At 48.6% G+C, this 288,358-nt stretch overlaps 1 protein-coding gene across 1 annotated transcript; it reads right to left on the minus strand.

Annotated features, from left to right (window-relative positions):
• Nucleotides 1–13,595: 13,595 nt before the first annotated feature.
• Nucleotides 13,596–232,985, minus strand: PLXNA2 (plexin A2). Its single transcript, XM_081224648.1, has 32 exons — nt 232,268–232,985; nt 206,000–207,267; nt 200,611–200,793; nt 135,224–135,358; nt 92,272–92,372; nt 88,847–88,970; nt 86,973–87,126; nt 85,830–85,926; nt 82,414–82,528; nt 73,683–73,883; nt 71,853–71,949; nt 67,883–68,073; nt 52,468–52,619; nt 46,184–46,301; nt 44,228–44,364; nt 43,151–43,318; nt 42,925–43,018; nt 39,037–39,276; nt 32,568–32,711; nt 32,058–32,292; nt 29,674–29,816; nt 28,725–28,993; nt 26,756–26,822; nt 26,396–26,542; nt 25,603–25,762; nt 25,146–25,249; nt 21,325–21,424; nt 20,157–20,347; nt 18,624–18,793; nt 15,892–16,104; nt 15,067–15,217; nt 13,596–14,126 (listed from the first exon to the last, which is right to left on the minus strand). The coding sequence occupies exons 2-32, from the start codon at nt 207,185–207,187 to the stop codon at nt 14,031–14,033; spliced, it is 5,685 nt and encodes a 1,894-aa protein (XP_081080774.1). The 5' UTR covers nt 207,188–207,267; nt 232,268–232,985; the 3' UTR covers nt 13,596–14,030.
• Nucleotides 232,986–288,358: the final 55,373 nt, after the last annotated feature.

Raw genomic sequence — 288,358 nt, forward strand, 5'->3', positions numbered from 1 at the left:
GTTCTTTTTTTTTTTTTTTTGCTGTACGCGGGCCTCTCACTGTTGTGGCCTCTCCCGTTGCGGAGCACAGGCTCCGGGCGCGCAGGCTCAGCGGCCATGGCTCACGGGCCCAGCCACTCCGCGGCATGTGGGATCTTCCCGGACCGGGGCACGAACCCGTGTCCACTGCATCGGCAGGCGGACTCTCAACCACTGCGCCACCAAGGAAGCCCAGGAGCCTGGTTCTTGAGTCAGCACAATCCCTTTCCATTTTTGAGAGCCTCTCAACTCTTCACCACATGAAAACAGAGTTTACAATATAACCAATCCTGGGGCAGATAAAGGCTAAATAAATCTCAAATCCATAGGTATTGGGTAATCCTGGTCTCCGTTCAAGTATAAAAGGATCGGTTCACCAATCCCATATGGCGCTTTTCTCCCTCGTCCTCCTCGGGTGGTGCCTCGCGATCTCTTTCTCTTCACTCTGTCATATTCTACTCTGGGGTCGGGGCTCCGCAGCCCTCTCAACCTCTGGACATGCAGAACCACCTCCAGGCTCTCCCTTGTTCTGCCTCCTAGTCTAGCAGAAGTCTTGTTGGTTCTCTGTAGGTAGAAAAGCAAGCACCTCAAGACTCAGATGACCTTTGTTATGTTCCTTGGGAATGCTTCAGAAACTCTCTGTCCCCTGCTCTGTAGAACATTTCCTGATCCAAGAATATTAATGAGGAATTTAAAGAAAAATCCTATGGCTGGGTCTGGGGGAATGGACGTTTGCCCATGGTGACCCCTTAAAGGAACCTAGAATGCCCTCTCCTGCTGGGCTGGACCTCTGTAAAAGCAGCTGCATCCTTCACTATCAACTCTGGAATTGCTCAGGTCCCTTGTACTGTTGCCCCTTTGCTACTCCAGCGTTACCCTCTCTGATTTCATTATTCTTAGGTTGGCTCCATATTTGGCCCTTGCTCTCTCCATAGTTCCTTGGATTTGAAGCTGAGTTTTTTTTTTTTTTTTCTTAAGCAGTGTGGATCCGAGGGTATCATTAAACCATCCAATGGGTAATATGTAAAGGGCAGGGACTTAATCACGGCAAGCTTATGACCTGCACTCACTGGGAATTCCTTGTTCATGGGCAGTCATTGCAATCCCCGGTCCCCATCACGAATGGGGTTCCATGGGTTACCGGAGCCTGCTGGCGTATGGTAGGCACACGCTGAGCCCCCAGTGTATCTTGCGTACAGCCCCGAACAGCTAAGGGCATCACAGACCTGTTATTGCTCGATCTCGGGTGGCTGAATGCCACTTGTCCTTCTAAGAAGTTGGGGGTGAAGCTGAGTTTTGAACTTGGATTGCAATTTGACTTTTGGCACTTCTCTCTACCTGGTCTACAATGCAGCTGTGGGCTGGAGGCACCCGTCTGATAGGAAGGGTGTCTTCTTGGTGGGACCATAGGGGATCATGGGTATTCCATGGAGCCCTAGGGGTGTACAGAGGTGCTTTAGGGGGCAACACAGAGGAGTGGTAGGGGAAGACCTGGAGTGGGAAGGTGGGACCGAGTGGGCTGGGGCTTGGCTTCCTGTCTCTGTCTCCACTGGGGCAACTTCACTTGGAGCTGGATTCTGTATGAGCCTTTCTCCGATAAGAAGTTGAAAACTATGGATCTTTTCTAAGCCCTTTCAATTCATAAGGGAGAAAGTTGAAATTGAACAAAGAGAAAAGGTTTGTCAAGGCCCCCTAAGTGGTTTAGTGACAGATTAGGGCTTTAGGAAGAGACCGTCCCAATGGCTGGGGCAGATTCCTGAGGACACTGACCCAGTAGCATGACCCACCTCTCCAAGAGTCTTGTGGATTGCTGTATCTTGCCCAAGCTCAGGCTGGGAGCGGCCTGAGGGTCCAGGAGCCTTGACGGCTGCTGTCACAGACTGGCTCTGAGCAGTAAGGGCCATCTACCCCTCCTGCTATGAGCATTGTGACCTGGAACAGGTGAGGCTCCTTCCTTGAGTCCTAAAGAGCAATGGGCCTTTCTCCATGGCCATTGATGTCACAGCTTGTGACTGTGTGTGATTTGTTATGTAATCCCTCTGAGCCTCAGTTTCCTTATCTCTAAAATGGGAGTAAATAGTATTTGCCATCTTCCGGCTTTTTTTTTTTTCCTTTTTTTTTTTTTTCTTTTCCTTTCCTTTCCTTTTGGACACGCGGGTTTCTCACTGCCACGGCCTCCCCCGCCGCGGAGCACGGGCCCCGGACACGCAGGCTCAGCGGCCACGGCTCACGGGCCCAGCCGCTCCGCGGCACGCGGGATCCTCCCGGACCGGGGCACGAACCCGCGTCCCCTGCATCGGCAGGCGGACTCCCAACCACTGCGCCACCAGGGAAGCCCCCTTCTTCCAGCTTTTATAGGAGCCAATCAGATCATGTATGTGTAGACCCCAATGACAGTAAGTGCACAGCAGACTCACAGAAAGCATTGCTACCAGATGAACATAACAGCCAGGAAAACTCACAAGATTAGGTTGTCAGCTGCCAGGTCCTGGGCTTTCCTGGTGCTTAGCACAGAGCAGAGCATATAGATGGCGCTCAATAAATACCTGATTAAATAAACAAATGAACGGGGACTGGCTGTCCTAGAGAGGAATCCCTCTACGGCTTTCCCCTGTCTGTGCACTCTCCCCACATCCTACCTTACTCCTCAAGTTTGAAGAAGAACTTGCGGGAGGAGGACGGAAAATGCCTGTTCCTGTTTCCTCGGCATCCTCACACTTCTAACAAGGAAATGGAGTTGAAATAAAAACTAAGGGCTGCCTCTAACACAGACAGAGGAGGTGGGCTCACTGCAATTACCCAGGACTTCACTCTGAAGACGGTTTTGTGGCTTTTAAATTCACCGAGGGTTGTCAGATGGAGGTGGAACGAGGCGCTGTGAGGATGGACTTGGGGCTCTTCTCCTGAGTGGCTGGGGGCAATTTGCGATGCTACATCGAATTCCAGGTTGAGATTTTCCAAAATGCTCATCATCAGAGTTAGTTAGAAATGGAGCCAAATGAAGATGGGAGAATGAAGGTCGGGTGAGACTGGGGAGATGGATCAGGAATGTTGGAAATCTGCATGATTCTTGGAGATTAAACAACTAAACATGTTTTTGTTTGTTTTGAGCAGCTTCTAGTGTATGCTCCTTAGGTGGGGCTTTTATAAATGGGCTAGGACAATACAGACATCTATGAGTTCAGGAGAAAAACCAGAGGATGGGATGGTGTCCATTTCTTCCCACTCCCTCTTGTTTATGATGAGTCCAAGAATCAGCCCCTCTTCCCTGATCTGCAGCTGGAACCCTCTCCGCTTCTCTCTCATTTCCAGCATCAAGGGCTCCATACCTTGTTGATATTTGTCTCTTTTCTTCTCTGGTTAGCTAACAAAGGTTGGGATTTTTCAGAAGCATTTTCTACTAGGAAACTAAGGGTTTCTTGGTTAGTTTGTGGGGAGGGAAGAAAGGGGAGTTATTATTGTTTAATGGGTATAGAGTTTCAGTTTTACAAAATGAAAAGAGTTATGAGGATGGGTGGTGGTGACGGTTGCAAAACAATGTGAATGTACTGAATACAACTAAACTGTACATTTAAAAATGGATAAGATGGTAAATTTTATGTTATGTGTATTTTACTGCAGTAAAAAAAAACACACACATCAAAGTGGATGGATTTACAGATCATTTGCACTGAGTTTAGCTTCAGTGTTTGTTAGTAGGTGACTTGTCTTTTCTTCACTGTGATGGTAAATGTTTTGTGTCAGCTTAGCTAGGCTGTGGTGCCCAGGTGTTTGGTCAAACACCAGTCTGGATGTTGCTGCAAAGGTATATTTTAGGTGTGGTTAACATTTACAATCGCAGACTTTGAGAAAGCAGATTACCCTCCATGGGTGGGCCTCATCTAACAGCTGAAGAGCAACTCTGAGGTTTCCCAAAGAAGAAGAAATTCTGCCTCCTGACTGCCTTTGTACCCGAAACTGCACATCAGCTCTTGCTGAAGTTGCTAGCCTGCCAGCCTGCCCTGCAGATTTCAGACTTGGCAGCCTCCACAGTTGTGTGAGCTGGTTCCTTAAAATCTCTCCGTCTCTATCTACCACCCTATACACACACAGACACACACACTTCCTATCCGTCTTTTAGTTCTATTTCTCTGGAAAACCTTGAATAATATATTCACCTGAAATGAGTTAGAGATGGAGGTGCTCAGACTTCCCAGAGGGGAGACAGGAGAGACCCCCTCCCAGGTCTGGTGAGCACCCTGTTCCCTCTCCTCCTCTGCTTCCCTGGGGACTTGGCCCCTGGAGTCAGTGCCCTCTGCCTCCAGCCTACTTGCCTTTCTCTGTTGCCCCTGCCCTGGGCCTGAGCTCCTGCCCTGCCCCCTGGCTCTCTAAGTGAAGGAGTGTCTTTCCTATGAGGCCCCACCATGTTTTGGACCCAGGTCCTGGTCAGGCCTTCCGGAAGCCATCTCCTGACCTTGCGGCCAACCAGGCTGTGCCCGTGGTTTTAGCACATGCAGATTTGGCTTGATCCACTCCCGTCTGCTCCTTTGCATTTACCTGTACCATATTTACCAGCTGGTTCATAGCTGGTTCTGCCATTGGGTAAAGCCTTGATTCACCTCCTGTTTTCCTTGGCCAGCATCCATGCCTAGTCTCCTAAGGGTTTAACTCTCAGGCACCAACTTTTTTTTTTTTACATCTTTATTGGAGTATAATTGCTTTACAATGGTGTGTTAGTTTCTGCTTTATAACAAAGTGAATCAGTTATACATATACATATAGCCCTATATCTCCTCCCTCTTGCACCTCCCTCCCTCCCACCCTCCCTATCCCACCCCTCTAGGTGGTCACAAAGCACCGAGCTGATCTCCCTGTGCTATGCGGCTACTTTCCACTAGCTAACTATTTTACATGTGGTAGTGTATATACGTCCATGTCACTATCTCACTTTGTCACAGCTTACCCTTCCCCCTCCCCATATCCTCAAGTCCATTCTCTAGTAGGTCTGTGTCTTTATTCCTGTCTTACCCCTACCTTCTTCATGACATTTTTTTTCTTCTTAAATTCCATATATATGTGTTAGCATACAGTATTTGTCTTTCTCTTTCTGACTTACTTCACTCTAGGTCCATCCACCTCATTACAAATAGCTCAATTTCGTTTCTTTTTATGGCTGAGTAATATTCCATTGTATATATGTGCCACATTTTCTTTATCCATTCATCCAATGATGGACACTTAGGTTGCTTCCATCTCCTGGCTATTGTAAATAGAGCTGCAATGAATATTTTGGTACATGACTCTTTTTGAATTATGGTTTTCTCAGGGTATATGCCCAGTAGTGAGATTACTGGGTCATATGGTAATTCTATTTGTAGTGTTTTAAGGAACCTCCATACTGTTCTCCATAGTGGCTGTACCAATTCACATTCCCACCAGCAGTGCAAGAGTGTTCCCTTTTCTCCACACCCTCTCCAGCATTTATTGTTTCTAGATTTTTTGATGATGGCCATTCTGACTGAGGCACCAACTTTTATTGCTGAAATCTGTGGGCATTAATTCAGCTTCTTCCCACAGCCAGTTAGAGATCCTTATCTCCTCCTGTAGGTCCTGCCGGACTGCCTGTAAAAGGAGGATGTATGGTTAATTCCCTCTCTCTCTCATTTACCTATTGTAATATTTAGGGAGTTCATTATATACACTATCTTATTTAACCTCTACAAAACCCATTATTTAATATACAGTAAACCCAGTTTATAGATTTGAAAATTGTTACACAGAGAGGTTATGGAACTTGCCCCAGGCCATACAGTTTGGGAATGGAATTTAACCCCAGGCAATCTGAATCCAAGGCCTGTGCTCTTAGCCAAGGATACATGAAAATTTGCAAATAGGAAAGAGGAGGGAGTGAGGAATAAAAGTAAATGAATTAGAGACATAAAGCGAAACCAGGAATAAGATAAATATTATAAGAGTAGACTGCAGAAAGTCCTGCACATGTGCTACTGGTGGGCCACAGATTTAGCTCCCAGTTCCTAGCAGCCGACACACACCCAGGCAGGGGCCTCCTCTGCCTTTCAGCTCACCTGCTGAGCAGGGAGGTTTGACAGTGCATGGTGTCATCGTGATCGAGCACAGATCACCAGCAGCACCCACTTCCCTAAAATCTCTTGTGTGGCTTATCATGCAGGTTTTCCCTCAAACTGAAGAGCCCAGCTCTCTGAGAATCCTACTGCTGCAGTTTGGCAAAATTATTTTGTACTTGGGCTTCCCTGGTGGCGCAGTGGTTGAGAATCTGCCTGCTAATGCAGGGGACACGGGTTCGAGCCCTGGTCTGGGAAGATCCCACATGCCCCGGAGCGGCTAGGCCCGTGAGCCATGGCCGCTGAGCCTGCGCGTCCAGAGTCTTTGCTCCACAACCGAAGAGGCCACAACAGTGAGAGGCCCGCGTACCGCGATGAAGAGTGGCCCCCGCTCGCCGCAACTAGGGAAAGCCCTTGCACAGAAACGAAGACCCAACACAGCCAAAAGTAAATATAAATAAATAAATTTAAGAAAAACATTAAAAAATTATTTTGCACGTGTAGTAAAAATGATATCTAATTCCCACTAAGAAAAAGGATGAGTCTTTCTCTCTTAGTATAATGAATAGTGTTGATATTAGATCATAAAGTCTGAGAAAGCTGCAACTTTAAGACTTATCTTTTTTTCCCCTTTGTATGTCTAACAGTGCCTAGTCTAGTGTCATTCTCAGTGCAATTAATGGATTGACAGTGATTGTATTGAGAAAATGTGAATAGTAATGGATGCTGAAGAGTGCTCTCATAGCACTTGCTTTTTACAAGAGGAAGGATCACTTCCTGAGAAGACTTTCAAGTATTAAATTGTTCTAGAGCTAATGGAAGGCAGTGTTGTGCAGTGGAAAGAGCAGAGTATCTGTGTGACCTTAAGCAAATCCCTTAACCTCTCTGATCTCAGACTATAAAAATGGAACAGGTCTATCACATGAGACTGAGAAGCCTAAAAGAGAGGATGTTCCAGTGTTTTCAGTATGGAGGTGGTTCACAACATCCATTCCTTCAATCATTCTTTCATTCTGAACACTCTCTTCGGCATCTGCTATAGGCCTGCCCAGTGCTCAGTGTGCTCTGTCTTGGGACTACAACAGTGACCAGGATAGACAGACACCTCCTCCCTAGTTTCTTCCTTCCCTGAGGATAGTAGTTCTTGCAACAGATATTTAATAACAGAGGTGCCCCAAGATCAAGCTACTGAGGGGAGAGATGGTGGGGTGGGAAGAAAATTGGGGAAACTCTGGGGTACAAGGACTACATGCAGAGAAATGGCCTTTTCCATGCAGTCCATATGGCCCTGGGGGCCAGCCCAGCTGACCCCAGGGTCCCCAGCAGGCAGTGGCAGAGGCCGGTCTCATCTAACTGCTCCTGCCCCACACTGCCAACCCTCCAGGAGCTTGCCAGGGTCACGTTAGTGCTTCTGCTGAGGAATGATTATACCTTCATCACTGTGGTGGAACCGAGTGCCTCCAGTGCTCAAGGCCTGCATTTATAAGAGAAGCGGAGGATGGTTTAATGTTAGCAAAACAGCCCAGTGCACTCACAACAAAACCTCCGTGCAATGGAAAACGATGTACTAATTACACACAGGCCTCGGCAACATGCTCTTCTCCTGGCTCTTCAGGGTGTTGTGTTTGCATTTTTCTCACCCTCAAGACCAGCATTTGCATCTCTCCAGTCTCTCCGCAAATGAGTGTGTGTGTGTGTGTGTGTGTGTACGCACAAACACCATAAACTCAGAGGCTGCAGAATAGGCCCTGAAATATCTTCACAGGAATTATTTCTCTGAATCTACAATAATTCTACAACTCTAGTGTGCACTAGATTTATCAATATGCAGTTGTTTACATGACTGTGGTTTTCAAGTCCCAGGCCCCATTCTTACATGTGTTGGCTGCCTGTATAAGACATGTAAGATTGGGCTGTCCTTGAGAGCAGGGTCTGTGTCTCCCCTGTCGGGCTAGAGGCACCCTGAAGGCAGGGGCTATCTCTGCCGTCAGATTGGAGGCCCTCTGAGGGTGAGGGCTGTACCTCATCCTTAAGGATCCTCCACTGAGTGCTGGGTCTGAGTCTGTGGGCCCAGACACAGTTCTGACGTCATGGAGGTAGATCGGTGGTTTTCTGGCACGCTCCTTTGAGACGTCAGATTGACAGGTTATCCTCAACTGCTCCTTTAGCGGCCGAGAGTGGAAGTGTCACCCACACACTTTGGGACATGGGAAAGAAAAATAGAAAAAAGGAGGTACAGCAAGGGGAAAGGGATATGGCATCCTCAGGACAAACATCAATTCCCTACCTCTAGGATGCAGTTGCCTCTGGACTCCATGTCAGCCCTGAACTGCTTTTATCCCCCAGGCCACAGCCCAACCCTTTTTTCTCCCCTGGGCTGGATCTAAAAGCACACAGTATCTGGCATCTTTCCCTTGATTCACCCTTAATCCCTCAACTGAGAATAAAAGAAAAACAACCAAAAAACCCTTCCATGGCACAGCTGAGACATTCCTTTTTCAGAATCCTTATGATTTTCATACCCTAAAAGGCTGATGAGGGTAAAGGTTGTGTCTTTCTCATTTATTATTTCACCCCCCCAGCACTTACCACAATGCCATTCCATGGTAGGTGCTTGAAATTTTTAATACAAATAAATGAATGTAATTTTCAGGAAGGACTGCAGGTGAATCTCCTCCTTCTGAGACCTAATTCACCTCTAGGAAAGCACCTCAACCCAAAGTCTGCACTATCAGCCTGTTGTTGGAGAAAAGCGATGTTCTGGGTCTTGGGGCCAGGGGGCAGTGTTCACCTATTGGTAGAGCCAGAGCATGTGCGTGTGCGTGTGTGTGTGTGTGTGTGTGTGTGTGTGTGTGTGTGAGTGCTGGTGTGTTGACGCTGATAATTGGACACTAATAAGCTCCGGCTCCAGAGAGAATTCTAGAAGTCCCTCAAAACAACTTAGCTCATCTTCCCATGAGTACCCTCCTTCTTAAATATGCCCAGGAAATGTTTTTCTGCATATATGCTACTGAACAACCAGGTTTATTTGAAGATTTAAGGTTTTTTTAATCCAGTAAACTTTATTTATATATAACAACAGTACAAATTGTGTCCTTGGCTTGCAAAATAGTAGTGTTTCATATTTACAGTAGGTACACAATAATATATTAGAATGACAAAAAAAACCCAGTTTATTGGAACATTTTAAATACATAATTTTCTTACAGTTTTTATTCCACAACACCTGTAAAAACAACAAAACTGGACAGCTATCTTTCTATTTTCTTAAAAAAATATATAATACAGATTCCAGTGTGTCAAGAAGAGTGGGTTTGCGTAGGAGAAGTTGAGGGGAGAGGCAGGTGGGCTCAGGTCCTTAGTCTCGTGGTACAAAGAGCTTGTCCCTCCCTCCCTGACACACTTGGGAACAAATGCTCTGTAGGGGAAACTACGTTCCATTATGTTCTCCACCTGTAATGCCAACGCAGGGAGCACACGAGGCCTGAGTCAGGGCCTTGACTGAAATCCAGACGATGCGTCCCATCTCCTTGAGGTGAGGACAGGAGGCACGGACTGCACTGCAGAAAGGATAGAGGGGAGAGTCCCTTTAGGGTGAGGGGAATGCGATGGGCATGTCCATGAAAGGCCCAGAATCTCCAGTTTGCTGACAGGGCTGAGGCCCTGTCCCCCAGGTCCTCCCTAATACCAAGGGTGAAACTTTCTCTTTTATCCCTGGCATCACGGAGCCCCCACATGCTAAAACTTCACTCTTGAGGAAACCAGAAGAATGGAAAGAGACAGGGAAGAGAGACTGGGGTGATGAAGAGGAGGTTGCCATCTTCTCAAAGCATGTTCCTGAGACAAGGCACCAGAAGGCCCTGAACTTCACCTCCCCAGTCCCCCCAGAGGACCTGCTCCCACAGCCCTGTGTCCACTAAACTCCTCTGTGTTTTCTCACCCACAGAGCCCCCACCACTGAGGCTCAGTTCTTTCCTGCCCGTGGCCAGGGCCCAGGAACCTCAGGCAGGACAGCATGGCCTCCCCGAGGGCAGCTGCCCGCTCAGTATCTACTGGCTGCAGGTTAATGGGGGCAGTGTGGCAACTGGGATGCACCTGGAGACTTATCAGCCAGAGGCTTTCAAACACTCTCAATTTGTGCTGCCCAGACCATCGTAGTCCAGCTCACCCATCCATCGCTTCTGCTTCATGCTCAGCAGGGCCAGGGGCCTCGACTGCTATTTCTTGTCCCCGTTTGGTAGAAATAAAGGAAGGCCAGGAGCTCAAGCAGCAGGGGACGTGACACCAGAAGAGACAGCAGCAGTGGGAACGAGAAAGGCTCTCATGGCTCTCAGGACTGTCCCCAGAACGAGGTAAGGCAGCTGGGTTGGTCGGCTTTCTTCCTTCTTCTGGCTCCCTTTTCTACAAAACGTGTGCCCTCTGCAGGTCTGGGAGGTGAGCTATGCAGGCTAAGTTGGTAGCAGGAACCAGCAGCCTGAAGAATGTCAGTTTGCTAGAAGAAGGCCCTTCTTGGTCCCGTTCGTTGCCGTTTCTTAGCACCTGGAGCAGGGCCTAGCAAGCAGTGTTACCGGAGGAACGTTCTCTAAATGAATGAATACAGGAAACAGCTCCCTCCCGCGAGTGAGGTTCCCAGTGGATCTGTGCTTCTACTGACTGAACTTCTCAAGGAGGGGGAACTCTCTGTCAGTAGTGGATCAGGAATGGTTCTGAGAGATGGGCTGTGGAGAGCTGTAGGAGGGCAAGCACAGAAGCACCTGAGCCCCTGCTGGGGGGTAGGCAGCAGCAGGCCAGCTGGAAGGACTCACTCCACCAAGGTGGACAGCTTGTCCATCTCCGTCTTGTGTATGAGCACCCTCTGTCTTGCCAAGCACATTTCTGGGGTGCTTTTCCTTTCCCTTTTCCAGAGGATTGTCTCTTGTGCAGACCAGTGAAACAAAACGGAGCTGGATCAACCTTCCAGAGAGAAGTCCCTCTCTGCCTCCCTCCAAGACGGATGACTTCATGTGGGGGAGGGAACGTGACATTACTTATCCCTTACACAAGGTCAAAATATCTTCACATCACATCGGATAACAGTGAGGACAGAGGCCAATTAACTCCCTCTCCTCCCATCCCACAGGCCATGCACTCTTGGCGACCCAAAGCCAAGCAAGGCTCTCCATCCTTTCACCCTCACGGCCTGACTTGAGTCCAGTCGAGTTTTCCTTTATCTTAATTCGTTCCTTAGGGACACCCCTGTGCCACAGCCTTTGCCAGCCCACATTCCCCAGCTCTCTCATGGAATCCTGAGGAGCGTGGTCAAGCTTCTCAGGCCAGCTCTGGTACCTCTCTTCCCCACTGGCCAAGCGGCCATCCCCCCATCATTCTCCCACTCCTCCAAAACCTTCAAGGAAGCATCCCCAGGGGTGGTGAATGGTCACCCGAAGTAGCTGCTGGGAGACACCCGGGTAGATGCCTACAGGTCGCAGTTGAGATGTCTAACTTTTACTTCTTGGTGGGGCAAAGCCCAGGATGCCAGTCTGAGCAGAGGTGTGATCAGAAAACCTTCCTTCAGAGCTCAGAAGTAAAATGAGGGTGGGTTGCACTTCTCTGTGGGCAGCACAAAGTCCCCTGCTCACGTGCCTCTTGCCGTATCTCCTCACCTTTCATCTCCATAAATCATGGGCTCTGAGCTGATCAGCTTTGGGTATATGAAGGGCAAACACTTTGGCTTAGTGCAGAAGGCCAGTCATTAGTATTTCTTTCAGGCTATTAATAAGGCCCAGAGAAACTTTAACAGAAGTGGATTATCAGAAGAAAGTGGCCTTCACATGGCTGGTTGTGAATTATAATGAAAACAGCGAGTTTCCTGAGTATTTTGCTGAATGCTTTTCTCCTCCCATTTGTCGGCTGCATTCAGGCAAGAAACTGGAGCTGAGGCAACCAGGCAAGGTCTGCTGTGTGGTTAGCACAGTGATCCAAAGCCACACCCCAGCGATGGAAGCCAGCCCTCAGAGCTACCCCTCCCCCGGCCCTTTCCCGGCAATCCAATGTGGTCAGCAGAGCTTTTGGAAACTGGAAGTGTTTGGAGGTAAATCAGGGCACAGAGAAGCCAGGGCCCAGAGTTAATTACAGAGGAAATGACCCTGGTCTGGTATCGCTGGGGGTGGCTGGTCCCGATTCCCAGCCTCGCAGCCCCTTGTGAAGTAGAAGGTGGGAAGGGTAGGCGGGTCCTCTCCTGCTGCCCCTCTTCCCACCCCTTTGCCTTTCTCTTGTCCTCTTTCCCACTCACTCCGATGCTGCCTGCGGAGAAGTTGGAGCTGGCTGCTTGGATTCTTGCCAGGGTGGGAGGCCCGGAAACTCCGGTGGCTGTCCGGTCACTAGGGTCCTGCACCAGCGGAGGTGCCTTCCTCTGGATGCCTCCCACTGCCTTCCATGGGGCCTCAGGACCAGGGTGTGGAACTTTGGTCTCTTTATTTGGAAACTACACTTAGGACGGATGGTCATCCATGGATTTAGGTGTCAGCAGGAGAGAGAGAAGCCGCCCACTTGTCCTTCAAACTCATAAGGACGTGAGAGGCAGAAAGAGAGGCCGAAGAAGACATAACATGGGGATGCTACAGTCATCTCTACCGAGGACAGTGCTCAGACGACCAGGAGCTTCCGCACACGAGCGAAGGGCTGTCTCCCCTTTCTAGGCATGAGAGAATAAAAGACAGAAAGCACAACAATAAATACTGCAGCTTCTTGAACCTATGCTCTTCAAGTATTGCTTGCTGTAAACAGTGTTTGATTTTTGTTTTAATTGCAAGAAACCACTGGCGGATTGGAGCAGAATCCAAAGCCAAACACCCATATCCCCAGGTCAGCTCCCAAATGGAATCTCCTGGAGGCCTGGCCCACGCACCTCCAAGGCCTTTCCCCAGGGTGCCTGGTTTATGACAGTGACGGATGTAAGGCAGAGCCGCCCAGCATCCTCGGGGAGGCCAGGCCTCTGGTCTCGGAGAGGCTCACCTCTCCCCCACTTCTGGTAGTAACTTTAGGGAAACCCAAAGGAAAAGTACCAAAATCAGCTCCTCATTTGTTGAGGTTTAGGATTAAATAAAACAAAACAACCAAACAGTAGCAAAAAGCATTGGTACTCTACAGACACACGTCCTCTGGAGATGAGAATACACAGGTGTGCGTATGTAAAGCTGTTTCCAGTCAGCCAGGTGGAGCCGCTCGATGGCTTTGCCATTTGTGCAAAGGCTGGTTAGTCCTTCCCCACCTCTTACGGCTGCCAGGATAATTTCAGGTTTCACTGGCCTCTCTTTTTGCGAAGTGTTTGGTGCCAACTTGTGCTATTCTTCAGCTCCTCACTTTAAAAAAAAAAAACAATTCCAAAGGCAAGGAAACAATCCTTTTTCCCTCTGCTTTCTCTCAGCATCTCTCTGTAGGCGTTTTCCGGCATTGGGAACCAGGAATTATACGAGGAAGGAGGGACAGGGGTAAAAGAAGGAAAGGGGGACAGAAATCAGAATTAAACGAAAGTTGGACGGGATGAACAGGGAAGCTTTTTGTTTTGTTTTATTTCTGGTTTTCCTTTTTCTTAAAAAAAATTAAATAAAGTTCTCATTATTTCCCCAATATACACTGAATGAGTTTTCATGCAAAGCAGCAGTCACAGAGGCAGAACCGCGCCCAGTCGTGCCTCTCAGCTTGAAGAGCCACCTTCTCTGGGTCCTGGCGTCCCTCTCGTCCTCGCCGCGGGGGTATGGGGTGGATGACACCCCTGGTCTCTCCCTGCAGGAACAGGCTGTGACGCAACTTGGCTGGCGTGGGGAGAGGGGTCCTCCCCTCTCCCCGGGAGGGAGTCTCAGGGGACAGCAAGCGCTGGGGCCTGATCCCCGTCACTTGTCCTTCCTTCTGAGGTGCCCAGTGCGACAGCTTTCACGGGTCCCTCTTCCCAGGAACAGGAGGCTCCATCTCTCAGCTCTCAATGGACATGGCGTTTATAAGCTGTTCCACCTTGTATGCTAGCCGCTGTCGCCGGGCCTGCTCGTCCTGCTCGAGTGCCCCAATGAGCTGAGGAACAGAAGCAAAGGGGGTGGGGGGGGCAGACTTAGCACTCAGCATGGAAGCGGCCATTTTCCAGAATCTTATATCCTTCTATCTGCCTTTCCATTCTGCCTTAATGAATATAACCTTAAATAATGTAAATGATTCACTGAATATATGTATGACATACATATGTGTGTGTGTGTATGTATGTGTGTGTATGTACATATCTAAAGTATTTTAAATGACATTTAGCATATAGCAAGTGCTATGTGTTAGCTATTATTATTGTTACTACGATTACATTCAGGTACAATGCTAATGCGTGACTTGTGAATTCTCTGGAGCTGTCCTCTTCAGGATCCAGTCATGTCCACCTGTCTGTCTGAAATGTAACTGACAGCATCTGCCCAACTGCAAAGAATAGTCTGATTCATTGTTTAAGAATGGATGAAATTGGGGCTTCCCTGGTGGCGCAGTGGTTGAGAGTCCGCCTGCCGATGCAGGGGACACGGGTTCGTGCCCTGGTCCGGGAGGATCCCGCATGCCGCGGAGCGGCTGGGCCCGTGAGCCGTGGCCGCTGGGCCTGCGCGTCCGGAGCCTGTGCTCCGCAATGGGAGAGGCCACAACAGTGAGAGGCCCGCGTAACGCAAAAAAAAAAAAAAAAAAAAAAAAAAAAAAGAATGGATGAAATTAATCGTACACTTTGAACTGGAAAACAATTACATTATTCAGTAAAGGTGTTATGTATTGCATGAACAATGAGGGCAAGACAATGGAAGGTGTAAGAAAGCACTGAATGAATCAGGAGAGGATAGGCTGCTTCTAAAAGCATGGTGATGACTTTTTGACTCCGTGAATGTGTTTTCTGAATTACCCTCCGTTGCTCTTTTTAAAGGATGGAGCCCTGCTTTTTGTTTAACTTGCTTTGCCCCCTGAGTGCATCCTTCCCAGGGCCCTGACTCACCTCTTCACTGTACTTGCTGACGTAGGAGTAGATCTCATTGAGGGCACTCAGCATGTTGAACTCCACGGCGTGCAGGCGGGATTGCTCGGCGAGGTAGGCGTTCATGTCCTGGTCACTGATGGCGGGGAGCTTGGCGATGTCTGCGTAGTATCTGCCATAGAGAGGACAGGCTCCTTGGTGGGGACTCAGCAAATACTGCCTATACCTACCCTGGCCCCAGAACCCCTGAGACCACAGTTGTCCCCAGCTACTCCTGCATCCCTATTTCTCTTCTGACGAAGCTTCCTCTGGCCTCTTCCCTCAAGCTGAGGTTGGGGCCTGGAGGCTGGTTTTCCCTAAGGTTGGGGCCTGGAGACTGGTTTTCCCTAACTACTAACTTTCCAGGGTAGTTAAAAGCCCAGACTCTGACCAGACTCCTTGTATTCAAATTCCAGCTCTGCTACCTGCTAGCTGTGTGACCTTGGGTAAGTTATTTTGCCTCTCTGTGCTTCAGTTTCCTCCTCAGTAAAATGGGGATGATAATAATACCTACTTCACAACTCTGCTGGATATTTTAGTGAGGTGATACATACAACATCTTTTTCACAGTGCTGGGTGCTTAGCATGTGCTCAATAAATGGTAATTAGAATGCTAATGATCTGACTTGAAGGGTACAAAGCTTCCCTTTCTTCCCCCAGCAGGAACTTTGGACAAGAGAGAAAAAGGTGAGCATGAGGTCCCGAAGGCACCACAAACGTGGTTTTGAGTCCTTGGTCAGTGAAGCCCAGAGGAGGGAATGCAGCAGGCGTTCAGGGCCACGGGCCTGTCTTGAGGGCGCTACCGACCTTTCCACCCAGCTCTTGTAGCTGGGGATGTCCTTGGCGTAGAGCAGCTTGTTGGAAGGGGAGTCCTTGCCCAGCCGGTGCTCCGATGTTGAACAAGAGTCCATGAAGGTCTGGGCCACCACAGAGAGGCAGGCGTCCGTGATGCTGCCCTTGTGGATGTCAAATACAAACTGGGGGTTCTTGATCACGTTCACCCAGAAGCGCAGAGGGAGGCTGCAGGAAACAGCAGAGCAGAGTCTGAGGGCCGTACCTTGGCCGTGCCCCATGCTGTTCACCAACATTCCTCCCTCCCCCACAAATGCCAAATTCTCTCAAATGAAGTCACAGAAAACAGGTCCGGCCAGGGCTGCCAATTTAGGCTAAGCTGTTACTGATGCTGGGAGAAAAGGAGAGGCACTATTGTGTCCTAATGGGGTGCTGACCCTGTTCTCTGACAACTGAGAGGTGGGTGTGGGTGGCTTCGTTCCCTCCTGGAGGTCTTTTCCAAAGGCCTCTGTGTCCCCAGGGAAGCCCAAGTACAGAGGGCTGCACAGTCTTCTCAGAGCTTCAAACAAAGCCCCCAGGCTCCCCGAGTCCCTTCCCAATGCCCGTGGCCATTGTCCAGAAGGATGCAGTGGCAGCCCCAGCACGGGCTCCGAGTGGGCGCAAAGGGCGCCACCTTGCTCCCCACCCAGCCCGGCTGCCCAGCTGCTTCCCAGGGCTGGCCTGGCCTGGCTGGGCTGCGGAATGGGCTCCCCTGGGGGCAGCTCTTTCACGACTCTCCCCAGGGGCTTTCTCTGATCTGGTCGGGGGCAGAGGAAGAAGAGGAGGCCATTGCTGGCACACTGGGAATGACTCACTACAGGACTCCGCGTTTTTCCCACCCCAAGAGGAACTGATCAGTCGTTAGGAGAGTTCTTCCTGCAACTTGGGAATTTATAATCGGAGGAGAATGCTTTTTCTCTGCTCCTTAGGCCATAAGGAGGATAAGCCCATTTACTCCCCTTCAAAACCAGAACAGCTGCTGTTTCTGCTGCCTTTTCCAACTTGGCCGTCTCCTCCAGCTGCCTGCAGGCCCTTAACTCTTTTGGATCCTCTGTGGAATGAGCCCTGTCCCCGGCTTGTCCTTCGGGCCTGAGATGTTTCAGCCATCCAAACTACCTCCCCCCCTCCTTCATTTTCTCTTGATTCTCCTGGACCCCAAACTTTCCCAAATGTCTCAGTTCATGCCAAGTTTTGCGAAAGATCAGCTGTGCCCACTCCAAGTCCTTCCATCATGATTTCGGCTTATCTTTCCAAATGCAACGGGATCACTCACTTTCCTTAACCTGGAGGGAGTGGCCTGGGCTGAGAGGTGACTCCTCTCTTCTACCTCCCCTTCCCCCGGCAGCTTTGGAAGCTTCTAATAGTCTTTCCTTGGACATTAGGGACCTGAGGTCTGGCTAAGGGGACTCTCCCCACCACAACTCCAGGGCAGAGTATTTCTATGACTTGGGCCTGGCCGGAAACAGAGGGCACAGAGATGGGGATAATCCAGAACTTTCTCTTGATTCCCTTGAAATTGCCACTCCTGGCGCTGGACTGAGGATCCGCCAAAGCAAAGGGAACAGCCATGGCCCCGGCCCTGGGAATGCAGATGAATGAAAGGCCTGTCCCAGTGACATGCACTGGAGCCTCCTCACCCCACGACCACCAGAGCCTCTTCATTTCACTCCACTGTGATCAAAGCTGCAGACTTTGGAGCGCTTGGCAACCACGACACCCCGGAAAAGAAGGAATATATGGGGTTTGGGGGTGGGTTTTTCCAAAGTGTTTTGCTGGTTGCTAGGACTTTTGATTCCCAAATAACAGCCGGGACCCATCTGTGTCGGCTCTGTTTTCTGAGGAGATGGCTGACTCCAGACAGCTGTGTGGGCTGCCTGCCCAACCCAAATGCCTGGATCCCCTCTCTCCCCTCTCTGTGCTCTTTTCCTGAAGGAAGGCTTTTACTCCGGCTCTTGGCCAGGCCCTTTGTGACCTGAAAGTCAGTCTCCAGCGTGGTCTGTGGTCCAGGTTCGAAACCCAGGAGAGAAAAGTCTTGCACGAAGAGCCCGCAGGAGCTGTTTCTCCCACTGCTGGGTTTGGCTGCGGAGGTTACCTTAGGGCAGACAGTCACGCCTGCAGGACGTCCTGCCTGCTGCTTCCTGAAAGCCATGGCGCCGGGGTAATCACTTGGCCTTAAGGGATCACGTTTGCAATGACAACCTCGTAGTTGGTGGGCTCAAGTCTACAGCAGGTGCAAGCTCTCTCCCAGCACGGGTCAACTTCCCCAGGGTCTAAGTTTAATTCAGGGCTTCCCCATTTCAGGAAGTGCCTTAGGTTCTGCTGTGCTCAGAATGCCCCACAATGCCTGTCTGTGAAGATCTGCTGCTAGGTCTCAGACGTGGCTCTTTGTGTAGGTTCTTCCAGCCCCCTTTCCTAAGAACCGGAAGTTAGGGAGGACGAGGCACGTCCTGGAGAAGGCTCTGAGCCTGGAAGGACAGAGCTCAAGGGTGCGTCTGTCCTGGTGCCAGGCTCTATGCCGGGCAGGGCTCACTTGGCGCCTGGGGACCATGTTTGCTCTGCAGAGCATATGTTTGTCCCAGGAGCCTTGGATTACTCAGCCACAGCAGAGAACAGGCTCCGCCCATCTCCCTGGTCCCTGCTAGTCCTCATCCCCCGCAGCTTGCAGCCTCGCCAGGCTGCAGCTCTCCCTGGGCTCCCCAGGGGTTTACCAGTTGCTCTTCCAGGTGTGCCGCACATCTGTGTCGTGGATGCTGTGTCTGTCTGCCTGCTCATCCAGGAAATCAAACATGTACTTGATGGCCAGGGGGAGAGCGCTGCCCCGGTGCACGGTGCTGAACAAGGTCTCAAACAAGTCGTCCACGAACTTCTGCAGGGTGCCCTGGAGGAGGGGTGGTGGGAAAGTATGAGGTGGGGGAGGGGGACGGGCAGCAGGCGGGCAGACCAGATGGTGCCTTGGACCGATCCTGCCTTGGAAATGTGTCTGCAATGCCAGGCTGTGCACAGAGTGTGGTGGGAGTGGGGGTGGGGTGGGTGTTGGGGAGGTGGGAAGGACTGAATGGGCTGCAGATTCCTGGCAAGAACCTCCTCCAACCTGCGGCCACATGCCACATTTCTGCATGTGTCCATGGCAGGCGGGTGTGGGCGTGGGGAGTCTGACTGAAGACAGCAAGTGCTCTGAGCCCAGGCTTCCCACAGGGAATGACGGGCACAGGTTGGTACGAGAAGGTGTCTAAAGAACAAGATGGAGGGCTGGACCTTTCCAGCAGGAGCAGGGCAGGACTGCAGAGGGTCTCACAGGAAGGTGTGAAGGGCTCACCATGTTAGTGGCCTGGGATAAGTGGTGTCTGGGGACTGGGTGAGGGGTGCAGATCCAAGAACACTGAGACACAGCCCTGATCACAGGGCCTTGGAGGGTACCTGGGGCAGGGACAAGGCTGGGCCTGGGGCCCACAGTCTGCACGTTCGAAAAACCCCTCTGAAGGTCAGGAAAATGTCCAACCTTTTGGTGTCTCTTTGTTGGTCTCTTATTAGCATATTAGGCAAAGCAAAATTTGAGACGCATGGTCTGATGGTGTATTTCTGAGGCACTTCAGGGGGCAAGTCTGAGATGCCACTGTATTAGAATTTCAGCCACATTTTTGTGGGGTCAGTGGGGGACAGTCCTGGCAAATACGGGCTGGATGATTGCTATGCATATGGGCAAACTTTTCTCTGCTAGGGAGGCTAGAAGACAGCTTTAGAACATAGCTTCCAGCACGGCCGCTGCCTCGCTTCCATCAGCATTTGGGGGTAGATGAGATGGGACGGGGAAGGGGAAGCCTTCTCTTGGATACCAGAAGGACCAGGCCTTCACGCTTTTCCTCCCACTGTGGCCAGAAAGTGGGTAGAAAAGGCACTGATGGAGGAAGCTGGCATATCTGTCCATCTAATACCAATAAAAACCCCCAATGATTTCCCAAGGGGTGTAGGGGCCCGAGGTGAGAGCGTCAATCCTCTGAGGAGTAATGGCGGTCCTATCGGGTGAGCTAGGAGGAAAGATGTCATTGTGATTTTTGCCAAAGGGTAGAGAACAGCAGTGGCCTGATCTCCTGGGAAACCTGTCCCAGACCTGGACCTGCTTGTCCAAATGCGTTACCTTGAAGGACAGACTCCATGATGTCCTTCCTATGCTGTGGGCTGGGTGGGAGGTAGGACACACCTCTCTGAGGAGCCTTTCCTGGGCTGGGCAGGGCAGGAATTACCTTGGTGGCCAATAGCCGGGTCAGGTAGATCTCGGAGACCATTTTGCTGCCCCGGTCACCCTCCTTCTGGTCCCCATGGTCGTGGTTCTTCACCAGATGCCACACCTTGACCCCACTCTCCAGGTCTGGGGTGATCATGGGGGCCCGAGACCGCAGGCTGTCGGGACTGCCTGTGTACCTGAAGGAGGAGTCTGAGGAGAAGGGGGCAGCGGAGGCCTGTGAGCGACTAATTGCATCATCCTGGCTTGTAGAATCCTTCTAGAATCCCTGCCCACCTGCTGCACTCACTCAGAACAAACCAATTTCAATTGGAAGGGGACCCTTGGGGTTTCATATTTGGTGGGTTATTTTATCGATCCTTGGTTGGCATGAGAACAGCCTAAAATCTTTTTGTAAAAAGAGGACCTAGAAATTCTGTGAGCTAGAGTGGCCCTTGGGAATTTGGGAGTCCCTCATTCCCTGATGCTTCCGGCAAAGAACAATCGATAGGTAAAATGTCAACCAGATCTTCTCATAGGGGCTTTAATAAAAGTCTGGATACTAAGGGCTGTGAGTGGAAATGCTCCCTCTCGGGAGCTGATGAGTTCCTTCTTACTTGGGGCCCAGAATATAGAATTGTCTGAGCCCCTTTTGGAGCTGCCAGCTTCAGTCCTGAGGTGTCCTTTAGCTGGACAGCCCAAAGCCTAGTGCTATACAGAACCAGAGGAAACAGAGTCAGAGAGACTGAAACACCACAACCTCATTGCCCAGAGGGCACTGGGGGCCCTAGCACGCCTCACGGGTGGAAGGGCTAGGATGGCCAATTGATTGCCCACATTGGGACACGACTGAGAGCTAAAGGGGGCACTGTTAATAATTCAGTCAGGACAATAAGCATAAACTGGGACTGGGTTATGTGAACCTCCCATCCAAGAGCCTCCTTGGGTCTGGGCCCTTCAAACTCCTTCATCAGACCTGGGCTATCAAAGGAAAGGTGCCGGGTACCACCTGCTGCCACAGCTCTGAGGAGACAGGCTGCTCCGAGGATGACTGGTCCAGGGAGAAAGGGAAGCCTTTGACTGCAGGCTGGCAGCAGCACAGGGCTCCTGCTGTCAGAAGGGATGGTGAGTAGCCCCTGGGGGTCACAGAAGGCTCCACTGGCTGCCCAGGCTACCTCTCTGGTCCTCACCGTATCTGCTGATGGACGTCCGGGAGATGCTGGCAGAGGCAGGGATGTTGTAGGAGGAGGTCTGTTTGGGGACCAGAGCCACCACCGATCTGTCTGATACCTGAGAAGGGTATGAGAGATACAGTTCAGGTGAATGTTGGTATCTTGGGGACTAAAATTGTCAAGTACTTCTAGAAAGTTATGGAATAGGTTTAGGTAGAGCATAAGGAGATCAGGAATGCTAGAAATAACAATTCCTGCTTTTCAATATGGTAGCTACTTGCCACCTGTGGCTATTGGGCTCTTGCAATCCAATCAGTCCAAAGGGAGATGCCCTGTAAGTGTCTGAGCTCAGGTACGCTATAAATGTACAGTACACGCTGGATTTCAATGACTTAGGATGAATAAAAGTATACAAACTGTCTCATTGATCATGTTTATATTGATTACATATTCAAATGACAATTATTTTACATCAGTTGTGTTAAATAAAACATTAACATTACATTCATCTGCTTATTTTTACTTTTTAAATGTGACTAGTAAAAAATGTAAAGTTATACGTGTGGCTTGCATTGTATTTCTATTAGAGGGAGCTAGTGTAGCCCAGCCTGCCTTGAGCTTTGTGAGTTACAGACAACTATCCCCATTTTAGAGATGAGGAACTGAAGCATTGAGAAGCTAAACAACACCTTCAAGTCCGCACACCTAACACGTGATAGAGCCAAAATTTGTCGCCCGGACTGTCAGGCTCCAGAGCACATGTTCTCCTCATTGCATCCTAATTTGGGATTTTATTTCAAGACACACTGGTCTGAAGCCCATTTTCCCTTTTGGTTCTGATTTCTTTCTGGCCTGGGTCCTATAATGGCCCAGTCACCTTGAGGAGCTTCACCACAAGGCTCTTGGGGAGTCAGCGAGAAAGAAGGTGTCTTGCCTGTCCTCTGTGAGGGTGCCCAGGCTCAGCACCCAGCCTGTAGGGAAAGGGCTGACAAATGAGGAGCCATACTGAAGACATTTGGGGCCATTTTGATTTAAGGTTACCCTCCATCCAATAAAAAACAGAGAATCCCCAGAATTGTGGCGATCCAATTAAACCCCTAACACAGAGGGAATAAAACAGCTATAATAATGTTATGGGCCATAAAACATTCCTATTAAACCATTTTTTACTTTAACAATTTTTATGAACTTTGTAAGTTTGATTTATGGCTGCACCAGTCGTAAAACCATCTTTCTGGGTCTTAAATTGTCAGTCCCTCTCTCCCACCAAAAAAAAAAATTAAACGTTGGGAAGTCAAACTATAAGTGAACATTAGCACTAACGAGATTCCCTGATAGCCAGTTTTAGTAGTGGTGTTTAATTTCACCCTCCCTATAAATCTGTGGGAACCCGGGAAGTTTTTAAAAATCTCTTTGTCAACTAAGATTATGCAGATTTTTCTCCTGTAGGGGCTCCAAGGACCTTTGACTCCTGGGAGGGTAACAAGAGGTCGATGCTTTGACTTGATGGCATAAAGGTGCAGGGTCCAGGGCCCTTCACAGTGGTCTGGAAGATGCCAATGCGTAGTTACTTCCCAGCTGGGGCGGCTCCCCAGACTGCAGGCAGCTTGTACAATCAGCACTAGGTCTGAAAAGGAGGGGGAACTCCCCACCTCGGACTTTGAGGAACTCTCTTTGCAATTGAAATGATACACGGAAGCCCGGAAGGAGCACGGGTTTATTCTCCCAGGGAGAACAGATTATGTTATCATTTATGGCTTGTTGTCACCTAAAGGGAGATTCACAAGGTGACTGGAATGACCACAGTTCAACTGAATTCCAGGTCTCATCACTAAATCTCCCTTGTCCTTAGTCTCCAGTCTTTCTCTTGACCAACAGGTGATACAAACCCATGGGCAAGATGCCTGGCTGGGTCTGACCTTGCCTCTGCACTTAGTAGCTACATGGTTTCGGGAAAGTCACTTAACCTCTCTGCGCCTCAGTTGTCTCATGTGTCAAAGGGGATAATAATCGTGTCTAGGTTTGTTGTGAGGATTAAAGGCGTTAGGACACGTAGAGGCTGGGGGCAGTGGTGCCTGGCACCCAGTGACACTCAGTAAATGCTGGTATTACTATTGCTATTATGAAGATCATCATCATCATCATCATTGTCTCCCAAAGGGAAGAATAATCCCTCTTGTCCCCTGTCACTCAGGGCTAGCGTGCGGGAAGAGCCTTGCACAAAGTAAAGCTCGGTAAATATTTGAGGAATGAATGAATACATGAATGATAAATGACATCGGGGAATTCAAAGTGCTTTGTAAGATGAGCACTGTTAGAACAGAATATTCCATTCTTCTGATTGGGAGTCATAGGACAGACAGACCAGTAACAAGCATTAGGGCACCAAAGACAGAGAAGAGCGGCCCCATTCCTGCCCTGGAGAAACTTACAAGTTGGGGGCATAATGCTCATTTCTTTTGCACTTTCTTCTTCGGTTCTAATTGGTTCATTAAAACTGCTCTACGAAGCCCAGTGTGAAGTGGGGTTGGGGGCTGGGGTGAAATCAACAGAGTGTTATAGCTACTACGGAGTGGTATATACATCTGGTATACCTCACCTGTGGCTTCTCATACTTCCAACCACCTTCACAATTTGGGGTCATATCTCCATTTACTGATGAGGAGCCCAAGGTTTAGGGAGATTAAAGTCACATCACCCATGAGTGGGGAAGCAGGGGTTTAAATAGAGCTCACAAATCCTTCTCTCTGCCCACTATACCACACTTACTCCATTTAGGGAGGGGCTCCAGGCAGAGTGTCAGCATGGGAAATGCAGGCCAGTAAGAGGGATGGAGCCTGGAAGGAAGCATTTTGGGGTTTCCCCAGTGCCCCTTTCTTTCCTCTGTGCCCCAAGAGGCTCCCAGCAGGTCCTGCTGGCTGTTAGGACCCCCAGCCTCCTGGTCGTTGGCAACTCAGTGCTTAAGAATTCAGCCTGCCAGCCCCTCCGCACCCTCCCCGTATGAGGCAGAGACAGAGGATGATGTTATTAAACAGGAAATCCCACAGGGTCCTGCTGCCCAAGGCACTTCCTCTGTTTGGTTTAATTTCCCTCACTGTCTCTCATCTCCAGCTTCTATTTTAGTATGTTTTTCAAATCCCAAGCAGCCTACCTGTGCTAAATCTTACAGAGACCCCCAGCTGTGAGTGGTTACCATGAGAAGCAAGGGGGGTGAGAGTAGATACCTCTCGGGATCTTTTGTTCTTTTGCTGAGATTTTTTTTTTTTTTTGACTGTTCCATTCAATGTGTCTGCCGGTGTGCTAAACACTCTACCTACTATATTCAATCTATGCCTCACAACTTTATGGGGCAGGGATCACCATTAACTCCATTTTACAGATGAGAAGAATGAGAGCTTAAGCAACTTCCCCAGGGACACCAGCTAGTAAGTGGCAGAATATAAGACCCAATTCCCTGCTTCGTTGCAGGTGGGACGTGGAAGCTGCATTAGTAAGAAAGCAAAGAGAAAGCAGCAGGAGACTATGCAGCTGTCTGTGAAAGATGCCATTTTTCTGCAGGCGAAGAGCTACACTCAGTACAGAATAGGAATGTCCAGCCCAACCCCACACCAGTTCAGTCAGTTTCTCAGGGTGAGTCTGGACACTCGTGTTTTCGACAGCTTCCCCCAGTTAATTCTAATCGGCAGCTGTGGCTGAGAATCACTGCTCTAGACTCAGGGAGGATGTGGAGAGGGGGGATAAGAGAACCCTTTTAGGGCTTTGAGGGCCTTAGAGCAAACCTTAGAAGGAGGGGGCATTCTGGGAGGGCAGGGGTCCCTGACGCAAAGCCCTGCCCTCACCTGATAGTGCATCAGTGTGTTGAGCCGCTTCCAGTCACCCTCGATCTTGGTGGTGATGTCCTCGTCCTGCAGCACGACCCGGGCAATCCGGCCTTGACGCCACTCTGGGTGGAGGGGTGGTGCAGGAGCAGTGTGAGGGGCGGGGGCCGGGACTGCCCAGTTGTGCCATCCTCTAGGGGCCTGGCAACCCCGGCTCCCTCAAGCTGGTGCAATGACAGTGTTTCAGGCGTCTGGGGCTCCGGGGGGTCAATGCTGGCAAAAGCATGGGCCTCTCCAGAGGTGGCCACCTCTGAGCGGGCAGTGTTTCAGGCAAGCATTTCACCTGGCCCCTCACCTGGACGGGACCCAGTCATGCCCCGACGAGGGGCTGTCTGCGAGGCAGGGCTTCCCCCTCCACCCCCATAGCCCAAATGCCCTCTTGGAAGTTGCCCTCACACCCCAAGGCCAGGTTTCCTACCCAAGTCCATGTCAACAGCCCTCGGCCGCTGGGAATAGGGCACGTTCTTGTAGACGGCATCGAGAATCTTCTCTTTGACCTGCGTGATGGTGTCACAGTTCAACACCTTCACTGGGATCTCCGGACTGTTCTCGTTGTCAGGGTTGACGCAGTTCAGGATCTACGGGTGGCGATAGAAAGGGGTCAGGATGCGAGTTGAAGGAGCCATTTGGGGGAGAGGGCGTGAGGCCCTGGAGCCTTCTCTTACCCAGGCTCCCCCTGCTCACAGGAGAAACGGGTGTCCCTCTGTCTGTGTCTCAGTTTCTCTCACCTTCCAGCCATCTGCCAATGACAGCTTGAGTCCTTCTCCCCACCTCTCTTTCTCAGAGAACCAGGACTCTACTTTCTAGCCCCTGATGGCTTAGGGGAGGCTGTCATCCTGGGTGGAGACGTCCTGGGGGATTACGGGTGGCTCCAGGTGTTTCAAGGGCTGGCCTCCCACTTCCCCGAAGCCTCTATATTAGAAATCAGCAGACTTCTTCCCCATAATGCTAATTTCCCCATAGCTAATGCTGAGTGATCTAGGGTAAATGCAGGCAATGCAAGCTCCTTAGGCCCACCCAATGAGATAGGGGAGGAGGGGCCCAGGCCTGTGTGTCCGCCCTTGGGACACTTGGCATGCCCCCTGGACTGGCCCCCAGGCCGGCCTCCCAGCCTCTCTATTGACCCCTCAAACTGGCTTTGTGGTGAGAAGGCAGAGCACGGATCAGAGGCAGGAGGTCCGTGCTGTCCCCTGGGCTTTCTGCCTCCTCACCAGGGTCTTGTACTCGATCTGCTGCCGGATGAGCTTGTCCTCGCTCAGGGAGTAGCGGGCCTCGCCTGTGATGGCATCGATGGGGCCCTTCTCCATCTGCTGCTTGATGGCGCAGTACAGCATGAAGAGCGGCTCCCCCGCACACTCCTGTGGGCAGAGGCAGAGCGTGGGGGGCGGGGTACCAGCCTCCTTCCCTCCCTCTCCTAACCCTATTTCTAGGCCCGCTTGGCTTTGGGGCACCCAGCCAGGTAGGTTTCTGTTCCTAAGGGAGGTCCCCATGCAGCCCTGATGGCCAGGCTCAGAGGGGCAGCCCCCCATCTTGCTCTCAACTCCCAGTTCCTGTATCACTCCCAGTCTCACCTTCAGGAACTTGTGCAGGAGGAAGGCAAACCAATTGGTCAGCATCTTCTCAGCCACGGACTCTGTCCTGGGGAGGCAGAAGGGATGAAGGCCCCCCTTTATGGAGGGGTCTAAGGGCGGGGGTGTGCCTAGCTTGCTGTGTGGACCAGGGCTCAAGAGAACAAGGGCATGAAAGAAGCCAGGGCTGGGGACCAGGACACTGTGTCCTGTCCCAACTCTACCAGTAATGAGAAGTGAGACCTTGGGCTAGAAGCTTCTTTCTGGACCTCAATTTCCAGCAAAAATGGAGCGGTACTATGGGTCTGCAGACACAGGGACCAAGAATACCATCCTCTTACCCTGTTCCAGCCTCAGGGTGATGGAGTTTCTATGTCCCTTTGGGATTTCCTGCATGTCTGAATATTTGCATGTCCACAAGGTCCCTGGTACCTTCCCCTCCAAACAGAGTCAGACTGCCTGGGTTCAAATCCTGACTCTTCTGCGTACTGGCCTGTGTGATCTTGAGTAAGTCATTTCCTCTCTCTGGGTTCATTTTCCCCATCTCTAAATGGGGATGATAATAATAATAATAATAACCATCATCATCATCATCATCTATCCTACAGGGTTTTTGTCAAGGTTGAATTAATGTATGTAAAGTGCTAAGAATAGTGCATATACCTGCTCGCTGTCATCACTGCTGTCCTGCGGGGTTGTGGATCCCAGCCCCTCAGGTAAAGAGCAGTGTGTGCAAGTGTTTAGCTGACAGGGGATCTGCCTCTGTAAGCACTGCCCCTTTGCCCTGCCCCACCCCCATCATCCCAGGCTGCAGATCTGGGGACCTGCGAAGGAACGAAGTGGCTGTGACAGACCCTCAGTGATGGGGATGCCGGAGGGGTATTTTAACTCGCTGCACGTGGTGCAAATTATACACTCTGGTTGCCGTAAATCCCGGGCATTTGCCAGGGCTGCTCAGCAATGCGGGCCTGGGAGAGAGTGACAATGGCAGGAGAGATTGTGGCTTTCTCCCTGGCCCCTCGCAGCACCCTCTCCCTGTATTGTGCCTGAAATTAGCTCTAATTTAAATACAACAATTCTTAATGAGAGTTTCTAATGCTCAGATTGGCAGAATGGGGGCTCTGTACTCATAAAACAAAGCTATTCTTTCTCCCTCCTCACCCCACATGGGGTCTGGAAGCCTGAGACCTTGCAAGGAGAAGGCTGCCGAGAAGGCAGTGAAATGGAGGTGGCACATTCCAAGCCCTGCTGCCAGCTGAGCTCCAAAGCTGTGCTGGGGTCCCCAGGGCCCCCAGAGAGGGTGGGCTCGGGGATGGATGCCAAGGTCTCTGGCCCTCTTCCCTGCCAGGAAAATGGCAACCGAGGAGGGCATGGTGGTGGATGCTGGTGATTCAGATCCAGGAAGCTGGGCACTGATGGGACAGGCCACACCGTATCTTCAGCCAGGTGCTGTCCAACAGAGCTCCTGCTATGATAGGAATGGCCTCTATCTGCGCTTCCAATATGGCGGCCACTGAACACTTGGGATGCAGTTAGTGCAATGGAGGAACTGAATTTTACATTTTCTTTTTAATTAATGGTCACATGTGCTACTGTGTTGGACAGTGAAACTCAGGATGCATGGGGAGGGAGACTTCAAGACAGGTATTATTAGTGTCATTTTGTTCACGAGGAAACTAAACAGCAGAGAGGCCACATCACTGGCCCAAGATCACACGACTAGCAGGTAGCAGAGCTGGGGTTCAAGCTCAGATGCTCTGGGGTCTGTGCTCCTGCATCACGCTCAGCACCCACAGACATGGCACAGCCACCCGGAGTGAAGGAAGATGAGACTCTGCATTGGGAGCTGCGGGGACACAGGCCTTCCTGGGGAGGGGCGCCTTCTCGTGGGACCCACACTAACCAGCCCTGTCCCCCCCCCGCCCCGGACGTCCCTGTTCTGATGCCTCCCCGCCCCTGGCGCAGGTCAGACCTCCGGAGAAGCAGCTTGGGGTGGTTCTTGTTCTCCAGGTTCTTATCGATGAGGTCAGAGAGCAGCTGCTTGAGGACGTCGGTGGCGTACTCCAGGCGGCCCTGCAGGCCGGTCATGATGAGCGAGGCCACGTTGCCGCGGTCCCGCATGGAGAAGCTGCGCTGCAGCTCCAGGGTGCGGATGAAGGTCAGCAGGAACACCTTGTTGTTGATGAGCTGGGCAAAGAGCTTCAGGGCCTTCTCCACGTGCTGCTGCCCATTGCCCTGCACCTGGGACGGGTGTGATGGGCGTGGCCTCAGAGGACGAGCTTCCAGCTCTCCGGGAGGGTGTTAGCTGATGACGATGCCAGCTATAGGAACCCTCTCCATGACGCCTGTAACCGCCCCACCCTCGGTGATGTAGGAATAACTGGTCTCTGAGGTCTGCAGTCTGCTCTGACTTCCCCCTGGGTTGAGAGGGTTGGGCTCCAGGTAGAGACCTCAGAGAGGATGCTATTCATCTGATTTTCCCAAGGATGCAACACAATAGGAGATACCACAGCAGACTAGCTTGGTTTACTAGTCTCCCCTTAATCTCCTCTGCCCTGATTTATTATCTTTAGTAAAACAAACTGAGAAATGAACAAATAAGCCTCACAGAATCATAGGTCTTTCCTTAAGCCAGCTTAAATCCATTCGGAAATGAGGCAGAATCTTAGTTAATTAATTCAGTCATTAATTAAAAATGACAAACAATCAGCCTTCCCCTGGAATCATCCCAAAGAGCCTGGGTGGCCCCCCTGGCTGTGATTTTCCTTGTTGGAAATATCCCCGTTGCGGTGATGCTTCTACAAGCTATTTCTCCTCCTCACTCCTGACCTTCTTCTGAGCACTGGGCCCCATTGGCATTTCCTAGGAAACCCAGGCCCCACGTCCCTGCTGGACAGCTGGGCGAGGGAGGCGGGTGTTACCTCCAGCTCACGCAGGACGGGATGGTCCTCAATGCCGGGGAACAGGACTCGCATAGCATAGGTCCGATAGTCCAGGTAGGGGATTCCTGAGCGGTCCAGGTCACTGGTCAGCTCGTTGATGTCTGTCTGGAGCTCGGCAAAAGCTATGAAAGTGCAGTGGAGACAGGGAGGCTCAGGAGGGGAACGCAGGCCGGGGAGGGGAAAGGCGGGAGAAGTTTGTGGAGGAGGGAAGGTCCAGGTGTAGAAACAGGGAGGGTTATAGGGGTGCGTCTTCAGGGGCGGTGAGATATCTCCAGTCTGCCTTTCTTAGGTGGTGGGACTATGGGTGATTTTTATATTATTTCCTCCTCTATGCTTACCTATAATTTTGAATTTTCTTTCTATGTATTATACGTGTAGTTAAAACAAAGGAAGCACACGACTTGGGTCATGCAGGTGATACAGGTGCTAGAAGCAGGTGAGAGACAGTGGTCGAACAGATCAAACAAAGACCAGAATAGGTAGCTTTGCTCCCCTTTTCCAAGCAAGAGAATAAACCAAGATGCAAAAACCTTGGGGGAAAATGAAAATCAAAACCACCATGAGATACCACTTCATACCCATTAGGATGGCTATTATAAAAAAAGTGAAAACAACATGTGTTGGCTAGGATGTGGAAAAACTAGAACCCTCATATCTTTTTTTTTTTTCTTCCTTTTTTTTTGTGGGGGGGTACACAGGCCTCTCACCGCTGTGGCCTCTTCCCGTTGCGGAGCACAGGCTCCGGACGCACAGGCTCAGCGGCCATGGCTCATGGGCCCAGCCACTCCGTGGCATGTGGGATCCTCCCAGACTGGGGCACGAACCCGCGTCCCCTGCATCGGCAGGCAGACTCTCAACCACTGCGCCTCCAGGGAAGCCCAGAACCCTCATATCTTGCTGGAGGGAATGTAAATTGGTACAGCTGCTCTGGAAACCAATTTTGCGATTCCTCAAAAAATTAAACATAGAATTACCAAATGACCCAGCAATTCGTCTCCTACATATATACCCAAAAGAACTGAAAGCAGGGACTTGAACAGATACTTGTACCCTCACGTTCACAGCAGCATTATTCATGATACCAAAAGGTGGAAACAACCCAAATGTCTATTGACAGATAAATTGATAAGTAAAATGTGGTCTATATACCCAGTGGACTATTATTTAGCCTTAAAAGGGAATGAAGTTCTCTCAAATGCTACAACATGGATGAACCTTAAAGACATGATGCTAAGTGAAATAAACCAAACACAAAGGGACAAATACTGTGTGATGTCATTTATATGAGTTTCCTAGAGTAGTCAAATTCATAGAGACAGAAAGTGGGAGGGGAGGATGAGGGATTATTGTTTCACGAGTACAGAGTTTCAGTTGGGGAAAATGTGGAAGTTCTGGAGATGGATGGTGGTGATGGTCACACGGTATTGTGAATGTACTTAATGCCTCTGAACTGGAGGAGGGGAGAGCACTAGGGTGCAGAGATAAGAAAGTTAAAATGGTAAATTTTATGTTATATATATTTAACACTCACACTCACACACAGACGAAACTCAGAACACCACCAAATCCAGACTTAGGGAGCCCTGACCACCAGGCCCTTGGCCAAACAGGGGCTTCCCCTTGGTGGCAGTCCTGTCTCCTGACACCCCCCTTTCTCCTCCCCAGCCCTGGCACTGGGAGGAGCCTGGCCCACTGTGCCCCAGCCCAGCTCTTCCCTTTCATCTAGCAGAGGGCTTGTTCTGATCTTGAAGTTTGCAGCAAAAGGAGAAGTCTTTTGATTCCTAATTGAGATGTTTACCCAGGGAGTCTTCTAGGTCCTCAGCCCAAGGGGACACCAGGTAGCTGCGGTTGCTTGGGAGACAGAAGAAACACTGTCTCCACCACCACAGCCTGGGATACCCTGCAAGTGGCCTTCAGAGGCTCAGCCTGCAGTGCTGGCTGAAGACACACCCTGAGGGAGGGGATGGAGTGGAAGGGAGGGCATGTGCTCTCACCTTTCCTGCTGCTCCAAGGCAGCCAGGCAAAAGGATCTGTCACTCCTACGTGGGGATCTAGAGTCTGAGGCAACAGGGCCCAGGAGGCTCTGACTGTGGGGAGACTGAGGTCCCGGGAAGGAGAGTAGGCTGGGCCAGACTGTGGGATGAGTCAGGGCACAGGGGGACAGAATACTGGGATCAGGTCTGGAGCTTTACTGTGGGCATTTTAAGGGCAAAGGAAGTTTAAGAGAAAATAGAGGTCAAAGTGGAGCAGGATGGCTTGTGGTAGAAGAGATGGGAGCAAAGATGAGAGCTGTTTTAGGGAGGGGGGGTAATAAGGCTGGTGAGGAAAGAGGGTCCCGGAAGTGAGGGAGTGCCTCCACTTACCTTCCTTACACTCCAGGGCCACACGGGACTCCAGGTTGTCCATCTGCATTTGGAGCCGCTTGAGAGTGAGGTCATTTTCTCGAGACTTGCGCTTGTAGGCGATGAGCACAATGATGACGATGATGAGCAGGAGGCTGCCGCCCGCCGCGATGCTGACGATGGCCGGCAGGGTCAGCAAGCTGTCTGAGATGACACTCACCGAGCCGGGCGAGAATACCATGCCACCCACGTGGACCTGTGCATGGCACACACACAGTCGCTGTAGAGCCCTGGCATCCAATCCTTCTCGATTCAGAAAGGGCATGAGAGACCACAACCACACAGTGCAGTCTGGATACAAAATGACTTCCTGCTTATCATCTGCCTTTCTTTTCTTGTGTTCTTAGCTCCCACCCATTTTAATATAGGACTTTGTGATGAGGAGATATGGAGGAGGTTGAAGACCCTTTCTTTATGACAGATTATACATGAAAGGTGAGGAGGGGAGGAATAAGAAGAGGGTTCACTCACCATGACCTTGTGCTGCCCGGTGAGGTTGGGAGGCTCGCAGAGCAGTTGCGTCTCAGACACAGTGACAGCGCATGGGGTCTCTCCAATCAGCACGGTGTAGTTGAGTTTGGCACCTCCAGAAGCAGGAGGGCAGAGGTTTTTGCCCTGTAGGTAAGAGCAGTCTTAATAGGAATAATTGACACGTGCACAGAAGTCAACTGGTTATTTAAAAAGAGATTAAGACCACTCTCTCCCATCAGGAAACTTCCACAAGCCTCTTAGATAGCCTCATCCACCAGAGAGCAGACAGCAGAAGCAAGAAGAACAACAATCCTGCAGCCTGTGGAACAAAAACCACATTCACAGAAAAATAGACAAGATGAAAAGGCAGAGGCCTATGTACCAGATGAAGGAACAAGATAAAACCTCAGAAAAACAACTTAATTAAGTGGAAATAGGCAACCTTCCAGAAAAAGAATTCAGAATAATGATAGTGAAGATGATCCAGGACCTCGGAAAAAGAATGGAGGCAAAGATCGAGAAGATGCAAGAAATGTTTAACAAAGACCTAGAAGAAATAAAGAACAAACAAACAGAGATGAACAACACAATAAGTGAAATGAAAACTACACTAGAAGGAATCAATAGCAGAATAACTGAGGCAGAAGAACGGATAAGTGACCTGGAAGACAGAATGGTGGAATTCACTGCTGTGGAACAATGAATGAAAAAGAAATGAAGAAGAATGAAAAGAATGAAGAATGAAAAGAAATGAAGACAGCCTAAGAGACCTCTGGGAAAACATTAAACGCAACAACATTCACATTATAAGGGTCCCAGAAGTAGAAGAGAGAGAGAAAGGACCCGAGAAAATATTTGAAGAGATTATAGTCAAGAACTTCCCTAACATGGGAAATGAAATAGCCACCCAAGTCCAGGAAGTGCAGAGAGTCCCATACAGGATAAACCCAAGGAGAAACATGCTGAGACACATAGTAATCAAATTGGCAAAAATTAAAGGCAAAGAAAAATTATTGAAAGCAGCAAGGGAAAAACGACAAATAACATACAAGGGAACTCGCATAAGGTTAACAGCTGATATCTCAGCAGAAACTCTACAAGCCAGAAGGGAGTGGCATGATATACTTAGAGTGATGAAAGGGAAGAACCTACAACCAAGATTACTCTACCCAGCAAGGATCTCATTCAGATTCGATGGAGAAATCAAAAGCTTTACAGACAAGCAAAAGCTAAGAGAATTCATCACCACCTAACCAACAAATGCTAAAGGAACTTCTCTAACTGGGAAACACAAGAGGAGAAAAGGACCTACATAAACAAACCCAAAACAATTAAGAAAATGGTAATAGGAACATACATATCGATAAATACCTTAAACATGAATGGATTAAATGCTCCAACCCAAACACACAGGCTTGCTGAATGGATACAGAAACAAGACCCATATGTATGCTGTTTACAAGAGACCCACTGCAGACCTAGGGACACATACAGACTGAAAGTGAGGGGATGGAAAAAGATATTCCATGCAAATGGAAATCAAAAGAAAGCTGGAGTAGCAATAATAATATCAGATAAAATAGACTTTTAAATAAAGAATGTTACAAATGACAAGGAAGGACACTACATAATGATCAAGGGATCAATCCAAGAAGAAGATATAACAATTATATATGCGCCCAACATAAGAGCACCTCAATACATAAGGCAACTGCTAACAGCTCTAAAAGAGGAAATCGACAGTAACACAATAATAGTGGGAGACTTTAACACCTCACGTACACCAATGGACAGATCATCCAGACAGAAAATTAATAAGGAAACACAAGCTTTAAATGACACAATAGACCAGATAGATTTAATTGATATTTATAGGACATTCCATTCCAAAACAGCAGATTACACTTTCTTCTCAAGTGCGCACAGATCATTCTCCAGGATAGATCACATCTTGGATCACAAATCAAGCCTCAGTAAATTTAAGAAAATTGAAATCATGTCAACCATCTTTTCTGACAACAACACTATGAGATTAGAAATCAATTACAGGGAAAAAAACGTAAAAAACACAAAAACACGGAGGCTAAACAATACGTTACTAAATTACCAAGAGATCACTGAAGAAATCAAAGAGGAAATCAAAAAATACCTAGAGACAAATGACAATGAAAACACGATGATCCAAAACCTATGGGCTGCAGCAAAAGCCGTTCTAAGAGGGAAGTTTATGGCTATACAAGCCCACCTCAAGAAACAATAAAAATCTCAAATAAACAATCTAACGTTAACACCTAAAGGAACTAGAGAAAGAAGAACAAACAAAACCCAAAGTTAGCAGAAGGAAAGAAATCATCAAGATCAGAGCAGAAATAAATAGAAACAAAGAAAACAATAGCAAAGATCAATAAAAGTAAAATCTGGTTCTTTGAGAAGATAAAAAACATTGATAAACCATTAGCCAGACACATCAAGAAAAAGAGGGAGAGGACTCAAATCAATAAAATTAGAAATGAAAAAGAAGAAGTTACAACAGACACCACAGAAATACAAAGCATCCTGAGACTATTACAAGCAACTCTATGCCGATAAAACGGACAACCTGGAAGAAATGGACAAATTCTTAGAAAGGTATAACCTTCCAAGACTGAACCAGGAAGAAATAGAAAATATGAACAGACCAATCACAAGTAATGAAATTGAAACTGTGATTAAAAATTTTCCAACAAACAAAAGTCCAGGACCAGATGGCTTCACAGGTGAATTCTATCAAACATTTAGAGAAGAGCTAACACCCATCGTTCTCAAACTCTTCCAAAAAATTGCAGAGGAAGGAACACTGCCAAACTCATTCTATGAGGCCATCATCACCCTGATACCATAACCAGACAAATATACTACAAAACAAAGAAAATTACAGACCAATATCACTGATAAATATAGATGCAAAAATCCTCAACAAAATACTAGCAAACAGAATCCAACAACACATTAAAAGGATCATAGACCATGATCAAGTGGGATTTATCCCAGAGATGCAAGGATTCTTCAATATACACAAATCAGTGAATGTGATACACCATATCAACAAATTGAAGAATAAAAACCATATGATCATCTCAAAAGATGCAGAAAAAGCTTTTGACAAAATTCAACACCCATTTATGATAAAAAACTCTCCAGAAAGTGGGCATAGAGGGAACCTACTTCAACATAATAAAGGCCATATACGACAAAGCCACAGCAAACATCATTCTCAATGGTGGAAAACTGAAAGCATTTCCTCTAAGATCAGGAACAAGACAAGGATGTCCACTCTCACCACTATTATTCAACATAGTTTTGGAAGTCCTAGCCACGGCAATCAGAGAAGAAAAAGAAATAAAAGGAATAGAAATTGGAAAAGAAGAAGTAAAACTGTCACTGTTTGCATATGACATGATAATATACATAGAGAATCCTAAAGATGCCACCAGAAAACTACTAGACCTAGTCAATGAATTTGGTAATATTGCAGGATACAAAATTACTGCACAGAAATCTCTTGCATTCCTATACACTAATGATGAAAAATCTGAAAGAGAAATTAAGGAAAGTCTCCCATTTGCTATTGCAACAAAAAGAATAAAATAGCTAGGAATAAACCTACCTAGGAAGACAAAAGACCTGTATGCAGAAAACTATAAGACACTGATGAAAGAAATTAAAGATGATATCAACAGATGGAGAGATATACCATGTTCTTGGATTGGACGAATCAATATTGTGAAAATGACTATACTACCCAAAGCAATCTACAGATTCAATGCAATCCCTATCAAATTACCAATGACATTTTTTACAGAAGTAGAACAAAATATCTTAAAATTTGTATGGAGACACAGAAGATCCTGAATAGCCAAAGCAGTCTTGAGAGAAAAAAATGGAGCTGGAGGAATCAGACTCCCTGACTTCAGACTATACTACAAAGCTACAGTAATCAAGACAATATGGTACTGGCACAAAAACAGAAATATAGATCAATGGAACAGGATAGAAAGCCCAGAGATAAACCCACACACTTATGGTCTACTAATCTATGACAAAGGAGGCAAGGATATACAATGGAGAAAAGACAGTCTCTTCAATAAGTGGTGCTGGGAAAACTGGACAGCTATATGTAAAAGAATGATATTAGAACACTCCCTAACACCATACACAAAAATAAACTCAAAATGGATTACACATCTAAATGTAAGTCTGGGCACTATAAAACTCTTAGAGGAAAACATAGGAAGAACACTCTTTGACATAAATCACAGCAAGATATTTTTTGATCCACTTCCTAGAGTAATGGAAATAAAAACAAAAATAAACAAATCGGACCTAATGAAACTTAGAAGCTTTTGCACAGCAAAGGAAACCATAAAGAAGATGAAAAGACAACCCTCAGAATGGGAGAAAATATTTGCAAATGAATCATCGGACAAAGGATTAATCTCCAAAATATATAAACAGCTCATGCAGCTCAATATTAAAAAAACAAACAACCCAATCCAAAAATGGGCAGAAGACCTAAACAGACATTTCTCCAAAGAAGACACATAGATGGCCAAGAAGCACATGAAAAGCTGCTCAACATCACTAATTATTAGAGAAATGCAAATGAAAACTACAATGAGGTATCACTTCACACCAGTTAGAATGGGCAGCATCAGAAAATCTACAAACAACAAATGCTAGAGAGGGTGTGGAGAAAAGGGAACCCTCTTGCACTGTTGGTGGGAATGTAAATTGATACAGCCGCTATGGAGAACAGTATGGAGGTTCCTTAGATAACTAAAAATAGAATTACCATATGACCCAGCAATCCCACTAGTGGACATATACCCAGAGAAAACCATAGTTCAAAAAGACACATGAACCCCAATGTTCAATGAAGCACTATTTACTATAGCCAGGTCATGGAAGCAACCTAAATGCCCATCAACGGATGAATGGATAAAGAAGATGTGGCACATATATACAATGGAATATTACTCAGCCATAAAAAGGAACGAAATTGGGTCATTTGTAGAGACGTGGATGGATCTAGAGATTGTCATACAGAGTGAAGTAAGTCAGAAAGAGGAAAACAAATATTGTATATTAACGCATATATGTGGAACCTTGAAAGTGGTACAGATGAACCGGTTTGCCGAGCAGAAATTGACACAGAAGTAGAGAAAAAACAGATGGACACCAAGGGGGGAAAGTGGTGGGTGGTGGTGGTGGTGGTGTGCTGAATTGGGAGATTGGGATTGACATTTATTCACTGATGTGTATAAAATGGATGACTAATAAGAAAAAAAAATTTGATAGTGGAATGGACTTGGAATCTTTGATCACCTAACATGGTTCCTTGAACTTTGTAGGTGTCTAAAATAATATTCAATAATTCTTTGCCAGCTGTTGATCTTAATGAACTAAATAAGGCTTTTGTCTTAGCTTTCTTAATAAGTTATAACACAGAGAAAAGTGTATAAGTCATAAGTTTAACTATAAACTTATGACTTATTTGAGTTATCTGAACTCCCACTAGTATTACCACTACTCAGATCAAGAAACAGAATTTTCCCAGGACCTCGGAAGCCTTCCTTATACCATTTCCTCGTCATGACCCCTGCTTTCGGCCCCCAAAGTAACCATTATCTTCACCATAAATTTGTTTTGCCCAGTTCTGAATTTTTTAAAAAGAAACCATACAATGTATATCATTTTATGTCTGCATTGTTTTGCTGAATATTGCTCATGAGTTTTACTTCTGTTGTTGCGAAGCTCACTTATTTTTATTGTCTTCTATATTTTACTATATAAATGCAAAATATATTCTAATGTTGATGAACAAAATAAATAAATAAAATAAATAAAAATAAAAAGAGATTAAAGAGGCGGGTTAAGGGCAGGAATGCAAAAACCAATGAGTGACTCCATGGTAAGTTTTTGGATAGGACTTCTAACAGCCACAATTTAGACAGAAAAAGAGAAAACAAAGGAAGAGAGAATGAAAGGGAGAAAGAGAGTGGTAAAGAGAAAGGAAGGGGAGACCAAACAGTAAACAAGTGAAAGTTTGGGGGAGGATGCAGGGGATACAAGTGAAAGTGGTGGAGTAAAACACACACCTGGAAGGATGGTACCAGGGGACCGTGACCTCTTCACATTTGAGGGCAGTTACTGCGGTCACGGATGGGGTCAATAAAGGACATCGTTGTTTCCAGTGCACTGCAGGACTTTTAGGTCCCAAAGCTCACAAGGACACACAGAAATACTCTACGGTGTTCCTTGAGAATCCCAAGTGCAAGATACGTCACTCAATGGGTCGATATCTATAACCAAGCTCCCTTCACAGGGAGATGACAGCCATGTGAGCCCGTGTGCATCGAAGGGAGGCCAGGCCAGGAGAGGGGTGCTCCGGCCACCCCTGCGCGTGGCAGGCAGCCACCCACCCTCCTACCTTCAGAATGATGGGGGATCCTGGCTTTTGATCCAAGACCCCAGTGGGGCTGAGCAGTTCAAAGGTCGGGTTGGGGTAGTAGATGAACTTGGTGTCGTTGTAAATCAGCAAGGACTGGACATTGTTAAAGACGAATCCAAACTCGTCCGGCCGTTCCACGGTGTCCAGGCCGGGCCGGTAGTCCGTGGTCAGGGAGGGTGCCAGGCAGGTCAGGGTGGTGGTGTTCACAACTTTGCACACCTAAAGGGCCCAAGAGCACGGCGTTCAAACACCCAGCAGGTGATGGTGGGGGTCACACTGCTGCCCTCCCACCCTTTGCTTATTTTGGCCGATCTCCAGTGGGCTCTTTGCTTGAGGAAAAGGGCTGTGAAATTGTTTTTTTTTTTTCTTTTTTGGCAGGGAGGGGTGTGTTTTAACTTCATTTATTCATTCACCAACACTGTGCCAGCAATGGTGCCAGTAGTTGGGCCATCCGTGAAACAGTCACAGTCTACGGGGGAGACAAATGATTCGCCAAGCATTTCAGTGCAGTCCTGGCAGAGGGCCTGGAGCACAGGAGGGGCACCAGCATTGTTAAATGCATGGATGGAGGTGAGAAACATCCGGGTGGGGAAGTACCAGGCACTCTGCGGGTGTCCGTGTGTGTGCACAAGCCTGTGTTTGTGCGTGAGCGTGCATGGCCTAAGGCAGGGTGAGGGTGGCTCATGGGAGCTTTCCTTTGGAAGAGATGAATGAAATTTAACCTGAAGAATGTGTAGGACTTATCCAGACAGGGGGGATGGTAAGGGATCAAGTCCCTGACAGAGAGAACAGCAGCAAAGGTCTGGGGATGAGGGAGCATGGATGTTTGCGGAAAAAGTAGAACAGAAGCAGTCTCCCACGCGTGCACGCGCGCGTGTGTGTGTGTGTGTGTGATAGAAAGAAGGAAGTTGTGTGAGATGAGCACATAGTAGGTGTTCAGTTAATGTTTATTGAAAACACTGATGGATGAAAAGCATCCTTCACCTCCTTAAATGTTCTAGTCAGGATCTCTCTCTTCTCCAACCGAGTGCCCCCTAACTCTCCATGGGGGTTATAACCTTGGTATTGACACTGAGTTCATAATGTCCTTTCTTCCTTGGTGGACCCTCATCTCCCAAATAACATCCTAGCATGTGTTGTGCCATTCTCTCCTCTGGTGGTTTAGTTTGAGGGCATCCCAAGGCAGCAGCCAGATTGAAGAAAGTGCTCTAGGACCCACGTGTGGTCTGGGAAGAAAACCTGGACCCCTCCCCACCTCCTCCTGTCTCACGCTGCGCGGCTCAGTTTTGGCTCTGGGAGTCATGGTGTCCCAGCAACAGCCAAGGGCATCTGTGAGAACCCTGCTCAAGTACACGTTGTCCTGGCAGGTCCACACATGTTGCGTGTCTGGCCAACACACACATACCCAGGCTTCATGTTCGGAAAACAAGACCATGTGTGAAATTGCAAAAAAAGCTGACGCTTGCATAGAAATTATGTCAGAGCTCCAAGTCTTAACACTCCCTTTCCAGAGGGAGTTGAAGAGTTTAAACCAACAGCTCGCTGACGTGTTGGAGGTCAGTACCCATCCCCGCCCTTTTCACCTCACCCTTCAGTAGCCCCTTGTGAACCTAATGTCCCTTTCACGTTCCAGCTGGGGACACCCTGGCATGAGGAAAATGGTGGTGCGGTCAAACAGGTAGAGTTGAGCTGGGAGTCCCCTCCCTGGGCTCCGCAGGGCAGACACCCAGCCCAAGCACCGCTTCCCTGCCCCCCTCACCTTCCTTCCTGCTCACTCCAGTGCCCCTGGATGGGACTCCTCTGTGAATGAGCAAATCACCCCCAGACAAACGGCCTCCGTTTGCTCTCTGCCCAGCGCTGCATCGGCACTTGGCCAAACATTCCTTTGGGTTTTGCGGCCTTCACTTTGGCCCTTCTCACTGGGGCTGCTTCCAAACCCAAAGGTAGTGGGTAGCCCCCGGGGACTGAGGATGACGTGGAGCCCAGGTAGGGCTTCAGGGGCAACATGGCTCTTTCTCACCACTCCGGAAAGAGAGGGCATCGGGCAGAGTTTACGGTCTTCCCATGCTGGGGCCCGGCTTGGTGGAAACCTGCACACCCAGGCCTTTCCTCCAGGCTGCCTGCCAGCCTGCAGACTCCAGGCAGGTCCCTGTTGGAGCTCAGGGCCCCCAAAGCTCGAGGGGCAGGAGCTGTCTCCTCCTTGAAGCACTGAGGTTCTGGTGGGTGGGCTGGGAGAACTGCTGGGGAGGTTCCTGCCTGGGGCTGCCAACGTGTCCTGGCGGGTGCACAGGACGCCCGGGACCCAAGCCTTTTCAGAAGGCTGCCAGGTGTGGGGAGGCCTGCCCAGCCCAGTCTTCTCTTCAGATAGCTTCCCGGGGACGAATGCTGTGGCCTTTGGAGGTTAATCTTGTCAGTCATGCACTCATCCTCCAAAATTCCCTCTGTACTAGATTAACCATGTCTTTTATTTTCTGTGTTCTGAGGATTTAACCTCTGGGGCCTTGCTCGTCCTGGAGGGGCTGCCCCTCCCCAGGCTGGCCAACTCCTAGAGATAGCAAACAGATGGAGGCGGCCTGGGGACACTGAGCCTCGGTCTGGAAGTGGGGTGGGGGCACAGCTCTTTCACTCATGGATCAGGCTCTACGTTGGGATCTGGAGTTGTGTGCTCTTCTAGCCCAAAGAGCTGTGAACGCAATGGGTCACTGGAGGTGTGATACAGGTGTCTCCACATCTCTGGCATGATGGAACGTCAAGCCCGCCATCATCTCACGTGGTCTAGTTAGAAAAGTCAAATGTTTGGGATCTAGCTTGGTCCTGCCACCAGCCACCTTCATGATTGGGGGCAAGTCATTACTCCTTCCTGGCCTTAGTTTTCTAAGCTATACAGTGAGAAGTTTGGACCAGATCATCCCTGAGACCTTTCCAGATCTAGTCTTCTGGCAGCCTGTCACTTTCTGTATTTCTCTGTTTCCTAGGGAAGCCTCAAGCATGCTGGGAATGTGTCAGGGATAAGAGGGTAGATTCAATACCATCCTGCCCAACTCCGTCTCCATCTCAGCCTTGTCAATCCCCAGAAGGTCAAAGCAGTAATTCATATGAAAAATAATGGCCATAATAGCATCTCCTGGACTATAATTATGAATACAATAACGTTTCAGAAAATATTGACTGAAAAGAGTAAGATGGAGCCAGTAGAACGAACTAAAAAATTTATAACAACATAGCAGACATTCTGCTCTTATGACAGAGAACTTTTTTAACATCACAAAAATCCATAGTGGAAAAAAATTAAATTACATGGGTCTGCACAGAGGAATAAAGTGAAATGTTCAGCTTGATCATCTTAGCAACCAGGATGGAATTATCTGCATGCAGTGACTAACGTTTATCAGGTGCCAGCCTAGCTGCAGGTTACAAATCTGTGAAGCAAGTCTTATCATCAGCATTTCTAGCCAGGGAAGGGAGGATCAGAGACGTTAAATGACTTGATCTTGGTTGTAGAGCTAATAGATGGCGGTGTTTTGTTTCCGATTCACAGATGTCTGAATCTGGATCCAGAATTTCTTCCCCCTCTCACCCTACCTCTTATCAGATCTCAAAGTGAACATGGCAGAAAACAGGAGCCCTTTTGCACCATATCTTAAGCTCAGAAGCCAGTATGTTTATACACTCATGACATCACCTTCTGACAAGAAATGATTACACTGTAATTATAAAAATCATTGTGAGGCCCAGGTGTTTGGGGCCATGATTCTGGACTCTTCTCTGGCGGTCGAATGTCCCAGTGCCTAACACAGACCTTATCATACTGCAAAACACAGACACAGCCGTGTTTCCTGCAGATCAGGGGGACCCATGGTTACTCACATTGACAGATTCTTTGCCATTAAACTTGACTCGGATCCTTGGCTCCTGAATGACATCCAGGTTGAAGCCTGTGACAGTCAGGGGTGTGTGGCCACTGGGAACAAGCAGAGTCTGGGTTAGGTGACAAACCCTCTCAAACGGCTCCCACGTGTCCCCCTAGGATCCTCACAGGAGCTGCACTTTGGCAGAAGGGATTAGGGGTGTATCCCCGCCCGCTCTGCCTTACCTGGCGATACTCCACTCAGGCTCAATGCGCTGCACCCGGGGGTCATCTATGTACTCGAACTGCAGGTTGTTGTCCACACGGGCTCGGTCGACACTCACAGAGACAGGGACGGGCCCCAGCCCATTGGACGACGGGGGTGAGACACACACGATCTCATTCATTGATCGCCTACGGGGAGAACGCAGCAGGGTTATGAGCAAAGGCATGGACAAGAGGGGCAGCCTCTGGCCTGAGAAGGGGTTTTCCCCGGTTGGGGGGTATGGCCCAGGAATGTTCTTCTGTCCTTTTATACTCTAGACTGGGGAACATCCCTTAGCAGTGTGTATCAGTGCTTCTTTTTACCTGAGATCCCACTCCAGTTGGATTAGGGAGGGAGCCAATTGGAGAAGGGGATTAGAGAAGGTGGGGCAGGGGCAGGGCTCCTTGGGCTTTGGGGGAACTCCTCCTTTCTGTATTTTTCTAGACCATGACTCTTTAGCCAGTGCTTAGTGTCTGGTCAGTCAGTTAATAAATTGAGCACCTACTATGCAGAGAAGCTAATATACAGTCCTTGCCCTCAGGCAGTTTATGGTCCAGGGAGGAGATTTACTGAGCAAGTTGGGTTCTCATCCAGGGATCCTTTCAGAATTCTCTCTAGGTTCTCTACATCCCCAGGGCTTTATCGGAATATCTGACAAATAGTACGTATTCAATGTTTAGCACATAAGAGATGCCCTGAGGATGAGTCTGTGCTTGCAGAGGACAGAGGCCATGAAATCTCCATGTTTCTCAAGTCACCATGGTGGGGACATAATGAATGCTTGATCCTGGTGGTGACTGAGAGCTCCTGGGAACCTCCCTCATCAGCAGTTCTTATGGTCCTCACTTCTAAATATATGTAGAAGTATTTAGCCCCTATGATACTCATGATACAAATTGACTAGTGGTATATATTTCTTACAGTGACTGGAATGGTGTTTGGGCCCAGGACATGACACATAACATGGAGATGATGGGGCAGGCACATATGTGAACATGCACAGGAACATGTGTGCACAGGCCTCACGTGTACAGTCTCCTAGGGAGAGCCCATCTCACCCATAGAACTCGCAGGTCTGGTTGCCCAGGTAAACGGCCACGCTGCTCCCAGCCCCGAGGTAATGGCCCGTGATGGTCACCATGGTGCCTCCGGACTCTGGCCCTCGGATGGGGTTGAGTGACAACACGGAAGGGCTCTTTGGGAGGAAGCAGAGAAATGATCACAGCTCAGGTTTTACCCAAAGGGAGAAACCCAGGCTAGACTTAAAGACAGAAGGAGGGACTGTGTCCACGCTCAGAGCAAACCATTTCTAATCGCAAACAAACACTCTTTGCCTACCCTGGAGCTGAGACCCTTTCTAAGAAGAGGCTCCAGGCATATCCAGGGAAGGCAGAAGGGCTGTGTTTTGCCATTAATTAACTCCCCTGGGAGTCTTATGCTCATAACACTGTTGGGAAGGCAGAGATGACACGGACTAATCTATCAATTAGTTTGCAAATTGAGAACAATTTGAAAATGCTTCTCTATCTGGAGCGCATACTGATTTTTTTGGCACAAAATCGATAGGGCTGAATAAAGGATCCCTGCCTGGATTGGGCCACCAAGAGGATCCATTAATGGCCCAGGCTCGTGTCCTTCCGTTCCTCCCTAAGCAAGAGAAGGGCACAACAGGGTGCCTGGTGCAGAGACCTGTCAGTAAATGTTAGATGTGTCTTCCCTAACCTTCACCAGGAGGATGGCCCATCGTTGGCTGGGATTTTCTAGAAAGCTCACTAAATTGTAAAGTTAAGCCTGAAGCCTAAAAGAAATGTCATCTGGCCTAAAATGCATCGGGAAGAAATTGCTCCTGCCTAGTGGGCAGCGGAGTGGGGTGGAAAGTGCATTTAACTGAGCACCTACACAGGCATGAACTCTAGTCCGCATTAGCCACTCACTAGTGATGGGCCCTGAAGCAAGTTTCTGGATCACTCTGGGCTTTTGTTCCCTCCTCTGTCAAGACAGGAGAGTGGGCTACATGATCTCTAAAGCCCTCCCAGCTCTGACACTCTACAGCTCTCTCCATCCAGTCTTTCTGGGTTTGCTTCTCACACAAGACCCTGTCTGTCCTGCACAGGAGATGGGGTAGGTGGGCTGCAGATATAGGCCATGGTACCCTCCCATCTGAGAGAAGACTGGTACAAGGAAAGGTGGAGATGCTGAGATAAGAAGGCAGAGACTGGAAAACCTAAAACAAGCAGCAAAGTGCTTTAGAGAGAAGAGAATTTTGTGGTCAAATAATTTTTCAATACTTTGAGCAAGGCTGGTTTGACCCCCTCCGCTGGTGTTAACACTTTTCAATGAAGAACTTGATGTGGCAATGTTGGCTAGGTGTCAGAAAAGGGACTTTGGAGCCCCAGAAGCAGGTTGTTCAGCATGAGAAAATAAAGCCTTTGTAATTCCACCATCTGTTGCTTGGGTGGGAAGAAGTGTTTCCAGGGCTGAGTGTGTGCATATGTGTGTGTAACCACACCAACACACAGAGCAGCTCACTCGTACATCCCACTCCCATGGTCCTGCACACAGACATGCGTTCCTGCAGGATTCCAAATGGCTCCTCTAAACTCCCACTTACAATATCCTTGGCAGAAAACAAAGCGTGTGGATAAATACAGACCTTTTTAATTAGGTCCCTCAGATGATCTGTCCTCATTAGGCTGGAATTAGACAGAGATATCACATTGGCGGGACAAAAGGCAGCCCCTCCTCACCCTGAGTCTAGGATCCACTTTCTAAGAAAGGCCCGATTTTGCTTATTTAGAACTGACCTGTGGCTCTCTGGGACGCCAAAGTCTCCAAAGTGTTGTTGGTCATGCACTTGACCCACCCAGACCCTTTTCTGGTCTCCTACTCCATCTGCGAGAAGGCTGGAGGTGCCGGCTTGGGAGAGGGGTGGGTGGGACTTTCCTGGGAGAAGCCTGGAGCAGAAATGTGCCCTTGCTAGAAGCCTGTAGCTCAGCAGTAGACCCAATACTCACCACAAACGTGTACTGTTGATGGGATTTGGTCATGAACTCTGGCTTACACTCGCCAATGCACAGGCGCACGGGCCCAGAGGTGGTCCCCACAAGGGCATGGCCCATCTCACAAACGATCCTGAGGAGAGAGCAAACCTTTCCATGAGAGACTTGGGGAGAGCTGCATCCCTGCCCCAGCTTGCTCACCCCGTCATAGTCACAGTGAATGACTCATCACAGTCTTACAATAGTGCTGGACCAAGACTCAGCTTGCTAAACCATGTGGCTGTGTGACCTTGGGTAAAGTACCTTCCCTCTCTGGGCTTTAGTCTCTCATTGGTACAGTGAGAGGTTGGATGAGCTCAACTCTAAAGCCCTCGAAACGCTATGCTGCCTATTTCTATGAGCAAGCCTGTAGTCCCCGGTGCCTAGTGCAGGGCTTGGCATTGGGTATCAATCCAATATTTGTGGAATAAACCTAATGTTCAACAGAGACATCTAAGGGCAGCAATTTAGTGCTCTTCCCTGTGTGACGAGCCAACACTGCAACACTCCCGAGAAGAGGGAGTGAGGACTCATTTGCCAAGCTGATTCAATTGTGGTTTGTTTCCTGCAGTGAGGGAACAGATAATCTGGTGAGATAGTGAGTTCCCCAAACCGGAGCTCCCAGCTGAACGGGAGGAGCGGCATCCAGTGGCAGCAGGCGAGGGGGTGAGAGGTGGAAGAGTTCATTAGGACAGCAATCGACACTGGACTCCCACTTAATCAAGGGCTGAGCTCACGGAGCTGGTGGGGGAGGCAGTGAACCAGCCCTGGGGTTGGAAATCATGACTCACATCAACAGGAGAGCTGGAGAAAGGGGAGGGGGGGAGGGAGGGGGGAGGCACTCTCTCTCGTGATGTGCAGCTTGATACCCCCAGTGAGGGCTTCCCTGGTGCCTGAGATAAGTTAAAACATGCACATTTACAGACGGGTTGCCTTAGCCACAGCAGACTCTAGAAAGAGTGGGCAGTTGGAGGATAGGGGAGGAACTGAAGAAATCAGATTCTTGGGGGTAATCTCTTGCCTGGAATTTTAAGGCATGGGATGGGTGGGAAAGGGCTCCACCAGGCTCAGCAAAAAGGAACCCAGGGGACAGATGGAAGGCTTTTCTTTTCTTCCCAATGCCATTTAAGAGTTCAGTCTGAGCAGTCTGGTGCCCTTGGTAGGTTGGTTTAGTGGGGAGTCAGAAAAACAGACCCCTCTCCACTAATCCCCAGCATTATCCGGGCACGGTGGGGAAGATCCGTGTTTAACGGAGGATGCTTATCTCAACAGCTTCTCTAGGAAGGAAGGTAACTAAACAGAGATTTCATTTTGATGTAATAAGACTTGCATTAAACAAATACATGGCGTGCTCACACACACGGCATGCCACCGATCTCCAGCCCCTTCCTAACAGTTAATCCCAAAGAAGTACTTTCACTCCTGGTGAATATTTACTTAACATACAATGACTGTCTTATTACGTTTAGCATATTAGGTTCGACAAGAAAGTACTGAGTGCGTGTCAAAGGATGTTCTCCTTTCCCTTTCTCTGTGAATAAATTAATTATGCATGAACCCACAGTAAAGATGATAGTGATGATCAGTTAGTATTTTACACGTGAACCGTCTCCTTAAACCTCATTAGCGGAGCACTTGAGAAGCTTAATTTCAGGTACTACGTGGGGTTATTTCCATGCTGCTACCTGCTTGGAGTAACAACTCTCCCATCCTGCTTCCTGGGCCCCAGCGCCTGATCCCTGTCATCCTGTCACATTGCTCCGGGCTCTCAAGGAGCATCAGAGGATTATCGACTCTCTACTGGGGGTATGGGGAGTGAAGAAGAGGAGACAGCAGGTAAGTCTCTTTCTCTCTCTTCTAATCAGTGCTTTCTTGTCCCTCACTCACCCCCCTTGGCCACTGTGCTGGAGCCACCCTCGAGAAGAAAAGCAGGAGCAAATCATGGCAGGCTTGAAGTCATGGAAAGAGGAAACACAAGAACACGTGAAGGTCATAGGCGTATTTGCTCCTCCTGGGGCCTGTCTAGGAGAGGAGAAGGCTAGAATGGCCTGTTCAGCTGTCTGGGGCGTCTTAGCACACTGTCTTTTCTAGAACATTTTCTTGCTCAGGGTTTGTGGCCCAAAAGATGAGCTTTGCATGTCAAGCACATGGGAGAAGAGGGTGGATGGGAGATGGCACTGCCCAAGTGTTCAAGGCTGAATGCCTGCAGTTGGCTCTCGATGTCCCGCCTGGAAGGGTATGATGCAGGGGCCCAGGAGCTAGGCTGCAGGGAGGGCCTAGAGCTGGACCATGGGTTCCCTTCCTTGGCACTGCAGCTGACTCCTTTCCCTGCTGGTGAAATGAGGTTCTACTTCATCCAGTGAGTGGGAGACGAGCAGCAGTCAGCAGTGGACTGTAGAATGGTCTGGGTTGCTAAGTCTAAGAGCTGGGTGAGAGCCCTGAGGACTCAGACCACATTGTGGAAGAGCTCTAATGACCTCTAACTCTTCTTCCTTTTTATTCCTGGGACCCAGTGCTCGCAGCGAAGGATGGAGAGGCCTCCTTGAGTGTATTTGTTATTGGCATTTGTTCTCTGAGCTCAAGGAGATAGAGGGTTAAAGGAAGAAGCAAGGGCAGCTGTAGGGAGTGGAGAGGGTTATACTGAGGAATGAGGGTCAGGCCAAAGCAGATTCTGTACCTCAACCATAACAAGAGCTACAATGTGTTGAGCTGTGTGTGGCAGGCCCTGGCCCAGATAGGATCTTGTGTCATCCTCAGGCATCCTACAGGGTGGGTCTTACTGTCTCCATTTTTATAGACAAGGAAGCCAAGGCTCAGAGGTGCTAAGTGGCTCATCTGTGGCCATAGTGCTGGGAAGTGGCAGAGCCACGATTCAGATCCAGGTCGGCCTGGCTGCAAAGCTCATGCCTTTGACCGTTCCACTCTACTTCCCCTAGAATCAGTGGAATCTTTTCTGTGTCTTTTGTGGAAGGGACAGGATGGACATGGTGGCTGTGCTGGGGTGGAGGTGACGTGGCTGTTGGGGGGCTGGGGCTGGAGGAGGGGGAGGTGGGGTAGACCTGCCTGGCAGGGTTCCTAAGGCTCTGAGGACCCTGCGCCCCTTCCCTCCCTGGTTGGAGATGACCACAGGCAGCGGTGTGGCCACCACTTCCTCCTTCAGGCCTTACAGGTCAGCAAAGTTCCTGTGGTTTGACTTCTGGGGGCCTCCTGCCTCTTCTCGGTGTCCCTGGTAGCTGTAGGCTCCCTGTGTATTATCAGGAGACAACAGCTGGGGATGCCTAAAGTTCCTCCTTGTAAAATGAGAAGTTAGACTAAATAACTCCCTAATAGTTATTTAGCTTCAACATTGGGATGCTTCTGGTTTCACATTAGTGCCACCGATAAGCTTTCTAACGGTGGGAGTTGCAGATTCCATGGGGCAAAAAAGTTATTGCTTCTGACATCCTAGGGCCACAGTAGTGATTGTAGAGGTCCATTTCTACATGCCCATTTCCAGATGAGACATTTGAGGATCAGGCAGCAAAGAGACTTGCCCAAAGTCACATAGCTCGTCGATAGCTGAGCTCCTGGCACCCAGCCCAGTACCCTCACCTCACACTGCACCACCTCCCATAGATTGGTAAAGATGGTGCCTTTCTCCCCATGAGTGTGCATCCTTGGGGTGGGGAGCACAAGCGTCTAACATCCGTCAAGACATGGCTGACTTCGTAGGTGCAGCCGATGAGAGGGAGGGGGTCTGAGGACCCAAGCTGAGTCCATCTCATACAGAGCCCCTGTCCCAGGCAGGGCTGAGCTGCAGCCTCAACCTGCATCTCATCACCCAGGAAACGTCCTGTGATGGAATCATCCGATCCTCCACAGACCTGGGGGGCACTGATTGCAGGAGACTAAGCGGGGCCCTTTAACCAACATTAACCTAATTGCTGAGTGATAGACGGCACGGCACAAGCATATGGTGAGTCATTACTGTGGCCGCTAATCCTGCCCGTGCCCGGGACTCTGCACTGGGTCCATTTAGCCAAATTCATCTCTCACAGATATCTATAATGACTGTGCCTGTTGCTCACTGCCCAGGATGGAGGCTTTAATGATGTTAACAAACTCTCGATAATGAGCCTGGCACGGCTGGCAACCAGGGCTGCGTGCAGGCAAGGTGAGGAATGTGCCTGCTGCTTCCTGCCTGCCCCGCGCCTGAGGAGATGATGGGGCTGGTTTTCTAGGGTGACCACTGGCCCTGGTAGGGACCCCTGGCAACCATTCACCTCCCCAGGCTCCTTTTGTATCCTTACTTCCAGTTTTTCTTGGAACTTTCTTCTCTAGGGTCCTGGGTGAGTGTGATGCATTTGATTTCAAAGATATTGAATTGAAGATATTCCTTACGTTCCTATGGCACGTTACAGTCTTCACGTTTTCATCTCACTGAATTCTCTCCCAAAACCTATGCAGTAGGAATCATGATTTCCATTGGGCCAATGAAGATTAGAGAGACCAAACAGTTTGCTAAGGTCTCAGGGCTGGCAGGTAGAGGAGGCAGGATTTACAAGACCCTTGGATCCCAATTCTCATGCGATTTCCATGCCCAGCTGCCCAAGAACTTACACTTCTCTATTCAAAACCTTACCCTTCAGTCCCCCGCGAACCCTTTCCTTTGGAGTCCTGTGGCATCTCACCAAGTTGGAGACTTGACCTGTGTCCAGTGGCCCAAGGCAGCTCCTTGAGGCCAAGGTGGGTCTGGGGTCAGTGTGACTGAGAGTCTAGCTGGGTGTGGCAGGGTGCTGGGCTCTGTAAAGCCATCTGATCTTGACGAGCCCCACAGCTCTCCCCTTCTCTTCTGGCTCAGAAGCACTACTTATATCATTTCCCCCTTTCCTCTTCCTCATGTCTTTCCTGTAGACCCAGCCAGTCTTCCCTCCATGATTCACTCCCTGAAGGGACAAGGCTGTCAGTGAAGGGTCAGGTCTGCAGTATCTGAATGTCTGCAGGGTCAGGCAGCTCCTTCTTCTCCCCTGCTGGGTGTCCCCAAAGTTGGGGAACTCACCCGTCTGACTCTGACCCTGCCCTGGCCACACTGGAATCATGGCCCCTGACCCAGAAGGCCATAGGCTGATGGATAATGGAATTTGCAGGCCACTCTTACCCAGAAGTCCTGCCCCATGGCTGTTAGGGAACAGAAAGAGGCCTGAACCAAAAGTTAGGAGACTTGAGTTCCAACTCTGCCATGGCCACTTATGCACTGAGTGAGCGGGGGAAGTCATTTCACTTCCCAAGTCTTTTACTCTCTCCTACTTTGTAAAACGGTGGTAACAATGTCTACCTCTCAGAGTCCTTACCAATTAAAAGCAAGAGAATGGATGAGAAAGAGTAAGTGCTGATGAAAGATGAAGTGTCATTTTTACGGTTGCCAGTGGCACTTTTCTGGTTGTTACTAAAGGCTGGCTCTGGGGAGGCTGCAAGGGGTGAAGCTAAAGGAGAGGAACCCTGCTCATGGGCGCGCTCCCAGTACCCCCTGCAGAGCTGTGTGCCCAGTGGAACCAGGGTGACTTGACCCAACTTTACATGATAAATCATGCAGAAGGATCTGGCTGCTCTCCTCCCTTTCTCCATAGGAGGGGAAGCATCACTCCTTCTACCCTCCCACCCGCAGCATCCCCCTAGCTTCACGCCCACCTCCTGCCCACCAACTTCACAGCAGCCGCCACTGCCAAATGAACACCCCAAATTGGAACATATGTCACTTTTGGAGCCCCGTTTGCCCATCCACCGCTACTTGCCTATTTTCTAATTTCCAGTTGACATTTCCCTTAGTGAAATAAATGAATTTGCTCTGGTGGAGGCCCTGCTCAGATTAAGCTGCTGTCAGAGTCCCATGAGCCAAACAAATTGTTGCCTGCAGCCCACCGAGCAGGATGCATTCCAGTGGGGGCTATGGGGGGAGGGGCGGGGGGAAGCGAGGAGGAGCAGAATGGACTGGCTGGAAAAGTGGCTCACTTAGCCAGTGGCAGGAGAAGATCAACTGCGGGGGAGCATTGCACGGGGAGCCCTGATGCCAGAGGAGCCAGGGAATCGGGAATCAAACAGAATAGGATTTCTAAGAGTGGAGGTGGGCTAGGAGAGGGCCCTGGCAAGGCTTCAGGGAGTGGGGTCCATGGGAGGAGGGACATAGGAGATGGATCCTGGAGAAGTCCCAGAGGAGGGAGAGGGGAGAGCCCCCCCCACAAGCTCCGGGGGGAAGAGGGTGGGCCAGAGCGGACTGGACTCACTGCTCAGCGATGATATAATCCCCTGGCAGGGGCGTGCAGGGCACCCCAGCCACCTGCACGTGGTGGGCGATCTCGGAGAAGTCCAGGCCCAGGTTCACGCCATGGATAGTCACTCGGGTCCCTCCTTCAGGGGGTCCGGACACCGTCAAAATCTGCGGGAGGGAAATGGGATGAGCAAAGCTGGTCGGTCACAGGAGTTGGGGCAGTGGCACCCACTTCCCTCCCCACGGGAAGGCTTTGGGACACCTGGAATGTGGGGGAACTGGGTGTGTTTTCTCCACTTTTCAACTTATCTAGGATCCCGACATTGTCCTGTTGTACCTACTTCATCGGTTCTTAGGACATCCATCCAATGATTCATTCATTCATCCACTTATGAAAAAGAAATTATCAGAGAGTAACTGGCTCAAGGCAGTACTTTAATTCACTCGTTACCTGATTGTGATCAAGTCACAGAATCTCTCTGAACCTCATTTCTTCTTAGTTGGTAGAAAGGATAATCATCTTTAACTAACCTCTCCCTGGAAGCTCCCGAATGGAGGGTGTCTGGGAGCATTCTGTAAACTTGAAAGGGCTTTGTCATTGTGACCACGCTATGATTTGCTACTCCTGGGTGCTAGCCTCTGTAGAGTTTACAATGATGAATAGAACAGGAAATCTGCCCTCAGGGAACTTAGTGGTCAAGCAGGAGGAGATAAGGGAGCCATAAATAATGCTGATGCAGGGTACACAGTGATAAGGTAGATTCCAGGGAAGAGCTGTGGGAGCTCAGAGGAGTCCCAGATTAGGGACTGCTGTGGGGCATGACCAAAGATGGAAAGTATATTTGACATTGTTCTGTAAAAAAAAAAATCCTGTGACGTGTGCTAGTACCAAAGAGAAATAGCTTTCTGATTTTCCAAATTTTGCTGGGTTCCCAGCAGCAAGGATCGTTTATTTGTTCATTTCTTAATTCAGTCACCAAATGCTGACTGCCTGATTTTGTTTTGACCCAACAGGAAAAGGAACTGCAGAATCAGGCAGCTCTAAGGTGTAAATTTCTGTCTGGGAATGGATCAGGCTCCAGGAAAAATGCAGCTCTTCAGGATCCAACAGATCCCAGGGAATAAGCTCCTACTTCGAGGTCCATAGTTATCCAAAGTAGGAGGAAAGTAGACACGAACCCAACTGTAGGCAGGAGCATGGAATTTCAGAACTGGAAGGAGATGCGGGGTGTCTTATTCTAAGATCATCATACAACATGTATACATGGTTTTAAAACAGTCCAGGACTCTTTTCACTACACCATTAGAAGGGCAAGGCAAGAAGGGAGGGAGAGAGGCAAGGAGCGCTGGTCAAGGCCAAGAGTCCACCAGAATCTTCCAGATGCGGCCTCCGGGCAGAGATTAGAGGTGAGTACAGGCGAAAATGCTATCGAAGGCTCTGGAAACTCTTCCCTGCTCCTGTCTCCACCAAAGCGGCACTGCTCTCTTCCAGTAACGTAAGCACCATGAATGCGGCTGCCAAATTGGCCACGAACGCCCAGGTGACAGCAGACATAGAAGAGATGATGGTGGGGATGAGGCCCCGGGACAGGCCTCCTCCCTCACTGCCCACTGACTCCTGGGCTCTCGTGCATTGGCTGCACAGCCAGGTCAGACTCCCACTCAGACCTCCTGATCTCCCACTTCTGTAGACCTTAGATGGTGCAGCCTCCTTCCCTCCTTCCTGCCCAGGCTGGGAACTCTCTTATCCGGGGGCCCATTTCACCCAAGTCACCTTGTCTGTGGCTCTGACTCCCTTCTCTGGGAATAAAATATCCCACCTTATGAATAAAAATAAACAAGATTCATGAGATGAATCAAGGGAGGGAACGGCGGTTCTCAGAGTCATCTTTGTGCACTGGGCCTTGGTGGGTGGGGGGAGGCAGGACAATTTGGAGAGTAAGGAGCTGGCATGAGGAACCGGTAGCCCCATAGCTTTTCTGTCCCTGAGGGTTCTAAAAACAACTGACACTAGATCTTGGCTGTTCCACTCTCTCCTGGTGCCACTTCCTCAGGTCCCCAGGCCTCTTGGGCTCTGGGAGATGGATATTCGTAATGAGGAACAGGAAAGGGGTGGCCTCCACGCCCCTGCAGGAGAGATTCAGGAGGAAGGAAGTAGCTTTGAGCAAATCTAAGCACCTGGTTCTCCTCTGATCACTTGGAATGAGCACCACTGGTCCCCCTCCCCTCCTCCAGCCACCTGGATGCCAGGAACCCACCTACTGAAAACCCTGACAGAACTGTGGTGATCAGTTTGCTCTCTTTCCTCCACTTTTAGTTTTATTTTATTTTATTTTATTTTGCGGTACGCAGGCCTCTCACTGCTGTGGCCTCTCCCGTTGCGGAGCACAGGCTCCGGACGTGCAGGCTCAGCGGCCATGGCTCACGGGCCCAGCCGCTCTGCGGCATGTGGGATCCTCCCAGACCGGGGCACGAATCTGTGTCCCCTGCATCGGCAGGCGGACTCTCAACCACTGAGCCACCAGGGAAGCCCCTCCACTTCTATTTTTAAAAATACCTTCTCTTGCTCACTGCGGTTAACTACAAGCTTTAAGAAAAACTGAAATGAGATCTTTCTGGAAAGCCTAAAAATATTCCGTCTTGCAGGTAGCATGCGGGGATTGTACTGGGGATATTCAGTGGAGTTGGCAGGCCCATGGGGCAGCCTCCTCCTGCTGGGAAGTCTCTGCAGTGTCCCCTTCTGACATTCGAGGGTGTGCGGCAGAGACACGTTCATGGCACTTGGGGGGCTGTAGTGTTCATTTGTTAGCACAGAGCTGCCCAGAAGCATAAACCAGCTTATACTGTTTAGAGAAGGAAGACTTACAAAAATATTAATATATGCAAGCATTATAATCTTGGCATGAAGACACATGTCAAAGAGATGGGTCCAGCTAACAGCCGGGAGAAGTAGCATCCTCATGGGTCACTGGAAAGTGCCTGGGTAATACTGGGTCCATGTGGATCTTCCCCGTACAGCACACACTATATGCTGTGCCACCAGCACCTGGGGAGGTGGTGAAGGAGTTTGGGGGTCAAAGCACTCAGCAGCCACCATGCCCTGGGGCTTACATGGGATGTAGTTTCCTCTTTCTTGCTTAAGACAAAACTGATGTATAAAAGTCTGGATTTCCAAAACATAGATGAGGTGGTGAGCACTTGATTTGCAAGAGGATTCCCAAGGTCTCCATTACTGATGCCTTCTAAATCTATATCGCTGGCTCAGACCTCTCTCTTGAGCTCCATATCCATATATCTAATTGCTACCGGACATCTCGACTTCCACATGTATGTCCCTCAGGCACCTCAAATTTCACCATGTCTAGAAACGAACTCTTAATTTTCCCTCCTTCCACCCCCAACCTGATTATCCTCCCAGATCCTTTCTCAAGGTTAATGGGACCACCTTGTACCCAGCCAGGAATCTTGTAAGCATCTTCGACTGCTTCCTTTCCCTCCCCTACCATGTATAATAAATATAGGGACCATTGGTTCTTACTCCCAGGTGTCTTTTCTTTTTTTAAAGATTTAATTTAATTTTTCTTTTTTTTGGTTGCACTGGGTCTTTGTTGCTGTGTGTGGGCTTCCTCTAGTTGTGGTGAACAGGGGCTACTCTTCGTTGTGGTGCACAGGCTTTTCATTGTGGTGGCTTCTCTTGTTGCGGAGCATGGGCTCTAGGTGCGTGGGCTTCAGTAGTTGTGGCACGCAGGCTCAGTAGTTGTGGCACGCAGGCTCAGTAGTTGTGGCACACGGGCTCAGTAGTTGTGGCTCATGGGCTCTAGAGTGCAGGCTCAGTAGGTGAGGTGCATGGGCTTAGCTGCTCCACAGCATATGGGATTGAACCCGTGTCCCTGGCATTGGCAGGTGGATTCTTATCCATTGTACCACAAGGGAAGTCTCCCAGGTGTCTTTTGAATCTGTGCCCCGCTCTGGTTCCAGCACAGGTGATAAGCAGGGCTGCATCACTTCTCACCCACACTAACTGCAAGGGCCTTTGTCTTCCTCCATGAGATCTGACTTCTTCACATTACCAGGTGGCCTTCATGAACACATACCTGCTCTGGTTACTAGTCACTTGCTCTAAAGGCCTTCAATGGCTCTGACCGCTGTCCAGGCCAAGTCCCTAATTCCTGGCCTGGTCCTCCACATTCTGATGTTTGTTACTTCTTCAGCCACATCTGCCATCTTATACTATATCTACCGTGTGCTACCCAGATCCCAGCAGTTCCTACATACACAACACACTTTAAAGATCTGTGCCTTTGCCCGTGTCATTTGTTCTCCCCCAGCTTAAAAATCAGTGAGAGTCAAGGTGGAGGTCTGGGCTCAGTGTGCAAAGGAACAGAGGGAGGAGTCCTGTGTGACACACCCCCTGCCACCTGAGGGCTTCCAGGTGACTGTGAGAATGAGTATCAGCGTCTACCAAAGCCCTGTCTGTGTGGTGGTAAAATCCAAGGCACACTGCTTTCCTCATTTCTCCCCAGGACCAAGAATTGAGGAGAGGCTCTAGAAGGGAGGCTTGAAGGAAAAGAATTTATCCTCCAGAGAGGGAGTGAATAGGATTCTTCAGATACCGCGTCATACCAGGCAGTGCTGTACCCTGGAGACAGCCTCCAAGGCTCTCTCTTCAAAGCAGTGTTAGATTGCAGGGCACCCAGCGTGGCACCCAGAAAACTTGGTTCTCTTGGGGGCCAAGTCTTTCCTCTCCACGTGGGTCTATAAGGAGGCAAGTCGGTGGAGTCCCATACCACTGCTTGCAGAACTCCCAGGAAGGCCTTTCAGCTCTGGAAGGAGTTGGGGGGCCATAGGGGAGGGGAGAGCTAACCTCCTGCAGAGATGGGGGTGAAAGGGCAGGCTGCAGTTACAGACATTCCCCCACAGACAGAGGGGAAACCAAGATACGGCCAGGATGGCAGCCAGATCCTCACGTCTCTGCTTCTAGTTTTAGATGGTCCTCGGGCTACTGGCTGCTCTGTGGTGTGGAAGGGAGACCTTCTGATGCTTGGGCAGTGTCTGTAGCAGGAAGAGAGTAAGCTCTCGAGTGAGACAGACTTGAATTTGAATTCCAGCTCTGATACTTATGAGCTAGGTGACCTTCAGTCTCAGTGTCCTTATCAGAAAACAGATAACAATGCTTGCCTCACAGGGATGTTGTGAAGGTGAAATAAGACATTTGGAAAGTCCCTAATATGATGGTGGTTTCGAAGTAGGTCTTGATAATTGGCAGTTTCCTTCCTTGTGTTCCCCCTGCACCTATTCTTTCCTAGATCACAAAAACATGGGATGGTGGTGTTGGAGGGAGCTTAGAGGTGATGGGAATCTTCCCATATATCCGAAAGGAGGACACCTGGTCCAGGGAACTCATAACATAGATGGTGGATGGTGGGGTGACCCAGGGCAGAGAGAGTCGCTCGTGGGTTGACTGGAGAAAACCTGAGCTTGGACGGGGAGTGGCCGTGATGCCCAGGGCAGGGTCTCAGCGTTGGTGGCTTCTGGGCTCCACACAGAAGCATATTCTGAACCAGACATCACCCTTTCACCCAGAATAAATTTAGGAGGACACTGGCTGTGTCTAAAATCCTCTTCATTCCTCCCTCCCTCCCTTCTTGACACTTCTTTGCCCCCAGCTATTAGCCATTCTGGGGTAAGGCACGGCATTTCCCAGCGAACTCAATGGATTCTTTCAGGAAAGTAATTCTGAATGAGATGCCCACGCAAACAAATGGTTTGACAGTTTGGGGTGTGTGTGAGTGTGTAGTGGGGGTGTGGAGAGAGGGGGAAGGGAGCTGAAAACCTGTGAAATCAGCTGGGAAGATCTTTCGATATGGCCGAATTTCAGCCCCATGTTTTTCAGCACACACTGTGGACCTGAAATCTATTTACATTCTCCTCTGTAGACCTCAGAAGGGAGAGCCAGAAGTAGGGGATGAGCGAGAGAAGAGCCCAGAAGCAGCTGCTGAGTTGGGGTGCAGGGGGTGTCTGAGGGTCTCCCCTAGGCTCTGTGCTGACTCTCTCTGTGTGCTCCCCCTTGCCCCCTCCCAGACCTCCCGTTCCCCTCTCTTATGTACTATGCAGGCTCCCAGGGGGAGCTGGGGGTCCCCATGGCTATAGGGGGTAAAGCCCATGTGCATTTGACCTGTGGTTCCCTCTGCTGGTCAAGCATGACGCTGACAAAGGCTTACCCCTCCTGCAAGGCTCTGCTAATGACACGTCCTCAGAAAGTCTTTTTCTAGCCTCCTCAGGAAGATTTAGTAGCTCCTTTGCCTACACCCCAAGAAGGCAACAGCCACCGGACTGTCATTGCGTCTTTTCTCAAGAAGGCAATAACTATCCGGGGACAGGAACCTTGCTTTCTCTTAGTAACCTGATACATAGCACACTGCCTGGGACACAGTAGCTGTCAAGAAATATCTCCAGTTCTCTATTCCTGGGAAAAGCTGGTCTCAAGAGGATTCTAGTACAAACTGTGTTCTAGAATGACCACTGTAAGAATGGAGATGCCTACGTGTCGCTTGGGAGTGATGCAGGATTTTCACATCGGAAGCATTAAGAAGTTCTTCCTGCAATCTCTCTTATTTTAATTTAAGCCAATTTCTGCTGTGATTCCTCATCGAATGGAGGACTCAACAGCTGCCTCCTCATGAAACCTCTTTCAGATACTGAAGACAGCAATTAAGTCGCCTCTGGTCTGTGCTTCTGCAATTCTGTTAGCCTTTTGTTGGAAGCTCTTGTTTTCCAGGTCCTTTGATCATTTCAGATGCTTTTCTTTGGACCCTTGGATATCCCTGCATCCTCTGAGAGTGTAGGGACCCCAAGTAGGCTAGTGGCTTGAGCAAAGGTCTGCGGATTTGCAGCAAACGAGGTCTGAGCCAACCATTTCCCTTAGCGTGTCCCACACACCATCAGCCAGGCTGGCCCCGGGCAAATCCCAGAGGGAGGGTAAGCCCTTATCTTTCCCAAGTGCTTTTTTTCACTACCTGGAGTTCCTTCCCCCATTTTAGTCACCTTACACTCTACTATTGTCTCTTCCCTAATGAACCCTTTATTTGCATCTTAATGGGACATTAAGTTGTTATTACCTTAAGAGTATTGGCTTTTTAACTGGTTGTAGAATTAAAAGTTTGTCTATTTGCAGGATTCAGAAGGAAAATGTGGGAAACACATTAGCACAGAGGGCTCAGTCCAGCAGCCCCTTATCCCTGTCCCAGAAGCAGTCACAGACCACACCCGGGTAGAGGTGGCTGGTCCCAGTCCAGGCCATGTCCCTGATCCGGTCACCTTAAACGCTGGTGAATAGGCCAGTAGGATATGCGATGAGCCTGGCACGTGCTGATGGGAGGGGACTAACCAGGAGACTCCTATCTCCTGCTGGGTCCTCTCAAAGACACCTGGAGCCCCTGATTTGGGGAGCCGCTTCCCCATCTCCTCAGACATCACCTGTCAGCAGCACAGCCCAACTGAGCCTGACGCATGCCTGAGCATCCCAGCCAAACCTGTATTCCTGCCAGACTGTGTGATGTTTGTTTTCCACCGTGGGTGCCTTGACCTGGAAAACAGCCGCCGTGATGCTGCACTCGCCCTGATTCTTGCAGCCGCTAATTGAACAGTTCGGAGGGAACTGTGCCACAAAGCTGTCCAAGGGCGAGAGCAGATTCAGCGATTAATTACAGCTGGGGAGCTCCATAGGGCTGCGCCAGGGAGCAGAGTGGGAGGTGCTGGAGCCCAGGGGCTTGGCAGCCTGGGGAGTGCCGGGTGGGCCATTCCTGAACTCGGGCAGAGCCTTGGAGAGATGGAGTTGGGGCCTCCTACAGGGTAGATGTTTAAGGGGTCAAAGGAGAACCCCTTCATGGTGGGAGCCTCATGAAGCCCAGCTCCCATCCTAGAGACCCCGTCTTCCTCTGCTTATATCTCCTGCCTGATAGATGTGATGGCAGAGAAGACAGAAATGGGCATCGGCTCCAGGTTACTGAAGATTCTGATAATGATGCCTACCATTTTCTTTTTATTTATTAAGTACTTATCATGAGCCAGGTATTGTGCCAAGGGCCTTATATATTTTATTTCATGTAGGGCTTACAACGAACTATGAAGGAAGCACTAGTAGTATTCTCATTTTACAGATGGGGAATAGTGTCCCAGAGAGGTTAAGTAACTTGCTCAAGGTTACACTGTGAGTGGTCTATCTAACCTGTGCCTCAAGCCTCCATACCACAATGCCTGAGTTACTATCCTTCTGCCTGGGACAGCCCCGAGATCATCAGCCATGAGAGCGCATGCTCCAGCCTGCCTCTGCGTAGGTCCCGCAGCCCCGCTCCCATGGCTAAGGTCATGCTTGCTGCTTTCCAAGGAGCTCTGCAGCTGGCTTTGCTGGGACCACCATCTCTCCCAACTTCTCAGCTTCCACCCTCCCTCCTCTCTGGCCCTGCCCCTGTGAATGCCCACATTCCCCTTGGCCTTGCCGCTGGGTCATCTCTCCCTGTGCATTCCAGTCTCCCCAAATGATGCTTGGGGTGGGGATTACGGCTTGCTTCCCATCTCTGCAGCACACTTGATGAAGAGCTTGGTGCCTGTGCCATTTCCTCCTCCAGCCCTGTGGATTGAGAGTTCTATTTGTCTAAGTGAGCCCAGGAAAGAGATGAAGGATGCTATATGGGTCAAACATGGGAGTTCTAGAGTCAAGTAGCTGAAGGTTAACTCCTAGTTCTAAAACTCACTAGCATTGTGACATTAAGAAAGGTATCACACTTCATACTGCCTTGGTTTCCTCGTCTGTAAAGTGGGACTAATGATAATAGCTTCCACCTCATAAAAGTTGTTGTAAAGTCTAAATGAGGTAATATACATGAGGTGCTAAGTTAGCAGTGCTAGGTGCCAGGTAAGCATTCAGTGAACGTTATCTATCATTTTTTCTCATTATTATTTTATGATTAAGAAATTTGGACAGAAGCCAGGTCAGTTGAGGTCCAGAGGAAAAGTGGCTTCATTTTTATAAGCATCCCAGGTGGGTGGAGCCTCTGGGTACTGTTCTTGGTGGGGCTCAGGGCAGGGACAGAGAGCCGACCTGCGGAGGGGAAGTGCCGGGTGTGGAGGTTGCCCAGCACGGTGTTGGCTGCCCCTCTGACGGGCCTGTGCAGCTCTTGCCATGTCTCCAGCAGGCTGTCAGCACCCTAGACTGTGTTCTTAAGAGGAGATGGGAGAGACTGACGTCAGATCCTCCCAGAGCAGCCAAGGGAGGGGCGTCCCAGAGTAGTCGCCCCAGGGTGAAGTATCCCCAACTGATGGCCACGCTTTGTCTGAAAAGCTCCCGTGTCTGAGATTGGGATCAGGAGGGTTCTGCCCTGAGCATCCCCCTAATCAGTACAGGCCAGTGAGGACAATTGTGGGTATGTAGACAGCTAATCCTCTCCTGCCTAATCCAGTTACTCCTTTCCTGTTGCTTAGAGTTTTCCTGACTTTAGAGCAGTGATGCCAACTTTGTGCCTGCAAATTTTGATCTCAGCCTGGCTCCCAAAGGCACCTGGATGCTGGATCCAAGATGGCAAACTGTCACATTCTTTTCCAACTTGGTGTGTGTGTATGTGTGTGTGTGAGCACGCAAGCACATGTGCATGAGAGCAAGTATGTGCACACTCTTCACGGCAGGCTAGAGCCCAGTTGACGAGCCCTACAGGAATCTACAGCATCGGCCACACCAGCTCTCCTACCCGGCATGAATCCTTGCTGGCTCCGTCTTAGCTGATAGTACATTCAAAACCTAATTGTTATCTCAGCAGAGTAACTCCATTATTCATCCTGACACCATCCCCCGTTAGCTGTTTGTTGCAGTGATGTTATATTAATGAGCCCTGCAAATAAATGAACGGGAGATCAGAGGGCTGACTTGTTTCTCAGGAAAGCTGGCTGACTTATTTATTTATTTGTTGGGAACTTTGCAGTGAGTCGCTCTGGCCCTGGGCAGGTGGCTCCCGGCTTTTCCTGCCGAGATTCGGTGCAGTCTTATGGATAAATACTTGTAAGTGTCCAGCTTTCCGAAGAGTTTCACAAATCCATTTGCATCTGAGAGAATCCAGGAAAAAAATCTACTTTAAAATATTTGGTATACACACTACTATATATAAAATAGATAACTAATAAGGACCTACTGCATAGCACAGGGAACTCTACTCAATAATCTGTAATGGCCTATATGGGAAAAGAATCCAAAAAAAAGAGTGGATAGGGCTTCCCTGGTGGCGCAGTGGTTGAGAGCCCGCCTGCCGATGCAGGGGACACGGGTTCGAGCCCTGGTCTGGGAAGATCCCACGTGTCGCGGAGCGGCTGGGCCCGTGAGCCATGGCCGCTGAGTCTGTGCATCCGGAGCCTGTGCTCCGCAACGGGAGAGGCCACAACGGTGAGAGGCCCGCGTACCGCAAAAAAAAAAAAAAAAAGAGTGGATATATGTATTGCTGTACACCTGAAATTAACACAATTCTGTAAATCAACTCTACCCCGGTAAAAACTAAAAAAAAAAATTGGGGCAAACGGAGAGCAGGAGGAAGCAAGAGCAATGGATCATCTCAAACTACCACCACACCAACAATTATTTATGCTTGGTTTTGGAGGGCAGTGTTGGCGGTTTTCTACAATTGGTTTTCTTTCCCGGTTACATGTCATTAAGAGAATGTTAAACAGAATCAATATTCCCTAAACATGGACAAGTGAGGTGTGGGGGAAGTTCCTGAAGTTAACAAATTTATACAGTAAAAGCTACAAGGTGGTCCTGGGTCCCAGTACTGCTAGGACCTGGCAACAGTGTGTTCTTATTGCACATTGTGTTAGGGGATATCAGAAACACACAGGAGCGTTTCTTGGTAGCCAAAGGGTGTAGGTTCCTGGTCACTCCCTGAGGACCCCTACACTGGGGATTCATCCCTTGCATCCCAAGCCTGCTTTGCCTTTACTTCACCCTGATCTCCGTTCTTACCTGCAGGCATGAACCACCTGGGCCTCATCCTCTGGGCTCTCCCATCAGGCTGAGATGCTTGTGAGAGTAACTTTCACTGTAACCATCGCCCCATTGATAGACACACCCAGAAACCAACCAACCGAGTTTGATAGCTTTAAGAAACACGTGTAATTAAAGTAACACATCCCCTGGACAGGCAAGAAAAGTGCCCCCAAATGCTCTTCCATTTCCACCCCCCCACTCATAGGAATAAGTGTGGACATCTTGCCTGGCATCTCACAGGCTTTCCAAAACTCTGCACGTCCTCTCCTCTACTGGGGGTTGAACAGGTGACAAGTGCACAGACACCCGGGATGACAGCTGGAATGGGAGCAGTCTGGGATGCTTCCCACAGGGGACAGCGTCATTATCACACCAAGGGCTGGCTGAGAAGGAGCAGACGGTGAGTCCTGAGGGGGTCCTAACCTGAAGTTGATGCAAACTGGGAAATTCAATCGGCTGTAAGACTTGTCCTACATGGAGCTGCCATAAGAGATGGGTCTCTAGGGGAGGACTTGGTTGCCATGGAGACAGTTGGGTTAGGAGGGGTTAAGGTAGAACACAGCTGTTCATCCAACTGAGCTTGAGCTCACTCCTTTTCCTGAAGTAGAATTCCTTTGAGGTCATCTCATTGATTTCCCTGCCCCTGGGCAGGACAGCACCATTCCAGTCCCTACTGGTTTCCAGCACTGGACATTCTGCTGCTCCCAGTAGCTGTCATGGGCCATCAGAGAATCCTTCTCCTCTCCCTCAGGAAAGATCTTTGTAGTCAATGGCTTCTGGTTGCACGTGGGCATGCACTGAGGGGGCTACACATTTTGCAGATAAGGAAGGGTCAGAGACAAGAGGGAGGTATGTATAAAAGGGCACAGAGCTCATAGAACTCCCTGCCCCCGGGCAGGACAGCACCATTCCAGAAAAATAAGATCTATGCCAACATCAAGGCATTAGCCAAGAAAGCTGAGGTAAAGAAAATGAGTTGATTCTTCTTAAAAGTTACTTTTAACAAATTATACATTTTTGGTAACAAATGCCATAGAAATGAGGTTTTGTGTTCTTCTCAGCGCACCCTACAGAGAGGTGCCTGAGGTTGATTCTTCCCATAACTGGTGGCTAACTTTGATCACTTGGTTAAGGAACCTTAACCCTTTAACCACTGTCTGCCAGTTTTCTTCACTGTAAAGGGTATACGAAAGTGTACTGAACTATTTTTCTTGTTGTAATTAATACATATCTTGTGGGGAGATAGCTTGAGGCTATATAAATATCCTATTTCTCATCATACTTTCACTTGCTAATTTTAGCATTCATTGGCCATTCTTGCCTGAAACAATTATTACTGTGAATTTTGCCAAATGGTGATTTTCTATTTCCCTAAGTCACTTATGAGTTGGAGTTCTAGTAATAAAGAGGAGCTTCCTCTCTCCCACATTAATTATTAATTTATTATATCAATAAGGATCATAGATTCTTATATTATTCTCTTGAGTATAGTCCATTAGTATTATAATTTATTTTCTTGCTTACATTGCCCCAGATTTGGCCACTAGGGCCAAATCAAGCTGGCTCCTGTGTCTTTTGGACATGCACCCTACAGTTTTTTTAGTGTTCCTTGACAAAACTATATAACCTGAATTTAATCATGAGGAAGCATCAGACAAATCCCAGCTGAGGGACGTTCTACAAAGTAATGGTCCCGTGCTCTTCCACAGTATCAAGGTCATGAAAGAAAAAGACTGAGGATTATAGCACTGAGCAGCCATGAATATGGAATGCCACATGTGATCCTGGATTGGAGCCTGGACCAGAAAAAGGACATCAGCGGGACGACTGGCAAATGTGAATAAGACATGTATATTAGATGGCTTTATTCTATCACTGTTAATTTCCTGATTTTGATAATTGTACTGTGGTTATGTAAGATGTTAATTTTGGAGAATCTGGGTGAAGGGTATATGAAAGTTCTTTGTACTATTTTTGTACCTTTTTATAAGTCTGAAATTATTTCAAACATGAAATCAAGTTAAAAAAGTGAAAAATGACTTTTATAAGGAGAGGAGAATAGATTGGGGGTGGGAGGTGCAGGATGAAAGTGAATAAAACATTCCAGCCCCGCCTCCTCCAGCTCACATGTGCTGTCCACAATGCTGTCCCCCCAGTGTCTGGAGACACGGTGTGGGTCTGTCTCTCTCCCAAGATACTCCTTCTTTCTCCACAGCCTCTACTTGAAAAACACCAAGAGGAGACCCAACTGCTCAGGGCCTCCAACTCCTGCTGCTATGTTCCCTGGGAAAATCAATTACAGCCTAATTACCTCAGGGGGTTAATTAGCATCGAGTCGCCTGGGTGTCCTCTGCGAACAGAGCAGCCTGTCAGTCCTCGGTCAGTGAGCAGGGGTGGCGGAGGCAGAGGTTTCTCAGGGAGAAGCCTGCCTTCTGGCTGGGCTGGGGCCCCTGCCAGTCAGAGAGGAGACAGGGCTGGGGCAGCAGACGGTTGTTGGAAGTGAGAGGGGCTGATGGGAGCAAGTCCTTGCCTAAGCTCCCCTGTACCAGAGCTGCAGAGGCAGAGAGACGTACAACTGCAGCAGCAAGAAGAATTACAGAACAGAGCAAGTTCTCCAGGCAGCCAGTGCTGGAAATCACTAGAATCAGGGAGAAGGCATGGAGCCCTGAGCTGCTCAGGGAGCTAGCTGTCTGAGGGCAGAGGTTGGGGCACCTCCAGCAGTCCCAGAAAACACTTTCCCGGTGAGATAAAGACACAGGACTGTCAGTAGGCACCACCACTGGCGAGGGCCAAAAGAAAAATGGGATTGAAGAAGCTCAATCTTTGAGAGGCAGTGTCTGCACCCTCATAATATCTTCCTACCAGAATGAATGAGGACCTGGATGGCGGGAGATGCTCTTCTATAGCACTGCGCTATTCCTGGGATACACCGCCATGTGGATGGATGGCATCTGTCTGGTCCATATCCGCTAGGACGGTTGGATGTAAAGGAAGGGGAAGCTCACTTCTTGTTTTATATTACTTGGGCAAATCATAGAGACTCTTAAAATGTTTTTATAATTAAATATATCTGAGTTGAAACACTGGCCCTGCCACTTAACAGCTGTGTGAACTTGGACGACTCCATTTTTCGGAGCCTTGTTCTCTTTATCTGTAAAATGGAGGTGAGAATACTTACTTCTCTTGGTGATTGTAAGGATTAAGTGAAACAGTGCCAAGCACACCAAACAAACATCTGCTCCCTCTCCAAATAACTCACCTGTAGGTTAACAACACTCGTTTGATCTTGAGGCTTTTTTTTTTTTTTTAACTGATCTGAAGCTTGAAAATGATCATAGGGATGCTCCAGAAGTTTCCCAATACTCTGCGACATAGATGAGAGCCAGACTTGGCTTTCTTTGGCCAGTAAGGAAAATGAGGCAGGGAAAGGGACAGTGCATCTGCTCAGGGAAGAGGTAGAAAAGGAGCAGCCCCTTCTGCTTGCTTTTTTTTTTTTTTTTTTTTTTTTTTAATTTTTTGGCCAAACTGCACGGCTTGTGGGATCTTAGTTCCCTGACCAGGGATTGAACCCAGTCCACAGCAGTGAAAGCCCGAGTCTTAACCACTGAACCACCGGGGGATGACCTCCTCCTACTTTCTTAAACGTGCAAATCACAGTGGTACTTGCCCTGGCCGATACTCCTAGTCACCATAAGGCACATGCAATTAGTTTCAAAGCACAAGGACAGTCAGTGAATAGGCAGCAGCAGAGAGTGATGAGCACATATTGCAACCGCAGTTAACTACAACTATTCCTCTCCCTGGCCATTCAAACCCCAAGCAGCTGCATGTTTATTCACATTACCTATTCATTTTCCTTTGCAACTGACTACTCAGGAGACATCATTTTTTTCCCAGGGTAACTAACTACCTATTTCTTTCCATTAAAATGCACAAACAAATTGGGACAGAGAGTAAACCCAGGGAAATGGCACGGTGGCTAATGCAGTGCCTGCCTTCACTTTCTTCCTCCGTTTTCAGCTTTGCAACTCTGAGCTAACTGCAGCTCCTGAAAGCGCATTTCTGCTGAGAAAAGCTAAACCTGTTTTCTGAAACGTTCACCCCCCATGCAGACGATTTCTCGTCCCCAGCTGGCTCAGCCAGCCTGGCAGGGAGGCTGCGCTGACTGTGCCTCCTCGGTGCCCACCGACGGGCACGCACATTCGTGCACGGGCATGAGGACACACTTCCATACGCTTGGCATTTACGCCTGGACACGGGCCATCGAGACACCTGTGAGAAGCTTTACACACCCTCACATTAAACTCACTCTATGCCAAGAATTCTTCCGTAAAGGCTCAACTCCCACTGCCCTGGGGTCAGCTCCCGGCCATCCCATCCCACTCTGGGAAACTGGGGGACTCACCTCGGTGATTTGGGGGTTGGAGCACTTAACATTGTGGCTGGACCAGTCAAGCCAGGGGCTGGAGGGGCTGCTACAGTGCTGCTGGAGGGTGCACCTGCGCTCACCGCTGCACCAGCCACACTCGAACTTCCGGTCGGCCTTGAGGCAGAGGCCACAGCTCTCCCGCTGGGCTGCACACTTGTAGAGGTGGACTGCAAAGAGAGGGGGGGCAGTCACAGATGGGGTTGGAGAGGACGCCTCACAATTTACCCCCTTCTTGCAGGCGTGATAGAAACCGCCCCCATCCATGGATAACACCCATGATCATCATTATCCTTGCAAGAATAATTGATGGGGAATTAATAATAAATTGAGCCTCTTAGCAGTCGTTTAAAGGCACTACAAGAAAATATTATTTAAGAGTTCTGGCTCTAGATTAAATTGGATCAGGGCTTTAATTGTGGCTTCACCACTTCCTAGCAACGTGACAAAGAATTTAACTTCTTTGAACGTTCAGTACCTACTCTATAACATGGTGATAATCGTTGTTTTTTGTGAGGTTTGAATGAGATGTTGTATGTTCGGTGCTTAGCACAGTGCCTGTAACATAGCTGATGTTCTGTACATGCTTATTATCTTTTCTTTGAACTCAAACTACATTCTTACGCTGCTGCTTCTCTTTCTGCCACATACGGCCCTCACTGAAAGAGGTAAGGACTGATTTCCCCATTTCAGGCAAAAAAGAAGCTCAAAGAGAGATGTAATGACTCTTGGAGTTTACTAAGGTTAGTGCCCCAAGCTGGGGTTCTGCAGATCCAACTCGCTGTACTGCTAGCACGCAGGTCCTGAGAGGAGAGAGGCACACGGGGGACTGGGTGGGTCTGGGAGAGGCATCAGCTGGGGCTTCAAGAAAGGCCATATGCCTGGCAGAGTGGAGGCAGAACTGATAAGGAAAGATGGTTGACACCATCCTGTTCATGGCCCTGTGGGTGGAGCAGATATCCCCAGAGAGGGCAAACTGGCTACTTAACAGGTCACTTTTGGAGTCTGCAAATGCTTTTGCTTTTGTCTCCTACCCACTTAGAAGCCCTAGACAGGCCAGTCGACGGAACTGTTTTGTGAGCCCGAGGCTTGGTAGTTGTCTGCTGGAGTTTTGAATTCAGAGTCCCAAGTAGGATTCTTCAGAAGCAGAATACTTAGAAAGTCATTTTTCAACTCTTCTGGTCAAGCAGACGTAAGCTCTCAGGCCTGGGTGGCACGCCTCTGGAGGTCAGGTACATGCCCCAGGGTAGAGGTATTTTTTGATTCTTCCGTGTGTCCCCATTCTACTCTGCTCTGCCAAGCATTCCTCAGTCTCAGCTGCAGGGGCTATACTGAAACATCCTCATGCCTATGGCTTCTTACGGTAGAGGGCAGGAAATGGGAATCTTAAAATGAACAAATCCACATTATGCATTTATTAATATGCAAATGGTCCACATCTAATTTCTCATTTGATCCTCATGGTGACCCTGAGAGGTGGGCATCCTTTCCCCCATTTCCCAGATAATGAACTTGGGACATTGAGAGGAGCAGTAATTAGTCTGAGTTCACATAGCTATTGGTGAAAGAGCCAGGATTTGCATCCCAGTGTGTTGGACTCTAGAATCCGCATCCTAAGCACCGTGACCTCCTCCACCCAACACAGTGCATAATCTCCAGGAACAGCTGGGCTCTGGGTGGGAGGTGAATGTGAGATCGCCATGGCCTGTGCATTCAAGGAGCTGCTTAAAAGTTGTTAGGTGCCACAAGGGACGGTCCCGATGCCACAGCTTGGATGTGGCCGTTTTTTCTCTAAGCTCCAGGTGCAAAGGCAACCTCTGGGAACTAAGCCCAGATCCTCAGCAGGGGAAATGTCTATCTCTTAGCACTGAGAACATTTGGCCTGGTTATGAGGGGAAATAGAAAAAAATCTCCCAGCCTAAGTAGCACCGATTTTCATGGCAGCGTCCGGGACAGGGACCATAGCATCTGGAAGAGATGCTGAAGCACTTTCAGGTCCTCCTGTGGCCTCAGTCCCTCTTTCTGTGCCCATGGGGTGACCCTCGGGCTAAAGGACAGGCTTGTGACGACCCTAGCTACTTGAAATGTGGTGGAATGTGGCTCATGGTGGGGGGCAGTGACAGGGTTCTAGGGGAGGAGGTTTCACATCCCACAGTAGCCGGAGCCACTGGGAGGAAGGTCAGTGACGTGGTTAGGCATGTGAGCTCCAGAATTAGAATGTTTTTTGTTTTTTTTTTAAAGAAGATGTTGGGGGTAGGAGTTTATTAATTAATTAATTTATTTTGGCTGTGTTGGGTCTTCGTTTCTGTGCGAGGGTTTTTCTAGTTGGGGCAAGCGGGGGCCACTCTTCATCGCGGTGCGCGGGCCTCTCACTGTCGCGGCCTCTCTTGTTGCGGAGCACAGGCTCCAGACGTGCAGGCTCAGCGGCCATGGCCCACGGGCCCAGCCTCTCCATGGCATGCGGGATCCTCCCGGACCAGGGCTCGAACCCATGTCCCCTGCATTGGCAGGCGGACTCTCAACCACTGCCCTACCAGGGAAGCCCCCAGAATAGACTGTTTTGGTTCAAATCCTGGCTCTTACTATTTGACTCTTGGTCCATTTTTTTTTTCTTTTTTCAACTTCATTGAGATGCGACTGACAAAAAAATTGTACAATATTTGAAGTGTATACTGTGATGATTTGACATACATACAAAGAGTGAAAAAATTCCTCCCATCTAGTTAATTAACACATCCATCACCCCCATATCTACATCTATATCTATATGTTTGTGTGTGTATATGTATATATATATATACACACATATATATGTGTTAAGAACATTTAAGTTCTACTCTCTTAGCAAATTTCAATTATGTAATACAGTGTTACCAACTAGAGCCACCATGTTATACATTAGATCCTCAGACCTTATTCATCTTATAACTGGAAGTTTGTACCCTGTTACCAACCTCTCCCTATTTCTCCAACTCCCTCAAACCCCTGGCAACCACTTTTCTACTCTGTTTCTGTGAGTTGGACATTTTTTCTCAGGTTCCACATATAAGTTATACTACACAGTCTTTGTCTTAAAAACATGGAATGCTTCGTGAGTTTGCAGCATCTCTGTGTGGGGGTCATGCTGACCTCTGCATCGTTCCAATTTTAGTGTATATGTTGCCAAAGTGAACAGTCTTGGTCCATCTCAACTTCTTTGGGTCTCAGTTTCATTATCTATAAAATGAGGATAATACTGGTACATACCCTTCAGAGTTGTTGTGATGATTAGGAAAATAATCTCAAATAAAGCACTTAGTGAGTGCCTAGCCAGAGTGCTCATCAAACTGGAGTCACTTTTGTCATTCTTGAGATCTGGGAGGAATGCTGTACTGCGGGCAGCCTGCCTGCACCCAGGAGGACCTCCACATGGGTGTGTAGGACATGAATGAGGTGGCCTCATGGAACACCCCCTCCTGCATCAGCCCAGCTCCTTCCTGAGCTTTCTTGCAACAGCTGTGCCCTCGAGTCAGCAAGCTGGTCCCTCCCGTCCACCTCAGGACTGGGGAGCCGCCTTTCAAACCTTCCTTGTGCAGTGACTGGGGCCAAGGACAGGGGAACCAGAACCTGATCGGAAATAATATCTCCATTTCCAGGGAAACTGGCAGGACATTCCTGCCTGCTGCTCTCCTGGTCAGGTTCCACAGACACTTCAAAGTCTCTGGGAGCCAAAGGAAAACGTGATGAACCGGCAGCCGCCCGGCGGATGCTCTGGTTGTAATAAAAACAGGGTTCCCAACAGGACTCCTTTGATGGTGCCAAATGTTGCTTTAGGATCCTCTGAAGAATTACGCTGACAGAGGGAGTGTATTATTCATGGCACAGCAGCTGGCCGGCTCTGATCCTTCCAGCCCCAGTCTTTCCCAGGGCCACAGAAAGATCAAAATTCTACCTGGAAGTAGCTGCTTACCTTTCAGGTCCTGAGGGTTGTCAATGATGAAATTGCCATTCCACACCACAGCAAAGTCCACGGCCAGGTTGCTGATGTCCATCCCGTCGTACTGATACTGTGGGGAGAGGGGCAGAAATACACGCTCAGGAGGCTTTCTATCACAGGGGGGCGGGGATGCTGCTGCTATCTCAGGGGACCAGGAAAGAAACCAGGGACTCTGGTTCCCTCTGGGCTGAGAGAGGACCAGAGGGAGAAACAGGAACCCCATGCGCCATTCACATTATCCCTATGGTGTCTTCCCCCCGACTGCTAGTCATTAATGCCAACAGGATCCAGCTCAAACCCCTTAGTTGGCATTCAATACCCCCTATAATCCCATCCAAGCTTAGTTCTCCAAACTTCTCTTCCACTTCTCCTCCAGAATCTTTGAAGCACCTGTCTCCAAGCACACCCGCCCAAGCCCCTCTCTGTATGTGTTCAGTTCATGTCTCCTAAGAATTCTTCCCTCCCCCGACAGCCTCCACCCTTCACCACCTTTACTCTCCTAGTGTAGCTCAGACTCACCTTCCCCAGGTGTCTTCTCTGCCATCCCTCCCAGCCCTCCCCATCCTCTCCGTCCCCTGGTGTTTCTGTCTTTAACCAGGCACTTCCCGGGAGCTGCTTTGCATCTTTTCACATGAAAGTCTAGTCTCTTTAGAAAGTCCACATGCCCCTCTGTAAATCCCACAGAGCCCTGAGCTCAGCACGTGTGTAACACACAGCAGTGCCTCAGTTGGTTGGCCAGGCCCTGTGGTGGCCCTTTCTTTCTGCACGTGAGCTTTACTTTGGTCAACAGTTCACTAGGGAAAGTGCCCAGAGCTCTCGGGGCACAGATCTGATCAGCTCTGCCATTTAAGGCCCCCAAGCTGTGGCTGGGAGTGGACTTTCTCCCATGCTGATCCCACCGAGGGACTCTCAAGCCCTCAGACACATCAGAAACAGCCCCACTGGTGGCCCAGCCCCTGAGCCTCTGTGGGAATCCCCTCTGTGGGGACTGCCCGGTCACTTAGCTCCCAGGGCCCATCACTCCGGCCCTTCCTCCCTTTGTTGTGCCCCATTGCTTTCTCATCTCCCACCTTCCCCGGGCGCTTGGCGGCCTTCTACCGATTACAAATTTCATCAAGTGCCCATGACCGGGAATCTGACAGCTCCCTGATAAGAGGCCCAGATTCTCTTTATCTCGCCCGGGCGAATTACCTTCCCTCAGCACCTCTGTCACCTTTGTCACGAACCCCCCATCTCCCAGCTGACCCCCCAGAGCTGGTGGGAGACAGGGAGTTGGCAGATGAAAAGATCTTCTCTGGGCTAGTAGTGTAATTAAACACCTCGTGCTTTCTGTCTGGCATTCGGGATTGGTTTAACCCTTGCTGCTCTTGGAGTTCACGGCTTCCTCCTCCTCCCTTCCCCCCTCCCCTCGTGCCACTCTAGTTCCACTTGCCCTGATCTCTTCTGCAGCTCTCCTCCCGCGTGGTGCCCTGCCCTCCAGTGGATCCACTCCCTGAATGCGGACAGGGTTTGGGGTCAAGTTGACTGGCGTTGGCTGAAGTTTCACCAAAGGCCAAGAAGTACTCTTTCAACTCAGAAAGGGCACAAAGCTCTCAGCTTATGCCAGGAGGGTCCTCACAGCCCTCCACCACCTCCATCACTATCAACCTGCTTTGCTCTGTTGAGGGACCCTGGGGCCTGCACACTGCTCTGTCCCTGGAGACATGGGTCAGCCTGTGGACCCGGAGGGTTCTGGAAGCCGGGGCAGGCCAGGCTGAGGCTGTGGCTCAGGTGTGAGAGAAAGCCCTGCCCTGGTGCACTTACCGAGCTGTTCTGGCACTGGACGCTGGAGCTGTTGAAGCGCAGGGCGGGGACCCGGTGGACGGCCCCCTGTATGTTGAGGACGCACTCATAGCCTCGCTGGCCGGACTGAGGCTGGGGCAGGTTTCGAGCCTTGAGGGTGATTGGTTTTACTTCCCCAACGGGTATCAGGATCTCCTCCGTGGGCACCAGCTGGGGACAGTCCTGGGGAACAAGCAGAGAGCCTCCATCTGGTCTGTCCTGGCTCATACCTCCCTGCTCCCCAAGCCCAGGCGGTGGACAAGCCTTCCATGCCAGGCCATACCCTCTTGCATCCAGGCGGGCTGCCCACAAGGATGTACCTCATTTAAGGGGCACATGGAGTCAGCAGGGAATATGAAATCTGTCTCTTAGCTCCCGGGCCTCGATATCATCATCCCCATCCCACAAGTTGTCCTGTATCTGGTGTGCGTGTTACAATTTAGGAATTAATTTTCAAGCCCCGGCATGGCAGGTTGTGGATTTTTATCTCCTGAGACACAGGATAAAAGATGCTCCCCGCATCCCTGTCCCCAGCCTGGATCCCCCACTTCCGGGTTTCATCTGTCCCCCAGCTCCGGCTCCCCACCCCTCTTGCACTGTCCCTGCCCAAGGTGATCTGTTATCGGAAGCCTCAGCTTCCCAGCGCCGACTGAGTGGCCTTTCCAGGAGGTGGATCAAGCCCTCCCAGCAACGCTCTAAACACTTGCTCTGGCTTTTTATCTCACTTTATTACCAAGCCTTGCATGAAGCCCATATTGCTTTGGAAAACAAAACAAAAAATAAAGTCTTGGTGTGGAGGGTTTGTGGGAAGGACCATGAGAGAGGGAGGAAGAGAGGAGGAGAGTGATGTTCCTCAGTTCTTCTTCTAGAGGCTGCTTCTCCACCAGAGGTCAAATGACCACCTCTTGACAGTTCCACCCCCTGCCCATTTTCTCCCTCTCCAGGAAGACATTGCCCAGTGGCCTCTGGAAATGAGAACACACAGCCTCCTCCATGTGCAATCACTTTCTGTGTCCGGGGATCAACTGGGCAACGTCTTGAAGGCACCCCTTTCCCTGTCCCCTTCCCCTCCGTGGTGGTGGTGGTTCTCAGAGGGAGCCTATGGGAAGGTGGGGTGTGTGTGTGTGTGTGTTGGTATGTTGCTACCCTGCAGAGGGCGCTACTGGCATTTAGTGCTGGGTGTGGGGCAGGATGCTGAACTTCCTCAAGGTGTGGGACAGTCTGGAACAATAAATGGTCCCTCTTCTAATGCCTGAGGCATACCTGGTAAGAAGCCTTTGGTGCCACAGGAATGTGAAACAATGGACTGCCTTAGCCATGGGCTCCTCGCTCAGTGTGGGCTTAGGCAGTGGCCGCAGGAGCAAGCCCTTCCCTTCATGATTTGGCCCCTGCCTCCTTCTTACCCTGTGATTCTTGGGCATCGTGGTCCAGCCATACCACGGAGGAATTTAAGGTTAGTCCTGAGGGACCATCTCCCTCACTTATCAACCTCTGATTCTTTGAAGATGCTTTTCTCTCCACCAGAAACACTCCCCTTCCACCCCCCGAAATCTTCCTCCTGGCCCCTGACTCAGCCCTCTTTAGCTGATTACCTCTTAATTAGCCTTCAAACTCAACCCTGCAGCTCCTTCTTTGTAAAGCCATCCCTGACTCTTTCCCTGCACTGGCCCTCAGGATGGGTTACGGATACTCTCCCCGATCGCATTTAGCCCTCAGAATTGCAGTTTCTCATTGACGTGTCTTCCTTATTGGTCTGTGAGCCTTGAGGATTAGGCTGCATCTTATTTGCCTCCGTATCCCCAGGCTTTATCCGAATTCCTGACATGTAGTCATTGCTTGTGGGAGGGTAAATGGAAAATAAGAAAATAAAGCAACAGACAAAACGATCTCAAACTTTCCATTTGGCTCCAATTTCCTAGATTTTTTAGAGATGAGGTAAAGTCCTGCTTTCTGGACATCTAGAGACTTGAGCAGGAGTTTGATTCCCGAAACTGGGCTTGGAAATGGTCATTGTTTCTGGAGTCACAGGATTACTAAATTGGAACATCTATATCTATTAAGGAATCCTGAGGATTTATGAAAAGCTGGGTCCAGGAGAAGTTTCCCACAGAAACCTATCTAGGAGGGTCAGGCAGAACCTCACGGGTCACGGTGCCATCTCTCAGTGACTGCATGTGAGGAGATCAAGCAGGCAAGTTTTCCACAGGAGACAGGAGCATAAGGCAACCTCAGAACAGATGGGTCCCTGTTTAGAAGTCAGTCACTCAAGCTGCCAACTCATAAACTTGCTCTTTACTGCACTTTTACTTTCAATCCCCACGGACACTCTTGACAGTCTCTCATGTATTTATAGCCAAGAAAAAAAAAAAATGAACACCACTTTAGGGAAACCCAGGCATCCCATTGAAAAGGAGATACTATTTCCTGTTAGTGGCTAAAAAACTCCCATTGAGTCTAAAAAATTAGAATTTAAATTTAGACTAGAAATAAGACTGAGGTATAATGAGGGTGTGTCTGTGTGTGTGCATGTGTGTGTGTATACCCGTAAGAGAGAGAGGGAGAGAACAGGTATTCAGAATCAGAACTAGTTGATAGGGATCTGGGGATTAATGGAAAAGTTTTGGCAGGAGCCTGCGGGACGGTGGCGTTGGCGCGGAATGCAGCCAGGACAGCGTTGCGTGGTGTTTTGGGGTATGCACGTGGTACTCAGGCAGTGGCTTCTGTTCACCGACAGATGACGACAGATGCACCAAGGAGGGGACACAGGTTCGAGCCATGGTCCGGGGAGACGCCACATGCCGCAGAGCAACAATGCCTGTGCGCCACGGCTGCTGGGCTTGTGCTCTAGAGCCCGAGAGCCACAACTACTGAGTCCGCACGCCTAGAGCCCATGTTCTGCAACGGGGGCGCGGGGAGGGGGCCACCGCAGTGAGAGGCCCGCGCACCGCAACGAAGAGTAGCCCCCGCTCGCCGCAACTAGAGAAAGCTCGCGCGCAGCAACGAAGACCCAACGCAGCCAAAAATAAATAAATAAAATAAATTTGTTTTAAAAAACTAGTAAGAAAAAAATTGTTAAGGACCTCAAGAACTTTTGTTTACTGTATTAGAAATTAAAACTGAGGCAGTTTAAAAAAGAAAAGAAAAAAAAAGAACTAGTTGATATATTGTAAAGGGTGATCAGTTGTTTTTTCATCTCTAATGAGCTCAGAGAACAAATTCAAATTTCATGAGCGGAGTCTTAAAGATGTACTTTTGGGAGTACAATGTCTTAGGTTAGTAAACAAGATTGTAGAATCCTTTTAACTATGACATAAAATATATGTATGCATGTGTATATACACGGACGCACAAATACCCACCCCCCACACACCCTCATCCTTTGGGCTGTGCCTGGAAGTTGGAGAATCATAAGGAGACTTTATGAGTACTTTTATGAGTTTTTTAAAGAGATTCTACAATTTTAGAAAAAATTCCCCTGGTCAGACTTTCAGACTTTTTGGGACTAAATTGAAGGATGATGATTAGGGGCTTTCCAAACGCCTAAACAGGCTTCCAAGATTGCCCCAGGAGAAAAGAATGCCTTAGGCTTTGCTTGTTTTTTGTCTGTTTCTCTCAGGCCAGATGGAATAGCATCCTTCCTTCCCTTCTCTAGGGCAAAGGGAAGACATGGCTGGTGCCCAGGTACACTCTTCTTCCTAGGAAATACAGGGATATACAGACTCTTTGGGTTGTGAGATTGTTCTGGTGAATATCTTGAGGGAGCAGCGAGTCTTAGGTGGAAATGGCAGTGGTGAGGGCTGAAGGCAGGTGCAGGAGAGCCGGCAGCCTGAACATTGCCAAGTTGTTAGAACTTCAATACCTCTGGGGCTTTAGGAAGGTGATGGGTTTCATTAGATACAATAAGGCCACTCCCAAGCTGTTTGCTTCTGTGAGTACACATACATGCATGCACACAGTTCCTGTCCCAAGAACAAGAGAGCAAATAGTCATGGTAGGCTTTTTCTGCAGCATGTGAAGACTGTTGTGAGCATTGTTGGAATCCCCATTGCTTCTGCAGACCCGCCCAGTCTCCTGAATGACCTCTGTAGGTCATCTTACTCCTTCTGCCTCTAGGCTAACTGGCAGCAGGATAGCCCTCCTTGGCAGCAATCTGAGTTTCTATCAAGATGAGCAGATGTCCTGTTGGGGAACATCCCAGGGGAGGGGTGAGCTGTGGAGGAGGAGACACGACCAGAGGGAGGGCAGGACCCTGGCACAGCAGCCCTGTGTACGAACCTTTGGGCCGCATGATCCACCCTGTTTAGCTGTGCTTCTCCAGCTTTTAGCGCTGGGGACCCTTCAGCCCTCAGAAACGACTTCTCCCATGTGGAAATGACATTATCTTCACCAGCTGGACTTCAAAGAGAGAGAACAGCCAGCATCCTGGGAAGCTAATCGGATTTATTTGGTTCTGTCTTTCCTCTGGGACAGGGCGTCAAGAAGATATGTGTATCTACATCTCACTAGGCCTGGTTTAGCCATGGAGGGAGATGAGCTTCTAAAGCTGAAAGCCATACATACTCCTGCGCACACCCACTTGCAAACACCATGTCACAGCTTGATCGGGTCCAGGGAGGCCCAGATTTCTGGGACCTCATCAGAGATCTGCTGTGCTCTGAGTCGGGGAAAGCTTTGGCTCGTTACTTTAAAAGAGCTCAAGAGACGGTGCAATTGAAATTCAGCTTCCTCATCTATAAAATGGGGCCTGTGATACCTGACAACCCTAGACTGCAGGCAAGAGGGACAGGAAGGTCTGTTGTAAGTGGTGATAAACTGGGTCAACCATGTCAACGTTACTACTGCATATTTCTTGCATGTGTACGTGAACACAGCATCGGAGGACTTCAACCTCCTTAGAACCAGCTTGGGAACACTGAACCATGACTTCTGCATTTATGTGAGGATCATAGGAAACTTGTTTAAACTTATCAACTTATTCATCTATAATAGAATCCACTTTATAGAGTAGTTAAAATTAAATGAGATAAAAATGTACATGTATAATGTTGTATATATAATAAGCACTCAATAAATGTTAACTACAAATACTTTTAGTTTGAATTGCATTCACTCTAGCACAGTGGTTCTTGGTTATCGGGACTAAGTGTGGGATTGGTCCATCAGCCCTCTGGAAAGAAGTAGGCAGATTCATCTCATGTCCTGGTTGCCTTTGTATCTGGAAGTAGCACTACTGACCTGTATTCCATGGGCAATTTCTCCATCTGTGGGGATGGATCTGTGAGGGTCCCTCATGACCAACGGGGCAGGGCTAGGTTGGGGTTAGGCCCACAAGTGTGGCTGCGACCGTGGAAATAGACAAGCAGACCCGTTCTGATTTTCTGGAGAAAGCATCCTGTACTCTACTTTTTTGGATGCCTGAGTTCTCTGTAGCCTTGGGCAAAACCCCCAGTTTTTAGCATCTTGGTGACTACATCTGTCAAATATGAATTATGTGAAACTGCAGGTCTGTTGTGAGAATCAACTGAGATGCCATATGTCAGTGGTTCTCAATCTTCAGCCTAATCTGGGATGAGGCCCAAGAATTTGAATTTCTAACAAGTTCCCAAGTGATGCTAATGCCACTGGTCCCCCCATCCCCCACCCTCCTGTCACAAGTGAGAGAAATGCAAATGTGTGATACATTAATGTTACTATACACATCAATGGAGCTAATCAGTTATACATTGTTTCTAGGAAGAAGAGAGATGTAAAATTTTGATTAAAAGTTGGGGGGCCCTTGGGCTTCCCTGGTGGCGCAGTGGTTGAGAGTCCGCCTGCCGATGCAGGGGACACGGGTTCATGCCCCGGTCCGGGAAGATCCCACATGCCGCGGAGCGGCTGGGCCCGTGAGCCATGGCCGCTGAGCCTGCGCGTCCGGAGCCTGTGCTCCGCAACGGAGAGGCCACAACAGTGAGAGGCCCGCGTACCGCAACAACAACAACAAAAAGTTGGGGGGCCATTACTGGAAGTGGAAAAGAGATATTCTAGGAGCCCCAAAGAGGCACCTAAGGGATTTCCAGTCCCCAGAAGAACCTGAGGACATAGGCAGGACTCTTAACTGAGTAAGGGGAACCTCACTTGAGCCGGCCACGTGCACCTTTGCTGTTCCCCACATTTTCAGGAACGGGGTTCCCCCCCAAAGCGGAGCTTTGGGCAGGACAGAGCAGGGTCTGGGAGCTGTTTGCTGAGAAGGGACATGGGAGTGGCTGTGGCCCTGGCAACCTCCTCGGAACTTGCGCCCTATTTCCTTTCCTGAGTAAAGTCAGGAGCTCCGGAGCACCCTCACCCACACCCAGTCTCTGGGGTCCTGCTGGCTAGTGCATGTCAGCAGGGCGAGGGGGAGGTGACGGGAGACAAAGGCATCTCTCTCACCTCAAGGAACAGACATTAAGGGAGGAAATGAACAAGGAGATGGGAAGCCTCTGGCTTTTCCCCCCAGGGCTCTTTCGGTATTAATTTAATCCTGACTTGGGATGGCAACAGCTTCTCCCAGGCCCAGTCCTCTGGAATTCTTGAGTCACCCGTGGCTGAGAGGGAGCTGTGTTCCAGTGACTTCTAAAGGGCGAGAGGGAGGCAGCATGATTTCAATTAACCTCTGGGCCTCAGCCCTTCAGCCTCCACACGGGGCAGAGTTACTGGTCTCGCTCTGTCTGACACCTCTCCTGCCCTCACTCCAGCTGCCCGTTGGGTCCTGTCAGGCTTGGCTTCGGGTTTCTCTTTGCCCAGGGGAGTGCGGCAGCCAGATGAAAATGAAGCAGCTGCTCCTTCTTGTCTGGACCTGCACGTCACACTCTCTCTCTGCATTCTGTGGTCCTCTCGATTTATTTTATTAACAGACTTTGGAGGTTAGAAGTGGCCACTGTGAAGGTCAGTTTCTGAGACTGTTTCCCATGACCTTTCACTGCCCACCCTTCGTCTCTGCACAGCCCTGCCCTGGCCCCCTTGCCTCCCAAGGCCGTTCTTCTATTGACACCCAAGCTGGGCACACGCCCTCTCCCACCATACCCTTGGCTCATGGGTCCTTTCCTCTGGGTAAGAAGATTGGCCTGAAAGCAGTCTCATCCTCTTGCAGAATCCCAGGGCTGGGATTAATTTCTGGTGTCCACTAAGACCAGGGTGGAGCTTTCTGGTCAGCTACATCAAAGCATACAGACTGGCCAGAGGAAAAGCCTTCCTTGAAAAGTTTTCAGGGCACTAGGTAACTGGTTCCATCCTGCTGAGGCACCTGTGGTTGGGTCTGCCTTAAATACCGCCTGTGGGCACCATCTGTGTGTCTTTTTTTCAAGACAGGCAAACTCCACTTTTTTCTGGCTGAATATAACACATATTGTTTCAGGAGCTCAAAAGAATTCATGGTTGTGTGTGTGTGTGTGTGTGTGTGTGTGTGTCTGGGAAACCTTTCAAGGTCTACTTTCTTCTTAAATTAAAAATTTTTTTAAAATGTAGCTTTACTGAGGTATAATTGACAAATAAAATGATAAGGTATTTAAATTGTACATCATGCTGACCTGTATATCAAGGCTTACTTTCTCGTGTTTATGCATGGAAGCAACCAGTACTTCTACCCAGATTAGGAGACAGAAAAGACTCTATTTCTTGAAATCTTAGACAAGTAGCTCCAAGGAACACTTCCTATCAATGGCATTTGGATAAAGTAGTCATTGGTCCCTCTATGCTTTCATGCATGCATGCTACAGACTTTCACTGAAAAAGCCACTGAGGATTTAAAGATAATATGTAATCCTTGCCTTTAAGGAGCCTGTAGCCTAGTGCAAGAGGGAGACATATAAAGGCCATAGCAGTATTTGCAAATGCTACACTGTCACTTATTTACATTTGCGGATTTTCTAAAAGGCGGAACGAGAGGTGAATGTATATTTATACATCTGTGCATTTGTGGGAATACATAAGGTCTCTATAGTTGTTCAAACTCACCTACTGGTCACTCTGGGGCATGAAAAACATTAGACACTGACCCAGCAGGCTTGGGCCTGCTATGAATTTGTAAGAAAGTCAACCTCAAGGAAATATCACTGGGTGGGATATACATTGGAAAGAGAAGAAATCTGATATGGCACTGTGTTGATGACAAAGGTGGGTCTGGTCTTAGGGATGGCACTTCGACTATATAAGAAAATGGGACTTTTAGCAAGGCCTGGTTCTTTTCACCAGTTGACTGCCTCTCTCATCTGTAAGGCCACCCACACAGTCATATACCAGAGTCAAAGAATCACTGAATTTTAGACTAGGAAGGGAGGTTGGCATGAAAGAGTGGCTGAGAGTGAATGTTCTATTGAACTAGACTATGTCTGTAGCCAAGCAAAGGGCTTAGAGTCAAAGAACAAACACCATCCACTACACTCTTCTGGACCATGGGGCCTGTTCGGTTGGATATATTTCCTCTAAACTTTCAGTCTCAACCCTCAGGTCCCCTCGAGCTTTTGAATGCACACAATCTTAGGAGTCTAGCAAATATGGCACACTTCTCCTTCTCTGGGGTATTTGCTGCCACTTTTTTTAGCTTTATAATACCAGGGCTTTCTAACATCTCTGGGAAGAAGACCAACATGGACCAGGGCAAGGAGATGGCCAAGCTGTTGGACGGACCATCTGAAAAAGGAGGACCACTCAGATTCACTGGGGCTGCTGTTGTGCCAGGGTGAGCTATGCTTACCTCTGAAATGTTGATCCGGCCCTCCTGGAAGGAGCAGGTGGTGGGGTCATGAGTACAGAGGTTTCGGTATTTGCACCAATGGCAGCGGAAGGCGCTGTTGACACAAGACAGGCACCTGCAAGGATAGAGACAGTAAGAGGCAAAGAGAAGGGAGCAGACAGGGAAGGTAAGGGTGCCTGGTAGCCCATGTGTCATGAAGGAAGTCTGTTATCCTAGCTCACTCTCGGAGGGGTAGATTGGTGGGGCATCCCCACCCCTGAGAATGGTGGCTTATCCCTCTAAGATGTTCACGGGACCAGAAAATTGAGAGAAAAATGTGTTCAGAGTGGGAATAATGTAACTTAGAAACCAGTGGTGTGCTAGAGCTGGTCTGCATCAGCTCATGACAGCCAATTATTCATATTTTCAGGAATTTTACAAGCGGTTGGCATCATGATAGCAGCTGGAAATTAGCCATGGAGGGAGTATTTATGCTATAGAAATTGGAAAATGCCATATAATAAGTTTTTCCCCTGATTTCTGATAGTTAAACATTTGCCAGCATACCACTACTTATAAGACAGAATCGCTGGGGTGGGATGAACTGGGAGATTGGGGTTGACATATATACACTAATATGTATAAAACAGATAACTACTAAGAACCTGCTGTATAAAAATAAGTAAAATTAAAAAAATAAAGACAGAATCGCCCAAAGAGCGCAGGGATAGAAATTGGGCAGATCTGGTTGCAGTTTTGTCTCTGTCACTGCCACTGGGGTCACCCTGAGTAAGTACTTTACCTTCTGACTCGGAATTTCTTCATCTGTCTGTACTAAGACTTTCCTGTCTACTCCATGGGGTGTTTCGTGTCAAACGAGATAATGTATAGGACATGATTGTGAAAACTATTTACAATGCTAAATGTATTATTTTTAAGTGCTTAAATCACCTGTTATTTCAAGCTCTTAAATCCCATTGGAGTGTTAATGATTGGCTCATACCACCCGTGTTTCTGAGTTTTGGGGGAGTAAACGGTATTAAATGATAACTTTGTCCCACTCTCCAGGTAGCCAGGCATAGATAGCAACAGGCTATGTGTGTGGCTTCTGTCTTTCTCCCCAGTGTGAGTGAGCGCTTCTTTCCCTCTGGTTTCCCCTGGAGGCTGTGTGTATCATCTAGGTTCTCTGTGTGTGATCAGACCACTGTCAGGGAAACGGGTTTTGCAGGTAGGGTTGTTCTTCCTGCTTCTTGCCAGATCCTCTAGTCTAGCCTCTCACAACTAGACCAACCTGGAAGGGACACGGCCAGGTCTGCAATCTGGCGCCACCTGGTGGGAGCTCTGATGACATTTGGGCGGATGGGGCTTGATCCAGGGGTCACTGGCTAATACTCCACAGTGGATTGGGTGCGTTAGCCCACCTACACTTCTTCTCCATGCCAAATATTTTTATCCCCTTCTAGATATGCCCCTAGTTATTTTCTTCCTGAAACTAGCCCAGATGGATTGCTTCTTGCTAACATCTTATGGTTCAGCAAGTAAATCATGAAAATGGATCAAGGATGACGAGATCAGGGTTTTAGAACAGGTTCTTCCATTGGCTAATTTTGTGACTTTTGTTGCAGCACTTATACCCTATGGGCCTCAGTGTACCATAGTAAAAGGAAAGAATTGAACTTGACTCTGTGAGTTTTAACTGTGAATGCCAGGAGTAAAGAAGGGTAAGATAGTGTTTTGCAATAAAATGGAATCTTTAGTGTCAAGGATACCTGCTTTGTTTTTCTGCTAACACTTGTTGCCTGTGACAGCATCTCCATTGCCATGGCAATATGGCTGAAAGTGGTGACATCACACTGAGTTTCCATGGAGATGTGGATGCTCTCACAAACAATGTATTCCTTCACTGCTGTGTTGTGGGAAGTTCACTCTCCAAGATGCTTGCATTTCCCGACAAAATGGGATTGGAATGCAGTGGGTAGGGGGCGATTTTATTCACTTCAGCTTCAGCCACATACTGCCCTGCCTTGCTTCCTCCCGGGCTATTTTTACCACTTGTTCTGTCCTTCTCAGCACATCTATTGATTTGGCCAAATGGGGCTCAGGTACGTCTCTTTCCTTAGCTACTGTGGAGACCCTAGAACTCTAGAAGATGATTCTAATCATGAAAAATCAAGACCAGAAAAGAGGAGACTAAGGAGGCTCATTTGCCTATTTTGATGGCTAAATTCCGTTAGGGCTTAGCTGCAAACAGACCCTCTCCCCACATGGACTGCTGGGCCCATCGTGCCCACAGCCTAGACCCTCAGACTTGATACTGCCGGAGTCCTCAGGTTGTTCCTGCCCTGGGCAATGGGAAGGATGGGTCCACAGAATATTCTCAGGTACTGCTCCTTCTGTCATGGAGCTGTTGCTTGATCTCTCTCCTTGTTGACTGACCAGGGTCACATGGCCCTTATGTGGCCCTATTATAGAGATGCGTTTCCCTCTTTCTAAATCAAATGGTGCATGAGTTTCCAGACGGTATGGAAGGAATCTCAGTTTCACTTCGAGAGAGGAACCAGCAGAAACTAAGTATGGGTCTCTCTCTCCTCCACTCCTGGCCCTGCTTTTTACTTATGAAATGTTCCCAGCTTCCTGCGCAGCTGTTGGATCTCACAGCCAAGGGCACTCAATTGATAGGCATTCTGCTGCTGGAGATGGCTGGTGAGGTCAGCTGGGCTGCACTTAAGCCCTTCTGAGGGCTGGTGGTTGGGTCTGGTTTTCCCCTCCTCCTTGAAAAGTTGAAGGCTCAGTTTGGACCACGGTATAGTTTAAAGCTTCCTCTCCCTCTCCCTCTCCCAGCCTGAGTCCTTTGTTTGAGTGCTGGGTGAGGCTATTTCCTCATCTCTGAGTCCCTTCTTCATGTGGTCATGGATGATGTGTCCAAGCTCCACTGGTTGTCAGTCTCCATGTTCAAATCCACCACCAATTGGTATAAAATGGAGAACTTTTCTTCTGGGTCCTGAGCCATGACCTTTGTTTTTACTTCAAACCCTCTTTTAACTCTTAGTTTGAGAGTTGAGGGTGGGGTGTGTTGCAAGGGAGACTGAATGAGATCAGAGGCTGTGGAGAGTGAAGCCATTCGGTTTAATATAACTGAATAAATGGAATATAACTGAAAAGTAACAGTTATGGAGAGCTTACTCTCTTCCAGACAATGTGCCAGGTCCAACTGGGAGACTGTGAGGTGAATACAATATGATTCTTGTTCTAAGGGAACTTAGAAAAACCCCACACTCATATCCAGACCCAGGGCAAGACTCCTCCTGGCCTGGCCCTGCCGTTACCCGCTTACTCACTAATTTCTCCCGACCTCATCCCTATAGAAGGACGTTGGTCTAGGTGATCCTCTGGCTTTGATACTGAACAATTACTAGTGCTGCGAGGGGTGTGCTTACAGTTGGTGGGCGCTGCAGTTGTAGAACTTGAACTTGGTGCCCACGAATATCTTTCCTGTCTCCTTGGATCTCAGCTGCAGCTCTAGCCCAAACCAGTCTGGAAAAAGGAAAAAAAAGGAGAAGGTTACAAATCTGGGGAACAGTGGAGAGACTGAGGGTAAATCATTCAGCTACTCCAGGGCTCCCCTGGGGCACCGATGGTAGATGGAACCTTCTTGAATCTTCTTTCAAGAGACTCCCTTTCATCCTGCTGATGACCAGCCCATCACTGAGACCCAGACACCCCCAGCCCCCTCTCAGGGAGGAGGTAATGGATCAGATCCCACAGAGTCCCCTGCTTGGTCAAATATGTTCAGTTACTGTCAGAAATATCAGGTCATCGATATAGAATAAAAATTAAAAATTAAAGAAATAGCAGGACGAAATTGGGTCATTTGTAGAGATGTGGATGGATCCAGAGACTGTCATACAGAGTGAAGTAAGTCAGAAAAAGAAAAACAAATATCGTATATTAACGCATATATGTGGAACCTAGAAAAATGGCACAGATGAACTGGTTTGCAGGGCAGAAATTGAGACACAGATGTAGGGAACAAACATATGGAGACCAAAGGGGGAAAGTGGCGGTGGGGGGGCAGGGTGGTGGTGTGATGAATTGGGAGATTGGGATTGACATGCATACACTGATGTGTATAAACTTGATGACTAACAAGAACCTGCTGTATAAAAAAATAAATAAAATTCAAAAATTCAAAACAAAAAAGAAAAGAAATATCAGGTCAAAAGCCCTAAAAGCCCCCAGTTCTATGGAGAGAACCCGCTGAAAACCGCTGGCTGAAGCCACTGACATTCCTCGAAGGGAAGGGAAGTCTGGAAAAAATCTTTATGCACTGTGTGCAGGCTTAACCCAAATGGGAGCAAGGGATTTCCCTCTTCCTGAATTTTGCTTTGGGGCATGACAGTTTGCTTTCATACTCAAACAAGTTTATAAGCCCTGTTGGTGTCTGGCATAAGGAGACCTAGTCAGGCAGCTGTCAGTCAGTCTGTGCTGGTACTTGCCACCCTGTCCCCTGGGTCCTCTTCTCTTGGCCACCCTGGTAGGGCAGCCCCTAGCATATGACTCTCATGGCAGACACTTCTTACCTTGATCCAGAGGGATGACAGGGACAACCTTGGGCCCTGGTGAGATGCAGATGACCTGGCTCCCAGATACCTGTCCCTCTACCTCTGTCAGGTTCCCAAAGGCACAGGAGATGCCCGCAGACAGATCGGGAGCATCACTCACAACCAGGCTGAGCTGTGGGAGGAGCAAAGGGATGATGCTGTAGGAAGAGCCCTTGGGGCTCAGGAGACCTGGGCTCCGGGCCTGGCCCTGCCATTGCCCACTTGCTCACTCATCTCCACTGACCTCATCGATAAAGAGGCTGTTGGTCCAGGTGATCTTCTAGCTTTGACACTGAACAATTACAGTAGCACTGCGAGGGGTGTGCAGGGTCTTTATTATTAATACTATTAATGTTTCAGTCTTGTCCAGCAGCAGAAAGCACTGGGGGGAGGGGAAGGGAGGGATGCTAGGGGGAAAGGTCCCCAAACCCGTCTCAGACCCAGCTCATTTTGACATGAAATCATGCAAACTTGAGAGCAAGTCATGAGCTGAGCCCTTCACAAATACACCTTAGCCCTGGCTCGTGGGAGAACATGTATCACCAGTCTGCAGGTTTATAAGGAGTTTACCGGGTTGGCGCAAGACAGCTGGCTCCTCAGCCTGGCTGTCATTTAGGGTCTGCTTGCCAAGGTGGTGGGTTTCCTAGAGTTTCTATTCTCTGTTCCTCTCTGGCTCTCTGCCCCCCGACAGCTCCCCTAGAGTAGGGCAGTCGCCTCACAGGGAGCTTAGGGGATCAGGGGAAGGCAGGAAGTGGACACTAATGGCTCAGATGATGTCTGCTGTTTCTTAGGGTTCCAGTGATCTAGGTCAGTGGTTTGCAGGCCTTTCAAGTTTGAACACTTTCCTTTGAATGGTAAAAATATCACAGAGTGTCAGAAGAATCTGTTGATTGAGAAATCATTTAATGGTAAAACGCTGCTCTGAATTCAGTGTACTTGGAAATGGGGTTGTACTAAGTGACCACAATATAATATCTAAGTGGTATTTGAAACAATAGGTGAGAAATGTGACTCCCAGTGGGGAGTGCCCATGAGGGTTCATGGTGACAACACCCTGTGGCCTGCAAGTGGCCAGTCCTAACGGAGGGAGGTCTCCCTTTGTCATCCCACCTGGCAGGGATTTCTTAGTCACAATGGCTATCACCTAGCCTTTCTATACATTTGTTTGCTGCTGAATCTCTGCCCCAGTTTCGTTTCCAAGGGGCTGAGAGACTTAGGTACAAACTCTGCTGTTTGTTCCCTCCGCTCCATGGGAGCCAAAACCTCCCGGGGGGGATGAATGAACGCAAGTCTTGGAAGGTTCATTAACTAATTAACATTTGTGAATGCTCATAAAACCTCCAGAATGAAATAATAGTGCAGGGCCTGAGGACACGAAGTATTTGGGGTTGCAACTCCACAGGTGGTTAAGGACCATTGTATTCTTTTTAATATTCTAAGCACATACTGTGAATTAAGTCTCAGTCTCTCTGTGTCTGCCTGTCTGTCTGTCTCTCTCACATATACAAGCACAAAGGCACTCCAGGTTTCTGTGAGAGACTGTATCAAGTGGACGATTGAAATACACCATATACCAAAGAATGGCATTGGATTGCATTATGTTGTAGCTGTTTGTTACTAAATGCAAAATCTAGATTTACAAAACAGATCAATAGGTAATGCATTTGCAAGGGGCATGGCGAAAGACTAGGCCCTTTACAATAAGAGTTATCATAGTTTTCCTACAAATATTAAGTTTCCTCGGAGCATTTAAAGTGTGAGCCATTTACATTGTGCAAGTGTTAAAGGAACACACCCACACTTGTGCCGGTCCCACACCCCACCCCTCCAACCTTCCGGATGAGTTTACTCACCAGCCGGCTGTGCTCAGACACTGAGATGCTGCTGGGATGCACCTCGAGGCTCATGCACTGGCTGATGCTGGCAGCAAATCGATTAGGTTCCCAGGCCCGCTGGCACTTGTCCCTGCGGGAGCACCTGTCACAAACACAGATTCACAAGAGGTCAGGCCTCTGAGATCCATCTGTTTGAGGCTCCAGGGTCCCCTGAAGGTAAGTGAGAAGGCTTTGCTGCTCTGAGGCCTGTGTCCGTCTTCTCATGACAACATTCACTTATCCCAGAGGGCCTGGTGACTCCCAGATGGTCTCTATTGCAGTTAAAGTCAGACTAAGAGAAGTGGGATCGACCGCCAACACAAGAGATGCGGTTAAGACATGAAAAATAGCTCTAGGGCTTCCCTGGTGGCGCGGTGGTTGAGAGTCCGCCTGCTGAGGCAGGGGACACGGGTTCGTGCCCCAGGCTGGGAAGATCCCACATGCCGCAGAGCGGCTGGGCCCGTGAGCCATGGCCGCTGGGCCTGCGCGTCTGGAGCCTGTGCTCCGCCACGAGAGAGGCCACAACAGTGAGATAGCTCTAGATGGACAGCACCTTTACGGGAAGCTCAGTGAGAGAGGGAGGGAAGGTTGGGGACGTGAGAAGTAGCAGGCAAGAGGCTAAAAATGTGAACTCTGGAGCCATGATGCCTGGGCTCTAACCCCAGATCTACAGCCTACTAGCTGTGGCCCCTTGGACAAGTTCCTTAATCTCTCCACGCCTCAGTTCCCCCAACTGTAGAATGCCGAGGCCAATGATGATAATATACTACCTCATAGGCTTGCTGTAAGCGTTAAACGAGCTAGTGTTTAGAAAATGGCCTGTTCTTAGTCCTTCTAAGAACAATGTTAATGAAGATGATTCTGAATATTATTATTCTCCTCCAGGGATATTTAAAAACCTGGACAGGGTCTTAGCTGTGTGGGACAGCATGCACGTCATCTTGTGGCTGGTTTCATGACTCTCTGAAGGCAGGGACCATGTTTTATGCATTGAGCTATTCTACCTGTCCATGGTATATTTTCAATAAATGTTTGTGGTGAGAAAGAGAGAGACAGACAGGGAGTCGCAGGCAGGGTTGCCCCAGTCAGAAGGCATGTGTGGCCGCTTCTCCTCACATCTTCATCTCTGGTTCTTGGCTTCTCTGCCTACAGCAGCAGGTGGGCACTGTGACGCCTGCACACAGGGACATCTGGTGGCCACTTAAATCACGTGGGAACACGCTCCAGGGCTGGTGCTTCTCCAACCAAAGAGCCACTGGGGACACTACAAGATTCCACAACCAGGCTGAGATTCCCACCCGAGCTCCCCCCGAAGTCCCTCCCCCCTCTTCCTTTCCAGGCACATAATGGATCTAAATATGAATGCTGTCAAAGAAAAGAATTATTGAGGTTTAAGTGAATCCTTAAGATAGCTCTAAAGTGAGCTCTTGACTGGAGCCTTTATCTCATTGACTCACTGAAATGGCTCTTTTTTATCATACTATTTATGGCAACAGCCCTAACAGAGATAAATAGCCTCTGAGACAATAACACACTTGCAAGAGCAAGGCATACAGCAGAGACAGGAAGGTTTCAAATCCCCCCGGACCCAGAGGCTCTTGAGCAATTTCTCTCAGGCCTCTGCCTCCATTAACATCCAGTGTGTGGGCCTGGCAGCTGGGGTCGTCCATCCACTCATTCCTGTTACCCAGGCAGGCGGATGGCGACAGGTGGGAGGGCACTGCTGGAGGGGCTGGTGAAGATGAGAGGGACCAGAAGAAGAGAAACCTCTGGGTATAACCTGGAGGAAGCTTGCTCCCCACGTGCTCTTGGCAAACAGAGCTGCTGGAAGGAGAGGGGTGCCCTGGCAGGTGAGGACAGGGAAGGAGCTCAGACGGCAGAGGAAATCTGCGACTATCTTCATGTGGTCCGGTCATTCTAGGAGCCCCAGCTGACCTGGCCCAGGAGGATGACGGGGTGGTCTGGGGCCTCCGGGAGACTTGGACATCGAGGCTAGACTGGCAGGGAGAGCAGGGAGTGGGTAGTATGGCCGGATCTACCCACCGCACAGTGAGAGGGCAGGTAGCCCAGGACAAGGCATGAAGCTGGGAGTGGCTGTCAGATTCTGTGGAGAAAGAAATCCTCTTGAGGTGAGAAAGCCTTCTGGCTGTCAGGCCAGCCTCACTGAAGGGAACCCAAGTGTAGCCACCTTTGCCATTCTGGGGGCATAGTGGGAGCAGCGTCAGTTTCTTTACCACTGGTCTGACCTAAATGGCGCCTCACTGTCCGGGTTCTGGTGAGAGCATTTCTGGCAAAACTTTTGGGGGGAGGCCCTTACCTCCAAATCTAAGCAGGGAACTCAGTATCTGTGGGCTCCAATCCAGTCTGGATTTTGCATCTGTGAGGTGCCCGCTTCCCTCCCTCCCTCCATAGCCCTCCCAACACCTGCTGCAGAGGCTGGAAGCCAAGAGCTATTGTGCAGGACCCTGAACTCTGGCCCTCCGCCTCCGCCTCCACCCTAAACTCTGCACATTTTATGGGGATGCTTTGCCGGCTGGCACGGAGCCAAGGAGTTTCCAACTCCACTGGGGAAGAGAATTCCTAGCCAGCTCCTGCCTTTGGAGTTTTCACCCTCTCCTCTCCCTCTGGGGCACTTCGAATTAGGAAGTTTAAGTGCGATTTTGCATTTCTATTGAGCTGGTATTCAATGGCAGGGGATGTATCTGAATAGGGATGTGAGGCCAGTTGGAGTGAGATGCAGACTTCTTGGAATCAGGAATTAATGAGGCCAGAAGGGTCCTCCCCAGGCTTCTGCGTCCATAACAATTATTTTGACTTGTGTAGCTTATCCTGAGCTTCCTTATTGCCAAAGGATTTATTATTTCATTTAATCCTCACAGTTCACCTGCGAGGTAGGCATTACCCCTATTTAGCGATGGGGAAATGGAGGTCCACAGTTGTCAGTGGACCATCCTGGGTCACACAGCAGCTAACTGGAGTCCAAGCTTCCCAACTCTAGTGCAAACTCCAGGAAGGAGGCACCTCGTTCAGGCTACACTGAGGAGGTTCTTGGGAAACCTAGAGATTCTACAACTTCCCCTGTGAGCTCTTCCAACACCACTACCCTTCCCTGTAGAAAAGGTACAGACTTCAGAGCAGCTGGCCTGGGGGGAGGGGGTGGGGGATCAGATCTTGGAGGTGAAATGAAAAACAGAGAGGCAGAGGCACTGCACTTAGAAAGAAGGCCCACCCATGGCCTCTTTTCCTCTTCCTGTTCTCAGCACTCCAACCACGATGAGAATTACTGCTCAGAAGAGGGAAATTCCTCTCTCCCTACAAACTGATGTCACATCCTTCATCAACACTCCCAGGAAAGTACCTGGATTTCTGCATTCCAGGTTTTTTCCAGAATGTTCCAAACTTACATGTTGTGCAGGGCACACCAGCCACAGTGAGGGTCCCCCGAGCTCAGGCACTCCCCACAAGTTGTGTACTGTTCACAGGATTCCACAGGGACCCTGGTGATCTGGCCAAGAGGGAAAAGAGAGCAGGTTAGATCGGGGAGTAATGCCTCGAAGAGGTGTGCTCAGACTCAACTACACCTAGCCACACTTGCACTGTCACCACCCCTAACAGGTGACAATGGGTGTGTGTGTGTGAATCGGTGGCCTCAGTGTTCTCATCTGTTTGCCCCGCACGAGGCAGGTACAGCTAACAAGCCCCAGGCTTGTTGCATTTGCTGGAGGTGGAAGCAAATCCTCCAGTTTCTCTTTGCCTGCACTAAAGTCCTCTGGAGAGCTGGGCCTGCTCCTGGCAAAGGCTGAAAATGGTTAACTCTGTTGAAAGGCTATTGAGTGCCACCAACTCGTCTCTCAAGAGCTTTCAGCTGGGCTTGGGCTGAGACATCCTGCCTGCACAGAAAACCTTTAAAAAGGGAGAGAAGGAGAAACTTTTCCTATCAAATAATATTCATCTAATGGCATGGTCTTTTTACAGCCAACCAAACATACCACCTGGATCCAATTATCCCATTCTCTGATGCCTGCATTCAGTTTCTTTAGTAAATCTCCCATCCTTTGAAAAGTCTGGCTAAATGGGAACAGAGATGAGCTGCCTGTCTTGCTGGGGAAAGTGGGAATGTACAGATCAAGCCCCTGCCCCCCAGAGGATGTGGCCTCCTCCTGGCTTCCAGGTGGGGCCCTGCGGGGACACGAGCCGGGCCTGTTTGGTCATGACTCACCCTTACCTGCTCAGCGGGTGTGACATTAAGGCCAGGCAAAGGGTCAGAAGATTGAAGTCTTGCATTTGGTATGTCCTAGGTATCTGTTGCTGGCTGGGGCTGGAGGCTGTTGGCCTGGGAGTGGGATCTCATTTGTTAGGGCAGAGAGGTCCCCCACCTACTGGATGTGCGAACCCAAGTGGAAACACAACCTGTGGTCCAGCGGCACAGTGGTCTGCCTCTAGCAGGGGGACAAAGGATCTGATGGAGATGCCTTCACAGCATGCTCCTGAGAGGCTCGGGATGGAGTCTAACACTGCTCACCCGGCAACTGTTTATCAAATGTCACTATGAGAGGCTCCGGTGCTGCGTGATAGAGAAACAGCAGCGAACAGGACACAGATCCTGCCCCCCGGAAGAGCACGCAGCCCAGTAGGAGTTGATAATTACAAACGGAGACCTGCTCTACACTGTGCTCAACATCCATTGCAGGCAATAGGTATGTGCCCTGGGGGCCTTGGCAGCTTAAAGGAGGGCCGTCCAGCACAACCTGTCTGGAGGAAGGGGCCAGCCTGTCTGGAGGAAGGGACCAGCCGAGTAAGGGTGAATCAGGGTAACAGTGGGCCCAATGCAGATGCCTGGAAGGGCATTCCTAGCTGAGAGATTATCACGAACAAAAGTAATCATGGGGCTTCCCTGGTGGCGCAGTGGTTGAGAGTCCGCCTGCCGATGCAGGGGACACGGGTTCGTGTCCCAGTCTGGGAAGATCCCACATGCCGCGGGGCGGCTGGGCCCGTGAGCCATGGCTGCTGAGCCTGCGCGTCCGGAGCCTGTGCTCTGCAACGGGAGAGGCCACAACAGTGAGAGGCCCGCGTACCGCAAAAAAAAAAAAAAAGTAATCACGGCTAAGTTCAGCCTAACTCAAGTGTGGAGCGTATACTGGATGGGCGGGCTGAGAGATGAGGCTGGTGGCATGTAACCAGGGGCCAGACAACGAAAGGTCTTGGGTACCAGCCCCAGGAGCCTTCCTTCTCTCTGTTGGGTGCCCCCCACACCCGCTCATTCTCCCCACATCCTAAACACTTAACATTCTGAATTACAAAGCTTTTCTCTGAGTGATGTGATCAGCTTTAAGCATCCCTAACTTCCCTTTAATAATAAAAATACAAAATGCAGAAAGCATACGTATAAAATCTTGCAATTCAGTGAAAACATTGATATTCTAAATGGAGGTTGGGGGAGTAGCTGATTTGAAATAGTTCATGTGGAATAGGTCCGAGGGTTGAATTGACTCTATGTCCAATATGACCTGACAGGGTGATGTCATAGCTAAAGGGGCTAATTCGATCATGGGCTGCATTCATGGACATGGTGTCAGGATGGAGATGACCTGAGTTCCCAGCTCAGGTCTTTGCAACCTGCTCTAAGAGGAGGGTTGCTCAACCAGAGAAACTTTCCAGAGGGTGGTCACGATGGGGTGGGACCCAGGTGTGGCATCGGAGGTACAGCCGATAGACCTGTATGTTTATTTAGGTCAAAGATGTTGAATGTCAAGGTGGCCGTGGAAGCTATCTGCCACTGTTTGAAGGGCGGCAGCGTGGCTGCAATAAGACTCATGGGTGAAAAGTTCCAGGAAAGCTCGACAGAAGAAAGTCAAGGTTGTCCACCAGTGCAACAGACCTGGCTTCCAGCAGGGACTCCCTTCCGTGGGACGTGTAAGCAGAGTCAAGGTGACGTGTGTCTGGGAGGCTGTGGAAGGTATTTCTGCCCCCCAGAGGAAGGCTGTCCCTAGTCCTTCTAACTCTGACATATAGGATTCTATTTCCCACAGTTTGCCTGACTCCTTCCTGAGCCTGTTCATTTCTGTCCTGAATGACTTGGACAGTTCAAAGATCCAGCCACGCCACTAGCCACTGATAGCACCCCACATCAAGGAGCAACCATTGACCCCTGACTCATGTCCTGTGATTCCTACCAGAAGCACCTTTCCGGCAGGTGCCTGCCAGACGCTCTCCCAGCATGCCTCTCCCGGGCCTGGGACTCTCAGCACTTCAGGATATCTGTGACCCTAGCCACCTGGGGGGCTTCCGCCAGCCCCCTCCAACCCGCCCTCGGAAGGCCTGAGAGCCGCAGCCCAGTGCCCGGCCTCCCTTTCCTGGGTTTCGGGATCCGTGTGAGTGATGTCTGCATCTGGCTGGAAATTAAAACAACTGTCTGCATTGCATTCGGCCCGTCTGTCAAAACACAGCCCAGCTCTCAGCAGCTGGGGAAGGGGGCCCTGAATGGGAGCAGTGTCTCCAGCAACAAAGCCCACTTTCACGCCAAGTGCCGCAGAGATAGTGAGAAGCCTGTTCTTCTCCAAACGTGAAACCAACAGCACAACTATTTTTCCTGTTTCCTGGGCCCTCCTGGTGGGAATTTTTTTTTTTTTTTTAATACACTGAGTTGAAGAGCAAAGTGAAACAGGAAACTTATAAGGGGGGTGGTTCCTAAAATTTGAATTATTCTCTTCTCAAAGATCTAACAGCCATATGCAAACCATAGGAAAGAAATGTCACAGGGACTGGAGGAAGGCCCTCAAAGTCAGGTGTTTCCATGGATGCTCTGTCTTTCCTATAATCATGTGTTTCTGTATTCATTCATCAACCCATATTCATAGATCGTGTCCTAGAGAAAGGCCAGTGCTGGGCACTTTAGGGGAATAAAATCAACAGCAGCATTAAAACACAGCCATCACCTTCAAGTTGCAAACAAACCAGCAATAAAAACAAGAAAAGTGATGTGTGTTCTAAGAGAGGTATTGAAACAGGGCTGAGGCAATTCAGAGCAAAGAAAATACTACTTCTACGTCTGCGCCGTCCAATGTATGGGCGCGTGTGGTCACCGGCATCTGGAATGGGGTTAGTTCGAATTCTAGTCCTTAGAGATGTGCTCTAAGGACACCGGGGATGTTGATGGTTGAGCACGGAAAACAAGAATGTAAAATAGCACAGTAATAATTTTTTTATTGACACGTGTTGAAAAGATAAAAAATTAGTAAATACTGAGTTAAATAAAATCTACTATTAATTTCAACTGTCTCTTCTTACTTTTTAAAATATGGCTGCTGGAAAAGTTAAAATTACATGTGTAGCTGTGTGGATGGTGCTCTAGATGGGAGTCCCAGGAAGGCTTTGTAAGGGATGTGGCCTGGGTCTGGGTCTTCAAGGGTGAACAATATTTATACAGATGAAAAGCGTCCCAGGTGGAAAGAACCACATGAGCAAACATAGGAAAGCAGAGTTTCTTCAGAAAACGTTGCATGAGGGTGAAGAGTGATGGGTATAAATCTGGAAAGGCAGTTTTGGGTTAACTTGGGAAGGACGGAGAAGGCCACAGAGCTGGAATACATGATGTCTGTAAGCTCTCCAGCTTGTCACTCCTTGGCCAAAAGAACGTCCTCCATGAAGAGGTAGCCCGAGTTCTCAGACCAACATCCTTGGCATTACCTGTGAGCTTAAGGGACATAAAAATCCAGAGTCCACTGGGTTAGAACTTCTGGGATGGGGCGGGGCCTGAGAAATGGTTCCGACAAGCTCTCCAGGTGATTCTTACGAGAACCACTGGTAAATGTGACCTCATGTCTTGGGAAAGCTTTTTAAGTGTCAGGCCCTGGGGCCATGAAGAAATAGAATCAAACTCTGCCTAGGGACTACGAAAGGAACTAGTGGAAGGAAGTAGACTGACTCAGGGGGAGGAGAGATGGAGGTTAGCCTGGGGACTGCCTTATAGCCAGGGAGAAATTGGTTCTAATATCTCTGAGTCTATGGAGGCCCTGAAAGACCAAGTTCAAACTTCTGGGGTCAGGGGCCACTTCACCCTGCACCAGGCGAAGGCGGGCACTTGCTCTAGGACCTGGTGGGTGGGGGAGGGTGGGGAGGGGATGGGCATTGTCCCGGGAAGCTGGAGAAGGCAAGGGAGCTTCTCCTGGAGTGTCCACCGTGTCAGGCGGCTTTGTCAGGGCTGACTCAGAGTTTAATGGGACACTCAGTGACACTTTAATTAGTGTTTGTTTATTATGACTGCGCTTTAATTATGCCTGAGGCTCCCCCCCCCCCGCCCCGCTCCGAGTGCTGGGATCTGAGGGTGGCTGCGTTGGCAGAGGAGTGTGGTGGTGAGGCGCCTCCGATGGAGGATGCCCCTCTCCCGCCTGCCTCCACCGCCTTCTCCCCAGGACCAGGGGACCGCTCCGCACTGGATTCCCCCCGCACGCTTGGCATTCTTCTCCGCTTGATCTTATGTCTTGTAATTACACCTCTAATGAATATAACTGTCCGATTAAGTCATTTACTGAAGAAACACTCTTCATGAAAGGTGACTTATACTGTGTTCTTGTCTCCTCTGACCCCGGGGTCCCTCATCTCCAGTGCCTCCCTTGGCCTCAGTCTGTGGGGTTGACGTACGTGGGAAGGGCTCAGCAGGGGTGCCGAGTTCGGAGTGGTTCTCTCCCCCACCCAACTCCCTCCCCTTTAAGCACACTGGTCAGCCCACAGGGTGCAGCGCCCTGCACAGCAAGGGATGTGATATCAGATTGTCATCGGCTGTGGGGACGAATCACCAAGGGAACAGCTGGAACCATCCTCCTTCCTGAAGATGTTGAAGGACAGGGCACACCCATAGGGCTTGGACTACCCAGGGTGAGGCCCAGAAGGCCTCTGTGGCCCTGGTAGTTACTATCGGCCTGGAGAGTTACTACCATCAGGTGCAAACCCACCACTCTTCAGAGAAGAGTTCCCCAATGGTGGACCGAGGGACAGGAGCCCTTTGGTGCGTAAACCTGGGGAAAGAGAATCAAGGTTGTATCTCTGCCACCCTGTGTGGATGCCTAGAAGGAGCCACCTTGGTTCTGAGAATCTGGGGGCAACTCTCAGAGAAGCAGCTGAGTTGAAAGCAGAACAACACAGAGGATTCTGACCGTGGGCTGTGCCTGGGTGCCATGCGGTCCTTCAGTATTTACAGAGCATTTATGTTGTGTTAAGCTCTCCATTAGGCATCAGGGGACATTCTCTGTACCTCTGGGGCCCATGGTTTGGCTGAGGACAAAGGAAACAGGGTCATCTTAATACGGTAGAATAGATGCCGCAATAGAGGTATAATCAAGGGACAGTCGTGGCTCAAAGGCCAGAGCTTGGAGGTTCTCCTCAGGGAGCTTTGGCATGGGCACTCTGTTCTAGAGGCTGAAGGATTCCTTTGCAGTCATGCAAGAGAGAGAGGGAGAGAGGGAAGGAATAAGGGAAAGCTGTTCCCCAGGCTGGTAGGGCCCCTTGAGGTCAGAGCATTTAATCCCCTGCTTCTCTGGAATCTGCTCCCCCCTGCCAGATGGTACACCTGTCCCCACATGTGTCCCTTGCCTCCTGACACAAGGAAAGAAACAGTGGCCTTCTCAGTGGCTGAGAGCCAGGTGGCAGGGGGTGGGAAGTGACGCAGCCGGGGTGGAAGCATGCAGTTGGCCTGAGCTACAGCCTCCTGGTCTCCAGGGCCCGGAGCAAAGTGCGCAGCAGCTGAAACGCAACTGGCTCCCCACACCTCTCTCCTTTCCTTTGTATCTTCTCTTGGTGGTCCCTCCCTGACAGCCCAGCCTCTCTCCCCTTGGAGTTTGTAGGGTCTTACACCCAGTTTCTCCTCTTTTTCCCAAACCAGGTCTGTTTTCAAGAAGCAATCTGATGCTCATTTGCATTCACAGCTGAGGGCAGACTGACGGGAAGCCCCACCAGGGCTCGTGTGCGGGATGAGCTCCAAGGCACAATCACAACAGATGCCGATGCCCAGAGAGGGTTTTCGCACTTTCTGAATGCTTTCACACCCCTTATCTCATTTGATCTGCACAGCTCCCTGGGGAGGAAGGGAGGTTAGGGATCCATTTGTTCCACCAGGAAATAGAGGCACCCGAAGGGCTGGCTTAACCCTGGTCTCTGTCTCACAGTGAATGGAGGTGGCGAGCTGCAGCGCATCCTCCGTGGCCCGTGGTGGTGACATGTCATAAGGGATCTTTCTGAGGAAAGGAGGGACAGGGGGTTCAGGGGTTAGTTCCAGGAGATGGAGCTGGGGCCAGAGCAGGATTCAGGAGGCGGGAAGCAACCAGAGGGCAGGTGAGGCTTTGGTTTCTCTGACTCCACTGCTCCTAGGAGCTGGCCAGCGCCCAGCAGTTGTTACCTGTTCCCATGGGTGGTGGGAGGAGTCTCTCTCTTTTTTTTTTTTTTTTTGTGGTACGCGGGCCTCTCACTGCTGTGGCCTCTCCCTTTGCAGAGCATAGGCTCCGGACGCGCAGGCTCAGCGGCCATGGCTCACGGGCCCAGCCGCTCCGCAGCATGTGGAATCCTCCCGGACCGGGGCACGAACCCGTGTCCCCTGCATCGGCAGGCAGACTCTTAACCACTGTGCCACCAGGGAAGCCCTGGGAGGAGTCTCTCTTCACCGCTTACCCCAAATCTTGTCAGCCCCGTGGCGAACAGGTACAACCAGCACTGGGAGGTCTGAGAGCTTAGGGTTCTGCCTTCCCTGTACACTCGATGGGGCCAGGGTTCACAGTCCTCACAGGGAGAGGAACATGGGCAGATGGTCAGGGAGGCCAGGCCAAGGCCCCAGCCCTGGTCAGCTTCTCTCAGGCACCCAAGCCAAAGTGGACCCTCCGGGAACAGGCCAGGCTCCCCTGGCTCTGGACGTGCCTCACACTATGGCCCCTTTGAGTCAGCAAGACTCCACAGAATAATACCTGCATCCTCTCTCCTATCCTTTACAGGCAAAGAGCTGACTGTCAACTGGATGCCTGAAACAGCATCTTAATCTAATTCTCCCCCGCTGGGTGTGCTTGGGGGCAGAAGTGAGATCGCGTCCTTGGATCTGCTCTTCAGGGATAGGGGGAGAAGCGAGGGGGACTGAGGCCTCCTGCCTGGCACCACCTCCCTCTGAGCCGGGCAGTTGACTGAGCTTGTTCAAGGGAATGAAGCAGCAGGAACGATGATGATAGTGGCCGTTTATCCTGCACCTACTGCACGCCAGGCACTTTCCCTATGTCACCTCACCTAATCCTTACATCAGCCTTGCAGGCGAGGGATTAGGCCCACCTTACTTATTAAAAAACTGAGTCTTGGGTTAAACAAACTGCCCAAGTTGCATGCCTTGTAGGTGGTGGAAACAGAACTGGAGTCCAGGTTCATCCGACTCCCAGGTTGAGGTGGTGCGGTGGAGGCACAGGCAGCAGTAAGGAAAGGCCCCTCTCCTGGGGCTGCCCTCAAGGGCGGGCTGTCAGGGTCCCCTTGCTTTCTCCTGGACGTCAGGGCCCAGCCGCTGTAACTACGCTCCCTTCCTGACCACTGCCTGCCTCTTGCTCACTTTTCTCTGGTTGCTGACAGCGATTCAGCTGGCGCCTCTGGAGCCAGACAACACAAGGGGTGATGTGAGAGGGTGAGGGAAGAGATGGGTTGGTGGGGGTGAGGATGCCCTGCTAGATTTTTTTAAAACCTGCCAGGACCATAACAGTAATGGACATGACTCTGAACGGGTTTCAGAGTCTCCATCCTGAGTCTGCTCTGAACTTCAGTCGGCACAGAGTGGGGGCAGTGGAGGTGGCAGGGGCCTCCTGTCCTGGTCTTGCTAGCTGTTCACGGTGAGGCCTTGGACAAGCTGCTTAACCTCCTCAAGCCTCCCTTCTTTATTTTTAAAATGGGGACAGCAATACCCGTCTCACCTGTCCTGCCTGTTCATCAGGGACCAGGGCACCTCTGAGCTCCTATTTTCAGCTTCAGTTTTCCCTTGGAATCAACTTCCCAGTAATTAATGTGAAGAACTTAGTATTGTTTGTTCCCAGGGTTAGGTCCAGTTCTTTAAAAATCAATAGTCATGTGTGAGATCACCTTAAATCTTCATAAAGTAAACACCAACCCAGCCCGCTGCCCCTCCTGGGAGCTGTGAAAGTCATGTGATCAGTATCATTAAGAAGAAGGGGACCCCCCGCCCCCCCCCCCCGCATCCCCCACCCCGGGAAAACCAGCTGGAGGTTCTGGAGCCTGTGATTGCAACCAAAGCAACATGCAACCTTCTGACCAAAAGCTGACCCTGGGGCCGTCTCCTAAGAACTTCTGACTATCTGGAGACCCCAGGGCAGAGTGACGTCCAAAGAGAAAATCTATTTTTAATGACTTGGGGGAGAAGAGTGGGGTGGCTGAGTAATTTGGACTAATTAAAGCTATCTATCACTCCCAGAGTGGGAGCCAAAATTGGTTGAACTTTTCAATGATATTTTTTCCTTCTCATTCATAAAACCCAGCAGAAGGTCATGCAGCAGTCAAAGGGGAAAGGATGATGGGGAAAGACATTTCCGGCCCCAAAGAGTGGAATTCATCCTATGGATGAGCACTTGGGTAATGATGGCTCCTCCTCTACCCTTTTGGTAGAGGCCATATTTACTTTATCCTTGTTAAGAAGCTGGACTTTGGGCTTCCCTGGTGGCACAGTGGTTGAGAGTCCGCCTGCCGATGCAGGGGACACGGGTTCGTGCCCCGGTCCGGGAAGATCCCACATGCTGCGGAGCGGCTGGGCCCGTGAGCCATGGCCGCTGAGCCTGCGCGTCCGGAGCCTGTGCTCCGCAACGGGAGAGGCCGCAGCAGTGAGAGGCCCGCGTACCGCAAAAAAAAAAAAAAAAGCTGGACTTTGAAGGAGACAGTCCTCAGTTTCAAATCCAGCTGCTATAATTATCGACTGTATGACATTAATAAATGGTCCTTATGGTCCTTGTTGCACCTCAGTTTCCTCCTCTGTGAAATGTTGACAATAATGGTATTAACTTCACCAGGTTGTTCTGAGGTTTAAGTGACATCTGTACACAAGGAGCCTTGCACGCAGTTGGTGCTTAATAGTGGTAGTTATCATGCTCAATCTGTCTGAGCAGACCCACCGAAGGCGGCAGTGTTTGCGCAGGACGCTGCAGAGGGCCCGCACCCAGACTCTGCACTCCTGTGCAGGCTGACCTTGAGTAAGCTACCTCGCCTCCTTGGGCTGAGACTGCTGATCTATCTATCATATGGGGAGAATTAGGTCTACACAGCCACTCAAACTGTTGTCTTTATTCATGACATAATCCCTACTGGAGGCTGAAGAACACTGAAATTCAGAATCCTTGGCTGGAAAAAGTCAAACTGAGCTTAGTCTCCTAAGGAAGAAGGTGGAACTTGGGCAAGGAAGAAGTACAAAGAGGGAAGAAAGCGAATGGGCAAAGCAGATATTCCAAATACCATACCATACTTTCTCAGACAGGACTCCTGTGCCAGAAAGGGCCCTCTCTAGTGCTGTTTTTTTGGAAGGCTCTACAAAGAAGCAGAGAGGCTGATACTATGTTGTCTCCATGACAACCATGGATTTATTCAGTTAGGGAAAGCAGGTGGGGTAGGAATTAGGGGATGAGAGGATTTGGGAAATACAGGGTCTATGAAATAGCTAAATCAGATCTCTCACCTGGAAACCAGATGCCTGGGTTTAACCAGAGCCCACAAAGCTCCCTACAGGGCCTACATCAACTTGTCTGTCCCAGAGGGGAAAGTGATGATGGCAAAGGGATGGAGTAAGGAAGCAGGGATGCCCCTTCACCTGTCCATTCCCATTCGTTCATTCACACTTCTATTCCTCCAGACTTTTCCAGTGGGGCCCCTGGATGCAGAGAGCCCACATGGAGCTTGATTTATCTGACAGCTGGCATCTGCCTAATACGTCCTGGTTTCTGGGCCCCACCCCTTCCAGTTTTGGCTCCCTTGCCTTCCAGTCACCTTGAGAGCCAGACAAGAGGGTGTGGCCCTCCCGTTAATCCCAAATTCTCTTTGAAGCATGTACGGCTCTAAAGCATGTAAGCTCTAAAAGGTGAGGTTTGGGGAGGGAATCATCAGGGCCCCAGAAGAGGCTGGTCGGAGATCTGGGCTAAGAACACCTTTGCTGTTGCCTGGGTAGGGGATGGGGCTACCTTCAGTGTTGTTTGAGAAGAGGACTCAGGGAGTCCTCTAAGAGGGAAAGTGGGGCCTTCAGGACACCACTGCTCCTCAAGGGGGCCCTAACGAGTTCCCTTTAGCAGAGTTCCTGGCGTCGTCTCCACACCAGGCTCCAGTTCCTGCCTCCCAGTGCCCAGCTGCATTTGTCTCTGATGTTGCCCCTCGGGGTTATTGATGGGGGCTGGTAAGGCCTTGGGGACTCCTTGTGTGCTGATTTTCCATCCTTGATATCTTCTGTGGAATTCTGGGGTATTGAAGGGACCCCAGGTTGAAGTTCCCAGCTCATCTTGATGTAGGGAGAGCAAAATCCTACCGGATGGTGAAAGCTGGACTGGGATCTGGTCAAAAGCTCAAGTGCCCCGGCCCCTCTTCCGTCCACCCCTGTCAACAGCTGTGCACATAGGAAAGCTCTACCCCCAGGCGCTGGATCTGAGACGGGCCTCCCCATCTCTGCCTAAGCTATCATACAATTCTGAGTAGACAGGAAGCCATTGGACCCTCGTGCTCTGAATATTGGTCTCCAGTGGACCCATGGCGTGCATCTTCTCCATCATTTCTCAACTTGCCTTTCTAACCATCTGAGGCGAGGCCATCTTGTCCTCCCTGACACATCAGATCTGAAAATACTCTCTCTGATTTTTCTTAGTATGCTAAGTGACTAGCTCCCCAGGGAAGGACAGAGCAGTTTCTTGTCACTCACAGCTTCCTGGGACATGTTAATAGGTGAGTGGGCGAGTGTGCATGTGTGTGTAAGAGACAGAGAGAGAGGTGGAGGATATGAGTGTAAGTTAAATCTCTGCCTAAGGAAAAAAGTCTCCTACACTTATATTAAAACTTTTAAATTTCCTTTCTGTATAGTGCTCACGTATTCATTCCTGCCATTCGTTCATTTAACCTTGGCAAGGTGGTATGCGGCAGGGAGGGTCCCATGCTTTGCTGAATCCCGGGCCTCGGTGCTGCTTTGGGAACTGGTGGAGACTGGCCAATTGAATAAAGACCATTCCATGGAGGCAGCGATGACTACAGAGCCACAAGGCTCTGCCCCCTGGGGACTAGTCAGTACAGGTTGATTGGCCTGGCCTCAGGCATCTACATTCATGTAGACTTGCTTTCTAACTGGGTGGACCTGCATGTGGTGGAAATACACTTGGTACTTATAATTTGTTCATTTGTCTATTAATTCATTAACTCATACATTAGTCGATCCGGCCACGGATCCTTCCTTCATTCGTCTCCTCATTTATTCAACACACCAGGTATCAAGTCCTGTGCTGTGGTATAGCAAATCCGAGTTAGTCATGGCCCTCCAGTGCCCTCCAGAAGCATCCTCTCTGGTGGGGAAGCTAGAACGTGAAAGATGTCATATAAGAGTTTCAATGGGGAACGATCACTTTGGGCTGAAGGGACCAGGAAGGTGTCATCCTGTGTAGCAGGCCTTGCGATATTTTGAGAGGCAGGAATGGAGGAAGGACATTCTGTGAGGAGAGAAAAGCATGAATGGAGAACAAACATGAGAAGGTACAGGAAGAAACCCAGGAATGGGCGTGTATCAGGACGAGATGGCTGGTGAGAAAAGTGATTGGGGGGTAAGTCACGGAGGGCCAGGGTGGTGGAAACAGAAGAGAAGGGAGGAAAAGGAGAAGTTCTGCATTTCTTCTCTCATGATGTGTCCTAGGTCTGTCCCTATCATGGCACGCCTGCTGCGTCCCTCCTCTGGCCCCAGCTGCAGGCCCCCATCTTCACAGCGGGCTGGTGGCTGATGGCCCATCGGTCTCCCTCTACTTCTCCCCACACTACGTGTGTTCTGCACACCCTCATGTTTTCTTTTCTTCAAAAAGGCGTAGTCGTTGAGGGCATGGGCCCTAGACTCAAGCTGCCTGGGTCCAAATCCCAGCCCCTTTGCTTATTAGCTGCGTGACCTTTGGCACGTTACTCAGCTCTGAGCCCCATTTGTTGATTTGCAAAATGGTGATAAGTAGAGCACGTACTTCTATAAGACTTGCTATCTGCAGATGAGGAGGAAACGGAGGCACAGGGAGTCTTAGTGAATTTGTTGATAGTCGTATAGCCAGTAAGTTGTAGAGCTGGGATTCAAACCTAGGCAGGCTGGCTGCAGAACTCCTAACTAAATTGCCTCTTAGGTATAATGGGTGGCATGGGTTAGAAAACACTTAGCCCAGTGCTTGAGATATGGCTGTCAGTTATTATTAATGCATTAGGGACTGGCTATGTATTCTGTGTAGGCATGAAGTTCCAAGATGAACAGACATGGCCCTGATCCTGAAATACTTATAGTGTTGTCAGGAAGACAGATGGACCCCCAGATCATAACAAAACAGCACTATGACCAAGATGTGGTAAAACTCCAAGAGCAAAGAAGAAGGGCAAATCAAGGAAGGCTTCCCGGAGGCAGTGTTTTGCAATGATGGCCTCAGCTAAAAAACAATCAAAAACCAATACCTTCCCCTACAAAAAACAAAATTCAAAAACAACACGAAAAACATGCTTCTTGGATGAAGTTTAGAATCCAAATACCCCAGCCCAGTGTTTCAGTCTTTTAACCTCTACTCCCCACCCAGGCTGAACTTCCCACTCTGGACTCTTCTGTCAGCATGAAGCCCACCCCTGGCAGGCTGGCCTCCTCTCCTGCCCAGCATGGTCCTACCTCCTTAACTTTCTTCGCTCATGCATTCCTGCTAATCAGAATGTCCTTCCCTCCCCTACACGTGCAAATGACTGCTCCACACAGTCTTCTTCCATCAACCTCTGTGACCCCTCTCTCTGAATCTAGACTCTGACCCCCTGTCCAACTGGCAAGACGCAAACATACTTTTTAAGCTCTTCTGAGGTCTCTCTCTTTTTAGGTTATTCACAGGGCTCTGCTTTTTATTTCTTCATATGGGATATCCCTGTATGTTCCAACTCCAGTTTCCTACATAAAATACATCTATAAATACCTGCTGAGAAGCTAATCACACTTACTCAGTGATGCAGGTTTTAGTTTAAGCTCCTTAAGTAAATGTACTAAGAACTATGCAAAGACTCTCTAGGTGTGGTTGAGACTGCTGGCATTCTGCTGGGATCCATTAGGTGATGTGAAGCCTTTTTGTGGTTTGTTTAAATAGACAACGTTTCTAACTCAGCAGAGGTGCATGGTGTCATGGAAAGGACACGGCTGTTACTGTCAGAAGAACTTGGCTCAGCCACACTAGGTACTCAGCTGTGCTGGGTAAGCCATTGAACCTCTCTGAGCCTCACTTTCCACATCTGTAAGTATTAGCGGATGTCAAAATTAAAGCATCCACCAAGGCACCGAGATACAATGAATGCAGCTTGCTAAAGTACGGTGGCCGGCTGTCATGCAAGATTTCAGAGTAGATTCTTAAGATCCAAGTTCATGATTCTTCTACCCTTTATTCTGTATCCCCTGACCCAGATCAATGCAATGAAAGGGTCAAAGGAATGACGAAAGGATTTTGTGAGATGTTTGGAGGAGGACCTTGGGATGCTGTGACCTAGCCACCCTTCAGTAGGACCACTTAGAAAGCCTGATGCATCCTCTGGACTGTAGGGGTCAGAGTGGACAGGAAAAGCCAGGAGGCAGGAAATCCAGAGGGTAAGGTGGCGAGCTCTTAGGAGACAGAGTGCAGGCAGGACCCTGGGAGGTCACTGAGCTCCCCAGTGATGGTGTCAGGCCGAGGATGTGCAAGGGCTGCCTTGCATCAGATCTAGATGTGGACACCTCAGGAAGGAAAGCCGGCCTGGCAGCATTTTACTACTTGTCCAAGAGGACCCCTGGAGGTGGGGCTAAGTCACTAGTGTGAGCATCTTCACGTGAAGGGAACTGTTGGCTAATGGAGGCAGAGGGGAGAGTGGCAGGATAAGGGGAAGTACTGCCCGCCTGATGGGAGCAGCAGCCAAAGCAGCTTGGCACAGAGGTGTCCACAGGCTCAGGGAGGACTCAGCCCCGAAAGAGTCAGAAATGCCAGCCTGCTCGGAGAGCATGAGGCTGTCTTGCGAAAATTCCAGTTCAAGAGAGAGGGACCTCCCTGACCCTTCCCCTCCTCCTCTTCTAAAGGAGTAACAACAACTCGAGTGCAGGAAGGTAAGTGACAGAAAGAGAAGAAACACGCCTCCCCACCTCCCATACCCACAAGTGGGGAGTGTGCGGCAGCCCAGGCTGGGGGTCGGGGAGAGAAAGATCTGGGCATCAGTCAAGGCCAGAGTTTTTCTTCTGGTCTGGAGCTGGGCATTATGCTTCTGAATGGAGACTGTGCTTGAGACATGAAGGACTTTTTATTATCCAAGAGTGAGCTGATGAGCTATGCAGCCTGCCCCTGACATAAGTAAAGCCATGGTGGGAGACAGAATAAAGCTGCGATTTGATTCTATCTCGGCATACTGATTGGGTGTGCGAATGCTAACAACTGCCGTTCCTAACTCATTTGTTGTCACGAGGGTCATGTGAAGTGAGAGCCACAGCCGTGCATTGTTCAGGATCGAGTTTATCGCACAAACGCAGGGGAATTGGTGTTATTTCTGGGGATAGACTGATAACTTATGGATAACTTATGATTTTTTAAAAAGGAAAACTCTGCAGCTCAACTCTCAGATGACTCAGCAGACCATTCTTTCTGAAATTCTGGTGTCCTTGAACAGAGTGAAATGGTGTGAGGTCTCTTTTTTTTTTTTCCTCTGCCTGCCTCTTTTTTTGTTTTTTGAATTTTAATTAATTAATTAATTAATTTATTTATTTATTTTTTGCGGTACGCGGGCCTCTCACTGCTGCGGCCTCTCCCGCTGCGGAGCACAGGCTCCGGACGCGCAGGCCCAGCGGCCATGGCCCACGGGCCCAGCCGCTCCGCGGCACGTGGGATCCTCCCGGACCAGGACATGAACCCATGTCCCCTGCATCGGCAGACGGACCCCCAACCACTGCGCCACCAGGGAAGCCCTAATTTATTTTTCTGAGGTCTCTTTTTTAACTCAAGTGGCTCAAGGGTCAGAAGAATTTGTGGACAGCCACAATGGGAACAATTGGACACAATTGGACACAATGTCCACAATGTGGACAGCCACAATGCCTCTGCCCTCCTAGAGATGCAAGTGCGATCATTAAATAAGGCATCCGAAGCTGGTCTAAGGAAGACAGCGATGTGGTGAGGAACAGGCTCTTGGTTAGAAGCCCTTTGGGTGCTCCCGCCTCCCCGCCCCTAGTGCCCAGCCCTGTCTGAGCCATCAGTGCAGATTGGAGCTTTGCAGCCTCCCCTTGCCTGAAGGGTGGTGAGAGGGACTGTTCAAATCTTTACCTTCCTCACTTCTTTCTGTTCGTGGCCTCCTTCAGTGGTGGCCTCTAATGTAACCAATGTCACAGAGCCTCTGGGGATACAAAGGGGTGGAGGGGGAGGTAGGGAGATGGAAGAGAGACAAAAGATTCTTTTCCTTTTTTTAAAAAAAAACCAGGTGCTTAAGAAATTAATTACAGGCAGTAATCACTGAGTTGTCTGAGTCTCTATTTTATTTGGTGCATGCAGGGTCTGGTGGAAAAAAGGAATTTTAAATAATTTTGGAGTTATAACTGATGTAATTAGGTGCTCAGCGAACACTTAGCATCGAGCTGTGCTTATTAAAATTACTGTTTTAATCAGAACATTGGAGGAAGATCATTAATAATACAATGGCTTGATTCCCTGGAACTCTAATTAGACCTGGACTTTTAACCACCTGAGCGTAATCTGGCTCTGTCTGGATACGCACCACGGGTGATGCATTATCATTTCAGGGCATGCGGGGATGGAGCATCAATACTGCTATTTAGTGACTTCCTGAATGCTTTATTTTGGAGTGTGAGGGTGGGATGAGGATGTACCAACGCTGAAAGGTGGAGATGGAAGTGGAGGGGGTCAGCCAGGGACCCGGGGTTGGAGGTCTTGAGGAAGAAAAGGCAACTTTTCCCACTGTTGCAGGTTAGACACGCCTCACACATTTTTCTGCAGAGGCACAACCAAACCACGCCATAGACCCAGCTAAAGGCCATTTCCTGGGATGTTCTGCCTCCATGCGGGCCTGTCCCTCATCCAAACCAAACATGCATCTGAAGGGGTACAGCTTTAGTCCCTGCCGAGCCACTGCCCGTCAGAAACCTAATCGATGATTTACTAAGTGATAATTAAAGGTTAATCTGGTGAAGGGCTGGGGCCACTTCTTCATTTTCCTGTCCAGTACTTTGGGTCACCCTAGAGAGAAACCAGGAGATAGACTGAGTTGGTGCAGAACTTTCTAATCCTTAGGAACCTTTTGCAGGTAACTAGGACCAGAGCAGGAAGGAGGCTGAGTAGATGGGTTCTGTCCCCTGGGATGCCGGGCTGAGCTGGTGTTTCGGGAGATGGGTCGATGCCCTGACTCATGGCTCTGAACACAGAACTTTGGTTTCTCTCCTCCTTCAGCTGGTGGCTCAGTGTGTCAACAACACTACCTTGGCCCCCAGTGGGACCGAGTCCTTGGACAGATGTCACAGGGGTGGCCGAAAGCCAATGGAATGCAAGCATGCTCTCCACCCTCCTAGAGCTTGGTAACTAGTTGGAAGGACATAACAAAGATGTGAAAAAAAGATTTAGGACTCTAAAAGGCAGATACTGAGAAGTGAAAATTAAGCTGGAGTCAGATGAGGGCATGTGGAGCTAAGTGGTGACCGGAGTGTGGTGGGATTACACAGAGGGGTCAAGGTCTTCTGAAGGAGGGCTGTGGGGGCCAGGTTCATCTGCCGAGGAGTGGGGAAGGAAGGCAGCACTCTCTGTGTCCCTCAATAAGCACTCCTCTGGCTGCTACTGGGGGCCTTGAGACAACAGGACTGAACTCTCTGAGGCTCCCTGGCCACCTCTAGCCAATAAGAGTCCTTTTGTGCAGTTTGGGAAAGGTGCCCCCTCTAGGTGCATGGCTTGGTAAGATGAGTGAAAACCTGGTTTCAGCCTCACTTGGCCCTCAGCCAGATGCCTTTGTACAGTACACAACCTGAACCATCATATCTGGTGGCCCTGATGCCCAAACTCTCTAGGGAAATAGGTAGCTGAAATGTGTAGTGTGGGTCAACCAGAATTTTACCCAGATGACCCAGAGACAGAATATTTTTAGGTGCTAAGCATTGTACCTCTTATAAGCCCTTTGGGGGGGGGTCCAGAGAAGGTGGGTGTCAAGTGTGAGTTGAAGAGCAGAGAAGGCTCCACGGAGGAGGTGGGACTTGAGGAGGGGGAGAGTATAGTGTCCTGGGCAGGAAAACATCACAAGCCAAAGCAGAGGGAATGAGCTTTGGTATGTGCTCTGGGGAGAGCAAAGGACACAAAAAAGGATGTCACTTTTAGATGTCTTTTCTTACTGGTTCCTTGGGAGTAGACTTTTTACATATGAATTAAACAAAGTAAAACAACTCTAGGCCTCCTTCACAAAGAATAGTCCAGTGGAAGGATTTTTCTATAAACCAACAAAATGGGGAGGAAGGGAGATTTCCATTACTGGGGAGCTCTAAGCAGGAGTTCAAGGTCCCTGATGAGTGACAGGCTGGACTCAAGACTCCCCTCCAACTCCAAGCTTGTCTTAGGGGAGACAGCCTGGCAGGCCATGGCGGGGGAGGGGAGAACGGCCCCTGTGCCTTGGAAACCAATGGTTAGGCCTCAACTCAAGAATGTGTGTGATTCTGAAAAAAAAGGATACAGTGAATGATAGCCCCCTGACATACACATACCCCCTCACTCCACAAACGCATACTCTTATGCAAACACACTCATGAACACAAACACACATTCGTGCCATCCACTCACACTCCACACCAACACACTGACAGCATACACACTTCACACGTACTCCCATCACAGGCTCACACACATAGTCACGTCACACACACTCATGACACACACACACCATGCCTGCCGCCCCCTCCCACCCCCGGCTGCATGCAACTGCGAGAAGAAAAGAGCCATCGGGTTCTGTCTCCCTCCAGCTTGTAGTGAAGAAGGATTATGGCTGTCCCAAATTAAACAGAGGAGTTAAAAATGACAGACTTCTAAACAGGATTAGAGTCTTAATGAAAACCATAAAGAATGGAAGCGCCACATAGATATCACCCATAAATGGCCATAAATATCAGACCAACAGCTGAGATTGTTGATACTGCAGTTTTGTTTTGTTTTGTTTTTTTTGTGGTGCGTGGGCTTCTCACTGCTGTGGCCTCTCCCATTGCGGAGCACAGGCTCCAGACACGCAGGCTCAGCGGCCATGGCTCACGGGCCCAGACGCTCCATGGCATGTGGGATCATCCCAGACCGGGGCACGAACCTGTGTCCCCTGCATCGGCAGGCGGACTCTCAACCACTGAGCCACCAGGGAAGCCCGATACTGCAGTTTTGAACCCTGTCAAATGACTTCTATTATAATTCATCAAGAAATAACCAAGCCCAGACTCATATTTAAGGTCTTCTCATGCTTTAGAGACTAGGCTCTGTGGCGAGACAGGCCTGGATTTGAATTCTGGTTTTGCCCCTTGGTAAGCTTGGGTATGTTACTCTGCTTGCTTGAATCTTAGTTTCTTCACCTCTAAAATGTGGATAATTATCCCCTTAATGGGGATGTTGTGCAGATTAAATTAAGTCCTGGACAGCTGTAATAATTTATCATAATACAAATAATTTATTATTATAGTTATGATTAATTTTTCACTGTTATCTCTTGCTCCCTCCCTTTCAGTTTCCCGGGGTCAAGGAAAGCCCATTGGCTGGTGGGATCAGTAGGGAGAGAAGGAAAAAGAAGAGGGGAAACAGAAGAAATAGGCAAGAGCAGGAGACCAAGGCAGGAGAAGAGCAGGGAGACGAAGGGAAGGAAGAAAAAGCCAGAAGGACAGCACACCCCACAGATGCCACCCACCGGCATCATCCATGGTGGGGCATCCATGCCTTCTTGGGTGGTGGTGACCATAGAGGAGAGGTTACGGGATAGCCACCAATTATGGTCCAGCCTTCCTATGATTTTTCTTTAAGTAACAGCTTTATTAAGATAAAATTCACATACCATAAAATTCACCCACGTAAAGTGTACAAGTCAATGGTTTTCAGTATATTCAGAGTTGTGCCACCATGACCACCATCCATTTTAGTACATTTTCCTCACCCCTCGAAAGAAACCCTGTATCTATTAGCATCGTCCTCCATTCTGCCTGCCCCTGAACCTCTCCAGCCCTAGGGAACCACCTATCAAGTTCTTTGTGTCTATGGATTTGCTATTCTGGACATTTCATATAAATGGGAGCAAACAGTATGTGGCCTTTTGTGGCTGGCTTCTTTCACTAGTATTATGTTTTCAAGGTTTGTCCATATTGTAGTATGTAGCATTTGATAACTTCCTAAATTTCTCAATTCAAAGCCAAGAAGGTGGAAGAGCAGAGCTTCATATATTCACACATAAGTAAGTGCCATATTGGAAACTGTCCAACTGTTTGTCCCATGAAATCTCACTGAATCAAGATTAGTCACTAGTTACAGACTTAGAGATCAGGCAGTTAGAGTTTTTATTTTTACCATTGAGGAGACCAAAGGGTGGTGAAATGATACCTTTTTTTGAGTGCATGTTTTTTGCACACTCCATACCCTTCTTACAAAGAAAGGAAAACAAAAGAGGCTCCAAATGTAAGAGTCTCTTGTCTGTGGTTTTATGATTTAGATTGAACGTTAAGAGACAAATGAGAGACTCTTGGTATTCTGTCCATATGTCTCTCTCTTACCTCTTAAAAGGGACAATTCCCAACTCAATTTTTACAGTGTAAAAGAATGACTCTCCTCTAATGGTTATCTGTCACTGTTTATGTTTCAAGTAATTTTATATGTTAAGACTGTAGCTTTAGGATGCAGGAAAGAGACACCTCTGGGCCAAAGGCATCCCTGAAGTAGGAGGGGCTTATAAGTTGGATTGGAAGGACGAGGCTATTCACTGGACTCAGAAAATGTCAATCACCTTTGTTCTATAACTAATGTGTCCCTGAGGGGGTGTATCCTGAGAGATACAGGGCATCTATTGTATCCAGTTGACCCCAGAGACAGAAAATATTGAAAGACTAACTTGTGTGTGCAGCTTCAGTCTCTGTACTGATGCCTATCATCATTACACCACGGCCACTAGATGTTAGTCTAGGGCCACAGGTAAAGAAATTGAACTGACACGCAAAATAGAACCAGACATACCATGGACTAATATCTACCCTCCTTCAGGAAAGCCCAACAAAAGAGGGTTATGTGAGGCCTTCTTTCTTTCCTATAAATTCCAATATTGATTTAGCTTGAGTTACAGGGAGAGGAAATTGTTCACAGCCAGGCCAAGATAGAGGTACAATCTACAGTGTTCTTAGGCACCAGACATGGTGGTTGTGATAGTAGCCACAGTCAGAGTAGTAGGGAAGAACTCAAATAATTAGGAGTGGCTGTGAAGTTCAGGTACAATTACCGGTCACTTCCTATCTGGGCTATTCAGTGACCAGTATCACTGGTGACCTCAGTGGATACTGTGAGAGTCTCAAAACCAAATTCTGTTTTAGAACTACACTCATTTGAAAACGGAACAATAACTGTACCAGATAGCCTGTTGTGTAGGGGCCTATTTCATGAAATAAAATGATACAGTGTTGCTACTCTAAAAAGGTCAAGCATTGTTTATTAACAATGCTCAAAGAATCTCATTAAATCTGGGAGCATGAGGACAGTACCAACTAATGTCATACATGTGAAGTGATTTCCATGGCCGTAAGGACTGCCCTGGGGCAAGATTCACACTTTAGGTCTCCTGTGGCTGCTGCCCAGGAGCCCCGGGCTACTTGGAGGGCTGCTACCCAGGGCCCAGCGTCTCTCTTCATTCCATCTAGCATAGAGGAGGCACTGGTCACATTTACTCAGGCCAAGAGTTCCTTCCTCTATTGGAATTTACTCCCTAGCCCATCTTTGGCAAACAAATAGCTGATCCCAGGTAAGGGAAATAGGATTCTGGAAAAAGTGAGGGGACTAGACTTTTCTCCATTACTCTGGGCACACTCCAATTTGCACTAAGAGCATACATTTGCATGTTGGATTCCAGAAGCCCCAACTGTAAGAATATTAGATAAAATAAAATTAATTATTGTAATCCTCTGTGATCATATTCAAACCCAATATTCTCAGCTTGGCTTGCCTGCCTGCTTCCCTCCGTGCTTTCCTACTAAAATTATTTTCTCCAATGCTGATTGAGTTCTGGCTCTACCATCGCCCTGGGAGGGTACGGGGTACCTCTGACCTGCCTCGGGTCCCCTAGTAGCTTAGAGCCTAATGTGGGAGACACCAAATAGATATTCCCCAGGTATGTGGTTTTTACCATAAAGTTAGAGAAGCTCAGAGAGCTGAATTCATTCTGAGTGGGGTGAATTGGGACGGTCTTGAGTTCCTTTGGGAGCATGGGGATCAAGGACACAGGAAGGTGGCAGCAAGCAGATACTCTTGTCTTTCTACAAGTTCAAAATACCTGCATGGTTCTTTAGTCTATACTGTTTCCCCTCTTTCTAGGGAGGCTGTTAATGAAAGAGACAGCTCCTTGAGATGAGATGGCTGGAGGCCAAGCCCAGCAGGCTGCTGAGACTTGGGAAAGGCCCCTGACTATGGGTAATTGCTGGGTGGGCCTGAGACGGTGCGTGTGGCCAGGCTACGACAGACAGCAGGATGCCAGCTTAGCCCGACTTCCTGCAGAAGTCTGGTGGGCCTTGGCAAGCAATCTTGACATCGAGCAGTGGCTTGGTTCCTTCTGGCTTCTCCCTGAGCTGAGGCTTTTTTCTGTGGTTCTGGAGATGGGAAACAATCATAAAATATGGGGGCTTCCTTTTCTTGGAGAAATCAAACAGACTCCCTGTATACCAGTCTCTAGTGGTTAGTAAGCTGACGACTGCCCAACACTGCCAGGACCCATCCAGGACAATTCAAGATCTTTTAAAAAAGCTACTGTTTCTTGACTGCTGTGTGCCAGGCACTGTGCTCAGTGCTATACATACATCACCTTGTTTAACCCCTGCAGCACCTGATAAAGTAGAGTCTATCATTATAGACAACTTATCTAAGAGAAGACTGAAGGTTTAATAAGATTAGATAATTTGGTGAAGGTCAATATAGTAAGAGGTGGAGCCAGGATTCCAGATGTGCTTAACATGGAGCCTGCCCTTCCCCAAGCTGCTCAGTCTTTCAACAGCAAGCAGGTAGCATGGAGCGTGTTCAGAGGCTGCGACATCCACTTGCCTGTCTGGCCTTCTTGGGGAGCTGCAGGCTTTGCTTTCATTCTCTCCCCTGCTACTCCCCTCCCCTCCCTACCACCAGAGCACTCCTGGAAGGAAACTCATAAGAAGAGATGCAGGCACACTGTGTCCTGGGCCCAGGGACAGGTGACCTTTCCAATTCAGCACCTTTATAAATCTTACCTAATGAAGTTAAGGGGAAAAAAGAATTAATGAATAAATGAAGGTTAAATCACTCCCTGCAGAAAATTGATGCTGACAGCGAGGGCCAAGAAGAGAGCTTGGAAAGAAGGGCTCTAACTTGCACAAGAGTCCTTTAAAATTCCTTTCCCCCAGTGCAAGGGAGCTGTAAGTCTGGCCAATTCTAAGCTGGACATTGAAGGCTTTGGGAAGTCCAAGGCAGATGGCCTGAAGGCGATGGAGTAAGAAAGCCATACTCTACCTTGGATCATTTTTTCCAGAAGCCAGTTTGCATATGATATACGTAAGTGTGCATGTGCACACACTGTCTGTCTGTCTGTCTGTCTGTCTGTCTCTCTCTCTCTCTCTCACACACACACACACACACACACACACACACACAGGCACGCTGTATGAACAATTAACTCCTGCAGCCCGTGAAGACACAGGGAGTTTGGGTCTGCCTGACTCATGCCTGGCCTCCTGGGACCTCTGTGGTGTGTCTTCTTGTCAGCGCCCACTTGTTAGCAAACTCTGTCTGCTTGTCACCTCCACAGCTGTCACCGGCCCCAGTTACTGCTCCTAGGGCTGCACACCTCAGTCCAACTGGCTCAGAGGGGCCTTAGGTGAATGCATAGCTGGCTTCAGGGAGGAAGGAGACAGAAAAGCCAAAAGAGCTGTGGGCCATGGCATCCAGCCAGGCCAGGAACCAGTGCAGGGGGTGGCAGAGGTTGAGGGGAAATGGATGAAAAAGAGGAGATGCCTGGTAAAGCTCAAAGGGCAAAATCTGGGATGAGGAACTGGGAGAAACTTATGTTCTTCTAGGCAGTGCTGCTGACTTACTGCGATCTCTGGGGCGGGTCACTTACTGGCCGAAATCTCAGTTTAGCTCCACGGTGAAACTGGGATGGAAGAGGAGGCCTGCAGAAGAGAATCAGCAGCAGAAATCTTCTCTGGTGGGAGCACCAAGCAGGAACCATCAATAATTCTGGTTCTTCCTCCTCCCTGTGCCCCACAGGTTTTTAGGCTCTGATCATGAAGACAGGGAGGCTCAGAGGGCCCAGCGTAGCTTGCGCATCCTAAGTGTGATGGAGCACGAGAGGCAGGAAGCCATCACTGGGGATGGGGATGCTGAGGGTGGGCTGCAGGGTGGGGGTGGGGAGCGGGGAGGCAGAGAGACCTGGAGCCAAGAACTGACTAGATCCACCAGTAAATAAAAGGTCACAATGATTTTTCTAGGTACCTAGGGAGAAGCAGACAGAGAGCTCTGCTGACGGCAGGAGCTGACAATTAGTAAATGAGCCTCTGCAGTTATCTGTTTCCCTTCCTTCTTCTTGTTTTATAAGACAGAGGCTAGAAATAGATGTAACTGGCAGATGACTTAAGGGTGAAAAATGAGCAACCTGTTAGTTGGAGTCGGGGGAGGGGCACTCAGTGGCAGAGAAACAGGACACTCACGCCTGAACCAGAGGGTAGGAACAGGGCTTAGCTGGGGCCTTTTCCAGGGTTAAGCTCTTTCTCTGTCCCAAGCACTTTGCAGGGATTAGTCATTGAATCTTCTCAGCAACCTTACAAGGCAGGTATTATTGTTCTTCCCACTTTTCAGAAGGTAAAACCGAGGCTTAGAGAGGATAAGCCAGGCCCTACTGAAGAGTGGCAGAGCCAAGAATACAGGCCCAACTGCCTCCAAAGCTGAGCTCTTTATATTATCCTACAAGGCCTCCTTTCCATACACTCTTTTCCTCTCTTTTCTTGTCTCCCTTCTTCTCTTCCAAACCTTCAGCAAGTGTTTACTGAGTACCTAGCAAGGGCCAAACCCTGTAATATCTCTTCAGGAGACAGAAACAGCCCAGACAGGCAAGGTCTCTGCCATCGAGGAATGCTGTTGGAATGGGCTCTGCCCAGCACTGGCCATCTGTTTTCTTGACTGTGCTGCTCAGCCCCACAGCCTGTCCAGGGGGCCTGCTGCTGGAGGAGGGACACCGAGAGCTGGGCGCAGGCTTGTTTCCTCCCAAGTTCTGTGGTGCAGCAGCAGGGCTGGGGGAGCTTTTGGTGCCTTCTCTTTGGGCCGAGTCTCCTTTTATCTTGGTGGTGGTAGGTGGGTTGAGTCCACCTGAAGGCTGCTCGCCTGTGTGCTGTGGATATTCTGTGAGGACTGATGCTCCTAACCCTTGCCTTCAGCCCCAGCAGTATCAAATTTGGGGGAACAGTCCCGGAAGAGGCTGAACTCTTTCATGCCTCCATGCTTTTCCTTTGCTTTTTTGTTCTCAATTGAAATCTAGTTGACTTACAATGTTGTGTTAGTTTCGGGTATACAGCAAAGTGATTCAGTTAAATATATATATATATATATATATATATTCTTTTACAGATTCTTTTGCTTTTTTTTTTTTTTTTTTTTTTTGCAGTACGCGGGCCTCTCACTGTTGTGGCCTCTCCCGTTGCGGAGCGCAGGCTCAGCGGCCATGGCTCACGGGTCCAGCCGCTCCGCGGCATGTGGGATCTTCCCGGACCAGGGCACGAGCCCGTGTCCCCTGCATCGGCAGGCGGACTCTCAACCACTGCACCACCAGGGAAGCCCTCTTTTGCTTTTTATTCCACTCAGTGAGCCCCTCTCTTTTCATAATACACCTAGAGCATCACCCCCTCCAGGAAGCCTTCCTTGACTCTCAGGCTCTGTTGAGTAGCCCTGAGAGGTAACCCTCTCACACATTCCCAGCTCTCTGCATACTGTCCTGTAAATCTGTCATTCTGTGTGCGTGTATGTGTCCTGTATCTACATATGTGATATTGTGAGCGTGAGCTTTGCGTGCACAATAGGACCTCAAAGGTCGTTGATGAATTACTTCGTGGCTGAGTGGCTAACTAAGACATCATTCTTGGCTGTGCCCATTTTTCTTTTTCCAATCTTCCTTCCTCCTGACTCTCATCTCTGACCATCTCTCCCTTCTCATCATTAAACATTACTTGAGGGATGGAGACTGAACCCAGACTGTCTGCTAAGCCACCAACCGCTGATGACCCAGCCAGTTCTCCCTGCACCTGGTACAGATTTCAAACCTCAACCTGTTGGTGGAGGTGGGGAGGGGGGGTAACCAGGGGCGGGAGTGAGGAAGGTTACTCCAGGCAGAGTGGCGGAGGCTCGAGGAATTTAACTGTGCGGCATGCACACCATGAAGGAAGACTGTGGCTGAGACACCGGGTTCCTGAGCTGGGCAGGCTACGGCAAGATCAAAGGGCCAGCTGGGAAAATGTAAAACATTTTTCTGAAAACAGCAAGCCCCGAGGAGAAGGAGCACGGACCGGCTTCTCCCGCAGTGAGCACAGCCCTGCCCTGTTGCACGGAAGAGCTGTGTTAGTGTAGTAGTTACCCTTCCACACCCCAGAACACAGAGCAATGCTTATTCTCACTCCCTCATACCCAGGCACCCCTGTCTCACAAGCACACACAGCCCCATATCCAGGTCAGCCTCACCAGGGCTGTGCACTTAGACGCTGCTTGAAACGTATTCAGGGCCACAAAGAATGCACCAAATGTCACGGCCGCAGGGGACATGCAAATACATTTTATCGATGGGGAAACTGAGGCTCCAGTTGGCCTTAACTCAGATGCAGTCGTGAGACACTTCGATGATTAACAGAAGGCAGGATCCGAACTTACCACTCTCCCGTCACTCTCCTATCATCCCTCTGGCATCCCGCCACCCACTTCACCCCCTCCGACCCCCTGGCAGCTCAAAGTTGGATTCTAAATTTTGTCCCTTGGACCAGCTCCAGAGAGAAAACGTGTCTGACAGGCAGCATGTGTGAGCGGCTGGTCAGAAGTCACGGGCAGTGAGGAAACCCTCTCTCCAATATTTCTGTAAACCAGTATGGGGGTCCTTTCTGGCTGAGGAGCTCAGAGAATTTCCTCTGCAGAAATCCACTAGTGATCAGCTTTCCACGTCATGGGAACCCGGTGTTCAAGGGACCGCTCTGGATAAAAGGCCCTCTCGCATGGGCACCAGGAGCCCTGCCCTTGCAGGAAGGAGCCTCAAGTTGTCTAATGCCCAGCACTCACCTCCCTACTCTCTCTGGGGGAGACCCTGTAGTATGGGCCATGAACCTCAGAACCTTAAATCACACTTCCTTCCAAGGGTTCGCTGACTCCCCTCTCCTCACCCCCCTTCCCTAACAGCCGGTGCACCTCTTGGCACCTCCAAAGCTGCATCTTCACATCACAGTAACTGTCCTAGTCATCAGTGGATGGAAATAACTTTCCACCACGGCTCCTCTGATGTTGCCATCTTTTGTGTTGATCAAAACAACAAAACGAATCAGTCTCTCGGCGTCTGACTCAAGCCTAATTGGAAATACAAAGTGGCACTAAATGTTACGGTCTAAATAAAACACATTCAATTACAGAAACTCAACTTGGGGAGAGTGAGGGAGAGCTCTGGTAAGGAGTTAAAAAGCAGGTTGCAGGATTCTGGGGCATCACTATGGGGACCCCCGCATTGGCTGGATGAGACTCAAGATGGCAACACAGAAGGCTTTCTAGAGCCCAAGAACCCCTGGGTAGGGCCAGCTAGGGAGCCTATACCCATTTGCCTGGTTCACACTTGAAGTTGCACTTAAGAGGCTCAATCGGCTTCATGCAATGCCTCTCACATGTCCTGCACCTGCCCTCCTTGCAAAGGTGTTCCTCTGCCAGACAGGCGGAGCTGCGGATGGTGGTAGAGAGTGCAGGGGAGTCCTGACATCACCCATTGGGCGCCTTGAACGGGCCTTCTTGGTTGGGGGGGTGTGGGGATGGCAGGCGGGGCAGGAGCTTTGCAAGCACAGGGACCTGCACCTCTGCTCTGGCTCTGCCTCCTAGGCTGTGACCAGCCTTGCTCTGGTCGCTAAACCTTGCCACCCTTGACTTCCTCTCGTGTCACACAGGGGTGATAATACCTGTCTTGCAAGGGTGTCGTAAGGAGCTGAGATCATGCTTGCGAGGGGCCTGACCTGCTGCACAGGACAAACCGCAGCTTCCTGGGGCGGGTGCCCTCTTGGCCTCCACTCTGACCATCAGAGACATGTCCTGTGACCGGACATGTCAGGCCTGGGCAGGGCTCACTTGCCTTTATTGATCTTCTAAACAAAACAGTGCACTACACCAGTGTCCTTGAGGGTGTGAAGTGAGGAGATGTGAGTCTGAACTGGTCTGAAGCCTTGAGAGCTGCAGGTAGAGAGGGAGCAGTGGGGTCGGGCCTTCTGCACTCACGCGGCCGCCAGGGGGCGCCGTCTCAGGAAGACACAAAACAAGGCTTGGGCTTCAGAAGTTGGGGGGAATCCTAGCCCTGCTGCTGGCCAGTTTGGTGGCCCCGGGCAAATTACTTAGCCAGATTGAATTTCAGTTTTATTATCTGTAAAAAAAAAAAAAAAAGAAAGGCAAGGACAATACTACTTATCCCAGGAGATTGTTGTATTAGCTGAGGTCATGTTTGCAAACTAAAAGAAGAAAAAAACAAGACCTAAATGTTAGTTAGATTTCAACACATCTTAAATTAGGTAGAGCTGAGAGGCAAGGCAGGGTGGTTAAGTTTCTCTTCTAGGTGTGGCTGTACATGGAGCATGATTTGCATGGCTTGGCCTGGAGATTATGCATGGGGGCACAACCATAAAAATATAATTACTACTGCTAACATTTATTAAGCAGGTAATATGTGCCAGGTAACTTTTCAGAGTGTTTTTTAATGTATTAATTCATTTAATTTAATCTTCAAGCAGATGTCATAATTATTCCCATTTTAAAGGTGAGGAAAGTGAAGCACAGAGAGGTGAAACAACTTGCCTAAGGTCACACAGCAGTAAGTGGTGGAAACAGGACTTGAACCTAGGCAGGTTGGCAGGCAGCCTCTAGAGCCCATGCTATTCATGGTGGCCAGGAAACTGCCCATAGTCAACCACTATCTTCTTCACATTCTGGCTTGGTAGATACTCCCATCTCAAGGTCTCAAGTGTTACTTCCCCCTCAGGTCTCCTCTCCTCATCTATAAAAGGAAGGACTGTCTTTCACTAGACAGTCTCTGAAGCTCTACCAGCCCTGGATTGCTGTGTCAGAGAGAGGGTGCGTCCTCTGAGTGACCACAAGTATGGAGGGACAAGGACAGGGCTCTTCATGATTAGTACGAGTTACTTCTGTCACAGAGCACATTGTATATCTCTGCTATAGCACTGCTCACTCTATATTGTAATTTATCTATACATCGTTCTTCCCCACCAGAATGTGGCCTCCCTGAGGGCAGGGATTATATTTTATTTATCTCTCTATAAAAGCATATTTAAGAAGCACAGAGAGTCCCATACGGGATAAATCCAAGGAGAAACATGCCTAGACACATATTAATCAAACTATCAAAAATTAAATACAAAGAAAACATATTAAAAGCAGCAAGGGAAAAACAACAAATAACACACAAGGGAATCCCCATAAGGTTAACAGCTGATCTTTCAGCAGAAACTCTGCAAGCCAGAAGAGAGTGGCAGGACAAATTTAAAGTGATGAAGGAGAAAAACCTACAACCAAGTTAACTCTACCCAGCAAGAATATAATTCAGATTTCATGGAGAAATTAAAACATTCACAGACAAGCAAAAGCTGAGAGAGTTCAGCACCACCAAACCAGCTTTACAACAAATGCTAAAGGAACTTCTCTAGACAAGAAACACAACAGAAGGAAAAGACCTACAATAATGAACCCAAAACAATTAAGAAAATGGGAATAGGAACATACATATCGATAATTACCTTAAATGTAAATGGATTAAATGCTCCCACCAAAAGACACAGACTGGCTGAATGGATACAAAAACAAGACCCATATATATGCTGTCTACAAGAGACCCACTTCAGACCTAGGGACACATACAGACTGAAAGTGAGGGGATGGAAAAAGATATTCCATGCAAATGGAAATCAAAAGAAAGCTAGAGTAGCAATTCTCATATCAGACAAAATAGACTTTAAAATAAAGACTATTACAAGGGACAAAGAAGGACACTACATAATGATCAAGGGCTTGATCCAAGAAGAAGATATAACAATTGTAAATATTTATGCACCCAGCATAGGAGCACCTCAATACATAAGGCAAATATTAACAGCCATAAAAGGGGAAATTGAGAGTAACACAATCATAGTAGGGGACTTTAACACCCCACTTTCACCAATGGACAGATCATCCAAAATGAAAATAAATAAGGAAACACAAGCTTTAAGTGATACATTAAACAAGATGGACTTAATTGATATTTATAGGACATTCCATCCAAAAACAACAGAATACACATTTTTCTCAAGTGCTCATGGAACATTCTCCAGGAGAGATCATATCTTGGATCACAAATCAAGCCTTGGTAAATTTAAGAAAATTGAAATTGTATCAAGTATCTTTTCCGACAACAACGCTATGAGACTAGATATCAATTACAGGAAAAGATCTGTAAAAAATACAAACACGTGGAGGCTAAACAATGCACTAATTAATAACCAAGTGATCACTGAAGAAATCAAAGAGGAAATCAAAAAATACCTAGAAACAAATGACAATGGAGACACGATGACCCAAAACCTATGGGATGCAGCAAAAGCAGAACTAAGAGGGAAGTTTGTAGCAATACAATCCCACCTTAAGAAACAGGAAACATCTCAAATAAACAACCTAACCTTGCACCTGAAGCAATTAGAGAAAGAAGAACAAAAAACCCCAAAGTTAGCAGAAGGAAAGAAATCATAAAGATCAGATCAGAAATAAATGAAAAAGAAACTAATAAAAAAAGAATAAAAAAAATAAAAATAAAAAAGAAATAAATGAAAAAGAAATGAAGGAAACAATAGCAAAGATTAATAAAACTAAAAGCTGGTTCTTTGAGAAGATAACAAAATTGATAAACCATTAGATAGACTCATCAAGAAAAAAAGGGAGAAGACTCAAATAAATAGAATTAGAATTGAAAAAGGAGAAGTAATAACTGACACTGCAGAAATACAAAGGATCATAAGAGATTACTAAAAGCAACTCTATGCCAATAAAATGGACAACCTGGAAGAAATGGACAAATTCTTAGAAATGCACAACCTGCCGAGACTGAACCAGGAAGAAATAGAAAATATGAACAGACCAATCACAAGCACTGAAATTGAGAATTGAAAAGCACTGAAATTGTGATTAAAAATCTTCCAACAAACAAAAGCCCAGGACCAGATGGCTTCACAGGTGAATTCTATCAAACATTTAGAGAAGAGCTAACAGCTATCCTTCTCAAAGTCTTCCAAAATATAGCAGAGGGAGGAACACTCCCAAACTCATTCTACGAGGCCACCATCACCCTTATACCAAAACCAGACAAAGACATCACAAAGAAAGAAAACTACAGGCCAATATCACTGATGAACATAGATGCAAAAATCCTCAACAAAATACTAGCAAACAGAATCCAACACCACATTAAAAGGATCATACACCATGATCAAATGGGGTTTATTCCAGGAATGCAAGGATTCTTCAATATATGCAAATCAATCAACGTGATACACCATATTAACAAATTGAAGGAGAAAAACCATATGATCATCTCAATAGATGAAGAAAAAGCTTTTGACAAAATTCAGCACCCCTTTATGATAAAAACCCTGCAGAAAGTAGGCATAGAGGGAACTTTCCTCAACATAATAAAGGCCATATATGACAAACCCACGGCCAACATTGTCCTCAATGGTGAAAAACTGAAACCATTTCCTCTAAGATCAGGAACAAGACAAGGTTGTCCACTCTCACCACTATTATCCAACATAGTTTTGGAAGTTTTAGCCACAGCAATCAGAGAAGAAAAAGAAATAAATGGAATCCAAATCGGAAAAGAAGAAGTAAAGCTGTCACTGTTTGCAGGTGACATGATACTCTACATAGAGAATCCTAAAGATGCTACCTGAAAACTACTAGAGCTAATCAATGAATTTGGTAAAGTTGCAGGATACACAATTAATGCACAGAAATCTCTGGCATTCCTCTACACTAATGATGAAAAATCTGAAAGTGAAATTAAGAAAACACTCACATTTACCATTGCAACAAAAAGAATAAAATATCTAGGAATAAACCTACCTAAGGAGACAAAAGACCTGTATGCAGAAAATTATAAGACACTGATGAAAGAAATTAAAGATGATACAAATAGATGGAGAGATATACCATGTTCTTGGATTGGAAGAATGAACATTGTGAAGATGACTCTACTACCCAAAGCAATCTACAGATTCAATGCAATCCCTATCAAACTACCACTGGCATTTTTCACAGAACTAGAACAGAAAATTTCACAATTTGTACGGAAACACAAGAGACCCCGAATAGCCAAAGCAATCTTGAGAACGAAAAACGGAGGAATCAGGCTCCCTGACTTCAGACTATACTACAAAGCTACAGTAATCAAGACAGTATGGTACTAGAACAAAAACAGAAATATGGATCAATGGAACAGGATAGAAAGCCCAGAGAGAAACTCACGCACATATGGTCACCTTATCTTTGATAAAGGAGGCAAGAATATACAGTGGAGAAAAGACAGCCTCTTCAATAAGTGGTGCTGGGAAAACTGGACAGGTACATGTAAAAGTATGAAATTAGAATACTCCCTAACACCATACATAAAAATAAACTCAAAATGGACTAAAGACCTAAATGTAAGGCCAGACACTATCAAACACTGGAGGAAAACATAGGCAGAACACTCTATGACATAAATCACAGCAAGATCCTTTTTGACCCACCTCCTAGAGAAATGGAAATAAAAACAAAAATAAACAAATGGGACCTAATAAAACTTAAAAGCTTTAGCACAGCAAAGGAAACCATAAACAAGACCAAAAGACAACACTCAGAAGAGGAGAAAATATTTGCAAATGAAGCAACTGACAAAGGATTAATCTCCAAGATTTACAAGCAGCTCATGCAGCTCAATAACAAAAAACCCAAACAACCCAATCCAAAAATGGGCAGAAGACCTAAATAGACATTTCTCCAAAGAAGATTTACAGATTGCCAACAAACACAGGAAAGAATGCTCAACATCACTAATCATTAGAGAAATGCAAATCAAAAATACATTGAGGTATCACCTCACACCATTCAGAATGGACATCATCAGAAAATCTTCAAACAATAAATGCTGGAGAGGGTGTGAAGAAAAGTGAACCCTCTTGCACTGTTGGTGGGAATGTAAATTGATACAGCCACTATGGAGAACAGTATGGAGGTTCCTTAAAAACTAAAAATAGGGGCTTCCCTGGTGGCGCAGTGGTTGAGAGTCTGCCTGCCGATGCAGGGAATGTGGGTTCGTGCCCCGGTCCGGGAAGATCCCACATGCCGTGGAGCAGCTGGGCCCGTGAGCCATGGCCACTGAGCCTGCGCATCCGGAGCCTGTGCTCTGCAACGGGAGAGGCCACAGCAGTGAGAGGCCCGTGTACCACAAATAAATAAATAAATAAATAAATAAATAAAAACTAAAAATATAACTACCATATGACCAGCAATCCCACTACAGGGCATATACCCTGAGAAAACCTTAATTCAAAAAGAGCCATGTACCAAAATGTTCATTGCAGCTCTATTTACAATAGCCAGAACATGGAAGCAACCTAAGTGTCCATCATCGGATGAATGGATAAAGAAGATGTGGCATATATATACAGTGGAATATTACTCAGCCATAAAAAGAAACGAAATGAGATATTTGTAGTGAGGTGGATGGACGTAGAGTCTGTTATACAGAGTGAAGTAAGTCAGAAAGAGAAAAACAAATACCGTATGCTAACACATATATATGGAATCTAAGAAAAAGAAAGAAAAAAAAAGTCATGAAGAACCTAGGGGTAAAGCGGGAATAAAGACACAGACCTACTACAGAATGGACTCGAGGATATGGGGAGGGGGAAGGGTAAGCTGTGACAAAGTGAGAGAGTGGCATGGACATATATACACTACCAAACATAAAATAAATAGCTAGTGGGAAGCAGCTCCATAGCACAAGGGAGATCAGCTCGGTGGTTTGTGACCACCTAGAGGGATGGGATAGGGAGGGTGGGAGGGAGGCAGACGCAACAGGGAAGAGATGTGAGAACATATGTATATGTATAATTGATTCACTTTGTTATAAAGCAGAAACTAACACACAATTGTAAAGCAATTATACTCCAATAAAGATGTTAAAAAAAAAAAAGCACATTTAACAGCGCTGTTGTTGCATTGAAAAGAGCAGAAAGAAATCAAGACAGTACCTATCTTCAGGGCAACCCTGTTTATAAGATTTATTGCTGGAATATTACTTAGAAAGACTGCCCTGTCTATATCTGCATATGCAAATAACTTGTCAGTGGACAGCTCTATGCATTATACATGGTAGACACTTAACGGTCCGTTGAATAAATGAGTCTGTGTATGCAAATGAGATGCAAATCTTTCCCTATTTTAATTTGACCCTTGGGAACATCTTCAGGGACTCCCTTGGGCTCGGGTTGTTTTAATGTTTTTTAATTGAAAATCTTTTAACACAAGCAGTTTTGTATCTTGTCTGTGTTGAGTGAAGCTTTTGTCAAATTGGGAGAAGAATGCTGGGCTGGGCCAGGTTAATTAGGATTAATTCTGGCTCTTCTGGTAATTCAGAACATGATCTAGGAAGTGACTCCCCTCTCTGGGCATCATTTTTCTCATCTTTAAAATAAGTGGGGTTTCCTTCCAGTACTGAGGTATAGTGATTTCCCATCTTTCGGTCCTAGGCATGTCATTCTGGGCAATCAGAGTCTCAGCATTCAGCAATCCTATCTAGAAAGAGAAATCGCATCCCTTGCCAAGGATTAGAGAAAGAGTCTCCAGCCCCCCTGCCCATTTAGAGAAATGAGTTTTTTAGGCACCAGTTCTCCCAGCCTGGGCATTGTGTTCAATCATTTCTTTCCAAACCAAAGGATTTTAAAATAAGAGGCTGGAGTTTTCTCTCTTAAATACAACAAGCCAAGCGTCTGATTAATAGGGTGGGCTTGGGGCTTCCCTGGTGGTGCAGTGGTTGAGAGTCCGCCTGCCGATGCAGGGGACACGGGTTCGTGTCCCGGTCCGGGAAGATCCCACATGCTGCGGAGCGGCTGGGCCCGTGAGCCATGGCCGCTGAGCCTGCGCGTCCGGAGCCTGGGCTCCACAATGGGAGAGGCCACAACAGTGAGAGGCCCGCGTACCGCAAAAAAAAAAAGAAAATAGGGTGGGCTTGCATTTCCTTTCCCTCATATGAAAATATTTATTAAAAATGCTCCAATGAGAATATTAATAGCCAGGGAATCAGCTCCGTGTCAGCTTCTTTGTTCCCTGATATTTGAAATGGGGGGAAAGAAAGAGGAAAAAAATCATATCCAGGTTTGAGGGGGTCACCAGTCCCTGAACCCCCTCCTCCACGAGGCAGGATTCCCCTCCTCCTTTGGGAAAGACACTGAGATGCGCACTCAGCTCCTGGGCCACACTGAGGTCCTTAACCAGAAACACATGTGCATCAAAGGCTTGGATTGAAAGTGGCACATTTGAAAACAAAAGTACAGCAGAAATTCGCTTATCCTCACTTTCCTAATCCGCAAACTCTGTAATTCTCCCTAAAGTCCCTCAGGCTCTGCTCCAGCCCCTGCCTCCTCAAATTCTCTCCCCACTGTGGCTCAGCCCAGGCCTCCCAGCTCAGGCAGAAGGGAGAGCTCCTGTTACTGAGACTTCAACCGCCTTGTAAAAATACACCTTGGCACGCTCTGCTTGCACCCTGGGAAGCCTTATCGCCAGGACTAAACAAATGTGCACAATCAAAATAATAGTCTGAGATGTCAAAATAAATGAGCAGGGGACATCTGGAAGTATGGCTCCCCTGAGTTTTTTCTTCCCCTTCCCCTTCCCCAAGTCTTTAGATGCCTAGGGGCTTGGCAGTTCAGTGGCTTTGGTCACAGGTGAGAGACTTACTGCCCTTATGTCACAATAGGCCCATTGAAAATGCTTCTTATTTTTGGCCCTAGGTCCAGGTTTATAGTTGACAGGCCCTCCCCCAAACCAAGGACACCAAAATTCGTTCTCTAGTGAAGCTGGCTGGACACTGCCAGGGTGGCATGCTAGAGGCATCTGGTCTGTGTCCTTCCAGCCCTCTCCCCACCCCAGGCAGGGTCTTAAACCAGTGCAAGGAGCTGGGGGGCAGGGGTGTCTCTCCTGCAGTTGAGACCTTCAGAGAAGGATAGCTTCATAATCTTTCCAAATAATTCTGATTGCTAATAACTCCAGGCCAGAGTTCTTCTTGCCTCAACTCTCTGAAATTACTTAAGATGGGGGTGATTAAAAAGTTACTTTCCTGTCATCCGTGGGCGTAAAGTCCCATTGCCCTGCATGAGACGGTGGATCATCCAGCAGGACCATCTTCTGAGTGGACTGATGCAGCACTGCACAGGAAGACTGCCCGGGACAGCCCTTAAAATCACATGCCATGGGCTTCCCTGGTGGCGCAGTGGTTGAGAGTCCGCCTGCCTATGCAGGGGACACGGGTTCGTGCACCGGTCTGGGAAGATCCCACATGCCGCGGAGCGGCTGGGCCCGTGAGCCATGGCCGCTGAGCCTGCGCGTCCGGAGCCTGTGCTCCGCAACGGGAGAGGCCACAACAGTGAGAGGCCCGCGTACAAAAAAAAAAAAAAAAAAAAAGAAAAAGAAAAAAAAAAATCACATGCCATCGTCTGGGCACTTTCCAGGCAGTGTGTCCCTGTTCCTGATGGATTTCCTCAAAGGCTTCCCAGAAGCACCTTCAGAGCCACCTTTGATGTGGGTCTTATTTAGGACTTAACACAACCTTCAGTCCATCAACAGCAAGCTTTAAAGCTACTGGCACTTCCCTGTGAGTTCAGGGAAATCAAACCAGTTCTGGTGACTCTGATCTTAGGTGTTGGGTGTTGTACAAGGCTGAAAGGGCAGCTAGCCTGCTCCATGTCCCATGGGCTTCATACTTCCCATCTGGGGTCAGTATGGGTGAGCTCTGAAGCCCTTACCAGCTCTGATGCTCTATGGTTCATAACTTGGGAGAAAGGAAACCATGTATTTACCTTCCCTGTGTCTTGTTTCTCAAAGCATGGTCATGGGCCACACCCATCAGAATCACCTGGGGTGATGGGTGGTAGAGAGGTGAACAGTCAGGGAGAAGAGAGAACAAATATGACTTCTAAGGCTAAGTCGTAAAAAAAGGCAATAACATTTCTACCTTATTTGTGGGAATACTCACTCTTGGAGCCCTGAGCGGCCATGTCTGCCATGAGGTGCCACGCTCAGGATGTCTGACCATCTTGAGGCCACCATGCCGTGAGGAAGCCCAAGACACAGGGAGAGGCCTTGTCTAAGGTACCCTGGCTGACAGTCCCAGCTGATCCCAGCCTTCTAGTTCCCAGCTGCCAGACATGTGAGAGGACGTGCTTCCAGGTCATTCTAGCCCTAATCATTCCAGTCACCGCAGCCCATTCATGTCATCCCAGCAGAGGCTCCAATCCAGAAGTTGCTGAGAAGAGAAAAGCCCTCTTCGGTGCACCCGATCTGAACTCCTGACTTACATAGTTTTGTGATCATGTGGAAGTGCTTGTTTTATGCCTCAGTTTGGAAGTGGTTTGTTACATAGCAATAAATAACCAGAATGTGTGCCAATAACTGCCATACATATGGGCATTCAGAACTGGGGTCTGAGTGTCCACTGTTTGGAGAATGGCAGCCCCATCTACTGCAATGAGCTGGGGGCTTGCTTACTTACTTGGTGAGGCCAGACATGGAAAGCCCCAGGGATAGCCCCTTTCTGGCCCAGTGTCCACACATGCAGCCAGACAGGGGCCTGGAGGCTTGGGGGATGACCAGGGCTCAGGGTCCCCCTCCCTTCTCTCCACAGATGCCTGGAATACTGGCCTCCCAGGCCTCACACATGAGCCCAGGGCTGCCTTCGCCTGTATCAAGGGGACCAGGACTGTTTAGTCTGCTGGGCACATTCCTGGATTTTAAAAATAAATAGCAGATTATGAGCGACTTAGCCGGATGCTGTCATAAGGCCAGGCCAGAGGCTTCTGTGGTGTCCCTTGGGAGGGAGCAGCAGGAAAGTCAGGTTGGAGGTGTTTGCCTGAGACTGGGAGCTCTCTCTCAGCCGTAATTTATAGTGGAGATGCTTCTAGCCCTCTCTGGGGTCTCAGAAGTTCTAATAATCCTATGAATGACAATACGATAATGATAACAATCATTACCACTTATTGAAAGCACTGACTGTGTGTCAGGCACAGTGCTAGGTAATTTATATATAGTCTCTCGATCCTCACAACAGTCACCATTATTAGGCCCACTATACAGATGAAGAAACCGAGGTGTAGAGAGGTGAAATAACATTCTCAAGGCCATATGCCTAATAAGTGGTGACAGATTGTGTGCAAGGCGGTCTGACTCCCATGCTCCCACTCTTAACCACTATGCTATCTTGACTCTCCAGGCCTCGAAATAGACAGCAGCATCCCGTGTCCTCACCCACACTAAACACACACACACATACCCATCACCAGCCTTTCTGCTGTTCCCAAGGCCCTTTCCAGCCTACATGGAGCCATTCTCCACTGTGACTCCCTTTTTCCATTTCACCCTTCGCTAGATCATTTTATGCCTCTATTCCCTCTGCTAATTCAAACTAATTAAAGTATAAAATCAAATAATTGCTTCCATCCCCATACGTTTTTCCCATCTACCCTGAGTACAGAGTTAGATTCCCTTTCTGGGAGTGGCCAGGCTGACAAGTTGGGTGGAAACTGGGGCTATCAAGTTTCTTTTCATCTTGTGACTTGCTTTTTTACTTGGCTCGTCGCCTGATTTTCCTTGGTCCCACCGTCTGACTTCCATTAGACACTGAGAATATGGTAGCGACTTGAATTCCCTCCCATAACATCTGTCAGTCGATTCGCTGTTGAGGAAACTGGGGTGGACTTTGTAGGGAAGAGTCAGGCATCCTATCCGTGGAGCACCTGGGCAATTAGTAGGATTGGGGAATTGGTTCCCAAATGTTTCCCTGGGACTGGCCAGCATTGGATCTATTAACAGTACATTAACATCGACTTGTTAGGCAGTGGCACTAACGACTCAACACTTCTTACTAGTCCTATTTCTTAATTACATTTAATTAACTGAGAGAGAGAGAGAGCGAGAGAGAGATAGCACATGAGCCTATATTGGATTGTTCTAGCTCTGTGGGGAGATGAAAACCTGTCTAGGTAAAACTGGAGGGTAGCGACTTGGTTCTACTCTCTTGTGGCATCAAGGGTACAACAGGTGCCATGATTTGGGGGAGGGGGAGCGGAACAGGGAGACAAGAGCTGGGGACATGGTGAAGGCAGGGGTGAGAGTAGTCTGCCCAGAGATTTACTGGAAAGTGAGGCGGTGGGAAATCCCATTCCCACGATGTCTTATAAGGTCTTAGGTCTTTTAGGGAACTCCAAATTGTTAAATGACTACCTCAAAACAGGAATCTGCTTATGCATAGCCGCCAGCGTTTCTACCCTAATTGCAGTGTTTACCCTTCGGGGAAGGAGTTCATCTGGGCACGCATGGACTCATAAAACTCGGTCAGAAAGTTCTTTTGGTCTAACCTCAAGGCTGTTTCCTGTGCTTTTGGGGTTGTCTTCTGGAGACGGAGAAGAGCCCTGATCCCAAGACCTTAGACAAGTCTCTTAAGGTCTGAAAGAGCCTCTAGAGAGTTCGATTTGTTATCTCCATCCTTCAAGCTGAGAAAACTGAGTCCCTGAGAAGTTCAGGGTCTAGGTCAGCCAGCTGGTTAGAGGTAGGCCAGGACTAGAACATAGGCCTCCTGGCTCGGCCTGAGGCCTGCTGGGTGTGCCACCACTTAGCTTCCTCCTAATCACCACCCACGGTCACCACCCTCCTGAGTAATGGGATCATAAAGGCTGAAAGCTGGGACAGGCCATGAGGAATCTGAACGATGAGTGTTCTCGGTGCGTGAGGTAGAACTCCCCTCTTGCTGTCTCAGCCAAGCCTCACAGCGACCCCTGTGAGACATCCTGAGGTGACGTGACTTGTCTAAGGCCACCCGGTTATAAAATGTTGAGAGCTTCGGACCTCAGTTAGAGCAAAAGCTGAACTAGAACCCACATCATTTGACTTCATTTCCATTGACTGTTCTCTTGCCACACGTTCAACTGTTTCCTTTAAGAGGTCCGAGCTGTCTGTGAACACCCGGTGTACTCTTGGCTGCTTGGCCTCGGACAGATGGCCCTCCTGAGGTGTTCTTGGCCTTCATCCCTGCACCCAGCCCCTGGTGAAATCACCAGGCTACCTACTGCCACATGGCCTGCGGCTCTCCAAGTGACGGGCCTCCGAGCTCCACCACCAGTCCCCCTCCGACTCTGCCCGCTGATCACGGCTCCACCTGGCATAGGGATCTCCCTTGACTAATATCTCACCTGATTCAAGATAGCCCCATGGCATTAAACCCAAATTCTTCCTATATCTGCTCAGCATGACTGGCTACTACTGAGCCCTTCTGTTTGGTGCCAACTGACAGGAACCAGGCAGAGATGCAGAAGATGAGACCAAAGGAGGGATTATTTAGAAATAAGCTATGCCGACAGTTGGTTTAGCCAGAGCTAATGCTCTCAGAGACGGCATCAGATATGGTTTCAAGAGGTCATTGTATTCTCTGAAGGCCACTTATCAGCCTCCAGCCCTCCTCTTCGGCCACGTTTTGAATTCAATTTCAGAAAGCATCTCATTTGACTAAAAGATATGCAGCCCAAATATGTGCCTTGGCATCTTCTCAGTTCCACTGAGGTCTCACTGGTCACTTCTGTTTGCTGTTTCTGCTTTCCTACTTCATGGGGTTCAGAGAACCCAAGAAAGAATTTTTATCCAGAGTTACCAGCCTGGTCCTCGGCCATACATACGTCTTTTGAAAATATCATGTTAGCGTAGGTCTATTTGATCCCAGTGACCATCCTTTAATGCACCGGTCTAGGGGGCTATCGCTCCACCCACGCTTCTATCTGGAGATATTTCTGCAGAAGCATCTGGAATGGTGTTCACCAAATGTTAACATGGTGTTACATTTGGGGGTGTGGGGTTTGGGAACTTGTTATTTCCTTTTCTGTATGTACTGTTTGAATTTGTATGGTGCCCACCTATCAGTTTTGTTTAAGAAATAACCTTTTGTCTTATAAACAAAGAAAAATAGGAAGGGAAGGCAGAGCATTTATAGCCTCCAATCTGATGATAAAGATTTCCTTGTTAGACTGTAAGCAACTTGAGGGTGGTGACCAAGTCGCATTCATTTTGATGTTTTTCCAGCACATTGTTCCCCATAAATACATGCCCAGTAATGTTTTTTTTTTTAGGGTTACAAGTTTGCATCTGGACTTGTTTATGCCTCAACCATGGGGGCTACATGAAAGAAGGTAAAAAGACAGGTGGGTTCAAGAGGATCTGGATTTAATTTGCATACAATTAGCATATGGTTTGTGTCATCTCCTCAGGAAGTAATTTTCAAGTTAAAGTTGCATCCCTGCTTCCCTTATGCCATCATGTGCCCATTCACCTCTTCCTTCCTCCACTCATACCTCGTCCCCGATTCAGAATTCACACATACAAAAAGGGAGGAGGGAAAGAGAACTCTGGGCAGGGTGAACTTGATGACAGATACCTGGAATCTTTGCAGAGTATTTTGAGAATGACACCTGAGTGGGGAGGTACCCTGAGAAAGCTCACTGGTCCTCCAGCGCCACATCCTTGTCTAGCCTGTAAGTCAGTATCCTCAGCACCAAAACAGATTCACAGTCCTTTCCCTTTTTTTTGGCCTTTATCTTACTTACCATGTTCAGGTCAATGTCAAGATCACCAGTCCTGCTGACTAACTGTTGACCCGCTGACTGAATGAATGGAAGGTGCCAGCCTTTCCTAAGGTCTAAGCTTTGCTTTCTGCACTGCCACTGATTTGGGGAATCCCCTGTCCTTCTCTTGTCCTTCACCATGGCTCTCCCTGCATTTGCCTTCTTTCTGCTCCCACATATTCAGGTCCAATGTAACCCAAGGGAATAACATTTCATCCAAGAAGGTGGGGAACCCACTCAGGTGTTACCCAGAAAAGGACAGAATTCTATTTCTCAGGCCTTCCCATCTCTGCAGAAAGAGCCGCAGCTTCCCAGAGCTGGCCAGCTTCTACCCTGCATCAGTCTAAGAGTCAGCCCAAGATTTTTATCTCCTTCTGGGGCCCTACCTTGGGTCTATCTCTCCCAGCCTGGAGACCTGGATTATTTACACCTCTTTGGCTCCCTTGAGCAGCAGACTCTGTCGGCTCGGGAGCAGTAAATCTACCTCCTAATCACACCAAGCTGCTTCGTGCAGTCTGGCCCGTTCTTGTGGGGCTGTTCATCACATGCTGAGACAGGGTCTGCGGCCTAAAGAGAGGCTCCAGGAAGTGGCTGGCCCCAACTGCTTCTCTCTGACTCCCTGCAAAAGCTTCCTAGGACCGCTGAGCAGCAGGCCCAGGCGTCTCTCTTGTTTGATGGAAGGGCTTCTGAACAAAGGTCACTGGTTATCTGCTCCTCCTGGGCTCTGGAAAGGAGGGATGTGTGTCAGCACTTACTTGTCTCTCAGACATAATGTATAGGTAGCGCTGATCAATGGAGAAGGCCATGTCCCGGAGGATGGGGCTCCCATCTTTGAGCACGGAGACCATCTCATATTGGACCCCACCATGGGGGGGACCATCGGCTCGAATCTGCAAAAGAAAAAAGGGCATCCTCAGCATCTGTACTCAGTGGTCCCCTGCGGGTTTACCTGCAGGTAGTTTATAGAAGATATTCCCTACATCCTGCCCCCAAGGGCTACCCTGAAGCAGGCTAGGTTACAGGGAAGACAGAGGTGCCTCTTAATTCAAACAGCCCAACTTCCACCAAGAGGAATCCTTTTCCAAGCAGTCTGAGTGTGCTGGTCTGGGACTTCTGATGGTGAGTTTATTTGTGTGCACGTATATATTTTTAGGTGTGATCTGACTATCCCTATATGGTTATTCTTCTGTGTGTGTACATATATTTATAGCACTGCATGATGAGGGTGTGGGGGAGTGTGTGCTTGTGCACACTTATTTGTGTTTGGGGTAGGAGAATCAACATCTGCACCGAGTGTTTTGGCCTCGGGCAAGTAAGAGAGGATGGTGGGACCAGCATACAAACCATCAGAGAGCTGGTCATCAAGAGATTCAAGATTTTAGGATCTCAGAAAGGTCTTTCTGACCCCAAACATATCCCCTGAATGTGTGCAAATCCACCAGGAGATTTTGGTGAGCTGGGAATCCCTGAGAACAAAAATCTGAGAATCAGTCTCGGAGCCCGTCCCAGGATAAGAAGTCAGAAAGGACTTGGAGGTCATTTAGTCTGGTGCTTCTCAGCCCTGGATATACATTAGAGTGATCTGGGGAGTTTTAAAAAAAATATGGCTGGGGCTTCCCTGGTGGTGCAGTGGTTGAGAGTCCGCCTGCCGATGCAGGGGACACGGGTTCGTGCCCCGGTCCGGGAGGATCCCACATGCCGCGGAGCGGCTGGACCCGTGAGCCATGGCCGCTGAGCCTGCGCGTCCAGAGCCTGTGCTCTGCAACGGGAGAGGCCACAGCAGTGACAGGCCCGTGTACCGCAAAAAAGAAAAAAAAAAAATATGGCTGGATCCATTCATCAGAACCTCTGTGCTTGGGGCCCTGGCATCTTCATTGGGTTTCAAAGCTTCCCAGGTGAATCTAGTGAGTGGCCAGGGTCTAAAAGCACCGACTGTAGCCCAGTGGTTTTCAAACCAGCATGCCCTGAGAACCACCTGGAGGGATTGGGAAAATGCACCCCTGGGCCCACCCCAGGGTTTCTGACTCAGTGGGAATGAGGCCTGAGAATTTTCATTTCTAACAAATTCCCAGCTGATGTGGATGCTGCTAGTCTGGGGGTTTGAGAAGGGTTCCTCTAGTCTAAGCTCTACACAGAATTTGGAAATTCGGCGGAGAGGGGTCCCTAAGGACCAGCACCTCATACAAAAAGGTGATGGCAGAGAGTCCATAGTTTGAATGTGCTCTCACCACTAGGTCTCCTGTTCCCAACACAGCAGCTGACTCTTGACCAATATTGCCAACCCCGGCTTGTTTCTTTGTCCTCCGTCCAACTAAACCCCTGCTAGCTCAAGCTCACTTTCCCCATGAAGACTTCCTCAATCTCTCCACCACACTAATTGCTCCTCACCCTGATGGCTTTTTAGCCACCAGACATTTTGTCCTGGGATTATAATCAATTGACTTGTTCATTGTATACGTACTAGCTAACGCGTATTGACTACCTACTTAAATTGTTCTCTAATTGCCTCGCATGTGCGTACGTCTGCCAACATTTTGAAGGCAGGAAGGCTTTCTGTTTCTCTGAGGACTAGCCTCTGAGGACTAGAATGGAGCTGGGAACACAGCTGGTGATGGATAAAAGGGAATGCTTGGAAATGCTTGTTGAAAAGACATGAACTATGAACCAACTGATAAAGTATCGTGGGCTCTTTAGTGCTAAATCAAAGTGAGGTCAAAAGACAATTTTCTGTGCACAATTTTAAGCTGAAGTCTTTCCCTCCTATTCCCTTTGATTTCTCTCTTGGACTTCTAACCATCTTCTTCCCTCTGCCCATTTCTCCCACCCCACCGAGAGCTCCTGAGAGCAAGGACCATGACTTATTCATTGCAAGGGCTAAGCTTGGTGCCTGACGCCACAATAAACACACAAGGATGGATGAATGGATACATGTTCAGTTTTTATTGGCTGAGTAGAGAGGGTCAAGAGCATTATTTCTTGCAGAGTTGGGAGGGTAGGACCAGTGCTTCTATTCAAATTTTTCTACCCTCCTGAGAATCTGTATACTTGAGGGGCCTGAGCCAGGGTGTGGTCTGTGCCTGCAGAGTTGAGCTGGATTGGAGTGAGTGAGAAGCAGACCACGAGCCCATTGTGGGATGGGGCACAGTGGTTCTGGAGTTCTTAGTGGCAGAAACAGCACTTTCCTGCCTGAGGCCCTGGGCCTAGACCCCAGGGGTGGGAACACTGGAGCAGGGCCAAGAGTCAGAGGTACCAGGTTCTCCTTGTCTGCTTTGATGGGTGACTTGGGGAGCTCTGGGCTTAAAGATGAGAAGGTGACCTCAGTGGAACCGAAGAAACTCTGCTCTCAGCCATTCCTACCCCAGTAACTCCCCACTGTGGGTTGGACTCTCCTTCTCCCCTAAGCTCTTCTTTCGACCTTTTTTCTGCCTTGTTAGTGGCTTCCTGCTGTTCCAAGCTGTTGCCTTGGCAACTGTCACTGAAGCCCCTCCTTCCAGGGGAGGGGTCAGGGGGTCAGTTAATTCATTCTCATAGGGCAGAGGAAGACACTGGGGTCAGGAATGATGGTGTGGGGCTGAGGCTACTGCCTTCCACCCTGGAGCAAATCTCATGATGGGAAGCAGAGGGAAGAAACAAGGGTCTCAGTCTGGGAAAATGCCCCACAGTTAAAACAGTTCCCCTTAACCTTCAGAGCAGCATTCTCTCTCAGATGGACAAATCCAAAATTCCCATGAGATCCTTCTAGAAATATAGTAGCTTTTAATCACAAAAGTTCTCGGGCTATTGCAGGAGGGAGGGGGAGATGCGATAGTCACGACTTCTTGTTGGTTTAACCTCAATATTCCGTCTCCATAAAATGGGAGAGTTCAAGCTCTGCTTCCCCCTCCAAATGGAAAATGTCCCGGTGCTTCTCACCACCCTCCTTGTGACAGCTGCTCCTCTCCAGGCATGTTTCAGTCTCCTCCAGGCACTGGCTCAGCCCCAGGAACTGAGGAACCATCCTCCCACGCCAGGGCCAGCCCAGGATCTCCCCGCCTGCGGAGGCCGGTTAACCCTCTGCCAGGTGAAGCAGCCTCGTCCCCAAGAGCCTGGGCACACAAAGTCAGAAGGAGGAAAGCCATGTCTGGCCCTTTGTGGTCCCCAGGACTAGATGGTACCCATGGCCAGGTTGGAGCTGAATTGAACCAAAGCCGATTTATCATCACATACTCTGCTGCATCACAGTTAGGACTAATCCCAGCCATTCACTTTTTTCTGAATAAGAGACCTAAACAGATTTTTTGTTTCTGCCTACAATCCCAATCTTTCAATAAAGCAGTTGAAGCCAGAATCAAACCTACATAACTCTCAGACATCAGAGCTGAAAGTAAACCAGAACAGAAAATGTTCTTGGTACTGAACCTGAACTAAGCTATCCTATTTCATTCAGTCTATATACACTACCAGACGTAAGGTAGATAGCTAGTGGGAAGCAGCCACACAGCACAGGGAGATCAGCTCGGTGCTTTGTGACCGCCTGGAGGGGTGGGATAGGGAGGGTGGGAGGGAGGGAGACGCAAGAGGGAAGAGATATGGCAACATATGTATATGTATAACTGATTCACTTTGTTATAAAGCAGAAACTAACACACCATTGTAAAGCAATTATACTCCAATAAAGATGTTTAAAAAAAAAAAAAAAGTCTAAATCCCTGGAATGAAGAGAGGTATTGCCTAAGAAGTCTGTGCACCCCTACTTACTCCCTCATCCCACGCTATCTGCCTTGAGCTGGTGCAGCTCTCCAAGATACCAACAGGAAGACAGAGAAGACGGAGAAGGGGGCCAGGAGGCTGGGGGTCAAAGGGATGAGGTGGGGGCAGGGCTGGCAGGCAGAAGCCAGGGGAGGCCAACTGGGCGGCAGGGGTCTTTCCCTTCCTTAATTCCCTTTGCTCCCTCCGGGCAACACACCGAAGTGGGACTCAGGGTTCCTGGGTTTCTGCTCTGACTGTGTTCTTGTCTGGGCTTGATTTCTGCCTAATGGTACACTTTTAGGTCAGTTACCTCGTCTCCCCAAGGCTCAGTTTTCCTCTCTGAATAACACGAAGGAGCAATCTTCTCAGGGTCTATCACAGGAGAATCACAGACTTATGAAAACTGCCAGAGCTGTAGGGCTTTGGAGCCCATCTCATCCAAGCGCTTCCATTCATGGACATAGCTAGTCAGGGGTGGACCTGGGGCTCCCTCCAGCTCCAGCCGGTGTGGTCCAGAGGAAAGCACATGGCTGATGAAGAGAACACCCTGTGACTGAGGAGGGACAAAGGTGGGCCCTACTATAATTCAAGCACACGTGTCCCCATCTTTCTCTGTCTTGGATGGGAAGTTTTGAGGTTCAGTGTTGTCCTCCATCCTTGCCAGACACAGGGTGGTGGTGGCGACTGTGACAGAGTCCTAAACAAAATTGGGATTTTAAAATGCAACAGATTGAGTCTATTGTGTGGTGTCCCACAAAGTGGGTTCTCTTCAGCTTCTGAGCTTGTGTCGCCAGGGCCAGGTTTCAATGACCACAAGGACAACAATACACTGAAATAGGCCACGAATCCAATCCAAGAGAAGGGCACTATCAGACCGAGTTGCACAGGCCCCAGCCAGGCATCCAACCAGGCAGAGGAGGAGCATGGAGAAGGGTCAGAGGAGGGACGTGATACAGACAGGAGAAAGCCAGTCATTTCAACCCGTCTTTCTACTTGGGCTCCTCCTCTCCTGGGAGGGCTTGACCTCAGCGGACAGGCAGAGCTAGTGGTGTCAATTTGCTTGGACAAAGCTCAGAAGTTGGGATAAGAAGGGCAGTGTGCTACAATGGAGGGTGACAGTCTCTACAAAGATGAGCAAAAGACAAAATGTGCCTAAACCATTGTACAAGGAGATTTAGGCTAGCTCTAGTAAGAATTCCTGTCATGAGGAGCCCTGACTACAGAGTGGGTAACCACAGAAGACTGTATCTTCTTTCTCAGGAGAGTTCTGAACACGGGATGACTTCTTTTTTTTTTTTTTTTTTTTGCGTTATGCGGGCCTCTCACTGTTGTGGCCTCTCCCCTTGCGGAGCGCAGGCTCCGGACGCACAGGCTCAGCGGCCATGGCTCACGGGCCCAGCCGCTCCGCGGCATGTGGGATCCTCCCGGACCGGGGCACGAACCCGTGTCCCCTGCATCGGCAGGCGGACTCTCAACCACTGCGCCACCAGGGAAGCCCGGGATGACTTCTTTTGCTTCATGGTTAAATGTGGCCCTGCCTGAAGATAGTAAGGATGATCTTGGTGGATTTTCAAAGGGCCGTGTTGGCCTAAAGAATTTAATAGCTACCACTTCTATTGCTTTTACAATGTGCTGGGTGCTGTTGAAAGTACTTAACAAAAATGAACTCATTTAACCTGTACAAGAACCCATGAGGTAAACATTATTATTATTCCCATTGTACAGATGGGAAATTGGAGGCATGGAGAGTTATGTGCCTTTCCCAAGATCACACAGCTAAAGGGTGGCAGTACTGGGTTTCCCACACAGAGCCTGACTCTCAGCCACTCTGTGACTCTCCTAAGAGATAATAATGTGCGAACACAGCCATTCACTGCAGCTGAGAACAGAGTAGATGGGCAGATGAGAGTCCAAATCCTCTCTTTAGCTGCTCTTCCTCTTTCAGACCCAAAGAAAGAGGAAGTGGCCAAAGTAGGACAAACACTTACTTCCTAGAGGCAACAATAAACTCAGAGCCTAATTTGGGGAGACCTGCTGGGAGGCTAAAAGGCAGTTTATCAGGGCTGGCTCTGGGGCAGGAGGATGTGAGGTGAAAACCAGGGGAGATTTACTGTCTGGTCCTCCTGGTGGGAGGGGCCTCTTTGAAATGAGAATGAAATAGTAATCCTATTAGTAGTAGCTTTCCTTTAAATCACAGCTAGGTCTGTACAGAAATTAATGACAGCCTCTTTATTTGACTATCCAATTTAAATCAGCATATCCAATTAACTAGCTTATCTGCAGGCCCCTCCAAACTCTTTTTCTTATGCATCAATTTCTTCCCTAGTTAGTCCTAAATTATGGAGCTTTTACTTGGGATTTGACACTCTAACATCGCTTTATTATTAGTAGTAGCAGTAGTAGCAGTAGTAGCATCTTTTTTTTGCAAGAGCTGCTGAGGAGCAATAGAATTGGGAATCTTCTTGGGCCTCTCAGTAGGAAATAGATTGGTTTGAGAGACATCACCACACAGAGGGAGGCACTGGTTTGCGTCTGCAAGGCTGGGATCTAATCCCAGCTTTCTCATTAATTGGCTATGTGACTTCAGGCAAGTCACTTCACTTGTTTGTGTGATAGTTTCCATAGCTGCAAATTTCGGTACTGTCCAATATTCATTGAATTTCGGTACTATCCAATATTCATTCAGGACATGCCTCCCGTTAGCCAGGCCTGTGCTAAGAGCCAGGGACACTTTGAGAAAGGATCCCCTTAGGAAGCCCCAGGAATGGGGAAACAGACAATCCAATCATCAGTCCTCACACACACCTGGGCCACCCCGTGTGAGAGGAGGTTTGCATGGGGATCCCAGGGAGGCCGGCATGGAGGGCAGGGCAGCACCTCACCTGGACTGAGAGGAGGGCTTCCTGGAGGAGGTGATACCTAAACTGAAAAGCAGGAGGGGAAGGAAATGTGAGTTCTTTGGAAACTTTAGAGTGTGACATAAATATAAAAGTGTTATTGTTATGTCCAAGCCCAGATTTCTTGGAAACTTGGTTTGTCAGACCTGAGTATTTGGAGAGGATGACGTTTTTGACATGTAGTCATTGAGGGCTCAGCAACAATTTCAGCAGGTCTCGTCATCATGTGTCCCAAAATTCCCTTTGGAGGAGGCCTTTATTATTTGATTTTATCTCTGGCTTCAGGATTCTGGGCTTATGAGTGTTTGTGTGTGTGTGTGTGTGTGTGTGTGCGTGCGTGTGTATGTGTATATGTATGTGTGTGTGTGTATACTTTGAGACCTTTAAAGAGGGGAAAGGTGAGGAAGGCCTGGCGCTGCTCAGACTGAACTTGGGAATGAGTTAATGAGCAAGTATATCTGCAGCTGTGCATTGAGTGCTGCGAGGGCGAGGATTCATGCTGAAGTTTATTTTTGTAGAGTTTCATGACCTGAATTATTTATAGATTGAAGTCTTTGGTAAAGTCTGTCTCTGAGATTCTTCCTCCCTCTATCCTGCACGCACTACACATGCATGCATACATAGACACACACACACACACACAGAAGCAGCAGCAGTGACTTCCAGGGTGCCTCTGGCTCATGTCTCCTCTCTACCCCCGAGGTGTGCAAACATTAACTAGCCATGCAGAGTCACAGTCCAGTGGGCTGAAGCTCCCTGGGGGACAGCTGGGAGCCTGCCCCTAAATGCTTGGATGATTGGAGAGGAACACAGGAGCCTGGAAAACTTGGCCTGTGGGTTGTACGGATCCAGGAGAGATGAGGAAGAGGGGGGAAGCCAAGGGCCCCTCCTATCCACGAGAAAGAAGGAGGTCACCAAGGTGTGCTAAACTTTGAGAATTCTGGCTGCCCTCACCTTTGTGTGCATGGGCACACACATCCTCCCACACACATGCAGATGCTTCCAGCACTGGTCCCCAGTGAGCTGTCGGCCAGTCACAGGGGCTTTGACACTGGAGATTGACATTTCCATGTACAATTATTACTATTTCTGTGCATGTCAGGAATCTGCCCTAGATATTAAGCTGGGGGTGGGGGAGCTAGCAGAGGGGGGCGCGGGGCTAGAGGCTCCTGGATTTCAGAAGGCCAGCCCATGGTGGGCTTTCTCTTGGAAGGGAAGGAGGGGGTCCCTAGAGGAACCACCTGTCTCTGGACTTCTGCATCTTGGGAGTGTCTGAGAATTCTGGCTTAGGAGGACCGGGGATGTGGTGAATATTTATTGAGCATGTACTCTGAGCAAGGTAAGCGTTTGGGGGTTAGGTTGGGGAGGTTGGCTGGAGTGGGATTCCCTTCTAAATCATGGCGTCTTTGCTTCTCATCAGCCAGGGGTAGATGACCAAGCAATCACCATCCAGCGGCCCACAGAACCACGAGGAACAGCCTCTCTTCACACCTTCCTGGGGTGAAGGACAAACTGCACTTTACAAGGGCACCAGCTGCTGTCCCAGGGGCCTCTCCCTTTACGACTCAGGGGAGAGTGACATCAAGTCCCAGAAGCACCAGAATCAATCTCTTGGTTCTCGCTCTGTCAGGTAGGGCTTGGAGCTCCAAGGCCCAGGACAAGGGACTAGAGCTTATAGAGCTGAATGACATGGGGCAGCTCTGGAGCACAGGGCTCTGACCCTAGATCAGTCCCACCTTTCAAGGCTGCTCCCAGTCAAGACTTGGGCAGGTCAGGAGGCTCCGGGAACAAGATGAAGCTGCCAGGGGCAGAGGAAACACTTGATTGTTCTGGGAAACAATAAGATAAACACAGCGAGGGATGGAAGAAGCATTAAGCAGCCTCAGATGAAATCAAATCACGCAGCGGCAAAGCAATAATTCACCGGGAGTGCACAGAGTTGGGGGGAGCACAGAGGGGTAGCAGGAGGAATTCATAAAGAATAATGAGCGTCTCCTGCTAAATCGGAATCTCTGTTTATCCAAAACTCTAGCAATGTTGGACTCTCGGGATCTCCATTCAAGGCATCACACCCAGGTTACCGGCCTGGGGCTGCCCTGGCTGTATCGGGATAGAATCTAACCTCTTAGGCTTTTTGAACTGGGAATGATTTAGAAGCAACCTTTAGGGTCCATGTGGAGGCAATGCAGCCTTCACCAAGCTCTGGAATAGGATGCAGTGAAGATGAGGCATATTGACATATGCCCAAGGTTAACTACCACCTTGGAAAATTTCCAGGGGGAGCTGGGGGGGCAAAGGAACCTAGCACTTCCTAGAACTGGACATATAGAGGGCTTTGAATCGCTTATCTCCCTTTATCAATTAGTTCAACATATTTATGGAAAATCTATTGAGCATGACAACCAGTGTGCAAAAAGTTGGAGACATAAACATGGCTAATCTTGAAAACTCTGTGCAGTAGGCCTTCCCATCTCACAGAATAAGAAACGTAAACTATCTAGAGCAGGATCACACAGGAAGGAGCCGAGCACAGCTCCAGGCTGCAGCTGCCTGACTGCAAAGCCTGGACTCGTCTCTTTCACTCTGCCTCCCTCTGGGGCCTCGGTTTTCCCTAAGTCAAACAAGAGGACAATGCCTGCACTGGGACTAAAAATTACATCTAAAAAGTGCTGGGTGTCCCTGGAGATAACTCCTAGGGAACAAAATAGATCATATAGCTGTCTCCTCCAGCGTGACAAAGAAGGCCACCTGCAGCTGGAAAAGGAGCAAAGGGCGGGGCTCCGGAGAGGGTTATTATTACCCTCTTTAATTAACTCATTCTTTTCAATGGCCTAAAATTGCGCCGCACTTTATAATCTGGAACAGTAATCACTTTCTTTCATTAACGCTGAGGATGGCATTTCGGGCTGGAAGGATGGGAAGGGAGGTCTAGGTTTGTGAGCACGGCTATCTGACACTGGGCTTGTACCTGAATGCAGGAGACTCCCTGAGATTTTAAAAGGAAAAGTCATTTTTAAAAAACGCATGTGGCATGTGTCTACCCTGGTGCAGAAAATGCGTGGTAACTGAGAGAAGCACATCCATGTCACTGTATTTCTCTTCCCATTGCTAACGGGCTAGGTCTGAGTCTTTATTGCCTCTTATCTGTGTTACTGCGATAACCTGAGAAATTTCCTTGCTTCCAGCATATTCCTGCTCTAATCTCTTCTACCAAACACTGCCAGATTAATCTTCTTAAAACACTTATTTGATCCTGCCTTTTCTGTATGCAAAATCCTTAAATTTCAGGTGTTTGTAATTTTCTCTCTCACTTATCTCGGTCTCCTATTTTTTTCTATGATGAACATACACTACTTTTGGAAGATGAACAAAAAAGGAAATCATTGCATGAATCCATGCACGCACACAAAATACCTTTAATTGTCCCTATTGATAATTTAGAAAAGTTCACATGCCTCAGTTTGTCACTCAGGGGTCTAGCTAACACGGCCTTCTCACCATTTTCCAATTATGTCCCCAGGTTCTTGGTCTTTACACCTTTGCTTAAGAATTTATTTTACTTCCTAGATCCTAATCATCCTTCAAGACCAAACCCAAATGCCACCTCCTCCATGAAGCCTGTATTGATCCCTCCTTTGAACTCCAACAGTATCTAGTGTGACTCTTGGCACAGTTACTTGGGAACACGTGCAGTTATCTTTCCTAAGATTGTAAGTCCCTAGAAAACAGATACAATGTTTTGTGCAGCTCCATATGCCTCACTGTACTGGGTACTACTGTGTACAGAGCAGGACCTCAATAACACAGGCTGATGGAATGGATGGATTCTTGCTGCTGAAACCAGGCAGGAGTGGAACAGAAGTCACAGCCCACATTTATTTAACCCCTATTATTGTTAGATACCATGCCAAGGGCTTTATACACTTCTTCTCATTTAATCCTCACAAGAACCCTATTATCCCATGTTATAGATGAGAAACTGAGGCACAGAGGGGTGAGGAAACTTCCTCAAGGTCACAGAGCTGGTAGGCAGAGAGTCAGAACTCAACTCTCTTGGGCCTCTGTTTTCCCATCTCTAGAAAAGAATGGGGAGAGGAGGGAATCTTGTTCCATGCATCCCCCTGCCCCCTGAAACCAAATCTTCTGGAACCTGGAGCACAAACCCACTATATGCATTAGTGTCTGTTGAAATGATCTTTTTGGCTCTCGTTGGACCGGTAAGAGCTCTTAGGAGGAAAGTACTATAAACACTCAAGGTGCTTCTCTGAAAAGAACTCCAGGGCCACTAAGCTAGAGCTCTGCTGGCTCAAAGGCAGATGGAGAGCAAGAGTAAGATCATGAAGATGGGGTCAGAGTTGGGGTCTGAGAAACAGGGTCAGAGAAGGGAAGGGAAGTGAGGCCAGAAAGCCTCCACCGCCTGAAATCTGGGGCGGCCAGTGCAGTGCAGGGCAGCCCTGTAGGCTTTGGTGTGTCTGACTTCCTGGCAGAGCCCAAGGGCAGAACAGACAGCTGAGGGAGGGTCTAGCTCTTTAAAAGATTCTGTTTGAATAGCTGTCATCTTCACACCTTTCCCCATCTCCCCTCCCAGGAGAGGGACTCTAATAATGAGCTGCTTCATGACAACAGACCCCTAATTAATTCAGTGTTACTCTTCTGGGGCCAGATCATTCTAATCAAGGTGGGATGGGGTGGGGCTGGTGAGCAAGGATTGTCTCAACTGCTCCATCTGCCATGGACTCTAGCTGCACGCCCTGGCATTGCTGCTCAGAGACCCTTCCCGGTCACCAACTTCTCTTTGGCCGGGCCCCTGTTTCTCCTCGATGCCCGCCCCCTCCTGTGCTGACGCCTCACAGCTGCTGGGCACAGTGCCAGCACGGAGCCCCTGCTGGTGCCTGGGTACAACAGTGAAGCAGGTGCCAGGAGCTCACTGGGGGCGGGTAGTGAAGGAGGGAAGCCTTGTACGGAGCAAACCTTGTACCGTCTTTCCTGTGAGCATTAGCAGAACATCCAGTGGGCTCAAGGGTCAGCAAAGTGCAGCCCCTGCTCTTCTTTTCCGGTCCCTGCCCATCCTCCCGACCCCTGAGACGATCCCACGACCAGGGTGCTATGAACTCTTGGGCTCTGGGCAGCCACACACCATGGCACCAAAGGTGCGGCTGCATTTTCGCAGCTGATAGAATTTTTGTATGAGGATGTGAACAGATGAAAGGTATCAAGATGGCAGGGAACTGTTCTAGGGACAATATGAATCAAAATAACTTAAAAAATACCCCCTGCCCCACCCAAAGGCAGATCACACTGCAGATGACGGAAATTAAAGGGCACGCAGGTCTCGTCTCTATGAAGAGGGCAGCCTCTACAGAGATTTTTCGGTTTCCTTTCTAGATCTTTCAAGCCCCACACTTCAATCTTCCCTTCTGAGAGGTGTTGACTGTCCAGTCAGGGCTGATGTCTTAACTCGCTGGGGGCGGAGGCCACACAGGGGCATTCAGCCAAGGGAGTTAATTCTCACTTTTTTCATCTGCAAAACTGGTAAAAAAAAACAGTACAGCCTACATGACAAGGCTGTGGTGAGAACAGATTAGATAAGGAATGTGAAAGCACTTGGAATGCTGGAAAGGGCTGCACGGAGATGAAGAAATTTTGGCTGGTTTGCTCCTGATCCATAGACTTGGGTGGGACCAGACTGAGGAGGAAAACCGGGCAGGGAGGGAATTCTTCAGGGGTCCACTGGGGCCATCGGTCACACCCTACTCTCAGTCCTTTCCAAGGGAGCAGCTGGGGAAGGAGGAGGGGTTGTGGAGGGAGCGGAGGAACGCAGGAACCTTTGCACTGTGGGAGCTTGCAGGCTGCTTTTGCAGGCAGCCCCCCTGAGTGCGAAGGGATGGTTTTGCTGGGGTGTCCTACGCTGGGGACACAGAGGGTGGAGGCCCCTGGGCCCGAAAGGATGGCAGCGTTCTGATTCAGACCCTTTCTACTCTGTGAAAAAAGAGAAAAGTGAGGGGGAGGCTCCAGGCCTTTCCCCACAGAGAGAAGGCCGCTCAGGGCAAACCTCCCCACTTCTAATCTGTTCCTGAAAAAGAGCTAGAAGGAGCTTTTGTTTAAAGTACTGAAGCATCCCCCTCTCTGCCCCTCGCACACCCCCAACTCCTCTCTATTTTTTTTCTCTTAAAAGAGCGTTCCACCTCTCCAGGGACTGGAATCATTAACTGAACAGCACTTTGCCTCTCATAGCTTTTGACAATTTGGCAGTGAGCTGGAAAGTACCAGAGAAACTGCAAAAAAAAAAAAAGGCAGAGGGAGAGAGGCTGGGCAAAAGGGATGTGTCCGAAGGAGCAGCCCGGTGTGTGCCTGGCCCCTGGCTCAACACCGCGATGCTCTGGATCTGCCTCTCTCTTCCTGCCCAGCTCTGTGGCTCAGGGGAGCTCTGGGTGCCCGGCTGTCAGGGAGGTGTGGTCAGGGTGGGCAGGGGAACATCATGTGGCTTCCCATTCCACCCCCCCCTCCCTTTGGTGTCACTTAGAGGCTGCCTGGGACTGGTTGGCATCCAATCTAGACAAGGATGCCTCAAGGAGAAGCAGGAGGTTGTGCCCCTCACCCTACCTGACACCTGAACCTCGCCGTGATGAGCAGAGGAGGGGCCCCTGAGGGCTGAGGTACAGGGAGACCACGGGGCTGGACGGGGAAGGATGGGCCTTCCTTACAAGGAGAGATGGGCCTTCCTTTGCTGAAAGGCTAAGTCCTGGGCATTTCTTTTTCTTTTTTTTTTTTTGCGGTACGCTGGCCTCTCACTGTTGTGGCCTCTCCCGTTGCGGAGCACAGGCTTCGGATGCGCAGGCTCAGCAGCCATGGCTCACGGGCCCAGCCGCTCTGCGGCATGTGGGATCTTCCCGGACTGGGGCACGAACCCGTGTCCCCTGCATTGGCAGGCGGACTCCCAACCACTGCGCCACCAGGGAAGCTCCTGGGCATTTCTGAAGAGGAACGAAAACAGGCGAGGGAAAGGAGGGTCATGGGTTTCCCAGTCAAGTTGTGACAGAAACAGAGCAGAGAGGGAGAGAATTCTGGGGCTTCCTGGGAGACAACTTAGGGTGGAGCATCTGCAGAAGTGCTCTGGACAGTCCCAACCTTTAGGAAGCTGATGGCTTCGAGGGGATTTCTCAGAAGGGGCAATGGGGTCCCCAGCAACCCTGGTGAGGACCAGAGAACTCCTGAGGCTCCTCCCTCGCCCATGGCTCCTCTCCCCACGCTAGGAATGCCACCTTCTTCAGTAACCCTGGAATGGAGTGTAGTTGCCACTAATTGGGCACATGCTACATGTTGGATGGGGCACCAGGCACCTTACACAAAGTATCTACTTTAATGAAGAAACTGAGGCTCAGAGAGGTCAGGTAACTTGTCTTAGGTCACATAGCCAGTAAGTGGTAGACAGAGATTTTGGAACCTGGGTCAGTTTGATTCTACAATCTTTTATTAAGCCGCATGCCTCCCCAAAATGCGTTCACCTTTGCCTTGTGTATGACGTTAACATCTTACTGTCTACCATTTTAAGGCTCTTATTCTGCTATCTGAGCCTCTAGAGAAGTGTCCACAAAAATTATAAATTCCCAGATGTAGAAGCTGAATCTATATAATTCATTTTATTCAACTTTTAGCAGAGTGTCAAGCACAAAGGGGTTGTTTTAAAAATTGCATTCTATCCTTGAATCAAGTTAGAGCTCCAGAAAGCCGCAAACTTGGACCACAAAAGCTTAACCAGCAAATTTCACTTTCCTCAGTGGCCTTATCTACTTGCTTTTTATTGTTGGTTACTCCATGAGAGTAATTCATTGAATGATAATTGTTACATGGATGTCACGGCTTGGCACTTTAGTGGAAGTTTATATAAGAAATTACCATATAAAAGAGCCTTCTGATTTTGATGTCAAATTTTGTCCTGGTTTCTGTACAAGTGCTCACATGATTAAATCACTTATGTAATGTCCAGGAATTGTCTCTCCTGAAAAAAATAGGTATACTTCTATTGCAGACTAAGAATTCTAGTTCATCTCATTTCCCTTTTTGAGTCGGCTGTCAGGATACTCAGGCCAAATTTGAGGCTGGGTGCTGGTGCCTATATTGGCTTTATTCTTAGCATATTTATTTCTGCTCCCCTCTTATGGCTTGAACTTTCTAGTTCCATACTGGTTTTCACTACATGTTTGCCAAATCCTTTATAAGTCACCTAACTCCTTATTTGGAAAGAAGTTATGCTCATGCACTCATATACTCTGTACTGCACACATTTGCATTCTGTTGTCTGTTCCCTTGACGTATTCTCAGGTCTTTGCACTGTGTGCTCATATCTTTTGCCTCTGTGGGCAGGAGCTGGCCAGGGTGTGTCTCTGGACTATTCCCAGGATGGTTTAAGTGTATGTGAGGTTTTGGAAGAGGGGGAAGAAATGAGGAGATTATCACTCACAACTTAGAGCCAGAGGTCAATTTGCATTCTTCTGGGCTAATGAAAACCCATAGATCACTGTGCATCTGGCCCATAATACCGCTCCCTAACTATCTGTAAAACGGAAGAATGAATGAATTAGTTAATGAGTGAATGCTTCTCTGAGCCAGGAGGTTCTTCTCCTAGGAGAAGAAAGCAAGGACTGGCAGGAAGCCCCATCTTCAGGCCACAGAAGAGACTCAAGATCACTAGGAGGGCTTCCCCGGTGGCGCAGTGGTTGAGAGTCCGCCTGCCGATGCAGGGGACACGGGTTCGTGTCCCGGTCCGGGAAGATCCCACATGCCGTGGAGCGGCTGGGCCCGTGAGCCATGGCCGCTGAGCCTGTGCGTCCGGAGCCTGTGCTCCGCAACAGGAGAGGCCACAGCAGTGAGAGGCCCGCGTGCCGCAAAAAAAAAAAAAAAAAAAAAAAAGATCACTAGGAGCCCAATGGAGTCCATGCTCCCTGCTCGACCCTTGTCCCCCTACACTCGTCACCTGTGCTGTGTGTGGCAATACTGGGCCAGCGTGCGGGGCACCGGAAGAAGGAGTGGGAAGACGGAAAGAAGGAAGGCAGGAGGGAGGCCTGCCTCTGCGGCCTTTCAGTTCTTCCCCCCTTGAAAGGGAACATGACAGAAATGCTAGCCCACAGCAACTGCGGGACAGAATGCTGGTCCCCAGAATGCCTGCTGCTCACCTGCCACTTGCCCATGTCTTTCTCCCTCTCTTGTGTTTCTCCTGTCAATTCCAGTTTCTCTGCATGTCTACCACCTCTCTTTGTCTTTCTCTGCTGTCTCTCTGCCTCTCTCCCTGTCTCTCTCTAACACACATATGCACCTCTCTCCCCGACCCCCAAGGGAGAATCTCTTGGAGCCCTCCTTCTCCCCTCATCTCAGGGACTCCAGAGACAGCCAAGAGCAGAAGACCCCGGGATGGAGCACGGGGTGCTCCCACCTTCCAAACTGACCTGCCTTCAAACCTGGACTTCAATTCTAATCCCAGTAGCTTTGCCCACATCAGTCGGTCTAATTTTTTCCTGTAATTAAATGGGAGCCCCCACCCCCCATTTCTAATCCCAGATAATTAGCTCTCTGATTGCCAGTGCTGGGCAGGAAACCTCGTGTTTGGAGAGGGATTTTGGACAGACGGATTAGGCAAACACTATGCAGGAAGCTGACATGGGAAAACAGGCTGTTCTCAAAGTTTGTTGTGAAAAGAGATTCGTGGTGGGCAAAGGGCCTGGTTGCCTCCAGGTGGTCTGAGCTGCCTCTGACCCCATTAGGTTCTCCAGCAAATGGATAGCTTTCCTCAGCTTGCAGGATCCTCCCTATGGTGGGCTCTGTTTCTAGCCCACCAGGCAGAGGGTATTCTGGGGGTGGGGGGCATTCCTTCCTGCTCATGGAGAGGAGTGTGTGTCTCTGCATGAGAGAGGAGAGAGAGAGCCCCACAGGTGTCCATCCCCGCATGCTGGACGGGTGTGATCAAAGGTTAATCAAATGTCGTGGGTGACAAGGCTGCCATGACTCCCACTGACCCAGGGGGTAGGGAAGATGCCAGGAAAATGGAGGAATAAATCTCCCTTCTACAGGCTTTGGGAGGCCACCTCAGAGAGGCAGAGGACAGGGGCCCTGCGGGTCAGAGTCTCCCAGCTGAGGCTGGCTGGCACTTTTGCTGAAACTGCCATTGTATTATCATCTGCTCTGCAGAGAGTGTGCTTGGTCGATGACATTTTGGTTTTGGTTTCTGTCATCCAAATTTTCCTCTATGATATCCTCATGATCATCCTGCAGGGGTCGGTGTCCTATTAGAGAAGAGGAAACTGAGTCCCTCAGAAAGCAAATGACTCCCTCAAGGTCAAAAGCGAACCACCACAGCAGTGCTGAGGATAAAGTGCGAGGCTGTAGGCAGCCGGTTGTCCCTGCTCTGTGCTTAGTGCCATGTCTTCCAGCTCTGGGATCCCTACATTGGGAGAGTTTGGGCATTTAGAATATTGGAGTGATGATAGATTTGGGACACCAGACATCCAAGGAGATTCAGGACTCTGACAGCCAAGGGCTGGGAGGATTCTGAAAGCCCAGTGCTACCTGGATGCCCATCTGGACATCCTCCTGACGTGGAATGGAGCTTGCACTCTCAGGCCCCTGGAACGACCTCGGTATGGTCCAAATGCTGAGGTGCCTTCTTTCCTCTGCGCTACTGGGAGCTTTGAGGTTCGCTCACTCTGGTTCTGAGAGGAAGGGGCATGAACTGATGCCGGGGGCTGGTGCAGGGGGGACCTGTGCTTTCTGAGCTGGGAGGAGCAGCACAGGCCTGTGGGCTGGTACCTGGGGGATCTGCCCAGCCTGCTGGTTAAGGAGTCCGGCCCTGCTTCCGCGCACGGTGGCTCCTTCAATGAGCCCAGGGCGTGGGGGAGGGAGGGAGGGCAGGCAGGCCGTGGATGGATTCCAGATGGGCTATCAGGTTTGCCCACAGTCGGCTCTGAGGCTCCTCTGGTCTCCGTGGCTCCCTCAGCTCTGATTCAGCTACACAGCAAAAGCCTGCTCTGGAATGCCAGTGAAACCCAACCTGCCTCTCCCCACAGCCTCCCCACCCCCCACCCCGCCCTCTCTCGGCACCAGAGACAGCACTTTCCTTCTCGGCCCCTTCTCTCCTTCCTTAGAACAAACCCCCTAGAAGTAGCAAGGGTTAGAGCTGGGAATTTGGCTGATGGCCGGCCCCCAGCTCTGGATCTCTGACCTATTTCCCCCTGGGAAGAAGTAGCTGTACAAGGTTCTGGGTTCAAATTCTGGATATTTGAGAACAAGGTGGCTGCATGGGGAGCCGGGCGGGTAGAGGGCAGAAGCTCCTTGTGTCTCTCTGACTGCCAGCTCTGTCTAGCTGGCTGCGACCCAGGCATGGGAGGGAAGAGCGGAGAAGCCAGAGCCAGGCAGAGCGAGGCAGTCAGACATCACCGTGCGGTTGACCAACAACAGCTCCACATTCAATCCACTCAACAGCCTGGAGGAAAGCGAAGCTCTCTTTATCTCCATCCTGCAGACAAATATACTGAGGGTCTGGGAGGTCTGGAGCAAAGACTGGACCACAGACATTTCTGAAGACCTTCTAGATGCCAAGGATAGTGTTTATGCTTCCGGGATAGAGAGACAAACGCGACAGAGATCATGCCATAGAAGCTGCTGTTTTCTTTATGTCACGTAATTAATAGATTAATTATTCTCATAGAGGGCCCATAGGGTCTCCTAATACAATAGACTTTCACACATCCTTACCCACCCACTGCTGTTTAAACAAGAAGATCAAGTTCATTTCTGTCTTGCAGAGAGAGGAAGGAAATGTAAGTGGCATGAGGGGATCCCATTGGGACTTCCTGCCTGCCTCAGCTTCCCTTTTGGTGTTAAGGTTCTGCTCTATGGTGATATCATTTTGAAGTTTCCGGAACCTTCCATCGTGACCTCCTCCATCTGGGACTGGCACTCTTCATTTCTCAGGTCTGCCTTGGGTCGTTTGTTAACGACTGGCAGGCTCGAGGTGATGCTACCCTGTCAGGGTTGATTAGTTGGGCTGAAATTTGCATTTTGCTTCTGAAACCCAGTTTGGGATCCGCTGGCAGAAAGCAGCAGGGCTCCAGCTTCAGCAGAGAAAGCCCCGGAGGCCAGGCATTTGAATTAATCACAGAAGCCTTTTCTCCCCTTTCCCTCCATTTCCTCAAGCCCCTTCCTCACCTCTCCCCTCACACCACAAGGCTGGTTAACTGCAGCAAAGGGCTCTCTGAACATGCTGGCAGAAGAAAAGGCCTTTTTTTTTTTTCTTTGCTTCTTCAAAGAAGACACGAAGCTCCCTCCAGCCTCTCTGGAGAACTGGCGAGGGAACAGGCTGTCTCAAAATGACATTAAAACATCTCTCAAATTAAAAACAGCCTTGGAATGTGCAACCTCATGAGAGTGGTTCAGTGCTACACAAAAGGTGGTCTTTTACCAAGGCTCTGGCCCACACTCAGGTCCCTGGTTCTATCCTGGGAGACACGCAACTATCCCCGGGCAAGACATTTTGCCTGCTCAAGGTCCGGTCTCACCTTTATTAATAAAAATATTACAATTGTTCTCTTTCTCCTTCCTCCTTAATTTCAGAGAGAAGTGACCCTGTTATTTGCAGAGACAATGGTCTTGGTTCTCATCACATGCCATCTTCTGAGCCTCCCTCCCTTGCCCTTGTTCACCCCACAGCCATGGTGCTATTTTAGGTTGAGGCTTCCAGCCAAAATCTGTACTTTATTAATTACGCGTCAACTATTCTGTGTAAGGTTTAATGTGTTTTCCAGATTGTATCAAATCCACAGTGAAGGGAGGAGTCTGAATGCGGCCTGGGTGCCTGGCAGGGTGGGTGCCGGCAGGGGGTGGGATTGGGGGCTGGACTGTGTCCGCTTGACCTGGTCTCCCTCTCCTCTCCTCTCCACCCCTGGAGTCTCCGTTAAGGCCAAGCCCCAACCTGGCTCGCCGCTCCCTATTTAAAGCACACGCAGCACCCTGACTGGAGAGTAGGAAAAACCCTGCCTCATTAGGAAGGGCCAAAGGGCTTAGGACAACAGAGATCCATTAGCGGGGAGGGTACAAGGCTGAGGGGCCACCTGAAAGGGTGGCTCAGTGATATGCCAAGAGAAGGCTGGAGATGACACTGACCATCTGTTCTCCAAAGAGGAGATAGAAATAGCATTTGTGTTGGCGCAGGAAAAGCCTGAGTTAGACCCGGATCTCACACTCCTGACCGTTAGGTTCCTTCGGCTGCTGCTCACCGGCGGTAGGATTTGAGCAGGGCCTTCAGTTCATCTGGGCCTCAGTTTATTGATAAGGAAAACTAGCATTTACTCTAAATGACCTCTGCAGTCCTTTCTGGCTTGAGCCTTTTGTGTGTCTTTCTATGAGAAGTTATTAAGAGACTATGGGAGAAGAGGAATCTCTTTGGAGGAATACAAAGATGAATTCTGTGTGCGTCTTGACCTCCAGGAATTCACAGTCAGGTGAGAAGGGCAGATAACGATAACAGAGGAAATAGAAATAATAGCAAGCAGGCCCCTTTCTGTGTGCTTTACCCATGACCACGATTAAATGCCCACAACAACCCCAGTGAGACAGGTACCACTATTTACCCGTATGGCTGATGAGAAAAATCAGGCACAGAGAGGTTAAGTTACTTGGCCAAAGTCACACCAGCAAGTGGACAGACCACATTTTGAACCCAGATAGTCCCATCCCAAAGTCTGTGACACCTGTCACCGTGCACACTGCCTCCGAGAAAGGAATATAAATAACTCACCTAGAAAGCCACCTTTGCTACGTGTTGTCACCAATAGCAAGGACTCGACTGAATGGGAAAATCCGGGAAGGCTTCACAGAGGTGAAGTCTGAGTTGTGGACCAAGAAGGGCACTGAGGAAAGAGCAAGGGGACTCTGGCAAAACCAGAACCAAGGGGTGTGAGTGTGGCAGAGGTGGGGAAGGGATGTGCGTAGAGATGAAGCGTTCCTGGTGGCCGGATGCCCGGATCTTGCTCAGGTGTCTAAGCTACATCCTAAAAGCTGCAGGGAGCTGTGAAAAGGGTGAAAGAATGTGGCCACTAACTTAAGGGAGGGGGTCCAGGAGCCAGCACAACTTCAAGAGCAGATAGAAAAGCCTCAGCTGGGCTGGGGTAGGGAGGGGGAGAGGAGGGCAGGAGGGGCACCTGGAGAAGGCAGACGGACTAACCGAACGTGGGCAGCACGGAGAGCACGCCTATGCCTGGAACGGCTGGTGAGGAACGCGGACGGTGGACGGGGATGGCTCTGAACTGCGCCCAGGGCTGAAGCAGAGAGGCTGATGAAGCATTACCAGTTCAGCTTACGTCTTGCTGCCCCAGGGAAGCCTCTTCTGATCCCCACCCCTACCCCCAATAACCCTGGCTCCCTAGTTACAGGTTCTCACCTGCCTAAGGGACCTCATACATCCCTTTAACACACGGGTCACCACCGTAACAAGCAGTAATTCTGCAGTTACTTGCTGGTATCCTTTTCCCCATCGACTGTGCTTTGTTCAGTCCTGTGCCAAACACAGCACCATGACTGGCGATGCTCAGTAAATACTAGCTCAGTGAATCGAGTTTTGCCTCTGGGCTGGATGCCCTTCTCCCACCCTGGACCTCAGCATCGCGGCCTCTCATCACCATTTCCCCAGGGTCTGAGCCTCCCGCAGAGCGCAGGCCGGGGGATGTATTCATGTGTTCACCTGTCCACTCTCCCTACACTGATGGGTTCTGACACCTCTATACAATGTTGCCGGGTGGCCGTAATGAACAGTTTAGCATGGAAATTGGCCGTAGCAGGAGGGGCTGGGTGTGTGTGTGAATGGTTAGAGAGGAGTTGGCTAGGGGACACCTTCAGCCCCATTGAAGAGATCTTCCCTTCCCCGGCCAGCCCCTCCCGGCCAATCCGCCTCCGCCCCTTCTGTGCTCCCCCAAACTCCCCTGCTCCATCAGTACCAACTTCTACCTGAGAAGGGTCGAGGGAAGAGCCACGAGTTCTGCCCTCCCTTCCCGTGAATCCTTTTCCGGACTCTGGAGTTAGTTCCTTGTTCCCCTGCTCCAACCAAAGGTAAGGAGTAAGTGGCTCTTCCTCCCCCGCCTCCATCCCAGGGGTTTAACACCAGTTACCCCTTGGTGGTGTCTTCCTTTGAGGGCCAGTCCCAGACATCTTCTAAGAAATGCTTTCTTCCCAAATCCCTATGGGATTTAGAGAGGAAAGGGAAAACAAGGGCATCTGATCCACTCTTAGAAGTGGGATAATTTGGCTCCTGTATACACATGGAAAGGAACCATCCCTGAAAACTCCTAAGAAGGGGGAACACAATCTCCTTCTGGGGCCCCGCTGGAGCTTCCTTCGCCTGGGCCCAGAGCCAGCCTGCCTCGCCCTCAGAGTGTCCATCATCTGGAAGGGGTGGCTGGGGAGGCCGCTCCTCAGGGCATACTTAGCAGGCACTGCCTGACGCTAGCGGCACTAATGGATTCTGTTATCTTGCTGGGACCCTTGTCTGCAGATCGGCAAAGCGGAAGGAGGTGGCAGGTTAAAAATACTCTGTTAGCAAAGAGGCTTAGGTGGGGGCCAGCCATGGGAATTACAGTCATGAGAGGTCTCGGGGACAGGAAGTCAGGAATGGAACCAGACGTGCTGGACCTCAGCCTCTCTTTTGCCTCCAGTTTGAATTTACAAAGGAGCGTGGAGATCGAGGGATTCCTTTTGCCTCTTTTATGAGGTCTGGGCAGCCAGGTATTGGTGGGTCTATTGCAGTCACCTGGCCCTCTCTGCTCGAGGTGATGGGTGCCCAGGCTCTGATTCATTTTATAGTGCGCATTCTCTTACCCAGGAGAAGGAACCAAGTCCTGGATAGGAGAGCATAATAATACCCTACATGTATAGAATGTTTTTATTGCTTATGAAGTATTTCCATATACAGTACCTCATGGCAGCCTCACAACAGGTCTGCGAGGTGAGAATTATTATCCCAGTTTTATATATGGGGAAACAAAGCTCTGTGAGTTTCTGAGACTTGCCCAAGGTTACGTATCTAGAAAGTGGCAGAGCGTGCACTTGAATGAGGGTTTTCTGATTTCCAGTCCTGGGCTCATTTTGCATCCTTTATTCTCTCAACTGTTTTGCTCCCATAATCCTCCTATCAGGTAAGAACCCACTGGGCTCTCCCCATCAGACCAAGGCAAGCCCTCATCTAATTTCATTTGTCTAAGAAGCCCACAGGCCTGGGCGCTTCTACTAGGTTAAGGGCCGTTCTAGCGCTAGGCTGGTCTTGAGGGATTTGTCTCACTCCTGTGGGACCCAGAGGCAAGCTTGTGGCTGGGGCATCCCTCCTTCATCTCAGGACTGCAGAGTCCCAGCACTACGTGGACCCCCAAGCTTCCAGGCGACTTCATCCTCTACGTGGGCCAGGGCACCTGGGTCTCATTTTTTGACCAAAGAGAACAAATGTTCCACAGCTTCCGTTGGCAAACTGATTCAGTGCTTACTGTTCTCCTCCCTCCTGCTCAGAAACTTCCCGCCTAAGGGCTCACTTCCTGCTACCGCTGAGGGCTATTTATGCTGTACAGATAAACCGAGGGTCACTTCCCACAAGAGGGCAGGGCCCACCTCCAGTGGTCCAAGGAGACAGGACTCTGAAAAGGCACCCCATCTCCACCACCCCAGGGAAGGGCATTTTTCACATTTAACACATGGTGCAGAAAGAAATCAACCCCAAATAGCGAGATTTTGCAAGAGAGAGAAAAAAGGAATCTCAACTGATTGGGAACTCCCATGGAGACGCCAGCAGCAGGTCACCTGAGTGCCAACCCAGGTGCACCTTCTCTGGGTGAGGCCTTTGGCTTGGGTAGCTACGCTAAGAGCTGATACTAGGTTGGCTGGAAGTAAAGCCACCAGCTGGTCACCAGGCTCTGGCCACTCGGATGGGAGCAGGGACTCCAGAGACAAAGGAGACAGGCTCACAGACCTGCTGGGACTTCCTGAAGATCTGATGAGCACAGAATGCATCAATTCAAGTATTGCTCGAATGCCTGCTATGAAAAGCACAGTGCTAGGCACAGAACGCTGACTGTGATTTGGGCTTTGCCCCCCAGCAGCTTGCACTGGGAGGGAGACATACAGATAACTCTGAAGCTTCATGACAAATGCAGGTGGAGTGCTTTGGAAAATGTTCCAAAAGTTCAAAAGAATGAGAGGTAAAGTCCATAGGGTAGGGGGCAAGGAAAGTGAAATCGACAAACATGCAAAATGGTACAATAATGAAATTTTCAAAGAACACAAAATAAGGATTTCATGCACTGACATAATAATTCACCAAAGGTAGGAAGAAGCACAGATTTGGAGGAGGGTGAAGGATACACACTGGCAGGAACTTAGGAGAAAGGGTCTTTGCTCTTTCTGTTTCCAAGTGGATGGATTCCTAACCTGTGGCTTCAGTTCCTCACACCTTACCTGGCTCAATCCCAGAGCTCCTCCTCCTCGCCCCCAAACCACTCAATTCCTAGCTCGATGGGATTCTGTGCAACTCAGCACCTGAGTGAGTCTGCACCTGGGGCTACAGAACGGGGGAGGGAGTTCCCAAAATAGAGCGCAGAGCTTGGGGCTACGCTGGAATGTCAGTTCGCTGGTTCCCGGAGTCTCTAGGTCGCTGGGGACTGGCATCAACTAGACAAAGGAAATCCACACATAATTTCCAGGCTTCACTTAGATCTGTCGGTGTCGAGCTTTAACCCTCTTTGCTCTCTGACTCTTTGACCAGAGCTCTTGATGGAGGCTGCCCTGACTGTTGAGAATGTCCTAGAGCTTCTGGAAGAAAAGGGCTCAGAGGAAGAAAGGAACAAGAAGGGAGAGGAAGCAGGAAAGGCACCAGGAAAATAGCTGGTGTCCTCTCCCCCCGCGTCCCCCAACACAGCAAGGTGAGCAGCTAATGCATTAATTAACTAAGTAGTTTTGAACGTACTCCATTGCACCTCGTTGTCTGCAGCTGCCATTCCCTGGAGGAGCCATAATATACTCAGCACACTATATAATTAAATATCAACACATGTGTCCCCTGCCCAGCGCTGGGATGCATATTTACTTGTGTTAATGAGAACTGGAATGGCCCTACTGATGAAGAGCCCATAGAGGTAGGAGGGGGTGAGGCACATGTCCTCTGGAGCTGAGGGGCATACGCCCCCATCCCCCTCTCTTCTCGCTTCCCCCCAACTGCTCCCCACATCTTGCCCCCAGAAGGGCATCTCAGGACCCCAGGTGGAAAATTCTCACTGGATCACAGGCCAAAGCACCATCAGTTTCCCACTTCTCCACTGTGAGGCAGCCCAGGCAGCCCGCACGTGGAACATGATGACTATGTTTTTGCTTAATACAAATTGTGGTTATTCAGCATCCCAAATACCAATTTCCTGCTGAGATCCCTGTCGTGGACACTCCACACACATACACAGACTCGGCAGATACAAACACCAGCACCTGCATGTCGCCTTGGCGCCTTCTTGCCCCCCACAATCCATAGCAGAACTACTCTCTGGCTTTGGGGACCCAGTGTAATTCGTACTTATTCGGGGGACAGAGTGAACTTGCTAAATGGATGCAGCTTGGTGAAACCAACAGGGCAGGGCTTTAGAGACAGAAGGCCTGGGTTCATATCCTGGTGTTGCTATCCTTGAGCAAGTGACCTAAACCTTTGGAGCCTTGGTTTTCTTAAATGGAAAATGGGCACAGTGACACCTACATTGCAGGTGAGGATTAAAAGGTATAATTTATAAGAAATGTCAGTGCTTCTCCTTCTCTCCTTCCCCCTCTTCATACATAGCCATGCCTGGATGGGCTGTGGAGGCATCTGTCCAGAGGAGAGGAATGGACCACGTGGATGGAGAGATGCCTTACACTCAGACTTTTGATTTTAAAACAGGTCACTAGAATCCAACAGGCTCTTCACTCTTTTGTTCACTGATGTATCCCCAACCCCTAGAACAGTGACCAACATACAGTAGGTGTGTTCAGGAAATACTTGGTAAATAAATGAATGATATGCTTTCTCTTATTTAATCCTCATAACAACCCCACGTGGGGGGTTGTTAAATAAATAAGTACCTCTCTGAGGTTGAATGCCTTGTCCAAGGCACGACAGCTAGCCTAGGAAAATAACCTCGAGTGTCTGATTCAAGTGCTCTTTCTGGTGCTTTCAGCAGGCTCTAAATGCTTGGGGAATTTCTGTTTTATGGAAAAGGGAAAATAAAGACAGAAAGAAGATTAAGTGTGTGTGGTTTTAAAGAATGACAGGCACTGCTCCTGAGAGGCTAATGGGCCCCAGCGCAGTTCTTAATTGGCCATCTGTGGCCAGGTTCTGGCATCTGAGTAAGTCCCAGTTTCAACCAGGACTGGGGCCAGGGAAAGGGGACCTCTCGGCAGGCGCAAGAGGCGGGATGTCTGTGAAGCAGAGGCTGGACCCCTCCAGGATTATGGACTCTAGACTCCACCCCCGTATTCATTCTAAAAGATACTAAGCCCCTTCAGCAGTTTTCGATTAGGCTAAACTGATCCTCAGCCCATCTTGCACTCCTTAGAGCGAACTCCCTGAAGAGGGTCCTGACTGTCCTCACTCGGGCCAAGTTATTAGACATGGAACAGCTGGGCTGGGTAGAGGCAGGCCCCTCCCTGCATCGCGCTCCCCTGTGCGCTGTAGAGAGAGTCGGAGGAAAGAAGAGGCTGACCTCTGGGAGTCACAGGCAGAAGGGGGTGACAGGCCACACGCTCCAGAACCAGACATGACACATACTAAAAAACCGATAAACAAGTGCAGATTAATGGAGTGACGACAAGACACAGGGAGAGTTCCCATGGGTTATATATGATCAGCAAAATCTTAGACCATCAGCCTTGTGTGCTGATAAAACTGAAACTCATCATGAATATTTCTCTGTCACTTACAGGGGACTGAATATTGCACGGCCCCAGTACCAGGGCAGATTGGTGCTCCATCCAAAAGGATATTTTGGGTGCATCTGGCCCTGTCTGGAAACAAGCCAGAGCCCCTCTCCTAGAAAATTTGCTCTAGAGCAACCCCCAACTTGTGGGCAAGGGGGTAGGGGCAACAAGGAGTCAGAGAGACTTGGACTTGGAGGTAACACTGGAGGGGCAGAATCAGGGTGATGGGTGAGGAAGAAGAACTGAAGGAGCATGCTCAGCAGGTGAGAAAGGGGACTTAGGTCAGCAGAGAAGGGACTGAAACCCACAGTGCCACGAAAACTGGATTCTAGCCTTGGTTTTGGCACTTGCTTTGAGTAAGTCACCTTCCCTTTACAGACTTGAGTTTCTTTACCCCCCCAAAATGAAGGGCTAGGCTGGATGAACTCTAAAATCTTTACTACTTAAAAAAATTCTAAAATTCCAGACTTATTACTCCCTCCCCAGATGTCTGGATTCTTCTGTTCATAGCCAATCACAGAAACCAGGATGTGCAAGGACTTCTCCAGCTGGGTGTGGGGTGCCTCATGCATCCCTTATTAGCTATTCACCACCTCTTCTCACTCCCCAGCCCCCCTTCATTTCCCCATATGCAGATGGCTTTGTTTTCCAAACCTGATAGATGCTGACAGGTATATTGTCTCAGCATCACCAAACTGCCAGAGGCTGCTTAAGTCAAATGATTTTCTTTCCCCTAATAACTTAGAGGATTTTTTTTCCCACTAAAAGGCAAAAAAAAAAAAAAAAATATATATATATATATATATATATATATATATATATAGTCTTTTTAAAATGCCTCTTTTTTACCGTAAAGAGACAGAGTGTCATTTATCTTCCTCTTTAGTCCAAAGTCAAATGAAAGGAACGTTAAACAAAGACCAGCCTGCCTTGGAGCAGTCATTTGTGACTGGAGGCTGGGGAGAAGGGGGGTGGGCCTTGGGGACCATCTCCAGAGAGTGGTGATTGACAGGCTGAGGTGAAGCGGGGGGTGGGTGGGATCTGAACTGCCTCCTGGAGGAGGCTCATAGCCACCCACAGAGGCAGATAAGCAGGAGGCCTTGTGGAGTTGGATGCCTGCCAGATGGGGGTAAGGGGCTGGCTAGTAGGCAACAGCTATCCGTAAGGGTGCTTATAACGGGGCTAGCTGAGCCAAGGACAAGAAGATGGAATGATTCTGGTGCAGCCAAAGTCAAATAGGCTTCATGATGTGATTCCATGACCCCCAAGTTATTTTGGCCTTTGTAATAGGCCTAGATACTGCTGAAAATTGCCTACAATCTGTACTGTTTTTAATGAACAATTAACCATGATTGGTGATCCTCCAAGCAACAAGTTCTTTAAGCCCCTCCTGAGTGATAAATATCCTGCAGTATGAAGCTAAACAAAATATAGTCCTTGCTCTCAAAAATCCCAGGATCTGGGCTTCCCTGGTGGCGCAGTGGTTAAGAGTCCGCCTGCCAATGCAGGGGACACGGGTTCGTGCCCCGGTCCAGGAGGATCCCACATGCCGCGGAGCGGCTGGGCCCGTGAGCCATGGTCAATGGGCCTGCGTGTCCGGAGCCTGTGCTCTGCGGCGGGAGAGACCCGCGTACCGCAAAAAAAAAAAAAAAAAAAAAAAAAAAAAAATCCCAGGATCTGATGAAGAGGACAAGACAGGGAAAGAAAAGTAACAAGGAGCAATGCCAGTGAGCAAATGCCTGATACTGACGATAATCGTGCCAGGAGCTCAGAGATCAGTTAGGGCTGAGGAGGGAAGGTTTCCTGGAGGAGATGTCATTCCCAGGGACACTGTAGTGGGTGCTACTATCTCAGTATGGGGTGCAATCTGGCTGCAAGGTGGAACAAAGGGACACGGATGTAAGGAAACTAGGTAAATTTGCTTCGCACTTGACAAACTTGGAAAGAGGCAAATTGACCATATCAAAAAAGAGTGGTGATGGTGGTGGAAGCAGGTAGGCTGCCATGCGCTGGTATTGCCACCGTTTGACCCTAAAGGACTATTAAGAATTAAGGATGCTGGGAACGGGGTGGGGTGCTTTCAGTCAGACTTCACGGTAACCATAGTCATAATCATAGCTCACTTTTTATCAAATGCTTACCACAGCTGAACATTATTTTAAATGCTTTGTATGCACCATCTCATTTACTCTTCAAAATAAAATTAGAAGGTAGTTCCCCCTTTTAGGGGTGAGAAAACTGAGGCACTGAGCATTTAAGGAACTTGCCTAAGTTAACTAATCTGCTCTCTAAACTTTAATGTCTTAAACTAAATGACGATAATCATAGTTCCCACCTAATAGAATTAGGTTGTGAGGATTAGATAAGAAAATGCATGGGAAGCACTTAGCACAGTACCTGGCACAGAGTAGGTACTCAGTCAGTATCAGCATTAGCATCATGATCACGGCTCTGAGCGAGAGATGCACGTTATGTTCACAGACGTATGTGGAAGCCACTGTTTTGGGCCTCTGTTAACTCACAGAGTAATATTTTTTAGCTGGGGGAAGTTGTAATTGGAAAGGTGGGAGGGATCATATTATGAAAGGCCTGGGATGCCTCTGTGAAAGGGTATGCTCTGTTCTTCCCTCTATTTCTAGCTCTCTACTTTGCTACCAGCTTGAAAAAAAAACCTCCTAAGTACTTGCAACTTAGGGCTGCCCCTCTTTTTCCATTTCTGATGCCTCTGCCTGCTAGATGCCCACAGCACTGCCCTCAGCTGCAGGTGACACCCGGGGCTCACAAGGGTCTGATCTCAGCCTGGGCAGGCTGAGCAGAGCACATGCCCTGACACTTCTCTCACCACTGGGGAGCTGGGGTTCTGAGTTCTTGGGTGGCAACTATCCCAAGGAAGCTGCCTTCTCTTTCTAAAAGATCCTGGTGGGCAGAGGGTGCTGAGCTCATCGTGGCCTTGTGGAGCACTGAGTCCACTGCCTCTTTGTGCAGAAGGGAGGACTGGGTGGGCTCCCTGGAGTCCCCTTAGGAGCTGCACAAAGCTGCTCTTTGTGTTCAGGGGACACTGTCTCCAGTAGCAGAGGAAGAAGGGGTAACTGAGTTGCTCTGGGGCTGTCTGGCGGTAGAAGATGGGTCCCTCCAGCACCTTCTAAAAAATGTGGCCGATTAGCTTGAGGCCATGGAAGGAGCTCAGGCCTAGGAAGGAGAAGATTAACAGCTGGGTGGCCCTGAGCAAGTCCCTGCCCTCTCTGGGCTGCAGCTGCCTCCTGGGGCACATCCGAGGGCAGTGGAGGGCAGTGGTGGAGAGCGAAGCTTGGAGCCCTTCTCATTCGGTTTGACTCCAGTCTGTCCCAGTCTGTACCACGAAGAGGCTGCATGACCTGGGGCAAGGTACTTAACTCTGATGAGGTGAATTTCCTCATTTGCAAAAGGGGCTGGTGCAGGATTACGAATTAATGCATACACAGCACTCAGAACACAACCCCGTACAGGAAACACAAGAGGTGTTTACTAGGACTGCTGCCGTCCCACTACTGCACTGAGGCTGCTGGAGGAGTGAGTCTTTTCGAGGGCTCTAAAAAGTCTGTGGTTCTCTTTCCCTGCACTGTGCGCTCCATTTAGATTCAGACTTTAGCATTTGCTGAGCGTTTACTACATGCGAATATATTATCGTACTTAATCCTCACAACAAGTCCTGTGAGTCCCGTGTTATTATGCTCATTAAGAAATGAGGAAACCAGGGCTTCCCTGGCGGCGCAGTCGTTGGGAATCCGCCTGCCAATGCAGGGGACACGGGTTTGAGCCCTGGTCCGGGAAGATCCCACATGCCACGGAGCAACTAAGCCCGTGCGCCACAACTACTGAGCCTGCGCTCTAGAGCCCACGAGCCACAACTACTGAGCCCACGTGCCACAACTACTGAAGCCCACATGCCTAGAGCCCGTGCTCCGCAACAAGAGAAGCCACCGCAATGAGAAGCCCACGCACCACAATGGAGAGTAGCTCCCGCTTGCCGCAACTAGAGAAAGCCCGCGCCCAGCCACGAAGAGCCAAAGCAGCCAATAAATAAATTAATTAAATAAATAAATTTATTTTAAAAAAAGAAAAAGAAATGAGGAAACCAAAGCTCAGAGAACTTAAGCGAAGTTCTCAAGGCCACACAGCTAGCACATGGCAGAGCCAGAATTCACTTGTGGCCCCACCAAGTCCTCTTTCCAGTCTACCTGCAGTGGGACAAAGGATCTGTCCTTTGGTATCAAGCTGTCACACCTGGCCAAGATTTGAGGCCAAGGCTCTGGTTCCAGGCAGATCCAGTTTGGGGCCTAAGTGTGTATGATGAGCCCATCTCAAGGGTGGGTAGGGGGAGTGCCAATGAAAGTGTTATCAGCTGAAGCAGCATTAGTCAGCCACACTGGGACTGAGATTGAGGGGAACTAAAATTAATCCTCTCGTTACAGGCCTGACTTGCAGAGGGATGGGCAGCACTGAGCCAGGAAGAAGAACTCTCAGCAACACCTGCTGCTATAATCTTGACTTTCATTTCCTCTGTCCCGCCTGGGGATGCTACACAGGATCGCACCGGGATGCCAAGATGTGATGGGTGTACGGACACACACACGCAGGCACACACTCACACCAGGGACAGAATTAGGAGCCCGAGGAGGGAAATCCTTGGAGAGAAGAGACGGTAGTGAAATACTGGCTTATGTCAAACCCTCTCTGAGGAGGATATTGGGGTCAGAGGCCAGAGTCTTGGAGTCATGATGAGATTGGTCTCTGCAAATGCATCCAGGGTTTGCCTGGTAATGGAGGGGCCCTGCCTGCTGACTGGACTCAGCTCCTGTGAGTGAGAGGGGCTTCCAAATGTAGGAGGGAGGGGAGCGGGGACTTGATAAGGCCTGGTGGCCTGGGGGGGGGGTGCGTGGGGCTGGGGGGGGCGTGGGGAAAAAAGGGCAAACGCTTCAGAGAGCCCGTGTTCTTGTTCTATTCTTGCAGGGCAGCTGGGGGAGGCAGGGAGGAACACAGAAGGTAGAGTCATAAGGAGACCCAGCGGGTGGGAGTGGGAGGAGGTAAGGGCTGCTGAGGGCGGGAAGAAGGCACTGTCAAACTCTCTGGTTGGTCATCAGCCAGATGTGGAGACCATATGGAGGAGATGGGCTGGAGGCGGGAGGGCGAGGAGAAGGGGACAAAATGCGGGGCGGCGGGTGGCTGAGAAGAGTAAAGGAGGCAGGTGAGAATGCAGCTCACCTAGATCGGCCCGCTCAGCGATGCCATAAGAGTGAGAAGTAGGGGTGTTGCCATGCCTCCTGCTAAGCTGGTTAGTATGTCAGGACCGCACTGGCTGCCAGGCACTCCAGCCGAAGGCTCTGCCTGCTTCCTCTGCTTTACGTTTCCACGACGACTCAAACCCCACAGTACACCCCTTACTCTGCACTAGCCTCTATGCCTCCTCTCCTTTTTTACACCCTCAGGTTCACTGCTGCAAAGTGACAACATTGCCAAGGCTGCAGCGGTGCACCCAGGAGAAATCCCCTCAAGGAAATGAGCTGGTGCTTCCTGGTCTCCTTCAACATCCCTGGGATGCAGGAAAAATTGGATTTGGCCCCTGTTGACCTGACACCTCCCTGATGCCGGGAACTCTGGCCTGGGCCTGGCCAATTGCTGTTCTGGGGGGAGCTGGGTCAGCTGGGGGCCAGCTTTGCATACTGGCGACTCTGTGGGAGCTCCCAGACCCCTTAGAAAACAGAATTCAATAGCATATCCACCAGCCCTCCAGCAGTGAGCAGCCTGGCTGATCCTGCAGAAATCTTTGGGAGGAGGTGTAGGGGACCTGAAGAGGACTCAGAAACTAGACTGAGGGATGATGGGAAAGAAGGCTAAGGGGAGAACGTGGTGGGGAGGACGGGGATGTGCTAGGTGACGAACAAATGTGGGTCTTCCACCCAGGTCCACTCATCCCAGAGCAGCAGCTGACGGTGAACACGGACTCAACTGTGGAATATGGCCAGTTCCTGGGCAAGTAGAGCCATTCCTTCTCGGAGAAAGTGCCTCCTTCTTTTCCCATTGGATGCCCCCCAGGGCTGGTGTGTCTGCCACCCCAGTGTTTTCTGAATGGGAGATTCAAAGGCTCCAGCATCCAAGTAGGAAAGGATAGAGGCCACCTAGCCTGAAGGAAGAGAAAGACGTAAGATTATCTCTGAAAGATCCTATCAGGGTGGACAAGGCCTAACTTTGCTCGTGTCCCTTAAAATTCTAGGCAGCCTGGTAAGGACTATCTCCTTCTGCTGGAGTCTGTTCTCTGCTGGGAGGTCTTGGGCCAGCTGGCTCCACCCCAGTGGTCACTGCTCTCCTGGGAAATGTGCTGAAAATCTGGAAAGGTTATCCACAGTCCTAGCGGGGGATGGGAGCTACAACTTGAAGCCCTGGGGAACAGAGGTCAGGCTGGAGAAAGGCAGTCTTCCTAAGAAAGAGCCTAAGAAAACCTGACAGCCCGAGACAGAGGACCCTACAGTTCAGAAGATAGTTAAAAGGTACCTAGGGACTCAGTGGGACAGTTATAGGGTTGGACACGGGTTGGCCTCCCATTGTGTGGTATCTCCGGCTGTTGTCTGAAGTGAATTGATGGATGGCTCAATTCTATTCCTGTCTGAAGCAACCAGCCTTATGTACCCTCCTTCTGTCTCATATTTTTCTGGTGCTTTCCAGTTTACAAAATGCTTCCAAAGTCAGGTTGGATTTCAGGTCACAACAACTCTTTTGAATAAAGGGGTAAGGAATTATTGCCATTTCACAGGTGAGAAAATGGAGGTCGAAGGATGTTGCCTCTGGTATTAGGTCCCATCAGCATCTCCAATCAGATGATAAGAGGCAGTTTAGATAGAACTCACAAAGCCTTTTAGATGCAGTGGAGGTGAGCACTGCAGAGGGAGTCCAAATGGCTTGCAGTTAACTCTGGGGCCCATCTATTTCCATGGGTGTGAGTAGGAGGAAGGGCTGTGACATCTATAGTCCTTGAATTATGTATGTATCCAAGGGTACCCTTACCTGCCCGAGCAGGAGCTACGGTCAACCTAAGCATAGGCTTTGAGGCTATACAAGGGCATGACTTGGAGTCATGGAGAATAACACCCACCGATGATTGGTGACAAGGTCAGAATTAGGTTGAAACCAGCTGGAAAAGCCTTGAGAAGAAAGGGAAAAATCAACTAGAAAAAACCCTAAAGCACTAAATAGACAAAGGTTGTTGTCCAGGTAGATAGAAAGTGCTAGGGCAAGTGATTTTGTTCAGGGAAATGTAAGTGACCGAGGAAGCAGGGGGAGGTTAGCTCTTTCTGTGTCTGGAATGTAGCCCATGGTGGATTCCAAGGCCGAAACCTGGAGTTATCTTTCACAACAATACATCTGATTATGTCCCTGACTTGCTCAAAGACGTTATATGGTTCCCCCTTCATTACCAGGGTCCCACCTCCGAGCGTGCCATTCAAGATGGCGCACCACCTGGCCTCAGCCTGCTTCTGAGGGCTCGCCCTCTCCTTCTTCCCCCTTCTTCCTTGAGCCCCTAGAGCATCGAGCCACTCATAGCCCCTGGACTGTTCTGGTTGCTGCTAGGGAGTGGCCTTTAGCCTTTTCTCCAGCTCAAAACTCCTTCTTATATTTGTAGGCTGAGCTCGAATGCCCACTCTTCTTTGATGCCTTTCTCAGGCCAAGCCATTCATTCTCTCTGCTTCAGGTACTCAGCACTTGGTACATATTTCTGTCTTGGTAAATACTATCCTGTGCCATCCCTTCCATCTGGTGATACAAGACAAAATGTGGCATTCATCTTTGTATTCTCCCTACCTAACCCATTCAGAAGTCATCATGGTGCCTACCTTATAACAGATAGATAGTCAGGAGTTGAAGATTGGTTAGGAGTACAGATTCCAGGCACGTACTGCCTGGATTGAATCCCTGCTCTGTCTCTGATGAAACTGAATGCAACTCATAACCTTAACTTCTCTGTGCCTCAGTTACTCAGTTGTAAAATGGGGCTAATAATTACAGATACCTCATAGGACCACTACGAGGATTAAAAAAGTTAAAATATGCAAAGCTCTAAGACAGTGACACTTAGTAAGCACTGTGTAAGAGTTTGCTATAATGATTACCATCTTTTGAATGAATGAAGAAACAGCATGGAATTAGCAAGCTGGTTGCACTTTTCCTTAGTGACAGAAGAACTTAGAAAGAGTATATAATCTAATGTAGTGGTAGAAATAAAGTTCTGATGAAGTGAGACATGGAATTGCAATCAGCAAAAGCCTAATCAGTGGGCTGCAGAACTGGACCAGTGGTACTCAAAGTGCGGTCCCCACACCAGTGGCATCAGCCCCACCTGGAACTTGTTAGAAATGTAGATTCTCAGGCCCCACCCTGGCCCAGAGATTCTGAATCAGAGACCCTGGGGGTGAGATGCAGCAGTGGGGATTCTGATGCCTGCTCGAGCCTGAGAACAACTGGGTTAGACTTTGCCCACCTCTTACGATCCAGGTATACTGTGTGCCCTGAGATTTCAAACCTGTTGTTGCAAAACAAGTTTGGGGCCTTATCCTGAGGACCATAGCACATATCAGGGAGCAGACGCTCCTGCTGATGGTAGACCATGTGAAATGAATCCAGCCTGGTCTCTGCCTGGCAGGGGAAGCCCACCCAGTGTCAACTCCCACCCTCTCTCCTCCTTTTCCTACAGGGAAGTGGTCCTAAAGGGGTGAAAGAGAAACAGCCCTGCTCCCAGGACGCAGCTTCTGGAGAATCCCTGAGCTCTGTAGTGGAGGGGAGGGGAAAGCTACGGCACAGAATTGTGGGAGCCTTGCTTCGAGAATGTGTGCAGACGGTGGGCACCCCGGGTGCCTGTTTCTCATGGGTGTGGGGACAGTGTGCACAGGGACCCAGTCACTCTCTGCTGAGCCTGAAGCTCAGCTAGAGGAACAGGTGGGAAAGAATGAGGGAGGACAGCTTGGCTGAGGCCCAGCGTTTCCATCAAAGTTTTACACAGTGAGTCAGGCTGGCCCCGGCCTCCCTCGGAGAAAGGCCCGAAATGCCAAATGAAGGAATAAATCTTCAGTGGGTGGGGATGGGGGTGTCGCCTGCCTCTGCCTTTTCTCTAAGGTGTCCTTATGTGTGAGAGCTAGCAGTGCTCCCTTACCTCACACTGCACCTGGGCCCTTGGCCCCCTGGCTGGGAACCCAATTTGAGGGTACTGGATGAGGCACAATGTAAACACCTGTCTCCATGAGGATGGGAAGAGAAAACAGTTCAAGTGACGCACCCCTTAAATATACACAATTTAGGTTGATTTAAGGCTGTGGTTTGCAAAGTGTGGTCCCCATGAGAGCATCAGCGTCATCTGGGAACTTGGCAAAATCAGCATCTGGGAAATGCACATTCTCAGGCCCCATCTCCTATCCATGAAATCTGAAACTCTGGGGATGGGGCTTAGCACTCTGTACTCCTATCAGCTCTCCAGGTGATACAGATGCGTGTTCAAGTCTGAGAATCACTGGTTTAGGGCCTGGATTGAATCTTGTTCTTGTTTGGAAGGAGAGACACATATGCCACCCCACAGCCCAGGGATCTTCCCCTTACCCTGGCAGCTAACCCTGCCATGCAGTGTCCCCACAAGGATGAAGGCCCACTGGACCGGGGCCAGGGAGAGTCTCAGGTGACAGGACAGGAGAGAGGCCCTGTGGGTGGTAAGGAGGGAGGAGAGAGGCGGGGAGGCTGCCACAACTCATTTTCTCTTAACATAAAAGCCCAAAGGAGGCCTAAGCCTCCCTGCCATTGAAATTGGTAAATTACAGGATGATGATGGTGATATTACCAATAATGATGATAATAGCACCAATAACGTGAGGTCAGACAGGCACTTTCCCGTCTTCGGTCAAGGGGTAAGTTTGCGGTGTTGGTGCATTTGCTTCTGATTTAGAGGAAAACCTGGATTCCAGCCAGCTCTATTTCCATGCCAGGGGGTGCAGTGGAGCTCCTAGCCCTGTCTCTTCTCTCCCTTCTGCTGGATCCTCCCTCCTGCCGGTCAACTCCTGCCCCTGGTACAGGAGTCTGGCCCTGTGTGGGTAGGTGCGGGGCTGGGGACACGACCAAGAGGCAGGCGGTACCTGCCTTCCATCTCCAGCAGACCATCCCCTGGGTATCATTCAAAGACAAGATGTCGGTGCTGGAGGTCAGGGGACAGCCCTGAGGATGGCAGCGGGAGAGGCTCACCCTGGATGCTGCCTGCATTGGGAAGATGAGGGCCCTGGGCTCTGCTGGTCCACGGAGAGGCCAGGCGAACCACAGAGAAACTGGAGGCAGAAACCATGCATGTCGGTTGGGGTAGGTAGGAGGCTTCAGCAAATCCATAACTACTCTGAGCTAGAGTCTCCCCTTAGAGGCTGTCCCCTCCCTCCCTGGCCCAGAGAAACAAGACAGCAGAGATTCAGAATCTCAAGGAGAGACAAGGTCATCTGGTAGCAATCTCCTTCCATCATAGTCCCCGACACCCGCCCAACCCATCTTTCTTATTCTTCAAGATCTCTCAGGATGAAATATTTCCCTAAATGCTACAGCGTTTCTAGGAGGATCAAAGGGAACAACCAAATGCCCAAGCCCTCCATCTCTTCCCTCTTGCTGCCTGCCGCCCCACCCCCATGCTCAGGCTTCAAACACAGGAGGAAATTAGCGCGAGGACCCCTGTCAACGCAAGCAGTGACTTGTGAACATGTGCTCGGGTTATTTCTCCTCCACTACAACGGGTCCGGGGCAGCTCACAGGGGGCTTGTATTTTTTTTTTTTTTAAACTGTGTGTATGTTAAAGTCATTAAGGTTTGAAAAGGGGTGGTGGGTAGGGGAGTAAAGGCCATTATATGGGAAGAGAAGAAAAATGACCTGTCTTCAGGCTGTCAGCAGAGGAAACGCCTCTGCTTCATGGAGGGGGAGAGGGGCTTTGTTAGGGGGTCTGAGTGGGCACCTCTGCACCTGGGGAAGAGGGGTCATCGCTCGGTCCATGCCTTGGCTACGGCAGTGGCCATGGCTGCCTGGGAGTGGACGGTCACCATGTATGTGTCAAAGAGCTACCCACAAAGAAGACAGCTAGGACACAAGACAGAACCAGAAGAGCCGACACTGACCCAGTCCTTCCTATGCGTCCAGTGCTGCGTTGTGCACTCTGCATCTACCTTCACAGGGTGTCCATGTGCATGTGAAGAGGCGCTAGTAATATCCCCATGTCACAGAGGAGGAACCCGAGAGTCACAGTGGTTGGGGACCTTGCCCAAAGTCACACAGTTAGCCAGTGGTGGACAAAGCAATGAAGACACAGGCCACGCGACACCATGGCCCAGTCTTTGGAGACTTGGCTCCTGTTAAGACCAGCTCGTGGTAGGGAGTTCTTGCCCCTCAGGAGTATTTGCTGCCACTGTCCTGAATTCTGAAGCAGCCAAGGGGAGTTGGGGGTAGAAGACATCTAAGCTGGGGGAAAGAATCGTAATGGCTATGGCCATGGTCAGGTCAAGTGTTTGGTGTCTCCCTTCTGCCCAGATTTGAGGAGGGCTGCTAGGGGCTAACTCCTCTGGCCTCCCAAGTCCCCCCAGGACTCACTCGGCAGGAAAACTCTAGCCCCTAGGCCCTGAGCCTACCACCTCTTCCTTCCTTTCAGACCTTATTTTGTCCGCACAGGAGACAGATTTGCAGGGTGGTGGTCTGCAGTGACACGGCGATGTTGAAAGTTACCAGGAGAATCGCAGAAGCAGCGTCCTGCCTGGGGCTCTGAGGATTCCCCCCACCGACCCGCTTGACTGAGCCTTTCTCATCCTGAGCAGCCCCTTCACAGAGAGGCTGTGGCCTTCCCAGGCACTTGTGTCACCTCCCCAGGCTGAGGAGAGTGGGGGCAGGAGAGGTGCGGGGGAAGGCCGTGACTGTTATCTAATCCTTACCCCAGGTAGCTGGGCCCTGAGGGGTGAGTCCCAGTTCCCCAGAGCACAGTGCTCCAAACCACCACTCAAGTGACAGCTTTTGTTTTCCTTGCGAGGGAAGCTCTGGAAGGATGAAAGTCTGATCCCACTGGTTGCTCCACAGGCCTCCTTTGCCAAAACATACTGTGAAACGACCCCTGACCTCCCCCTCATACTTTCTCTCCTCTACCTCCCATCAGCCCTGTTTGCCTGCCTCCTCTCTGGGGAGGGTTAGACAGCTCAGTAATTTAGGGGTCACTAGCAAGAAAGATGCAGAGGTCAGAAGTCAGTGAGAAGCTGGGAGGGGAATTTCACCCCTGCTCTCTGGCCAGACCCCCTTCTCCTAGAACCACTCCCTACCCCCATCTGCAGACCAGCCCCCATGCACCCGGGCAGGAAAGGACAGGGTCTGGGCATGGGAGGTGGTGGTGTATCAATAGATAGGAAGAGAATGTGTACTTTTAAATCATGTCCTGAAAAACAACTTTCAAGATGCAAACTTGAACTTTCTTATTTGGAAACTTAGCTAGGAAAGGAAATGCTACACTCCCCGGAGAATGCACTGATTTAGGAAGTTCTATTACCTCACTCCCGTCTCCTCCCTGCTCTAGCTGCTACACAAACAAAAGTGAATTTACTAATATCTGTGCTCTCTCCCCCCAACCAAGGCCTGTTCAGTCTAGCTCAGCGCTCAGCGCAGCTCCAAAGCCGGAGAGAACTGGGGAGGCAGTGAGTGACTCAAAGTCAAAGGAAGAGCTGGCTCATCTCTCTTCATTGAGAAATCAGAGCCACCAAAAGAGCTGCAAGAGAATGTTACTGCACTTCCATAGCTATTAAAAGCCCCTTGCTTGGCCCACCGGAGTGGAGTTTTTGGGAAATGACATTCAGGGAAGGTTAGTCCAAGAAAGGCCTTCCCATGCAATCTCTTTATTTTGCAGAGAAAGAAACGGAGGGGTTTCGGCCATTGTTCTGCTGGTAGCAGCAAAACGAGGGCTCTTCTGCTGTCCTCTTCAGGGGCAAGAAAGGGAAGGGGCTCGCACAGCTGCCTTCCAGCTGAGCCGAGCTGTGTGGAGGTCTGCGTCTTGGACTCCTGGGTTGCCACCCACCCTGGGCTGCCTCTCTCCAAGGAGAATCCACTGCTGGGCGATGAATGAAAGCAACTTCACAGGATGCTCAGCTCTCTGGCTGGGACAGCCAACAGAGGCTGGGATCAGAAGAAGGAAGGCTTCCCACCCGCTGGGCTTTCTCCACATGTGGGATCCAGCTGGGGCTGCCAACCTCCTGGCCCAGAAAGAGGGCTTTTCCCCTCTTCCTGTTGTGTACCCGGAGGAAGTGGGAAGGGAGGCTGGTGGAATTTATTCAGTCTGAGATGGGGAGTGAAGGCTCTTCTGGGGCTTCCTCCCCTTCCAGGGGTGAGGTCAGAAGAATAAAGGTCACAGATGGACCGGCCACATGTGTTCTTGTATGTGTGGGAGGGAGGGAGGGGATGGGGGCACCAGGATTTGACGACGCGGACAGGAGAGAAGTTGCCGATGGCTTATAAACCAGACAAGGTTCATCCTGAATCCGGAGGGAGGGCAGTGAGCGGCCTATGAAGTCACTTTCTTGAATGTCACTAACATTTCATTTCACCCACACTCTGCCTTCCTGTCTCCTTTTCTCCTCTTTCCCTTTTAACCTTCCTCAGCAGGGGATGGGGAGCAGAGAAGGCCGGAAAACAGGTCTGCAGGGCCTCTCTGCCTCTGCTGACCATCAGCGGCCAAGAGCTGCTGCTGACAGAAAAGAAATGAAGGGGCAGAGATGGAGGGCGAGCAGATGTCTGCAGCTGCGGCATCGCTCTGCATGGTGCCCCCCGCCCCCCAGCCTCTGAGGGTCTCACTCTGTGGATGGGGAGCCGGGCCAGGTGCAGTGGAGGACCAGGGTGGTTCCCGGTGGGGGCGGGGGTGCGGGGTGCGGGGTGCGGGGGAGGGCTGGGCCCGTCCTGCTTATTCCATCCCTCCATTTCTTTTGCCTGGGGAATAGATCATAGAAAGAAGTGTATCTAGTACTTTAGGCTGAAAATGTGGCTCACTCTGGGGCTGATGGTAAATACACCGCACTGTGGCATCTTACAGAACTGCCCTCTCTTTAATTGGGACTGAGAGACGGAGGATTCTCTTTTAGGCTTGAAAGGTATCCCAGACTTTGGAGTTGTTTCTACTTCATATTCTAAAACTGTGCCATCTGGTAGAATAGCCACTAGCCACACGGAGCCATTTTAATTGAAATTAATTAAAATTCAGGAAAACCAGAAATTCAGTTTTTCAGGTGCACGAATGCATTTCAGTCTCTCAATAGGCACTTGAGGCTAGTGGCTACTGTACTGGACGACAGAGATATAAAAACGTCCCTTATCACAGAAAGTTCTTTTGGACAATGCCATTCTAGAAAGTCTCTGACTTGAGTCTGACTTTCATTCGTGGTTTCTCCAGATGTTCGCATGCTGTCCTGCTCCTTAGGAATGCAGACTGACTGGCCTTGAGGGTGGGTGTTGGTAGGGTGAGACACGGAGGAGGAAAGGGAAGTGTAAGAGTGTCACAACTATTATGTTCTTTTCACCAACCTGTATGCCTTCTTTAGACCTTGAGTCTCTTTGCTAGTATAAGCTACTCAATTTGCCTGGGGAGGAGCGGCGCTGGGTGTCTGCTGTGGAGGAGGAATTCAGGTGGCAGCTACAGCCAAACGGGTTTTGCAATAATATCCTGCCTCCCATCCCCACCCGCTGCTTCAGAAACATATCGAGGAAGGTATACCAAGGGCAATGCTAGATAAAGTGGGTGCAGTGTCATTAGCCTGACTTACTCATTATACCCCCAGGCCTCCAATGGGGCGGGTATGAGCAGAGATGGGGACGGGGGACACAGGCTGGGGATGAGGCAAGTGGTCATGCTTTGGTCAATTTTGAAAGTTGTTGACATGATGGAGATGGGCTGAGAGATGCAGAAGCAGATACTGGGCTGCCCAGCTAGTCCTCCCACCCAATTCACTCATGGCCCTGGCTGCCTCACCTGCTCTGGGAGGTCCCTTGATGGAGAGAAGTCAGGAAGAGTGCATGCACACACACACACACACACACATACACACCACACATCTCCCACCACCACACATGTGCAGACACATACACACACAAACACATACATGCACACATACCACCTCCCACACCACACAGGCATGCATGCTCACACACACATATACTCACAAACCACACACACCACGTGTGCACACACACTCATAAACACATATTCACACCACACACACATAAACACACGTACACGTACAAACACACACATACACACACACATACCACACACATACCACACATACATCGTGTAGTTCCAGGGAGATTCTGGAAAGAATCTTTAGCCCAACATCTCAGTAAGCCTCAGCCGTTCCTCCAGGCTCCAAGGGGACCAGCAGATGGTCCCAGCCAAGAAGGCAAGCCTCCCAATGCCTCTAAAATCAGGGTCTCAGTCCCTCCAAGGCCAACAGTCCAATTAAGCTTTGTTCCCACAGGTGAAAAACAAATGAATTCAGAGCATTCCATCCCTTCTTTGGAGCATCAGCCCTCAGCCCCCCACCCCACCCTGCACTGCTGCATTTTCCCATATGGCCGCCTTGCCTCTCACACTCTGCTCTGAAGATTAGGTTACTCAGGGATCACAGGGCCCAGAAGGATCTCCTTCCAAGATGTCCTCTAGATGGCAGGGACCTGCCTAAATAGTTCAAAGGAAAACTCTGGGCTCAGAGGCTTGGCCTCCATTAGGAAGCCTCTCTTGGTCTAGGAGGTGGGTCCCTGGGGATTAAGCCCAAAGATCCCAGTACCTCCCATGATGCTCATGTTTCCTTCTCCCAGGGTCCAGAAGAGCTGTAGGGAGATCCTCGTGTTCTCCTCTTTTGTCAGGGCACCTCCTCCTGCCTGCAGAGCTAACTGGCATGACTGGCATAAATATATCCATATATCTCTCTATAAATACACTCATCTTTAGCTATATATATCTTTTCTTCTAAAGACTTGGCAAGAATTCCCTAGAAGCCTTTTCCATGACACAATAGAAAACCATCAGAGTCATCAGTTTGATTGTTCCCACAAATACAGCTTCGGGTTGACCTCTGCAAAGCTCCCTTGGACCCTGATTCCAGTAACTCAACCCCTCCAGCCCTTACCAGCCCCCAAACCCCTGGCAACCACAAGATACAACTCAGTTTTCTGAAGCTGCCATTTACTTCCTCGTTGCCCTCTGTCTGAAAGCAAAAATAAAAATCCATTGCTTTTGACCTATCATCTTAAAAAAAAATAATAGGCTTTGTATCTGAGCTCCAGCTGGCAGCAGGAGGAAATGAGCCAGGCAGCAGGATCCCATGGCACTTAGGGAAAGTGTGGTTAAGAATGGGTTGCTGGTGGTTTCCAAGTGGGCTAGACCTCTGTGGGCAGGATGGTGGGAGCCACTGAGTAGGCATCTACCCAGGCTTAACAACCACTGGGGCAGTGAGCAAAGTTGTCAGGGGTCTCCCTATTTGGCTCCTTGGATAAACACGAGAAACTCCAGGGCAGAAGCACAGAGCAGGAAAAGCCGCCCAGGTAATGACTTTCGAGGGAGTTATCCTTAGGCAAGATTCTGAGAACCCCATCTTTATCACCCTGCATCAGCATTTGCTGGAAGGAGGTGGGAGGGAGTGGTGGTGGGGAGGAGGGAACAGCTGGCTCTTCCGTCTTCTTTTACCCCTCCACTGTTAAAGGCTTTGCTGGGTGGAGGTAGCCCCTGTGATAGGGAGGGTGGGAGGGACACGCAAGAGGGAGAGGATATGGGGATATATGTATATGTATAGCTGATTCACTTTGTTATATAGCAGAAACTAACACACCATTGTAAAGCAATTATACTCCAATAAAGATGTTAAAAAAACAAAAATCTTCATTTACAGAATAAGAGAATCAACAGAGAAGTGCAGGAAAGGTAATCTGGCAAAAATGCAAAACACAAAAAGCCCCGGAACCCACGACTACACCTCCTATAACCTTTCTTGTTTAGTATGCTTTCTTTTTAAAGTTGGGTTGTTATTCTTGCACCTGAGAATGCCGGCAGGTGTTGCTGGCAGCTGTTTAATGACAGTGTCAAGAATGTCTTTCAGGAAGGTAGGCTTGGAGGCAGGAGGCAGTGATAGAGAAAATGGGATGGGGGGGAGGAGAAGGGGGCCCCACATCTGCGGAGAGGTAGCTAAGCAATGGAGCGCTGCTCTGGGAATTGCAATGTTATTTTGTACAAAATTCTTCCTGTAGGGAGGAAGGGGGAGGGACCAGAGACACATTTCAGTGTTTTGCGGACCTAAGAATTTTGAGCTGGAATTAGGAGCAGCTCACCCTGTCTTTGGGCAAATACTTGAGCTCCTCTCCTCTGCATCTCCCACTTTCTTTATTGTTACTGACTCTCCTGAGGATTAAATAAAAGGACCTGGAGTCCCTTGGAGAGGGATCCCAGCAGCGCCCTCCCCCTCCCGGGGTGATGAGCCCTGCAATTATTCCACATCTGGAAAAGGTAATGGCTCCCATCCTGGCAGGGGCGTGTCACAGACCAGCGAGAGGAAGACGTTTCTGTTACCTAGCTGATCTCAGCTCTGCAATGAGCCAGAGAGACTGTGGGAGGCTGGATGTGGGAGGGATTGGGCAGCAGCCTTCGCAACGAATGCATTCCTCGTGAACACTCGAAATCTGAAATTCCTTCCTGCTCCGTGCTCAGGCTTAGCTCCCTACAACCGACCTCGTGAAGGCAAACCTGAAAACCTCTCCAGTCAAAAATCTTCCCTGGAGAGACCACAACAGCCAGAGCTGTGGAAAGATATCCTCAGGGGCTTGGTCCTCCCTAAACTGTTGCTCCCCTTCCTGCTGGGACAGTGACCAAGATCTGGTGAAAGTTTCTGGCATTTTTGTTCTCCACCTGCAGGACATGAACAGGCCACGTATTCCTGGGGCATAATCTGCAGAGGTCAGCTTCTCTCTCTAGGGCTTAGCTCATTCCTTATTCTTGTTTTTAATGGGGAGGAGGGCATGGCTTTGGGGTAGCAGTTGAAACACCCAACTGTCATTGCCCTGGTCACAAGACATATGGTCAGGCTTCAATGGTGACTAGCAATAGAAATGTCTCAGAGTGTCTGAGGCTGCTAATAAGAGGTAGGGGTTGGGGAGGGGGAATGATGAGAGCACTGACCCTAACATTTGCTTTCCAAAGGCTTTCACACATATTATTTCACTAAATCTCCTCCTTAGTCCTTCGAGCTAGGAACCAGAATCATCAATGTCTCCATTGTAGATATACGGGAACAAGGTAACTTCCCCAAGGGCAATGGCTATAGAGCCAGGGCTGGAGCCCAGGCTACTTGATGTCTGGGCTCCCTTTCTCTAGCTCCATACCACCCCATGCCGGAGCTGCACCGCCAGAACCTCTGTGAGAGGGAGCACAGTATCCTGTCTTCAGGGGAAGGGAGAAGCTAGCAAACACATCCCACGCCTTCAAATAGACTGTAGGTACCTGAGGAAAGGCCCGTTGTTGTGTTGTCCTTTACATCTCCCATGCCCCATAGCCTACAGTGCTCCAAGAACAATTTGTAAATGGTTACTTTAAGTAAGATATAAGGAAGAATCCAGCAAGGAAACTGAGGCATCTCGGGGGTTGTGAGCTTCGAACCACAAAAGTAGGACTTATGTCAAGGCTCCAGGGCTCACTGACTGAATAATCTATCGGGACCTGTTTACCCCGTCTTCGAAATGGAGATAAGAATATCCACCCCTCGAGGTGCTACATCTTCCAAATGGAGATAAGAATATCCACCCCTCAAGGTGCTAGCAGAACTAAATGAGCTGGGAAATGAGAAAGTACACCGCATACTGTAATTCCTGACATTGGGTCTTCCTGACTCTGAGGTTCAGGAGGTCACCAAAGAAAAGACAGCAGAGAGATAAAGAAGGTCATCTTCTGAGGGTCTTTAGAGCAGTGCTCATGCCCTCCTGCTCTAGGGGGGTTGGGTATAGTGCGCCCAGGAGGGGAGGGTGGGCTACGTTCAGGTGGCAAACGGTCTAGGGCATGGTAGGCGCTCAATGAATGGGTTTCCCTTCCGTAGCTGCCCATTCTAGTAAATCCTCCATTGTGAGAAGCTGGAGGAGAAGGACAAAAGGATGGTGGTGAGGACCATCATTAGGACAAGGTGTCCTGAGGATCCCTCCTAGCCTCGGGGTCTGAAATGACGTCAGAATACTTCTTTAAATAGGGTCAACTGGCACCACTGCTTACTCTTCCGTGCCATTCTTTGGGCCTCTGCTGAGTTGAGGGGTAAATAGGAAACACGGATGACTCTCACTCACATGATGTGCCGGGGAGGAAGTAGTGGGTGTGGTCTAAGTAGCCCGACTCACTGCGGGGCCAGGGCAAGATGGAGGTCTTGTGGTCAATTTGGGGGCCTGGGCTGACCTATACACGTGGGCCCCAGAGAAGGCCCAGAGCAGGTAGGGAGGCCCACCAGGAGGATGGGAGGGTGCAGTGACTACACCTCCCCATCTGTCTGAGCCCCTGGGAAAAGCCAACCTGGGGCTGAGGTGGAAGATGCGAATACTGGCTTGCATTTCCCGAGGGCTCACTCTTTGCCAAGCACTGGGCAAAAAGCTGAACACGCCTGACCTCATTTAATTTTGAAAGCACCCTTCAAGGTAGGTATCATCATTCTCACTTCGCAGAGGAAGAAACCAGAGCTCAGTAAGGATAATTTTCCCAATATCGCCTACCTAGTAGGTGGCAAAGATTTGAACCAAGATGGTCTGATTCCAAAGTCCACATTCTTCCCACGACACATGCTGGCCCCATCCAAACAGCCCACCCGTCAGGAGCTACAGATAAAATACCACACCTCCTACAGCATGCACTAAATCAGCAAAAGGAGAAGCTGGAGGCTGGCAGAGAGCAGATCTTTATCAAGACACTTCAGGAGCAGGAGAAATATTTCCACCCTTCTCCCAGCCAAAGAACTGGCTGTGTTTATAAGATGAGACACATTTTGAGGGGAGAGGAAGGAGGGTGCAATCTCAAGCTAAAATCACCGCCCACACCAAAATAAACTTGAAGGCAAACTGGGCTCAAGGATTTTGTTCAATTGCTCATGTGTGTGTCTGGGAGCACGTGAGTAGGTGTGGGGAATGAAGGACAGGAGAAGGCAGGTAAGGAAAAGCAGCATCTTTGTCACACCCAGTGGCATTTATCAACTCTGCTTTCCTCCCCAAACTTACACTTCTCCCCCACTTACTTATTTCCTGTTTCTCTTTCCTGCTCTGGAGCAGAGAGCTAACAGGGTTTAGTGCATGAGCAGACTTTGGGAGGGTTTGTTCTCCAAATCCACCACCTACTGAGCTGTCCAATAAATACATATGACATGAATGAATGGGGAAATAATTTCACCTCCCTGAGCCTTGGTTTTCTCATCTGGAAAGATACATAGTTCTAGTCCCTGTGTTGCAGGGCTGTTGGGGGGATTAAATAAAGCAAAGTGCTTAGCACGGTGGCTGGCACAATAAATGATGTGATGACCAATAAACGTCTGTTGCTTTGCTCAGTTTCTCAACCTCAGCACTACGACATTAGGGGCAGGATCATTCTTTCTTGTGGGGGCTGTTCTGTGCATTATAGGATGTTTATCAGCATCCCTGGCCTTTATCCACCAGATGCCAGTAGCACCTCCTGCCCCCAGACATAACAATCAAAAATGTCTCCAGATTTTACCAAATGTCCATAGAATCACCCCAGTTGAGAAATACTGGCTTAATGTAATTAACGATGATAGTAGCAACAAGTAATATATTTGAAAGCACATAGTAGGCACTGATAGTAATATTCATTATTTTGAATGAGCGAATGTATGAATGAACACGCTAAGTAATCATAGGTGTAGTTCTGCATCTTCAAACCCTTGGTGGCAGGAGGTGTACAGTCTACTACGTTCTGGACTCCGAAAGGTTGATGGAATCACAGAGGGGGGTGGGCAGGACACCACCCGGACCACCTTGGTGTCTCCGCTGCCAGCTCTCTTTTGGCATCGAACTAGTACCTACTGGGATTTGCAGATGGAGCACTGGCAGGTGGGTGAGGCTGTGAGCTAAGTGAGGCTGAAGGAATTTTCCCCTCTGGGAAAGGGCAGTCCCAAAGGGATCTGTCTGCCGCAACTGATGGCTTGAATTTCTGTGTATGAGATGTGATTGCTTGAATCATGTGCACTCCCCGAAGAATCTCATCCTTTGCCCATGGCCAGCCGTAGACATTGCTAGGAACTTCTGAAGTCCTACCTTACCTGGAGGACACACATGCAAGCCCCTTTTGACTCCCATCAAGAAGATGTCTTACTACTGGGGCAGAAAGATGACTCCTGCCCTAGGAGTTTTTCCCTCCTCCCCCCTCCCCACTTTCCCCCTCTCCTTTCTTTCTTTTTAAACATGTATTGAATCTCTGCTACATTAGTTGGTCCTACAGACACAGAGATGATAAATGCAGCCCCTACCCCAAACTGCTGAGTGTACTGAGGGCAGAGAAAAGAAAAAGGGTGATGACAATACATACAATGATAATAGGTAACATTTACTGAGCCCTTATCCTATTTTGGACACTTATCCTATTTTGGACACTGCTCTCTGTGCTTTACCTGTATTGGCTCATTTACATGTAGCTCCACAACAAGCCTGTGAGGCAGAAACTATTATTATTTCTAGTTTGCACATGAGGAGACAGGCACAGAGAGGCGGGGTGATTCTTACTATGCCACCCAGGTACTAAGGGGCAGAGTCGGGAGTGGAATCCAGGACACCTTGGGCCTGGACTCTACTTAACCGCTATGCTCCCTGCTCTGAGAGCCATGTGACGGGGTGCTATGAAGCACACAAAGGGGGGCCTTCCTGGAGGAGGTGATGCCATAGTACCTTGAAGATGAGAAGGTGTTAGGTGGGTAGGACAACACACGCAAATTCCCGAGGTGAAAAGGCCATGGAGATGCATCAACGTTCTAAAAGCAAGTCTTAGCCCCCCTGTGTGCATCCCCGCCCCTGACCTCATGGCTGGGTTAGAGCCGTGAACTCAGCTATCAGGACTCCTGCCTCTGGCCTGGGCTGGCTCTCTGGACACTCACTCTGAGCCACCCATTTGGCCTCCTGTCCTAGCCTGTGCTGTCTGATTTGGCTTTACAACCGAGACCCGGGCTGATATTCTGTCCCCTGCCCGTGAGGTCTTCAACGAGCCACTCCTCCCTTAGGCCTGATCTAGTCTCCATGCTTCAGCCCTCACTCACCTCTTGGTCTTGATCTGGGTTCTTTCTGTCTCACCTTGTTCTGCTGCCACTTACACCAAGTTTGGGAGTGTGTGTGTGTGTGTGTGTGTGTGTGTGTGTGCATGTGAATGTGTACTTGTACCTGTGTACGTGCGTGCATATGTGTATCCGTGCATGTGTCTAATACGTGCATGTGTACGTACGTGTGTGTGCATGGTAGGTGGTGAGTATGGCGTATGCATGCCTGTTACAAGGGGTACACGCCACTCGATGGTCAGGTAGGCCCAACATTTCATCTTCTGTCATTTAAATCTGATACATATAAAATAGACGAGAGCAAGATGCTTGACTGAAGGAGGATGGAACTGGGGGACTAGAGTGGTCACCTTAGAGCTCAAAGGCACACTGTCTAAAAACCATTAGACAGACTCAACATTTTAGGGTCAAAGACTGCTTTGAGAATCTGATGAAAGCAATGGGCCCTCTACACAAAAAGTATAGACATACAAATGTTTGCATAACATTTTTGGGGGTAGATCATGAGCCCCGCTGAATCCAGGAACACTGGTTAAAAGTCCTGTGCATTCAACTTCTGCCACATCCTCCTACTGGGTCTCCCTGCCCCTCTGACTTTGCGGGGGAGAGTTATAAGAGGTTGGCAGCTGCAGCACAGGAATGATGAAACCCAGACAAGTCCTGCCATGGCTTCGTTTGCTCAAGGAGAGGAGAGGCCCAGGATTTGGAAAGCACAACCTTCTCGTACTCAAATTCCTTTGACAAGGGCATGGCTGTTAACATTGCTCCCACATGGCCAGCCCTAGGTGGCTTGGGTGTCAGAGATGATTGTTGCCTCAGTTTCCACACTAGCTTAAAGCCCGTGAGCTCCTATATCTAGAATGGACAAAGGATGGGCATCCAGGGTCCAACCACAGTGTCATTGCTGGGTGATGCTGGGCAAGTCTCTTGACTCCTCTGGGCCAGTTTCCTCATCCATAAGATCACAGCCCATGGGGTTGTCAGGATAACTAGATGAGCTCAAAATGAGCGCTATATACATGAAAGCTCTTTACAGACCTCAAACCATTAAGTCAGTTTAAGGGGGTTCTTAGTATCTTGGCATTCAGAGAATGACTGGGAGATTTATACCAAGAGAGTTGTCTTCTTCCAGACTGGGAACCAGGGAGGAGGATGGAGATCACTTTTACTTCAGAGGAGCAAATTGAGGCCCAAGATACAAAATGATTTGTCCAGGGTCATCTCTCGATAAGTCCTGGGGTAGTGGGGGGAGCTCACAGCTTAGGGCACTTAGCCTCGGACAATCCCAGCAACATCCAGGGGTCCTGGAGTCATCTGCTTCCTCTTTCAAGGCTCCCATCCCTCAGCCCAGGACAGTGACTCTAGAACAGTCTCTTGCTACAGCACCCCTGGTCCTCTGTGCTCAGGTTGGGGCTCTAGTCTACTACGAGATGCAAATCCATTTCTAAGTTCACAGTGAGGGAAAAATGAGAAGGTTCTTCATTGGGTCTGTCTGCTTGTTAATGAGCTGATCTGGGGGAAAAGACTGAGTGAAAATGAACAGTCACTACCCAGAGTCACTGGAGTGCTCCTTGCAGCTGGCCCCGATGTATGTGTTTTATGTGGTGCTCAGGCTGCTGGTGCCTGGGGCCCACAAGCAGGTTTATGAGATTAAAGCCCACTGCCCAATAAATAATTTAGCAGCTTACTGCAAAAATACAGACACGCAGTATAATAGCTACTATCTCCAGCAGCCTGACGTGTACGGACATTTTAAATGCACGTCACTTTCATCTACTTGCTTCCATTTGATGTGGGGTCCAAAACCAAAGAAGGAAGAGAAAAAGAACATCACCTCCACCCTCTGTCCATGTCCTGCCACTAAGATGGGGTTGATGAGAAGGAAAACTCTTCAACACGCTAATTATTCAGGGCTTTGCTGGCTGTCCTTCCCCACCACCCACCTCCTTCTATCTCTGCTCTATTCTTTGCTTGCGGTTCCTGTTTGTGTGTGCAGAAAGAGTCTGAAATCTCCACTAGACTAATTATTCACTCAGAATTTGGTTTTCTTCTCCCAGGGGTGCCTTTTATCGAGCAAAGCTGGCTCCAGGTGCTGGCTCCAGGTGCTGGCTCCTGCAGAGTCACAAGTGACTTGCTTGTGGATGCAGCTCAAAGCTGAAATAAATAAATATCACCGCCATGACCACCAGAATCCTGGCTGAAGTTCTAATGAGGCAGAAGTTAGTGGTGACTGATTGGTAAGACTTGGTCTTGGGCATGAGGTAGGGGAAGAGGATTGGAGAGGGAAGAAGGAAGAGGTTGGGGTGGGCGTCACAGGGAGAGAGGGTGGGAAAAGGCAGAGACACTTGCAGGCAGTGGCTCCAAGATCTAGAAGCATCAATGGGACATGAGTGGCACAGAGTAATCTAGGTAGCAACATGAGTTAGCAGCAGAAAATGATGCCAAAGGGAACCACCCTTTTCTTATTGGAAAGTTTACTGGTTCTGATCACAGTTCAGGGACAACTGGCTTCAGTGGGAATGAGGGAGAGTGGTAGGATTTCCCTCTAGCTCTTGCAGAAATCTGGGATGGTGGCATCCACTTCTGTACCAACCGCTTGATTCTCCTTCTGTGAGTAGCATCTACTCCAGACCCACTGGCCACTGGGCTTGTACAGACACCACCAAGCTTACCCAAGCCCCCCTACTTTTTGTGCCTCCTTGGCCTTGGATGCATTTACTGCCAGTGGCTGTGGTTTATCTCCCGTTGTTTATGGCCTGGGACAGGCTGCCTACAAATAGGTCCCCAAAGAGTGGGGAAATGCAGGCACCTGCCATTCTTTGAAGCTCTTTCCAGAAATGAAAAGGACAGTCATAAAATGTGGCATGCGGGAGAGGAGGTGGGGTGGGGGTGACATGCATCATAAAAAGCGTAATGGACTAATGCTAATACACAGACTGGCTGCAGCCCAGGGGTGTCTGCTGGGTTCAGACATAAATATTGGGGAGGCACCAAGGAGACAGATTTTTTTTATTTCTTTGATTTGATGGGGAGAGGTTGGGCATATTTTTTCCTCTATTTCTCTGACTGTGGCCATTCCTCTGGCAAGACCACCAATCTGTTTGAGACTGAAGCCACTCAGTGTTTTATGGCTTCCAGAGCAGTTAGACTCTTGGAAAGACTGGAGGTGCAGAAGCATTTGTGGGTGCATCACATTGCCTCACAGGGCCAGTCCACTTGGGGGTTTTGTTGGCATCATCCAAGATCTTGCAAGTGACAAGAGATCAGAATGGGGTGAGTGTAACCGTGCTGGATGTATGCTTGAATGCATGTATGAGTAACTAGGTACCTGCCCAACATCAGGCAAATTTTGAAAATTAAAGGGACTGATTTATGTCCTCGGCTTCGCGGGAACCAAAAGAACAGCAACCCCAGCAATAACCCAACATGAATCTCCATCCCCTCTTAACTTCAGGCATGAAGAGTAAAACAGCTGTTTGTTAACTAGTGGCAAATTTAGGTACTTCAAGACTGAACCAAGCACACTGTTTTCGAGGGTTTTCTACATTCTCTGGCTAATGTTGGCCATTGGCCCACTGCTGTCTATCCACACACTTGTCTTGAAGTATGCCCATACATAGAAAGGGTAAATGTACAGTGGAGGTATGGGCAGAAGGCAGAAGCGAGTAAGACTCCTGTATGAAAAGGGCCTCCCTTCCAGGTGAGGCTACGGTGCCCTTGCCCTTTTCTTCTTACGTTGAAGCACTCAGCGCCTAGGAGTTGTGCTCAAGCTCTGGGCCCTGAACTCAAGGACGGATTCAGTCCACCATAGAACCCTGGGCTACTTGAGAATAAAGAGAAACAGGAGAAATTGTGGTGCCTATGGTGGGGTGAGAAGCCCCGGTTCAGCCTTTCAGTGTGTGTGTGAGAAAAAGACCGAAGGCGTTTGGAATTCATGTTGCAGTTCACCATTTGTTTGGAAGAGTTAATTTGCCATGTGCTGTCCCCGAGAAGAGGTGGGAACTAAAGCGGCAGTCTTCCGAACGCCGTGGGTACCGAGGGCTAGAGCCTTTTGTCCTCTGCATCTGGGTATATGTGAGAGGAGAAAGAGAAAAGGGGAGTGAGGAATCTTATTAGGTGTGGAAGGCCCATGATAAGCAGTTGAGAGACTTCTTTAACCTCATGATAACCCTTATGAAGTAGATACTATTATTCCTGTTTTAAAGATGAGAACCCTCAAATCTGAGTTTCCAAGAGGTTACATAGCTTAGCTAAGATCACTAACTTAATACATAGTAGGGTTAGGACTTGAACTCAAACCACTGTCTTCTCACAATGACATAAAAATACGAAAGGAAAAAAAATCAATAAATGATGATTTGGAGGAAAAATTATTTTCAGTCTGACAGTCAAAAGAGCAGGGACAAGTGCATCTCTTATGCCAAGTGGTGCATATTATTCCCAGTGATAAGGGGGGGGGGTGTCACCACGTGTGCTATTGTTAGAAAAGGATTAGAGGACCCTTGTGTGCATGATGACGTGTGATTACTCAGAGGGTGAGTGGGGCATTGAGTCACCAGCGCTGACCTGGGTGCCTGATGATAATAAATGACTGGGCTCCCCAGTAAATAAATATGCTGCAGATTTACCTGGGAAAGCACCTCATCCTGAGAGAGAGCTCATCCTTTCCCACCAGGTGTAGCCGTGGGCCCTTTTATGTGTGAGGTTAACCGGCGCTCTCTGGATGGGGACCCTTGGAATCAGTTGTGAGTGGGGGTCTTGCCCAATCATCTACCTAAAAATGAGGCCCATTGGGCCTATCGATAGAGGTTTGGTTCAGCCCCTTCCAACCAAGCTTGGGGCATACCAAGACGTTCCTCTTCCCTCAGTTGGCTCATAGCCACCTGAAAGTCTGAGAAAGGAATCACCAGAGTACCTAGTCTTTTAGCCTAAGGTTGAAGTTAGACTTAAAGAAGACCTTCCTGACTCCGAGCTGTCGGACCCTGGACCATAAGCAACCAAATTGGCTCTGGAATATCCTTTCCTAAAGATTTCAAAGAGAGGGAGAGATACCTAATTGCTGCCCACAGCTCTGGGCAAGGGGGAACCTTCCCTCCAGCCTCACCTTTGCTTGCTGATATTTTAGTAAAGGCCCAATACAAATATAGAATGTATAATTTTCACATCATTCTTGGCAAATCCCAGGTGCGCCCCATTAGCAGAGTTCCAAGGATGCCATTTTCTATCAAGAAAAAGATATGCCGCATCGTAGTGCTTAGCTAAGGGCCCTATTAATAGCGATCCTAATTATATGGCTGCAAATTTAATTCATAGCAATGATTAGTGTCAGAATCAAAGGCATCAGGCATCAATATTGATGGAATTGCATAAGCTCCATAAACAAGAGAACAAGCATTCGGGCCCATCCCCCCAGCAGTGGTTTGCTGTTAACTATTACATTAAATGTCTCTTCCAATTTTGCCAGATCAAAATGAGTCCATTTCTCAGTGTCCTCCTCCCCCACCCGAAACCTTTGCCCGGCCGGCTCTGAATGGGTATGCCTGGCACACAAAAGATCCCAGACAGCGTCTTTGAAGGAAAGCCCGGGGCCTCCAAGGGATGCACGGGTGATGGGCCCAGGCCCCACGCTTTACACGGCAGCTCTTGGCCTTGTCAGTAACACTCCTTTGTCTCCCCTTCAGAAAGCTCACAGCAAACAATGATGCCTGGAGAAAGGGGAGTCAGCTGGGGACTGTGTGTGGCACAAAGGCTGCCACTCCATCCATTGTGGCCTGGGCTGAGATGGGTGGGAAGGGGAGGAGGAGGCCTGAGGGGAGTGACACAAGGCAGCGTGTGCCGAGGTGACAGCTGCCACGTCCCGGTTTTCCAGGGGATCTTGGCTGGAAAAAGTGCGAAGTTAGTCCTTCCACTCTCCTCTCCTGCATCTTCTTGCAGCTCTCTGTAGGGCAGGTGGTGGGTTAGAGAGGGACCAACAGAATCTTAGAGAAGGGCGATAGAGTGCTCAAAGTTAGTGGTTCACAAAGCCCAGGTCTGGAGTCAGGGAGACCTAGATTCCAATCCCAGCTCTCCAATTAGTAGCAATGTGACTCGGCAAGTTACCTAACTTTGTTGAGCCTCAGTTTGCTCATATGGAAAATGGATGTAATATTAATCCTTACCTTACAAAGGTATTGTGAGGTTTAACTAAAAAAATACGTAGCTCAGGGCTTAGCACATAGTGAGTGTCTAAGTTACAATAGGCCCACTCCCTGCAAAACAAACAAACAAACAAATAAAGCAGCATGCCTAGAAAAAGGACTCATATGTAAAACTTGAGGTTCCCAATTCAGTGTCCTTCTGACTTGTCAGAACTTCTTATCCCCAAGGCAAGCATTTTGTGGGTAAGCAGGCCTCCTTGCTGGCCAGGCTCTAGAAAGATCCTCAAGTCACATACAGTGAGGGCTCAGCGATGCTGGGCACCCCAGTGCAAGGCTGTATGGCCAGGCCTGGGATAGGAAGTTCAGCTAGACTCTTGCCCTGGAGAGAACGATCCCCAGACTAATTTTAGGTTCTGCTTAGGGAATGCTTGCATGCTAGGGAAAGGCAGGGGTCAGCCTGAGGTTTTGTGCAGAGGGAACGTTCTTCCATATGATACAGAGAGAAGGGCCCCAAAAGTAAAGTCTAAAAACCTGGATTTTATCTTGCTTCTGTTGCTAAGGACCTGGGTGATTTTGTGCAGATCACTTAACCTTTCTAGGCCTCAGCTGTCTTATCCACAAAATAGAACAATAAACATCTCACCTGCCCAAAGTCTGTTGGCTGGACTAGTTTTCTGAGGGCCTTTCCAGTTATAAAATCAGGGGAACATTCCTGACCTTGTGTGATGGAATCCACCTTCCCCCTGGGGTGTGGGACTGACCCCTTTGCAGGGTCCAGACTCCATGGCCTCTCCTCCTTCCTTGGCTGCACTCTCATCCACCCCTGAACACAGAAGTGTGAGAATCCTGATTTGCTACTAAAGGCTGTTGATACTATTGCCCCTTCCAGGTTAGGTGGGGACGCCCACCTGGTGTCAGTAGCCTTTGAAATCCAGTGAGGTTTTGGAGGGTGATGGCTGATTGGGACAATCCCAGAGGCACCAGCTCCTCAACTTGTGCCCCATCCTGAAGCCTAGAAACCTTTCTGGAGGCTGAGGCCAGGAGAGGGACAGAATCCCAGGGAGAAACTTCAAGGACAGAACCTCAGGGTGACCTTGCATCTCCACATATGTCCTGCTTCTCTGGACAGAAGGACACATGATAACAGGAAGGAAAGAGCAGTTCAAGGAGCTGCAAGCTTTTAGCTTCATCATTGTTGGACTATACAGGTGACTGAGGTGTGTGCTGAACCATCTCCACATGAAACATTTGTAGCTCTGATTCCAATCTTCCCTTGATTTACCCTGTGACCCTAAGCAATCCATAATAATCCATAATCTCTGTGAATTTCAGTATCACCATCTGCCACGGAGCAGAGAAATATCTCAATCCTTCCTGTTTATCCTAAAATGCTATGGGATTAGGGAGCTAATGGAAACCAAGGGAATCAGGGTCCTTAGAAAAGGATGGTAATGGTATAGGAGTGGTGGTAGTAACACTAGTAGAATCGCACTTACAGTAATAATGGTAATAGCAGCAATAGCTGCCACTTATTAAGCATTTGCGACACACTGGGCTCTATATTAGGTACTTCATATCCCCCAAGTCTGACATGCATAGCAATCTCGCAAGGTAGCATCAGTGGACCAGCTGATGACACTAAGGTCTGCCCAAGATCACACAGTTCATTGAAGGTGGAGTTGTGTAGCCCTAGGACATCATGGTTGGCTTGGGAACATGCAAAGGGCAGAGACTGGCCCCGTTTTAGTTAATTCTGCAAAGCCATAAGAGCCGAACCACCGCTTCCCCCAGCCCGGCCCTGAGGAGGGGTCAGTACCTATTGTTTGGTGATGTGGGACTCGGAAGGCTCTCACTGGTGACTAATGCAGCTGGATGCCGGTGTCCAGCAGGATTAGATTAGTTCGGCCCAGCTGGTCTAGTCTTCTAAGTATTTTTTTTCCCATGACACAGGGCTGGGGGCAAGGGGCAGGATTCTCTTCCTCCATCTGACCTTGCAAATGTGTCACTAAAAAAGAGGCTGATCTGGCAGCTCCATCCCCCCAGGGAGCCAGAGAAGAAGCGGGCTTCGGGGGACGCCTCAAAGATGTTGGTAATAATAATGGAAAGCACTTCAGTTGCCAAGCACCATAGTAAGAACTTTTCATACATGATTTCACTTAGTCCTTCCAACAACTATGCAAAGTGTTTATTACTACCCATTCCACAGAAGGAAAAAATTGAGGCTCACAAGTTAAGTAACAATAGTAGTGATATTTAAATGCATATAAGCTCAGCACCCCACTTTACATAAATGATTTCATTATGCTCTATTTTTTTCATTAGCACTTATTATCTTCTAAATAGACTGTATATTGTGAATTCTCATTATTTTCTTCCCACATTAGGGTATAATCTTCACTAGGGCAGGCGATGTTGACAGTTTTGTTTACTACTGTATACCGAGCAGACGGCGCATAGTAGGTATTCAATACATTTTCGTTCAAGAATGAATGATTTCATTTAATCCTCATTACAATCTCATGCGGCAGGTATTATAACTGTCTTCATTTTACACATGAGGAAACTGAAGCTCAGAGGTCACACAGCTAATAGGCTGGAGTCAGAACTGCATCCTGTAAGCTCATATGCTCTTCGCTATGCAAACAGGTTCCTACCTGAAGACAAGAGGACAGCACCAGCTGATCTTTGGAGGTCCTGTCCAACCACAAGATATATGTCCATGCTCTGTATCCACAAGCAGGCCAGGCTCAATGACCTAAAAGGATGTGCATCTATGTGGTCTATATTTTCCTAAAGATGACCGCTCTGTAAACATTAGCACCTTGGCTTCTTAAACATTCTACAGAGCCTATTTGGGTCACCTGGATTCTGTGAGCTTGAATCATTACGCTTGTGCTTCACCTGCCCTGAGATAAAGCCCCGAGCTCCAAAGGGCTCCCTCTTGGAGTGCAAAGCACCATGCCGAGTACACAGCCTGACTCCTCACACAGGGATTATCCAAGACTGAAGCACACAGGAGCCACACAAAAGGTGCAAAAAATAAATGCATCTTTAGTTTCTCCCTTTCAGAATGACTCTGGGAGACCAGGGGCTCTTCCCTGGGGTCAGCTGGGGCTCTGGATAGAAACCCATACCCTCTCTCTCCACCTGTCATGGTCAAGCAGGGGGATGTGGTGGTCAGGGGAGGGGGTTTCGAAGGATTCTGTAAATATGCCCCCTTCCCTGTGCCAACCAAATGCTGCCTTTCCCAGGTTCCAGAAGACCAGTTCTTGGGACCCAAGAGGCCTATAAAACAACAAAACAAACAGCGAGTTTGGCGGCAGGAGCCTGGGCAGGGAGCCAAAGTCATTACTAGGGATGTGGTGGTGAGTTCTGAGCCACCAGCCCACCTCCTCTGCACAGGCTCTTGGGTAGGGGGAGAGGGCACCTGCTGCCCACTACCCCAGCCCCCAGAGCTGCTGAGATGCGTCAGGGACACAGAGCATTAGCTCAGCGGTCACAGGTTCCCAAGAAATCCGCTAGGTCTCCTAGAATGAGACCCGCAGCCCTGGCTGTTTACTCAATCCAGGGTTCACAATGAGAGACGAGTGAATCATTTCCACTCCAAGGAATGAGTGGCTATTGTTCAGTGGTGTTGGCACGGCGAGAAAGGTATGTTTCTCAGCTTTTCATCCAACTTGGCTTTCCGTCCGCCAAGACAACTCCACCCCACAAGGAAGCCAAGTAGCAGGTTAGGAACTTCCGTGCATGTTTTGGGAGGAAGTATAAATGCCAATGTCAATTTTGCCAATGGATTGGCCATGTAACCTTGGACAAGGTATTTCATTTAACATCCCGGTGGCTCAGTTTTCCACATCTGTAAAATGGACTGGAGATGCAGGGAACCACCGCCATACTTAGCTGAAGTATTTGTGGAGGATGGAAAGGACCGTGGAAAGATATCTCATAAATCATCAGTGTTATCAAGTAACGGAGCAATAACCCCAGGGCCTGGGAGAGTTAATACTTTGGTGCTCCCAGTGGATTCTTTCCAGTGTCTAAGCTGCTACTGCGAGGAGCTCACAGTTTTCCTGGCCTGGCTCAGTAAATCGTTCGTGAGCTTACAAAGAGAAGAATAAGAATGGGAAGGGACGTCGGCAGGGTTTCCTGTGAGCTGTGGACTGGAGACCTTGGGTTGGTATGTCCCATAGGGAAAGGCAGAAAGGATTTTCCACAAGCATTTCACAGGCATTTTGGTGGCTGCCTTAGCTAATGGGAAAGAAGGTGGTGGCAAAAGAGGCCCCGGCCCTCCCCAGACCTTGAAAAGGCTAAGCCTCTGTGGATTTGCAAAAATGTCCAGGAGTCCGATACTCCTGGCGGGGGTGGCAGGGAAGGGGTTGCCTGGGCCTCTGTACCTGCCTCCCGGCTGAAGGCAAAACTGCCTCTGATGCAGGTGAGGCAGATAGCGGGCCATGCTCTCCTGGGATCTACGGGCAACAGTGTAAACGCGGCTCCCTCCTCCCAGCTTGGTCAGCATTGCTGAGAGCACTACCCCACCCTCTTCCAAACACTGTTAACCAGAAAACAGGCTCTTTTCCTGTCACAGCAGTTCTCTTGTTTCCTAGACCCCCATCCCACGGCCACCCTCCAACCCTCCCCCTCCCCTGCAGACCTATCCACCACATCCTAACTTCCTTCCTTTGCAAACCAGCCACGTCAACAGGAGTCACTCTTGGTGTCTGGTTCTCTGCCAACGTGTGCAACTGAGGTCTCTGGCCTGGAGGAGGTACATTTGAGATACATTTCATGAGCAACTGATGTGTGAGAGACACTGGATCTGGCTGTGGGGATGGGTGACATATATGGAAAAGAGGGCCCTTGTCCTCCAGGACCTGTGAATCTCAAGAGAAGTGGACACGTTATTCAGCAGCTGCTCCCGCACCAGATGCTATTGGAGCAAAGCGGCAGGGGGTCTGAGGAGGGCGCTAGTCACAGTGCTGGAAGGGGCGAGGTGAGGGACATGTCACCAGGCCTTGAGCATCAGGAGAGGCTTCCGGTGGCAGGGCTGCGGGAGAGAACGGAGAGCCAGCACCTCCTGCTGCTGTGAGGCCCTGGGGTCGAGGGGCCAGAGGAGGCCTGAAGAAATGGGAAGCCAGGGCTGAGGCAGCGGTTTTAGCAGCTGCAAACGGAGGGGAGGAACCAATGGGACTTTGTCCCAAATCCTAGAGAGTCCTGCTTCCCGGTCCCAGTGTCTTCTGCCCTCTCAGCTCGGCTCCTTCCCACGCCCCACGACCTGCCTCCTGGACCCCTCCCTTCAACCTGGGAAGTCGTGTTAAATGAGTCTGTAGTCCCTGTTGCCACTACTCTTCCTCGTGTGCTTTGGTATTAGCTCCGGGCATCTCTTATGTGGACTCCCACCGCCTGCCCTTGGCCAGGAGGGATGTCGGCACGATCAGCCGTGCCCAGCCCCAGGAGGCCCTGCTTTCCCTCCCCTGCCTCTTGCCCCAGGCCTGCCTGCCCTCATCCTCTGGGTCCTGCCTTGCCCTGTCTGGGCCAAGCACCTCCCCGCTGACCCTCAGGGGCTTTTTGCTACACACCCAGGGCCAGCGTGAACCCGGCCCCGTGACTTCAAAGCCCACCCCCAAGGGGGCCTTGGCCTTCCCCCTCTCTGCACCCCTTCTCTGCCCTCCCTTGTCTCCCACCCCTACTGAGGGAGTCAGAGAAATAGGGGCAGCCTAAGTGGGAAGGTCATGTGCCTGGTGCAGGTGCCTCTCCACAGCTTCCCTGATCGGTGCCCACCCAGTCTCTGCTTCAGTATTTCCACTGACTGGGAGCTCATTCCCTCTTGAGTCAACTCTTTCCGTTATGAGACATTTTGGCTGCAAGAAGCTTCTTCCTCCTATTAAGTGGAAAACTATTTTACCGGAACTCCTACCTGTTGGCCCTCTTCTGCCCTCTGGGGCCACACTGAATAAGTTTAATTCATCTTGCACAGCTTAGTGGAGAAGCATGATTTCGAAACCAGACGATCAAGGTTCAAACCCTGGCTCTGCCATTTACTTGTCATGTGGCTCTTGGACGCATTTCTTTACCTTTTCTGGCCTCTATTTCCTCATCAGTAAAATGGAGGTGATAATAGCACCTACCCCATCGCCGTTGTATAGAGATTAGTTAGTAGATATAAAGCTCTTAGAATATCACCTGACACATGATAAGTGCTCAGTAAATCACAGTCTGTGAAGAAAGCTGGTTCGTCTCCTCCTTTCCTCTTCTTCCCTTGGGTTAACATCCTTTTAAAAGTATTCTCCCTAGAGCATGGCTCCCACATCCTTGCAGCCCTTGTTGACCTGGTTGGCTTAAGCCCTCTTACAATGTTATCTCCCGTGGGAAGTGGAGCCTCCACTTTTCATGACCTTCTGTTAGTGTGGTAAAGACTAATTAACTTTGCCATCAGTGGATCACACAGTTGGCTCACAAGGTCAGCGAAAGTCCCAAGATCCTTTTCACTTGATCCTCTAGGGCTTGAGCCTCACAGTACTCTACGCCTTGGATTCCACTTCGCCAAGTCCTCCAGGCCCCTCTGTGCACTCTAGACCTTGCTGGCACGTGCTTTGTATCTTCTCAGTGCCGCACCCAAGGTCTAGAGGGCCCTTCTCTCCCATCCCCAACTCATCACTTTGTCTGTCTCATTCAGTCTCAGAGCAAATCCTAGTAAGCTTCCTCCTCCATGAAGCCCTCCAGGTTAATCACACCGTGGCAGCTGATTTCTCTGGAATTGTTCCATCCCTGTGGTGAATCCTGGCCTGTCTTCTTATCACCTCTGAGGCACTGGCCCTTAGTCTAGGCAAGTGTTACACCTCTTGGTTCTGAGATCTCGTCCTTATTCTGCCTGTTCCCTATGCATGTTTGTGGCTCAGAAGGCAGTGGCCTCGTCTGCACTGTCCTCTGCCCGGAGAGCAGAGGGCAGGTATGAGCAAGTATGTGACACAGCACAGAACAACACCTCGTGGTCCTGCCACTTCTAGGGAGTCTCTGCTTCCTGTAATCGTCCCCACTCGGGGACATCCTGTCCTATGGGCTGCCATGGACAGAGGCTGCATAGTCTGACAGATGCCTGGTTAGGCAGGGAAGAAGTGAGTGGTTCTGACGCACCCTGCTTCCCTCCCCTCTCCAAACTCTTGGCTAGTTGTTTTTTTTTTTTTTTTTTCCTTCCTGTGTTGAAAGAGCTATGCAGCCTGGACCATGGCAGGGTTTCCTGGGGACATTCCATAAATTCCTCATGGGCCGTTTCTCTGGGTAAATGGGAGACCAGTGGGAGCCCGGCTTTAGTATCAGGTGCCTCAAAGGCATGTGGGTGGAAAGGAAGGGTGAGTCGCCCAGAGGAGAAGGAGGGGTATTATGAGCTCATAGAAACAACTAAAGAACATCGAAGTGAAGAGTGAGAAGGAGCAGACAACTGCAGGTCGGAACAAGCTGTGGGCAGCCATGCCCCAAGCCTTGCCCTTGAGCCCTCTGACTTGCCTCCCTAGCAACTTGTCTGCTGGGGTTCCAACAGGGCTAAGCGAACTTGGCTACCTTGAGTGTGTGGCTTGAAAAGAGAAATATGGGAAGGTCAGTCCAGGGCCCTTTGAGCCTGGCTGGGTGGTTCTTCCTTTATTCAGCCCTCATCCATCCATTCGGCAAACATTAATTCCCTAACTCAGATCCAGGGCTGAAGAGAATGGAGGCCCTAGCCCCTGGCTGAACCCTGCAGCAAGCCTGAACCCGAAGGCTGTTCTCAGCCTCCACCCCCGGGGTTCCGTGGCTGCTTCTTTAAGTAAAACAGGTGTCAACTTGGATGTTAGGACAAGAGGCAACTTGTCCTCATCTCTAAGCTTGGACAAGTCACTTTTCTTCTCTGGGCCTCAATTTTCCCGTCAAATAACACTGGTATTGGGCTAGATGGTCTCTAAGGCTCCTTAGAGAATGGTTTTATTTTTCGAGACAGTTTTGAGGCCCATCCCAGGTGGGAACACTTGGTGAAAGGATGAGGCAGAAAGGAGGAAATAAATATGAACAAGGCATGACCCCTGCCTTTAACAGAACTTTCAAGAGAATAAAGGGGACAGAATCACAGGAATGATCCAGAACAGTGACTGAAGGTGCAGGAAGGATAGGAGAAAATGCTGAGCAACAGCTTAGTTGTGGCTCCTGCTGGCCTTACAGAGCCTTTGGGCAATTGAGAAACAGGTGGTATTTATGGGCAGATGAGTCAGCTCCAGGAGCTCCTCTGGGAGTATGTTTATACCCTAGGGCATATGGCTTGACAAGGAGAGTTCAGGATGGATTTCAACTCCCATAGGGCCCTCGGCCCAAAGTCCCTGGGCAAGTCACAATCTATCCAGCTGTACAGATAAACCTGCAGGAAAGTAGTCAGCCTCAGGGGTCCAAGTTGAACCTTGTCTTGATAGAATATACCACTTTTTTTTTTTTTTTTTTTTTGCGGTACGCGGGCCTCTCACTGTTGGGGCCTCTCCCGTTGCGGAGCATAGGCTCCGGATGTGCCGGCTCAGCGGCCATGGCTCACGGGCCCAGCCGCTCCGTGGCACGTGGGATCTTCCCGGACCGGGGCACGAACCCGCGTCCCCTGCATCGGCAGGCGGACTCTCAACCACCGCGCCACCAGGGAAGCCCCAGAATATACCACTTTTTAAAAATTGAAGTAGAGTCGACTTACAATGTTGCGTCAGTTTCAGGTGTACAGCAAAGTGATTCAGTTTTAAATATATATATATCCTATTTCAGACTCTTTTCTAGAGTACACCACTTTTAAATCTTAGTGGAATCTCAGAAGGCCAGCTCCTTCCCTCTCCACTTCTGGGAAGGCAAACGCCGGGACCACACTCATCCTCACTCTCCTGTACCTGAAACCAAGCCAGGGCCCACAGTCCCAGGCCAAGTGGAGGGCACAGGACAGGTACAGGTAGGCACCTCTCCACAGAGTGAGGAAGGGGTTAAAGGGCTTTGGTATCATGAGAAAGAAGGCGTCTCCACATCAACCCAGACCAGTTCTTCTCACCTCCTTTGGCAGCAACTCAGAACAAGCAGAACACGGAAATTCTTCCTCAGGCTCCTTCCCTGCCAGCCTCTTTCTACATTCCCCAACAACATCTCTCCTGAGGCTCTAACTGGATTCGGAGCAAAGAGCCACAGGACTGATGTCAACATCAAAGGGTGAGATGTGGTGAGGTCTGGCCTGTGCCTTGATCCACAGGTGCTGGGACTGGGGAAAGGTGGCAGGAGGGTGAGCTTGGGAAAAAGGGCTCAGCAGGGACTGGGAAGAACGTGGCTGCGGTCATCCCACATAATAAACCAGACTGTGCTCCGTCTCTACACCTTAAGCTCTAGACGAGCAGGTACAAGCTGCCGGCTTCAGCCCGCCGCAGAGGACGCTTCCCGTGCTGCCAGCCCCAGACGGCCCGTGCCCTCCCATGGGCAGAGGTGCTCAGAGCAGCCACAGGATAAGATGCCTACTTCCTCCTGTCAGCTCAGGTCTTGGGGGTGAGGGAGGAGGGGCGGGGAAGAGACTGCGATCGCAGGAAGAGGAAAGACAGGAGAATGGCCCCTTATCCTGGCACCATATACCATCCCAGAGAGGCACCACCCTCAGCTGAGAAGTGAGACCCATACTGTGCTTCAAGCAGATGCTCTGGACTCAACAAAGACTTTTGATCAGTACAATCACCTCTACAGACTATGGGGAGGGATTTGTGATGTGGGTGATTCATAATATAGATAATCAAAAAATCAGTTCTACTTGATTTGGAGATTTTTTTCTTTTTTCGTCCTCTAGACAGATGCACCTTCCTAATTGCTTGGAGTTTGGTCAAAATATTGAAATATGTTTACATTACCAAGACACTCACTGACCAGTGGGTAGAGGAAGCAGCTAGAAGATAAGCCACAAATGAACCCCTACCAACCCTCCCCACTCTCACTGTTCCTGCCCCAAGAAAGCTGAGTTGCCTCTAGTTATACCTCCATCAACAGCAACCTTCCAGAAGAGGCTCTCAGCCGAGGGGCTGAACAACATTGGGGCGTCCAGGCTCCAGACTCTTACCTTTTTCAGCTTGCCGTTCTTTGTGCCCACAAACACCACGCTGTAGCCATTGTAAACATAGGACGCCACCGAGGTCATGCGGTCCCGGGTGGTGGTGTACAGGGTCAGGCCCTCCACTGGAATTGAGCCACCAAGTGGCTGGTTGATGTCCAGTCCACAGAAGTTGTCATCGATGGGCACCGGCTGGAGAGAAGGGGAGGGACCTGGGGTGAGTAGCAGCGGAGGCAGGGCTGAGTTGATCCACACCAGCCCACCCGCCGTGGCCACCAGCCCCAGGACACCAGGCCTCAGAGAAGCTCAGGCATGGAGTTCAGGGGCCTAACACATACTGCACACACAAACATCTCACGGCTGACCCATGAACCCCGCACTGACTCCTGTGAAACCAAACAGCTTTCTTCTCCCTCTCCTGCGATCACCCACTCACTTTTCTGCCAAGACAACCAGCGACAGTTTGCAAAGCTGGTTGCTCAAACTCATTTCCTGGTCAAACTCATTCCAAATTACATGTCCCTGTGGACCATGCCATTTGTGGTGGTCTTTCTATTTAGACAGTGGAGATTCAGTCTAGAGGCAACATCACAGGATTCCTACCAGCCTGGTGGCGTTCCTTATTTGTTTCCTGGACTGCAAAGGCCTGCCTTTGGGCATAAGGAATTTTCAGTCATTCCATTATTCACCACATCCCATACTGGGGATAGATTAAAAAGGGTTATCTTAATATTGAACAGTGCCTTATACTCTGGAAAAGTTACTTCATCTACATGAATCTCAGTTTCTTCAGGTGTCATACTACCTGCCCACCTTTGTGAGAGAATAACTGGGGAGAAAAGGAAATAACGCATGCAAAGAGATTTGTTAAGTTGTACAACGATTTTCATCATTGTCCGTTAGAGTTCTTCAATGATGTTTGGGTAGATTCTGGGGGAGATGGCCTTCTTGTTAGCAGCCTTTTGCAGGGAGTGGGGGTATGCTTGTATAAAGAATATCTGTCATTGGATAAAAAGTTAAAAAAAAATTAGTCTCTTCTCTGTCAGAAGAGACTAGGGCACCTTGAAAGGACATTGCACCTTGCACCTTGAGCAAGTGGAAAAATAGCTGGACAGAAAGAATTCCAGTCTCTGCTCTTCTATGTGGCTATGTGAACTTTGATCAGTAACAGCCTCTTTGGGGACTGTTAAATTGATTATTTCTAAGATCTCATTCAGTTAAAAAAAAAAAAAAGACTGCATGCTTCCTGAGGACAGGGGCTGCGAGGGGGCTGCATTCTCTGCACACTGTCTAGCCTGGGGCTGGGCTATGACGCATCCTCCGAAACATCCCAGTTGATTGCACAACAGGGAATCCTGTGGGCAAAGGTTGCAGACTCTGGGCCAGAAAGAGCCCTGAGCCCTGTGGCAGCTGTTCCTCCTGGGTCTGCAAAGGCATCCTCGAGGAGGAAGGAAGTGACGGTCATGGGGAGCACAGAAAGCATCACGGAGAGACCTGTTCCCATCACCCTTCTCCTCTCACACACACCAGGAAAGAGCAGGCTGATGTGTCATTCCCTGACAGCTTCATTTCCTTGGAAGAACTGATTTATAAGCTAAATGTGATTTTTTGGGGTAAACCAGGGACTTCTCTTCCATTCCCTGTTCAAATCCAAAGAGAACAGAGGCTCATGTCTTGTGATTCCTTGGTGTTTTGTAGAGAGCTACTGCTCCTACAGCTGAGTGGTGGTGCTACCCGTGTGTGTGTGTGTGTGTGTGTGTGTGTGTGTTTATTCTTAGGAAAGAAAACTAACTTTTGGGTTAAGGATGACCTTGAACTCTGGATTATATGGCACTCCACACGGCAGAAGGGATAAGCTTCTCAGGAAGGGAGTAAGCAATGGTATAATAAAGCCAGCTTATGAGGAATGTCTGTACATCTATCTCTGCATTCAGTGACATCACACTGGTGGCTTGAAATTATCCATGGTGGGAGTATTTACACCACGGAAATTGGCAAATACTTCTAATCAAGATCCTCCCACCCCAATCCCTTCCCTACTACTACCATTGCCTGCATACAGCCATCCATTTACGATTCACCAGTACATCCCTGGAGCCAATGATGGAAATTTCAGGCTCCCTAGAAAGGTAGGTCAGAGGAATCAGCTACCACTTTTTACATTTTCTACTTCTCTTTCTCATCCCTACACCAGAGGCACAAGTGTCCTGATAAAGAATCGGGAAATCTAGATTGTAGTCCTGTCTCTACCACTAGCCAGCTCTGTTATCTTGATATACCACATACCCACTTTGAGTCTGAATGCTCTCATCTGTAAAGGAAAAGGATTAGGCCAGGTAATCGTCAAGCTGCCTTTCAGCTCTGAAAGTTCTTGATTTCATGGCTTCAGTTTCTTTCCCACTCTCTCCAGGGACCGCTAAGGTTGCAGAGCCTGGGCTCAGTCATAACCCAAGCCAGCTTCTGAGAAATGATGACAGAAGCCAAAAACTTGCCAGTGATTTTGAATTTCTCTACATCCCTCCTGACTCTAGAATCGCCAGACTGTGACGGAAACGGTTTGTTCTGAGCCTAAGCCCCTGGGATTGGCTGGCATTTCCTTCTCTCGTCTCTAAATTGTCAGATATTCCCAAACACCTGCTGCCCCTTTACTTTTGCTCTGAAAGGGAGAGCCTGGTGTATGGCTTTCCTTAGAAGCAGCACGGCTAAATGCAAAGAGTTTGGACTCAGGGGTCATATGGGCTAAACTGAATTCGAATCCCTGCTGTGTCATTTATGGTTGTACGGGTGCAACCAATGTACTTAGTTTTTGTGAGTCTTGGTTTTTCCATCTGTCAAATGGGGGATGATAATCCTTGCTTTATAGGGTCATATTGAGGATCAAGTGAGATAACCCTTAAATTGCCCAGCACAGCCTTTAGGACCATAGCTGCTCTTCAATGAGTGATGCTCCCCTTCCTCATTTCTCTTCTGGTAACAGAGCTCAAATCCTTCATCTGAGAGTTCCATGTTAGTCCAGAGATCACGTTAAAATTAAGTCCCGGGACGTCAGCTACCCTCCCTCCTCCTTAACGCCCTCTGAGGCCACCTAAACGTCTCTGGGTCCCCAGGTCTGGGACTCCTTAGGTTATAAGGATTTTAAGGGGCCCCTCCTGTTGCAGCCCCACCTCCACCTCCACTATCAAGGCTGCAGCAGAAGAGTGATGATGAAGGGAGGGGGTGGTGAGTGAGGGGTTGTTCTCTCTGAGGTCCTGATCTCACCTGCTGTCAATCACCTCTCTCCCAGTGCCTTTGCTGCCCTTTGGTTACTAGCCCGGGCTTGTCTCTCTGCAAGCCAATGGAGCCCCACAAGGGTGTCGGCTCTTCCTCTTCCCTCTGGCTCAGCAGCAGGCAGGAATCAGCAGTTTCCTTCTGACAAGGCCCCCTCTGGGCAGTGGGAACCAGGCTGGACTCTGCAAGGAGTTAACCCTTGCATTTCCTCTCCACTTCTCTTGATTGGCTGGGGCCATAGGTTAGAGAATTTCAGGACTGTAAAGAACTTTGGAGAATATCTAGCTCAACCTCCTCATTTTATAAAGGTAAAATAACAGCAAATAACTGGTTCTTTAATAATTCATATTAATAATTATAGCGGTCATTTATTGCACGCTTATTATGGGCCAGGTATTGTGCTCATACGTACTTGTTCCATTTGATCCTCATAATAACCATAAAAAGAGATGACTATTAGTCCTATTTTAAAAATGAAAAAAAATACAGCTCAGATCAGGTACATAACTTGCCTAAAGTCACACAGTTTTAAGTGGTAGGACTGATTTTTAAATACAAATCTGTTGGAATTCCAAGCCTATGGCCTTAACTACTATCCTATTGTACCAAGCGACTGACAGTAGGAACAGAAGCATACCCTAGGCATGATTTGTTTTTTGCTTTAAGAAGAGGTTTTTGGTCCCAGTAGCAGACACCCTCCATCTAGGGTGCTCAGAAGGCAGCCGTGTGGGTCACTTGGTCTCAGATTGTTCCCCAGGCTGCCGATCCAGTGTCCACAGCACTCTGCACAGAAATCTATCTTAGCACGTGTCACATGCATAACAGTTAACTAATAATGCTCAACCTAACACGCCAGGCATGGTGTTAACCTTGCCACGTACTATCTGATCATCCAATGCGGTAGGCATTATGATTCCCATTTCACAGGTGATAATGGAGAGATATTAAGTTACTCCTGAAGCCAGGATGTAGCGCAGATAGAATTTGAACTCTGAATCCCAAACTCTTAGGTACTATATTACACTGCCAGCTATTTTTTCTTTCACTCTTTCTCCCATTAGATTATGAGATATCTGAAAGTTGTGATCGTGTCTTTTTATGTTTGCATCCCCAGCTGGGCATTTGGGAGATCTTCAATACCTTCTTGTTAAGTGGATGGCTGGAGGGAGGGATGAATGGATGGATAGAGGGATGGGTAGATGGATGGAGTGATGGATGGATGGATGAATGGGTGGATCATGGTAACCACCTAGATGGCAGCATCTTGACACTCTGACAGGACAGTGCTTGCCACTGACTTTCTTGTCTCTGCCATCCTCAGGCCTGGACCCCAAGCTCCCTTTCTTCTCCTTTTTCCCCTCTGCCCAATTCTTTTTCCCCAGTTTTCAAATTATCAGTCAAGCCCAACTCCCTTCTCTCTCCTCCAGCTTACATATCTACCTGCCTACTTTACCCCTTCACTTGGCTGTACAGTGGCCTACAGGGCCCTGTATGTACAGGATCTGGTGCGTGTTACCTCTGACTGGCTCATCTCCAACCACTCTTTCTGCCACATGCTTGGGTCCAGCTGTAGTGGCCTCCTCGCTCTTCTTCACACACTCCAGGCATGCCCTGCGTTCTCTGCAAGAGCTACTCCCTCCCTCTCTCTGGAATGCTTTCCCAGATACCTGCATAGCTTACTTTCCTCATTCTTTGCTCAAATGCTGCTTTCTCAATGGACCAATCCTCGTGGGTACTGCCTCTCCCCACTTCTGTGCTTTATTCTTCCCTACAGCAGTTGTCACCCTTTGAGAGACTACATATTTTATGCATTAATTTGTCTTGCCTCACGAATGAAAGCTCCATGAAGGCAAGTAACTGTGTTGTATGGTTCACCTCTGAAGCCCGTGGTGCTTACAACAGTGGCCGGTGGTGTAGAGGCCCTTGATTATACATCGGGAATGACTCCGCGGATCAACAGACATGCCTCAAGTGTCTGGTATCATCAGACTCTGTATTATGGGGACCACCTGGTAACGTGAGCCTGAGCACCTCTCTCATTTCAGGCCGTGGTGGTCTGCGGGCAGGGTGTGCAAAGGGGTGTGCAATGCCAGATGCCGCATCAGGGGTAGAGCAGGTGGGCCCTCCTTACCGCCTTGGTGCACTGCACGTCCTTCCCCAGCAGCCAGTTGAGCTCCAGGTTGCCCTCGCCCTGGTAGCAGGACTGCAAGCGCTCTTTGATCTGCAAGTTGATGGCCCGGATGGGGAAGGCACAGAGGGCGGAGTCATCCGGCGGGTGGTGATACTGCTTCTGCCCTTTGGAGAAGATGGCGAAGAGCACGTCGTCCTGGCTGCTGATGTTGAAGGCCTGGGCCAGCGAGTCCCCGGGCTTGGCGAGGTAAGCAGCCTGCAGGAGGCGATATTCCACCCCGGCCCGCGTGCAGCCGAAGGGCAGGGACACGTAGGAGTGGAACTTGGGGTCGTCTTTGCAGAGCCTCACAATGCGCGAGGTGTAGAAGAGGTCTCCGGCCGAGTTGATGGCCACGCCCTCGGGGGTCTCAGGCTGGACGGTGAGGAAGTAGACGAAGCCCCCGCTGGCGAAGCCGTAGATGTAGAAGATGTCGAAGTGGGCGACCAGGGCCAGGGTGTCGGAAGGGATCTTGATGAGTGAGGAGACGAAGTCGCTGTGGAGCTCGTAGTCGAGCATGGCGGAGGACTCGGGGTCGCGGGGCAGCTTGCGGCTGGACAGGGTGGGAAAATAGTCCTGCTTGCCGTCCACAGCGGTGCCGATGAAGAGCTTGCCGTCCTCGCCCTCGGAGCGCACGATCACCCCGTACATCGTCCCCGTCTTGTTGACACTGGACAGGTAGTGCTCCTTCTTGTGGGACGGCTCCACCAGGATGAAGAGGTCGTCCAGCCGCAGCAGCTTGCAGACCCCCTGGTACAGGCTGCCGCAGGCCAGCAGCCGGTTCTCGGAGTAGTCGATGATGAGCAGCTTGTTGACGTTGTTGGTGAGCGTGAGCACCTCGCTGCAGGGCTGAACGATGAGCGGCGGGTAGCAGGACTTGTTGTCCTCCTCCGGCCCCGTCTTGTGAGCCACCTGGATGGTCAGGTTGCCTGTCAGCTTGTACACGCGGTTGATGGCCCCCACGTACACTGCCCCCGTCCCGCGGTGCACCGTCAAATGGTTGAAGGTCCAGTCCCGGTTCTCGGAGTGGAAGGTGCTGAACTGGGGCATGCCGGCCGCCGGGGGTGCCAGCAGCACGCAGACGGCGGAGAGCAGGACCACAGGCCAGCCGTCCACCTCTGCAGCCCGCGGCCAGGGCCTCCTCTGTTCCATTCTGAGCCGGGCGGGGACTAGGAGACAGAGCCTGTGAGCGCTCGCGTACTCCGCCTTCCTGGCTTGGCCCTTACATGGTTCTGGAAAACACAAGGCAGAGGGGTCAGATGGAAAATAACTCCCTGGAGGAGTGAACTGGGCTGCTTGACCCAGGTCCCCGTGCCGACTAGCTCTGTGAGCCTCTTTCTTCTGTATTTCAGTTTTTTTCTATTTTTAACATACTTTCTCCCTCTTCGGGATGTTCAGGGAATCCTATTATCTATTTTGGTCTCCAGCCTTTACGATGTAAAATGCATTTTTTAATAACTTTACAAAGCATCTCTATTTCTGTCCTCTCAGACATCGTTTTTATCTCTCCGAGAGGTTAAACGGCTGAGTTCACCCAGCCAGTTGATCCTGGTGTCGGAACTAAAGCCAGACTTCCCCACCCAGTCGCTGGGTCTGTCTTCCTGCTCTCTCCCAGTCCAGTGGAAATCTCTCCTGTCTTGTGAAAGCTGGTTAGCAAGGCCCTCTCCCAGGCTCTCCCAGGCAGCTATTCCGAGTCTGATATCACAAAAAAATTCCTTCTTATTTCAGACTTCCAGCCCCTCGCACTGCTGGCTTCCTTACACTTTCACGCTCTGTCCCCTGTAGGGAAGGAGGGGAGCTGGTCATCCTGAATCACAGTGCCTCTCACTGCCCCTCGGCCTCGTCCTCTCTAGAAAGGAGAATCCCTGATCATTAGCGGTTAAAACTTGTTCGGAGTGTGAGGTGGGACTGGGATCCCCACAGGTGCTGTTCAGGAGCCTGCAGAGCCCCAGGGAGAAGGGCGGACAACCCCCTCCACCCCTCCTCCTTGGGACAGGAGGGCATCCGCCACTGCCTCCCCAGTAAGTGGGGTGCCAGGTCCTGGGGAACTTGCTTCCACTTCTGCTTCTCTGCAGGTGGAGCACAGGGGGAGTTGGCCTCCTTACTCACGGGGACTGGCTGGCTGAGTCCAGTCTCAGCCACATGGGCAAGGGTTCCGGGTTTGGGAGATGTGGAGAGGAGCAAAGGGAGGCAAGTTGAAGGTCAGGCTCATTGTAGCCACTGCTGGGGCCTTGTGGTTGTTTAAGGCTCCGTGTGGCCGACCTCAGGCTGCCTGCCCCAGCCTCATCAGTCCCCTGCCCTGACTTCCTTCCTCCCTCTCTGCCCTCCCAAGCCCCAGGCTCCAGGGCTTTTCCTCCTTATTCCAAGGAAGCTGCCCAGAGGGGCAAGGTGGTGTTCCTGCGACAGCTTCTCTAGACTCCTAGGCAGAGGGTAGAGAGTGGAGCCTGTCCCATCACTCTGCCAGCGCTGCTCCTGACTTCTATGGAGAGGGAGGGACAGCGGTGGCAGTGGCGGCAGCAGGGGGCAGCAGGCTGTCTAGCAGAGAGATCTTTCCTGCAGCTGGATGGAGGGTCTGACAACTCCCTCGGACAAGTCCAGATAGAACTCTGGGCGATGAGGCAGCAGGAGTGGAAACACTCAAGCCGAGGATTAAGAATGAGCTCCAAGGGGGCCTAGGAGAGTCCTGTGTCCCTTCGCCCCCAACCTGGCTAGACTGGGTAGGAATTAAAACAGATGCCATCTGCAGGATCCACATGGCTTTGGCTCTGTGTCTTTAGAAACTCTCCCTCGTCCTCCTCAACTGTGCCTCCCATGCCTGACAGCCACCATGGTGCCAGAGGGAGGCCCCACCTGACGGCTCTCCTCCAACCGGGCTCCACCGGGCTCTCCCTGGCTCTCTCTCTCTTCTGGTGTGACTCGTCAGGCCCCGGGCTTCCTTGGAAAGAGGGAGGCGACAGCGGCAGGAGGCCCAGGCTGACCTCAGCGACTCTGACCCAGCCCTTCCGGCCCCACGTGCTCACCGGCAAAGTCTCCCAGCAGACAGAGCTTTCGGTTTGAAAATCGGAGGTTATTTTTAGCTATGTCCTGGGGCCAGTAGCAGGACGTGAATTCCTCAAGAGGAGCTGTGGAAAGGAAATAACAGAATCCTCATGTTCTCCAGCTGGACAGGGAACGGCAGGAGGCCGGGCTGTACGTGCCCCTGTCTCTGGGTAGGAGAGCTCCTTTGCCTACAGGTGGAGGGCTGTGCGTCCCCGAGGAGCCGTGAGGATTATAATCATCACCATGATGCGCTTGGGCTGTGCCTTTTAGACAGTGCTCTGTGAGACACGCTGGCATCGAGTCTGTGGGCAGTGCACCCCGCCTCCCCCAGAACGTACATGCACATACATGCTTAGCCCATGGCTGGAGGGAAAAGGTCCCAGTAGAAGAGGTGACACCAAAGGACACGATTGTGAGGTTAAGATCAACTATCTCACCTCCCTGCCCGATATCCTCCAGAGACACAGTTTGAATAAACAGTGAGTGGCTTTTGTTCTTAGGCAGAATTGGGGAAGAAATTTGGGGCCCTTGGGCAAGTCCAGTCTCATCCCCCTTTTCTGGTAGGATGGGATAATTACAGCACCAACCCCTCGAGTTGTCATCAGAGTAAATGAGATAACACGGGGAAACCTCTTAGCATGGGAGCTGGCACTCAGTGAATGCTTAACTTACGGAGTTATTATTATCACTGAAGCCTCCCCAGGAGACTGCACTTCAGGAATCCCGCCAGACCTCCTGACTTCTCTTTTTGCTCGTATTCTTCCTTTCCATGGGAATGAACACTGTGGGCAGACCTTTGATCCCCTCCCTGGCCCAGTGAAGGGGCACAAACTGGGAAGCATGAGTCAGAGGAAGGGGGATAGATCCAAGGTGATCGTCTCTAGCACGCTACTGCACGAGTCCCAACACAGCCTCTCTGCAGCCTGCAGGGAGCCCGGCGGAGGTCCAGGATCCTGAGAGTTGAAGTATGAATGGCAAATTTGGCCTGGTGGCTAGAAGGCATGGAGTCATGGGGCAGGAGGAAGAGTGAGGGACGCGGGGAGCCCCGGATTCAAGTCCTGCCTGTGTCACCCATGAGCTGTATAGCTTTAGAGCGGTCTAGCATCAACCTGAGCCTATTTCTTGATCTTAAAATAAAGGATGTTTGAATTAACCAGCTCTTAAGATTTCTTCATTCAGACAAAATGATACCTTGAGACTTTGCCTGCTTCAGCTTCTAGAGTCTATGACTGCAATGGCAGCTGAGGTTCTTTTGTCCTACTGGGTAAGGCTGGTTAAGTTCAGAGTTCTCAACAGACCAATAATTGGGCTATTTTCCTCTCACCCCTCCATCAGCATCTACCCCGGGACAGACTGCTCCTGGTGACCAGCCACGCAGATTCATTCCGTGGCACTCAAAGATCACCCACTTGGGAGCAGTAGGCACTAGTGCATCAGGGTCAAGAGGAGACATGGTCTCTTGCAGTGCAGGGGTGGCAGGGGAGGCTTGCATTCCGCCTTGGAATTCACAAAGACAACTGACTTCAACAGCGAGTTGAGAGCCCCTGTCTTTCCAGGCCAAGGCTGATGCTATCACGAAGCTCTTCCAAAGCGGGGCCCAGCTGGCAAGGATCAAGCCTCCTGTCTGAATTTAGAGTAAGGGGGAAGGGCACCCACCTCTGTACCTCTGACGAGAGGCCATGTGGTGTAATGGTTAGACTCATGAACTCTGAACTTAGATGCTTGGATTCAGAGGCAATAATAGCTGTGTAAACTTGGTCAAGGTACTTAGCCATTCTCTGATGCTATCTCACTATTTATATATAATGAGATTAGCACTAGCATCTACCTCATAGGATTATTATGATGAAGTCATTTAATACATATAAAGCACTTAGAACAATGCCTGGCCTGTTATAAGTGTTCAAGATACATTAGCCTTTATTAGTAATAATTTATTTCTCAATATTCCCAGCTCTTGATCTCCATCCATTCCATGGTCGGTCTTAGAATGACTTTGGTAGAAGCCAGTGAACACATACCTATGACTTTGTAGACCTAGCATTTCCTCCTAACCCCAATTTGCTGCTAGTGTCAACCTCAGGGGTTTTCTCAACGATGCCTCCTTCCTGTCCCTTCTCCTCTCTCCGTCTAGTTCATGAAGTCACTGTGTCACATGCATTCTCAAGAGCCAAACTTGCCAAGTGGCTGTCCTCCTACCAGTTTCCCTCTCCCCCACCCCAAGTCTCAAACCAGGACGTGCTGCCCCGGGATGCTTGCCCTATCAGCGAAGCACGCAAAGCATTCCTGATGCCAAGGAGAGGCCACGCTTTCCTCTTTGGGAAGCAAGTTTCACTAAATATTTTATTTGGAGGGCCTGGTGACACCATCTCCCCGATCAGGATTCAGGGGGCAGGTGTTGGTGACAGCTCGTGAAGGCATCTAATACCTTCCTGATCAGCTGCTGCAGGCATCAGGGGCAGAGCAGGGAAGAAACGACAATTAGGCATTTCCAGCTCTGCTCAGTGCGGGAGTCTTTCCTTCCTGTGACCCGCTCTGTTGCCTTTCTTAGGAGATCTGGGGGGAATATGCCTCTACGCTTACTTGGCCTCCCTTATTGCAAACGGAAGGAGGAGGAGGTAGGAAGAGGAGTGAGGATCAGGATACAATTTTGCTAAGCTGAGTAAAAGTTCATGATGGGAGAGCTCCCGCTCTTGGACCCATCTGTAGCTCCTCCATCATCAGTATCCTCCATCATTCTATCATCACTGTCACCATCATTATCACCACCACCTGCACTGTCATCACCAGCACCATCTTGCCTGTGACAGTTTTCATAACAGTAAAACATGCCTATTAATACAACTGCACCTACTAGGTGGCTCACATAGCCAGGATCCATATGGTAAGTATGAGAATGAAGGCTGTGTACCATTTACAATAGCCAAGACATGGAAGCAACCCAAGTGTCCATCAACAGATGAATGGATAAAGAAGATGTGGTACATATATACAATGGAATATTACTCAGCCATAAAGAAGAATGAAATATTGCCACTTGCAGCAATGTGGGTGGACCTAGGGAATATCACACTAAGTGAAGTAAGTCAGACAGAGAAAGACAAATAGTACATGATATCACTTATATGTGGAATCTAAAAAATAAATCAATCCATATACAAAACAGAAACATACTCACAGACATAGAAAACATATTTATGGTTACTAAAGGGAAAAGGGAGGGGAAGAAGGACAAATTAGGAGTATGGGATTAACAGATACACACTACTAATATATATAAAATAGGATTTACTGTAAAACACAGGGGACAATATTCAATATCTTGTAATAACCTATGATGGAAAGGAATCTGGAAAAGTATATATATATATATATATATATATATATATATATATATATATATATATAACTGAATCTCTTTGCTGTACACCTGAAACTAACACGATATTGTAAATCAACTATACTTCAGTAAAACAAACAAACAAAAAATGAGGGCTGTGAAGTCAGAGGAGTTACCGCCTGTTCCTGGGCTTCACCTCAACCTCTTCCCTCTCCCAGGGCAGGGAAAGGTCCATCTTCTCCCCCAGCTCTCCCTTCTAATTAGTGGCACCTTTAAAGCAGGAATTCAAGGCCAGCGCTGAAGCAGACTGCAAAATTACTCCAGTCCACTTCTTTTTTTTTTTTTAAATGAAGAAACTGAGGCCCATGGAAAGAAAACAGATTGTCCAAGGTGACCCAACATGACTCGGGGACAGGCTTGTGACCAAAGGTCCATTGCTTCCTCTGCTGTAGGCGAAAGAGTCCAGGGAGTTAGTTATGTTCTGCTGCCCTGTTTTGGGGAAAGAAGGTGCCTTTTGATCATGGCGGCCCCCTGATGGGCAGAAGTGAGCCTGGCACTGGGCCTGGACAGGGAGGTGGTGTGCAGGGCAGACTCAAGGATGCACAGATTAAGGGGCAGGGGAGTGAAAGGGACACCAGAATGGCTCCCTTCTGTGTTGGGGGGATGACCTCCTCCAGGCCAGGCAGGTCCAGGCAGTTGTCACACACAAGAATGGCACCTATACTGTGACTTGGGGGCTAAGATGTCCTGTACCGTATGCCTTTGGGTTGTAGACAACCCCATAGACAGGTGAGATGTTATCCAAGCACAGGCAGCTTCTTTTTCTCAAAGACTTAGAAATGAAGCAGAAGGGACTAGAGTGAGATATCCTATCTAGAGAGGATCCCCGGGGCATCCTGCCAAGGAGATTATGGAATTTTCTGACACTGAATTTTCCTTACAGCTGTTGAGGAATATATTTACTGAGAGGCAGGGGATTGGTCCCAATGACCCAAGGAGGCTGCCTTTGGTATAGGATGTCTGTGAGGATAAAATGTCTAAATGCACAGTGCTGGGGCCTCGGCTCATCCCCTGTGGATGGAACGATCTTGAAGGACCCGTCCTAGTGTCATTTCTGGGGTTGTACATGCAAACATTCCAAGTGTCACTCTGTCGAACAGCGACCTCAGAGGTAGTCCAGGCACGCTGGGTAGCACAAGGTGAGAGCCAGGGCAAGCGCAGAGGCCGCGGGTAACACCGACAGCTGGAAGGCCTCAATTAGAGTGAAAGGAGTTATCTGGTATTTAAATAATTATTAGATGGAAGGAGTAATCATGGGTTTGAGCTGATTTTTTCCCCCACTGTCACCCTGATGGCATCTATAATATATTATTCAAATGCCCATGATGCTCACTGAGAAGAGACCACAAGAGAGGGGGGAGATTGGGAGAGAGAAGTGGTGGTGGGGAGGGAGGGGCTGGGAGAGAGGCTCATTTAATCTCCATGTGACAGGGCTGCAGGAGGTACGATTAGTCTTTCTTATTTCAGCTGTCACTCAGGCACAGACACCAAGATTGTTATTAGCGTATTTTATGCTCGCGATTTAAAGGGAAAAGGGGAGGGTGGGTGGGCAGAAGGAGAATTTCCTACAGAAAATAACGGGACCAAAGGAACAATTTAGATGTCACTGCTATCCCAGCTGCGTGTGTTTCATTAATCGAATGTCATTTTTTTCCCCAGACTCCGTGCTGTTATGTGAAGCTAAGTGGCTATACCTCGCCCCAGAGCGAGAGAGAAGGGAGGTGAGGGGCAACAGAGGAGGAAAACGGGCCTCTGCCTACATGGCCTCTTGGCATCTTTTCTGAGAAAGTGAAATAGACAATACGATGCTCCCCGCCCCTCCCACATCCCCCCGCGGTATGTCCAGGCAACTTTTGGTAACAACATCTATACAGTCATTTCCCTCACTATGAGAAGGGAGATCCCCTGCTTGTCCTTCCATGCAATTTTTTTTCCCACAGGTGGGTAAATCAGATCCAATCTCCAATAACCAAGGACTAAGTGAAGGGAATTTGGGGAGGCCCTAACATTGATCAGAAGTAAGGGAAGAACCCATATTCCAGGCGGTGAGAGGGCTGCTGACCGAGCCGCTGTGTGTGGCTTTCTGCTCAGGCAGACGGTGGGAGCAAGGCCCTTGCATCCACGTGAGTGCATGACAGAGATGGGGTCTCTGCATCTCAGATGGCACGGTGGGCAAGGCAGGGGGCAGGGGAAGTCAGAGGTTGGGTCCTGGCACGAAAGGCAGGATCACAGGTGTACCCCTGCTCTCATGCACCCTCCAAATTCATATGTTGAAGTCTTAAGCCTCGCAACCTCAGCGCATGGCTGTATTTGGAGACAGGGTCTTTATAGAGGTAATTAAATTAATATGAGATAATTAGGGTGGGCCCTAATCCAAATGTACCAGTGTCTTTATAAAAAGGGGACATTTGGACACGGAGACAGATAGGTATGGAGGGAAGACGTGTGAAGAGACACAAGGAGAAGACGGCCATCTGCAAGCCAAGGAGAGAGGCCTGGGACAGACCCTTCCCTCACAACCAGGAGAAGGAACCACACCTGGACTTCTGGCCTCCAGACTGTGAGGCAATTAACTCCTGGTGTTTAAGCCACCCAGTTGGTGGTACTTAGTGACAGCAACTCTAGCAAACTAGTGTAGCTGGGAGGAGTGATGCAGTCCATCATCTTGGCTTGGGAATTGTTCCTTGAAAGAAACGGGTGTTTGCGGCGAGGGGTTGGGTAGAAGCCATCACACAGCCAACGGACTTCGAGATGTAGATCTCTCAACATCTCTGTGAGAACCGAAGGCAGCAAAACATGCTTCCCCTTTCACCCAGCTAAACACAGTGGCCCCGAGAATGCACTTGTTCTGCCTCTCCCAGCTCTGGCCCCGGTGGGATTAGAGCTGGCATTTGCCAGCCTCTCACCTCTCGTGCTTGGCCTGCAGAGAGTTCCTATCCATTTTGCCTCCCTGCCCCCTCTTCCTCCTGCCCAGAAGAGTCCATGTGTCACCTGCCAGACCCCAAGGACATCGGGGACATTTTGTGACTCCCAGGGAGCCATCGCCCTCCATTCCCACCCCAGCTCCTTCCCTGGCCTGTCCAGGGACCACTGCCTCTTCACATCAGGGAGGGTTTTCCGGTGGCTTATTTTCCCCCAGGTCTCCCAGTGGGCTCTGCTCAAGCCCTGGAAACCACACCAGCTCTCCCAGGGCCTTAGCAAAACATCCAGTGTTTGTCCTCTCCTCTCACAGGCTATAAAAGTTTGGAGTTGTCTCCCTGAATTATGAAGGGTTCCAAAGACAGGCGCTTATTTGAAGGGTTGCAGCGGGGAGGGGCTGGGCTCCTTTCTGGGGTGCTGGCTGGGTTGGCTTGGCCGAGTCAAAACAAGATTCATTACCCTGGGGCCGGGAGCAGGGAGATACACCGCCTGACCCTGCAGACCTGCCCCATATGTCACGGGCCTGTCAGAAATCTCCCAGAATTCCCTTTATTATCTAAAGGTCGCCACCCGGGCAGCGCGGAGAGGGCCCATGGTATAAACTAAACTACAAGAGCAATCAATTTCAAGCAGCTGCCGGCCCGCCACCCCTCCCCCCTCCTCCTTCCGTGGGCTCTGCCCTCTTCAACCCCCTCTAGGGGATGGTGCAGCCCGGCCTTGCCATGACTACCTCACCCCTGGGGCAGAAAGAATTTCTGCGACTTAGCAGGGCTCTGAGGCTCCAAGCTGTGGGCACTGGGGGCGCACCTGCCCTCTGCACTATGGGGCCCCTAGAAAGGTCACCCCGCTGGTCCCCTGACTCTAGCCAGACCATACGCATACCATCCTCGTGATGGGGTTGCTCTGCTGGTAGGCATTATAGGATTAAAGGACAGGAAGGGGAGTTTTCAGGCTCCTTCCAAAGTCTGGCAAAGGAATAAAAGTGGGGATCTAGCTTTGCTAAATCAAGTCCAAATTTATGTTAGAAGACCTCATACCAGAAGGGTCATGAATAGCATAATGATAGCCATTTCCATTTGTGTGCCATGACAAAAATAATAAAGAGGAGCAGCTCTCATTATTATTAATTATTAACCACCTGCTCTATGGCACACTGCTAGATTCTTTGCATATGCAACGGGTAATTTTGTGATTATTCCGCAAGATGGGTATTATTCTCCCCATTTCACAGATGAAACAATGGAATCTCAGGGAGGTTGAGTAACTAGCAGCATTCTGCTAGGAAGCAGAACTTTCTGACACCCATGCTTTCCCCACTCTTCCACAATCACCTAGATATTTAGAATTTATTTTTCAACAAAACCCTCTTGTCCCTGATCTGGGAAGAGTCATGAGAACGTTAAGTAAGACTTGGCAAGTACTTTACTTTAAAGGTCAAGACTTGAGGCTCCCATTTTATTTTGGTAAAGAAGCAGGGCTGAGGGTGGAGGTGGCCAGGGCTGAGTTATCCATTACAAGGTGGAGTCCATGGGTGTTTTGTGGCAAGAGGTTTGCTGGCTGGCAGTCACCTTTCAGGGAAATTCCACATGATCTTTCCGAGGAGCCTGGAAGTATCTCTCCTGCCTTCTCACCCATGCTTACTGTGCAAGGAAGAGCTAAGGACTCTGAGATAGAAATGGGGCAGGAGAGCAGGAAACAGGGTAGAAAGTACCCAAGTAAGGGGTTAAATAAATTACAGTTACTCCAAATAACGGCATATTATGCTGTCATTAACTGCAATGTTTTCAAAGAATAGTGACACGGCTCCAATTCTCACCAGTAGGGGGGAAGGGGGAGGAAGAAAAAGAGAGGGGGGAGTAAAAAAAACAAAGCCGTAGACATTTATCCCAGCTCTCAGGCTGTGGAATGGCCCTAAATGCCACTTACTTTCCAGGAAGCTGCCCTATCTTTCTCCTCTTGAAGAAGAATTTTAACAGCCCCCAGGAGTCCCCAGGTGAGAGCACTTCCTGTTTCTCTTGCAGACCCTCATGCTTCCTGCCCCATGGCAGCCACTGAAAGGCTCTAGGGACAAGGGGCACTCCCCATTGCTGCTGCCTTGTCCTTGCGTCAGGGAAAGCAGCCATTAGCGCCAGATCAAGGTGCATTTTTTAATGCTGTCTGTTTCCAGAAGCTGGGATTCCCCAAAGTTCAAAAGAGTGGTCCTCTTTACCAGCAAGCCTGGTGCTACCTCCCTGAAAATGTGCATGTAAGACAGTCACAGTCACCATCCAGGTCTTCCACTGTGATGGACTCCAGTGAAGGCCATTGGCAGCTAAGATTCAGCCACAGATTTCCTGCAAGGTGTGCCTTGTGCTGCTTCATTTCTTGTGTGTCAGAGGACTAACTTTGACTAACTTTGCCAGGCATAGGGCCAAAGTATGGTATCCACCTAGAAAACACCTTCCTTGGCTCCCTGGTGTTGCCCAGACAGACTCAGGACTGCCAAGTGCCCAAGTTCAAGTCCTCCCAAGCTGGCTCTTCTGTCTTTCTCTGGCCTCCCTTCCTACTTCTTCCCGGGTGACTCCACTCCTAACAAACTGGTTCATTTGCCAAGTCCCCGAAACACCTCACACAGTTTTATCTCTGTGGTCCCCTCTCCCTGGAATGCCCATCTCCACTTTCTTCTTTGCCTGTCTAAACCCTGTCCATTCTTCAAAACCTCAGGAAGCCTCTAAGCCCTCCCTGTCCCCAACCCCTGTCTTTCCTCCAAAGTCAAAAATTGCTGTTTCTAGCACACATTGCATGGTAGTGTAGGCTCTCTTTTTCGTGTGACTATCTATCTTCCCATTGCAGTAGAGGCCCTTTGAGGGCATCTTTGGCATCCTGTACAGGGGTAGCATGATGCCTTTTACTCAGTACTGCACTCGGTCTGAATCATGGAGAGCAGGGGAGAGGGAAGGGGGGATGCTCATATGTTTTTCTCACCTGCTAGGCTGCTCTAAGCCATGGCTGAACTAATACACTTGGCTCAATGATTTGTCATAACTGATCGTTGGGAGGTGGTGAAGGGAGTGAACCATTTGGGAAGGATCCTGGCTGTTGTTCTTCACCTTGAGCCCACTGGGCGAAGAGCAAATGTCATTGGCTAGGTGGATAAGGTGGGGAGAAGGATGGAGAAGAGTGGGAAGATGCCAGCTCTCCTTTGAAGAATGCCCCATGCAGACAGGGTTGGTGCAGGAAATGTCTTGGCAAGAAGCCGTGAAGCATACCCTCTCATCGATCACGTGAAAAGCACGTAATCATAAATGGTCAACTGACAACATAAAGTGATCAAGAGCAGAGTGGGTGGGGTGAGATCCCTCCAGGAAGGTTTCGGAGCAGGGCTGTCCTATGAGGAGGTCAAACTCACCGTGACACATGTTGCCGGGCAGCGGATGCAGAGGAAAGGCTATGGGCTTTGGAGGTAGACCTGGGCCCAAGTCTTGCTCTACCAGTTACTAGTTCCCTGACCTTGAACATGTTATTTAACCTTTCGGAGTCTTAGTTTCCTCAACTGTAAAAGGCCACCACACAGGGTTGTGGTGAGAATCGATGAGAAAAGAGATGTGAAAGTGTTTTGTCAACTCCACAGTTTTGAATAAACACCAGTTACTCTTATTTCTGTTTTTGGAGAAACACTGTACAAGGGCATCATCTCCTTGGCAACAGTGTCTGCCCTGGATGGTGGCGACAACAAGTGAGGCTCTGTTTCAGCCAGGTGACGGGGTGGTTCTTGTGCGTGGAGCTTGGGGACCCAGCTCCCAGCTCCCCAGACTCAGGCTTCTGGGGAGAAACTGGGTGCTGCTGGTCCCGAGCAGCCATTCCTCCAGTCCCCGGGGCCCCATGCTACCCAGGGCACACCCCCTCCTCTCAGGGCCCTGAGAGTGATTTAAGGCCACTTCTGCCACTCTGGGTGATTTATCCAGGTGCCCCTGGCAGGAAAGAGGAAGGAAAGGAGAAGAGAGAAAAGCTGGCCCATAGGGCGAGGAGACGCTGAGAACTGTTCGTACGGGCTGAGCTCCACATTTTGGGGGGCTCTTCGTCTGGGTTTGCTCAGCACGTCAGATGAAATTCCTTTCCGGTATCTTCCTTGCCTCTCCTTCTTTCTGGGGCTTTTCTTTTTTTTTAATTAATTAATTAATTTTTTGGTTGCGTTGGGTCTTCATTGCTGCACGTGGGCTTTCTCTAGTTGCGGCGAGCGGGGGCTACTCTTCGTTGTGGTGCGCGGGCTTCTCATTGTGGTGGCTTCTCTTGTTGTGGAGCACGGGCTGTAGGCGCGTGGGCTTCAGTAGTTGTGGCACATGGGCTCAGTAGTTGTGGCTCATGGGCTCTAGAGCGCAGGCTCAGTAGCTGTGGTGCACGGGCTTAGTTGCTCCGTGGCACGTGGGATCTTCCCAGACCAGGGATTGAACCCGTGTTCCCTGCACTGGCAGGCAGATTCTTAACCACTACACCACCACGGAACTCTCTTTCTGGGGCTTTTCAGAATCAATAGCCTGCCTTCGAATAAAAAGTTGTAACTCCTTTTTATGAGGAAGCTTCTTAAGCAGGCTGTGTCCCCACCCTGTACCTTCCCACCTTCAGTTTCTATTATTTTTCTCTCTTTGTCTGAGACTCTGAGCTTTTGCAGAGAAGATCCTGAGCTGTCAAGCAGCCTCTCTTAAGTAACAGGCGCATTCACACTCGCACACACTCAACGGAGCAAGGGAACTGCGGGTGGCGCTTGTTAAGAGAGACACGTGGAGACTTTGGGGAGGCTGGCACTCTGGGCAGAGGTGTGTCCACTTATGGGGCTTGTCTGTGCCAAAATGCACGTGCATCAGCCTGAAGGACCCTTAGCACCTGGGTGAGCAGGGAGGCAAGAAAAGACTTTTCAGGCCCTTGCGGCTTTACTGGGGGAGAAGCGGAGGGCACAATTATCGGGGAGGCTGACCCCAGGAGAAGAATGTGCTGGTGGGGGAGAGGGGGAGACGCAGGCCGAGGGGGAGCGTGCGGCCACCTGGGTAGGAGATGAGAGACTTTTCGAGTGAGGATCTGGCCCCCGATGATGAATGGGGTGTGAGAGAGGAGCCTGGAAAAGGGTAAACAGCCAGGAGGGAAGCAGGAGGCTGGGAGGCGGGAGGAGAAAGAATGTTGAGGTCAAAGAGCAAAGAAAATGCTCCTGGAGTGATTGATTCAAGATCCAACTTGCTGCCCAGCCTGGCGGGAGCACAAGTGCTCAGAGACATGCTCAGCCCGGCCTGGCCTCCCCTCCCATGGCTCCACCCAGGTACAAGCAAGTCTGCTTCCCCCAGACCCCTGTCACGCCCTCTGGGAAGTCTTTTTGATGTTTTGTCCTGAGTCTCCAAGGGACCCCGCTGCAGTATAAACTAGCATTTGTGCAGCGATTACAGTTGACTAAGAATTTCATGTATGTTATCCCATTAATGTACCCCATATGCAAGCCTGTGAGGGAGAGAACAGGGTCAGCATCACCACTTCACCGGTGAGACTTAGGTAGACCTGAGGTGAAATATTTTGGAGAAGGTACCTGATGTGGAAGTGGGCCTTGGACCTGGGGCTCCTGGAGTTACACCTGTCTCCTTGCTGCCCTGCTGGCTGGAGTCCAAGTGATATCACCGAGGACAGACCCCTGACTCCAGAGATCAGCCTCCCTGCAGGCAGGCCAGGCTCTGGCCATACCTGGGATATGCCGTCCCCACTCTTTTGGATTGGGGGTGCAGCGCAAGGAGCTCAACTCAGGCTTGAGTTCTTGGGGACACCCTGCGAGAGAGGAAAAAGACTGGCTGGGGGTTTGTGGCCCTCCACCAAATGCCACTTGGCTCCTGCCCAGCCCTGGGGAGGAGCTGAGGACTGGAGATGCCCCAAGGGCTGGCGTGGGTGGTGGCAGATGGAAAGAAATCAGAAGCAGGGCTTTGTAGGGGGAGAGGCTGGGGTACCAAAATCCCCTCCCCACCCAACCTGCTCTTATCAGTGGCACAGAAAACTATTTGCCGACTCCCCTTCTGAAGACCTTGCTTCCACAATCCCTGCAGCCTGGCCTGAGACCGTAGGCAGCTCCTACCTGCCTCTGACTTGCTTTCCCCCATCTTCTCCCAGCTCTCTACCCTGGCTCTGCGGCGCTCTGATTCCCAACCCTGGCAGATCACTGATTAATTTAGGGCTGTTTAATAGCCCTTCTATTTCGATGAAACAAGCTGTCTCGTTTTCTTTATTTTTAACACCGACTTTTTGTTGCTCTGCTAAGCATCTCGCTGCCATTTAAATTTCTCTGTCTCCAACCAAGCTGATAATAGACTGGAGTGAGCAGCTGCTTCCGTCCTGTTTATGACAATGATTAGAAGTTAGAGCTTTGCAGGCAGAGAGCTGACCAAGTCTCAGCACACGCGGGTCTGCGCCCTGCTTGTAGACTGAGTGCTCATTTTAACACGATTAGAACAATTCTGGCTCCAGGGGAGGCCAGGGCTTATCCCAGCCCAGCCTTCCTGGCACCCCGCTCTGAGGGGAGTCATGGGGATGAAGGTGTGAGAACGAGCTCTGTTTACTGTGGAATTTAGGCCTGCAGCTGCGGGTCCTTCTCACGGACCTGACACTCATCCTCACTTCTCAAAAGAGCCTTTTCCTCCACTGAATTCACTGAGCCGCAAACAGAAAGACTCAAGGGTAGAGGACTGGGACGTGGGTGGGGACCTCAGCCATCCCTCTTATACCTTCCTGCTCCACACAGGAAACCCTTCTTGAGACCTGGTCATCATCTTCCAATCTCTGCTTGAATTCCCCAAATGATGTAGAGCCCATTCCCTCCCTAGACGGCCCCTTCTGGGTTGCATGGCCCTGGTTAATCTCTCTCTCCTGTGTTCCTGCAACACTTAACTTGCATGACCATTATTTGTGTGTATCCCCTTTCTCCCTTGCCACACCGGAAGCTCTCAAGAGCCACGCCAGCCACTTGCCTCCCTCCCATAATACTCGCCACATAGTAGATATTCAATAAACATTTGTTCAAAGTAAATCATGTTATGCCAACTCCAATCTCCTTGCAAGTAATGTACAGTACGTTTCTTCTGCCTGGGCAGGCTCCTGGTGAAGTGGCCTGTTTGTCTCTACCTGGACAAGTGTTCTGCCTCTTCCTGTCCTCAGGCCACAAATGGCCCTCAGGAGCCAGGGCCCTGCTATTTCCTCCAGGCCTGGAGTGACTACACAGCTGGCGGAAACCTTGGCCGAGGCTGGGGGCTTGTGGTAGAAGCCAATCAGGTGGCCTGGACCAGGTTCCTCTGGATCCCAATTCCGCCTCGCATCTCCTCTGGGTCAGCCGCGGCTGCCTGAGAAAGCTCGCAGGTGCGTGGTAGACAAACCCTGGCCGGCCCAGGCTCCCACCTCCCGCTCTGGCAGCCTCCCAGCCAGCACAGTCTGCAGGCGGCTGCTCGGGTCATTGTCTCACCCTCTTCAAGTTGTGAATGCAGAGCCTATAGAGACCGCCACACAAGCAGTACCCATGCTGCCTCTGGGGAGGGAGGGGTGGCTGGGCTTTGCCAGGGCCATTGACTCTGAAAATAGCAAGGCCTGCGGTGGATGGAGGAAAGCTGGCTGGAGCTACTTAAGGGAGGGGGGCCTTTCTACTCACTGCCCAGTGCCACAGAGAGGGATCGGGGTGTCCTAGGGCCGGCGGACTGGCAGAGCAGGGGAGAGGTCACTTCTCGGGGACTCCCGCTCAAACCCAAGGGAGAGCACAGGGTCGGGGAATGAGAGAATGGAAAGAGAAGGTGGCTACATGGGCAGGTGGAGAGAGTGTGCTGGGCCAGGCCGGGGCAAACAGACCTCCTCACGGGTGGACACCGTGACTGGCCACTCACTGTGTGACGCAGGGAAATCCACTCTCCCAGGCTGGACTTGGCTGCTGCATCTATGATGTGGGCCTGGGTAAAGCTGTTATCAAATCCTCAGAAACATTTCTCAAGTATTCTACATGTAACACCCGTTCTTTTGTAATTCAAACTGTTTTCTTCATAATATTCTAGAAAAGAAACTCAAGGCATCTTGTCACACTCCTTTTCCACCGCTGGCTCTTGCAGTGCTGTCGAAGGCACAGGGCTCCCCTCCTCTCATAGCCCCCTTCCCACGCTCTGTGCGTCCAACAAGGGACAAGGCTCTGTGCTGCAGCAGGGAGGGCCCGGGGGCGTTTCTTGGGCTAGCACAAGATAGCTGATGCTTCTCCCCAGACATCTTGCTATGTTCTGCCCAGGGGTCAGCGCTGGCCAAGGATCTAATCCCTGAGCTCCAGGGTCCAGCTTGGGCTCTGGCCCCAGCTCCTGCTGATGCTTTTCATGCTGTGTCCATCCCATTGATATCCATACTCCTAGGAGCTCTCTCTGTAGAGAGATGTAAGCTGTTTGCAGGCAGGCAGCTAGGGGCCCGTGAGCTCCGCCCCTTGCCCTGCCATGGGAGGCTGACTCCCAGAAAAATGCCAGCTTACCAGTTCTGTGACAATATCATTCATCTCTCCTCTTAGACTTGAAGGCATCAAAGCCCCAAGGGTAGCAAATTCAGAATTCAAACTCCAGCCCCACTGGTTAGTGCTAACCCCACACCATGCATGTGGCCCCAGTGCCAGGATCACCATTTGTTCTCCTCTCTGTTTCCAGTCTTCACTGAATCTTTAGCCCTTCATCTATTTTTACATATCAAAACCTTTAGCACACAGATTTTCTTTAAATAAAAATCTTATTTTTTCTCAGAAAATTCCAAACAAATTCAGACACACAGAGAGAGAGAGAGAGAGGAGAAAAACATCCATAGCTTGGCTGTATTCCTGCTCTAAATTTTAGAATAATTTTACACATTTGCAACAATTGTCATTTTTCCAAATGCCCAAACACTATCTTCCCATGCCCGGCTTCAGAAACAAAGGCAACTGAGGGTGCCCGGGGAGTCACGGAAAGCATTCATTCCCACTGTACAGATGAAGAAACTGAGGTGCTGGGTGCGGGGCAGGCAGCAGTTCTCCCTGAGTGTCTTGTGGCTCCCTCTTATCTCCCTCCCGGACCCGGGAGCAAATGGAGGATGAGCACTGGTCAACAGGTGAGAAAGCTTTTAGGAAGAGGGAAGAGCTACAAGTGTGAAGGAAGACCCTTTGCTCCCACGCATTAGGACCTTAACCCGACACCAGACTCTTCCTGACCATCTGTTCTGACCCCTCTTGGTTGGACTAAGCCTCCTGCGGGAGGGTGCCGGGCGTGACTTCCCAGCTTCACAAGTGGCTCAGATGGTTTTCTCTAAGTCTCTCACAGCTGGGTTCTTGGGCCCAGAACCTGAAGGGCTTCACACCCCGGGGGCCACTCGGAGGGGGGCATTAGACTTGAATTTTGTTAATTTCCGGATAAACCTCAGGGGGTGTTTGCCTAGCAGAAACCCTAGTGGTGTCGGTTTTAATTTCACAGAGAATCAAGGGACTTGCCAGCAAGGTCTGGGCCGCTGAAGTGAGGCTAAAGGGCTAGTCTTGTCAGGGGACTGACCGCCTCTCTCCTGAAAAACATCACCACCCACCAGCGTGGAGCGGGGACCCAGACCTGGTAGCGCTGGCTGACCCAGAAGGCTCTCAGGTCTGGGCACAGGGGAGGAGCCTTGTCCTCCTGTCTGGCTTTGGCCAGGGCTCCCGCTGAGAACACCCAAGTTCAGAGAACAGGCTCTTCTCCCTCAGGTATGTTTGTAGCTCAGGAGAAAAAAATGGGAAGCTGGGGGAGCAATCTGGGGAGGTGGGAGGTCAGAGGCCAACGTAATATTTACCCAGCCCAGCTGAGGCCTTTCGCTTTCATGAAGCAGGAAACCACTTCAAAGCGGCAACATCCCCTCTTGTCCCTTCTGTCTGCCCGCTGGTCCTCCTGCCTCTACAGGGCAGGCAGGGCTTTCTCACCCACCTCTTCCTCTCCTCCTTAACTTTCCCACCCTCCAGCCCTTAAAGGGAGGAGTCCTCTGCCCTGCTTCCTGCTCAGAGAAGTGCCATGACCTGTCCATATTTGCAGAGCAATTATGACACCTGGGTTCCCTGACATTCTGAGCCATTTTGTCCCTGGATTTCTTTTGTCTACTCTAAGAGTCAGTCATCTACCACTTGGGGACGTGGGGAAGGCACTGGGGTTACAGTTCCTCAGCTAAAGCCCTCATTCCACCACCAGAACAGAAAGCAGAAACTGAGGCTAGGAAAAGGCCCTGGAGACTAGACTCTAGTGGTTCTTTACATTTGCGGGGGGGCGGGGCGCGGATCACAAACTCCTTCTCTTCAGAAATACACACACACACACACACACACACACACACTCATATTTCTTAAAAAGCACAGACTTTCAAAGGTTTCAAAGGCCTCTTAAAGCCCAAGCATGCACCCTGGTCCTGTCCACCCCAGTGCCAGGTCTCCCCCGCCCCAAATTTAATTTGGGGTGGCTCGTGGAGGGCGTTCTCCTGCTCAGCCATGGTGAGGAGGAAAATCCGAATATTTTTTTCCCTCTCAGGTTTGTTCCCTTTAACGGGTTCCTTCAGATAAATGTGGTGCTCTAACGGCAGGATTCCAGACACTTCAATGTGAATACAGATGAGTAATAACAACGTTTCCTGATGAAGCACAGTGGCGTCCATGCGGCCAGCTCCCGGGGAGCGGAAAGGGATGCAATTTACATAGAATACACGGTGAAAACCCCTTGGGAGGGTGCTACATGGAGATCTTGCTCTAGGATGTTGACTAATAGAAAACAACTCCAGTGGTGTCATTTTGAAATCCACGGAGGAGGAGGAGGAAAAAAAATAGGGGTAGTTCTGAGAGGGTGAGGAATGGGAGAGCGTTAGACAGTCATTCTTGACAGGGAACTATGAAGTTCTCAGACACCCGAGCCTCTCTCCTGGAAACCTACACCTTCCATTGACTAGAGCAGAAGCTTCCAGGAGCTCCACTTCCTCTGACACCCCCGACATATTGTTAACTCCATTCTGCCTTATATTAAACTTCTGTGAGGGTACATGGCTTACGTAATTCTCCCTCCCCCCAGGATGTTCTTAAGAGTCTTAAAGGTAGGATCTGTTACCTTTTCATCTTGGTACCAAGTGTTACACATTCCTAGCACTGCATAAGTGATGGATTTCTACTTGATTAAACCCAAATGGATTGCAATTCCTGCTTTCAGTACAAGGGCAACAATTCATATATGAAGATTAAACTCGGAGGAGTTGTTCAGCTGCTCTATACCTCTTTTTTCAATCCCTCCATAGCCAAACAAGAAACTAAGGTGGGAAGGGAGGCTTGTACATACAAAAATACAAAAAGTTTAACTCCCCAGACAGCGCAGAGAAGCAGTGGAGGTGCCTTAGTCAGGGCCTCCATCTTCACGCTCAAAGCTTCAGAGAGAACTTGTGCTGGGGGGTCACAGAGGAGAAGGGTTCATTCATCGGCTACTCACTCTGAGCCCCAGGATTCCTCCGCCTCTTCCTTCTCAAAGACAAGTTGAACTTTGCAAGGGCACCTCCACTTTATCTCTCACACCGAAAGTAATTTTAGCCAAGGAAAAGCAGGATTAGACTTTCATAACGTGATACATTTATCTTGTTTTTCTTTTTTCTTTGCTCTCTCCTCCCTCCCCTCCCGCTTTGACCCCAGGTAAATGTGAGCCAAAGGGAAGCCAAGATTAAATATCAGAGGATGGTATCAGATCTGAAGAGATGCTTCTTTCTGGCCCACTGCCTATCCCCAAGCTTCAATATTTTTCCCTACCCCTGTTAGACAGTTATTATCTCCTCAGATGAGAAAAGCCTCTGGATTCTGTTCTCTCCATATTGTCCTCTGCTGAAATGAAAGGGGGAATTATAATTCAGAGAAAGGCTCCCACAGAGAGTATGAAGACAAAGATTAAATCAGTGATACAGCGTTGACATGCGTTCAGTTCCTGAAAGGTCTCTTTTAAAAAGTCTCCTCAGGAGCAGTTTTGCCACCACCTGAGAGTGTTTTGAAAATTCGCATTTAGGGAGCTGGGAGAAGGGAAGGCCTGTGAAGGCACCTTGGGGTTGTGCCAAAACTTCTACTGCTGATAAAGAAAGGCAGAGCCCCCTGGTGGGCCAGGACTTCTTGAGAATGCCTGCCCCCTCCTGTCTCCCACCCAGGGATGCATCCTGCCTGCCATGCAGCCTCTCCCTGAGCTGCTCACCATGCTGGACCCCAACTCCTAATGCTGCAGGCGCCTTTCCCGCTCCCCTGCAACCAGACGGGCCCAGAGGTCCCACCGGAGAAAGGACCCTACCAGTTGTGGTCTCTGCGTAGTGACAGCTGGGAGTTTCTAATATATCTTAACTATTTTTTTCTTCTTAAAAAAAAAAAAAAAAAAAAAAAACCAAATAAGCACAAAAGCCACTGTTTAGGGCCAAGCCTGGTTTTCACGAGTCCCCTCTAGTGGAGATAACCTGCTACTTCAGCTTCCCAATTCAGCCCAGAGGAGCCTCCCCTTAGGGCCTGGGAAGACCCAGAAGAGCCCCCCAGGCCTGGACTGTTCCTTCCCACTTGCTTCCCACGTCTGTTCTCAGCTCTTCTCGCCCCATTCACACTGTCAGTCTTTCCGTCTTTATCTTCCTTTTCTGTCTCCTTGCCTCTCTCTGCCTAATCTGTGACTGTTTCTACATCTTGACTTGGGTCTTGCCACGTGTGCCTCGCTCCTGTACCTTGGTCCGCATCTCTGGTCCGTCTGCTGGGTTTTTTTTTTTTCCCCCCGAAGTTCAGGGCTCCAGGTCTGTGGAGCTGGAAATGCTTTGACAAGGCCTTGGAGAAAATGGCCTATCTCAGAGGGCCAAGGCAGGGACCCTCGCGGAAATCAGGCATTCCCGGAGGAAGGGGAACTTTGGCCAAAAGCCCCTCCTCGCCTCCATCCCCCAAGCAAACTTGGGCCTCGTGCGGTGATGTGTAGGTTTGAAGCAGTCTATCAGCTGAGCTCAGAGCTCTGGCTCTGGAGTCCTGTGTGAGCCCAGCTCAGCCCGTCCATCCACTTTCCTCACTATCCTGCCTGTCTCCCAGTGGGACATGCATGCTGTCAGGCAAACAACTGGCAAAGCCTGGGTGAAGGGACAGCTGGCAGGGTTTGGGAGGAGGATGCCAGCGCCAGGGGAGAGGGAGAGAAAAGGGGGAGTGGGGGCCAGGACTGAGCTGGGGGCCGAAGGGGAGAGGGGAGACACGGCGAATGTCCTGTGTCAGGGAGAGGTGGGCATGGGGATCACCCGCTGCTCCTCTGGGTTTCTGAGCGTATCCTTCCACGCAAGCAGGAGACAGGGCCAGGCCAGGGCAGGGGTTAATGGTTAACCAACTGTGGGAGCAGCAGCCTGTGCACTGCTGGGGCCTTTTCTTTCCTCCCTCCCCCGTCCCTTCCTCCTCTCCCTTTACACTTGCCCTGTAGGGACACTGCTCCCCAACAAAGAACTTTCTCGCCTCTATTTCTGCCCTTGAATCCCAGATGGAACAGTAGAGATTCCATATGCCCAAAGCCCAGGAACAGGGCCCCGGAGAGCCTGGGGGCTAAGGCAGGGAGAAAGGGGGTGTCCTGTTCTTACCATCCATCCCTCCTGGTCCTTAGGACCAGCTGTTTGACCCCCCCGGGAAGAACTGCCTTTCTCTGTCTCCACAGGGCTCACCTTTAGAAACGACCAGACAAGAAGGGGACACACCCCCAGCCCTCATTTACTCTAATCAGGCATGAAATCTTTGTAACTAAGTGAAAAACACTGTTTCCCATAAGGGAATCAGTTCCATTCACTATTGTTGGAACAGAGCATCTGTGAAGGGGAGAAATATTCACTTATAATGAATTGATAACAGACTGGTCCTGGGTGAGGGTGGCAGTGCTGGGGGGAGGGGTGTGTGCACAAGCTGTAAAACTACAGCACCTCAAAGCCTGCTTCTGCCACTTTCCCTGTGGACAATCCTGACTTATCCGTAGTTAACAGACTGTAGTAACACAATGCTCCGGTCTCTTTATGATCAGAACGGGAGTGGGGTGGGGGCTTGGCTTGGAGTTCCTCGCCTCTCGCTGTGCCATGATGGACAGAGTATACTGGGCCCCAGTCTGCGTGTGTGGAGACAGCTGTGTGGCAATGCAGGGAGACAGCTGAGGGGGGGGGTCGCTGCTGGAGATGGAAATCGTCTCCCCCCCGCCCCCCCGGCACCAAACCCCTTATCTTGGAGAGGCAGCCATAGCAAAGGAGGCAGGATAGAGACTATAAAACCCCCAAACAGTGACAACTCCAGAGCCATAAATATTTCATGGTACCTGAACTGGTGAGTTTAGGCTGCTTCCAGCTGCTGCCTTGTATATTTAACTGTGTCACTGGTTTCCCATCCTGCTTGTGTGTTTCCTTGTAACATGCCCATGAAATAAAGATGAACAAAACCACCAGAAGTATTTGGAAATGGGAAAGGGGCCTGGTAGAGAAGTAGCTGTTCTTCGAAGGGTTTCTCTTTAACCTCATGTTAAGCACAGACTCCACTACAACAGATGGTGAACTTTTACATCCATCACACCTGCAGCTTTTGATGGTCAAAAGGTCGGAGAGGGAATGTTCTCTGGTGCTTTGGGGACAGGGGTAGCTATTCAGGGCAGCTCTGAAAGCAGGGCCACCAACCTTGTAATGACATGGTTGCTTTGGGTTGATGGACATGGGACACTACCATTTACTCATTTAGACTGGGGCTGAAAGGCCAACCAGCTGCCCTCTGTCCTGCTCCAGGCTATGAGGGACCCAGGTCCTGGTCCTTACATCCTGTCAAAGAGAAGGGCCAAGTGGAAACCCCTTGCCAGACTCGTGGTCCTGGTCAGAGGGGACCTTCCTGCGCTCCACCGCCGCACATCCTGCTGTTCTTCAGCAGCATATCCACTGCACAGCGCTCCAAATGTCATTTCCATTTAACTGCTTTGCAAGCCAATTTGCCCCATCCTAATGCAATTTGTTGAGGACAGTGAGGGAGCGGAGAGGGCAGTCTGCATTGCCCTTCCTTTATCAGCGGGTCCCTGAAGAGGGTTGGCTAGAGGGCTGAGGGGAACCACTCTTTCAGGTAATGCTGGCAGTGAGGGCAGTTTCCGGGATGAGGAAGGGTTGGGCGTAAGCGGAGATGCCAGGTGGAAGAAGGGAAAAGCAAAACAACCTCACTAGGGTATCTTGACAGATTGCTCTCAGTTTTCCTGGTTCCCTACCTTCCCACCTGACCCCACCCCCACCCCCAGGCCAAGGAGGGGAGATCATAGGTAATTAGTTCAAAAGGTGCTAGATGAGGGGAGGGGGAAATTAATGAATTCTTCTCTCTTCTTGCCAGGGGGTCAGAGGAGAGAGGGCTGCTGTGTTCTGGGGTGTCTGCACAAAAGTTGTGCATTTCAGTTAGGAATAGCTGAATTCCTCCAACCAGAGCTATCTCTTCCCCGGGCTCTGACGCTCTGTTGAAGGCCCCAGAATCCAAAGCCTGCCCAGAGGGAAGAGTGAAGTTTCAAGGTCTGGGAAAGAAGCCCAGAAAGACAGGAGCCTGCTATTGTGTGGGGACTGGTGTGCGGGGCAACTGAATCTGACTCCCAGCTCCCAGGACGTCCAGCTCTGCCCAGCCCAGATACTCATCTTGATCTGATGCTTATGAACCCCGTCCACTGTGCTCATGGATAGAAGGAAGGGGATGAATGGCTCCCCAAATTTCTGTAGGTTCCTCCAAGCTACTGGGTCCGCAAGCCACTGCCTCAAGCTGGTCCTGTCTTATATCCCTTGTATAGCCACTACCAGAATTGCCACTGTTACCCTAGGATCTTAGAACCCTATAGGAGACCTGATCATATTTCCATTGCCCACTTCATGGGGCTCTCATTTCTAGAGACAACTGACTTTGAACCCCAACTCTTTTACTTCCACCTCCCCCATTATCTCTATCCCTCCGAGCTGAGTTTGAGTAGGTAGCTCCTTCTAGGGCAAAGGTCATGCCAAACAGGTGGACATTCGTCAGGGACCTGGGATGGCAGTTTCTGGATGACTTTCTCTCTTTGGCCATCAAGACCATGATTAACATATTTACAGAGACTACCTGTGGGATGGATAAAAAGGGCTAGAATTTTCTAAAATCCCTACATCACTTATGGGTTGGGGCAACAAGAAGCCCAAGAAAGAAAATATTCGAAAATGGCTTATAAGGAGCCTCTCGGACCCTGGATAAGCTCGTCCTTCAACCCCCAACCCTCTCCTGAGGCTCAGACCAGGGGATGGTGCTTATGGGTGCTTCACCACGAGGGCGCACAGAAGGGGGCATGGGGCACTTATCCCATTCGGTGCCTTGGTGTCGTTCCCTGAGCCTCTGGAAGCCGCACATATGAGGCATTCCCCTTTGATTCCCAAGTCCCCTGCTCCGAAGGAACAGCCAGCGGCCTCCAGGGACACCGGCACCAGGGTGAACGTCCCCAAATTGAGCGCCGGCCACAGTGGCCCAGGCCCTCCTGCCGGTGCAGTGCCTCGGAGGCCCGCTTTGGGCTGCAGCTCTCGGGACAGTTCCGCTGCCCCCGCGCTCCCCGAGCCTCAGCTTGCAGGCAGGTGCGCGGTGGAAGCGCGCCGTGGAGCGCCGCCCGCCAAGCAGCCCAGCGGGGAAGCGGGGCGCCGGCGGGGAAGCCTGGGCTGGAGGCGGCGGCACGGAGTCAGCCGGCACACGCGCGCGCGCCGCGCTCCGGCCCGCGAAAGTGGCCGACCCCGCGCGGGGACTCGCCGGCCGCAGCCGAGCCCAGGCGTTCGGGGCCAGGACGCCGCGGAGGAGGGCGCGGGGGGAGCCGCGGCGGGGCGAGCGCGCTTCGGGGGACAGGGCGGAGGGCGCCGCTTACCCAGCTCGGAGACGTCGGTCTGTCCTTCCGTCCCCGATCCGGCCGCTTCGGCCGCCGGCTGCCGAGGCCGGCGCGCTGCCCCTCTCGCTGCCAGCAGCTCGCGATCACGGGGACGACCAAATCCACATGGAGTCCAAATTCATTAAAATCCACGTCAAGCCCCCAGCCACTTATCTGTATTCCTGAAGTGGCCCCTCGGTCTCCTGTCCGCGCGCCGCTCCGTCCTCCGCCGCCCCGTAACAGCCCTGCCGGGCTCTGACGCCGGCTCGCTGGGGGAACCGGGAGGCGCCGAGGGGGCGTGGGGTGGGTGGCTGGCGGTGTCTCTCCTTGGGAAGCGGCAGAGCCCCGGCTGTCTTCAGATTTTTCCAGCGCGACTTTCCGGGCTCCTCTGACATCAGCAATCGCGGCGCTTCCTTCCCTTCTTGCTCCCGGGTTCATTCACAGTCCCATTTCCTCCGGGAACCTGGCTCTCCAGATCTATTTCGAGGTTCGCTTCGCTCGCTCCGGCGTCCGCGCTCCCCACCGCTCCCGAGCTCGCGGGGTCTCTCTCTGGATCGCCTGCCCTCTCGGCTGAAAAATTCCCAGCAACTGCGCTCAGCCGCCCTCCCGCTCCAGTCTGGCGCGGACGCTCCGCCCGGCAGCTCCGGCTCCCGCGGTGGTGGCGGCGGCGGAGCCCTGAGAGCCGGCCTCCCTATATTACCATGCAGCTCATTATCATAGAGGCCGCGCGCGTTAACCCCCTCCCTGCCGGCCGCGCCCGCCCGGGCTGGGGCCGCGCCTGCCACTGGCACCGCGCGCCGCAGCCAACCCCCTGCCCCCTCCCCCGCCCGCCCGGTCTTCCTCCTCCGCCAGCTGTCAACAAAGGAGAATCAGGTTGGGCATAGGGAGGCCGCCCCGCTGCCTCCCTGTGCGCGGCTCAGCCCGGACCCACCCGCCACCTTAAGTGGCAAAGGGGGCAACGCAAATCCTGCTGGGGCCTGGGGATTGGGGTGGAGGCCTGGAGAGCCCGGCCGGCTGAACCCCCGGTGCGGGGAGCTCAGGACGCCGGCAGAGTGGGAGAGGTCAGTGGGGACGTGGGCTCCCCTCCCTGAGCATCACCTGTCACCGCGCACATCCTGCATCTCTCTCTCTTCGTCTTTAATCTGAGGAGTGAGTGGGGAGGAACCGGCCTTGGCTGATGAGGTTAAGAAGGGGCTCTCAGAATTTGCCCAAGCAAATTTCCTCTGCTTGTGAATCTCAAAAAGCCAACAGGCTGTCAAATGAGGTTTGAAGTTGTTGTTATTAATTATAATTTTTATAATACGAAGATGAGCCTTGTTCTGAGTCGCAAGCTTCCATCTCTGTTAGGGATCCTGGGCATCAGGCAAGCGGGGGAGGTGGGGACCAGTGGGGAGCTTTCTATATCCAGATCTAGGGGGCCTATCTGGCAGGGGAATCAGAGAGGCGGCGGTAAAAAACTTATTTTAATAACCTAAGGTGAGAGGTGCCTGGATTCCGGATGGCAATGCCTCGGTGTCTTTATGACCAGTGCTTCCATGTCCTATAGAATCTCAGTATCCCCGTAGCCTCTGGACGCGGCTTTGAGAAACAAGCCTGCAAGCTAGATCCCAGCGAGTTCGCAGGATCTGCGCAGTCCCTGCTCCCGATTAGAGCACAGGCGAGTTTACTCAAAACGTCGAAGTATTCTGATGAGCTCCCTCTACTGCCCTCTCGTGGCCACAGTCCTCAGTGGTATAAATAGAAAAAAAAAAAAAAACCACTCCGGAAACCCTAAAGGGAGTCGCAGGGAATTCTCAGAGCAGGAGGGGCCTTAAAAAAAAAGGGGGGGGGGAATAAATGTAGACTCACCGGTTGTCTTGCGCAATCACCCATTCAATACAGTATTGGGGGGAAATGTAAGATTTACTTCAGTCACAGAAATTAGCTAATTCTTCAAAAGTTCCTTCCTCGTTGTTAATTAGCTGACATTTGTCTTACTGTGACTTTCACTGGTTATTCCTTGTTGTGCCCTGTGCAGCCACAAAGAATCTAAGCTGTCTTTCCTGATCTATACCTACTCTTTTCTTTGAACTTCTTTAGCATTTATCGTTGGCACCCCTCCAGGCAATTATCAAAAGTTACCCTATACTATTATTTATTTCTGTTTATAAGTTGATCTTGTCTCCTCATCCAGACAGTCTTGTCTACCATCCTATCTTTGGTTAGACCGAATATAAACCACAATTTATTAAGGCATATAATTTGAAGAAGATGCTAGAAGATTTTGGAACATTTCTCTTATTTGTTTGATACATGGAGCATTGGTCTGGTCAGCTCCACCCAGGACAGGCAGTGGTAGGGCTGGAAATACCTAACCGATAAAGCTTGAAGCTGAAAATTAGGACCTTCTGGTTCTCAATCAAGTGCTACGTGACCCTGGAAGAGGTTACATCTCTTCCCTTTGCCACAATTTAATCATATCTTGGGACTATTTTAATACAATACAATTTAAGTAATTTTCTAATACTACCTCCCTACATGTGGTCCAGAAATCAACCCTAGAATGAAGAGCAAGGAAGGTAAAATTAAACAGACTCCTCTACTGACCACATCCTTCAACCCAGCCTCCCTTCCCCTTTTCAAATAAATAGTGAAGAGGAAGAGAGGGAGGGAGAGAGAGAGAAGACAGGTAGGAGAACATGTTGCAGGCAGCATGACACAATGTCACCCAGTTTGTACACTGCCACTGAACTCAGGCCTGAGGTCTGAGTCCTGTGAGATTATGGGGGTTCCTGCGGTCAGCATGACAATGTCAAGAACACCACCAGGTCTACTGGGAGGCACCCTGTTAAGTACCCTTCACATCTCTGGGCCTCGGTTTGTCCATCTTCAAAATGGGGATTTCTACCTTCAATCTGCAGAGAGTTGTGGGAGTTAAAATAGAAATATGTAGAAATGTTAGAAGAATTACTAGTATCATTAAAATGGAAAGATTTGTTCATATTTTTAGTCCTAATAGGCTAAAACAAATATGGATCTTATTAGTCGCGCACATAATTATAACAATATATCTTGGGAATAAAAAAAGAACAACTCAGTTTCATGGTGTGTATTTAGATATAACATCCTCTGAGGCAATGGCAATATACATGAGCCTTTGATCTTCAAAGGTGCTCTAATAACCACATCTTTTTGATCACTGGGTATCCATTCATTCATTCATTCCACAAACATTATTTATTAAGAGCAACTTTATTAGATTTTTTAAAAAATGGAATTGTACATAGTACATGATTATCTCTTCCACACATATTTTTAGAGAAATTATGCTAATAATCATGCTAATAGGCTCTATGCCCTCAGACCTGTCTATGTCTTTCTGGGACCTGAGTTTTCTGGTATCTATCTGACCTTTGATATCTTCTTTCTCATCCTGTCCAGCTGGTAGCAAACTCATGGCCCCTGGGGACTCATCAAGACCCTGCCAGTGCCTTGAAGTTCATCCTCACTTCCATCAGGGGGAATGGTCCCAGCCCAGCACCGTTCTGCACACGTGGTGGGTGTTTAATAAGTGTTTATCAAATGAATGGATGGATGGGGAAATGTTTGTCTTATGCCAAACCCTCATCTTTGGAAAACTGTAGCAAGCTCAACAGGGATCTCGTCCATCCCAACCCACCCACCTCTGAAGTCATGGTACTCCTGGAACCTCACCCCTGCAAAGTCATCTGTGGCTGCTGCATGGTTCTCCTGAGCCCCAGGCCCCCTCTTTGCTTGTAACTAGATGGGTAACTTGGGAAAGAGGATAAGAAAAGTGGGAGAGAACAGGGCAACGGCACACTCTGGAATGGAGCTGAATTTTTCCTGGGAGAAATAAGTATTTCTCCTGCAGAGGCAGGTCTGGCTGAGCAGGCGTCCTCAGGCCTTTAAAGGAAGCCTGAGACTCTGGGGAGAATAGCCCCAAATGGGCACCCAGCCGACCCCCAGGGGAAGTCCTCTCTCTGTCACAGCAGCAGCTCCAGCTCCACAAATAGATGCCAGTACAGTAGCTCCTCGGATCACGGGAGGTATTTTTGGTGCTGGAAGGCAGCCACACTTTGTCAGGCTTTCAGCATTAATTCTGCTCCCTTTCGGAGGTTGGGAGGGTGGCGAGCCAGCAGTGTTTAGCATGGGGATGCTGCCTGCGAGTATGCTCGAGCATACATTTAGGGTGCCTTGAGTGGCATGGGGGCTGGGCTGGGGGCTGTGTGCCTGGAGCTGTGGGCAGGAGGCCAGCGTCAGTGGGTGATCTTTGGGTGGTGTGCGGTTGTTACCAGCCTTGCATCTAGCTCCCAAAGCTGAGACCACTGATCTACTTCTGCTCTCAGAGGCATGTCCTCTTTCATTTGCCCTGACCCCTAGCCTTCTACATTTCAAGGCAAGGGACACGTTCCCCCGTGGGTGGGCCCTTCCGTCTCTCATTCCCTGCCTCACCTTTACCCAGCAGATGCGACCAGGCAGGCACAGTGTAGAAACAGCAGCCTCCTTCCCCCACCCACACGGTGGGAAACAAAGGGATTGGTCTGACGGGCCAGCCCTGAGTGTGTGGGCCAAGCCCCATGAAAGGAGGGAAGGGTGACTGTGTTGCCAGAGGGCGGGCCTCTGGCTGGGCGGTGGGGACGGCGGTCCAGGACACAGCCGCAGGGCACCTGCTCCAGGATTGTCAGCGCCATACATACAGATGTCACCCTTGTCTCTCCTCCCCTCTCATCCCTTCACAAAGCCCACGTTCCTGTGTACTGTAAACAGTACAAGCCTGTTAAGTAGCAAACTTAACAAACTTTTTGTAGCAAACTTGCTACAAACAGTAGCAAGCCTGTTAAGGCTCCAAATCAAACAAGGTGGGATTTCACTCCTTTCTCACTAAACCTCCCACAAGTGGGGCTTCTGTGCCTGTATCCTTCGCCCTCTTTCCCTAACCCTCCCTCCCTCTCTCCATCCATCTAGAATGTCGCTCTGGGAGGAGAATATTCTCTGGGACGGTCAGCCAACTACAGCCCTAAACCTATGTGAACAGGTCTCTGGAACCATCTAAAGACTCCTGCGTGTCCCGGGTGAGAAGGCTGCAAGATGCAGGGGGTGAGTGTGGACCACCGGGCTTCAGGCGTGAAATGTGAGGACTGGGTGAAGGTCTCAGTTCAGGGGCATGACATTTGCTGCTGCTCTGTGCCTGGCACTGAAGGTCTGAGAAAGGGCCTTCCTCCCTTATTTTTTCTAAGAGATTCCAAAAAAGGAAACACTCTACCCATTAGGTCGTGTAATCCCTGGCTAAGCCTCTCAGTGCCTCCATTTCCTCATCTGTGAAGTGGAAATAATATCCCTGGTTCCCGCATATGCTGCTTCACAAGAGTCAAACAAGAGACTGGCTGTGAATCGGAAACCATGACACATTTGTATAATGGGGATGTTGTCTTAAGGTTCCAGAAGTTCCTTCCAAAGCCAGACCTTCTTCTTGACTCAGCAATTCATTCTCTTGTTCGGTTTTTGAGGGAATCAGCCGGGTTCCTGAGAGACACCCCTCTGCTTATTGGGTGGCTGCATTGTCTCCCCATCACTTTGGGGTCCCTCCTCCTCTGCCACGCCTCTACTGGAAAGTGTGGCAGACCAAAAGATTCTGCCTAGTTACCTTCGACGTGGAACCACAGGGAACATCCAGGCTGGAACTGACCCCATAACTGCTTGGCAGTCCCCATAAGCCTGCTCTTCCCAGGCAGGCAGAGAGGAGCTGAGATGCCTGGGGGAACACCCTCAATTGTACGGGAATCAGAATGGCACGGACTCTCACTGCCTGAGATGCATTATGAAGATGCACTTTTGAGGTCCTTCTCTGCTCAGCAGCTCAATGGTGCCCTCCCTGGCTCTGATGGCCCAGCCTGATTCAGATGACAGTGCTCTCAGACCTCTAGCTGGAGCTGGGCTACCCAGCTTTCTGAGGATGCAATGTCTCATGGTGCAGGCACAGCCAGGGCCTTCTGGAGTGGGAGTAAGACAGACTGGAGGAAGCCAGTACAGTTTGTTCCTTCAAGATCAGAACCTATAGGAAGCACCCACTTTCATCATATAGTGGTAAGTGCTGACATGTATTGGGTGCTCACCCTGCTTCGGTCACAGTGCTTGGCAGTGTGCCTACATGATGCTGAATCTTCACAAGTCCAGTCTTAGTAGGTGTTATCACCCATTTTACAGATGCAGAAACTGATGATCAGAAAGTCAAGCCATTGGTCCCAAGGTCACCCAGGTAGTATGTGGCATAGTCAAAATTTGAACCTAGGCATATCTGACATCCATTTTCTCCAGTTTTGTCCTCTTCTGAGGTGGAAAAAGTGGTGGAAGTGTGGGAGTCCATTCTACACATGCCAGGACACGGGAGGCACCGGGCCTCATCCCTCTTCCTAGCACTGAACCGGCGGTGACCCTGAGCTCCTACAGACTCATCACAAGTCCAGCAAAGCGTTGCTCAGCATTGCGGAGCTTCAGTTCTACTGAAGGTCAGGAGCGTCATTTTCTCTTACAAAGGAGAGCATGTTGCAATTGTTATCATGATTATTATAAACAATCATACTAATGAGCTCAATTCTCCTCTACTTTGCAGGGTGTGTGTGTTTAACAACGAGACTTGGCCCAGAGGAAAGAAGTTGCCAACACAAGCAGATCTCCACCAGCTTATGTCACCTCTGCCCTGCACAACAGCACATGCATGGCCGCGCCTGCCTTCCAAAATAATGGGATAATGGGTGCAACGTGCGTCACCCCACCCCTTAGAGAGAGCATGCCAGTCAGTCTTTGTGGACTCCACGGAGAGCAGGGCAAGCCAGACACCGGTGTCTGCCTCTCCTTGATTGCATCTGTGCCCTACAAACCCCAGCAGAATTGAATTTACATCTCCTCCTAATTAGGGGAGAAAGGAAGACAAGAATGATAGTAGAAGAATTTCTTCCTACCTCTGACTGCAAGCTCTTCAGGGAGAGAACATTAAGTTCTCCCTCTGTCTGCTCCCACCCTTCTCTCTCCTGACTGATACCTGGAGTACCTAACACAGTGCCAGGCCCTCCCTGGGACCGGAGCCTGTGTGTGATGAGAGTGATGAAGGGGGGCTGATTGGAAAAGCTAGACCGCGCCAGGACGCTTGTCTCCGGTGTGCTGGTCTGCTGTGAGGCAGTGCAGAGCAGTGGATAGGGGTGTGGGTAATCTGGGATGCCTCAAGCCAGACGCGTGGGAGCCGGTCCAGGGCCCTTTGGAGGGGAGGGTTGGGGGTGGAGGGATGGGGCGTTGCCCGGAGGAGGCTGGTAGAGAGTAAAGTCCGTTGCCCACATTGCTTAAATAAATCAAATGTCCTGGCATCCAGATGCAAACGCCAGCGGCTGCTTCAGTGCTGTAAATTTAGAGCAGGGTATGAACTGCTAGGGTCTAAAGAGAAAAAGTCAGAAACGGCATAAGTCTTGGCAGGCAGGAATCAACGGCGTCATCGCCAACATCATGAACCAGTTAATAATCACCAGGAAAAAAGAGACTTCAACGTTGTTTCCTATATTCTGAGTTTTGAATTCCTAGAAAGTAAGATCCACACATTTCCCTCATAGTCAGTTTAACGTTAAGTTCATTTTTATTCCTTTTGTGAAATACACTCTTGCGGGTTATTCTGGGTGGTGTATGAGATGGAAAGGAAGATCGAGGACAGAAGTAATTCTGGGGCTTCCCTGGTGACGCAGCGGTTGAGAGTCCGCCTGCCGATGCAGGGGACACGGGTTCGTGCCCCGGTCCGGGAAGATCCCACATGCCGCGGAGCGGCTGGGCCCGTGAGCCATGGCCGCTGAGCCTGCGCGTCCAGAGCCTGTGCTCCGCAACGGGAGAGGCCACAACAGTGAGAGGCCCGCGTACCACACACACACACAAAAAAGTAATTCTGTTTCTGTCCTTCTACTCTGACTCGCCTCCTCTTTCTCTCTGGGGTCACAACACTGATTTTTGTGTATTTGTTTTTGTGGGGTTTTTTTTTTTTTTTTCTCGAATGGCTTCTATTCACTCAGAATCAGTATCTGAATGGTAAGACTATTATTTCCATTAAAAAAACAGAGGTTGGACCCCCTCCCCCTTGGGTGACAGGCAACCTGGATTCTACTAACCCTGCCTCTGCTCTTTCCTGACCTCCCACAAGTCCTCTCCCTCCTCTTGGCCCTGGTTTCTGCATCTGTAAGAAGCAGGAATCAGGCTCCACGCTCCCCTCTCTCCCCGCACTGCCGCCCTGTCCTGTCATCACTCCGACTCTCTTCTTGAAGAATGGAGCAAGGACATTGGACCCTAAGAAGCCTTCTTGTAATGGCTCAGAAAGCCCAGTGCCTAAGACATCACCGAGGGTGTATGATACAGGAACAGATTTGAGAAAAAGGATTTTGCCTTTGAATTGTTTCGAGTTGGATGATTTCTCTCTCTGCCTGCCTTGATAAACTCGTCTGTTCAGGACGCTGCTGTTATGAATCTGAGTCATGGGTGGCTCCAGCCCCTTTGATCCATTCAGCTGATAATATTTCCTGATGTTTCCAAGGCCAAGAGTATGGGATGATCAGGTATCGTAGATTTACTTTACCTCCTCTCCTCTTCCCCCCACCCACCTTGCTCTCCAGCCCCCTCTCCTCCTTGTGGAATTCCTATCTTGTGTCGTTCCACAACGTCCTGGGATGACAGCAAATCCCAGCCCTGGCTACCACCCAGGCCTCCTGGAGAAGCTGGAGAGACCAAAGTCTTCTGTGGTCTCTTGGGGACATCGCCCCCCCTGGTGGAATGACGGGGAACTTCCCTGGCTTGGGAAAAGCAGGGCAGCCTGGCAGCCTTACCTCTGCTCCGCAGTTTTCCGTGTGGCTAATAATTATTACCCTGTGTTAATCATGACAGTGGAAGAATTGTGGGCCATTATTTTGAAATGATCAGCTCCAGTCAATGACTACTTATGACAGCAAAGGGGAAACATCAGCTCCGGGGAGCCCCCATGTAAATGGTGAGTTGAATGAAAGATCAGGAATAATGGAACATGTATTTAGTTCCATTTTCTACCCTAAAAGGGCCCTGTCAGAGTAATTTCCCCTTCCGTGCATTATACCTCGCCATTATTTACAGTATCTTCTTGGGAGAATAAAGCAACACCGGCCCCCTCCTCCTCATCTCCCCTTCCCTGCCTGGCCCTCCCCCTCTCAGCCCCACATCAATTGTGTCTCTTTCTGGAGTTTGGCAAACACAGCGACTTCTTCCTGCTGTGCTTTCAGTGGAGCTGAAATGAATGTGGCTCTGGTTATTTTTTTTTCCCTCTTAATCATTCTTTTTCTTTTTTTGCTGGAGAGCATTTTCACGAAGCACAATCACAGAGGAACAGAATGTCCTGATGTTTGGGTGAGCAGCATGCATTGCTTTGCTTTTTCCTTCCCTTGAATAAAAATAACACCCCATACCCATAGCATCAAAGGACTTACAGGCCATCTTTCAAGGTTCTCCATAACCTTGCCCTACCCTCTATGCTCAGTCTAATTTCTAATAACCGCTGTCCACCCACCCAGGCATACGGGTTCCCTCTGGGTTCCCTGAAATTGCTAAGCTCGTTTTCTCCCCGCACTTCTGCTCATGTTCTTCCAGCTGTCTAGAATGTACTGTTTCCCTTCCTAACTTTCCAGAGCCTGAACAATCTTTAAGACCTTTTCAAGACCCAACTTTTTTTTTTTTTTTTTTTTTTTTTTTGCGGTATGCGGGCCTCTCACTGTTGCGGCCTCTCCCATTGCGGAGCACAGGCTCCAGACGCGCAGGCTCAGCGGCCATGGCTCACGGGCCCAGCCGCTCCGCGGCATGTGGGATCTTCCCGGACCGGGGCACGAACCCGTGTCCCCTGCCTCAGCAGGCGGACTCTCAACCACTGCGCCACCAGGGAAGCCCAAGACCCAACTTTTTAAAGATATCTTTTCCAACCTATACTAAGGGCACTTTATGCCCACAAAAGGTTAATAATTTGTAAACTTGTTTTTATACATTGTAAGCTTGGCCTAGAGAAGTCCCTGGGTGCATGTTTGCTGAATTACTTTCACTAGTGGTTTTTGCCATTTATACCCATTTCACAGAGGGTAAATGTAAAGATGTTCAGAAAGCTTAAGTCCCTTGTAGATCACACATCCAGTTACATGGCAGAGAAGATACTGGAACCTGGGTTTTCATTTCAAGCCCAGGGTCCTTTCCATTTTGCTATGCTACATTCCTGCTGCCATCTCCTCTGACCTCTCCTGTTACTTGCCAGTGTGCTTAACTTCAGAACTTCATTTTTTTCATCAGGTTGCAAAGTCCTCGTGGGCAGGCGCCAGGCTTTCTCTTGTACCTTACCTTGGAAGTGGAAGTTCCTGATCGATCTCCTGTAACCACTTCACCTCAACTTTTCTCCAGTCTGTCAAAACTGGCTAAATAAACATCACGGAGCCAAACTTTGGAAGGCCTTGGTTCTGATGTCGGGGTCTTCTGTGGACCTGGCTTGGCAAACACCTGTGATCTGTGTTCCTCTGTCCAGCCCTGCTCCACTGATCTGGGTCTCTCTTTCCTACATGGGACATGATGACACAAGGAATGTCAGGAGGCCAAACAGCTCCTCCTTTGAGACATCAGAGATGCCTTCAGATTCACTACTACTGGTTCTACCAGCAGGGACAGTCCTCTCTACCCTGTTGACTGATGAGCTTAGGAGAGACCCTTTGACGGAAGAACATGCCAAATGGCTTTGCAAATTTCTGTAGCCGCCTCAGCCCAGGACCTGTGTGACTCACCTCTGTGCTTTTCAGGAGTTTCAAAGTCAAACGAGTGCTTACTTCTCTTAATGCAATAATATTTAACAGTTACTGTTAATAATTAATGTAATAATGTGTACAGCAAGTCACCATTGGCAAAGTTTTCAAGTACATTAGAAGCAGGTGGACATATACTAGAAAGATGGTGGGGTTCAACTACAGTTGCTCAGAGCATAGACTTCAGGGTGGGCTTGGTTTCTGGCTCTGCCACTGATTCCTCTGTGGTCTTAGCAAAGTTACTTAACCTCTTGCTAGTTTCAATCCCCTCAATGGTAAAACAGGAAAAGAATGTGGACATCATAGAGCTGTTATGAGAATTAAATGAGTCTTGTAAACCGCAGTGTCTGGCTCAAGAAAAGCTGCTACTTACAGGGCAGTTACTCCGTATCAGCCCCTGTCACTAATGGGCGGTGTGGACTTGGGGAAGGCAGGTAGCCTCATTTTCCTCCTCTGTAGAGTGAGAAGCATTGGATCCTGATACATTTCGGCCTTCAGAACAACACAGAAAGATAGGAAGGAAGACAAGCAATGTCCCTGTTTTCCAATGAGGCAACTGAGGTTTAGGAGATCAAATGCTTTGTCCAAGGGGTGTAGCTGATAAATGGAGAAGCCGGGATGAAAGCAAGGTCTCTGAGTGCAGCTCTGTGCACTGTTCACGGAGATGCATGGGCTCCCCTAAGAGTCTTTGGGAGACGCCTTAGCCTTTGAGCATATACCATCTTTATTTTTGGCCGTGGTCTCCCTAGAGGAGGACACTAACGTCTGCCTCTAAGAATTCTGGCATTGCTTCGGAACCATCTGTCCCAAGTAACTCAGTTTAGGTTAGGAGATCACAGTGACCTTGAGGCTGAGCTCACTATGCTTTGTCTCCCCTTTTCTCCTCCCCCCAGTGCCTGGGGAGATTCTGCTTCTAATGGCATTAGTTTGTGCTGGCTGCAATGTTGATTGGATTATCTTAATTGTTTGAGATTAAACACACTCCTGAGTCAGGAATCCCACTTGACAGCCCTAGGGTCTGGTTCCTGTCCCCAAGAGCCAGCACAAAGTATGCAGCTGTTATGCATGTGAGGGGCAGGGAGGGAGCGCATGTGTGAGAGAATTTCACAGCACAACAAAGTCCAAACTTTTCTTGAGGAAACGGGAGTCTAAGTGAGGCTCTCTCGACAGGATCTACAATGGCTTTCACATTTCCTTCCTTCTCATTTACAGCCATGCTTCCTTTTTGCTCAGGATAGGACTATTTGGAAATCCGTTCAGAGAGATGCTTCTGTATAAATTCCCAACAATGAAAACCCCACAAAATTAGGTCTATAGCCTATTGCAGCTGGAAGAGACCCTCCAGGCTATTTAGTCTTACCCTGTATGAGTTTCCTAAGGCTGCCACAACAAAGGACCACAAACTGGATGGTTTAAAACAACAGTTTATCCTCTCACTGTGGCTGGAGTCCTGAAGTTGGAAATCAAGGTGTCAAAAGGGTCATGGCTCCCTCTGAAGCCTCTAGGGAAGAATCCTTCCTTGCCTCTTCCAGCTTCTGGTTGTTGTCCACAGTCCCTGGCATTCCTTAGTTTGTAGCTACATCACTCTGTTTTATGCCTCTGTCTTCACACGGCCATCTTCCCTCTCCGTGTGTGTGTTCGTATGGCCTTCTTATAAGGACACCAGTCATTGGACTTGGGCCTACCCTAATCCAGTATGACTTCATCTTAACTTGAATACATCTTCAAAGACCTTATTTCTAAATAAGATCACATTTAGAGATACTAGGGGTTAGGACTTGAACATATCTTTTTGGGACACACAATTAAACTCCACTACACCCTCTATAAAAATATCTCCTACATCAACTCAGTAAGTGGTCATTCTTTATCTCTTTGTGTACATCCAATGATAAGGCATTTACCACTTTATAACTTTAAAGAGGGCTAGAATATATTACTAATACTCTTGGTACCTGTTACAGTTTTACAGTACTTTTAGCCTGGAAGATTCTTAAATTCTAGTCTAAATTTTCCTTTTGAACCTTAATCCAGTGAAAACAATGATTTTTCCAAAAGCCTTGGGCAGAAGGCTTTTCTTCCACCACTGACCTCTATTCCAAAGGCGCCATAGGGAGCAGCTGGGAGGCTCCTATCCCACAGCACAGTTTTGTGTGCATCCCAGTGAAAGAAAGAGACCCAGAATCATGACAATGAAATACTCACGATTAGCATCCCTATAGGACTCTTGTCTTCAAAGCTCCCTTTCCTGGCACACATCCAAGTTCACCAGCATGCTTGCCCACCCCCTCTGGTTTCCTTCATCTCTCATAACCTCAACCTTGTGACCTGAATAGATTTTTTGCCTTGCCTCACACTGTGGAAGCCACGGAGACCAGAGTGAGCCCTGTAGAGTACACTAAGACAGGCGATTGTGTCTGTGTGTGTGTGCTTGTGCATGTGTGTGTGTGCATATGTTCCCTGTGATTGAAAAGGATCTGTTGGGTTTAATTGATGCATTCGATTACTGTGATGACTCCCTCCCTGGAGCTTTCCAAATAGCCACATGTACCAAGTGGACCACCTCCAGGTTTTGCCTTTGGTTCAAACTGTGGGCGGGGGACAGGGAATGGTGAGGATTATGGAGACTGGCACAATGGAAGAAAAACCTAAGCCCTGTTTCTATAGTGCTCAGCCGCCATCCCTTTCCACCAGGACACCAATTAGACTATCTCTGGCCTATAGAGCCCTGGGGATAAAAGTGAAAAGGCAGACTTGGAGGAAGCCAACTGTGCTGCTACTTCTGGGGGCCCCCTGCCCCCAGCCATCCCACACACCCACTGCCTCTTTTCACTGCTAGATGATTAAGAAAAATCAAATGAGAGAGCTAATTTAAAGCTATTGTAAAAGGAGGAGATAATCCTTTCTCTACCCGCTCCCTCTCTTCCTCTCAGCTCATGTTGGGTGTGACTTCCTGGACACAGGTCCGGCAATGGCTTTGTCACTAAAGCTTAGACAAATAAAGGAGGGTCTGAGTCTTGCCTTCTACATAGTTGCAGAAATGTGACATCAGCCCGTTTGGCTGAGACTAGATGTCAACACCCTAACTTAGCTTCTTTCTTACCCTAAAGCATTAATGCATGGATAGCATAAGAATAGGCGGGACTGTGGATGCAGCGAGGAAAGTAAAAAGCCTGATCAACCAGGAAGGGCAGGACACTTGGCTTCTAGTCCAAGCGCTGCCTTAAACTGTCTTTCTGACTCAGGCCACAGCTTTCTCACCTTAGGGATTGGATTAGATCCCTAAAAGCCCTTCTGGCTCTCAAGTCCTGCCTTGGGATGGAAGTGCCCTTGGAGGGGTGAGAAGACCTGTGTCATCTATGCCCTTGGTAATACTGGGCTTGGGAAAGGGAAGCTAATGATGACAGAGCTCTGGGCCAGAAGATCAGGAAGCCAGTTTCGTCCTAGGTGTTGACAAACTGTGTGACCTTAAAAAGTAATTAACCTTTATATGCAACAAATTCTCTTTCAAAGACATAAACCCACCCTCCACAGTTCTTTAAATTTTCTCTGGAGGAAATCATCAGGGTAAATGAAACGACTAACTAAGTTTCCTCTTGGTTTTGCTGACACAGAATTGCACCGCCTTAAACAGGCGAGGGGAGAATCTCTTAAGAAATGCCCACTGCAGGTGCTCGTATGTGCTCCACTGGGGCATTTATGCAGAGTGGCTGTTGGTCAATGGCTCTCAAACTGGCTGTATAATAGAATCATACTTTATTATTTAATTCACATTCTTGGTGATCATTTTTGGAGATTCTGATTCAGTGGGTCTTGGGTAGAACTTGGCAACCTGTACTTATAAAAAAGCTGAAAAAACTATATGGATAATTTGGATGCTTATCCAGGGCTAAGAGGCACTGATTTATGCATTCAATTCAATGAATTTTCATTGAGGCTGTGGCTGTATGGACTATAAAAAAAAGGATGTAAGGGCTGGTCTGGTCTTGGCTTTCTAGGAAATCCTAGCAACTTTTTGCTACTAAGAGAGGCAGATGTGAATGCAATGAACTGTAATCAGGTAAAACTCAGGCACCAATCAATTAGAATAGAGAAGTGAACCATCAGAATGGAGGCTAGCTGTAAACAGTGTGACCATATTGTTAGGCAGGTGACACTTCTGTCTGTAATCGATTATGAGTTCTCAGTTTTTGGTGGTGAGGCCTCAGAGGAGTACAATTGGAGCTAAGCCTTGAAGAATGAGGAGGATACAGATATATCTTTATATTTGTTTAGATTAAAGTAATTATAGAAGGATAAATCAATGAAGGATAAATTGTAAAAATAACGTGTTTACCTTTAGAAGGAGGAAGAGAATAGAGTGGAGGAGACCAGAATAAGAATAGATTTCTTTGAATATCACCATGTTTTACAGATTTGTCTTTGGAACTATGTAAATATTTTTACATAATTTAAAACTGCAACACAAAAGAGGAATTCCTAAAAATTTAGAAAGTAAAATGAAATTTTAAAAAGAGAACTTAAATATATACCTAGTTGGAGCATAACCACACTAAGAAAGTATTTCAAGTAATTTAAAAATATAAGTATATATTTTTTATATCCCTAGTGGAATATGCCTTAAGAATAAAGATAACTACAAAAGGAAACAAAACCTTAAGCAATGTTTACCAATCATATTGTTAGTGGTAGTGTTGGTATTGTTATTACTAAGTTGTAGTGTAAGTGAAGTTGTATGTTGTATGTATACATTGTTTTATGTGTATGTGGTGTATGTGAGTAAATATGTGAATGTCATTGAGAATAGGGATTTTTATGATGGGACAAAAGAGATACAGATGTGAGACCAATGAAGCAAAGAAAAACATGTGGTTTTGCATTTGTACTGGAAACATTACAAACTCATGAGCTTTATTATCTTTTAAAAATACATGGTTACTGGCTCTATTGAAAAGACCTAAAAATAACAATTTAGTAGCACAGAGCAGATTATGTTTTCTAAGTACCATTAGAAAACCAGATTATGTTTTCTAAGTACCATTTTCTCTTAAAAGGAAACAGGATTTCTTAAAGAAATGCCTGATTCCAGATCCAAGGCAGGAAATATACATGATGAGCCTAGAAAATCTTGTCCTACCAGAAAGCAAACTAAATATCAAGCTACTGATGTCATGTCAAAAGGACTCGGGAGCCTGCTAGAATAGATTCTCACTGACCAGAGATAAGATAGTTTAAGCACCAGAAAGGATAGTAACCACAAAGGATTGAAATTCACAACAAATATATTCACATGTGTGAGTTCATAATGGTACCTCTATTGATCACTAGAGGACCTATCTCATTATTTTTCAATTGAAAAGGAAAAGGAAAAAAAATCAAATACCTGTTTTGCTTCTTATATATAATCTATATTTCAGGGCTGTCAAATAGATGAGAGGAAGTTTCTCTTTAGAAAAATATTATGACTAAAAAATAAAGAAGGAATCATAGAATTAGAATGTCATCATTTTGTAGCCCCTTATTAGAGTTGCCAGATTTAACAAATAAAAACATAGAACTCCACTTAAATTTAAATTTCATATAAAAAACCAAATAATTGTTTAGTACAAGTATATTTGAGATAAACTTACACACAAAATTATTCATTGTTTTTCTGAAATTCAAATGTAACTGGACATCTGCATTTTTGTAGGCAACCTGGCCATGAATTAATAAATCTAGACAGTGATCATTGATACTGCTAACATCATCACATAAGAACCAAACAGAGGCTTCCCTGGTGGCACAGTGGTTGAGAATCTGCCTGCTAATGCAGGGGACACAGGTTCGAGCCCTGGTCTGGGAAGATCCCACATGCCGCAGAGCAACTAGGCCCGTGGGCCACAACTACTGAGCCTGTGCATCTGGAGCCTGTGCTCTGCAACAAGAGAGGCCGCGATAGTGAGAGGCCCACGCACCGCGATGAAGAGTGGCCCCCGCTTGCTGCAACTAGAGAAAGCCCTCACACAGAAACGGAGACCCAACACAGCCAAAAATAAATAAATTAATTAATAAAAACTCCTACCCCCAATATCTTCTTTAAAAAAAAAAAAAGAACCAACCAGACACTGTGAACCTCCTGATAGAAATACATACCACAGCCCATGAAGTAATCTTGTCTAATTATTGAAGCTGAATTATTGAAGTAGCCTTGTCAAATTATTAAAGCCTGCAGATCTAACGATCAATGTATAAGAAATACAGAGGGACAAAGGAACATGTTAAATGATAGGTAATCAGCAAAATCCAGACTGTCAGAAACTCTATGAAACAAATGGCCTAATCTTATGACTAAACAGTTGCAAGGGGAAAAATAGTTAAAAAGAAGAATTGAAGGAGGAACCTACAAATTAAAAAAGACAAGAGACATATTGACCAATTGTAATGTGTGGACCTTTTTTTCATATCATTTCCAACAGAGAGAGAGCAGATAAGGACTGTTATTTGATATTATAGAATGATTTTATATTTTGGGGGAGGAGTGCGATAATGCTATTTTGCTTATTAATTTTTTTAAGGAGTCCTTCCCCAGTATGTGTCTTTTTAAAGCTACATACTGAAATCTTTAAAGATTAACTATGATTTGCTTCAAAATAATTGGGGCCGGGGGTGAAGTGGGTGGAGTGTAGTTGCAGCTAGATGAGTCATTCATTATACTATTTTGATCTATGAGGGCTCGTTATACTGATATTGATGCTTTTGTATACACAGTATATACAACTATTTATAATAAAAAGTTTTTTAAAAGTGAGGAGGATCTCTGTTGGTTGATCAGTGGAATAGGAATATTCTAGGTGCTTTACTCATATTAGCTCATTTTAATCTCACAAACACCAAATAAGGTCAGTGTTATCATTATCCCTATTTTACAGAGGAGGGACTGAGGCACAAACAGGTCAAGTGAGCTGCCCAAAGTCACTTGACCAGTTAATGGTCAAGTTAATGGCGGGGCCAGGATTTGAACTCAGAGAGTCTAACTCCAGGCAGTCTAAGCCCATGATCTTAAGCAGCAGTTATCTCCTAAACTGGTAAAGTTGGTTCATCTGTCTTGGTATCTGGTTACCACAGGGATGATGCACCCTGTGCAGTCCTGCACCTCGAGCTATGCTGTTGGCAGAGACTGTCTTGTCATTGCAGGTTCCTATGCTGTGAGGCATTCTAGCATGAGATGGGCCAGCTGACTAAATGGATTTTAAGGTCATGTCTAATTATGAGGTTTTATGATTCTAAGTAGTTTTCTCTCCTACTAGAGTGACTGTCCTGAGCAATACTTCATCTCCGGAGCTATGAAGGCCACTAGGAGAGAAATCAGTAACCCAGGATGAGGCAGCACAGGGCAGGGCAACCACAGAGCCTACAGTTCCTCAAGAAGGGCCCTTCTCTCCCTTATCCAACCCTTGCCCTACAGAAGGCTGTCTGGGGAACCACATACCCTCTGTTTTCCAGGTCAGACGATTGGTTTGAATATTTGCAAAATGTTTTCTTCAGTTTCTGCGTATAAACCTGGCTCCCTTCATGAAGACCCACTCCACTCTTGGAGGAGATAGACAGTGCCTGCAAATGCCCTGCTTTCCAACACTGCAGTTTCTCCAAGTTGGACTAAACCTTTCCCAAACTGTAATCTTGCCAGGAGCTCGAATTCGAACACCTCCCCTTGAAGAATACAACTACATTTCTCTATATCCTAGATCTTCCCTTTCTTTGAAATACCCCTTGCTCTTTTGCCTTACAAACTTCTTTGAGTAGAAGGATTTGGGGGCCACATCCAGAGGAGCTGAGCAAGTGGCTTCAAAGGGCTCTGAAGCTTTGCAGGTGCACTGGCTTTATCAGCTATAGGAAGTAGAGATGAGTTCATGTGCAAGGCTGCTTTTTTTTTTTTTTTTTTTTTTCAGATTGGGGACAATCTCATAGATTAGCTGACACATATGTACTATTTTTCCTAACTCAGGACTATCTTTGGAGCATGCCAAGAGTCAATTTCAACTCTCTGTTTGGATAAGATGGAGGTTTCAAAGGAAAGTTTTCCTTGGCAAAATGTATGTCTTGGCTGGAACAATCCGATGATGAAAATACCCAAGACCAAAGGCGAGGCAGGGCTGCTTCCAATTACTGGAGTTGAGCTCTTTGGGAAGAGGGCTCGTGACATGACTTGGATTGGGAGCAGACAGTGTTTCAATTGGCAAGCCAGGGGAAAGAGAAAGAGATCATTTCTCTGCTATTTGGTGGACTTTCCCAATTATGGAAAGGTAATTTAAGTCTTTGGTGAGATTGGAAGTCTTTCCACTGGAAAATTCCCATTGGTTTTTGGTATTTGACTTATTCTGGAGCATTGAGAGTGGTCTGGAGGGAGCAGAGTCTAAGTTTTCTGGGGGCTTGAGAGGAATTCTCAGGCAAATGGCACTGGAAGAAGGGTTGCCTGGGATTTGCCCAGATGGCTCCGAAGCAGGCTCTGGCTTTTCATGTGACTGGAGCTCATTACCAACCAAAAAAGAGAAACCTGGGCTTCTGGCAAAGAGCAAGTCAGAAATCTCTTCAAGGTTGAAAACCCAAAGAAGTTTAAGTAGAAAAGGAACTCAGAGGTGGAGAAGGTGGGGGAAGAACAGTATTTCTCCCTTTTTGAGCTGGAAGCTGGGACAGGAGGAACAACTCTTTTGAGTTGCTGCCTGGGCATTTTACAGGATGACAACCCTGCTCACTCTGAGTCTGGACATTTAGATAAGGACCCGAGCTTAGGATTCCTGCCCAAAGTTCCTGCTTTGCTTTACCTGGGGCACCTTTTAAAATAACCACTTAGAGTTGAGCCTATGAAAAGTTAGTGACCTCCATCCCAACCACCATATAAGTAATAGGCGCTTGCTACCTTGCTCTCTATTTTCTGCTCGCTTGCCTGTGACCTGTGACCTGGGATGCAGGGATGAAGGACTGCCCTTGCCTAGGCTCGTTTTGCGCTCCCCTCCCCATTTCTGGGATCTGTAAGTAACAAATTTTTTCGCTTTACTTCCTTTGTGTGGGTTTATTGAAATTGCACCTTCAATCAAAAGGACCACCGAGTTCTCACTGCCCTAAAGTGGGAGCTCTGATGCTGAGGGAGCTACTTGCTGACCACATATAGGTGCCTCCTCCTTCAGCTGGTCATATCTGCATATTTCCAATTTTATTTTATTTTATTTTATTTTATATTTTATTTTATTTTGCTTTATTATTGAGGTGACTTTTTTTTTTATAACATTATATAAGTTTCATGTTACAACATTATATTTTGGCTTCTGTATACCCTACAGTGTACTCATCACCGAAAGTTTAGTTTCCATCCATCAACACAGAATTGACCCCCTTTTTACATTTCACACTCCCTCCACCCCACCTTTTCTCTCTGGTAACCACTAATGTGTTCTCTGCATCTCTGTGTTTTTGTTCTGTTTTATTTGTTTGTTTATTTATTTGTTTATTATTCCACATATGAGTGAAATCATATGGTATTTGTCCTTTTCTATCTGACTTACTCACTTAGAATGATACCCTCCAGTTTTCTCCGCATTGTCACAAATGGCCAGATTTCATCTTTTTTATGGCTGAGTAGTATTCCATTGTATATATAGACCACATCTTCTTTTTTTTAATTTTTTTGCGGTACGCAGGCCTCTCACTGTTGTGGCCTCTCCCGTTGTGGAGCATAGGCTCCAGACACGCAATCTCAACGGCCATGGCTCACGGGCCCAGCAGCTCCGCGGCATGAGGGATCTTCCTGGACCAGGACAAGAACCCGTGTTCCCTGCATCGGCAGGTGGACTCCCAACCACTGCGCCACGAGGGAAGCCCTAGACCACATCTTCTTTATCCAATCATCCATCGATAGGCATTTAAGCTATTTCCATACCTTGGCTACTGTAAATAATGCTGTGATCAACATAGAGGTACATATTTTTTTTGAATTAAAGTTTTCATATTCTTCGGATAAACACCCAGAAGTGGAATTCCTGGATCATATAGTTGTCCTATTCTTAATTCTTTGAGGAAACTTCATACTGTTTTCCATAGTGGGTGCACCAATTTACATCCGCACCAACAGTGCATGAGGGTTCCCTTTCTCTGCATCCTTGCCAACACTTGCTATTTGCTGTCTTTTTGATCATAGCCATTCTAATGGTTGTGAAGTGATATAGCATTATAGTTTTGATTCGCATTTCCCCAAAGATTCATGATGTTGAACATTTTTTCATGTGTCTGTTGGCCATTTGTATGTCTTCTTTGGAAAAATGTCTATTCAGAGCCTCTGCCTAGTCTTTAATTGGATTGTTTGTTTTTTTGTTGTTGATTTTCATATTCTTAATTTAATACACCAGCTCCAGCTTCTGAACACACAAGCCCATGAAATGATTTTGCTTTGCTGGTGATCCTCAGTCACTGATAAGGGAGCAGATGTGCTCTGTCTAGACAACTCATGTCATGAAAGCCAAAGGGGGTGGGCCTTGCCCTCTGATCCTTGACACCACACTATGCTCCCTTCTGAACTTCACACTTGTTGAGATATTTGAATGCAGAGGAGATGAGAAAACTTGAGCTAAAATAAGTAGTTTCCATTTTTAAAGTTTTATTTCTTCTTTTAATCGGTAAACAGCTGCATGTGGCTGAACAGCTGCGTATGGTCTCCCAACCGGGCCCCCATCTCCTTCAAAAGCCACGGACCTCCCAAACTGGTCTAGACCTGTGGGTCTTCTAATTACCATCTGTCTGACCCTGGACAGGCCTCAGCCATCTCAGCTATTGAAAAGGATGCAATAATTTTGTGCTTTGGGGCTCCCTTCTTAAGGGGTGAAAGTATGCTAAATGAACACATGAATGGTCACCTTTAATAAAATCTAAGATATACCTTTGGTAAACAGTACATATTAGGAATACAATTTCCCTTGTCCTCTTGCAAATGGAAAATGTCCAGATGAGCTGTCCTGACCATTTTCACATGGGCCATGAATGGCTTGGTTATCAGTGGGATTACAGTTCCCAGTTCTGCCCTTGGCACAATGGCTACTTAATCAACGTTCCCAATAGAGATCTCAACCCAGCCTCTGCCATCTAGATGAGAAAATAGAAGGGGCCTTCTGTCTGCCTCTCTCCAGAGAACAGACTTCCTTGCAGCGGGAGGGGTGGGAGGGCAGAGGATCACCACCGACGCAGAGTTGCTGGAACCCGTCTTACCATGACTGCTCCACCCACCACACTCCCTCCCTTGCCTACCTTCCCTGCACCCACCTCAGGCTTTCTGCAGCAGGAGCGGGAGAGTGTCTGCAAGGGATCAAACACTAGCAGGGTTGAGCAACTTCAAATTGAATTTCCTGAAAGGACACAAGAAACAGCAGCGTCGTGGTGACAAAGCATTCCTCCTGGGAGATCCTGAGTGTGATGGTCCTTTTGATACAGATGGGAGGGTGATAAGGCAGCAGGTCAGGCTCCTCTCAGCTCCTGTGAAGAGCCCAGCCATCCTGACAGCTCCGTCCCTTCCTGCCTCCCCATCTTCCCTCATCCCAGACAAGAGCTCAGAAGCCAAAAGTATTTTCCATGCCCTTTGACCTTTCTCCTTACTCTTCTTCTCTAGGATCCAACCACCTGAAATCTTTGAACATGCTTGACTGGGACATGCCCACTCCCACTTTGGAAGCTTAGCCAGGTTGATTTCCACATTTGGAATGTCCTTGTCATTCCATTTTGCCAAAGCGTGCCCTTCCCCTGTTCTAAAATCTCTCTGTTTCATTTCCTCCTGGAGCTCAGATCACTTTTTCATATCTGCATCTGCAATAGGGCTCAATTTGTTATGACATTACAAAAAATCAGAGCCCAGGGTGGCCTTGGAGATTATCCAACATACTCCTTTGGGGAAACTGAGGCCCAGAGAGGGGAAGGAACTTGTACAATCATGCGATGGGGGACTGGTAGAGCCCTACTTACAACTCAGGGTTTGCATCTCCTGGTCTAGGACTCTTTCTTCTGTGTGAACTTGTCTTGCTTCTCTTTTTCATGAATTTGACCCATCTTCCCTATCCATCTCTAAGCTTTCTGAGGGCAGTGCCCTCTCTTTCTTCTTTTCCAGGCTTCCCAGTGTCTACCACAATCAATACCTCACACTCTGGGCATATTATATGTTTTTTTGTGTGTGTGTGTGGTATGCGGGCCTCTCACTGCTGTGGTCTCTCCCGCTGTGGAGCACAGGCTCCGGATGCACAGGCTCAGCGGCCATGGCTCACGGGCCCAGCCGCTTCACGGCATGTGGGATCTTCCCGGACTGGGGCACGAACCCGTGTCCCCTGCATCGGCAGGCGGACTCCCAACCACTGCGCCACTAGGGAAGTCCTATATGCTTTTAGAAGTTATCTACATTATTTCATTCCATCCTCATAAAGATACTCTCCAACAGCAGCAGAGATAGAATGGATTCCCTTTAATAGATGATGAAACTTGGATGCAGAGAATTCAATGGCTTGTTCAAGGACACCTAGGTACAACAGCTCATGTGGGATAGCAGAAGACCCTGGCACAAAATAACAATGCAGGCAGTGAAATGGATTGTTACCTAATATGACCTGTGGCCAAAGGGAACTCTAATGCTCAGAGAAGATGGTAGGGTTCTCATGGATCGGTGCACTGTCTGAGATTTCCTTGTGGCTCTCCACTCACTGGATGCCTGATTCTGTTGTACTATGCTTTAAAAATGGCAATACTCAGCAGCATGTCTGGGTCAGGAACAGGGAGGGGGCTTGCCATTAGCACTGATTATGTAACAAACTCTAGCTCTTCCCTCCCAGCATCCCCACTCTCACACCATGTGCTTGCCTTGTGCAGATTTCCCAGGGGTTCCTAAGGGAATGCTGTGATCCCAGACAGTGGGGCTTTTCTCCCCTCCCAGCTCCAACCCCATTTGCACTGGGGGAAAGGTAGTCACATCATTTGCATTTATCACTGAGAACATACCGCCTTGTCTGTAGCTTTTAGTCTGACTGAATTGCTTTTCTGCTTCATGAGACACACAGCGCGGCAGCCCAGCACTCCCTTCTCCTCCTCACTTCACCAGCGTCGGGCCGTAACCCACATTGCTCTCCCTCGCATTTATCATATTGATCGTATAAGAAATAGATCATAAGCAGAATGAAATTACCGAATGCAATGATCTGGGGCATCCTATGGACCAGATCGATCTTGGGGCAGCCAGGAAAAAAGTCCCTTGCTGTGATGTTTTCCAAAGTTGATTTTCATTGCAAGTAGAACTCTCCATCAACTAAGGCACCCTGGAGGGGAAAGTCTGCTGTCCTGACAAGGGGTGAGTGTGTGTGTGTGTGTGTGTGTGTGTGTGTATGTATGTGTGGTTGAGACAATGAGAAAGAGATAAAAAGAGAGAGAGACAGAGAAAATAGAAGTTTGATAAGCCTCATAAGGTTCGTTCATTAGGAAGGAGATTTCCTTAGCTAGAACTCATTTGAGATGGATGTTTGAGGCTCGGGTTGTAACAGTATCTATCTTCTCTTGCCTACTCCAAACTGTTCTTGTGTGTATGTTGCAGGGGGAGGTGGGTATGGAGAAAGATAAAACTCTTTCATGCTCAGAAAACCATCAAAGACCCTTACTAATCTCCTGTGAACGCCTGGATTGAGCACCGCCTGTCTTTGTCACCCTGGCCCCAGTCTGTGAATTTGCAGTGTCAGTGGGGGACTGAAGTTTTAGCAGCACAGTTTATATAAGACAGTGAGGGGTTTATTTATAAACTGCTCCTTGAAAACATAAACTTGAAGCTCCCCCCCACTCCCTCCCCCTGACCTGAGGCTCCAAACATGACCTCTGCCATAATAACTTTCTCCCTGTCTGGAGACAAGGTTGGTGAGTTCAGCTGAGACTGGAAATCCTAGTGAACAAGGTTCCTGGTAGCCTGCCACCAGCTCAGACTGAAGCAGAAACCTACAGTGGGAATGTGGTGCAAGGCCCCGGTCACCCCCTTCCCACTGTGAAATCCATCCCCAGACACTGAGACTCAGGACTATTGGCTTTGGCAACATTCGTCATGCCAATAAACTCATTGAAATTGAAGAAACCAGAGGAGAGAAGGAGAGCAGGGAATGGAAGGGGGTGAGGAGGGAGCGAGGGAGGAGGGTGTGCAGAGAACAGCAGGGAAGAGGAGCTGCCCCAAGCTCTCCTGTGAGCTTAACAGCAGAGACGTCATGGATGCCAAGCAGCTGAGTTCAGGCAGAAGCCAAGTCTCAGCCGTGAGTAGATCCCCCCCAACCCCCAAGCCGTCTCCCTCTGTTCCCTGTCTCTACTCAAGCTTCTACACTCGCAGAAATATCTCTGAAAACCTTCCCAAGGGGCAAAAGACCAAGAAAAACCACGTGTGCTCTCTCACACACACACACATTTCTATCAGTGAGACGATGAAAAAGAAAACACCGCAAAATATATCCACCAGGACTATGGGGAAATACACCAGCCACTCAGAACATGCTGAAGCCGGAGGAGACCCAGGCTGGGTTGAAGAGCGCAATCACTGGACAGAGCCAGACTCCCTCTAGCACCACCTTCCCCATCTTAGTCTGCTTGGGTGTTACTTCCTGCCCTGGGAATAGCCCCTGGACTTTCGTAGCTTCCTAGAGTTACCATGCTTCTAAGAATCCACCCGGGCTAGCTCAGTATTGTTTTTCCCTGATGGAAGACGGAGTCTCCTGATCTTGAAGACCCTGGAAATGGAGAAAGCCGAGTGTCACAGCCCTCATCAGCAGGGAAGTCCCCTCGTTAGCTTATATTGTAGCCTTGGCCATTTCCTTGTCTCTTCCAGGATTGGGGACCACCTTGCACACCAGCACATCAGAACCCTGCAAGTACTTGATGAGGGGAGACTGCCGGGCTGCACTCTGGCACCTCTGGACAAAACAACTTCTGCTTCCCTAACCTCGTCCCCAGCCTGTCAATTTCAAAAACTGTTTTTCCTTCCCGGAGGTCCTATACTATTCTTCTGGCTCCTTTCTTACCTCTTGCTTGAGATATTTTTCCATGGCCAGTGATGACCTTGCTTGTCTGTTACCTAAGCCTGTCTCATTCACTCGCTTGCCTTCCTCTCCCTCCTAGAGGAAATTTATACTAATTTTAAGTTAGTCAAAGTGAGGGCATGATAGAGAGGATGGCAGAGAAGGAGACCACACAGGTTTTGGTCAGTAATGCAAGACCGTTGAAAGTTTCCAAGACCTTGGCTTTTTGAAAGCTGGGTTGGGTAAGAAGAGGATATTAACATAGGTAAGAACCATAATATGAATTTAGGAGGGGCTGTTTACTTTTCAAAAAGAATTTATTTCATTATTGCTGATTATTCTGTTGGTTCCCCATCAGCGATAGCATTCCTGTTGCTACTTGTCCCAAGGCTGGTCAACAGTTTGGGTTTTTCAGTGCAGTCCCCTCTTGCCTTCTGATATGCATGAAAAAGCAATGCCTTCTTGGCCAGGGGTGGATTCCTGGATACTTGCTGGCAAACGACATCATGTTACAGAAGGAGAGAAACTTCCTATGCAGGGATTTGGAGAACATGTGTCATGTATAAGCAGACAACTGTATGTAGTGTTTGCTGGGTTTGCACCAGCTGAGAAAAACTATGTGGACTCAGAGATGAAAAGGCATGAAGGCCCAGGGGTAGGGTGGGGTGCAGGAATACTCCCCAATGACTCCACAGGAACCTTTTTTATCAGCTGGGGTTAATTTGAGACAAAAGGCTGGTACTGTGAACATGGATTTTCCACCCTGTCCTGGGCCTGATGGATCCATTCCTTTAATGAAATGAGCACAGTTTATTTTACCAACTCTAATTATGTGAAGAATGAGTGTCAGATTTCTTTATCCTTCTGCTGGCCCTGAATCCAGGCCAACCTCACAAGCCTTACATGCAGTGAGGCTAATGGAGCTTTTATTCCAATGAGTTGAGAGCCAACCCACCTTCGTAGAGAGAAGAATATTTTTTTTAAAAAACGGAGAAATATTTAATGTTTGTCTGGTGGATGAAAAATTTCACAAGATAAATTAACGTGTTTTCTGGCTGAATGGAGAGACCGGGGCAGGATGCTAGAGATAATTTTCCTAGGACTCAAAATGATTTACCTTATCTCTGTGTTCTTTAGACAAGAGGTTCCATTTATTTAGTCATTTATCTTATTAATTTTCTGAAGATATCCCTCCCTGCAGCCACCACCAACACAAGGCCACAGCACTTGACACAGGGAGCTCGGGATTGGGAAGGAGACTGGATCCCACCTGCCATTCGTCCAGTCACTGATTCTTTCCTTTAACACTTGTGCCTGGCACCAGGCCACGGGCTGCAGAGATAGCAGTACTCAGATGGAGATGGTCTCTGTCCTCACAAAAATGCAATGTAATGGGAGACATAGACTCATAAACAAGTGAGTATCATTCTCTGTGTTAAATGCTATGCCGTCAGAACTCTCTCTACCACCTACATACCCCAATGGGCTTTAAGGAGACCTAGAGAGACTATCCAAAGGGGTGATTCTGCTCCCCACGAGACATTTGACGTCTGAAGATATTTTTCGTTGTCATACTGGGGGAGGGGTATTGCTGGATTGAGGCTAGGGATGCTGCTAAACATCCCACCATGCACAGAAAAACTCCCTATGGCAAAGGATCATCCAGCCCAAGGTGTCAAGAGGGCCACCATTGACAAACTCTACCCTAGTCTGTCCTCTTGCCTTAAGACTGTCCTGTGCTGTCTTTCCACACTGGAAACCATGCTGCTTCTGTCACACCTCCCTGTTTTATGTGGCTGGTCTCTGCACAGACACTGCTATACCAGCCTGAGAGAGGGAATTTCCCTCTGCTCTGCCGTCATAACTAGAGATAGAACTATATTTTAAAAGTAGCATCAAGGAGTAAAATTATTTATGTGAGGTGGTAAAAAAAGCTTTAGGAGAGCATCGCAACCTCGGAGTGAGGTAGATGAAAAAATACAATCCTGCCTGGATGCTTCCCATGCCTTTTTTGTGGGACTTTCTACCACACACCCAGAACCTCACTTGTAGAGTTGTTGGCAGTAGAAATAACTTGGGATGAGGTTGAGTCCTTAAATAGTTTCCCTTTTGCATGCCCCAACCATTATCTGAATGTTTGTAAAAAGACTGCCAAGGCTTTCTCTTCAGATCTTCATGTAACTGTATGTTACGTACCACGGAGTTATTTTTGAGCAATTAAGGCTCCCCATGCCAGGTTTTCTCATCATCTACCAAAGGCATAAAGAGGGGGCCTTATGTCTGGCTTTCCTGGGGAAGCAGATGGCACTCTGAGTACTGGCAGGAGACAGGTGTGATATTTCAGGGGCCGGAGGGCTTGTCTGGCGTCCTATGCAAATCTGGCTCCATTTCGCATCCCTCCCAGGAACTACAACCAAATGGAGTCTGCTCTTACATCCGTGTGTGTGTGTGTGTGTGTGAGAGAGAGAGAGAGAGAGAGAGAGAGCGTGCGAGAGAGGGGTTGTGAAGGAGGTGTATCTATGTGTGTATTGGGGTAATCAAGACCACCTATGCATTTTGTAGATGAGAATAAAATAATTCTTAGGTAGCAAGGAAAGCGGTTACTTTATCCTGATCTAAAAAAAACTGCACAAAAAAAGATGGATAAATCCTTCAGGGTAATATCTCTGGGAGGACAGTATGTAATTCTCCCTTTAACTTGATCAGCTTCTGAGTCTGCCCCCAAGTGCTGCACTGGCCAGAGTTTTCTTCCTAACACACAGAGATGAAGGCTCCCTTATTTGCAGGATGCTGAGACTTCTGAGTGACTAGCTTAGCTGCTGAGAGTCACAAAGAGGCTTGGCTGAGCAGTGCTGATGAATTCTTACATGTAGATCTTAGGTTAACCAGAGTTGTAATTAGTGATTTGTGTTAATTGGCTTATCCTGGCTTATATATACTGTATTCCTCTTTAGTGAGGGCACTGTGTGAAGGTGACCACATGCCAAAGCTTCTTCAGGAACAGCCCCAATTTTAAATGTTTTCTTTTTTTCGTATATTTTCCAAAGTACACTCATACTTGTCAAACCATATGTCCAAGTTTTACATTAAAAATATGTTCCCTGTAAGTATCTGATTATCTATTTTGCCATGGAAACACTCTCTAGTCCCTGATAACCCAGAAACCAGAACAAAGTTTTACTTCTACAGACTTCACAGTTTCGGCTCCAGCTCCACCCAAGCTCACTAATCCAGAGATGTCAGGATGCAGGAGAACTTGAATGTAATTAGCAAAGTAACATCAACTTACTTTTCCTCTTTTTTTTTTCTTTTTTTGGTACGCGGACCTCTCACTCTTGTGGCCTCTCCCGTTGTGGAGCACAGGCTCCGGATGCGCAGGCTCAGCGGCCATGGCTCACGGGCCCAGCCGCTCCGTGGCATGTGGGATCTTCCCGGACCAGGGCACGAACCTGCGTCCCCTGCATCGGCAGGCGGACTCTCAACCACTGCACCACCAGGGAAGCCCGCATTTTCTCTTTTGAAAGAGCAAGATTGGCCACACCACTATTCATTCTTCCCTCTAATGATTAGCGTTTACTTGCTTTCACTTGAATGCCCTTCCATGGCAAGGGTGGCTTACTCATGGCCCACCACTAGCTAACACATGTTACCATTTGGGCTGGAAAAGGGAATATGTGTGGCTCAGTGGTAACCCATCCCAATGGTTTGGCCAATTCCATACATTTGTAATGAAAATGACTCCATTTCACTGAGTAGCAATGCATTCTCTTTGGGGAGCTTTCAGGGAAGATGGAGAATACGTGTTATGAACAAAAGGAGTACCCAGTATATTTGCTGGGCTTGAGTCATCTGGAGACCTGAAAGCTGTTAGGCTGAAGGCACTGCACAGGCAGGCCTGTTGGTCCTCTCACCAGGGGCTGGGACGCCACATCAGTGCTCACCTGTCAGTGTTCAAAGTCTAGTTGAGTACTTGGCATTGAAGGCCCTCAGAGATAACTGCACAGAGACCAAGTTCCAGGTGCTCAGATAGAGTGTAGACCACAGAGGCAGCAAAGGTCTTCCTCATCTTTTAAGAATAGGATGAACACTACTTTCCTTGCAGGGTGGTTACTTCCTGGAGCGAGGACACAGGTCTCAGGAAAGGCAGCAGAGAGCTGATCAGATCAATTGACTCCTCAGGCACCTTCAATGGTACACGCTGCCGGCACCATCCAATTGAAAGTCCTTGGCTCTGGCAATTTATAGCCCCACGTGCTCTGATCTCCCAAACCTCTGGCAACACTGCTTCCCACTATTCTCACTTATTTGCACCCTGTGCAAAGCAGTGTGGAAGTATTCTCTCCATTTCCTGATAGGTCCCAAGAGCCACTATTCCCATGGAACATTGCCCCAAATCACAATTTCTTATTGAAGTTCGTGTATTTAGATTTGATACAAAGACTGAGAACAGGGACTGGCACTGGGCATCAAGTTTGAAAGTAAATATTAAAGAGTGTAAGATGGTGCTGGTAAGAAAAAATAAGGTGTTACTGGGTGGTATCATCTAGGTGCTGTTCTAAGCATTCAATATTCAGGCTCTCATTTTATATCTTAAGTTTTCACAGTTACCAAGTGAGTTAGCATTGCTCCATGCATGATTTAGTGGACAGGCATCTTCCCCAGTTCAAAAAATGGAGGAACCCAAACCCATATACATTGCTTTGAGGCTTCCTGATTGACTTTTACTGCTCTTGGGAGAGCGTACTAGTCCTGTCTGTGTTGTTCCCTGTAGTGGAGGTCATGACAGTGACAGGGGTTCTACATGGAGACCCTTAGGTCTTACCCCCAAAGTGACCCTAATGGCAACTTTCCAAGCCTAGCTCAACTCACCTACTGCACCAGGGGTTCTGATCCTCTTCAAGTGGAATTAATTCCTCCCTTCCCTTAATCCTACAGCATCTCTATTGCTTGTTACAGCTTCCTTAACTTCTATATGGGTTCATCTGACCTACTAGACTGAGAGCTCTATGTGGACAGGAGCCATGTTTATTCAGGTTTGTATGCCCTGAACATTGCTTGATACATAGGAGGGCTTAGCACATAAATTAAACTTAATTGACTTATACAGACAGCTGAGAAGACTCCAGGTCATATCACTGTGGTAGATATTTGAGCTTGGTCCCAGGAAATGGAATGTGGTGTGTGTGTGTGTGTGTGTGTGTGTGTGTGTGTGTGTGTGTTTAGAAGAGAGGCCCCTACTGGAAGAAGGACTGAGAGTGAAGCTTTATGGAGGTAAAAACAACTACAGCTGGGCCACTTTTCAGGGAGCATGGGATTCTTTTGCTTACAGAGAAGACAATTCCAGATAGAAACGTAAGCCTTTTCTTGACTCAGCCATGGCCCTCCTCGTAGGGAACTCAGAGTTTGATCACTCTTAGTACAGAGACTTCTGCGGATCTGCCACATCAGGGTTAGGACTGGACATGTAGTGGATGCTCCTCCTGGCATCTGCCATCCCTCCTCTGCCCTCTTGAGAGCTTTTCTTCCTTCTATTTCTGTGTTTTTGTCCCTGTCAACTTCATCAGGTCTTCACTTCTCTGTGTTTTCTCAAAGACTCTTGGAACAGAAATACGGTGGGGCCCCTGAGACTTTAGATCCCAAAGTGAGTTGTAACTGTTCAGGTTGCCTCTGCCTGGTGAGCTCTGGAGGGGTGCATGTAGCTGGGAGAGTGCAAGTGGGCCAGAGATGGAGTTTGGATCTGGAATAGAAGGGAATGCTCCCTCTTCTCTTGGACATAATTGTCATTCATTCGACATCTCAAAGATTACATATCTTTATTGAAAACTTTCATATCAAGTACAGTGCTAAAATCTGGGGCAATAGAGCTGAGTAAGACACTGTCCCTGTCCTGGAGGAGCCCTTAGGAGGAGAGCGATGCACAAGCAAGTAACTGCAAAACAAGAAGTGCAATAGTCAAGGTGTGGATCGAGAGCACAAAGGAGGAAGGGAGAAAGAGCAGAGGAGGTCTGTATGGTGCCTGAACCTGAAGTAGGTGCATTGCATGTCCATGAATGGGACGGTATTGATATGCAGTTAGGATGAGGAAAAGAACATTTGCAGCCTGAAAAGAGAAGTATTTATTGGCTGGGAGCTAAAGAATGCTGAGTGACTGAGTCAGACAGCAGAGATGAGAGGGCTGAATCCTAGCTGTGGAATCCAGGGCCTGGGTTCAAACCTAACCCTTCCATGTCCCAGCTGTGAGCCTTGCATACTCCCTTATATTTTAGTTACTACTGCTTCTAGAACATGGGGACAGTAATGCCCACTCTGCAGTGTTCATACGGGAGTAAAATTAGGGTATGCATGTAAATGTACTCTGGAATCTATAAGGTGATATGCATGTGGTAGGTATTATTTTTATATTGTGGGATGGGAGGGCAGAGAATAAACTATGAAGTTTAAGACAGGTGGGTCCTGCAAAATGAGGAATGGTGAGTTTCAGTGGGAGGAGTTTGTGATTAATGTGGATGCTGAAGTTTCACAGACTTAAAGAGCCTGCGGAGCATGCCGCACGTGCCCATCAGACTTGCCTCAATCTGGAGCGTTCAGAGTTTACATGCTATAAAGTTGGCAGGGTGGCTGTTGACAGTTTAAGAAATGGCTGCCCAGCTTTGAGATTGAGTAGCTGTTGAAAAGTAAAGTATCATTTGATTTTTGCTGTCAGAAAGAGTTAGACCAGGAGAAATTTTCTGCAAAACACATGTGCAATTTGGGGACAGTTTGTCATCATTGTGGCTTCAGGTTTTTACATGTTTTGTTCTTGTCATATTGATGCACAAATTCAAGGTTAGTCCTGATGCTCAGAACAAAGAGAGGCATAATTGTGAGTCATCCTCTTTTTTAAACTTTTTTCCTGTTGGAACAGAGAGCTTGTTACTGTTGATTTAAATGTGTTCAGGTATTCAAGAACATGACTTTATGCTAGGGTCCCAGTTTCCCTAGAAGGGCCTCTCTGAGCCAAGTGGGATGTGTGGGGTGGCTGTTGTCAGGCAGAGGAGCTCAGCATCCAAGCAGAACCAGGTGGCAGGCAGCCCTGGAAAACCAGAGACAGGGAGTGGGAAGAAGAGCCTGAACTGCAAGCAGGTAAAGAAGCAAACTGAGGGGCTATGGGCTCTTTAAATCTATAACGGGAAATGAATCAGGAGGTAAAAAGTGGGAGGATGCACTTTGTCTTTTGTTGCAGAGTGTGAAATGTGCAAAGGAAAATAGATCTAAGGGGACTAAGGATTAAGGCTGTGAGGAATAGAAGAAATATAGGTGTCTGCTCTTCTTTGGAGTTTTGGCATATGTTGGGGTAAACCTAACTGCCTGGGATACAGGTGGGGGTGAGTATCTGGTTCTAGAGAGTATTTGAAATCCCTCCATTAGAGGTGCATTCCCTTTAGCCAACATTCCTTGAGCATCGATTATGTGGCAGGCATTATCCTAGATATTTTGGGATATATGAGTGATGAAAAAACTCAAAAAACCCTGCTGTCATAGAGTTTGCATTCTAGCAAGGTATGAAGATAAAGGAAAAAGAAACAATAAAAATAATAAGCCAGTAAAGTATGCATTATGTTATAAAATAACAAGTGCTGTGGAAGAAGAAAATATGGTACAGGGTAAAGGGGGTTTGGGGAGAGCACAGGCATGGGGAGTGATATAGGAGTGCATATCCAGTCAAAAAGAATAGCCAGGGCAAGGACCATGAAATGGGAGACTCAGTAAGGAGACCATATGCTGGAGAGGCATGAATGGGGAACTAAGAGGGCAATCATAAGAAATGAGGTCAGAGAGGCTGGGGGTGGGGGTGGCACATTACAAAGGGTCTTGTAGGACGCTGTAATAGGGACTTTGGCTTTGAGGTTAAACATTGACCAGTTTGAGCATCTTTTCTTAAGTGCAGATGCCCCTAGGACAAAAAACAGACCTTGGGTCACTATTAGTTAATTATGAAAGCATTTGTCAGATAACATATAGCTTTGTTGATAGGATGGAACTAGAGTATTCAGGGCTTCCTGGCTGTGCTAAAATGATGAAGCGGGCACAGATAGGCAACCCTGGAATACCTAAATCCATATTCATCTAGCTCACATGCTAGATGAATATCTCTGGATGAGAATATGTTGAAGCCCTGTTTAAATTTCTTTTCTTTCTTGGCTTGCATATGACAGGATCCTGATTGATAGAATGTTAGAGTTGTCCTTTTGGGGCTGTTGCCTTCTTTCCTCTCCCTTTCTGGTAGGAAAGCCTCAGGAGGGCTCTGGGAGGAAAGGGGGAGAGAGAGGGAGCATCTGAGGAGGAAACCAGCATCCCAGCCTCTGCTAGTCCCAGGAGTGGAGTGGGGCAGTGACACTTGTCTCTTCCTTGGCTGGAGATGAGCTTTCTCTCCACAGCAGGAGGGGAGAGACACAGACAAATGAAGGTCTTTGGGTCTGCTGTTTCCTATCAAGGGGTTATGTTTGGTAGACTGTCAGGAAATGATTTCCTCTATAGGTTGGTCTAGAAGGACAGAAAGTCATCTTGGGTTGGGAGACCTAGAAGCCTGGAGGAGGATGGCAGTTGAATTTCCAAATTTTAATGGTGGGACAACTCATTCTGGACCCAGGTCTGAGAAAATATTTTTCTTTTCAAAGAATGTGATGGAAGTCTCCACTTTTCATATCTGATATTGTTTTAAGGACAGAAAATGTAAACTACATGTGTGTCTTTAGGAAGTCTTGGGAAATAAAATGAAATACTCTGAGTCAAAGTTAAAGGTTACAAGTTGAGACCAAGAGTTTTCCTGGGAAATCACTTTGTTCATCTCTCTCTGACCAGATGGGAATGAACTCCTCCAGGCTGGGGAGTGAGAGCTAAGTGTGTGTGTGTGTGTGTGTGTGTGTGTCTGTGTTGTCATGTGTGTGTTGAAGTCATCTACTAAACTTCCACAGGCTCCTTCACTGGGAAGACTTTCCTATATATAAACAAACTTTCTCTTGGTTATAACTCCTAATAAACACAGTTTTTATTGAAATAAATACAAAACAATAGCTTCAACCTTCCTTCAGTTTGGTCTGTCTTCGTTACATTGAGTTGAGAGACACATTGTTATTTGAGGCACACCTGACCCCATGTATTTCCTCTGTGACCTATTACACTGTTCCAAATAGCATTACAAGCAACTTATTTCATCTCTCATTGAAGCCTCAGTAAGAGATAGGCTATTACTCCATGTAATATCAAACGGCGAAAGCTCTCCCAGAGATCTCCATCTCAACACTAAGACCCAGCTCCAGTCAACAACAAGCAAGTAACAGTGCTGGACACCCTATGCCAAACAACTAGCAAGACAAGAACATGACCCCACCCATTAGCAGAGAGGTTGCGTAAAATCACAGTAAGGTCACAGACACTCCAAAATACACCATCAGATGCAGTTCTGCCCACCAGAAAGACAAGATACAGCCTCATCCAACAGAACACAGGCACAAGTTCCCTCCACCAGGAAGCCCACACAACCCACTGAAACAACTTTAGCCACTGGGAGCAGACACCAAAAACAACGGGAACTACAAACCTGCAGCCTGTGAAAAGGAGACCCAAAACACAGTAAGTTAAGCAACATGAGAAGGCAGAGAAACACATAGCAGATGAAGTGCTCCTTCACCAGACCAAACAAATGAAGAGGAAATAGGCAGTCTACCTGAAAAAGAATTCAGAGCAGTGACAGTATAGAAGATCCAAAATCTTGGAAATAGAAGAGAGAAAATAAAGAAACATTTAACAAGGACCTAGAAGAACTAAAGAGCAAACAAACGGTGATGAACAACACAATAAATGAAATTTAAAATCCTCTAGAAGGGATCAATAGCAGAAAAACTGAGGCAGAAGAATGGATAAGTGACCTGGAAGATAAAATAGTGGAAATAACTACTGCAGAGCAGAATAAAGAAAAAAGAATGAAAAGAATTGAGGACAGTCTCAGAGACTTCTGGGACAACATTAAATATCCCAACATTCGAATTATAGGGGTCCCAGAAGAAGAAGAGAAAAAGAAAAGGACTGAGAAAATGTTTGAAGAGATTATAGTTGAAAACTTCCCTAATATGGGAAAGGAAATAGCCACCAGGAAACACAGAGATTCCCATACAGGATAAATCCAAGGAGAAACACACCAAGACACATATTAATCAAACTATAAAAATTAAATACAAAGAAAAAAAATTAAAAGCAGCAAGGGAAAAACAACAATTAACATACATGGGAATCCCCGTAAGATTAACAGCTGAACTTTCAGCAGAAACTCTGCAAGCCAGAAGGGAGTAGCAGGACATAATTAAAGTCATGAAAGGGAAAAACCTACAACCAAGATTACTCTACCTGGCAAGGATCTCATTCAGATTTGACAGAGAAATTAAAACCTTTACAGGCAGGCAAAAGCTAAGAGAATTCAGCACCACCAAACCAGCTTTACAACAAATGCGAAAGGAACTTCTCTAGGCAGGAAACACAAGAGAAGGAAAAAAACCTACAATAACAAACCCCAAACAATTAAGAAAATGGTAATAAGAATATACATATCAATAACTACCTTAAATGTAAATGGATTAAATGCTCCAACCACAAGACATAGACTGGCTGACTGGATACAAAAACAAGACCGTATATATGCTGTCTACAAGAGACCCACTTCAGACCTAGGGACACATACAGACTGAAAGTGAGGGGATGGAAAAAGATATTCCATGCAAATGCAAATCAAAAGAAAGCTGGAGTAGCAATTCTCATATCAGACAAAATAGACTTTAAAATAAACACTATTGCAGGAGACAAAGAAGGCCACTACATAATGATCAAGGGATCAATCCAAGAAGAAGATATAACAATTGTAAATATTTATGCACCCAACATAGGAGTACCCCAATACATAAGGCAAATGCTAACAGCCATAAAAAGGGAAATAGACAGTAACACAATCACAGTAGGGGACTTTAACACCCCACTTTCACCAATGGACAGATCATCCAAAATGAAAATAAATAAGGAAACACAAGCTTTAAGTGATACATTAAACAAGATGGACTTAATTGATATTTATAGGATTCCATCCCAAAACAACAGAATACACTTTCTTCTCAAGGCTCATGGAATATTCTCCAAAATAGATCATATCTTGGGTCACAAATCAAGCCTTGGTAAATTTAAGAAAATTGAAATAGTGTCAAGTATCTTTTCCAACCACAATGCTATGAGACTAGATATCAATTACAGGAAAAAAATTTGTAAAAAATATGAGTACATGGAAGTTAAACAATACACTACTAAATAACCAAGAGACCACTGAAGAAATCAAAAAGGAAATAAAAAAATACCTAGAAACAAATGACAATGAAAACACGACGACCCAAAACCTATGGGATGCAGCAAAAGCAGTTCTAAGAGGGAAGTTTATAGCAATAAAATCCTAAGAAGAAACAAGAAACATCTCAAATAAACAACCTAACCTTACACCTAAAGCAATTAAAGAAAGAACAAAAAGAACCCCAAAGTTAGCAGAAGGAAAGAAATCATAAAGATCAGATCAGAAATAAATGAAAAAGAAATGAAGGAAACAATAACAAAGATCAATAAAACTAAAAGCTGGTTCTTTGAGAAGATAAACAAAATTGATAAGCCATTAGCCAGACTCATCAAGAAAAAAAGGGAGAAGACTCAAATCAATAGAATTAGAAATGCAAATGGAGAAGTAACAACTGACACTGCAGAAATACAAAGGATCATGAGAGATTACTACAAGCAACTATATGCCAATAAAATGAACAACCTGGAAGAAACGGACAAATTCTTAGAAAAGCACAACCTTCCGAGACTGAACCAGGAAGAAATAGAAAATATAAGCGGACGAATCACAAGCACTGAAATTGAGACTGTGATTAAAAATCTTCCAACAAACAAAAGCCCAGGACCAGATGGCTTCACAGGCGAATTCTCTCAAACATCTAGAGAAGAGCTAACACCTATCCTTCTCAAATTCTTCCAAAATATAGCAGAGGGAGGAACACTCCCAAACTCATTCTATGAGACCACCATCACCCTGATACCAAAACTAGACAAAGATGTCACAAAGAAAGAAAACTGCAGGTGAATATCACTGATGAACATAGATGCAAAAATCATCAACAAAATACTAGCAAACAGAATCCAACAGCATATTAAAAGGATCATACACCATGATCAAGTGGGGTTTATCCCAGGAATGCAAGGATTTTTCAGTATACACAAATCAATCAATGTGATAAACCATATTAACAAATTGAAGGAGTAAACACATATGATCATCTCAATAGATGCAGAAAAAGCTTTTGACAAAATTCAACACCCATTTTTGAAAAAAACCCTCCAGAAAGTAGGCATAGAGGGAACTTACCTCAACTTAATAAAGGCCATATATGACAAACCCACAGGCAACATTGTCCTCAATGGTGAAAAACTGAAACCATTTCCTCTAAGATCAGGAACAAGACAAGGTTGTCCACTCTCACCACTATTATTCAACATAGTTTTGGAAGTTTTAGCCACAGCAATCAGAGAAGATAAAGAAATAAAAGGAATTCAAATTGGAAAAGAAGAAATAAAGCTGTAACTATTTGCAAATGACATGATACTATACATAGAGAATCCTAAAGATGCCACCAGAAAACTACTAGAGCTAATCAATGTATTTGGTAAAGTAGCAGGATACAAAATCAATGCACAGAAATCTCTTTCATTCCTATACACTAATGATGAAAAATCTGAAAGAGAAATTAAGGAAACACTCCCATTTACCACTGCAACAAAAAGAATAAAATATCTAGGAATAAACCTACCTAAGGAGGCAAAAGACCTGTATGCAGAAAAGTATAAGACACTGATGAAAGAAATTAAAGATGATACCAACAGATGGAGAGATATACCATGTTCTTGGATTGGAAGAATCAACATTGTGAAAATGACTATACTACCCAAAGCAACCTACAGATTCAATGCAATCCCTATCAAACTACCAATGGCATTTTTCACAGAACTAGAACAAAAATTTTCACAATTTGTATGGAGACACAAAAGAGCCTGAACAGCTAAAGCAATCTTGAGAAAGAAAAACCGAGCTGGAGGAATCAGGCTCCCTGACTTCAGACTATACTACAAAGCTACAGTAATCAAGACAGTATGGTATTGGCACAAAAACAGAAATATAGATCAATGGAACAGGATAGAAAGCCCAGAGTTAAACTCACACACATATGGTCGCCTTATTTTTGATAAAGGAGGCAAGAATATACAATGGAGAAAAGACAGTCTCCTCAATAAGTGGTGTTGGGAAAACTGGAAAGCTACATGTAAAAGCATGCAATTAGAGCACTCCCTAACACCATACACAAAAATAAGCTCAAAATGGATTAAAGACCTAAATATAAGGCCAGACACTATAAAACTCTTAGAGGAAAACATAGGCAGAACACTCTATGACATAAATCACAGCAAGATCCTTTTTGACCCACCTCCTAGAGAAATGGAAATAAAAACAAAAATAAACACATGGGACCTAATGAACCTTAAAAGCTTTTGCACAACAGAGGAAACCATAAACAAGATGAAAAGACAACCCTCAGAATGGGAGAAAATATTTGCAAATGAAGCAACTGACAAAGGATTAATCTCCAAAAGTTACAAGTAGCTCATGCAGCTCAACATCAAAAAAACAAACAACCCAATCCAGAAATGGGCAGAAGACCTAAATAGACATTTCTCTAAAGCAGATATACAGACTGCCAACAAACACATGAAAGGATGCTTAACATCACTAATTATTAGAGAAACGTAAATCAAAACTACAATGAGGTATCACCTCACACCAGTCAGAACGGCCATCATCAAAAAATCTACAAACAACAAATACTGGAGAGGGTGTGGAGAAAAGGGAACCCCCTTGCACTGTTGGTGGGAATGTAAATTGATACAGCCACTATGGAGAACAGTATGGAGGTTCCTTAAAAAACTAAAAATAGTTTTAGTTTTATTATTAAAAAATACCATACGACCCAGCAATCCCACTACTGGGCATACACCCTGAGAAAACCATAATTCAAAAAGAGTCATGTACCACAGTGTTCATTGCAACTCTATTTACAGTAGGTAGGACATGGAAGCAACCTAAGTGTCCATCAACAGATGAATGGATAAAGGAGATGTGGCACATATATACAATAGAATATTAAACATCATAAAAAGAAATGAAACTTAGTTACTTTTAGTGAGGTGGACAGACCTAGAATCTGTCATACAGAGTGAAGTAAGTCAGAAAGAGAAAAACAAATACTGTATGCTAACACATATATATGGAATCTAAGAAAAAAAAAAGTGTTTCTGAAGAACCTAGGGGCAGGACAGGAATAAAGACGCAGGCGTAGATAATGGACTTGAGGACATGGGGAGGGGGAATGGTAAACTGGGACAAAGTGAGAGAGTGGTATGGACATATATACACTACCAAATGGAAAATAGCTAGTGGGAAGCAGCTGCATAGCACAGGGAGATCAGCTCGGTGCTTTGTGACCACCTGGAGGGGGCGGATAGGGAGGGTGGGAGGGAGGGAGACGCAAGAGGGAGGGGATGTGGGGATATATGTATATGTATAGCTGATTTACTTTGTTATAAAGCAGAAACTAACACACCATTGTAAAGCAATTATACCCCAATAAAGATGTTAAAAAAAAGAGGCTATTAAAATGTAAATATCTCCAAGATAGGGAGCTTCAGGTAATGCTTTTTGATTCTATTATTACAGCTACTTTAGGTTGACAAGATCCTTCAGGAATAAGGTTTTGAAATCCTACAGATGTGTGTTTGAATCTTGGCTCCATCATTTAAGAGCTGTGTGATCCTGGCAACTTCTTTAACATCTCTGTATTATCTCCTGGCAAAATTGGGAGGAAATACCAGGCTTCAGCTTTGCCTGAGAAGTAAATGAGAAAAAGAGTATAAAATATTTTATCCAATACTTGGAACATAGTAAAGATCAATAAATGAGTATTATTATGATTGTTAAGTGCTCTGGGACAGAATTTAGGATGACTGGGGCAGGAATATTGGGAACAGTTAAACAAACTCTCAAGGGAGAAAGACCTCCAGAAAACTTTATTCCACTTCCTCATCTGACTCTACTTAAGACCCATTTTGGAAGCTTTTTACAGGAAAATGAATGAGCAGAGAAGGAATTATTCAAGGTTGTGTTTCCTCTAAATCCTTCAACTACTTTTTCCCTGATCGTTTTCTTTTCCCTTCTCTTCACTTTATCATGAATTTCTTTACCTACTACCTAGGGTGCATTAAAAAGTGTAACTTGGCTCTCAGCACCAGGCTCCCATCATGTGGGCAGTGAGGCAACCAGATGCCATTCCGAGTGCTGCATCAGAGCGGGTGAGACTTGGGCATCATGGCGCTGGCACAGCCCAGACTCCATTGTGCCAAGGCTCATGCTGCGTGATCACACAACTTCCTCTTTGAAGTCTGCTGCATCCACGGATTTAGGAACCAGCTTGATAGTGGGCACTGGGGAGTTTTGGAGCATCAATCCGTGCATGCCATCTGTAGCTAACTTCATACAGTGCAGGGGAAAGGGACAACTCAGGATGGAATGGCTGGCTTTGTTGACTTCGATGGGAGGGAGGGGGACAGGAGGAGTGGGGATGCTAACATTGCCTGGTAGTAGGTGAAGACAATTACTTTCTTCCACTACTTTGCTCCTCCACTACTTTAAAACAAATTAACCTGTATTTCCTCTGGAGGGCAAAGCAGAGGTAGTCACATCTGGTGATCTGATGGTCACAGGAGATGGAGATGCCAGCTTGAACTTGTGGATTCTGAGACAGTAGAAAAGCTTGCTGTTATTGCTGGGTAAGAGAGAGAAAGATAAAGAGGCAGATGCCACTATTGGAGATCATCAGTTCAGCCTGTCTCTATAGGCATGAAACGAATCCAGGTAGGTGCAGAACCCTTAGGTGGAGATCTCTCTTCTTCATGTAGTATAGCAAAAGGACTGCAATCTATAGGGATACCTTTCAAGGGGATATATTTTCCCTTTAGTCTTAGTACCACTGAATGGTGTTCCTCTACAAATGAAAGTGTTAATTCTCTGCCACACAGGAGATAACTGCTCTGCCTTTCTGGTGAAGAAATAACTCAGGACAGTTCTAGAAACAAGCTTGAAATCCAGTGGACAGAACTGAGCACTACATCCATCCTGAAAACTCAGCTCTTAAGTCTCCTTTTCTGTATGCTTTTATTTTTCCACCACTGAATGTACTAATCATGTTCCCCTCATATTCAGGCCTGGCTGCATGCCTCTAACATTGTACATGGTTCTCTGATTTGTGCCTATTTCTATATATGCCTTCCCCAGTGGACTGTGCGATCTTGAGGGCAAAGTCTATCTTATTCATCATTGCATCCTCTGTGTCTAAGTCTGTGCCTAAAGGAAGGCAAGGAGTCATTGTCCCATGACTTCCCCAGGATGGGGGGCACTGAGGAAAGAAACAGCCTCCATTAAAGCTTGGAGTCCCTTTTGCTAATGACATCTCAGTCTTTCAGGAACATTCTCTCTCTGACTAGATACGGAGTCAGAATTGTTGTTGGTAAATGATCCAGTGATGGCTCTTCTGGGGGATTATTATGAAGTTGGAGGTTTCTCCTGGTCTCTACAATATAACCCTCACTAAGACCCAGCATGGAGGGAAGCTGACCTGGATTGGAAAAATTCAAAGTTTAATTTATTCTCAAAGGTGATCAATTTATTTTTGCAACCTCTCAAACCTACTTTGAGAAAGAGAAGGGCATCATATTAAAACTTGATGGAAGGGGTTCCCACGCTCTGTCATTGTTTCTAGGGAGGATGTTACTTTTCTTTATAAGACTACTTTCTTGACATTTCTCTCCTTTCTAGGAAGATTAGTGAATCTCTAAGCTCTGGCATGTGCCTCCTGTTTTAGTAGGCTTCCAAAGGGGATAATTATACTCAAAGTACAGCCCCATATCTAGATCAGTATAGATATAACTGTTCTCTCCCAAACTTGCTCCTTCTGGGACCATCAATTTCTGTGCCTGGTTGTGAGGAGACTTGTGGTTCTATTCAGGAAGAATAAATTGTATCAGCTTGCAGTGACACCCTTTGGGCCTTTTGGTATGAACTTGCAGCTCGGCCAGTATGGAATAGGAAGTTGGTGTTAGTGTGAGGAGAATATGTTCGGATCTCTGTACCTTCACCTACTCCCCAGGTGATCTTGGGCAAACCCCTTAACTTCTCTGGACCTCGATTTCCTGCTTCTATTAAAAAAAGGAGCAAGTGCTGTACTACCTTGCAGTGACATTGGGGGTTAACCTTGGTGCTTCGCATAGAACTGGTGTGCATTCTGATGATCAGAGAAGAGGCACGTGGTGCTGTGTTAGAGGCAGTGTGTTCTGGTGAGCGGTGCACGGGTTTTGGACTCAGCCGTCAGTTCAAATCCCAGCTCTCCCCTGTGTATGTATTAGCTTGGGATGCCAACAACCTTCCCTATGCTTCACTTTCTTTGGCTTTGAAATGGGGATGAATGATATATACCTCTATGAATTGGTGTGAGGATTAATTGTGGCAGCTCATGCCTACAACAACTGTTTATTTCCAGTACCATCCCATTTGCATCTGTCACTTGAATTTCACTAACTCTTTAGATTATAAATCACCCTGTTCGGTGCAGAATAGCCACAGTTTCAGTTTTTAGGGAAAATTTATCAACAATCTTCAGGGTACTTGATTGAGTTCTTCCTGTATTCTTTTAGAGAGCATATTTTCTTGGACTCACTACTCTTCCATAGTCTAAATTCACAGACTTTATGAATCACAGGGATCTCAAACTCAAATGCCTATAGAGGCCAGGTGATAATAAAAATGTGTGAATTAGCCCATGTATAAGACATTAGGGAATAAGTTGGGACTGTGATGGACAAAAGTATCTGTCCATCCAAAGACTTTCAAAGTCAAATTAAATGAAATAAACAAGCAACTAGTAAAATACTTTGCAAGACAGGTAGCCTGGTTTGGCTCACAGGATGCTGGTTTGAGACATGTTTTACCCCGCTCAGTCATTTGGGTCAACCTCATTGTTAGAAAGGATATGGAGTGATGGGGATGCCTACACTCTGCTGGTGGGCAGGTAATTTGGTACACTCACTTTATAAAACAGTTTGACGTTATCGTGTAAAGTTAAACATTCACTTCCTCTCTTTCCTTCAAATTGCACTGCTGATAATTCCAAGAGATACACCTACACGTGTGTACCAGGATATATGCATAAGAGTATCCATAGCAGTGCTGTTCAGTAGCAAGAATGTAAACAACTCAAGTACCCACTGAGGGAGAAGTGGATGAGTAGACTGTGGTATATAGTCAGCCATATAATGAAATATTATTTGGCAGGAAAAAGGAATATACTACAGCTGCATTCAACAATATGAATGAAATTTAGCAATATAAAATTAAGTTTAAAAAGTCAGACACAAAGATATTATGTCGCATGATGCCCACTTCATACAGTTTAAAAAACTAAAATAAAGGGCTTCCCCGGTAGCGCAGTGGTTGAGACTCTGCCTGCCGATGCAGGGGACACGGGTTTATGCCCCGCTCCGGGAAGATTCCACATGCCGCGGAGCGGCTGGGCCCGTGAGCCACGGCCGCTGAGCCTGTGCATCCGGAGCCTGTGCTCTGCAACGGGAGAGGCCACAGCAGTGAGAGGCCTGTGTACCACAAAAAAAAAAAAAAAAAAAAAAAAAACTAAAATAAAAAGATGCTTTTTGAAATACATATAAAAGGAAGAAATGGCTTCCTTTAGCGTGGTGCTACAGCGTGTGGGGTGGGGGAGGGGATGGGGTGGGAAAAGACCACAACACCGTGGAGTACCGAAAGTACAAGTGTGCATCAAGGTGCTAATTTTTGCTTTGTTTGTATGTATGTGGCTGCTTTTTACATTATTTAAAGGTAAAACAAAGCAAGGTAAAATATGCTTCATATCTTTCAGAATGTTGTCAGAAACAAATGAGTACTTTAATGTAAAAGTGCTTTGTAAACTTTAGCCATGCGACCTAAACTTAAGGGGTTATTATGATAAAGCAAGCATGAACATTGGTAGTTTACTGCTAAATTCCCAGGGTACTGTGAGTTATCCATTGGTGGATTGTATGTCTTTGGGTAATTTGGAATACCAGACTCATTTCTTCCAACTTCTCGCCATTCTCTCCCCTCCACTCTCTTTGTTAGTGCATATGCTTTAAGGGAAAAGGAACATGTATGCAATCAGCAAGAACAAAGGTCAAATTATAAAAGCAAGCCACACATGCCCCGTTCCCCTTCACATATGTACATACAGGTGCATGCATGCACACGCATGCACGCACACACACACACACACACACCCGTATATCAGAGCGGCATGCACCCTGAACCAACTAGAAATGACTTCTGGGTCATCTGTTCATTTGATTTATTGATACCATTCTTTTTGTCTGATAAAGCAGATGATAATCATTTTCAGAATAATTAACTATTGATTCTGTTCCCTTGTTTTTTCCTTTGTTGTGATAAAACAGCCTTGCAAATAGTTACATATAAAACTATTTAAACCAAAGGGCAGACTTTAGGTGAGAGAGAGGCATTTGTTAACTATCTATTATACATCTACCGTGTCCCAAGCACTGTACTAGGGGTTGGGGAGATGGACATGGGTATTCCCAGCCTCTGCCCTAGGGCAGCTCACAGGTAAAGGGAGAACTAAATCAAAATGTGATGACACATCCTGGCTAAGGGGTCTCCTCAGTGTCCTGCAAGAGCACTGACAGGGACACCTCATTCCGCCTGATGGTGAGGGAAGGCATCCTGCAGAGGTGATACCTGGCTATGGAGGAATTGAAGTTGGACATTTGAAAGGGATGGTTGGGCAGTGTGCACCTTGGAGAAAAGAGAGAAAGAGCATAGCTATTGGGGTCCAGTGGGAAGCCTCTGGTGGGTGGAATGTAGTGTATGTGGCAGGGGTGGGCAGGAAGGGATGAAGCTGGCCAGAGTGGCAGGAGCCAGTTCATGAATGGTTTTATTACGAGGACTTTGGATTTCATCCTAAAGTCAATGGGGAGTCATTTAAGGATTTAGCCAGTGGAGTGACATAAGCTGATTTAAGTTTGAGAAAAATCACTGTGGCAACAGTACTGAATTTAAGAGGAAGGGACCAGAGGCATCGAGACCATTAGGGGATGGTTTCCCTATTCTTTCCAAAACATTACTTCTTCTTTGAGACATGTAAGTGGGTTAACCAGAAGATTCCGTGGGAAGGCATCTTTTATTTTTCCTTGCTTAAAATATCAGGTATGAGATTGCTTGAGTAGCTGGATGTTGAACAGTGGAGTTCAATTTCAAACCTTTCACTGCAAACTTGGATAAGTTCTTCTTCTGTGGACCTCAGTTTTCTCTTCTACTAAATCAGGAAAGGCATTTGCTTTTTCCTTCTAGGATGAATAAGATGATGGTCGCTTTTGATGGTCTCTGAGTTTGTTAGAGAATGGACTCACCCACACACCTTTTCTTATTCATATTTTGGAGAAACATTCAACATTGTGCTAAGGAAGGGAAGACTTCTGGGGACGTTTTACTCCCCACACCAGATCATGGAGTCACTGTTCTCTGCTGGCCTCGCCCGACAGCCTCTGCTCCTGGCTCTGAGAACTGTGGGTCCCCTGGTGCTTTGTGAAGTTGCGTTTCTTCTTTTTAATGAGACTGATAGTTAATTAATGAATCTTTGGCCTTACCAAGTAAAAAAAGTTTGGGAAGAGATTATTCTGCTTCAAAGGTCCCTGGAACATTGATCAGGGGATGAGAGCTTGACTTGGCTCTTTAGGTGGCTTTATGCTGTTGGAAGGCAATGCCTCACTGTGATCTTTTGCCCAAATGCCTGATTTTGTGAGGTTTGTTTCATTTATGGTGGCTGTGGTACCCACCAGTTTTCCTAGTCGGAGGGGACTTCCTGGTCATATCCAAGCTCGCCAGCTGTGATGGCAGCCATGGAAAACAGCCACCTCAGGGCACTTCCCCAAATTCTATTATGTGGCACAAACTCCCGTCTCTCTGAGATAGTTCAGACAAAGTTTCCATGGGAGCAGGAAAATGGACACGATGACTCCAGATCATCCTGGTAGCCTAAGGATACTGTGTTTGAATTCGTTGGAGCCAAAATAATAGACTGATTGGCACAAAAGACTGGTTTTCATAGAAAACACATCTAATATTTATGGAGCAATAACCATGTGCCAGGCTCTGTTCTAAGGAGTTTACTTACATTAGCTCATTCAATCTTTGTCACAACACTGTTATGATCTGTGCTTTACAAGTTAAAAAATCAAGGGACAGAGAAGATAAATGACTTGTCCAAGGCTACTCAGCCAGGATATGGCAGTGCTGAGTGTAAGAAATGTCCCCTCTGCATTCTTTGCCACCGCATGTTACTGCCTCTTGTATCCTATTGTTGAGCTCAGACCTTGAAATGACCTCAAGAGATCATTTGGCCCAGTCCCCTGTCTCCAGACAATTAAGGTTTTATGGTGTGTTTTCCCCTCCCCTTTCTACTTACAAAGTAACAAAAGACCTAAGTGGTTAAGTAATTTGTCAAAACATGGAAATATGAACTGAATGGATGGAAAGGAGTCACCTCTCTAAAGTGTCAGAAGACCTCCACTCCACCCTGCTGGCTCTCCCCTTTTTATTGCAGATCAAACAAAACATACCCTTCGGTTCTCTCCTCAACAATCCTGCTTTTCCTCCCACCTGAGATTCCACTTCATTTTCTCTGATTTTTGAAGGTGGATCATTCAGGCGCAGCTCTGCATTTTTATTTTGTTTTAAAGAAAGGTTTTTAAAGACTTGCATCACCCCCTTTATGGCTAATTGGCTTTGACTAGGGCACAAAGGGGCAGAGCTTCCATGATTCCCTCTGGCTCACGACCTGGCCTCTGTGATGCAGCACCCCGTCCTCATATGCCAGTGTCCAGCCCTCTAGCTGGAGGGGCCTGCTTGGAGAGGGGACTTGTGGGACTGGGGAAGGAGTGAACCTGAGTTAGGACAGTCACATTTTTACCACCCGCCCCCCCCCCCCCAGTTTGTGTTGCTAATCAGAGACAGGTTCCGACAAGTTCAGAGACATCCAGGATTGAGCTATTTTTCTTTCTGTTAATTTAAGGCAGCTAAGGAGTACCCTTTCTATAGATAATTGCAAGCCTGCCTCTGTTCTCCATGTTTTTCTCAACTTTAACCTCAGCTTCCCTACACACACACCCCCTCCCCCCACACACGTACACATCCTGATCTATGACTCATTGCTCACTGATGGGATAAGGTAGATCTGAAATGGTCGGCAAGGTCTTCTTCCAGTGTTCTGTGCCCAGCACAGCATCACTGGCTTCCCCCAGGTGATGTCAGCCCAGGTGCTCAGAAACGAATGGTGCCGGGAAGCTGCAGGTCCAGTTGGTGGGTCATCCGGGTCCTTGACTCTCTCTCCTCCCTGCTGTGGTCTGCCTTGGATCACGGTCATCAGCATAAGAGAAGAGCAGGAGATGCCCAGATTGGTTAACTGTGCTTCTCACACAGGGGCATCTCTATTTTATGAAGCTGAACAGAATTCACAAAGAAAAGCTTCAGGTACATACAAATTGTGATGGCAGAGCCCAAATATGTCCTCTTAGTCATCCCCACATCTAATCCACTAGCAAGTTCTGCCAGTTCCATCTACAGAATAGCTCTTAAATCCATCCAATTTTTTCACCTCCCCTGTCCCCACCATCATCTCCCACGTTGGGATAGTCATTGGTCTCCCTGCCAGAATTCTGGAGCCTCCTCTAGCTCATTCACCGCTCCAGAGCAAAGTGACCTTTTTCATAAAGTGAATCAAGTCTCTCCTCTGCTTAACAAGCTACGCTTGCTCTTAGAATAGAACCAACCTCCTCAGCGTGGCACCCAAAGCCCCGTGTCATCCTGCCCTCTCCTGGCTTCTGCTCTCAAGTGTCTTACCCTACATGCTTCTCCTATTACCCTGTAGCCACGTGGCCTCTATTAGGTCCCTGAACAGACCAACGTTGCTCCTGTTCCAGAGGCTTTGTACTTGCCCTTCTGTCTTCCTGGCACTCTCTTCCCCCTGGTTGGCACATGGATTTCTTTACATCCTTCAGGTCTCAGATCCAATGTCACCTCATAGCAGAGATCTTCCCTGAGCACCGTGTCTAAGATCCTCCCATTTCCAAGCCTCCCTGCCTCTTGATCAGATCATCCTTTGTGTGCCCTTCATAACATTTATCACCACTCAAATTGTTGTGTTTAACTATTGGTTTATCTACAGTTATCAGGCTCTCTGACCATTTTCTGTATCTAGAAATAAGTTTGAGAAAGCTAGGGTCCATTTCTGTTTGGTTCACTACGATATCCTGTAGGCCTGGAGCTTAGCAGGCATTCACTGAATGGTTGTTGAATGAATGAATGAATGACTTTGACTCTGGACAAGTTGCAATTCTCAAATTTGGGACATCCATTAAATTTTGTGTTATAAAAGCTAAAAGGTTGCACGTGGTCTATGAAGACTTTTTAAATTTTTTGGGGAGTGAAGTTCTAGAGAGTCCACAGATGCATTTACTTCTGTGTCTGCCTGGGTACCTCTGTCATTTCCCTTAGGCACCTCACTGCTTCCCTCACCTGTGGACTTGATTTCCTGCTTGAGAACACTCCTCACAGGAAAACTGAATTTGTTTCTGACTCCAGCAATGAGCATGATTAATGAGCTCTCTTCTCAGTTCAGGACCTCAATCTAAATCCTCTCCTGTTCAACGCAATCAGGAAAGTTTGCATTCTGGATCTGTGCTGAAACAAATCCCTTCACACACAAACAGTCAATTATTTCTTGCTCCTTGAGGTTTCCAAGCTGAATGGAACATTCCTGTACAGTGCTGGGTCTGGGTCCACATGATGATATCTTGTACTATCAACCACAGAGGGGAGAGCTTGACTTTGCTCTTCACTGCCATTGCCCACAGACCTCAAATGGATTTTTTTCCGTGTCACAACTTATCCTTAGGTTGTGGCCTTTTCTTCAGCCTACACCTTGTACTCTGTTGGCACACATGGCTGGTTTGGATACAGAAGTATCTGAATCATAAAATACATGAGATTCAACGAACTTATAAGAATGTAATGGGACATTCCAGCAAGATGTGATCTCAGAGATTTAGTCCAATCTCCTAATTTGCCCTTGTGTTGTATTTCAGTCTGGAGGTAGACTGCCTGGGTTTAAATCCCAGATGAGGTCTCTTGGGAAACTTACTTAGTTTATCTGAACCTTTGTTTCCCCATCTGTAAAATGGGAATGATAATAGTAATTACCTCATAACGTTATTCCAAGGATTAAATAAGATAATATGTCTGGTTCAGAGCAGCTCTGAATTTTTATCTATTATCGCCATGGCTATAGAAGGGGAAACAGAATGAAAAGTCACCAAAAATCATTCTGTTAATTGGAGACATGACTGTTAGAATATAAGCTCCCTTAGAGCAGAAATAATCTGTTGTGTTATTTCTCTACCTCCACCATTTTCAACATCTGAAAAATGAATATAAAAGCACTACTCACCCCAATAGTTTGTTCAATATTTAAAGTACCCAACAAATATGAGTTATTTAGGATGGTACTTAACACAAATCAATCACTCTAAATTTTATTATTACTAACATTATTATATTATTTTTGTTATTTTTTATTATTTCAATTTCTATTTTAAGTTTTCCAGATCTTAGCATGGGGCTGAGAGTCTGGTAGGCTCTCAATGAGTTTGTAATGAATGAAAAGATGAACCAGACAGAGAAGCTAGGTCTCCTGGCCCCCAGTTCTAGGCCTTTCCTCCAAATCACATGCCCTCACGCCTTCCAATATGGTGCTGTCCCATAGTTATGTTAGCTTTATTCAGGGTTAAAATATTACTTAGCCACCCTGGATGTCCCAGGCATTTCCCATGCTCCTATTCTCTAGCTCAGAATCAAACATTTGCTTTTAAGATATACCTCCATCAGTTTCTGGTGGAAAACTAAACTGGTGGCCATCTTCTTCATTCCCTGCCTACTGCCCTCTGGCTTCTTCTAGGAAATCCCATTTGCTCTCCATTCTCTTTTGTGCATTTGGTTAGAGGCTGTTGGTTGACTATGATCCATAATTGTTAAAACTCCTCTCTCCATTTTTTTTTTTTTTTTTTTTGCCTCCCTCTAGCTGACCCCATACCAGGATGCTCTGTGCTCCATCTCTCCTTCAGGTCCTGCTAGATGGGGGGTATTGCTCCATCTAGGCTGTTCTAGCTGGTGCTGACCAAGCCCTAACCTTCCTGGATACTCACCTGAATCCTCACTGTCTGATCTGTGTGTCCTTATTTCTCTAACCATGTACCCATTGGCTTCACAATTTCACCCCATGGCATCACTCACTGTCCCTATCAAAGCTCTCTATCTCCGTGCTCTCCCAAACCTAAATATCACTTTCTCCACAAATTCACAGTATGCCATGTGCGTGGGAAAAAAGGCAATCCCCATCTGGCTCTTGGAATTTTTCAGAGCTTTTCACTCAAAACATTTAAATGACTTCAAATCCCATTATTCACAGTCACTTTGGGTAGGGGGAGAATTTTACTATTTGGTTCTTTCGTCATTTCTTACCTTCTACTCTTGTTATTCAAAATGTGCTCTGAGGACCAGCAACAGTGACATTATTTGGGAGCTTGCAGAATCTTGGCCTGACTCCAGACCTACTGCATCAGAACCTGCATTCCAACAAGTACTCAGTACTTGTATGGGTATAACTGAATCACACCTGTACACAACTGTACACCTGTAACTAACACGACATTATTAATCAACTATACTCCAATCTAAAATAAAAAAAATTTTTAAATGATAAAAGTAAAGTGCTGAGTAAGCAAAAAAAGACATCTGTTGAATCATATGCATGTTAAAGTGCTGCTCCACCAGGTTTCTCACACTTCAATCTAAATGAGATTCCCTGGGGTCCTTGAACTGAAAAAGGGGACCTGAAGGTGGCCATCTTAGTACTCTGGGTGCTAGTCGAGTAAATTAATCCTGTATATCTCGCTCGATTAATGAGTGAAACTACTGCAACTTCCCTGACGTCTTTATTAAACACCTATTTTTGTATGGGTTCAATGTTCTACTGAGTTCTCCTGCAAGGTAGATACAGGCATACTTCATTTTATTATGCTTTGCAGATACTGCATTTTTTACAAATTGAAGGTTTGTGGCAACTCTGCATTGTCAGATGATGGTTAGCGTTTTTTAGTAATAAATATTTTTCAATTAAGGTATGTACATAGTTTTTTTTAGATATAATATTATTGCCCACTTAATAGACCACAGTATAGTGCAAGCATAACATTTATATGCACTGGGAAATCAAAAAATTTGCATGGCTCTCTTTATGCGATGTTTGCTTTATTGTGGTGGTCTGGAACCAAACTGGCAATATGTCCAAAGTATGCCTGTAATGTCAAATAATCTGACCAACTCCTTACCTTTTTTTCTTGAAAGCCTACCACAAAACTTGAAGGTACGAAGGAGTTTCTACTTCCAGATTTTTGGATTTGGCAGACAGACTCCAGGTCCCCAGAATCCCTGCCTCCTGGTATTTACACCTTTGCATAATTCCCTTACCTTGAGTGTGGGTGGGGCTTGCAAATTCCTTCTAACCAATAGAATACAGTGAAAGTGATGGGATGTCCCCTTTTGTAATCACAAAGCACATAATGTGATTACATTACATTACCTAAGACTCTACCTTGATATCAGACTCTAAATACTCTCCTTGCTGGCTTGATCAATGTTGAGGAAGCCTAGGCAGCAAGGAACTGCTGGTAGCCTTTAGGAACTACAGCCAACAGCCAGCAAAAACCAGCTGCAAGGAATGGAATGCTGCCCAAACCATGGGAGCAGGGAAGCAGATTCTTCCTCAACTGAGCCTCTGGATGTGAACACAGCCCTGGCTGACATCTTGTAAGACCCTAAGCATAGGACCCAGCTGAGTCATGCTCAGACTCCTGATCTGAAGAGTGAGACAATAAATGTGTGTTGTTTAAGTTTATAAGTTTGTGGTAATTGGTTTTCCAGCCATAGATAACTAATACTCTTGTAATGGCTACTAAGCTGATCTGTAAGGAGACAGTTCCATCAGCTGACTTAGCAGAAAACAGCAACCAGTGAGCGTGAGGGTGCCAGGATTGCTGTGAACTGTATCTAGTTTGTCATCTCCATAGTGGTTCTCATGAGATGAATGAGATTGGCATGGCCAGTGTAGAGGTGACGGTTCCCTTAACTTGCTTACTGGCTATTTCATCTGTCCTTCCACGCTGCCTCAGTTTCTCCACCTCTAACAGCAATTAAACCTGAAGTTTCAGCTTGAGTTAATAGAACCAAGATGACAAGTCATGCATGACAACATTTAATTAATACCCATAACCTGTTTAGAGACTGGGATAAAAACTGCTATATAAGTGAAAAGCGTTTTTTTTTCAATTAATTTTTTCTCATGGCACACATCATTTCTCTAAGCCTGTCAGATGTGTTAGCTTTCTTCTGAAATCGGCTGATTCAGGCTTTCTTGGAAAACCAAACAAAAGGAGATACACAGAGATGTAAACACATTTCACATCCACCAAATAAATGGAGTTTAGAGCAAAGAGGTTATCCTTCTTAACCCTGTGAAGACCACACAAGATGCAATCTACCCCTGGCTGGGAATGCCCGACCCTTGCACGTGCCTGTGTGTGTGTGTGTGTGTGTGAAAGAAAACTTGATCAATAATTCATTCTGAAACGCTTCTTTCTTGGCACTCCCCTTGCACATTCTTTCAAGACCACTTTAGTCACTGTGGTATGTATATTTAATTGGTTCTAAGACAAGACTTGTTCACCTTGAAAGCAAGTGGCTTTCAGGAGTGAAGGTCAGAGGACGGGGAACAGAGTGGCATCTGACTTTAGCTCTGCCTAGATTCACCAGAATGAAAGGATGGATGCTGCATGTTGTTCCTCTCTGGGAGGGCTGTGGAGCTGAGCCCTGGCTTGACAAAAAATATATTAGGAATCTGCCTTTCAAGTGGGAAAGGTCAAGTGACTGTGTAATGCCAAGCAAAAGGTTTTGTAATGGATACTTTGGGCAGGAGCATACTTGCTCCTCTCCAATCTTTGGTCACCATTTCCCCAGTTGATGAGGAAGACTGAGTAGGTCCTCTCCTTTTCCCCCACAATCCCCTAGAATGTTCTGCAATGAGGAGACAACTTAAAATTCAAGCTTTCCATGAATACCTTTTTGGCTCCCATAGTTACCTTAGGACGTCAGAGTGGCATTTTCTATCATGAATAAAATTTTAATGATACATAGACACAAAGGGAGAAATAGGCTGGTAGAGGTGGGGAAGGAGAAGCAGCAGGGTTGGGGGGGGGCGGGAGCAACTGACACACTCCTGCACATTCTCACCTGCCTGAGGAATGTTTTCCAGTTGCAACCATCACCCACTTCTAGCCCACCCTCTGATTGTTCCCCCTCCTAGAAGGCAAAGCCTACTCCATGTTCTGACAATGTTGACAACTGCAAATTGCAGAATACCTTTCCTAACTTTCAGACTCCATTGTTTTCAATGGAAACAAAACAAATATAAAGGCATCAAAAAACCACCCTTCACAGGCCTCAGGCAGATTCCTGCCTGTGTCTCTGCTGGAGTCCTTTAGGCTGTGGTCACATCCTGAACCCTCTGTGTGGCAAGGCTTTTGTAAGATTCTGTGTGGAATGAGAGAGAAGGGGATGGCAGGGAAAGGGAGATAACCTCCTGGTATGAGACTGTCCTGTCCAAACTGTAGCCTGTCAATGCAGTAGCTAAGCTTTGTTCACAAAATGACACATCTCAGATAAGAAGGAATAGTGAGATGCTACGGAGTCTCTCCTTTATATTTTTAAGATTAGAAAACTAAGCCTCATTTCTCCAGCTTTACACGTTTCCCTCTCTAATACAGGAATTTGCACCATGAGAAGTTTTGCAAGTTTTCTCAAAGAGTAACCAACAAGTGGGTGTTTATTGAGCATAAAGTGCTTGTTCCAAACTGTGCAAGGTGTTTTATAAAAGAGAAGCACGTGGCACAGTCCACACCGTGGAATCCAGTTCCCACCCTGCAGGAGCTGGGACTGTTGGGGAAACAAGACTCACACAAGGTAAATTAGGACAGGGTATAAGACAGAACAGAGTGGAGACTAATAAGATGCTATATTTCCTCACTCTAGTTGTTTGAGAGGTTCCAGAAAGGAAAGAGGAAGAGAACCGGCAGAGTTAGGGGAGCCTGTGGAGAAGGGAGAATGGGAAGATGTACCGGGGTTCATCCCACCCTCACTCCCTGGAGTCGAGCTGCAGGCTCATTGGGGTAATTTTTTTTCTTTATTCTCCCTCCATGTTTCATCTTTGCTGCTCTCATCCTCTGCTTCCAAACACACTTGGACTCTTAGTTGCTAGTAATTTTAGGCAGGTTACTTCCACTGTCTGAGCACTTCTGTCCATCTGTGAAGACAAGGGGATTAACTGATCTTCTACCTCCAACAGGCTGCAAGTCTCAAAAAGCAGAGCCAGGCCAAGAAAAAAGTGAGCAACCTGAAAACTCTAGAAGGTCTACTTCCTCTAAACACTGAATCCCCTCCCCTCCCTCTCCTTTCTGTCCTCTTCCTCCTCCTCCTCTCTCTCTCTCTCTCTCTCTCTGGGTGGTGAGCACCAGTGACTTAAAGCTTGGCTGGGCTTTGACATGTGGGGAGAGGTGTGGTGAGTTACAGAAAACTCAAGATTAAGAATCGCACCATCTCTATCTGAGTTTGTCTCTGTCACTAACTAGCTCTGTGACCCTGGGCAAATCACTTAAATGCTGCCCTCTGGACTTTGTTTCTTCTAGAATCCAGATGGCCTTGAGTTCTCCAGCCTTCAGAGGTTTTCCAGCTCCCCTTTGTGATTCATGATCAGCACCAGCTCCCTTTTCCACCCAACTATAGAACGGCAAGCTTTCGACCAGGTTCCCCTGCCCACAGTTTTGAAGGGAGGTTTATC

This window comes from Mesoplodon bidens (assembly GCF_964165515.1).
Source record: "Mesoplodon bidens genome assembly, chromosome: 2".
NCBI lineage: Eukaryota > Metazoa > Chordata > Mammalia > Artiodactyla > Ziphiidae > Mesoplodon > Mesoplodon bidens.

Coding starts and splice junctions, on each gene's coding strand:
- PLXNA2 (XM_081224648.1), bottom strand. CDS start 207,187: ATGGAACAGAGGAGGCCCTGGCCGCGGGCTGCAGAGGTGGACGGCTGG. Junction 88,971..92,271: donor TGGTGTGCCCTGCACAACAT/GTAAGTTTGGAA, acceptor TGTTTGTGACAG/GTGCTCCCGCAGGGACAAGT. Junction 25,763..26,395: donor AGATCGAGTACAAGACCCTG/GTGAGGAGGCAG, acceptor CGCCACCCGTAG/ATCCTGAACTGCGTCAACCC.